The 208739-nt window shown below is 39.9% G+C and overlaps 6 protein-coding genes across 15 annotated transcripts; 4 read left to right on the top strand and 2 right to left on the bottom strand.

Moving 5' to 3' along the window:
• Positions 1 to 3675: 3675 nt before the first annotated feature.
• Positions 3676 to 7786, bottom strand: LOC114562545 (TBC1 domain family member 24-like). The gene is made up of 7 exons (XM_028588987.1): positions 7557 to 7786; positions 7290 to 7403; positions 6146 to 6562; positions 5814 to 6053; positions 5546 to 5615; positions 3935 to 4211; positions 3676 to 3839 (listed from the first exon to the last, which is right to left on the bottom strand). Exons 1-7 carry the CDS (start codon positions 7784 to 7786, stop codon positions 3676 to 3678), a joined length of 1512 nt encoding a protein of 503 aa, XP_028444788.1.
• Positions 7787 to 14835: 7049 nt separating this feature from the next.
• On the top strand, positions 14836 to 61753 carry stx8 (syntaxin 8). Its single transcript, XM_028567662.1, has 8 exons — positions 14836 to 14972; positions 15577 to 15676; positions 15783 to 15877; positions 16197 to 16307; positions 19725 to 19858; positions 21576 to 21668; positions 52042 to 52143; positions 60963 to 61753. Exons 1-8 carry the CDS (start codon positions 14956 to 14958, stop codon positions 61025 to 61027), a joined length of 717 nt encoding a protein of 238 aa, XP_028423463.1. The 5' UTR covers positions 14836 to 14955; the 3' UTR covers positions 61028 to 61753.
• Positions 61754 to 61999: 246 nt separating this feature from the next.
• Positions 62000 to 127804, bottom strand: ntn1a (netrin 1a). 2 transcript variants are annotated; one of them, XM_028606153.1, is made up of 7 exons: positions 127612 to 127804; positions 126324 to 127380; positions 93128 to 93316; positions 83679 to 83828; positions 81218 to 81271; positions 73665 to 73739; positions 62000 to 65346 (listed from the first exon to the last, which is right to left on the bottom strand). In XM_028606153.1, the coding sequence occupies exons 2-7, from the start codon at positions 127345 to 127347 to the stop codon at positions 65018 to 65020; spliced, it is 1821 nt and encodes a 606-aa protein (XP_028461954.1). In that variant the 5' UTR covers positions 127348 to 127380; positions 127612 to 127804; the 3' UTR covers positions 62000 to 65017. The 2 variants fall into 2 exon arrangements, with proteins under 2 accessions (XP_028461954.1, XP_028461962.1); XM_028606161.1 differs by lacking the exon at positions 83679 to 83828.
• Positions 127805 to 131578: 3774 nt separating this feature from the next.
• Positions 131579 to 161094, top strand: pik3r5 (phosphoinositide-3-kinase, regulatory subunit 5). 2 transcript variants are annotated; one of them, XM_028566914.1, is made up of 18 exons: positions 131579 to 131817; positions 145593 to 145708; positions 149848 to 149963; positions 150107 to 150175; positions 151285 to 151423; positions 152749 to 152818; positions 153424 to 153598; positions 154036 to 154204; positions 154332 to 154400; positions 154578 to 155473; positions 155639 to 155764; positions 156007 to 156138; positions 156351 to 156444; positions 156972 to 157048; positions 157737 to 157830; positions 158092 to 158174; positions 159304 to 159416; positions 159620 to 161094. In XM_028566914.1, the coding sequence occupies exons 2-18, from the start codon at positions 145609 to 145611 to the stop codon at positions 159768 to 159770; spliced, it is 2673 nt and encodes an 890-aa protein (XP_028422715.1). In that variant the 5' UTR covers positions 131579 to 131817; positions 145593 to 145608; the 3' UTR covers positions 159771 to 161094. The 2 variants fall into 2 exon arrangements, with proteins under 2 accessions (XP_028422715.1, XP_028422707.1); XM_028566906.1 differs by having other exon boundaries at positions 159301 to 159416.
• A 497-nt stretch (positions 161095 to 161591) lies between these two features.
• On the top strand, positions 161592 to 189167 carry pik3r6 (phosphoinositide-3-kinase regulatory subunit 6). 6 transcript variants are annotated; one of them, XM_028567745.1, is made up of 22 exons: positions 169434 to 169473; positions 170307 to 170469; positions 172626 to 172710; positions 172857 to 172961; positions 173539 to 173630; positions 173826 to 173894; positions 174672 to 174804; positions 176372 to 176441; positions 176907 to 177105; positions 179682 to 179829; positions 180936 to 181022; positions 181647 to 181890; positions 182249 to 182548; positions 183324 to 183423; positions 184095 to 184217; positions 185129 to 185236; positions 185421 to 185523; positions 185635 to 185696; positions 185924 to 186014; positions 186123 to 186184; positions 186306 to 186412; positions 187332 to 189167. In XM_028567745.1, exons 3-22 carry the CDS (start codon positions 172653 to 172655, stop codon positions 187486 to 187488), a joined length of 2418 nt encoding a protein of 805 aa, XP_028423546.1. In that variant the 5' UTR covers positions 169434 to 169473; positions 170307 to 170469; positions 172626 to 172652; the 3' UTR covers positions 187489 to 189167. The 6 variants fall into 6 exon arrangements, with proteins under 6 accessions (XP_028423562.1, XP_028423556.1, XP_028423526.1 ...); XM_028567761.1 differs by lacking the exons at positions 169434 to 169473; positions 170307 to 170469 and adding an exon at positions 161592 to 161697 and having other exon boundaries at positions 172875 to 172961; XM_028567755.1 differs by lacking the exons at positions 169434 to 169473; positions 170307 to 170469 and adding an exon at positions 161592 to 161697 and having other exon boundaries at positions 182252 to 182548.
• Positions 189168 to 189393: 226 nt separating this feature from the next.
• pik3r6a (phosphoinositide-3-kinase, regulatory subunit 6a) lies at positions 189394 to 202822 on the top strand. Of its 3 annotated transcripts, XM_028564856.1 has the most exons (7): positions 190083 to 190356; positions 190994 to 191106; positions 194456 to 194576; positions 196535 to 196608; positions 197658 to 197772; positions 199214 to 199284; positions 199765 to 202822. In XM_028564856.1, the coding sequence occupies exons 3-7, from the start codon at positions 194473 to 194475 to the stop codon at positions 199875 to 199877; spliced, it is 477 nt and encodes a 158-aa protein (XP_028420657.1). In that variant the 5' UTR covers positions 190083 to 190356; positions 190994 to 191106; positions 194456 to 194472; the 3' UTR covers positions 199878 to 202822. The 3 variants fall into 3 exon arrangements, with proteins under 3 accessions (XP_028420649.1, XP_028420657.1, XP_028420665.1); XM_028564848.1 differs by lacking the exons at positions 190083 to 190356; positions 190994 to 191106 and adding an exon at positions 189394 to 189607; XM_028564864.1 differs by lacking the exon at positions 190994 to 191106.
• The last annotated feature ends 5917 nt before the right edge of the window (positions 202823 to 208739 follow it).

Below are 208739 nucleotides of genomic sequence, written 5' to 3'. Positions count from 1 at the left end.
AAAAAAGAAACAAACAAACAACAAAAAATGTAACAGTTTCCCTGTTCAGATGATCTTTTTACAGTCACTGGATGTGCCCCTTACCACTATGGTTCCAACAACACTAGAACGCAGCAAATGTCTCACAAATCTAGGACCCTGCCCAAAATGGGTCGCTCATTTATTTTTGGTAGGTAGGATCAGGACCCCGTCATCCACCAAGCCTATATGTGGCACCTACTGTATGGCCTACTATACAAGACGAATTACAAGATTAAGTGTGTTTCAAGATAAACTGCGAAATAATAAGAACTAGGCAGACATCCAAGAAGGGTACCAACAGATTCCAACAGATTGTCTAACACAGCAAAAGGTTAGGTTGAAAATCATCACTGCAGGCCATTCACTAGCCTACCTGTGTCTGTGTCTGTGTCTGTGTCTGTGTGTGTGTGTGTGTGTGTGTGTGTGTGTGTGTGTGTGTGTGTGTGTGTGTGTGTGTGTGTGTGTGTGTGTGTGTGTGTGTGTGTGTGTGTGTGTGTGTGTGTGTGTGTGCGTGTGTTTCCTGCATACATGTTCTTTCTGTGCTATTCTTCTTTTTGTCCGGAAGGTCAGAAAGCATGTGCTCATTTGTAGTAATAAATAAATCTTTGGTCTGTGACATAGCCTATTCTACAGATACAGAATATATACATTAAAACTACAGTGAAAGGTGTCAGTTATGTAATGTTGGTGGTGATATGATGTCAATATGACTTTCAATAGATCATTTTCACTGTCTACTTTTGCTGAGAACCACTCACAATAAAGGCATTTGTCGATCCCCAGAGTGGTATGTTGCTTGTGTTCCAATGGCAAATTGAATTTCCTAACGACATGTGCTGGTAGGCCACTGCCAGTGACAAACAGTAAATTAAATTTCATATATCCTTGCCGATGTACCCACATTAATATTAGAGCTAGCCTTGGCTAACACGGCTGTTGTTAGCCGAGCTTATGCCCCATATAGCCTGTGTTTTATGCCACAAACCTTTACATATTTAAAATAGCCTATTTATGGTGAATATTAAATAATATGCCATACATACTGGTTAATGTTCCGCAACATAGAGTTTTATATATGAGATGTAGGCTAGTGTGTGATCATGTTCTACTATTAAATGTGCCAAAAATAATAAGTAGTTTTTGCTCCAAAGTTGTTGGTTTTAAATTTTAAATTAAACTTTTTTATGGATTAATCAGACTGGCTATGTTAGCTAATGTTATAGCCATATTAGCAAAGATACTCTATGTTAGATAAGGCAAACTCTAATATTACTTTCTGCCATTTCAAAGGCATCACACATAACTTACTGTGGCAATAGAACAGAGGAGAAAAACTTATTCATTCCTTTATTTGGTTAGTTGGCTCAAAATTTCCTAAATCTTAGGATAATATATTTAATAATAACTTTATTCAGGACACAAATGGAAGGTTAATTAACAATTAAAAATGACAATATTTACAAACATATAGCAATAAATATACAGTACAATTCATATAAATTAATAAAAGGTCATCAAACTTCACCTGTAGTATACAAACAGGAGCACCAATGTCTGCACAGTCTAAATGCATACCTGACAGAGCTAAAATCAATGTGGGCTAAAGCTTGTATAATTCTGTTTCCTAGACAGACATTCTACACATGTATCGATAAATAAGGTTTCTTATTAAGGCAGAACAGGTAGGCACACCAACACTAACAAACATTTGACTAGCACTACACCATCTTGGTTGTTTTAGAAGCAGTCTCATGCCATCATTATACACTACATTCAGTCACAAGTGGGCAGTATATAGTGGTGTACAGAATGCTTTGAATAAAGCTACCTTAACATTAGCAGAACACACGCCAAATTTACATACAAGCACATTAGCCTGAGCATACATCTTGTGACACTGTCTGTTGATGTCCTTATCATCTGATAAATCATTAACAATATGATGGCCAATATATTTAATCTCATCACACACTTTAAGGGCAGTACCATAAGATAAAAATAAATCAGAAAATACTAATTTCCTGTCTTCTTTACTTCTAACAATCATAATATTGCTCTCATTTGCATTATATTTGATATTGAAATCCACACCGTACTGAGAACAAACCATCAGAAGTTGTTGTAACCCAGCAAATGGGCAAATGATTACCAAATCATCTGCATGCATAAGGTGATTAAACAGCATAAGGTGATAACAAAGGCTAGCTCCATGAATCGGCATATGCCACTGTTGTGAGCGGCATAAACCGCCAGGGGATCAGTTTATGCCACTGTACTGATTTGCATAGAGAGGTGAAGTCCTTCCCCTTCTGGTGGACCACCATGGGACCTTATTTCGGAAAAAAAAAGATGTATGGTAGTAAATGGTGAGAGACAAATCATTGTTTGATCACTTTAGAATTGGGAGATGAATTACACATATGATGTTTGTCAATTTAAAAGATAATTTTGCATGTCAAAAAAGTCTGAGTTTGTAATAAAACTGTTTAAGTATAAGACTTTAATTTACGTTAAAACGTAATTAGAAAGACTACTCATCCCAAAAATAGCAAAAGTGTCCCGCTGAAGCCACCATAAACTACGATGCCTGTGTGTTTCATACCGGGATGTAACGTTGCTCACACGAGCAACAGGTCAAAACGTTCTTTTGCTTACTAGCTTAAAAATGACACTGGATGAAACACATCAGGTAAGATAATGTTACGTTGTTGAACATAGCTAAGCTAGCTATCTAGCGAGAAAGCCGAGCAGCAAGCAAGGTAACGTATTGTGCAAGACAAGATATGTAGTACACTGAGGAGTTTAACACAAAACTAAGTGGTACTACAACAAACTGTGACTTTCTTCATTTGCTAAATTATCTTTTAAACTGACAAATATCATATGTGTAATTAATGTCTCAATTCACATGGGATCAAAAAATTATTTTATTATTATTTGTCTCTCGCCGTTCACTACCATACATACATTTTTATGAAGTAAGGACTTTGCCTCTCTGCATCGCTCCAGAGATCAGCTTATGCCGCTGTACCACTAGTGGCATACCATCAATCACTTTTAGGTCTCAGAATCACTCAGATCTGTGGCGCACACACGCTGCCCAGGTAGGCGGTGTGGCCCGGCCTGTCCTGCACCAACAGCTCATCATTCAGATGCAGAGATTGACAATGTTTTTTGGGGAAAATAATTATTGAGGTCCAGACCTTGATGACCTCATAGCTGGCTTTGGCCATGGTATACCCTACGAATAGACAATAACGGCCTTTTGAACCTACTAGTAGGTGTGGCAGGCCCCTTCTGATCCATATCTATGAGGCTGATAACTACCGCACCCTTTCAATGGAGTGATAACATTTGCCCTTCCTTGATAAGATGCTTAGGGTTTGTTTTGTGTGTGGATATTTTCCCTATGTTTTTAGAGAACTTTCCTGATATAGGAACCCTTGTTTATGTAGGCTTGTAAAGTCCAGTAAGACAATATATGTGATATAAATTGCTATACAAATAAACTTGGCGTGACATGTAGACAACAATTCAAGTAAAATCTCACTCATGTGCATTTCACAAAATAAATATTTAAAATTTACATATAAATCAAGTCCAATGAAACAGCATCATAAACCTCTGCTTCAGTGTTTACCAAAAGATTCGAAGTTACAAGGCTGCAAAGGAAATAGAGTTCTGGATGCCCCACACCTCCAGGGCCTGGATCTTGAAATGTCCCTTGTAGAGTGGGATGCTCTTGAATGTGTCACAAGGCTCCGAGTATCCCCCCTCTAGGTCTTCCTGTAGGCAGAGTGCGTGACCTCCATCCCCACCTAAGAGAGGATGCATACATCAGCACTGCATACACACCGTTCACTGTTGACTTGACATTTTGCTAAAGACCTAACAATATGTTCAACTGGCATACCGATTATGAGCTGACTGTCACTGCCTGCTATGAACATGGAGGCTTTGGGTTCCTTGGGTCTCTTTGGCTCTTTGGCAGTCATGGGTTCCTCTGATGGGGCAGTGAAGGGGACCGTCAGGTAGCTGGGGTCCTGGGGGGTTCCAGCAGGACAGGTCAGAATTGTGGTGGTGGTGTGCAGGGAGCAGTCACAGCTGCTGCCTTGAACCTGCTGAAGGGATGCTCTTCTGGTCATTATGTTGACCATAGCCTGCTGGTAGCGCTCCATGCTGGGACGAAGCTGAAAGTGTAAGCACATTTCTTGTTTGACGAACGATAATAAACGTTGTCTATATGAAGTTGACACAAAATCCGACTTGAAGCATGTTACAGAAAACCTTATATGACATGTCAGAGATGAATTCTATGAGGAGAAAAGAATGTGTCTCACCATGAAAACAAAACATTCCCCAGTTCCAAAATATGTAAGTCCCACAGACTCATGCTTTCTTCTTTCTATCACATCTGTTGACAGAAAGGCACCAAAGACCTGAGAAATGAGAAATACTAATATTTCAGTAACATACAAAATGTATTCCATAAACTAATTATTTTCATTATTGGCATCAATAAATAATAAAAGAAAAAAGAAAAGCATATGCAGCAAAATTATCCAATGTATCCCAATATTCATTATGTGTTCTAATGTTACCTCTTCATCCACAGTTTTGATTATCAAGACCACTGGTTCGCGTCCCTCCACATGTGAATATAATCTATATAAGAGAAAAAAAAACTTGATGTTTTATAATATCCCATAAGCTACCGTATATGCAACCAAGCAGTGTCACTGATGACTAAACATAGCCCTTAAATTAATTTACTACAATACTTACCTGCACTGTATATTAATAGAAGAGAACATTTTGTATCTTATTAAAAGGAGCTGGAAGGGTCAAATGCAAAACATGATCACAACTTTAACTATTAAAATATCTTTCCATGTTGTTTTTTTAAAAGATAATTAAACACTCAGAAACTAGAAGTTAGAAACTAGTTAGAAACTAGTAGGTCATTTTCTACATAAACTGTCAGTGTTAAAAAATAGCACCATTTATCAGCCAAATACTGGTAAAATATGCATGTTGCTGGTCATTCACCACCACAAACAACAATAGCGAGCTATTGAGTGGTTGGGAAATTTTAACATTCACTAGCCATTTGGCTGGTGGACGAAAAAGTTCATTTTGAACCCTGTAAACAGTGTTTGCCACCACTGAAATATGAGTCACTTGACTTTCGCGTGCAAAGCAAACATGTTGATAGTGAAAACACACCCCTTTCTGTTATGTGAGTAGACCTGGGATTCTGTTTTTCACTGCTGGCACATGGTGTTCAGCAGTTATTGATCGATAATGACCTGGCTTCAACAGACAGATAGAAAGATATGAAGGCTTTTAAATACAAATATGAAAGACCCACTACTAGTCATAGAAGATAGATAGATAGTTTCTCAATGGTGTTCAAGTATTGAACAAAGGTAACTTACGAAGCAAGGCTTCTTCCGTGTTCAGCTGTATTAAACAGCCTAATGGGGCTAAAAAGGGCAAAGCGCTCAGGTATCCAGGCCCAGACGACTCTCATCTCAGTCCCTGTCACAACACTGGAGGTGAAGTTGGTAAAGTCCACCGTCTCAACCGACTGCCTTTAGGTACATAAAAATAGCTATGATAAGAATACAAATAAGATAATAACAAGACAAATGTGAGCATTGATTTCAGTCCTTTTCAAAGCATAATGAATTATAAGCATTTTATAAACAGATTATTTTTATTTTATTTCTAGGTTTCTTATAAATATGCCTCTCACTGCCTGTTCTTTATCAATGTTTGGATTAATTTACCTCTTCTGGTGTGTGCTAACACCTTTTTGCATAAGGGAGTCCTTATTGGCATTGAACAGGAGGTTGAGCTCTCGCCGCGTGGCAATAGGAATCATGAAGGCCCTCTCCAGAAGGTTCTCAGCGGTACAGTGGCGAGCTACACTCTGCACGAACCTTTTCATATCGGTTCTGAAGTCCTCCACATCTGCCACTCGAGATGACACAGATACTTTGTAGAGGCTCAGCAGAGCCAAAGCCACTCTGTACAAAAAATTATCGTGAAATCATTTCCGAAGTAATAGTTAGGTGGTTTAAGGATTTTGTTTAGATGTGAAGATGCAGCAGCAACAAACCTGTAGAGGACTTTGTAGCCCTCCAATATGTAGACATCCAGCACTCTGATAGCATATGTGAATGGAAGGTCGGCGAATATCCACATGATCCAGTCAGAGTAAAAATCAAAGAGGTTCTGGTGAGAGCTGGCGATCAGCTTACGAATGCCTCTGCAACACCTATTAGCAAGGTCCCCAAAGGTCATGCAGGAAGCACGGTAGGTGAGAAAGGTCTGGTCGATGTAACGCTTGTTGGGGTCCTTGTAGCAGATAAGTCGGCACACACTGCAGAAACACTCAGCTTCATCCTCACTGAAGTGGAGGATGAGGGAGACCAATGCAGGCAGGATGGGGCAGAAGTCCATTTCTGGGAAGCATTTGCCAAGGCAAAGGAGGATCTTTTTAACGGAGTTCAGGCCTGCTTTGTTGAGACAGTATCTGCATAAGAGAAGAACAAGTAACACAACACCTTGTAAAGCTCCACTTGGTGAGAAAAGTACACATGTGACAACGTGACAAGTCAACACTTACAGGTGCAGTAAGCGATGCCGCGCAAAGATTGTTAAAATTTGAACTCAACTGCCAAAAAAATACAATCCCCCCCTTCAGAAGCTACGCCCTCCCCCCATATTTATGGTCAGATAACTACTGCCCTCTGGTACATTCACATTCTGCCTCCCCCTGTCCATCAACTGTCGCCGCCTGTTGCTGATTGTCTGGAATAGTGTTTTGTGGCCTGTGCTCTCCTTTCTGTTTGTTTTCCATTTACACAGCCAGGGCTGTGTATTAACACCAGGTTTTTTTTTCAGCGCACACAGAAAATAGAAAGCTAGGTGACCGTGAGGAGATATTGACTGAATTTGACAAAAAGTGTATTGGCTTAACATCAGTAACTGCACCTTTAAAGCATTGCTGTGGCATTTTGTTCATCAGACTTTTAATCCTCACTAATTACTTCTGACCAATAGCTCAATATTAAATTAACCAAATAAATGCTTAAAAAAGTTCTTTTGCTAGTTTAAGGTTCATATAAGTCTATAAAATGTTTTTTTAGGTAACAACTATATATACATATATATATATATATATATATATATATATATATATATATATATATATATATATATATATATATATATATATATATATTATCCCACAGAAGTACCTGGGTATTTCTCCTGCCTCCATGTACTCTGGGACTGGATGGGTGCTGATTTTCTGTTCTCCAAAGATCTTCTTGGCTAGTTCATTATGGACATCTCTGTCTGGAGTGACAGACCTATTCAGATACAACATCAATGCATATTCAGATCATTTGCCTGAGTGGATTTCAATTACAAACTCATTTTACAAAAGTGGTATCTATTAACACAAATACATAATATGCTTGTATTAATGAACTACACATAAAATGTAATGTGACAATCGTAACCTGGAATTGATGCTGTGGATGATGTGATAGTATGCTTTGGCCCTTAGTGTATGGGGCATGGCCCAGAATCCCTCTCGGCCCATAGTTTTCAGCTGCTGGTGATCACTCTGCAGGATCTGCTGGTATCTTTTCGCAGCTTCAGGGTCAATCTTCTCCCAGTCTACAAACTGTCCATACTTCATCCCTGAGCTGGAGCAAATTTCCCAGTTGTCCGACTCAGAGATGGTCATCATGGACACTGACTTGAGATTGCCTTTACTGCCTGAGCAAAGTATGCATACATACATTTTATTTTTATTTTCCTAAACAATGTATATAGACTTTTGGAGTAGAATACATGCTATTATAAAAAACATAATTTCAATACCATTAGGCTCTCTTGTTGATGAGTGCTTGATTGGTTTAGACTTGGACGTATTAGAGGTGATTCGAACACCAGCCCCATTCCCTTCTTTCTTTTCCTTTTTGTTCCCTTGATACTGGTATAGGGAGGTCGCCCTCTGCTTCAGTGGACTGGACCTTGTAAAGTTCCCCACGTCAAAATCGAGGTCAAGCTCTGACGTCTCAATACTGTAAAAGGACCTGGGGAGCAGTTCATTTAGGAATAATTATGTAGCCTAATAATTATGCCTCTTTTTGTGTTGGGCATGGTCTGTCTTTTACCCAATTTTGCTACAACATTAAAACACAAATCCACATAATTATAATAACCATGTCTGCATGTCTGATCAGCAACATAATTTGGATTAAAAAAAACAGCACATGCAAGTTGAACGTGAAAAATACCTGGAGCGAGGTCTTGGAAAGGTTTCCTCTGTCTGTGTCTGCACGCCATAGTTCTTACTGTCCTCTGGACTGTAATAGGAGTAAGACCGTGGCCTGCTTCTGTCTCCTGCCATAGAGCCCACGTCTTGGTCTGTTGATGTGCGCATCAAGACTGAATTCATGTTTCCACAATTGGAGAACTCCAGCGTTCTTGAAAAATCTAGCATCTCAAGTCTTATTCTTCCAAGAAATGCAAGCTGAAAGTTAATGTGTCTCCTGTTACTAGCTGCACGTTCTGAGGGTCAGGGCTTTATATACGCCTGTGGGCTGTGTTCACGTGAGACAGGTATAGTGGTATTGTTTGTTTGTGGTGAGTTCTGCTGTTGAAAGTAAAACAAATGTAGGCCTACTGATTTTCCTGTTTTAAGATTAGTAAAATACAGTGTATCATTCAGAGAAGTAACTAATTAGACTGGAAAGCATCCATGATGCCAACATAATTAGAACCATAAAACAAGGACTACAAATTTCCAATTTAAATGAGGAAACAAAATTTCTTTTTAATGATTCAACCAAGTGTCCTTCAAATAGCCCTTCATTCATTCTCCACAATAGATTTTTCGTTGGTATTGCAATTAACAGACGGCTTGAGTTTTAAATAATTTTTTTAATAGGGAAACCTATGAAAACATTTATTATTCAGAATAAGGTCATCAGAAATAGAGTAATCGTGTTTCTTTATGCGTAGCATCAAAATGCCAAATCAGTCTGTTCCAAGAAGTAATTTAAAGGTTATTATTCTACACAACAGATATATGTTTTGATCCAAACACAACTACTGTTTGGGTATGACACATAAAACCTCTTCAAGTACTTAGCTCATATGTGGGCTCCACATGTAATGGAGTTAAAAAAAATAAGCGGCATGCTGTCATTACTTCATGTCAATTTCCATGAAGGCTGGGACAATATGAATTCACACTTGTACTTTGGGTTCAATGTAAGAAATGAAAGCAGTTACACCACATATTCTTAAAACTTACTTTTATAGGAAAGCGTTCAATATTTAATACGCTGTTGGGTTTTATCATCCTGCCCTGCCATTACCCATTTACTGTATGTCTTTGTACATTTACAGGCATGTATGTATGTGTGTATGTATATTTGTGTATAGATGTATGCTTGCATGTATATATGTATTTATACATATATATATATATATATATATATATATATATATATATATATATATGTATACACATATATATATGTATGTGTGTGTGTATGTTTGTATATATATAAATATATATGGTGCTTAATAATGACACCTCTGATTTTTGTATTTGACTTCATTGTTGTTGGCTGTGTTGTTCTTGGTTTTATTTGCTGTTTTTCTGGAAAGCACTTTGTAACTTTGTTAAGAAAAGTGCTATAGAAATAAAGTTTATTATTATTTTATTATTATTATATATCAGTACATGGAGACTGTTGTGACAAGGACTGGGAGACATTTACCATAACATTCTTACTTTCTGTGTGTCCTGTCACGCTGTTCTGAGGCCTTTAACAAAAATGTTTCAAAATAATAAAAAATTATAAACCAAAAATTGAATAACTGGGCCTATAAAAAGGTCATTGCCACATAACTGAACTCAATATGACAACTAAACAGCGCGTTAACTGAACAAACTGATCTGCCACAATGACACATGAGGGAACATATATATATATATATATATATATATATATATATATATATATATATATATATATATATATAGTATATATATATATATATATATATATATATATATATATATATATATATATAGTGCCTTGGCTAAACCAAATAACACACAAGGGACAATACAGATGGACACCACCTACAACTAAACACAAAGTTAAACTTAACACAATCCCTATCCCCTGGACATAGAAGCACATGGTTTTGCCGAACAAGCTGGCTCTTAGTTTAAGAGTTTTTTTCTTTGTTTCAAATTTTCAGCATATATACAGTATCAAAAGAAAATATCCAAAGTACAAACATATTGACACATCGACGAAATAGAAAGAAGAAAAGCTACAAACAAAGAAAGAGGATAAAAAGAAAAAACAGATAAGAAAAAAAAAGCAATACATAACAGCTAGCACAATTGAAAAAACATCAAATGTATTACAGACAACCATTGCTTTCATTGCTTTTCTGTTCTGCGAATCAGAAATTGTTGATAAATAGAGTTCCATTTCTTTTATAAATACAGAGAATGTTGTTTTTTTGTTTGTGGATGTGGAACTCGCCAATAAGTGAAAATAAATTAATAAGAAAGAAAACATTTTCATCTTTGTTACTGTAATCAAAGCAACCAAATATGATATTTCTATAATAAAGGGTAAAATGTGAAAAAACGTTGGCAACTTTAAAGTTATTGATATCATTCCACAATTGATGTGAAATTCACAATACCAAAACAAATGTGAGCATGTTTCAAGATGTAATTGACAAAAAGAACAGTTAACATCTATATCGCTCTTTAGTTTTTGTCTAAGTCTAATGGGATCAAATCTGTGAATTAACTTAAATGAAACTTCTTTTAGCTTATTAGTTAATAAGAATGTTTGTGGTAAGGACCAAACTGTTTTCCAATCAATATTATTAACAATTACTTTTTTTCTGAAACCCCTTATTCTGCAGTTCATACCTTTAATAAAAGAAAAACAGACTTTACCTACTGGAGTTTGAGCTGGGTCAGGGAGTGACACCAGATTTAAGAGTTCTCAGCCCTCAGCCACACCTTTTGCTGCACCAGAAAGAAACCTCCCCCAACAACCATGGTAACTCAACTTCATACACAAGACAGGAAACAAATGATTTACAAACAAATAATTGTGTGTGTAACCCTACAGTGTTAAATGTGTGCACTTCATCTGAACTAAGGGTGCACAATTAATCGCAATTTTATCGAAATGGCAATATGGACTAGTGCAATATCCAAATCACAGGCAGGGCGCAATATTTATTAAAGTATCAAAATATGTGTCAAACTATTCTGAATTACACTGTAAATCCGAACGTTCAAAGAGTTAAATAGATTAAGTAGTGTATACTCAAAGTTTTAGAAAAATTTCTACTAACTTAATTTTTTCTAGTTGGTGTAACATGTGTAACATGTCAACTTAAGTACAACTTAATATAATTGAGTAATAACATACTAATAATGATAAAGTCCTGCACTGTTAATTTTAACAAGTTGACTTTACTTAAAAAATGTATGTAAATCCGAACGTTCAAAGTACTTAAATAGATTAAGTAGTGTATACTCAAAGTTTTAGAAAAATTTCTACTAACTTAATTTTTTCTAGTTGGTGTAACATGTTCTTCCTTAACTTAAAAACATAACTTAAGTACAACTTAATAGAATTGAGTAATAACATACTAATAACAAGTTGACTTTACTTAAAAAATGTATGGAAACTCATTGCCTTGAAAAAAGTAAGTTCAATGAACTTAGTAATAATAAATTAATGCAACTTTATTGTTCTGAGTAAACAATACTTAACTTATATTTTCTAAGTGAACACAGCTTGTTTATTCTGAGTAAGTAACACTCAATAAGCTTAAACGTATTAAGTGTAGACAACTTGTTTATTTTAAGTAAATGACACTTAATTAGCTCATGGTTTTTAAGTTAATCAAGCTTGCTTTTTCTGAGTAAGTAACACTCAATAAGCTTATACTTGTTAAGTGAAGACAACTTGTTTATTTTAAGTAAATTACACTTAATTAGCTCAAAAAAACATAACTTAAAAACATAACTTAAGTACAACTTAATAGAATTGAGTAATAACATACTAATAATGATAAAGTCCTGCACTGTTAATTTTAACAAGTTGACTTTACTTAAAAAATTTATGGAAACTCATTGCCTTGAAAAAAGTAAGTTCAATGAACTTAGTAATAGTAAATTAATGCAACTTTATTGTTCTGAGTAAACAATACTTAATAAACTTATATTTTCTAAGTGAACACAGCTTGTTTATTCTGAGTAAGTAACACTCAATAAGCTTAAACTTATTAAGTGTAGACAACTTGTTTATTTTAAGTAAATGACACTTAATTAGCTCATGGTTTTTAAGTTAATCAAGCTTGCTTTTTCTGAGTAAGTAACACTCAATAAGCTTATACTTGTTAAGTGAAGACAACTTGTTTATTTTAAGTAAATTACACTTAATTAACTCATAGTTTTTAAGTTAATGCAGCTTGCTTTTTCTGAGTAAATAATTAATTAGCTCACATTTTTTAAGTGAGCACTACTTAATACTACTGACTTGTTTTCTGGTTCAGTTTACACACTGTAAATCCGAACGTTCAAAGTACTTAAATAGATTAAGTAGTGTATACTCAAAGTTTTAGAAAAATTTCTACTAACTTAATTTTTTCTAGTTGGTGTAACATGTTCTTCCTTAACTTAAAAACATAACTTAAGTACAACTTAATAAAATTGAGTAATAACATACTAATAATGATAAAGTCCTGCACTGTTAATTTTAACAAGTTGACTTTACTTAAAAACATTATGGAAACTCATTGCCTTGAAAAAGGTAAGTTCAATGAACTTAGTAATAGTAAATTAGTGCAACTTTATTGTCCTGATTAAACAATACTTAATAAACTTATATTTTCTAAGTGAACACAGCTTGTTTATTCTGAGTAAGTAACACTCAATAAGCTTAAACTTATTAAGTGAAGACAACTTGTTTATTTTAAGTAAATGACACTTAATTAGCTCATGGTTTTTAAGTTAATCAAGCTTGCTTTTTCTGAGTAAGTAACACTCAATAAGCTTATACTTGTTAAGTGAAGACAACTTGTTTATTTTAAGTAAATTACACTTAATTAGCTCATAGTTTTTAAGTTAATGCAGCTTGCTTTTTCTGAGTAAATAATTAATTAGCTCACATTTTTTAAGTGAGCACTACTTAATACTACTGACTTGTTTTCTGGTTCAGTTTACACACTGTAAATCCGAACGTTCAACGTACTTAAATAGATTAAGTAGTGTTTACTCAAAGTTTTAGAAAAATTTCTACTAACTTAATTTTTTCTAGTTGGTGTAACATGTTCTTCCTTAACTTAAAAACATAACTTAAGTACAACTTAATAGAATTGAGTAATAACATACTAATAATGATAAAGTCCTGCACTGTTAATTTTAACAAGTTGACTTTACTTAAAAAAATTATGGAAACTCATTGCCTTGAAAAAAGTAAGTTCAATGAACTTAGTAATAGTAAATTAGTGCAACTTTATTGTTCTGAGTAAACAATACTTAATAAACTTATATTTTCTAAGTGAACACAGCTTGTTTATTCTGAGTAAGTAACACTCAATAAGCTTAAACTTATTAAGTGTAGACAACTTGTTTATTTTAAGTAAATGACACTTAATTAGCTCATGGTTTTTAAGTTAATCAAGCTTGCTTTTTTTAAGTAAATACTTAATTAGCTCACATTTTTTAAGTGAGCACTACTTAATGCTAGTGACTTGTTTTCTGGTTCAGTTTACAAGTATTGTGGTGCTGCAGAGACATCCCTGCCTACAAATCGAATTCTGCAGATTAAATAAAACTTTGTTTGGTACAGATCCTCAGAAAAATTACACTATAGTCATTTTTTTATTTTTTATTTTAATATGTTTCAATGAAAATGAGAATAATGATAAAAAATTATCCTTCCCTCTAATATCGTTAATCATATCGCAATCGCAATATCAGTCAAAGTAATCGCAATTCTATATTTTCCTCATATCATGCAGTCCTAATCTGAACAATGCAAGATTAAAACAAATAAACAGTGTGATGTTAATTGTAAGGTGTGGTTGACTGCAAATTACAAAAAACAGCTGTAGTTACTTTGTATGTTTTATACTGTCTATGGTCAAGACTGTACATTTGAAACAGATGAGCTCAAAAATATGGCATAAAGTAAACTACCCAACAGTGAATTAACTACAACATTGAAATGCTGCTTACACATTGATACATCATAATACAATAAATATAGGATAACAATGATAAGGACTAGGAGGTATTCTGCAAAGTAGCCTAAGTATTTTTTACTTTTGACACCTACTGACAATACTAGTAGGCCTATTTTGACTTCAGTACGATTTTGAAAGCAGGACTTTTACTTGTGATTTAGTATTTTGGTAGTGCTAGTAGGTAGATCTGCTAGGAAAGGGATCTGAGATCAGATAGCTATGTATACTGTATTTCTATGGTGCAATAGAGTCGGGTCATTGTGTGCACGAAAATACGGGACAAATAGCTTCCCGTATTGATTTAGTAAGGGATAGTGCATTTTAGTTTTCAATAAGGAACGATCCCGTATTATACGGGATGGGTGGCAAACCTACATGTGTATCCCATTGACATATATATAAGATGTATCCCTGTTTGAAAATTAAATTTTTAGTAGGCTATTTTTTTTCTAAAAAAACTGCGGCCTTGGACTCAACTGTCCCTCGCAGCTTGTCGTTGTGACGTCACACCCAAACAAGAACTAGTTTGCTGGTGATTATTACTGCCAGGTGGTTCAAACTAAGTGGATTTTCTCTTCATAGCTTACTTTTATCATAATGTCTCAGGATCCGTGGTAAGTAATGTGTTCAAAGGCTACAGTAAATTGTCTCAACCGTATTATTAACTACAACAAATTACGTTACTAACCCTGATAAAGTAGCTAGCTAGCTAGCTACTCTTTCTGTAACGTTACCCTCTGCTAGCTAGCTAAAGATGTAGGTAGCTAAGCTATTCCTTATTAGATTAACCTAATACAATAATTTGCATTTTTATTAAGCCATGATAAGATAATCTCTTTATTCTATTTACTATTCAGACTTAAGTTTGGGACGTTAGCAGAATCGAAAGAGGAAAAATGTCACATGATGAATGTAGCTAAAGATTAGGCTAATTATCTGACGTTTTATCAAACTAAACTAAACTTTAATAAAACAAATACCTTACGGTACAACACTATACATAAGCGCTGTATTAAATACTAATGGTGCAGCTCAAACTGTTGACACCGTCAGTCAGTGTTGTTCATTTAGCTTTTACACAGACACTGGTGTATTGGCTTTATAACATTAAACTCGAACATACAAAACGACCAACGATTTATCTGTGACTACTTTTTGTCATAAGGAAGTAATTACAGGTCAAATTACATAACATCTATCCCAATCATTGATCTTTAGGTTACAGAATTACGATGCCAATTGTCGCTTGGCACAGGAAATAGCAGAAAACATTCATGAACGGAACAGGCAGCAGAGAACAGGGGGGAACCCTGCAAAGGTAAGGTGTTACATTCATAAATAAAGTGGCATTGCCTACAAATGTCTTCTGATATAGTCAGGTTCCTCTAATAGTCTGTTGTTGTGAATATCTTCTGTCTTTTCAGATCAACATGACACTACGGGCATCACTGCAGAAGCTCAAACAGAATATTGCCCAGCTTAAAGAGGGTTTGTTGCGAGCATCATCAACTCGACGCTTGTATCCTTTCTTCTGAGAATGTTGAGAAGTCATGAGACTGAGATTACATTTTGGTTGGAGGGTTTACTTTGCTTGCAGTAGCAATTGTCTTCCTTTAGAGGGCATAAGAGTGTTTTGAAAGGTTTGCCCCATGGATGTATTAGAAGACCGGTCTGCCCTAAGTACTTATAAAGAAGTCAAAAGGTTTCTGTGTTCATTGGTTAATAAACACATCCAAACTGACCCAAATAAAAGTGTCAGGAGTATCATCTCTCCACTATCACTGAAGGTGGTTAAAGTGATGTTGACCTTTTGCATAGCCTTAACATGGCGTCATCAGAATGCAGTCGGAAGCTGATAGGAGGCAGAACCTTATTGATGACCTGCTAACCAGAGAGAAGCAGCTCAATGCCACCTTCAAGGGAGACATCGCAGAGCCTGAACCTTCCAGGTATTTAAGATCCAAGCAAATGATTTGATCCTAAAGAGGAAAATGTAACCGTCATATTGAGAGCTGCTAAACTGTGTTTTTCGTTGTTAAAAACAATGACAATAAAGATCTGTTCCATCTGTTCTATTTTATTCTAAGATACACTCAGTATTTCCAGATGTTATTAAGCATCTTTTTGCTTTTATGAGTGGGGTGTCCCACTAGGACTACATTTTGACAATTACACCATTAGGTCAGAGTTTCAAAGGTTTGGGTGAATCTGAACATATTTCTGATCAATATGGTACTTCACCTAAATTCATAGTAGTAATTTACTTGTCCCCCTCCTTGTACCCCCTGTAGCTGGTAGGAATTTGATCACTTGTACACAGAAACCACCAGCAAATACGTATGAAGGGTGATTTCTCACTAGTCACTACGAGGCCATGCTGCTGTCTCAAATAGTCTACCGTCAAAAAGTCTTTAGTTGTGCTTTTCTTAGAACACTTCTGTTTTGAAAAATAATCTGGGACAGCCAGTTTGTTGCTTAAGTAGCTCAGATGAATTGGGCAATATCTGACACCCTGAGTCTCTGTCTGTCACTGTCAGAAGGGCCGAACCAAGCATCATCCCATGACGCTTCAGGGAGCCTTTCATTTTGTGATTTTCCTCCTCTGAGATTTTTTTTTTTTTTAAATATCTAGTGCTGGACGCCCAATTAAAAATAATGAATCCTCATTCTCTTGTCTATGTTCTTGACAGAGAGGTCATAGGCTCTGTTCTCTGCTTTGATGATATGTCACCGGTCACTAGCTTTCTGTGAAAGTCTTTGTACATCCGGTATGACCCATGTGCCATGACCTCTCCCTGTGCTATCACTCGGAAGGAAGTCTGTCTGTCTGCCATTTTGACAGGGTGCTTAACTTCATGGCTAATTCTTTTTCATCAAGAGATTTGCTTGCTTTGCACTGCTGATCACACATTTGGCACCTCCTGAAATGGACACACTCATTCATAAGAATGTATGTGTGTATATGTCTTGATGAACAAGGATGGAAGGGGTGAGTTTACAGTTTATAACTCTCCGCTGAGCATTTATTCTAGTAATTGTGGAGCTAATCAAAGAGCCGAATACCACAGCTTATATCCTGTTCATCATGTGATGTGTCATGGCAATGTGACAGCTTTGAAAGCCATAGGCAGCAGGCAGTCATTACTTTGTGTAATGTTTGACCTAGTCTGGCCCAGGTGATATTTGTTTGGACAGGAAGAGGAAATGGTGCCATGTTGTTAACTTCCTCCAGCTTTTCATGCCTGTTTTTTTTATAAATTAGTGTTTTTTAGATGGTACTTCCATGTTATTACATTGTAGAAGCTCATCATTTATATTACAGTTCCTGTGCAGTATGTTTACTTTGTGCGAGGAGTTTTGAGAAACCAAACTTCACTATTTCATCAGATCAGTAGAACAAGATTAGAAAACCACTTTTATTGACGCCTTGATATGAGACTGCCTTTTTTTTTTTTTTATATCTTTCACAAGTTTCGGTTTTTGGGATTCATCTACTTAGCGGTGCTTTGCTCACACTTTCATCTTTTTACAGACCACACACCCAATTACATAAAAGGCTCTGTAAAGAAATCTCCAATGACATTTGCTATTAAATTAGCTTGGCAAACTGTAATCATGTGGTCGTATGGTTTTTAGTTTGCTCAGTCAAACCGAACTTTAATAGTGATATGTGGTGGGTAATTTGGATTTGTGGGTCGGACCCCTTCCCACTGTGTGGTCTCTGAGGAGGGGGTGGATTGGCCATGCATGGATAATCTAAGCCGCTCTTTTTTTTTTTTTTTTTTGTGAGAACTTTCGGTAGAAGAAAAGGGATAGAGGTAACAGAGGGGACTTTAATCTATCCCTGAAACAATACATTCTGAGCATCTCCAATTCAGACTAAGCAAAAGCAGGACATGGCGCCTACATTTGAAGGCTCAGTTCACCCTGTCACCCCTCAGACCCATCTTTCCACCATTATTCACTAACCTTTCCTTTGTATTTGATTGCACTGGAAATAGTTAGTAATTAGTTAAATCTCCCCTGTCCAAGTCATTCAGTCAGGACCTAGGTGCTCAGGCCCCAGGCCCCCGATGGCGGCTGTCTAGTGCTTTGTGGCTGCCAAGAGATGTGCCCGACTGATTTTGGCACTCCCCACTGACACTGGTTAATTGGATCTTCACACACTGGGCACTTTCATGGAGGGCTGGCACACTGTCTCATAGTAATCAAACATGTCCGAGAAATTAGACCAAATGCCTCGTCTCACCTACTCCTCTGATGGTATGAGCCTCAGCTAGCTAGCATTGTGAATGGTCTGACAGTGCTTTATCGACTACTTCAAAAGCAGCTTGAATTCGTCATCACACGGTGAGATGCATGTGTTGGGGTGAGATAAAAGCCTAACTTTTAAATTTGAAAGATCGGTTTTAAATGTAATAGTAATAGTATTGTAATTTCCTGTCTCTGATATCCCTTTCACACCAAGGGCTCAACCAGGGTTGAACCAGGGTTGATTTTGTGTTTGAAAGGGTTAACCCGCGTTGACTGACTTGGCTTTACAACCCAGCTCGAGAATTGGGTCGGACACGGGTCGGACAAAGGTCGATATGCCTACATGTGGCTAAGGTCACTTTTTCTAGGCTTGACCAGCAGACGACTCACTCACAGCAGACATGGTGAAATGCAGCCTCACACAGAGATTCTGAACCCATCATTGCAAAATGGGGAGGGGGGGGGTCTAAAACACAGCTTTAAGCTATTAACTGAAGAATAGCTTTTAAACCACACAGTGGTGTTTAGCACAGTACAGTACAGCGCGCTCTCTCTGGTCTGTCACTTCGTCAGAGCAAAACCTCCCCAGCAGTCCACAGTCCTGTGACAGATTAACGTGCACTGTGTACACACTGCACAAGCTAACCTGGTATTTTTCAATCATTCAAAAAACTTAAAAGACAAAAAGAGTAAATACTTTGTGATCCAAGCATTTTCTTGTCATAAATGTTCAAAAGAGTAGAGTTTTGAAAAGGGAACATGCCATGTACCAGATGTGTTTGCGTTAAGTGTTGAACAGATGTGCATTGTACTCCTATCCCAAGCAGGCATATTGTGTTTACTTATATAGCTAAAAGTCACTGATGCACGATGAGTGTTTCAGACTTGTGTGCTGGAAAAGTGATTGACTGACAAAAAGGGCACTTTTGCCATCTACTTTCAGTCGTAGTGCACTGCTAGGTGATTTGTCTTTGTTACTTTAACAGCTGCGGCTCTGCTTTTGGCTAGGAATAGTAATTTCATGGTCTCTTAAAAACATTTTTATTGAACTTGAAGAGCTGCTGAGAAACATTTTGGAAGCTAATTATTGTTGTTATGATGGTGTTTCACAGGTCAACGTTGATGGGAGCAGGGGCAGGAACCAGTGGAGGTGTTGTGGCCAACCCCTGGCTGATCAACGAATCAGAGGAGACCTCAGGGCTGACCTTTGGAGAGATCAAACAGCAGCAACAACGAGTCATCGAAGGTAATTACACATGATTGAATAAATGGTAAATGGACTGCACTTGTATATCGCCTTTACTTCCTAGGGTTAACGTACAGAGAGCTTTACAATTTGCCTCTCATTTACCCATTGTCACACACACACACTCACACTCACACACACACACTCTGATGGTGTGGACACTTTGACGTGTAGATAGGAGGACCCAGGGATCGAACCCTCAACCCTGCTACAACCGCCCCGAATAAAACCATTCCAGTTCCATAGCATGCTCAAGCAAACATTGTTTTCAAGTATGCTGTTTCTTTTCGATAAAATTAGCATCAAGACAATAAATAGTTACCACAATCATCCATAGCAGCAACGATGTCCTGCATCACTAGGATAATAATTGTAACTCATTTTTGCCCTTATTTGTACCTCTCCAACAAATACAACATGGCAGTCCTGTCATAAACACATGTAACATGTCTTCAACATTTTTTAAGCCAAGGAATTGAGAGAGAGTGAGAGTGATATCAGGGACCTCCAACTACATATTGTATGAAATTAAGTTGCATATTAAACTCTGCCTACAATAATGTGTGGGCGGCCTAAAGCCTTTATACATACCATTTTAGTGCATAGAATACCAAGATATTAAAATATTTGTTGGCGTTATTTTATAAATCATGTTTTAATGGTAAAAATACATGTGGCACAGTGAATCCTTAGGATTAACTGTATCTGTGGGTGGCTACCTTAGTGACTACCTTACCTATAGGCCAGTAGACTTATCATCAATGTTTTGGTTTTTTCACAAAGAGGCTGATTTATATTTGCTAATAATATGAGAACTTTCAAAAATGAACAATCATTTTGTGGCCCCCCTGCAGTAACTCTGAGGACCCCCTGTTGAAGATCTCTGTTCTAGACACAACGTGATTTGTAATAAACTAGTATTGGCTATGCTAGTTTATGTTAACGTATAATAATTCACATCTAGAAAACATCTTGAAAGCCCATGCCTGCTTTTTTTCCTGTTTGCTGAATGGCTCTGACATGACTTGAACACATAGACATTAGTTCACCTGGATCCAAGTGACACTTCATTGCTATGTCTCCATTATGGCTGTGGTTATTGTCAATGTGGGATCCCAGATTCCTCTTAAGACAGTGAAACCAAACCACATTTCTAGTCCCCTGTGGGATTTCTGTTGGAGTTGGGTAATGGTGAGCGCCTGAACCTGCGGTCATAAAACATTCTTGTGGTAGAGAGTGTGTCAAACTTGGAAACCTACAGAGGCCAAGTCCTTTCTTTTCTCTCTTTCTATTTTTTTCCTTTCAGTTTCACTGTTTTTGCTCTCCACCTTGGCCTGCTGCAGTTATAATAACAGGAGTATGGCTGAGTGGGGTAAAGTACTGAATGACTCACATGTGGCACTGTGAGCTGAGCTGGACCCCAACAGCCTGTCATTCCTATTTCCTAAATAGTTGCCTTATTATATCACAAGTGCTGTATACTGTAATTGTTCCCTTCTTACAATTGGCATTTTTAAATGGAACGGTTTGTCTTACCCCACTGCTAAATTTGACATCACATTGATTTTATTTTTTGCAATGTGAATTTTTCTTGTGTCCTTTTCTCTGTATTGTTGTCTTGCATTGCATAATCTTCATGCTCTTACTTTTTTGTCTCTTTCTTCATCTCGTGTTCAAGTGTATACAAGTTTTAGTTTTCTTTCCTCTCTCTTCACAGCCCAGGATGCAGGCTTGGATGCACTAGCGGCTGTCATCAGCAGACAGAAGATAATGGGCAAGGAGATTGGCAATGAGCTGGATGAACAGAATGGTAAAGTTTACTTTGCATGTGTGTCCATACATATTCGTCAAAAGAAATTCCAGACACGTTACACTCCGCTGTGCGAAAGCAATCAGACATTCTTGTTCTGCAATGGAACGACTTTCCTCACGTAACTTGCTGGACAGTGATACTCCCTCACACCACCGCAACACTGACATAGTTAGTATCAAGCACACACACACCCTCACACTACCATTGTCAGAGCAGCTGACCTCACACTGAGGTCACAACCGTATCTACCAGCTTAACCTTTGGCATACATCCCACAGAGAATATTCATGCTGCTTAAATGCACTGAAAAAAAACTGTAATAGTTTTGTGTTCTGAAATCAGATCTGCTCAGAGATAATGGTGCTTTTGAGTTATTTCTGGCTAAGTTCCTCTTATCAGTCCATAAATAGCTTCCATCACAAGTAGAGCGTGCGATACAAAACGGAGTGCAATGTTTTTATGCTCAGACAGGCGGTACATGAGACATAAGACTTTGGGATGATCATCTGTCATCCGGTAAACAATTAGATCTTTTAATGCATCGCTCTCAGAAGACTATAGCAGTTAATAGACCAAAGCCTGAGAGTGTTGCCTTACAAAGAGGATGTACGAATGTATTCCTATCGTTTTTTTATTTCATCCTGGGGGCTATCTCTGATGTTTACATTGACAGTGAGCCCAGATCGTGCATTAGTCTGTCAGCTTCTTTTCCTTTTCTGACAATCGGGGAAAGGAACTTCACAGTTCCCGAACTACAGGTGATAAAGCTTAACCGAGGAATTGTTAGACTGTTCATCTACAGTTGTCTCACACACCTAAAGTACAGGCAGTTATGGTCTGTGTCTACCCCGATGACCAGCTTCCATTTGGGAAAAGAAGGCGTTGTTCTATCCTGTAATATCCTGTCTGAGCAGTTGTACCAAAACAAGTCCAGAGGTTGTATAACCAAGCGATATTGGCACGGAAACAAACAATATTCCTTTCTGCTGGGAAGGAATGGCAGATGTTTGGTTGACACCGATGGGAGAATGGAAGAGAGGAAAGCGGATTGTTTTAGCCCGCTCTCCTGTTACCGTATTGAACTAGATGGATCATTGCTCTAACGCTCCGACTGGCGTGTTTTTCTTCTCGTTCTTTCAGCTTGATGTCAGTGTTTCCAATAATATGAACCTGAATGGGTGATGGGAGAGCTGGATCTGAGAATTACACCAGTTCCACTCCAAGTAAGCGAGAAGGCAAATGGTTTTGGCCATGGAAACAATGGCTTGTCACTACTCCTGTGTTTAGACCCCACATGACCCTTAAATATAAATTTGATGGGAACTCAACTCTGTATTTCTGTAATGGCCCAAATATCTATGCCACCTGTGGGTACTGTAAACGGCTCCATGTGGTGAAATCCAAACCATACTCATTTGTAGAAGCCTGTACACATTTCCAGCAGTTTGTTTTAAGTAGGGCATATCTTGGTATTATTATGATAATTTGATATAATAATACTTGCATATATACACTGCCTACCGTTTATTTCAAAGCATACTCATAGTGTAACCGGTCCCTGTGTTCAGGCAGATGGCTCATAAAGTGTAGACATGGTATTTCCTCACGGATCTGTCCGAGCTCCTCGCGGTCTCTCCACAATTTACGGCCGAGCTTCAGGTTCATAAGGCCTGCTAACACCAGGCAATGATTCACAGGGCCTACACGGCTCTGGCCTCCCATAGCTTTTCTTTACCTCCGTGTGTTTCTTTCCTTTTGTGGGACCTTTGCTGCCCCTCCATCTCTCATCTCCCTCCCTGTTCTCCTTTGCCTCTTTTCAACAGTGCTTTATTTTCCTATTTCCTCCATCTCTTCTGTATCCTCTCATGCTGAGTTATGGGAGATGTCTTGGTTCCTTTAGTGTTTCACAGGATGGTGAATAGGGATATATCATACATGTAGATGTAGACCTAGTGACTGCTGGTGGAGTCCTCGAGTTCCATATGCCTCATTTAGGGTTCTTTGAGTAACTCACAAGTTTGAAAAAAAGGCGAGTCCACACTCAAAAATATGCTTGTATATTTATTTCAGACCTCGATAGTGACGCCCCTAAATAGAAGTAATTTACCCGGCAGTCATGTTGTTCAGAGTCTATTGCAGGCAAACCAACACTTTGCTTCCTTTCTTCTTCTTTGTTAGTGTTTAACTCTGCATGGTGTCAGTCGAACAGTATGATCATCCTCCTTGTTTGTTTTTGCTTTCAGTCTTGTGGGTGTTGTTTCAGCTCTGCATTCTGGAATCCCTACGGCAATTTACAAATCCCCAAATAAGAAAATGGCAATTAGAAACTGACATTTAAATTTTTGTATTAAGTTTTACATCCTTGTTATTAAAGCATTAACTCTGCATAGATTCTAACTACGGTTAACGTGTGGCCTGTCCGAGTACTGTTTTTCCTATATCCTAATACGAGACTTTAAGTCTCAACGAATTAATGTTATCTGCATTAAAAAAATGAAAATTACTGTTTTTCTTCTAGACTTGTACTTAAATGAGTTTTTTATTATTATTGCATGAGGCAGCTTTGCACGTGCTGCATTTCTTACGTGTATTAAATGTCAAAATCGAGGATGTAAAAAGTAAGGGGATAGTTTAATGTTTTCGGAGAGGCAAGGAAAATAGATTTAACTTATGAAGCAGGGGAATGGCAAGGCTTCTTGTTGATCTTGACAGTTGGCGTGTAACCTTGGCGTCCGACTGTCTTTCTGTCTTGTAGGGTTCCTTTTCCCCCTGTACTGTAGCAGTGTTTTCCTATAAATAGATTAAGCTCTTTGTAGTTTGGCTCTTCAAGTCTAGCTCATGACCCAAGTGCAGTGGAGGTTGCAGTCATTTCCTTTTCGGGAGACAAATCCGGCTGAGGTCAGCAATGAAGACGACCCTTTTCAGAGGTTTAGAGATGAACCCAAAGCCCTCCGCTACTCCCCTCTCAGTCTCAACTGGATCAACACAGGCTGAAATGTAGAAACAAGTAAGCAGACCCGACTACCTCAATTTCAGTCTGCTTTATGGCTTATAACATTAATCCATTGCATATTTAAGATTTTCCAATCTTACTTGCCAGTCATTATAAAAATAGAAATGCAATCCTTAGTAAATGATGTGCTGTCATCAAGTTTATTTTCATATTTTTAACATGACTTAACATGCTACTAAAGATAGCATTTCATTTCCAAATTAAATCTTGCAGAAAATAGTCCGACGCATAGCAACTGAAATGGCTGGCATCAGCAGTAGTCTCCCCTACCAACGAGAAATATCAACATTCATTTAACTTTATTAGTGTTGATATTTCTCAGATTGAGGTCTGGAACAACGGCATCAGTCCGTGTCAGTGTGACAGACAGTGGCTAGTAAAAATGCGGCTTTAAAAAAGGGCGGCAAGCGTTTGAGGTTGTCCGATTTCTCTGCTCGATTGGGTTTGACTAGTGGTGAAGTACTGCAGCTATGACATTATGCCATGTACTGTAAAAACTCCTGTCAACAGAAGGTGTGAGTGAAAACCACATGATGTAGACAGACATACCTGTAGAAACACAATAACACACATAAATAAACAACAAAGGGCAGATTGATTTTAAGGTGCATCTCTGTGCTTATGACTCTATCATGATCCAGCGATAGATAGATAGATCGATCAATCGATTGATTTTATTAATCCCAAATTGGAAAATTACTCTGTTACAAGCAGCAAGTCACCAAGGACATACACACATACTCACACACAAACCAAAAATATAAGAAATATACTAGAAATAATAAATAAGATCAAATATCTTCTGAAACAACTTCTGAAAAATATACTTAGATGAATGGACAAGAATGTACAGTACATGTATATACAAGTGTAGAAGAAAATGTACAACCTACATACATAGGTTATATCACAAAATAAAAATTATATTAAATATGAAGTGACCAGCGTGCAAGTAGCACAGTATATACAGTATAGCACAGTATATATACTTAGGCTAGACCATTCGAATAAATTAATGATGAGTTAATGCATTTTCCACCACCTCTCAACATGTCAGTTCAACGGGAGTTTCCAGCTTAACTAAATCTACTCCTCAGAGTTCACCACACATAAACCATTCAAATGAATCAAGTCCCTGCCGTTTGTTCTGTGTATGTGTCTCCACATCCAGACCTAATTTTGAATAGACCTCAGACCCCTGACAGCTCTAGCAGATGTGTTCTCACATTAACTATCACAACCATGGCCTTTCCATGTCCTGTCCCAGTTTTTTCCACTCTCTTTGATAATAATTCTTTGGGCCGCTCGGTATTGCAACTCCTATCTTTACTGAGAACACAGTAATAGCCACAAAGTGTACAGTATATCCGGGACTGGAGAAAAACAGACCCTCATTTGGATTGAGACCTTCTGGAACAAATTTAAGATGGATGCAAGAGATATTTTCTCTTAGGCACTGACTGCAACAGGTCTGACCACATGTGCTCTCTCGTTTTGTCTGACTCTTAGATAGGAAAAAGTGGATGTCTTTTTTTCGCATGACACCGTAGCTGCTTGGTCCGGGTTCAATCTTGTGTTGTTTAGTAACAAACCTTTGCTTTGAGGCAACCTTTGCCATTCACTCACTCACTTACCTTTCGCTATTATCCACAGTGATTTAGCATGGAGGGAACTTGCAGGCCTAACCTAAGTACACAAAACCCTGTAAATACCTAACCATAGATCCCACTACAGTTATATATGTGTGTGTGTGTGTATGTGTGTGTGTGTATATATATATATATATATATATATATATATATATATATATATATATATATATATATATATATATATATATATAGCCAAAAAAAAGAAACGTCCTGTCAACTGCTTTTATATTTTAAGCAAACTTGCAAATATTTTTCATGAACATTAAAAGATTTAACAACTAAGACATAAACTGAACAATTTTCACAGACATGTGACTAACATAAATGAAATAATGTGTCCCTGAACAAAAGTAGCCCTCAGTATCTGGTGTGGCCACCAGCTGCATTAAGTACTGCGGTGCATCTCCTCCTCATGTACTGCACCAGACTGGCCAGTTCTTGCGGTTGTTGTTGCCATCCTGTACCTGTCCCGCAGGTGTGATATTCGGATGTACCGATCCTGTGCAGGTGTTGTTACACGTGGTCTGCCACTGCGAGGACGATCAGCTGTGCTTCCTGTCTCCCTGTAGCGCAGTCTTAGGCGTCTCACAGTAGGGACATTGCAATGTATTGCCCTGGCCACATCTGCTGTCCTCATGCCTCTTTGCACCATGCCTAAGGCACGTTCACACAGATTAGCAGGGACCCTGGGCGTCTTTCTTTTGGTGTTTTTCAGAGTCAGTAGAAGTGTCTCTTTACCTTCCTAATTTTCTTTTAACTGTGAACTTAATTGCCTACCGCCTGCAAGCTGTTATTGTCTTTTTGACCGTTGAACAGGTGCATGTTCATTAATTATTTAGGGTTCTTTGAACAAGCATGGAAAACATTGTTTAAACTCTTTACAATGAAGATCTCTAAATTTATTTGGATTTTTACAAAAGTATCTTTACAATACAGTCTCCTGAAAAAGGGGCGTTTCTTTTTTGCAGAGTTTATGTATATGAATATATGGTGGATCTTCTTTATGGCTGATTTGCGGAATCTCTGTGAAAAAGAGCCTTCTGTCGAAAGAAATACAGCGCAAAAGCGGTTACTTTAATAAGTCAGAGTCGTTAACATTATTATGCACTTCCCATTTGGGATTTAACGTCATTCAAGGACCCCTTAAACAGAACACAAGGCTGTTGCAGTTACTCAGTTTGTGACCTTTTGGTAATGGGAGTGCTTTTAAAGCACTTTGTCACCCAGCCTGATTTATTCTGAAGGTAAAAGTTACTTTCCAAGTGTCCTCTCTGTTAGTAAGCCAGCCGCTAAAGAAACAGAATAGGCTTTGCTCCTATGATGGACTTCTTGCTAATAATTAGGTCACTGATTTGATTTTGTGTCAGCAGAGCATGTATAGGGTCCAAGTTGGACAGCACTAATGACTTCCAAATAAACAGTAGAGCGAGAGGAGAGAGGCACTTACTGCTGCAGCGCGGTGACGTCAGCAGCTGCCCCAGAGAACACAGGCCGCTGTTTGCTTCTGCTTTTTCGAAACAGCTCGGTGAGCAAATAAACCATGCTAATGATGGCACTCGGCAGAAAGTCAGTGTAGTTCGTGTTGTCGATTGATTTATTGTTTGTTTAATTCGCTCCGTTTGAAAGTGAGGCTGGTAGTACTGAGTAGTGTTTTCCAGACGGCATGGAAATGCAGAGACCCCTGATGTGATGTTCAAACTGTTGTCATCAGAGGAACGTCAAGCTTGCAATGGGCCGCGAAAGAGGGCATCATTTTGTGTGACCACCAGATTGGTTGACTGGTGTTTGACTTTGGGAATTATTGAGAACTATAAATGATGTAGGGGATAACAAACTCACTGTAATATTATTTAGTCTCCTTTTTTATAGACTTTAGGCTGCTCTCGACATGCCTCTGAGAATAACTGGTGATGTTTTTTTCCATAATCCTACAATTTAGATATGTATGTAGGGCTGCAACTAAGGATTATTTCCATATTGTTTTATTCTATCACAGGTTTTTTTAGCAATTAATTAGGTCATAATTTATTCTAAATATAACAAAAAAATCTAGCAATCAACATTTTTTTGTATATAGCCCTTTACAGCGACCAGCAGGTATCCAAAGTTCTTTATATTAAGGAGCAAGGTACATTAGTGACAAATGCTCATTGACAAGTAATCAAAGCCTAACATGGCATGTTACAGTCACTTATTTTGTCTTACTAAGACAGACAGTTCAAGTTCTTGTTTTTGTCCTACACACCTGCATTGAAGAATTGTTTGAATGTGCAAATGTTTTTCTTTAAAAGTCTAACTAAGAGTTAAAAAAAACGAAACGTATCCAAATATGGGGTATAAAAAGGAAACAAGCAAATCTTTCATATACTGCGATATAGGTACTATAAATACAGTATAAAGATATGAACATTGGCTTAATGCTGTCCCTTTCATTTTTGGTGTCTTCTTTTTCCTCTATCACGAAAAGGACAGGGTTCAAACTGCAACTCAAGTCCGTCCATCCTATTCTGTAGAGCCCCTTTGTGTAGGGCATATTTTTATTCCCCTTAATAGTCTTATCTCAAAACTCGTATTTTGCCACTTTCTGGGACCTATCCACTAATCAATATTCTAAAACCATTAGTTCCGTTTTTATTGATTTTCTGAGCAGGGCAATGAGAACAGTAGATTAAGTTTCTAATTTGTGACTCATACAGAAAGTATTTTTTAAATACTTCTGGGATGTTGCCAGATAGAACAGCTTGTGGATTTCAGGTTTCAAGTAATGTGTAAAAAAGCGTTTTAACCAGATTCTTTTATATTTTACTCAACCTTACTCCAGTTTGGTAATCTCATGGATTAAACTGCTTTATATGTATACTTGTTAAAGATTGAAGCTGTGTTTAGAGGGTTTAAGATTCCCTAAAAACATTTATGGCAGTGGATGTGTGATGGAATGAAAAAAGATGGGCAAATGAAGATGCACTGCAAGTCACCAGGCCAGGCCTGCTGTGCCATGCATCCTAACCAGGGAACAATCAATCATGAGTCCTTGTGTCCTTATTTCTCTATCTATCCATCCCGGCATCCATCTCTGTCTTAGGCCGGTTGGTGTCACACTGATAGAGTTGTGAAGAAGAGGGGACTAACAATGACATGAGGGACTTGGGTCACATCAACCACAGCCAAGTGATGAATAATCCAGTTTAGGCACAGCAAGGAAATTAACATTTTTGGACGCTGAAGAAAAACATGTTGAGACATTTCATCAATCACGCCTTCTATTGTTTCTCTCAGTGGATTGATGCCCCCTTTTATCACTCAGAAAACATGGGATTTTCGGTTTTCTTCAGTGTCTTAAAATGCAACCTGTTGTACCTTTTTTAAGTGTTTTTATGCCCCTGTTTGTCTTTTCTTCAGAGTTTCAGATGGAGGTCAGAAAAACATTCCATTGTGCAGAATTTCTTCATGTAATGGCACCAAAATCAGTGACTAGTCTGAATGTGAACGTCTTTAGGAGTAAATTGGACTGTGTTGTGAATTTAATGAAAAAAATCCATACATTAAAAGATTGTCTGGATGTTTCAGTTACACTTTACTTGAAGGTATCTACGTAAGAGTGACATGACACTGTCATGAACGTGTCATAAACATTATAAACAAGTCATGAACGTTTGACATAACGCTTCTTTTTGTCATGACAAGTTATGGTTATGGTTAGAGTTAGAGTTAAGATTAGGGTACATGTGTCATGACAGTGTCATGTGTTCATGACGGTGCTGAGTTCCCTGCTGAGTTCAGGGATACCTCACACAAGACACTATGTGATACAGTTCATTAGCTGTGTAAGGGGGCGTGGCTGAAGCATAGGGGGCGGGCCAAACCATGACCAATGAAAACGGAAGTCTCTGTTGAGTTCAATGATACCTCACACAATAGTGTACATCAAACGGGTCATTAGTTATAAAGGGGGCATGGCTAAAGCATGGGGGGCGGGTCAAACCATCACCAATTAAAAAGTTACTCTCTGCTGAGTTCAATGATACCTCACACAAGGGTCTACATCAAACAGGTCATTAGTTATAAAAGGGTGTGTGGCTAAAGCTTAGGGGGCAGGTCAAACCTAGCCTGGGTAAACCCTGACGAACTTCCGGCAAATTTGAGATTTGCTCTGCAGGTCAGTCTGGCAAAGAGCCCATTCAAACCCATTTCCAATGTCCTCAAAATTGAGGCACCAATCACAACCGCTGACGTGGGCTTAACACCAATCACAACCGTTGAGGCGGGCTTTACGCGACGAGGATAGTGCAGCGACGGCGAGCAGCTTTTTGTTTACATTCAACATGACGGCTACCGAAGCCGTGCTTCACCAAGACCAGGGACCGGCAGGTCAGTCTGACATATGCCGATTTTATACCGGTCAATGCTAGAATTAACTGACAACATAAGTTATACGAGTTACAGTTCTCAAGGACGCACGCACACACGGACAGAGACACAGTCTCTTTTTCCTTTCTCTCAACTTCTCCGCCGTGTGTGGTGTGAAGCGCGTGTCCGCGCTATTCTTGCACATGTAGGGAGCCTCGTGAATTAACCTGCAACATGTCAGCTGTTTGGAAATTCTTCAGCGTGTGTGCAGAACATAACAAGTTAGCAATATGCAACACCTGCAAAGAGAAAGTAGGGCGTGGAGGGACCACACCAAAAACCAAAATCACATTTATTTTGTTGGATGTGAAAAGCGTCACCCGTATCGCTGGTCTGATTGGTTGAAGGACTATCCAATGAGCCCAGAGGCATTTGAGTGGCGTCCGTTGGTGACGCCCCTTTGGAAATGAACTGTCAATGAACCTTTCCCAGACCCACTCTCAGTTACAGCTGAGAAGGGTCTGGTGTTAACCAGGCTAGGTCAAACCATCACCAATGAAGAATGAAATTTCTGCTGAGTTCAATGATACCTCACACAAGACTCTACCGTAAACCGTTCAAAAGCTATAAAAGGGGGCGTGGCCTGAGTACAAGGGCGTGGTTAAACTGTACAATATACCATGTAGACCACACATAAGTGTATAATGTAAATTGGATAATGTTTGTCATGAAAGGCTGATTTCCTGTTGCCAGCGAGAGGCGCTATGACCAAATGTCAATTTTGGCTTGTAGATATCCTCAGGCCTGGACCTTTGTCAATCATGAGACATTTTGGGCAGATATGACAACACACACTCAAGTTACAACAACTTCTTTGTTCATCGATAAAGGCTCAAAATGGCCGCCACGTCCACACAATGATGCGTATGCAAAGTTTGGTGAGTTTTTGAGTATGATAAGGTCCCCAAAAAGGCAATTGATTGCGCGGGAAAAGAAAGAATAATGATTCCTTCAGTTTCAATAATAATGCATTTTATTTATATAGCGCTTTTTACAACACTCAGACACTTTTTTTTTTAAATAGATGCCAACATGTAGCAGGCTTTCACACTAAGCTGTTTCCATCCTTCATGCTTTCTGCTCTGCAAACTTTGTTGCTAAATCATGGCTTTGATTTATCTCAGTCCATTCGCAACAATTGTGTGCTGGTGACAGTTGTTAGCAGGAAAGGCCTCACATTAAAAAGCTGGTGGCAGAAAGTCTCAGATTACAGGAAGAGACAACTGATGTGTTGCAGTAGTAGAGGAGAGTGATGTGGATACCGGTACGACTTTCAGGCCTGATTTGGCAACAGTCTGAGAATCGGGCAGAGTAACAGTAGACATTACATAGTTTTGTGCGCAAACAACTTCTGTATTCATACTATTGATGCAAAACTTTCTTGTGTTGAAAAGCAAAGAAAAAGTAAGGATTTCTCCAGCTGTCTATCACAAGAACAAAAAACATTTTCGGACAATGTGTGTATTTCTTCTGTTTATTTTATTTATTTAATGGAACCGTTAACAGCATCTTAACAAGCAGGTGATTTTTTTTTTTTAATCCTAGTTATTTGTCGCCCAATAGATGGCAGATTAAAGCATGGTGGGTTGAAAATATGTAGCCGGTATAGAGCACATTGGAATGCAGTCCTTGTTGTTGCGTTTGAGAATAATGCGCCAAAGTTTATAACAATTTCATGGACCACGATGACTCATTTCTGGATGTTTCTCTACACTGTTGTGTAAGGGATATTATAGCACATTAAGACCTATCCACCCCACAGCTCTGTGGATCAAATTATCCTGATTCGGCATGTTTGTGGGAGCTGATGTTTCTTTGGGATGTTTTTAGCTTAAAATGGCGAGGGAGAAACAACATTGGTGCCAACACACTCCTCTGACAAACAATTTAGAATGCAGTTTATCTTGCTGACATATTTTTTTTTTTTTTTTTTTCAGCAAATAAATTGGACAAATGATAGTTTTGAGATTGATTTTGAATAAAGTCATCAGCTTCAGCTGGAGAATGTGTGGTGTGGCAGACAAGGGCATGGCAAACAACTTTGTGGAGTAGGAGATTGTCTTACTGTCTTACTTTCTCTCTCTTTCTCACCTACACACACACACACACACACACACACCACAGTCATTCCGTATAAAACGGAGACAGGCACCTAGAGAAGCCCGATATACGGTATGATGCAGGAATGAGGTGTGGCTGGTTCTCCTCAGCTCATCTGCAGACCCGGATCACATCCAGATGTCCACCAACAGGCAGTTGTTGAGACGGGGCGAGGTTGTTTCACCTTCCACGCCCTTCTCCATCCATCCTTCACAACACGCACCGCCACCACGCTGGCAGTCGCAAGCTTTTTCACAAACTATCAATTGTGCATTATCCCTGAAAACGCACACGCTAATAAGGAAGGAGAGAAAAAAAAGAATCTAGGGAGCTATGATTTCACCGGTTCTTTCCCACCAACATCTTTAAAGCAGAGGATGACACAACACTTGGAAACAAACACTTATTGGGCTGTGTGTGTTCTTTAGGAGTTGGTCTCATTACCATGTCTTTGAGTAATCCGTCTTTTTAATACTGTCTTAGTGGACATTAGAGGGGATTTAGCTGTTATTATGGGTTTTACTGTGATGCTAATACTCTGACCATGTATTCTGCAATTTGAATAATCTATTATATTATTGTATATTAACCATCTACACATCAGACTATGTCATGATGGATGATTTCAGTCGTCACAGACAGCTTAGGTTCAATAACATTTGACCCGTTTACTTACTATTACTTAAAGATCAATGCTTCATTCTACAATTCATTCGGCTGTTGGTTTTTCATATTTTATGTTTTTTTTTCAGTTAATTAATGGAGGGTGTCTGCTCTTTTTGCTATGGTGGAAGTCTGACATGCCACCGTGGACACTTGTATTCCTTCGCTCCATGATTCTGAGTAGAGGTGCAGCCTCACTGTACTGAACCAATTGGAGGGGGATTTTTACTTTGCCAAAACCGGGTTTACTCAATTTTTTACTTGGCTACAATTAACCTCAATTCTTGCACCACACAAAGATGTTGAATATGACTTTCAACATCTTCTTACATAATTGATCTACTGTACGACACACTTAAATTGGGCAAAGTAGCAAATATTTACTATATATATATATATATATATATATATATATATATATATATATATATATATATATATATATATTGGTAATACTAAAGAAAGCATTATTGTTAATATCGCAGTAACTTAAATGCTTTCTATTGACTTTTATTAGGTTGTTTATTTACTTTTAAGCATAGATGGAAAAGAAACCAGTTTTTGAGTTATGAAACATGAAAAGAAATAACTTACAGAAGTTTATACGTGTTCCATGTTCTGGTCATGTGTTACTGTAGCTTATAGTGCTTTATTAATTTAATAATGTGAAATGAAAGAGCTGCTCTATGAATTTTAACTTATTTATCAAAGTCCCGCTTGTCCAAATCAAAGTTTTGATAAGAAAAATCCTTAAAAGCCAGTTAAGAGAACATGTCTAAATCTCACGATATTGTGTATCATCAAATAGTTTAGAAATTCTGACATATGACATAGTTTTACATATTCAAGCCTAAAGCAGCATAATGCAAGAACAGCTGGTTAACCCTGTTAGCTGTTGATGGCATTCGGTTCAGTATCACCTCTCGGTGTATCACAATCAAGCTAGTATGCACCATTGGTGTTCCATACAGATGTAGTCAGTAAAAGCATGCTTCTTGTTTGATTGCATTACTGCTGCACTGTTACTACTAGGACTACAGTATTACTACTCTCCTCATAGGAATCATTTGGAAAATCCTACAGTATTACTGTAAAAGACATAAAGGAAGAAAAATGTTACCATTGGCCATCACTGTGTGACATTATCTGTGGTAATACATCAATCACATGAAGAATATGAAGTATCAGGATGTTATGATTTGACTGCATTGTTATTTTTGATCTGTATTTTGGGAGCCTAGCACGTGTGGTATGTGTACTATTTAACAGCAAACTGATGTTCCTTTGCTGTAATTTTTCCCCGGAGAGCCTTTGCGGGCATATTGTCCAGGGAAAGCACATTAGCCGTATGTGTTGGTGGTATTGGTGGTTGGGAAGCTCTGTAATTTCAGCTGCCTGTTCCTTTGGCTCTGGGCGAAGGATTCCCTGCCATTTAATGGTACCTTAGACTGACTCAGGCTTGGCCCAGCAGGTTCCTTTTGGCTAACGCAAGTGACAGCGGGAACAAATCTCCTCCTCTGTTTATTTAATTGCTAACCGCTCCGGTTTGGAGGCTATGTTCAAAGGGCCGACTAGCAGAGAGCTGCCTCGCGTTCCCCTCAGACTTGGGTTAGCATGGGTCATCCCACATAATGAGTGGAAGGACTTACTTTACAGAGTCTGCCTCAACCCAAAGCCAGCACGTGGTTCCCATTTAAGCACAAGGGGAAGATTGCACCTTCATCTGCTGGGCATTTTTATGTGTTTGTGTGTGCATGTGCACATATATACATCTGTTATTTAGCAATCTGTGTGTGCGTGCAAACAGATGAGTGCGTATGTTTAAGAGTGTAAGTGCCTTCTCTGAGTGTGAGATCACTGTGTTTGTACTGAAAGTCTACACCACATGTCCAGCACATGTTGTCACGTTGTGACTGGCACACAGGCCATATTTATATCTGCTGGAGGAGCTCGGAGGCCAATGGCCAATCTGCGATGGGATGGAGTTCGAGGTAGACGTCAGAGCAGGACCTCACACACACACGTACGCAGACACAAACACACAGAGTGCGGTAGAGAGCAGGGTGGGCTAATCTTACAAATGCACTGTGCAAAGACAGCGAGGCAAGGAGACTGAGGGGGCGAGATGGGAGGAGGGTGAGGGAGGAAAAACAAAGGTCGAGAGACTTGGAAGGAGAGTATAAGAAAGGATGAGACCGAAAAAGTAAGTGAGATAAGATACTAAGAGAGATTGTTCTTTTAATGAAGAACTTGGCCAATTGTCTTATCATAGCCATTGAAAAGAAAGGAATGGACAAAGGAAGAAGTCAATACCATTTCAAATGTTTTAAGAGGGAGATTTTTAAAAGGGAGGGAACTATATTAAAATGTATTTATTAAGCCCTTTTCAAAACCCAGCTAACAGTGTGCTTCACACAAGGCAGCAAATTAAAATGGTCACCCTGTAAATGGGACCCTGTAGTAGATAGTGGGAGGAGAAAGATCCTAATCGACAGCTTGTGCATTCTGTGTTTACCCACATACATGCATTCTTTTTGTTTATTTGCCACAAAAGCGCTATACAGTTTTCAGGAGCTTTTGCTGTGTTGGGACCTTTTTTGTGAAAACTGTTCACTCAACTTTTATATATTTAGTATTAGTTAGTTTAGTAACTGTAACTGTAGACATACCAGATGTATTGGTATTGCATTGGAGAGGTAATTGAGGAAATTTAAGTGATAGCTGTCACCTAACCTTTAAAGTGATACTGTACATATCTGTCCCATTAGAAATTGTTTTTACAAAACATGTTACTAATATGCCACCTTTTGTAGAAGAAAACCTTTCAAGTGGGAAATGCTTTGTGCCCCTTCCATTTCATCTGTTATCTGATAACCCTGCATGTGTGCTATCAGACACAATCTACAGGCCAAACTAAGGATGATAATCCCCCCCCTCCTCTTAGACAAAAGATGAAAAACTCCCTTTAAAACCTAGGTTTGACTCAGAATTTGAATAAGAGGCCCTTGATTGGCCTCATTTTTGTGGAAAATGTTTACTTCAGTTTGATGTGTTATGGGCACTGCACATATCTGTGCCACTTGAACAAGACGGGCCCCTAAAAAAGGCCTTTGATCTGTTATCTAATCATTCTCATCTGTTTCACTCAAGGCTTAATATCACCCTCCCGATTTGTGCCATTGTTACACAATCAAGACAGGCTGTAAGTATTTTAGTGTGGGCATAGACCTGCACTGTCCAGACTAAAGAGGATAAACATACACACAAAGGAAATATAACCTGTATATTTTTAGGAATTACGTATGGACCAGTCTAGTTTTTTTAACATCATTCTTTGAGTACATTCAATCTGCGAGCTCATGTTTCATTTGCTCTGGCAGATACATCTGGCTCCCCTCACGTTCAGACAGATTTCCATTCGACCAGCCCCGGGGCGGACCAATCACAACGGTTTATCTAATATGGGGCGGGTTTAAGACTATGACCGTCCTGTAGGTCTGTCCTTCACAATGTCCCAGGCTCAGGAAACTGAGATCAAACTGTCAAACTAGGCAGTGCAGATCAAATAATAATCAAAATTCTGTTACTGTATTGTCTATTTCCCTATTGCCGCGAATGTTTCAGAGACCTATTTTAGTGTACTGTTTTAGCTGTTATTTGAGAAAGTTTGTTACCAGGCCATCTTTTTTTTTTCTTACTGAAAACCGCACAAGTACCGCCCCAACATGCATGTGTCACTCAGCACTACAGCACTTGCTTTGATTGGTTGTGATTGGTTGGTTGCATCCAGGGGCATTTTGGTCTGCACCGTTGATAACGCCTGTATAAGGGATTTAATTATCACCTAAAAGAAGTATTTTAGATGTTGTAAAACTGTACCTGCACTCTGTATCTGCACTATGTAAGCTTTCCATAACATTTCTGAATTACTGCAAAAATGAGTCCTGTGGTCAGTACACACTTCCCATTTTCAGCATTAATTAAAAAACAATTCATTTGACATACATTTAGTTCTGCAATTGATCTATTTTTACAACTAATATAGTTAATTTGTAATGATTAGAAAAATTATACTTAAAGTCGTTGCTGTAGTTAAGCATTTAACTCATTTACTTTCATGAACTTTTAAATTGAATTAAAATGGGGATAAATATGAGTTAAAATCAAGAGCCATCTGTGTCTTCTCCCTCATGCAGCCCACACATGAACCCACTAGTGGGCAGTAGAGGCAGTTGCAGCACACAAGTCATGGTCCTCAGTGAAACTCTTGGTGTTTACACCTACCAAAGGGTATGATTCACGGCTGTGTGCTTTCTCTTCCGTGGGATAGATGTTATGGTGGTGGAATGATCCAAGTTTAAGGCGGATGAGGTGGGAGTCAGAGGAAATCACACAAGATTTGTTAATTTGTTTAATTCCTCTGAGGAGGTTTCTTCTTCTCCTCCAGTAATCAGCACCTCCTCCTTTTCGCTCATCAGCCGGAGGAGCTGGGTAATTACACGACAGCTGTAGGTGCAGCTGTTTTAATGGCTGCAGCTTGTACTGCCCTGTCAGACTTCATAGCTACAGTGCGATGATGATGTACTGTGCGTGTCATTTATTCATGGGGTCTTGTGTGTCTGTGTGTGAGTAGTGCAGCTACTAGGACTACACTTAAATGTTCACATTGTGTGTGTACTCTGTGTTTAACTGTCTGTGCATCCAGCCATGTTTTTTAGTGAATGTAGCCCACAGTGGAGCATGTGGTATTGTTGTGTCATAGTTTTGCTGTTTGCTTAGTGCCCTGCATCACTCCTAGCTGTCCACAAGCTATGTGGGAGGCTGTTTCCTCTCAGGATGGGAAGTTGTTTCAGCCGCACTATTGGCCAAACATTTATTATGGCCTCTGTGAGTACAGTGCAATAACCCTAAATCCACCACATACTCACTAGCAATTATGTTGCATTATGTATGCATCTCGTATGCCACCCTGGTATGCCAACTGTTCCCACCTCTGTCTTTGTCAATTTCAGATTCACATATGTGTTACTGTCATCAGTGTATTCAAGCAAAGTATGTCTAGATCAGGTTGTATGTATAATGTAAAGCCCTTAGTAGTAGGAGCTTGGGTTTTTATTTATCCTTGATTGTCTCTGGGTTCTGTCCACACGTGGGCACATTGTGTTAAGAAGGAAAGAACCATTGTCCTGAGGCTCAGTGCAGTTTGCCCATATCCTGCACCTGTTGTATTTTACGGACTCACCACTCACCTTACACGGCAGTGGAAGGAGAGTGTCATTGGCCAGTGGATTGCCATCCTGGTTTGAAAAATCTCCTGCCACTCCCTCTGTGCATGGTGCACCTGACAGCACCCTGTTCCCCTAATCACCAAATGATGCACTTCCTCCCATTTCCCATCACTCTGTATTTCTCTCTCACACACTTGCAATATCAGAATAATTGTCACTGATAGCCTTCTTTGCCACAAATGGAAAAGGTATTTAAAAATTTGCTTTACTTAAACTTATGTCACATGCTTCTGTCAGCTGCAAATGTTGCAATCTTGTGAGGCTTCTGTAACAAGACTTTGATACCTCCATAAAACTATATTGCCATGACTAAATGACAGACACCATAACACTTGGATTTTGCTCATTTAACCTGCTTGTTTTTTATCTTTCTATAAACTGGTTATTATTGTTTCCTTGCTACAAGTGCCGCTAATAAGGACTTTGAACTTTATCCATATTGAAAGAGTTCTCAAAATGACACTCATGCACAGTGCATGATCCAAAGTAAAGTCCACCAACAGCCACAAACCCAGACTCGATCCCACCTTATCTGAGAATTTTCCAGGCAACAACAACTCTGATTAGGCCTGCACGATTCGGAGAAAAATATGAATCACAATTTTTTTTTAGCTTAGAATTGATATCACGATTCTCTGCCACGATTTTCTTCTCATAAGTGTAATGTTTATTGCACACATGAACCATGACAAAACAAAACAAATTGGCAGCACCAAACATAGATATTTTTTTTGGCACCTATAGGACATTGCGCATCACCACAAGCCTGTAAACATAGAGACTTCAATGAATAAAGAAAATAAAGTACATACTGGCCATTTAAGTACAGTAGGCTACCAAGAATAGTGACATATAACTAAATATGGCCCTGATACAGGCTCTATCTGAACTCCTTGAACATGTCTTAACATAATTTAAACATGTCAATGTCAAAAGCTTTCAATAAATTAATTGAAGGAGAAAAAAAATCAAAGTCATTTAAAAATTAAATCGCGAACAATGGTGACTCGAGATCACGATTTTATAACGATTTATCGTGCAAGCCTAACTCTGATGTTAATCGTGTTCTGCATCCCCACTGATCTTTCGCAGATATATACCATCTGGCCCTGAACTCTCTTTTCCACAATAAAACATCTCTATCATGGGTGATAAAGCTCTGTGTTTATTTCTGCTCTCTTTCTTCCACTGATCGGCACTGTGGGTTAAGACTGTGGGGATGACTCCTCTTCAGTCTGGGACACAACTGTTTGTCGGAAGAATGTCACATCCGGGAAGTGTATGTGTATGTGTGCAAGTGTGTGTGCCTTCCTCCATTTGCATGCCTGTTAGGGTGTGCCCGTCTGTATGATGCTCATAGACCAGTGTGTATACACGTGTGTTTGTGTCAGCGACTCTGCATTGGAGCATATGTGTCTCCATGCGTGTGAGTGCATTATGAGTGAAACAGGGTCTGGCATGAAGATCAAAGTCCCTCCATAACTCCTTAGTCAATCGGTCGGTCGGCCAGCCAACGTATTGCCAGTAAGCTCCACTCACCACGGGGGATGTTGAGTTATTAGACTCAGATTATTTCAATTACAACACAGTTGTTCAGTTTGTGAGAAATTCACAGCCTCTCTGTATTTGTCTTACTTTGTTTACAACTCTATCATAATCAAGAAAACTAATTTGTATTGTTACTGAATGCTTTAAAATGGTAGTAGAAGTTAAAGATCATTGCAATGTTCAAAATTGTCTGTGATATTTTGGTATATATATATATATATATATATATATATATTTGTTTTTTTCCTTCTCATTGTGCATTTTAAGTTATCTTGTAGTTAATCCATAGCTTGCAACCCCTAAATAACCCACAATTGTTATTATGTTAATGTATAATCATTAAGTTTACTGAATATTAAGTATAAAGGCCCTTTTATAGTCGTGCGTAAAATCGACTGTGTAGCCCCGCAGACCCCTCTGCGTCTACGCCGTAGCCTGATGTGCACCTCTCGAAAAATGTAACTACACGTCACAGCGACGCACGTCGCAGCGATGCACGTCGCTCGGCCGTGGCTAGGTAGCGTTGCATTTCCCCTGGCTCAGTTCCTGGTTCTCCTTCTCCATAAACAACATGAAATGAAGGAGAGGGTTAACTTTTCCTGCTACAGATTTACTACCTTAGTCAGAAAACACAGGGGAGACACTTTGTTTCTCTTACTATGCCTCTAGAGTCAGTACTCGCTCCAAAGCTAATCGCCGTCACTCTCTCACTTCTCCCTCGCTCTATCACACCACACACACACATGCCGGCTCGACGCACACACCAGCACACAAGTATAAACATCAGGCCACTTACGTAGGATACGGCGAGAGCTCTGCGTGGAGCTTACGCACAGTTGTAAAACGGCCTTAAGTCATTGTTCATTTGGATTTATAATAGCTGTGGAAATCTACTGGTTTGCTTTAGGGAATTCCTGTAAGTGAAATATGTTGTAATTACTACTAGAATTTGTATTTGCAACCGGAAAATAACTTTTTATGTAATGTGTATGGGTTTTAATGTACTGTGTTATCATCTATTGGGCAGCACTGTAACCAGATGGTACAGTAGATAAACTGGTAACTGCCAGAATCCAGTAGGTAGATCACTGTTCTCATGCCCTACAATATTATATTATAATTTTTTTTTACCATTTCCTAGCTTCTCAATATGTCACCCTCTCCTGGGTGTCCTTGCTAATGAAGTGTGATGCTAGTGATGAAGTGTAACAGCGGCTGGTTTGGAGGTGCTGTGCCAGTGACAGGGTGGTCCCAGCCTCACACTGCTGCTGCTGGCACCCTCATGCTCATCATGCACACATTGTTCGATGGCACCTGGCCATAAGAGGGGTGATGGCGGAAAGCCCGGTAATGATCAGACTTATTCTCATTGCTGCACTGTGTTCTGTGTATGTAAATACGTGTTTTCATTAATCCAAAATGACAGAGCCGATCACTTGTGTATTAATTGTATGTAATAGACTGGTAACTTGAATTCATGTTTATTGCTTTCACTGTTCAATGATGGCAGGCCTCATAGGATGGGGGATACATTCAGTCTGGAAAGGCTATAAAGTGGTATAAGTTCTCCTCCTTGCCCTTTTTTCTAGGCATTTGTTTTTATTCATTGGTAGACAACATTTTGGGTTTGATCTTAACTAACTGTGCACATTATATTGATGTTTTCCAGCCCAAGTTCATAATTGCTAAACCCTATTATGTCCAACACACGCCCAAAAGTTCTGATGACATCTTTTATTCTGCTGACGAGGTTTTGTTTTTATTCAGCAGACATCTTAAGATAGCAGCATGACTTACCTAATTTTTGTTTAGTTTATGAACACAGTACTGATCACTTACAGTCTTTGCAGACTCAAAACTCAGGTTGTTTAAAAAAGCTTGAGTGGTATTCTAGTCATGTGATGCTCCTGAAAGGGCCCGTATTTCCTCAGTTCAAGGATAGATTAAATTATTCTGTCTGATGCCAGTGATGCGTTGGAGCATCATAGGATAGGCAACTGTAGGAATAAAGGACTGTCAATATGTTGAAAGAATAAATGAAGAAATCTTAAATGACAGAATTTTCCAATGATTCCATAGTTGCTATGCAACATAGCTAGCTTGTGGAAATGCAAAGTGTTAGCATATGTACAAGCATCATGTCAGCCTATCACCATACAGTACCTTACCAACATGCTAACTTTGGTAACATGCTTACGATAGCAATAGCATGAATAACCCATTGTACTCCCCCCACATAACTTTGATGGACTGCATACCCATAATTCACATGGACCTTGTCTTTGGAGTCAAGCAAGTACAAACCCAATAGTCTGTACGTGCTTAAACTTAATTTGTGTGGAGGCTTTTCTCAATTTATGTGCTTTTCTTTGAAGTGTGTTCTTTCAAATGGAGGTTCAACTTTAAGAAATTAATTTATCAGCTGGTCATCCTTTTTGGTTTCCGTCACTTGCGATGATGGATCTTGGGGTAAACGTAACAGGGTTAGGGAGGTGAAACTGTCTGTGGACACACAGACGGTTTCAGTTTCAAATTGGCACACAAATGGTTTGAATTAAGGCTGGAAATGTGCAGGCCATGCATGTAATGGAAGTGGTGGGTCACTACTGTTCCAACTTTTTGGTATATTCAAACCCTTCTTCAGATTCAGTTTTGATTGTTCAAATCAAGTCCTCACATCAAGACTGTATGAAACCCAGTTTGTGCTGTTTTCCCAATGTGCCAGTGGCTCTCTTTTCAAGTTTATCATGTTGTATATTTGCATTCATACCATTGCATTGAGAATACTTCTGATTAATCAGAGAGTGCGCAGGCTCTGATGTAACAGTGCCAATACTGTTTGAAATTAAAATACAGAGGTGGAAGGCTGCTTCTTTCAACTGTCAGTAGGCCACAACTTCTCCTGCTGGAGAAGTAAAGTTACATGTTTTCCAAGTTTGACAAAGACAGTTCCAACACAAAGTTTTTATTGAAAGAGTAATGCAATAATAGATATCCCAAAAGTATTGACCGGGGGAGCATGTCAGTCCATTTGGAGGGACTCAGAGATTTATTAAGGCCAGGCGATAATATCCAGCAGTGAGACTAATCTGTACACATGTGGCCTGGCACTTCAGAAGGCCAGATGTTAGGAGGGCAAATTGTGTGCATGGTGATGCCCTCACAAACCCCATTAACACATGTGGTCATAAAGACAAAAACCAAGGTAGATGCTAAGAAGATATAGCCTGACAAGCCAGACCCACATCAAGATGTAGGGTCTGGGAACTCACCATTGACGGAGCTCGATCCGATGGGCAGTATAAACTGTTGTCTTTCAAAATCCCTCTGCACGTAATAGGATAGCGCTACAACCAGGCAGAGCAACAAAGAAGGTAGCGGAGCTAGTTGATAGATTAAACTTTTGCCGTATCCGGTCGGCCAAAACTCCAAACACATCTTCCTTTTTTAAGAATGATTTCTGTGCCGTTCTTTGTTCTTTTCTCATAGAAAAGCTGAACTCAAAGTCTTCCAGAAGACCGCTGTTACCAGCAGCAGCAGCCATAAACCCCGCCCACCGACTCTATACACAAAGTGATTGGCCTGACCAAAATTTGGTTTTTGCAGCTCAAAAGTCAACGGAGAGTGCCTAGACCCCCTCTGGCTGCCAAATAAATTTGCTGCCACTAGGGGGAGTCTAGATTTCTAGGCTAAAGAAGATATACTGTATGGAGTTTATTTAGCTTACAGCAATAAATTAATTTGATCAGTGCATACATAATGGTATAGGGCTGTTCTGATCTTGGGACATTACTTTACATTACTTCTTTTGGGGATTTAATACAGGCAGACAAAAAGAGGTATTTTAATAACATGTTCCTTGTAGCCTACTTTTGTTTTTCATAATATTCCTCATCTCCTCAGTACTGCTCATTTCCTATCTTGTTTGCTTAAGTGGGCAGTTCTGTGCATCATATTCCTATTGCATTTCAGAGAAATGTTACTTAATATTCATTGATTTCTAATGTATCACATTATGACTGGTTGGCCCCTGGGTGAAAAAATATAGTGGCTTTTCCTGAACTGTTGGTGTTGGACACCACAGCAGAAATTAAGTCATTAACTATCCATCTCCAGTGTGACTATTTAAACAATAATAGAAAGCCCATTATGAATAAATAAACTGACATTTGTATTGTCATGCCAGACGATTGTTAGGAAAAGAAAGTGGCTGTGTTTATGTGTCCTCGCTCCTAACATGTCAAATGGCCAAACACATTTTTAGAATGATTTCTTTTACTGAGACTCATCGTCCATAGACAGCCATTGCACATTTCTGTTTTTTGGTCTTTATTTTAGTTGGTTTTTTTTGGTTTGTTTTTTGGCAGGCATTCAAATGATTTGTTGGGGTTTGCACTCAGTTTAAAACTGGTAAAAACTCTGAGGTTTTGAGTGAAACTCCCCCTAATCCTCACTCCCCACTGTTCCTCAGGGTGAGTTTGTTTACAATAAGCAGCCGAGAGCAGAGAAAAAGAAAGAAGTTGAAAGAAACTCTTCCAAGACTGTGAAACTTCATGTAAATACCATAATTGCCCTGAGTTGTATCATCATGCTGAGTGCCCCATGTGTGCCAAGTGAAGTTCCAGTTACATCCAGAGATGTGTGTGTTTTGGTTGGCAACAAAGCACTACCCTCTATACACAGTCAGTCACACCAGGACCAATTGGTAACAGTTGTGGTCAGACCCCCTTGCTCTACAGCAAGGGATACAAGAGAAGGGTTGAGTGAAAAAACTGTCTGTCATACTTCCACCTTTCTCCATATCCTCAGGAGAAGTCATCTCCTGAACAGAATTAGCCCCACTGAGTCAGATTGTGTTTAGATCGGTTAGAGAAAACAAGCTTTTTCTCTGTGCGCTGTGCCCCCTCTGGGAACGAGTCCTACAATAACACACAGAGTTAATACAGCACATCCTGGAGCCACGCTGGGGTGTCACTGTTTATGGCAGTGCCTCCACCACATGCACACACACACACACACACACACACACACACACAAACCAAAACCACTACTTCTATAGCCTCTGTGAAGACGAGCAAGCAAATCCCGAGGCTTGGGGCGAATATAGATCTGGGATGCAGGAATTTGATCATTAAAATAGAGAGCGTCTCCCAAACTTCTCACCATGCTCCTGCATGTGAGTGTCATATTTGCTGTCTGACTTGAATTAGGCTTTATAATATCATGGGATGATTGGCTTTGAATGGGATGTTTAGGCCTCATGCTAGACTTGCATTTACACAATGTGCTATCCATTGACTATCTGTGAAGGAATGGGTAAGGATGCTTAACTGTCTGGACTGTGTAGTCACAGGCATTGCATTGCTACACTGGCTCTGGATCCTGGCAGAATAATATCCTAAAAGATAAGACCAGAGGAAATTTCACACAGGATGCTACATGTCTGAATCCTTGAATCTCAACCTATAATGCACACACGAGCACTGTATTTGTCTCTCTGATTTGTCCTTTTCCCTATCACTGCTTCTTTATGTCTCTGATGTCTCTTATGTCTCTGCAACTCTCTCTATCTCTCTCTCTATTCAATGAACAACAATTAAAACCTAATGAGCAACATATTTTCTGAAGTATTATCTGGGCATGCTTGTTAACCGCGCTTTGGCCTGACACTTGTTTTTCCGTTATCCTTGCCCCCTACATGCCTTTGTAGGTCTGGATAATGTATCACAGCTCTGCAGTTCTGTACTGACCTTGAATCTGGCTTGTTTTGTTGTTGCTTAAGTTGAATCAAAGTAAGAGTGATATTTAGCCTATAAGTAGTTTGGAGGGTGGTAACCCGAGCATTACTTCTAAGTCCACTAATTGCTCAGTGAGGTGGTTTATCATTATTTTGAGTTCTGATGAAGGAACTAGGCTGACGGGAGTTTTTTTTTTTTTTCCTGCAAGCAAGTTCAGCTGGTCAGCAACTCCAAAGCAGGCCGTAGTAAGAAAGTGAGTCACTGCTCCATGTGAAGGAAGTATCTTGGGTCTTGTTCACAAGAGGGGGCTAAGAGTGCTGACGCAGCAGGCAGATAACAAAGAACTAGTGGTGACGAAGGCCGACTGTAGCATCGCCTCACGTCGCCTGTGTATTGGTCAAAAGGTTGCACTTGAACAGACCCCAAAGGCTACAGTCGATGGTCAACTAGCATGTACGTTCTGCGCTTGCATGAGAGGAAATAACTCCATGCCAGCAGGCGGCGGTCATTTATTTGTCATTCAAAAAGGGAACAACGGATAAACAAACTGTTGCAATGATACATACAACTAAACAGCGTTTGCTCGAATTAGCCAGCAGCACCACAGATCCTACGGTGCTTTACTCCACTAGTTGGCTAGGCAGATTATCCATCTCCCAGTCTGTCACAGGTTCTTAAGGCGGGGAAAGAGGAGGATAGTTAGCTAGCTTGCTAATTCAACCCAACATGCCCTTATGCTAAACTGGTTACGGAAATTGAGCAGAACAAAGTTGTTACTCATCTGATAATAGCAGTGTGTTTTCCTACTATCTGAATGAAACATTAAGTTGTTAAATTGTTATGACTAGTTAACTAGCCTGCATGCTAGGGGGCTCAGTTCTCAGTCTAGCACCAACCACGGTGCAGAAGGAGAGAGGAGTGAGATAAGGAGTCTACGGTCTCTAGATTATTTTATCTGTTTAGACATATCTTCTGTATGTTGAAATAAATATACCTAAGTAGGTATGTATCTCATACATTAGTCCCCTTTGGACATAATAGAAAATCTGTTTTTTTTTAGAAGAAATATTCAATCATCATTTTTGGCCAGTTTTGACAGACCCATGTATTGGATTGATCAGATGAAGATGAAAAATGAGAAGGGCCTTCTGTGTATGCCCTGTTGACTTCAGTCGTTTGCTTGCTGTGTGACACCTTCAGTCCAACTATGAGGCTGATGGGTGGGTATGCTGTAAACACCCAGAAATTAAGTGGCAATGCTAAATCTGCCTGTGAACACCGTGGAATAGTGGAATAATTTAACTGTAAGAGAGTTGGCCCTTGAGTATTTTCTTCCAGTCCGTGCCTTGGCTACATAATCATTTAGCCAGACCAGCAGCAGCCAATCCTGAGGATAGTAGTGTGTTTGTACGTGATTCCAGATGACGCTCCCAACAGGGATGGAAACAGACCTGTTAACTAGTTAGCCCCCAGAGAGCAGGATGGCCACAGCGAGAGGGTGTTTATATAAAAGCTGCAAAGTATTGGAAGAGAGATGAAATGGTGTTGAGATTGCGCAGAGAGTCAGCAACATGAGGGAGTAGGTGACGTCATATGAGCGCAACATCTGTCTCCTATTGGCATGTGTGCTCCAGGGCCCTCGTGCCTCTACACAGAAGAGCCAGGTTTTACGTACATTGTTTTTTGTGTGAATAAAAGGCACTGTTGGTAGCAGAGAAACAGAATACGGCGATGGCATTCATGTTGCTTTCAGCTTAAGTATTTATAATTTACCACAGTCTCACATGCTCTGGCAGAATCTGCTACTTTTAGTATTTTATAAAAAGTGATTTTCAACAATGATAAAATGCAATGTGTGTCTTTTTTGCATAATTGTTGCATATACTCCAATATGTATCTATATAGATTCTTATATTTACATTTTTATCTGCTGGGCTATTTTACAGTGTACGCTACTGGTTACTTAAAGTGTCATTCAACATTATACACTAACTAGGGTAATAACTGAGGTAATACATCACCTTATTCAAAAGAATTGACCTTCCTTTTTTTAGACTTGAACTTGTATTCATATGGAATCTGTTTAGCAGACAAACAGTCTACTAGATATGTGGAATCTACACTCACCGAAAGGATTATTAGGAACACCTGTTAAATTTCATGTTAATGAAATTATCTAATCAACCAATCACATGGCAGCTGCTTCAATGCATTGAGGGGTGTGGTCCAGGTCTAGACAATCTCCTGAACTCCAAACTGAATGTCAGAATAGGAAAGAAAGGCAATCTACTTTGAGCTTGGGATGGTTGTTGGTGCCAGACGGGCTGGTCTGAGTATTTCACAATCTGCTCAGTTACTGAGATTTTCACTCACAACCATTTCTAGGGTTTAGAAAGAATGGTCTGAAAAAGGAAAAACATCCAGTATGCTGCAGTCCTGGGGGGCGAAAATGCCTTGTTGATGCTAGAGGTCAAAGGAGAATTGGCCGAGTGATTCAAGCTGATAGAAGATCAACTTTGACTCAAATAATCACTCTTTACAACCGAGGTACGCAGCAAAGAATTTGTGAAGCCACAACACGCACAACCTTGAGGCGGATGGGCTACACCAGCAGAAGACCCCACCGGGTACCACTCATCTCCACTAAAAATATGAAAATGAGGCTACAATTTGCACGAGCGCAAAAAATTGGACAGTTGAAGACTGTAAAAATGTTGCCTGGTCTGGTCTCGATTTCTGTTGAGACATTCAGATGGTAGAGTCAGAATTTGGTGTGGGGGATCCCTTTCGCCTTCAGAACTGCCTTTATTCTTTGTGTCATTGATTCAACAAGGTGCTGGAAGCATTCTTTAGAAATGTTGGCCCATATTGATAGGATAGGGTCAAACACTGTATTACTATGGTGTTCCTAATAATCCTTTAGGTGAGTGTATATTCTAAGCCTCATTTTATGCAACAGCACCTGTTGCTGAATTTTTCACTGATTTCAAAAGGGAGAAAGTATCTTCTAGAACCTACGCGAAAAGAGGTAGCATTTATGGACAGAAAGTCAAATTTGTTATCAGTCATTATATTGAGAGCTTTGCCTCTTTGCTGCCATATAATTGTTCTCGTTTTCACATTGACTGTTTACAAAACCACCTAATTTTTTTTCAGTGTTTTTGTTTGTTGTGAAGGGAACACAACAGAGACTATGGTAACGAGTCCCTGGGCCCAAAGAGAACTTTCTAATGGCCTCTTGTTGTACATGCAGTATATTTAATTAGGAAAGGGCATACTCAAGCTCTTCCACAGCAAAAAAAATCTGCTTATGTGGATGCTGATATATATTCAATCCCTGTCCACAGTGGAGACAGACAGAGCACTGAGGGGCTTTAATTTTATTTGAAAGTTTCTCTGTTTAGATCCTGAGCACATCATCATCTTGAAGTTATGGAGCACATAAGCAGTACTTATTTGTGTTTGTTTATGTTATTACATTACGTTTTTTTTAATGACATATGTTTAAGCATCTTGTCTGTAGCGTATAGCATTTAACTTTGACTTGTTTATTACTGATGTTTATTAAATAAAAAGAAATTATACTGCATTAAGATAAGTCAATATTATGAACTGCTGCTTTTCAGCAACATGTAGCTCCAGAGATGAATGCTGTCAGTCACCAACAATAACAAAAAAAATAAGACTATAAAAATATTTAGAATTCACATTACCATTCATTTCCAAATAATCTCATTGCCCATTGTGCTTTAGAGGACAAATAAGCATAAATGAATGTATCGTAAAGCAACTGGCAAAAAATGTCAGTATGTTTGTGCACGTGCCATGCTCTCCCACACTGTGGCTTTGGAGGTTTATCCAGTGTAATAGCATTTTAAACAAACAATCCTTGCCTGAAACAGGGCTTTCTTTGTGGTCTGGCAGATCCAAGCTAGGGCCAGCAGCTGTCATACATGGAAGCAAAAGTTGCAATAGGAAATTGAGAATTATGTTGTTAGAAACTTGAGTTGATAACAAGGTGAATTGAAGGACTATGCTCGTGAAAAGCCAGTACCTTTTAGCGCTACCATTCTGGAAAATTTAATTCAGCGTTTCATTGCCACTGTAGTTAAAGGCTACATCCTAGCACTGCTGCATCTCGGCACGGTTGACAATTTATCAATAAATTGAGATGTTATTGCAAGGCCTGGACTGAATCAAGAAACTTGGCAGCAGCAAACCAAAAACATCCTTTATGAGTAGTTGGAGTGGCACGCGGCACAAACGGTTCAGCCTCTACACCCCTTTCCCTGCCAGTAAAGGAAGAGTGTCTTCCTTTTAAATTGTTGCCTGATGCGTAGATGATGATGTGGGAGTCTCCAGGGACACTGTACATACGGCGCTCTCACGTCTCCCCTCTCCTCGTCCTTGCCCCTTCACACTCTGGCCCTCCAAACTGACATGCTTTACTTTCCTTCCTCGAATTATTGGTGCAACGTAATTATCAGCTGTCAGCCAAAACACAGTCAAGCTTGTCAAGCTGCGATGACTCCTAGTTGAGGAAACATGTTCTCTCACCAATCCAATGTAAAGGCAGCTAGAGCTTAAGACAAGTGTGCTCACAAAGACAAATGCTGCAGATGACCCAGAGCACTCACCTGTGGGAATTTGGTAACAGTTTGAGAATACAAAAAGCTTAGATCATACTGACTGTGTACTATTTTACCATATACTGCGTAGCAGCAGTGATAAAAGGTTGTTCCCTCCCTGGCAGGAACAGTCTGTTTAACTTGGAACTGAACTGTGGTTTGTGGATGAGTCTAGCTTCCCATTCTTGTAAAACCTCCTTTTATCAGAGGCTGATACAAGTCTGTGAAGAACTTCCCTTTCTTCGAATCAACCTTGGTTTCTGTTCAGCCACTTTTTTTTTGGCCTTTTTCTATTTAAAAGGCTACTGGAGAGGATCTATCATCACGGGTGGGGTAGAAGTAAAAAACAGGCCACGAATGTAGCTCTCCAAATACACAGGTTTAGGATGAAACAGCCAATTTGAGTTCTGTATTGTAATAAATCTCCTGATTTACAACGCGAGTATTGATCCATGTTGTTCTGAATTCTATTTATAGCTCATATTTATTCATAATGTTGTGTCATCGTGGCAGTTGGACTAATCAGAGAGACAGAGAAAATTTACCTCTGCAGATCTGATGAGGTTTTAGGTACATTAGTTTATATTTGTTTCCGTTCATATTTTGTTTCAGTTTTAAAAGTCAGTCATTGGTTCCATTTGTGACTGGGTTCTGACTCAAAAACACAACTCCAAGTTGATATTATCTCTAACCAATATCACATGTTAATGCCTAACCTTAACAAATCAAGAATTGTTGGTGGGCCAGACCTCTTGAGATGCCATGTCAACACAGTGGTTAGCTCTAACAAATCGCACAGGCTTCCATCTGGACAACCTTCAAGTCAGGAACTCCTACTGAAGGACCCTAGACACACACACATACACACACACACACACGCACACAACGCACACAACGCACACTCTCTTTCTTTGGACGCCCGCACATAGTCCCTGAAGCCTGGGCTTACGTCTTTAAAACTCATGAACAATAAGGGCCTGATTAAATCCAGAATGGATTCAGGAAGTAGTGAAACCATTTGAAAGCGCGAGGAGTGCTTTCACACAGCCCACTCCCTCCATCACCACCACTCATGTCTGTGCGTTGGCAGCCTCTGCCTTTTGAAGTTTTTGACTGCTCTGATGTCAATTCTTCAGAACCTGTCACTTTTTTCATTTCGGGTAATTTATTTTATTACACAAAACATATTGGGAGGTCTTCTATGTAAAAAAAAAAAAAAAAAAAAACTCTTCATGAGGTCTTAGTAATGGCAGATAGCAGCGTAGTACAAAGCAGAAATTAACTTGATTGACTTTATCTCCTTTTCCTTTTCTTCTCTTTCTTTGTCTCTCAGAAATCATCGACGACCTTGCACATCTTGTGGACAAGACAGACGACAGAATTCGTAACGAGACACGAAGGGTGAAGCTGGTGGAGACCAAGTCGGCCTCCTGCGGTGAGCCTTCCTTGTGTTCCTTTACTGTGGAGCATCTTGGTCTAGTATCAGGGACCAAAGCAGGCCTGATATCTGATCCGTGTCCTACAGGACCCATCATGTCGCAATACAAAATTATCATCTTTACTTTTTAGGAAGTGAGCAATGTTGTTGCTATTGCTGCCTGGCCTTCACCTCCAGAAAAAATGCAGCTTAATGGTGCAGAAAATATGATGCTGATGGGGACAAGCTCTGTTGGCACGGAGGATGTGGGTTGGTGAATGGTGGGTGGACTGGCTCGGTTTGTCACGCCTGTGACAGACAAGTAGTGTCCTGGGCTTTAAAAGGGGGGGCCTCTCATACTAGTCCTTCAAGGAATTCTCAAACGTGTACTGAGGGTTGCAAATCTGGCTCGAACGGCACACACGGGAGACATCAGTTGTTCGAAAGTGTAGTTTTACACTTCAAGTCTATTTTCTATTATCTTCTGTTTTACGTGCGTAACAACAGTAATTGTGTGTTGGGGTCTGAGCGCTGCCAAAATACGACGTACAACTCAATATTGTGCCTGAACGCCTCCTGTATAGACACGGCGTGAGTCGTCAGCCTCTGATGTCTCCACTCCAGATTTTGGTGAGTTGAGTTGTTCACTGAGAGCCTTTGTGAATGCACGGCCCTCCCTCGCTATTACCACAGATGTTGTTTAACTTTTTTTTTTTCATTCACAAAATACTTCTTTTGTTTTTTTTCTCAGTATTAATGCTTTTCAGAGGAAAACAGCTGCCATGAGAGGTGTGTTAGCTGGATATAGCCAGTCCATGGAAAGCATCATCCAGGCTCAGTTTGCCCAGTGAAACGCCAGACAGCATTGCCATGGCAAAGGCTACATTGTTGTACTAGGAGATCTGGCTAACAGGCAGTCACATACAGAAGCAGAGCAGGCAGCAGGAAGGTCAGCTCTCAGAATGCCTTGTTCTGTTGGTTGTATCCCCATGGTGCCCGAGCGTGAGTTTGTTTGAAGATCCCAGAGCTTATATTGTGTTAGAAACACGACTCTTTCTGTCTTTCTTTTTGTTTAACTAGTTATTTTGCCACCCCAACTCTCTCCTCCCTCTTCTCAGTTCCAGGCTGAAGAATATTCATGGGGCATGCTTGTGTATGTGTTGGCCATGTATCTATGGATTTATTGTGCATATTTTTTGTTGTGTGTGCGTGTGCGTGCGTGTGCGTGCGTGCGTGCATGTGTCAGACTTCTGTGAATGGAAAATTCCCCCATGGTCTTCTTCACTCTCACCTCAATGCTCTCTTTTTTCCATTCCTCTCAGTCATCCCCTGTTCATCTCTTTTTTTGTTTGACACTCGTCTTTGTGTCAAGCAGAGAAAGAATTGAAAATACTACATGCCACAAATTGTTTGAAGGGCTTTCCCTCTTTCTCCATGGCAGCATGTTTATAATTCCTTAGCTTTAAGGCTTTATTTATTTTTGAAACCACCTCTCATCCAAAGCAGGCATTTGGTGTTATGTCTCAGCCAAGGCCTTGTAAAGCTAGAAACGTCTGGCTTTGACAGGCGAGAGCATACTTAACATAACTATTGGTAGTTTCCTCATTGTAAAAGAGGCATCTTAGTTTTTACAGCCCAAAGTTGTTCTTAAAGATGGAAACATTTCCAGAAATTTGAAAAATGTTCTTCACTGTAGGATTATCAATATAAATCATCAGACATTTATGTGTTGACATAGTTTTGTGTACATGTTTGCACTAGCGATCTCCAAAAAAACAGTTGAAAGCTGGAGAAGAGTAAGCTATGGGAAGGGTCATCTCACCTAAAAGGAAGGACCCACATATTGCTCAACCATGGTTCTTGTGGCATACTGTGCATAAATGGTGCCTGTAGTGTTGTGAAACAGCCATTGTGTGGAAACATACTGGGTTTTTCTACAGCACGGGCTATTGGAAACATCTATCTCCTAAATGTACACAAGACTTAGACTTAATTTAACTGCATTAAAGCATTATTTTATTTCCATGAACACAATTCTAAAATGCACGAGACATAAAGGCTGTTATCGGTTGATAACTCAAACTTGCCGAGAACCTAGACACCCGTTAGATTACATGACTCATGCATTAGGCACGGTTACGGTCTTGTTCAGTAGTCTGGTGCACAGTCTACTGGTGACAGCCTACCTATCACGTAACAAACATTTAACTTAACTACTAAGATAACATGACGTGCATTTGTGTGTGATATCCATCGATAATGTAATCTATTAATTTGTATGTACACAATCATCTAAGATGCACAAGAAATAAAGGCTTCTGCTATTGGTTGATAACTCAAACTTGCCGAGAACCTAGACACCCGTTTGAATATAGACTCATGCAGTAGCCTCGGTTACGGTCCTTACTGTCTCGTTCAGTAGCCTGGTGCGCGGTCTCCTTGTGACAGCCTAGCCTAGCTACCACGTAGCAACATTCACTTCTCTAACATTTAACTTAACATAACTACCAAAATAACATGACGTGTATTTGTATGTGATGTACTGTACTTCCCCATCGATAATGTGTGAATTGCCGTGAACACAATCCTCTAAGATGCAACAGAAACAAGGCTCGGTTAATAACTCAAACTTGCCGAGAACCAAGACACCGCTTGATTACATTAGAGTCGAGTGGGCCGGCAGGTTGCACGGTTACATTAGAGTCGAGCGGCCGGCAGGTTGCACGGTTACATTAGAGTCGAGCGGGCCGGCCGGTTGCACAGTTACATTCGGTCTCGTTCGGGTCTAGGCATTAGTAGCTAATTTCCTGATTGATTCTACCACCACCACTCCAGTCCAGCGGAGGCGCTAATGAGCTAGATCACAACACACACAGTAGCAGAAGAATACCAGCTACACAACGGCCAACCATTGACATTTATATAATGCCAACTGCACGAATGAAGTAAAAGAAAAAAACAGGAGTGAGTCGGTTCATTGACGTATGGCACTCGATTCTCCCGGCTCAGTGACACGAGTCGGGTTAATTAACCGGCTCTTCGGTCAGTTCGTCAACACTACGGGGCATCGACCCACACACAGACGTGCACGAGCACCGCCGGCCTTCAGAGCAGAGAAAGGGCCGCAATTTTACTTCATGTAATATTATCATACAGAATGTTTGAAACAAACATGACTACAATGCGGTGACAACGTACATTGAGCTCAGGCTCGTACACGGGAGGGGGTAGGAGGGTATGCGCAGCAGCGCAAGGAGGCATTTCATTGGTACTTTCCAAGCGGACCACGAGGCAGTGATTGGTGGGCGTTTCTACAGGATTACAGCATCTACAGATGACAGATCTTTTTCGCTTCTTTTTCAGAGCCTCAGAGTGTAAAGACCATTTCAAACAATATATGAAAAAGTTTATATTGGAAATAGTTACCAACTCTGCCTTTAAAACGTTTGCTTGCCACTGCCGGGTCCGATTCTTGGTCTTGTTGGCTTAAATCAAATATTTATTGATTTAAATCAAATATTAATTGATTTAAATCATATTTTGACAAATTTTAGACTATATTTCATTGAACACTAAATTAAACACTTTTGTGAAGTTTATTTTTTTTAAACTGGAAAAAGGGATTTAAACATGATTATTAGTGTTGAAACTTGGACATCAATTGACAATGGTAGCAGGATTTTCAATACCCATCCTTTTTTTTCTTCTTTTTTTTTTAAACCGCTGGTTCACAGAGTCATTACCGCTTGTTTTAGATGATGTTGGTGGGAATTGAGGAGTAGAACCTTTGAGTATGGTTGGATTAGTGTGGCAGATTAGTCTACGGGACCAAAGGGTCTCTTGGAGAGTAGTGTGTTCCCCAGAGCTTAAGCCTCCCCATCAGGCAACATCAGTGGTTGAGCAACCCTTCTCAACAGAGCTAATCCTCAGTTTGTTGAGGGCCACTTCTGCAACCCTGTGAATCCCGCAGGTGGCTCGCATCTCAAGTAGTTTTGTACTGTTTGGACTAGAGGGGATGTCTAAAGAGATTGTAGTTGAGGGGCAGCATTTGACAGTGTTGGAAGAGGAGCATGTTGGGCGAGTAACTACACGGAGTCTATAGTTGTGAGTCAGGAGTTGTAGAGGAAACTTTAATTTTGCTCAATAGGGAAGTAGAGTTTAAAACTTTTGTCGACTTTAAATCAGTTCGAACTTTCTTTCCAGCTCTTGTTCCTCCTGTTCAGCCCTGACATGGTATACTGTTGGAAACCAATTGAATATGTTTCACATGTTTGATGAAAGGATTGCTTAAAGTTATACATCCTGCTAATGATGTTTCCACATCTGAGATTCTTCTCAGTGAGTGGCAATTTAAATTAAACTTGCCTCGAGAAACCCTTGTCACGTCTAGTTTTTGAAAGGGTTTGCCGTGACGCATTAGGTTTCATCTACCAGCGGACTATCTGACCTTTTAATCTCATGTATATTAGCTCAACATTTTACAATTTATTGGCAGACCAGTGCAGTAATTTGAATGGCTGCAGGAGAATATTTAAAAAATATGATCAAAGAATATTTTTTAGCCTCGCTATGGGCTCTATGTCTATTGCAAGGTCAGTTTGCCTGTCTGTCCTCCACTTGGTCCAGACTGAAGTATCTTTCAACAACTATTGAATGGATTCCCATGAAATTTGATTCATATATTCATGGTGCCCAGAGGATGAATCTTAATTACTTTGGTGATCTCCTGTCTTTTTCTCTCACACCACCATCTGGTCAAAGTTGCCCTGTGAAATATCCTAAAGTTTACAAGATGGATTTGCACAAAATGGTGGTTTAGGAATTCATTAGCCTGGTTGACACCAGACTCTTCTCAGCTGTAACTGAGAGTGGGTCTGGGAAAGGTTCATTGACAGTTCATTTCCAAAGGGGCGTCACCAACGGACGCCGTTGAAATGCCTCTGGGCTCATTGGATAGTCCAACCAATCAGACAAACAATCCGGGTGACGCTGCGCTTCGGTAGCCGTCATGTTGAATGTAAACAAAAGCTGCTCGCCGTCGCTGCACTATCGTCGTCACGTAAAGCCAAATCTCAAATTTGCCGGAAGTTCGTCAGGGTTTACCCAGGCTAGGAATTTATAGTTCCCAAAGGTTGAATCCTACTGATTCTGGTGACCCCCTGGCTCTGTCTCTAGCGGCACCATGAGGTTGAATAATTATTGGTTTTAAATTTAGAACAGACATTCATGTCCCCCATAGTATAAAGTGTAATCACCTGGTGATTCCCCTGACTTTTCATCTAGCGCCATCATCGGGTCAAAATTTCAAAGTACCTTCAAAACAAAAAAAATTCCATCAGCCTCAGCTGTACTTTAGTTTACTATTGATTAGCAAATGTTAGCATTCTAACATGATAAACTAAGATGGTGACCACGATAAACATCTTATCGGCTTAACATCAGTGTTGGCATTTTCATTGTGATGGTGTTAGCATGCTGTTGTTAGCATGAAGCACAAAGCACCGCTGTGCTTAAGTGCAGCGTTACAGAGCAGGTAGCTTGGCTTTAGCCTCTAAGTCTTGTTGGGTTTGTACTAATGCTCACACTATGTCTGCTGTTGTATTAGAAATAATAAAGAAATGCATATGTTTAACATGTGTATGTAATACTTAATTTTTGTGTCTGTGATAAAAATGATGATTAGTTAATGATGTTAACATAAAAGTTGTCCTTTATTCTTTAAAGGTCATCTGTGCCTTTTGTGGTGAGAAAAGATCTTTGAACCATAAGCAAAGGGCACGGAGGGAGTAGTGAGGGAGGTTCGGGGATTGTCTCGGTCTGTCCAAGGCTCTCACCAATTATTCCTTTTTTCTCTGTGATTTGTCTTACTGATGCGTCTGAAAATTGCTCAGATGGGATGAACCCAGACTCTGGCCTCCAAAGCTCCTGGGTGGTCAGTCTATCAGCAGACACCAACTATCTCCCTCAGCATCAGTGTCACACCAGAGCCCTAATCTATTTGGCAAGCAACCGCCATTGTTGTCATTAGTCTCTGGAGGGCCTCTTGGGGGTCAGGAGTAGCTTGTGTAGTTACTGAGACAGACAGGGCTGGCCCTAGAGGAACGTGAGGGTCAGTGTGGGTGTCTAATGTGGCTTCATGACTGACTGTTATATGACATTAGAGGGTGTGAGAGCCTTGCTCCACACTAACATATGCGTATGTTATACAGCCCAGCCTTTATTGCCATTGTTGCTATGGTGTTATCACATGGAGTTGCTGACAGATGTTGGACCAGGCTGAATGAAATTCTGATGTTTGAATCTAATATGGACTGGGTGTTGCGGCGGTATCGTTTACACCCAAACAATGATAATTGCTGGGAATTTGTGCGTGTGTGTATTTGCTTTAAGCATGAGGCTTTTAAAGAGCCATCACAAAATCTATTTGAACGTGTGTTTCTACTTTGACATTTATATTATGCTCACATGTGTAAGTTATCAGGAGGCGAGGTCCTGTGTAGACCAGTGATAACTTGCAACGTGCATGTCCCATGGATCTATACATGAACACCTTACCCTCAAACAGAATAGAAACACACTGGACTCAACAAATTAACTATATGCAGATAAAGAGACTATTAGCCATAAATACCTAAAAGAAACAAAAGAATGACACAATGAGTCAAAGACATCTGGACCCCTTACAGGCATACCCCGAATCCTGGCAAAGAAACCAGCATCAGCCTTACATTTCATCAGACCACCACACCACCACTACCACCGCAAGCAATTAGTTCAGCATGGCTTATATCTTGCCCTGTCTCTTTCCCTGTGGGAAAGACAACTAATTAGGCCGTGCAGGGGAACGCAGGAGGAGAGAGCCAAAGAATGAGAGAAATGTTAACCCAATGTGAAAGGCTGGGGAAAATACCAGCCGCATGCAAAATAACAATGGACAGCTTGAGTCAGTGAGGGGACTGTCAGACCAGCCAGAGATGCAGTTGTTTGAAATCTTCACTCCTGTGCCACTCTAGAAGGAGCGAGATGGGGGAAATAGTGGCTGACCGCACCCTTGGAAAATGTTCTCCATATCTTATGTGTGTGTGGTATAGGTCACAGAATATATTTATCTATGCTATACTGAGTGATAGACCACCACATCCTAAAGGCATTCAAGTGTTTATGATGCGCATGATAAAAGCCACCCACCACCACTTCTCTCTTACAGTATATCCCCTAAAATACTTTCTGAACTGTGTGTATATATGTGTGTATGTATGTATGTATGTATGTATGTATGTATGTGTATATGTATATATATATATATATATATATATATATATATATATATATATATAAAAATAAATCAATCCTGCCCTGAATGTCAGTTTTCAATATATTTGACCAACCACTCTTTAAATTCCTAATACTGTTATCATCATGATAGATGTACCAAAGATTTTCTCAGGTTGAGTTTCCATAGCCACTATTGTTTTGCATTGAGTTATAGTCCAACCAATACTGGATATTTTAGGCCAATACAGATGTTATTTAGGAGTTGAAAAACATCTGGTTTCAATATATCAGCTGATATTAATTTCCTTAAAGAAAAACATTTTTGAAAAGGATCCCTTAAATTTGGTGATTGTTCCAAGATATAGACTGAGCCAACACTTTACAAACTCATAAAAACTTGATAGTGCTCTCTTTTGGAAACACTATTTTGAATCTTTGGCATTTTTGTTCCACAATTACTTGTTACTTATTGGCTACTGAGATACTGAAATAGCTGCGATAAACTTATATTGGCCAAAATACCGTCCGTACGATTTATCGGTAAGACTCTAGCTTGACTTCACCAAGTTGGTAACATTCATTCACATTTGATTGTGAAGTTCCCAGAAGACTTTTATCTTTTTACGAAGAATGAAAATTCCACCTGTAGTGGATTTTACAACAGAAAGGGTATATTTTTTTTTTCCTTGGGTGGCGACTATAATAAAAAGTGTAATATTTTCAGGTCCTGCGGGTAAAGCACTTTGATGAAGTGTGAGTGAGCTTTTGCACATTTTTTTCTGCTTCCATGGTATCCGTGAAAAACAATGATTATCCTCTCAAGGCAGAATCAGAAACATATGCCTATCACAGTAAGCAATCTGTGGCAATAAAGCTTTTGTGGCCGTTGAACGCATGTAAATTGCATTAAGTCATCAAGAGAAAAATGGTGATGTGCTGTGAGGGCATAAGCACTTGGGACTTGCGTTAGATCAAGGATTTTGAAAATTAGTGGTGAGGTATGCAGGCTTCTTACCTCTTCCAAGTGTATTCCCTTGTGTCTGCTGCATCCCCCTCCTCCTCTGTGAGTCTGCCTAAAATCAGGTTTGGAGTTCCTCAACTGCTTGACATTTCAATGTTCAACATTAAAGTTAGAGGCAATTTGTTGAACCCCAAAGGTTTTATCACAAAGCTGTACAGCAAAGTAAATATAAGTCAAAACACTTTTTTTTATTATTAAATAGTGACCTCATTTAGTCAAACTGTCTAACCACTTAGTACCTGTAGTCTTCCTCAGGTGACAAATGTATGTATTTATTTATTGTCAACAGCTAGGCAATGTAGTTTTTAGCAAATGTCACTGAGAAGTAAGTAGTGTATTTGTTTGGGACTATTTTGCGCTGCAGATTAATAAGCATTCTGTGGTCTAGTGAGTATTTACAGAGACAACAATGGAGGACTGTGGCACGAATGAGTAAGCTGTATCAGGCTATGGATAGACATACTTTGTTAGCTGGATCAATTCACAACTGATTTTGCCTTTGCCATCTGATTACCTTTTTCTCTCACTTTTCCTCTTTCAGGGATGCTGGTGGTGATCGTACTGCTTCTTATAGCCATCATAGTCGTCGCCGTGTGGCCTGTGTAGCAGACGAGGACAGCAGTGATCATGGACCTGTGCTCAACGACTACTACAATGATACTTTGGGGCAGAAGACCAGCTTGAAACCTTTGCATCTGCAGTACACACATGTACAGTCATTTAAACACTTTCTCACACAGATTTTATTTAGTTATTCTTCATCTTCATATTGCGACAAAGGTCACTGGTGGCTGTGTGCAAATGTGAAATAAAGACTTAAGTCCTATAGCAGCACACTTACATTTTTCTATACAGTAAATCGTTGTTTTTTTTTTAATATAAAATATGTTGCTACAATGTAAATTGTCCTCTGTACCAGTTGTTCAAGTGGATATTAAAATGACAATGTATGAAATAGTTAAATTATTTGTAGGTTTGTAAGCCTTTAAAAAAAAAATTGTAGCTTGGACTGTGGCAAATGTTGACCCAACAGTAGGACCTCCCGCAGGTAGCAGGAGCTTTCCTTTCATAAGTCTGGATGTGGTCTGGGCTGAGGCTCACACTGGGCACTGTAATTCCGCAAGCTTTGCAATATTCACACTCCCTTATATTTACCCATGCATTACTGTAGCAGCTGTAATGTTATCATTTGTCTTGGGATTTTATAATGTTTATAGAATAGCTCTCAGCCAAAACAAACAGCTCGGCTGTGTAACTAACATGGCTGCTTTCCTTCCTTGTAAATCAATTCCGCTTGTAATTTCTAATAAATGACGTTTTCAGTTAATAGTCCCTGGACTCCTGTCTGTCTGTGTTTACGCTCAGGGTTTACTCTGGAGGATTGCAGTTTTGTAACATATTTAGCTGGAAACACTAGTATCACCATTTTTCCGTAGCAAAATCTGCATAATATTGTTTTCTCTACCATACATGTTATGAAGTGGCAACCAGTAAATGGAGGAAGGCGGACTATATTCTTTCGTGTTAACTTAACAAATAACTAATTAAAATGTAATGATTCAAATCAACAGAGGCAAATGGTTTTCAATGTAACAAGTTTATTTCAACTGAAAATCTGAATTTAGTTCTACCAGGTTGGTGTGTTCAGTAGTTATTATGTCTTTCTTTAATGGCAATGATCTAAACAACCACAAACAAGTTAAAAAAAAAAAGTTGAAAAAGACAATAAAATCCACAATGTCTTGTGTCATTAAATATATTCATATATAATAACCATAATATATTAGTACGCATTGTAAAACAACATTGCAAAAAAAGTCTTGGCAATGGTGACAACTAAACAACATTTACAATTCATAGTATGAACACAAAGCAATGCTTTGACGTGTGTGTGTGTGTGTGTGTGTGTGTGTGTGGCATTTCATCAGGAAGCTTGTCAAACCATCGCTCAGGAGACGGATGTAAAATTTACAGCATGGGACTACTGAGACTAGAGAGGTGTGATTACAGATTACATTGTGCCAAACAGAAGAAAAAGACCATTGACACGTAATGATATGTTGTAGGATTAACAATGATAGCAGGGACGTGTAATTATACTGTGTGTGAGTATGTCGTCATCAGTAGAGCATCATGATGGACTGACATCACGATCATTGGATTGATTGTACATTAAAAAAGAAAAGAAAAACAACTCAAATGTAAATACCGAGAAGTACTTCAGCAAACAACGTCATCTGTTCCTTTTATCTTACAGTCAAACCCAGGGGATTTAGATTTCTCGTGGTTTAAAAAAGCCTGTCTTATTGGTCATCATCTAGAAGCCATTTCAGTCCAATCAGAAAATTCCTAAACAAATGAGTAATTTTCTGAGAGAGAGTGGAATCAGAAATGACCATTTTTAAACAGAGGACGTAGAGAGTTCATTAAATTAAAACCACGTGTCTTGAAAAGAGTCGTGCTGTGGGGCAGATTAAAAGGTGCTAAATGTGATTTTTGTGAAACAACAAATACCGGCAACTTCAAACATGTTGCTCACAGTGTTTTGGGATGGACTAAAAAGGAACTCCAGTTTATGATACATCAGACACACTGCAGGCTTTTACAAACCAGAGCTGTGTTTTTACCACGTATTCCTTAGAGAAATCCAAACCGAACTGCATACAAATAAATGAGCAATGTGGTTTGAATCAAGCAGCGTCAAGTGATTGCAATTCACCCCTTTTCTCCCTGTGCAAGTGTTGAAGTGAAGAGAATTAATGTGACAGTTCAATGGGACACTGTGGCTTCTGACTGGTTGCACAGTGAATGTACAGTCATGCATTGTGTTTGCAAAAGAGTGTGTGTGTGTGTGTGGACTGTAAAGGTATTTATCTCAAATCTCATAGTACTGTAGGAATTATTCTAGATGAAAACAAGCCAGTGTGAGGTGGATTTCAAAAATACTTTTAAGTAATGGTTGAGCACTTTTTTCAAGGTGCAGTTTGCGCAGAAGTTGTATTTTTTTCTGCGCTAGGATTCCTTTCTGCGCTACATGAGGTAAGGACATTGTTTTCTTTTCAGATTCTTTTTCAGATTTAGTGGTCGGTAGCTATCCACATTGCAGTATCTTCCTTTGTCTTATTCATACATACAGTATTTGAAAGATAAATTCTGGCACATTGTCGAAAGTATTTTTCATCAGCTGATGCAAAGGAATACATTTAAAATCATGCAAACATCTGCATTGTTGCACTGGTTACATACTATATGCAGGTCTTTGTCAGTATCCTCTTAAGAACATGCAGTACTTGCAGCTGCACAGCAATGATGCTGCATCCACTTTGTAAAATGAATGGAACCGTATATTGGGTAACTTTCACAGCTCTAATCATTTTGTGGTAAAAGTAAATATTGTCACTAAAATGTTGATGGTAATAAATTAAAACAAACTAAAACATTTGACGTTTTATTTTGTAGCCACTCCAGAACCCATATTCATTATTGTTTTTTTTATTAGCTTTACTGCCATCAGATTGTAAAAAATAATTACCACCAAAGAACAATTCCTGATTTTGTGAATATTTTAATAATGTTTTTATAACAATGTGTCTGGCCGCTGGTCCTTTGTTAAACTCCTGGTGGAGTTGTGAAATAAATAAAATCTCAATTATTTGTAAGTACTAAAAGTGAAATCAGTAATTTTAAATGCACGCCGTGCAAAAAGGTGTAATTTTATTAGTAGGCCTACCATGAGCAGCATGAGTTAGTGAATTGAACATTACAGTCTCAAATAAGATGCGTTTACATGCAGGCTTGTACAAATTTTTGAACCACCAAAATGTAACTAATGGAATTTAAGGAGGCAAATAGGGGAGTAACAATCAAGATTTATCAGGTCAACAATTCCTTTATCAATACTGTAAAAAAGTAGCACTACAGATTTCTTATTTCTTGTTTCTTGAGTTGCAGAAATACCTGAATTTGTACAACAGGGGAAAGAAATGGCAACTCATTAACAGCTAAATGTATTATGCATTTTTGTGGCTTGCAAACAATATTATTTATGGCACAATTCTTAACGGAGGAAATATTATTGCCTAAATCAGATCAGTGAAGACTTTTGATGAAACAAGCTTGCTTCTTACCTACGAATACAACAAGAAAACCATGCAGAGGCAAACTTGCAGTGGTAATTAAGTGGCTTTTTCTGTCATTTTTGCACCAGCAGAAAATATCCATACAATTTAACCATAAAATATAATGATTTCATACTAAGATAAAGAAAACAAACACAAATAACTTGATATGCTGGTAATAGGTGCAAATTCGGCAAATCCACAAGAGAGACAAATCTCAAAGTAAAATCAAACATAAAACCAAATCTGCAAGGTGAGCTTCAACAAAAGTTCACTACAAAAACAAATCATCCTAAATAATTCTCTTCATGCTTCTACACAAAAAAAGCAGCGACATAAACAGTCTCTTGTCTGTCCGTGGTCCTCTGTCTGCCTCTCTTTCACCTTTTTTTTTTTTTTTTTTGTTTCTTAAAATCACCCGCTCAGCTTTTCTCTTGAATTCCTCCCCCTCTCCGGCATCCTCTCCATCTTTTTCCGCCTATGGCTTCTTGCACTTGCCTTTCTTCTCGCGCTGCTGGAACTTTCTGAGCCTGCGTGCCCACGTGTCCCTCCACTGGATAACCAGGCTGCCTTTGTCTGCTACCACTCCGCTCTGGCCGGGGGAGTCCTCGTCATTCCCCAGCAGAAGGTACTTTTTCCCAGGCTTGATCTTGGGACACTTGCAGGCCACGTCTTTGGTGCGGACCCAGAGGAACTGGTCCCCACGGCGGATGCGGCTCTCGCCCTGCTTGTAGACAGAGATGATGTTGACGGTGAACTTCCACCACTCGCCGGCTTTGTCTGCCTTCAGGATGTGCACCTGGACAGCTGCAGTGTGAAGTCGGGGGGACAAAAGAGATACCGGGTTATCGCTTTGGCCTAATGTGAGATTTCTTATATTCAGTTGTAAAGGTTACTGCCTCCACTAACAGTCTGCAGATGCTGGTGGCTTTGTGAGGCTAGGATTTGGAAAATAGGTCCTTTTAGCTAAATACTAACATCAGCATGCTAACATGCTTACAATAACAATGTTAACATGCTAATGTTTAGAAGATATAATGTTTACCATGTTCACCATCTTAGTTTTAGTAATTAGCATAAATATTAACAGTTGTGGCCAATGTCATTAGTTCCGTATTTGGTCATATATCGAGGTATTTGAAAAAAATCTATTTCTTTACCTCATTGTGGCACTAGACTAAAGGTCAGAGAATCACCATAGTTATTACAATTCATCCTGAGGGGGACATTAATATGTGAACAATGTTTTTTTTTTTTGGGGGGGTATTTTAGGCCTTTTTATTTTTTGACAGGACAGCTTAAACATGAAAGGGGAGAGAGAGAGGGGGAATGCCGCAAAGGGCCGCATCTGTGGACATGTTGTTAGGTGGTTTGTATGCACAAAAACCAAGGGGGTAAGCTTCGCTTCAGAACTCGAGCCATCATGGCGCCATTTTGTTGCTAACTGGCCATCACCTCCTGTTAGCATTCCGCTGACCGCCATTTTTTTTTTACGTCACTTGACTGCGAATAACTTTACATCTGAAGCGTTTAAAGACTCTATTTGTCCGTTGTTTAGTTCCAAAGAAACACGACAATGTATAAAAGGCTCCATTACCTTGTACCTCACGTTATGGCTCCGTAGCAGACGTTTTTGTAAAAATAAGCTAACAATTGTGTCATAACCAAGTGACTTACTGTCGCATAGTAGAGGAATTACCGTATAGTACAGGAGAAGCTCGCAGGCAGTTTCGACTTACATGAGATGTTTAGGTTTAATTACTAATGTTAACTAGCATGTTAGTGATCAATAATTAGCCTGTGCCCATGTTATCTCCTTACATACACCTACAGTCTCCGTATCTGTAAGATTGGGAATGATTGAGATTTCTCTTGTCACAGCTACCAGAAGACTTACAACTTTCAGACACGTTGCTCACGTCACATTCTCTCAGTTGGAGGCTGCGCAGTAAAGCTGGCCATCACCGGAAAAGTGCTTCTTATAGCCTTCACTGGTCTCCGTCCAGAGCAACGGGGTCTATTGGTCCATTATATACTGTCTATGACAAAAACAGCGTAATGCGTTGTTTTAAACTGGCATTGCTAACAATGGCTAACCTGGCAAGAGCTAATGAAAACAATATAAATCTGACTTGTAACTGGAACGCATTCAATTCACCGTTCGCTAAAGCCACGCCCCCTAGTTACTGTTACTATGCCCGTCAAACAATTGAGAACCAGACACATAGCCATGGCTGGGTTGAGCTCCATACCTGTTGGTATAAGTGATTGGTTTTGGAGTAATGCAGCAGACATATCCTCCAGGACACGACAGAAAGGGCTGCAATATGCAGTGGAGGGATATGTTCAATGACCTCAACCTCTTGCTAAATTATCTGTGTCGATAGCAACATGTGCTTGACAGGCTAACAGCCGGTCTCACGGCAGTTTGTGTAAATGTCCACATTATTCTTAATCTATTGATACGTGTTCACGGAGACTTTATTCTCGTTTTTTACGTGTAAATTTAACGTTATTTTCTCGGGGAAAGGACGCTGGGAGGCGGCCGAAAAGGTCGCTCCATAAGCCGGGAGGCGCCCGCGAGGGACCCGCTGGATGAGGTGGCCGGGAGGCGGCCGAAAAGGACACTCCATAAGCCGGGAGGCGCCCGCGAGGGACCCGCTCGACGATTTTTGAAAATAATCTAATTGCGATTTTTTCCCCAAATATTGCAATTCGATATTCGATTATTTTTTTAAGCTCTTTGTCTTCTGTATTATTCAACAAAGACAAACAATAAATCATTGTATAGTATGAACAACACACAATTACACACTAGACAGTTAAATAAGTAAAAACACACACACATATATATACAAATACATATATACATACATACACACACACACACACACACACATATACATACACACACATTTTTTTTACAGTGCACAGAGAGGAGCTGCCTCCAGCCCCTCCCCCTCGTGAAGTTGCGTGCCGACACCGTCAACACTGCACTAGCTCAGAGAGGCTATCGTTACGTTAGCTGCTGGTGGTCTTGCCGTGGGATTAACTGTACTAATAAAACCGTTGAAACACCGCGGCCACGCTGCTGTGAAAGCTCCCCGAACCGTCATTTATCAGTCTGATTGTTACCCCTCTCAGTGGAAGCTCCTCCACCCATATCTTTATAACGGAGCTAACCGCTAACCGGAGCTAACCGCTAATCAGAGCTAGCTCGTTGCCAACCGAGCCTTCAGTTCTGCGTGCCTGTATTCATTAACTGCATGTATGGACTTGAGCCCGAGCAAAACCCTTCATTTTATTAAAATGGCTGTAAGTTTTAAACTTCAACTCAGAATTGTTTGAATGACAGAGGTCAGCTCAAGGTACAGTGTAGTGTTAGCGTGCTAAGTTGATGCATTCTCTGCGTAGTGCAGACTGATTTGCTCTCCCGAGTCATCAAATCGAGACCAAATCGCAGCCTTTGCGATTAAGAAATCGCGTTTTAACATATCGCGATATTATCGCAAACGCAATTAATCGTTCAGCCCTACGCTGGATGAGGCGGCCGAAAAGGTCGCTCCATAAGCCGGGAAGCGCCCGCAAGGCGGCCCGCTGGGGACGCACCACAATAACGGGATGGCGGAGGTTTGGTTTAGGAATAAACTTACGGGGAAAGGGCGCCTTAAACGCCGGAAGACGTGCCGCGGATTTTTGGCTTTTTATATTACTCCCTACCATTTTTCGTGCTGTGGCCACAAAATACGCTTCACATTTACACAAACTGCCATGAGTTAGCTCGCTAGCTTTACTTACCTTGGAGCAGACATATGTAGCTAGCTATGATTATTAATCTTCGAGGCATTTAGCTATGAGTGAGGTCTCCCACATTGCTTAATCCATTGTCGGCATCTTTCCGCTTGGGTCTTGGGCTTTGGAAAGGTGAAAAAAAACATCCCCTCCCTCTAAACTTTTGGGGTACCTGGTGTCAGACTTGCAGGTGCCATAGGCGCATCGTTTCACCATCTTGCTGAAATCGCAATGTTTTGACGGGGGTCCTCCTTAGTTACAGTTGCTGAGCTAGGATTGGACGAGGACCGTTCGAGGGCGGGGTTTTGCGAACGGTCAATTCGGGTATGACGTCATTCCCAGCTTCGGCTTCCGAGTTCCGAGTTAAATGGAATGCACTGTGAGTGCTGACCCACGCTGGGGCAAAGAGGGATCATGTCATAGTATGCAGAGCTCTGACCTCTGACCTCAAGAGCTCTGATCAAAATCTGACCCTTTATTTACTGAACTCTATTGTGTTTTGTTCACATAAGCCTGCTTGTGTCCTCTTCTTTACAACAGCCAGGCTCTAAGTGTTAAGTAATGAGAGCACAGAAACACCTTGGTATACCTTTGTGAACGGGCACCCACGATCCCAATAAACTACGCTTGTGATATGAATACGGTTTCTATCCCCAGTGGAAAAGGCTGGTCTATGGTCCAGCTATGATATACAGCCCCACGTGCATTATGTCCATTACTACTGACAGAGCAGTGTGATTTGTAATGTGATTAGGAGGCAGGGTAGGGCTATTAGAGACGCAAGCTGGAAAGACACTTAGTGATATCACATGATGAACCGGTATGGCCCTCAGATATGGGGAGGGAAAGAGAGGGCTGCCTCTCATAGATCATAACCCAGCATGTATCAATATGTATTATATTGACCAGATCTCTATTAAGTCCCATTATACTTCTCCTGTACTTATGGGAAAGCTTGTGAAATGAACCACCGTGTTACAGGGTCACTGGTTGCTCCTTCAGTGTCGAGCTAATGGAGCTGAACATCATGGCAGTATTAGGAGATATATCCTGTACATGTTGGATCACCGCCGAGGGGTCACAATTTATGAATGGCAAAGAGCTAAAACTGGCTCAAACTTCCTAACTTTGTAAACTGAGAAAACATCTGTTTCTAGATTACACTTCTACTGTAGTTTCCAATACTCTTGGTGTTTTTAGTGCATCCAGAGTCAATTCAAAATCTGCTGACGCTTCCTGCAGAGGACTTGAGATGTGAATGTGAGATTCACTTCTTTTAAAAGCAGTATTATAAGAGTATTATATTTTAGTCGTTAAAAGTTTGTGTGCACTATGCTTTCTGTATATTTTGTAAAGCCCATTGGGTTTTTCTGTGTAGGGAAAGTGCTATATGTATATGAAGTCTGCCTCGCCTAAGTTTTACAAAAAGTTTCTTTGAATGACAGCCTCAATATTCTTCAACATAGAAATAAGGGAGTCTCCTGGATTACAAACCGACCCTAAAGGTTAATGTTATAGCCACCTGTTTTAATTATTTCAACTTTGTTCCTGGGAAATCATGTTGTGTTTAGAGGATGGCTACCCGACCCGAGCCCGACGGGACCTCACGGTACCCGACGGGCCGGGCTGGGTTCGAACAGATATTTAGAAATGATGTTCAGGTTCGTGTCGGGCTCGACCTCATCAGCGCGATGAGGCATTGAACATTTTAAATTTAAACATGTTATTATGTAGGTAGACAATGGGCCTGTTTTACTTGATGCAAAGGTTCGTTTTTGTGATTAAAATAAATTTTAAATATTACCCTAACATCCGCTTTCCTGTGTGCGGAAATTTGTTTATGTAGCTGTGATAACTAAACACTGCGCTCATCTGTTGACATTTCCGAATGCCTTTCCTACAGTTGCTTAATTAAAGCTTTCCACACAAACAAACGTACATGTGTCATTAGTATGAGAAAGAAAACAAGATTTTAACTGTGTCGGGCTCGGGTCGGGCTCGGACATAAATATCTTAATGCCTGTCGGGCTCGAGTCGGGTTCAGTTACTGCTCTGTCAGACGCGGGCCGGGCTCGGACAGAAAAATGCGGCCAGATCCACACTCTAGTTGTGTTCGTCAGTTTTTCAAGGCGGACAGCTCAAAATACTACACTACCCATGACATGAGCAATTTCAGCTGCAGATAGTTTTGTCAGTTTTCTCAACAGCGTAATATTTAGTGTCCGGCGCCCACCACCAGCAGTGCACATAACATCCTTTTAGCTCTGTGATTGGATGTATTTTTTTTTTAACCAAAATGCACCTTGGGAAGCTTGTACCTTTGATTTCCAAGAACCAAGTTCATAGAAACATTTCTAACCCAGTGGTTCATCCTTTGTACTGATGATTCAACTGGGAACATTTTACGTCTATCCAAGCTGTAGAAGAGCCCCATCTGTAAGTCGCATCGTCAATGTAGAATATGAATGGGACTTTTACTTCTGGAACCAGGGGCCACCGAAATACCTCCTCCCACTTTGCAACTCTCTTGAGCTGTCAATTGGTATGTACTCCTATCTTGTCTACTAGGGCTGGGCGATAAAACGATAACGATATGTCTCGCAATAGACACGTAATCAATATCAATAGAAAATGCATTCTATAAAACGTTCAATAACTTTTTTCTTTTTATATTTAACACTTTGCACTATTTTGTTACACTTTATTAAGCATTTCTTACTTATTCTTTAATTTTGCACCTTAATGTTAAGAGATAATTGTTAAGTGTTCATTGTGATTTTAGACTTATGTTTACATTTTAATTATTTGAGTGTTTTCCATGGTTGTGTTGACATTTCTGCTTTTATAACTGAGGGGATTATAATCAGAGGAAAGATAAGTTTAAAATAAAAATGTTAAAATTTTATATATTTTTTTCCTGGTCCTTTTTTTAAATAGGTCATAAAAAAATATCATTAATTATCGATATCGACCGATATGAAACACTTATATCGTGATACAGTTTTCAGCCATATCGCCCAGCCCTATTGTCTACACATTTTATTGTCCTACATCTGCGAGTATTTGTACGTCATTTTCACCCCAATTGTGCTGTATGTCCCCCTGAGGCCCCGTCTCAACAGGGACTCCGTGGCTCATCTGGTGGGACCTGGTGACGTCGGCACCACCTTGCAACACCAGGTGCTCTTCTCTCTGTTTGTGTTTAGTCAACAATCACTGTACTGAGATGCCTGGAGTAGTTCTATACAGGCTTTTTCTGACATCAGACATGTTCACCCCCTCCCTACACCCTGCTCCCTCCTGTGATTCTTTATTTGCGTCTGTATGTCGACCACAGAAGCTTGTAGCATCGTTTCCCTACGCAGCATGGAGCCCCGCTCCCCTGCTGATCTTTTTAAAACAGTCCAAACTCTCAATTTATCCTGTAGATTTACATTGTGTTTGACTTTTCATCCGCTTTGCTGAGCTTGTGTGTGGTAAATACTGTACAGGGATCTTGTTCTGGTCTGTTATGAATCTTGAATAATGCTGTTGCAAGCTAAGCATTGATATGACAAGAAGCGTAATGGTTCTCGTTTACATCGGCAGCACAAAGCCCCCCTGGTGAAGGCAAGGCGAGGAGAAAGTGGATTACACAGAGGATGATGTAGCATTTTAAACTAATAGGGGACAGGTGGATTTAATAAAAAAGTATCTCTAAAAACCTACAAAGGTTCGAAGGGATGAACATACTGTAGTAATCAGCCAGGACTAATTAATTATCTGTTGTTCTTTTATATATGAATACATTAAATCTCTGTATGTTTATAATTACCGTCCATGTCTGTCCATCACACAATGAGAAGAACCCTTCCCTACTGTCTTATAATATACAGAAATTCTTCTGAAAGTTTGTTTCTTTGTCTCAAGAGCCTTTCCTCTTTTCTGCCGTTATGCTCTGCTTCGATCTCTGCCACCCCACATAAAAATATCCTGCATCTACCCTTAGAAACATTGGTGCAAAAGAGGAACTTCCATTTGTATTCGCATGGTATTATCTCAACCATCAGTACCAGCAGATCCCCTACACACACACACACACACACACACACACACACACACACACACACAACACATGCCAAATCAGTTGGGAGGCTCTGCTGGCTTCACTCTTGGGAGATGTACATATGTGAGGAAACTCTGTAACTGTTGAGTGATAGTTTCTCCAGCAGGACATCCTGATGTCTCTTTTTACCTCTATACCTCTACACCGCTCCACCCTCGAATGCTGTTACCATTCAGGTGTTAGGTAAATATTCTGTATGTTATCTATTTTTGTAGATATAAACTAAACATTGAACCTGATATTGGAAGGTTAACAACATTGCTTTTTGGCCAAACCAAAGAAAAGCAAACAGTCATGTAGCTGACACATTCATGCATGAATGGATACATATTTCAGAGGCGAGGGTACTTCTCACGACATCAGCGGCAAGGCAGGCATTGGTGGAAGAGGAGGTGTCTATAAGCTGACCCCCTAACTCCTCCAAATCCCCACAGAACAAAGCCCAGGACTGTCTGTCAAGCTGCTGAGGTATGCTGCAGGATGCCGCTGCTTGGTTCAGCAGCCTGACTTCAATCAGGGGAGGGGACAGAGGGAGGGGAAGAGGGGAGAGGTCATACGTCTTATCCACACCTTGAATGGCGTGGCGGACGGACGGTCACAGGAATGCAGCGAGAATTGCATCGGTTGTTGGTTGTGGGGGAAGTGGGCTGCCTTAATGAGGATCTCTAAGAGAGCACCCACTGTCCGTCACACTGTCTTTGCTTTATCCGCCCGGGTTTTAAATGCCTGCTCGGAGACAACACACACACACACAAACACACACACACACACACACACACACACACACATCTCTACCTAATTTTTTATCCTGCCCTTTCTCTCCTTCTGTTTGTCTGCTTCTCTCTTCCTCCTTGAAGTTCTGCTGTCTTTATTTGATCATTTGTCTCTGTCCTCAGAAAACTGGAGTAAGCCATCAGTGAAATGCCTTCCCTGTAAACTATAGCTCCCCAGCAACGTGCTGGGCTGGGATGCATGGGATGGGAAGTATACTGAGCCCCGTAGTAAACATATGCATATCCCAAACCAAAACATTTAGCGCTTTAAGTTGCACAGTGATTCTACTGCTCCTAAAGAAGTCCAACACACACTATTTGTTCCTGCAGAATAAGAAACTTGTTTTTTACCCAGAGCCAAGTCAGTGAATTAGACCACATGTTTTTAAGCTTTCCCGTAGAAATAAATGTTAATCCAAGTCATTAAATGGGCTGTGTGTTGTCCGTTGACTCACCGTAATCTTTCTTGCAGTACTTCTTCATGTTGATCTTCAGTTTGCCTTTAGATGCTTTGCAATAAGAGTCACAGTCTGCAAGAATAAGAAGCGAGAGAATACAGTTAGGAGATTAGAGGGAGAAAACTAATTTGTGGATTTGTTACAAATTCATTGTTAAAATAATTGGCTAAAAACATTCTCACATTAAGCAATAATATACAGAACATGAAAAACAAAAAAAGCCAAGTGGACCTACAAGGCTGTTTAAATTGCAAAAACTGTAAAATTGTTAGGACTAAAGAATTTGTCTGTTAAATTTTGGACAAAAAAAATCACACACACTTACACATTAAATTGAATACTCAATTGCTCAAGTAATTAAAAATAATATTTATAAGTTCAATTCATGTTGATGCTTTTTTATATATTTAAATATGTATAATGTTTTACATGTGTAAAGATGGTGGTAAATTGTAAACACACTATGAGCTTGGAATTTGATTAGCGCTCCTGTTAAATCCTTGATGAACTTTATAATCTCCAAGACTGAAATGTAAGAAATATTTTCTATTTTCTACATTTACTTGTATAGCACAAATTTTCTAATTTTGAAACTTTTAGACAGCTGCTTTAGCACCACCTTTAGTTAAATTTCTGTCCTATCCTGAGTTTTTGCGTCTGGCAGTTTTAGTAAAGAAAGAAAGAAGAAAAACAATACCAGCAGAAACGGACATCTGCCTTTTGGATCCTGTCATTTACAAATTTAAAGAAAGGTTCCCTATAGAGAACAATTATAATGACAACATCTCTGGCAAGCTAGTTCTTTTGGCTGACTGGTTGAAGCACATCTGTCTGGCTTGATTGTGTAGTCTAATGGGACTGCTGGGGTGCTGCTGGCATCATTAAGGGTGCATGTTTTGGTTGTGGTGGAGGCACTTTACTCTAACCACATCTACATCTTCCATGTGTGATGGTGAGGACCTCTGAATGGAGCTGATGGTACCAGCAGTGGTTTAGAAGAAACACAAATCACTGCTGCCATCGACCCACTCACTCCCTGTCAGACTGTGGGAATGAGCCAGGCCTGTGCAGACAACCCTCCACCCATTTCAACCCCCGCCTCCCTCCAAAATCTCACCTCGCCTGTCACCTCAGCCCCCGACCTCCAGAAAAAAATAACCCTGGGATCACTTCAATGTCAAGCTTTTGCATTTATTGCACTGAGGATGGGGGGGAGAGGCTATTTGAGGGAGTAGAAGGTGGGGGGTGTGAAGGGGGTCAATGCCACACAAAGGGAGGTCAGGAAGGGAAAATTAGCCATCCATGAAGCGGTGGGCAGAGGAGCCTTTTTTTGGGGAGGGGGGCATCCACTCTGGAGCCGTGAACAAATAAATACCTCACGCAGGCAGAGGGTCACCCAAATCGCCTCATGGCTCACACACACACACACACACACACACACACACACACACACACACACACACACACACACACACACACACACACACATACTCATGTAGTATGTACGTACACACTCTCTAAGGCAGCTGAGTAAGTGAGTACGTAAAGTTGATTTGAGCTTGATCTATCATCTGGACAACAACCTTAAAACAGAACATTTGCTAGATACTGTTTTTCTGTGCACAAAATCATGTAGAGCCTTGATTAAAGTTTGTATATTCTATGTGTGGCGGAGGTAAGGGAACTCTTTACTGTACTATATCTCCATTGGTTTTTCCATTTTAGTTATTGGAAGTAAGCTGTTATTTATGTCAAGGGCTAGGCCACACATGCATTGCAGATTATAACTAACCCTGCTTCTTGTCCAAATAGAACCATGAGGATATGCCTTGCCATCAGTTTTTATTTTTTATGATAGATTACTAGGAGCTTACGAAGGCAACAGTATATCCCTTCCTCCACTTTGCTGTCCCCAGCAATCCAGAGAGTATATAGCTTCAGTGATTGCCCCATGCTATGCTGTCACGCTGCCAGCCACATACAGTGCTGGCAAGAATAATGTGATGTGAGGCCATACCATTAAAAAAAATAAAAATGTTTTCCCTTCTTTTCTGCTCATTGAGCACTCTCCCAACTGACATAAATTGGATCCAGAGTACCTATTTAGTTTACACTTCAGTGTTACAAGTTGTGATGAGTATAGTAAAAGAAATTAGCGAGGAAGAGATGGATGGACATCAAGTCGTAGTGGAGGAGAGTGATGGGGTTGTGGAAGAAGGATTGGAGCTTTCAGGCAGCCTGGATATGAACAAACTTCATTGTTGTGAGCAGATCTGTGCTCCATGCCTTTGCTCTCCTTTATACTCTGTTTGAATGAGGTTGCCTGGGGAACACCACGACAAGAAAAAATGCAGGGGAAGGAGGCGGGAGAATGGATACTGGTAGAGAGCGAAGGGGTGGAAAGGTTGACAAAAAAAGAGAAGAAGACAGGAGTGAAGTTTATCAGGGGGGTGGTAAGAAGAAGAGGAGGAGGACTGGGATTTTAAGTAAAACCCCCAAATCAGCAAAAAAAAAAAAACCTGGTTGCCTCATAAGCTGAAGCTGGTGGTAGTAAGTAGAGAGAGTAACAAAAATAGGCAAAGTAAATGAAACGGAGGAGTCTATATGAGCTGCACCTGATTACCATGTAAATGATGGAAGGGGGAGCTGTGGAAAGGAAGCTTTGTTTTCTCATAACCCCCCTTGATGCCATCATGATACTTCCCTTTGATAGCCTTTCGTTCCCCATTAGTGTACCCCTGAGACACAGCTCCGGGCCCCACTGAGAGCACCCCGAGATCCCCATTTAGGGCCAGGCAGTCCCCTACCGTGAGGACAAATGTTCCCTTTGTGCGTGCGTTACAAGCGGGGAAGTGGGAGCAGTCCTGTAGCACTGAGCTAAAATGTGCTTTGGGTGTTCTGAGTAGATGTAGTTACTACAGCGCTTTGTTTCCTGCCTTTCAGAGCACTGAGAAGTGCGTAACTGAGAGGTGGACCTTTGCCCCTTCTATCAAAGTGCTGTACAACCCTTTAAGCTAATCGTTTTCATTTGGGATGCTTCTTACTAAAGGTGCTTCAAGACAGAATACAGTACTGTACAGTTCTATGTGTTTGAGCCAAAGCTTTAAAGTGCCCCTAGACAAAGGCAAAACTAGGCCTGGGTTAGGTAGTATACTAGTACATAGTGAAACATGCCCTAAATATAAAAATGGTGGTAGACAATTCTGCTTAAAATGACTTTGCTGCTTAAAATTACTTTAAAATCAAACTCCCCAACATCTCCCCAGAATCTTGAAGATGATGGCATACTGATCCAACGCATCAAACCAGAAGAACTAGTAAAGAGTTTATCATAAGATTTAAACAAAAGCAATGGACAGGAAGTGGAAAAATAAGACACATTTCTGCGAGGCAAATCAAGCAAACAATATTTTACATGATTGAGGACGACTGAAACTACACAACAAGACAGAAGAGGTGTCTGACCGCAGATATACAGAATGGCACAGTGTGAAAAAAAATGCACACAGGAATCTTAGTCAACTTTTCAATACAAGTATTACACACTTTAATTATAGTTGAGTTGCCAACTAAGAAAAGGTGTTGAAGATCCATGTTTTAAAATAACCACCGGCCATTCTGTAGTATGTTCTGATATATCTGAACACTAATAGAGAATGCATTTTGTTGTTATCACACAGATAACATTGGATCTACATCAACATCTAACCCTCAAAGCCAGTTGTGACCAGCCAATCTATATCAATTAGATCTAGACACACTCTGGATATATCTAGATCCTCAGTGTGAACGTGGCCACAGAGACAGAGAGCATCAGAGGCATCAGAGCAGCGAGACAAGGAGGTGTAAATGACGGCCCAGGAGGAGGGCTTTCTCCCTCAACCAGACTGATTGAGAAACAAATTGCAGCAAATAAAGCATGTAATTAGATTATGGAGCCCAGTGTGCTGCCCTGCTCTGTTCATTTCTGCTCACAGGAGCCGTGAGTTTGGATCCTGTCCAGCAAAGACGGAGACAAAAAAGGAGGAAAGAAAGAGAAGGAGTCCCCCACTTCTTTTCTCATTGTATCGTCGGAGAGTAAAAGATGGTTTGTTTTCAGGCAGACAACAGCCAGCGAAGAGGCTGTAAGAGGTCTTGACCTGATTTGAGATTTTTGCGTGGCGTGCAATCAGATCTGATGTGTTGATTCGTCCTCTGTTACTGTAACTGAGGCGGTTCAGATGAGTCAGCTGTGTATATAGACACGGAGAGAGGAAATAACCCTGCCAATGTCATTAAAAAAAAAAACTTTTTGGGCACCAAAAACTAAATTGTGTTCAACTGTTTGATATTGATAATGACCATTTGATACTGTACTGTTCTATTTTGGGCCCTGCTTATTGCAAAAATGTATTTCACCATTATTTCTTCTACAATTAAGTGCCGTAATAAGATCCCCACGTTGACATGACTGTGAAGCGCGGTGGAGTCAACAAGTACTGAACAGGGTGTGTGAAGCAAGACTCATGTCCAAAAAATTCAAGGAGGGGTCCGCCACAGATTCTGATCAGTTCCAGCCTCGGACAAGATGCACACACACATGAGACTGAACCTTGTTACCCTCATCATCGTCACTCCAATTCTCCTCCTCCTCATCATCATTAGTTACTTTCACATCTTGTATCCTGACAGGCTCGAGGCGGCCATCACAGGTCATCAGCGGTTAATCTCCTCCACATTTCGTTGCTGCATAGACGTCTCTGTCATGACCCGTGGGAGTGGCGACTCACACCATCCGTGACCTACCAGCACAATGTGTGTTTTGTCTGGGCCACACCATCGGAGGTATTCTCCATGCATTCCAGCCCTACGTGTGGTCGAGAGAGGGAGAGCCCTACTGCAGGAGACAAATTAATATCCACTCCATTTTCCCTCATTCTCTCCATTCAACCCCCACCAAAAATATAACCCCCCATTCGTTCAACTGAGGCGCAACAAGGCACCTGCCTCACAGCTGTCAGCCCAACACCCCCTGTTATCACGCATACATACTCATACACGCATGCACGCACACACACACGCGCGTGTGGACACTTTTTCCACATTTACTGTACATGTAGCCTATATTATTTCAAAATGAACTTTTTACATGTCTCAATTGATCCTACAAGTCTCCATATTTTTTTTTCAGCATCTTCTTCCCCTTCTTCCCCTCCATACTGTTTCCTCCTCCTCCATCTGCTCATTCTCCTTTCTCTTTGCCTTTGTGTTTTTCATTTTTCTTCTTTTTGGATTTCCTTGTTTTTGTCTTCATCGTTTACTTTTTTTACTTCCCCAGCCTTTTTTCTTCTCCGTTCTTTCGAGTAAATGTATTCTAAACCACCCATAACTACTTTACTACTACTACTATAATTATTATTAATTATAATTTATATAAATATAATATATAATGTAGTCGTTAAAAAAATAATAGTATAATATTAATATTTTATCTATCTTTTATTACTCTATTAGTAGGGTGGGAATTATAGTTTGATAAAATCACCACATCTGTTTGCAATCCCATATTAGGTGATATCATACCTGTTTGAATATCAGGCTGAGCATGAGGTGCGTTTGCTCTGCAACCTTCTGACGAGGTTCAGAGGGCCTCAAGCACGGGTGGTCCAGCGGGACCCTCGGTCAATGCACAATGTCCATCAAGGTGCTCCACCTTGCAATCTGATTGATTTCCACCTCTCTGGGCTGCCCATTATACATATGAGAGGGAATTCCCAGAACTCTCTTTCGTGATTAAATTTTACGGTCCTAGTCATTACACTCTATTTCCTCCAGGTTGTGTTTACATTAGTTCAGTGACACGGCTTAATTAACTTGGTTACAAGAAGATTTTTAGACTTAAACCAGGGTGTATCCAAAGGCAAATATTTCACATGATAAATTGGAGGGAGAGGTAAGGGTATGGTTTTCATACACAAAAAACACAAATATCCAAAATGCCTTTTTTACTTGTGAATGTTGATGTACATTAACCCGAAAAGTAAACATGCTGATCAGCTTTGCATTTATTTAAGTTGATGAAGTAATAAAGGTCCATCTCTCACTTATCCAGTAATCCTTCAATAAGGTGAGGAAAACTTCCTACACCCCAAAAGCGGGCAGTTTCCTGACAAGGGGGCCCAGAGAAACTCCAGATATTCTAGCTCGGCACCACCCACAGTGTTATGTGAAGACAAAGCGTGAAACAGAGGGAGACGAAGGAGGTGGAGGAGAGCAAAAAGAGACTGAAAGAGAAAAGAAAAGAGGCAGAGGAGGGTTGGGGACCGGCAGTATCCTGACCGCGCTGTCAATCGAAGCTGTCCAGGGAACGTTAGTGCCCAATAACAGCTGCAAGAGCCTCTTATTCACGTACAGTACATAATATACGTATACCTTGGGCCTCCAGCAACTTCATGGGTGAGACAGAGCAAACATGCTGTGAGCCAGATGACTCAACTTTTTCCACCATGAGGCCATATAACAAAATGCGGAACTTATTCCAACAGGGTTTGTACATGTATGTCTGTTTATGTTTATGAAGCACAAGATGCAAGTTTTGGTGCTTCACTTATGTATGAATTCTGCCGCATTACATATTACTCTACATAGTCTATTACTGTTCCAAGTTTACTCATATCATAATTTTCAATAAAAGGATTGCATATAATTCAACTGAAAAGAGCTACAGCAACCACTAACATATAACCAGATTCCAACCAATGCAACCAATAAATGAACTCACAGTCCAAAATCTCTAAGTGTTCATACTGCATTAATCACTTCAAACTAATCAGAAGTGAGCCGGCATTAGACATAAAATCTCATGCACTGATTTTTTTTTTTTAAGACACTTATGTTTTACCACAATAATATTTACATTTACCATTACTGAACCCATTCTGAAAATGTATTGTTATATAGTTTTTCGGTCATATCCAGCTTTAGTATTTGTTGTACCGCAACTAATCCTGATGTAATTTCCAGTCCTTAAAGATAGGACAGTAAACCCACGATGGCATCATTTCAAACACAAATTATCTGGTAAACAAATGAAAAAGGTGTTATTGAATCCTACACTGAATTACAAAATCCAGTGCACCTAAATCACTCACTCACTTCACTGCATTGGACGGAGAGGGAGCAAATCAAACAAACTGTCAGGCCCTCATGCTGTACACTAGACCAACACCCCACTGTGCCGCAGTTAGACTGATTAATTGTGAAAGTGTGAGAGATTAAAGGAGGCACATCCCAGGGTTGCTGCTAATGGATTTAATATTCATGAAGCCTTAATAAGGAGGGGGAAGGCAAGAGGGATCCAATTTATCCGGCAGTCTGTTTTTTTACATTAGTGGAAAAATATTGTGGTGATGCGTGGGACTGTTGAAAAATCCCATAACCATTTATACATACTTCCACAATATTTTCTACATCTTCCCCTCCAGGCCAGATGTGCTTATATGGATGTGTAGCAGCATATAGATGACTATAAAAAAAGATAAAGTCAATGTTTGACTCTCTGCTGTACTCACCTGATGGTTCCTCTGTACTGCTGGATGGGGTTGTAGGAGGTGCAATTGGAATCTCTACTCCCAGAGAAAACATGACATAGATGCAAAGAAAGATCAGTTTCATTATTATTATATATGCATCCATACATACATACATGTATTTTTGCCTTTGTGTGCATGCATGTTGGTACAGTGTGTAAATGTGCACATTTACACACTGCAAGTAAGGGTTAAGGCAAAACAATGTAAAGCAATATACCAGTATTAGGAACATGAGTTGCTCAAAGCTCTTGTTATGGTTGATAGTAGATTGCAAATTTGCTAAATTACTGACAGTGGGTGTTTGTGTATTTTCTTTATTCACACAAAGTTATATCTGACGGATAGATTAGATCAAAAAGGGCTTCTGTATACTCTCTGATAAGGGCATAATATGCTAAAAAAAACACTAAATGCAATGCAATAATTTGTACAATCTGGGGGTCAAAGTGTGAGTTGTGTACATAAATTAAGCTTTTGTGAAGTTCAGTCAGAAAGTGGTTTTCCGCTAATACTCTTTTATTGAATATTTATTATATCTTGTCCTTTCCAATCTTCCTCAATACATGTTTTCCCTGAGGGGGTGTCAAAGCTCCTGGTTCTTAAATTTCATACAGAACCATATCTGACTAATACATTTTCTTCCTGCGTTTCTAAAAACCAATCAGATGTTGGATGTTCAAAATATTATTTACAAAATTGACAATAGTACTGACCATGTACTGCAACATCCCTGGCTTTACTGCATCTCTCTGCCCCATAATTTATTTTTGTTTCATGTCTCTGCTCTTATCTGCCTAATAAAGACTTACATTGTCCAAAAAATCATTTTAAAAATGTTTCCAACATCTACCTGCTTTCTCTGTTTCATCCTCCTCCCCTGTACTCTGCTACTGTGGAAAAACTACAACAGAGCTGTATGATTGTCCAAAGACTTGATTCTCTCAGCCTCCCTCATACTCCTGTATTCACAAGTGGGTAGGAAGTTGACACTCAGAGAAACCATGCATGAAGAACGGTCCTCTTATCTCCAAAGGAGCAGGACGGCAACAGAAGATATAAAACACACATAATGCCTTTTTGTTATTGTGGGCAGCAGGGACAGAAGGGGCTCATCAAAAAGTCTGTACAGAGGAAAAAACCGCAAATGTGTATCAAAGACACATGCAAAGGAAGAGGTGCATAACAGTGGTGGTTTCAGCTGTGCAAAGGTAAGGACTTTGTGTGTATGAGGGAAGAAAGAAAGAATCAAGTCTTTTGATCGAGTAAAATCTGATTTCCTCAACTGGGATTGAGCAAACTTGCTTTCTACTTTCTGAAAGTACACAACATTTATGTCACCATATATCACAATCTGTGGAATGATGTGCACGCCTGGTTGTTGCCGTGTGGACATAATGAGGCCTTCTCCCATGAAGAATTGGTCTATATAATCACAAGAAAAAACAATTGCGGCCAAAACAATGGCGCCTGAAGGCCATAGGTCCCTTCGCTGATTTTGTTGTTGATCAGCAATCTTCCATCAGTATTCAGCCGCCCCGCGTGCCAGTTTAAATAATGAGCCTGTTTCTCATAATTGACTCCTGTAGATTTATGGCTCACAGCGCTGGAAGGTGTTCACAAAGTAAAAGCTATAACATGACTCTGTATTAAAATGAAACTTGGTAAGCGCTATCGCTGTAACAGTGGGCTGTTAAAGATTAAACTGATTACATACTGTAGAGAGGGACTTTATTTCCATCTCTCAGTGATCACTGCATGTTTGACAAATCAGCTCTTACTTGACATTTTCCAGGAATATGATATCTAATAGGTTGATTTCATTTATTTCTTTATTGGACCTCAGCCATGTAAATCCATGTAGAGATGTATTCCTCATAAGCATTTAATACAATGGCAAGAGCACCAATTAATTAATTTCAGAATGAGACAAAGGAGCCAATAAATTGTCATTTTCTATGGGGCTATTATTCAGTGCAGCTTTAAATCTTCAAATGCAGGCCTTCCCCAAGGCGATGCTAGATTATTTCTTAATTTTGACTTTAATACAAGGCTATATTTTAGCTAATAAATGGCCATTGGATGCTGAGAACAAGATTGATTTTGTAATTCAACCCAAATCTTCTCAAGCTATCTGAGACACTTTGGGGTTAACAACTCTGCATCTTTACTCAGATTTATAGAGAGACCAACAAGCCGAGACCATAACCTTGAGGTTCAATGTAATGGTGTGTTTATTTAAGCTAGCAGATTTACTGGTCAGAAACCCTACAGTCAGACACTGTAAAGTCTGCTTTTACAGTGTGTGTTTTTGGGTGTAGCATACTGTATTATGTGTTGACTGTGTGTGATTTTGAATATGCACGTGTGTGTCATCAGTCTAGTGTGTCCCTCCCTTAGTCCTACAGTGAGGCAGATATGGTAAAGACTGGGTTCCACGTACTTATGCAGGGGGCAATGGGCGAGCGGCTCTGCTGGTAGCCTTTAGCACAGCGGTTGCACGTGATACCAGTCACGCCGTCTTTACAGGGACATTGTCCTGTGGTTTGGTTACAGGTTTTGCCAGCAGCACCCACGGGATGGCAATCACATGCTGTGAGGAAACAGAGGAAGAAAGAGAGGCACAGTGAGTGGTCACACACAAACACACACACACACACATGTGAGGAGATACAAACACATACTACCTATAGAGAGAGTGCAGGTGGGTACACAGCAGTGGAGTCAACAATAATAGAGTGGTGAGAGACAGGTGGAGGCGTGCACAGAGAGACAGAATTTACCACAGCACTCATTTTGAAGCGAGTGTGGCATTATAACTAAAAGAGCAACACATCCGCCACAGACATTTTTTTTGACATGTTGTTGTTGTTTGCCAATGATCGAATTAGCATGTAACTGTCACGTCTACCTTAATCAAAAGCTGCCAAGCTACAGTATCAGCATTAGGGCTGCACAATTAATCTAATTTTAATCACAATCACGATTTTGGCTTCCCACAATCAAATTTGCGTGATCGAGCGATATTTAAAATGCGTCATAGAACGCTCATTATCAAAGTTTTTGCAAAGCCACACTAGCGCTCCATAAACCACTCTCTGATCACGTGCCTCTGTGAGCCAATCAGAGTTGTTCCCTGCACCGCGCAGCTTAGTTTCTAGATGTGGACCGTCACAGAGGACAGAGGAGTAACGGGAGGAAAATTCCACAACAGGTAGCAGTCGGTCATCATAAGCCAGTCACAATGTTTACCAGTTTACCAGTAAACGCAACATTATGTCCCGTATGTTTTGTTTTTCAGACAACAGCAGTGACTATAGTGCCAGTTTTTGTCTGTTAGCTCATAGCTTTAGCAGCAGACTGTTGGACGTCCCGTTGTTGGAAATACATTCACACTACACCGTTTAGCTGTCAGCTTTTTAGCTGTGTTTAATCGAGTTACTACTGTGGCTAACAGTAGGCTAACGTTACCTGCTGTGTAACGTGTTATTAGTGTTTACTGTAGCTAACGGTGGGCTAACGCTACCTGCTGTGTAACGTGTTATTAGTGTTTACTGTAGCTAACGGTAGGTTAATGTTACCTGCTGTGTAACGTGTTATTAGTGTTTACTGTAGCTAACAGTAGGTTAACGTTACCTGCTGTGTAACGTGTTATTAGTGTTTACTGTAGCTAACGGTGGGCTAACGCTACCTGCTGTGTAACGTGTTATTAGTGTTTACTAGCGTGACATGCAGCAATGTTTATGTTGCCACTAACGTGGGTTTCGGAGCATCAGAGCGCAACGCAGACGTGTAAGTGGCAGTGTAATGAGCCAATGAAATCCACGTTGCTATTTTGTCAGGTAGATACCATACGGCAAACCTGCATGTATGGAAAGCGGTCGCACAACAGCTGAAATGGCATACTCCTTCACAGTATCCTTCAATAAAGGAGGAATGTAGCACAATATGGATGTAAAAGCAGTTATAATTGGCCTATGTGACAATAAAATTTGTTTTGGTTAAAGTAACAAATAATCGTGATAATTAATCGTGATCTCAATATTGATCAAAATAATCGTGATTATCATTTTGGCCATAATCGTGCAGCCCTAATCAGCATGATCTCCAATCACAAATGTGTGAGTTTGGCTGTTAGGCCTTGTTGTGTGTGCCAGTGTGTGAGCGCTCTGTGGGACTGCAGCTGTATGTGTGAGGTAAAGAGAAAGGGTTGTGCATGCTTACCAAATGATAAACTAATGGAGGATAATCCTAATTGTCTGTTTCTGATTAATGCCAGACTTTGAACCCGAGCCCAAAACGTCTGTCACACTTCCTCCCAAACTGGGGGGTCTATCGAACACACATGCTTCAGGAATGTAATCATCTTCCAATTGCGTTCCCCGATCCAAGCCCTTAATTCATTTCACAGCCAAACCCCATGTCAAGTTTGAAATCGGTGTTGAATAATAGTTGTCTGAGAGTTGTTTCTTTTCATCTATTTTTGGATATGAATAGTAGTGGCTCTTGTGAGGAGAAGTGGTTGAATTAATAGTCCGTACAGTAAACCCTAACAGTCTAATCCAGACCAGAACAGTCTTGATAATCAATCAACATTCCCACTTCTTTAATCGAAAAACCTACAAAGCCTAAAACTCTGTTTGTCACCAAACTCTCACCACTATATTCCTCACCCCATGAGTGTTGTATTTTCAGTTTATTTCCTGTGGAAAACCAGTGATGCTGACTCTCAGCTTCAGGGTTGGGCTCTGCTCTTTCGCTGCCCCTCCCTGAAGATTTTTTTCCTGTGTTGTGTCACTTGTCACTCTGAAAAGCCATCAAAGGCAAAGCTGAATTATGTACTTTGAGGTTTGTGGGGGTATTTAGTGGTTTGGTCGGTTTTGTTTTTAACTGCATAGACTGTCCAGCCCACGGTACAAAAAATACAGCTTCTAAAACAATTAAACATTTTAGCCCGTTGCATTAAAATGAATGTGTAAAATGTATAAATGTCAAAACAAGTTTAAATTAACAGTGACACTATGCATACAATCAAACGCAGGTTTCTACTGTGTAATTAATTCAATACATTAAATAATGTAATCTGACCATAGGAATAGGATTGTTTCTGTTTGAAATTTATGCTTAAAAAAGCTAAGGTTTCAGTTATAATGTAATGTGTTCTTCATCTTTACTTTGACCTAGAGCGTTGATATGGTTGTTATTCATCCAGGCTGTATGAGAGAGATATGCTCTCTGGGAGATCCAAATTACAGCAGGCCTCAGGGAAAAAGACTGCTGTAAAGTGGTAATGTAATACCGAATCTATGCTCTTTATGATTGACCTCGGACTTTTGGAAACAACATAGTTGTTGTTTTGTGAGATATTTTGACAAGTTATACAAGACAACTCTATAGGTGAAGTCCATACATTTGGGATTTCAGCAGGCAACCTCCTCTCTCCTCTATTATCACTTTAATCTCTATTGCTTGTTTCCTGTGATTCAGCTTCTGTTGCTGCTCTTATCTCTCCTCAGTGTGTGTGTGTGTGTGTGTGTGTGTGTGTGTGTGTGTGTGTGTGTGAGAGAGAGAGTACTTGTGTGCTGTTCACCCTTCTTATCAGACTTCAGAGAAGCCTCCTTAAAAGTGTGTGTATTAGTACCTTTATCAGACCAATCTGTCACCGCTTTCATTGCTAAGTTGTGTCTAGCTCAGTGGGAGGAGGAAGAAAATACACAAGCGTGCGCACACACACACACACACACACACACACACACACACACACACACACACACACACACTCACACACACAGCCTCAGGATGCCTAACAAGCGTGGAGACCGGTGCAGCACGTCTTCAGGCCTGTAAATTTAGGAGTATGTCAGAGGAGTTTGAGGCAAAGAAGGGCAAAGTGCGTTTCTGGTTGGAGCTTCAGAGAGCTCAGGTTATATTTTTAAGAGCATCTTCCTGGTAACCACAGCTCAGAGCCTCAAGCCTGCCAGTAAATCAAGTTGCACAGCACATGGTCTGCATGTGGGAAACACTCTGCCTCCCTCTCCTCCTCTTCCACATTTGGTCCTTGACGGCTGACTGACTGCTTGAGCTGCTGTCCGATTGGATGACAAATTGTCTGACTCTCTGGCTGGATGACCCACCTGTTGGCCAAAGGACTGGCTTACTCAGGAGGTGTGAGTAAGAGTTTCTCGTTTAAGTGTTTGTCCACTTAACGGTTAAGTGGCTGTGTGCACTGCTTCATGGCTACTACAGATGGCTCAGGGAGATATGGGGACAAGAGAGTAGGAGGCCCTTTGTGTCTCAACACTTCCAGTGAGGAGAATTGACAGAAGTTTATGATAAGAAGCGTAAGTGTATGTATATAAGGGAATCTGTGGTCTTTCCCTAACAATGTAGAACTAAATCTAAGGGATTAGCCCTGTATAGCTGTCATGTTTCTAGATGAAGACAGAATTCCTAACGCTAAAAGAAGCTCTTGGCGCTGGGAGTTGCATATGAAAGAATGAAAAATGTGCTTGGTTAATGGGGAGAGTTGAAGGCTTTTTCAAAGGCAGGCAGTCAGGTCTGAGATTGCACAATGTGAGAATTTGAACTCTGCCAATCATTTACCATAAAGCTGGTGTTTGAAGTCTGAACTCCCCCCATTTGGTTTGTGTGTTCTGTGCCAATAAGAATAATTTGTCGGCCCTGGAGTGAAGCCAAGCTACCCGAGTCTGTGTTCTATTATAATTAGGTTTCTGCTCCTCCACAAGTATCTTTGGAGAGCAGAAATAGTAAGCATTATCGGGTTGTTGCACTATACATAAACAGCTCTCTAAATGACGTGTTTATCTAATAGAGGGTGCGTCTTGCTTGTTGTGTTGTTTAGTGTTTAATTGATCATAATAATAGGCTGCAATGGCCCTGAACAGTAATGCTTAAGGCCGCAGAGCGAGCCCAAAAATGTTGGACGCGAACTAATTTTTTTTGTGAACCATGTTTGATGCACAACACTGCACATGTGCATTGTTCTAATTGAAAACACGCAGATAACACACACACCCGATGGAAATCCAGAGCTAAAATTGAAGTCATGAAAAACAATATTTTTCAAATCACAAGCAGAAAAACATTTTATATGTGGTCAATAAAAAAACCTACTGTGTCAATGGAAGACATATGCTGAAGAGAGGGGAGTAGGTTTTTTAACATGTTATTCTGATTGAAACAGACCATCCCTCTATCAAAGCCTAATTTCCCTCTGTATGCAAAATATGTTCCCCATCATGCTGCTGACCAATGCAATTATATGATGGTTGATGTTTGGATTCGAATGTGAAGGCCTGAATTCAATCCAACGGTCACAGAACCAACGCCAACTCAAGCTTGATTTTAATAAGTTTAGATGGTCATCTGATGGGCACTAATCAAGAGCAGGGCTCATTATTTGGCAAAGATCTCCCGTGTAGTTATCATTGTCGCTCAATATGTTGTAGGCTCTGCATCAAGACGGGTTCTTTAGGAAGTCACTAATGTTGACCTTTTAAAATAAAGTTAAGACTTTAAAAATCAATGCCAGGGTGCCAAACAGGGATATCAGACAGCTGATTAAACATCCACATAAAGCTATCACTGAGTGACTTATAACCCTAACCCTTTGTTATCTCAGTTATATGTCAGAAGTGTTGAAAGAACACCCACAGTGCTGCATCTCTTGGTTTTCTCAAATCTCACCATCACCTTTTTAAGTTCATGCTTTTCATCGTCAAATACACCTCAGTGTGTTTTATTCACAGGCTTCAAACAGTTAAAGATACAAACAAGAGCTGCTTGAAATGTATGCCATGTTTACACTCTTACTCAATGAGGGGTGAAGTTATACATTTCGGCGTGTAAATGTAGCCACAGGGCACGGCTTGCTCTGTGGTGAATAAGCCGCTGCTCTCTTTTACTTGTAATAGCCTCCTATGGAAATGAGCTGCTTTCAGGGAGGATTGTATTACGCATATAAAAGCAAACTCTTGTGCTCCTCGACCTGCCCCGCGCTCCTTACAGTGCCCATTCTCTTCCAAGAGCCACACAGCAAAAAGACTCTCTCTACTTGAGTTCAATAAATATCCAAACCTCTTAATTGCTGTCACTTGGGTGAAGCGTTCACGCTGCTTGAGGAGCCGACAGAAATTAGTTCTGCGGTTTGAGTTTCATTGAATTATCTTGAGTTATGATGTGGTAAACCTGAGAGAATTTGGCAGGGCAAGACTTTTGACAGCACACATAGGTGTTTGACGTAGGGACAAAGTTGTGTGGTAACTTTAAGTTTATTAACAGAGAGAGAGAGAGAGAGAGAGAGAGAGAGAGAGAGAGCATGTATTGCAATGACAATTAAAGTCTTTATCTGTAACGTTCCAAATATAGCTTGCAAAAATGTTTTAATTGGCAAAAGAAACAGTTCATGCTTCGTATCATTTGTCAGTTTGGGGTAATTACCACAGATCCTTTATTGTAAGTCTGATTTGATGTAACTGAATACCTCAGAAAAACTTGGACAGTGTTTGCTTATAATTACACAGAGCTGGGGGAGGTGAGACGTACATAAACTCTGGCAAATGTCATGGATTAAATTGAACAAAACTGTTTTGGTAAATTGACAATTTTATAAATAATGATGAAATGTGTTTATATTTTAGTTCGGTGAGAGGCAGTAGAAACTGTGAAGGAGTCAAAAGTGAGATTTAATATTTACTAGTGTGGAGACTCTGATGTAATGAGTATATGACATGACTCCTGCTATAAGAAAATGGGAGTATCATTATCTTATAACAATAATACTATTATAGATTATATTTAATTGTTGTGAAATACCACTAAGGGTGCATGGAGCCATAACAAAGCACAATGATGCTGTTTTTTTGGGCTATAAGTTAAATTATGCATATATGATGTATCATGAGTCATGAGAATGACATTAATGACGGTCAGAACAATAATTTCAGCTGTAACTAATAACTTCTTTTTTTTAATAATGATCCACATCCATTACTTTTTCAATTAATTAATTAATTAATATTTTGCTCTTTAAAATGTCAGAAAATAGTGAAAAGTGGCCATTGCAATGTTCTCAGAGCCCAAGGGAGAGTCTTCAGATTGCATGTTTTGTCCAAAAAGCAAAGATATATTCAAACAATAACAGCAAATGTTGACAATCGAGAAGCCAAGCACAGAGAGATTTTAGATCGTTGAGAAACACAAGAAAACTTGTGATTCTGAAAAGAAAGATACAGATATTTCTGACATGAAATACACACTGCGGTGTAATTATTGTAAAAGAAAGTTGCATGTAGACATCACATTAGCAGCAGGTTTCCCTCAGCGAGAGCACTAGACAGTCATAAAATATGAGAACACCAGCCTGCACAGAGACAGCATCCATTCATAGAGGACAGATGAAGGAGGCAGAGAGGCTCCAAATCAGTAGCGCTAGTTATCATAAACGTTTTACACAGACATAAAATACAGATCCAGCCCCAACATATTCAGATGCACATGAACTGTACATGAACAGTTTACTCCAGATGCCAGAGGTCCATACCAGGTGCATTTTTCACAGCTTTTGACTTGCTGTTTTAACTTTCACTTCATGACTAATGTAACCAAAGTTTCCGAACATCAAAGTAGTCATCGTTGTCGTATGAGAACAGATTTCCACATCAGTGGAAACAGATTTCTCATGCAGGCAGGCTGTTTTCCAGTTATGGTAAAAACATTTTATCATTGCTTTTGCTCTGCTTTAATTTGGCTCTACATTTGTTCTCTTCTGGTGACCCACATTTTGACTGCTTGCTTCCAAGGTCTCTCACGTCAGTGGCTAGCATACTGAGAAAGTCACCAGTGTAAGCAATAAAAAAAGTAATGAAAAGCGGCCTGTAATCATCGGAAATATGCTTGCTTAATCATTTGCTGCTGATTGAAAATGCAAATCTCTCCATCATCTAAAATGTGTAAGGCATTAGAAAAAATTGTGGCATAATGATAAATAATACAGTCAATTACTAATTCAAAAAGGATTAAGGTATGTACCAGATGTGAATATAATAGGATAAAAACATTTGCTGTATTTTGGCACAGACCTTCCTCATTAGTAATAGCTATTGTGCTTTTATGCTCTACATTGTTATTTTGTCTACTGTATATTGTAAACTGTATATTTTGTCTGCAAATACAAGTAAACATGTTTAACAATTCTGTGGTGAAATGCACAGCAGGAACTTGAGGCATCTAACCCCATGAAAGTGAGTTATGGGACGCTGAAAGAATCAAGTCTCCGACACATGAGAAGGGATGTAAAAACAACAAAAAAAAGAGGTTAAATCTCCACAATAAGCCAGCCTGGTAGACACAGCGGAGGATAGGGGTTAATGATACACGACGTCCCATCGTGATGAATGTATGTTTGCATTCCTGCTCGACAGGAGAATGGGCCCAAAGCCACGGAAGGTGTTAGTGTCAGTTTAGAAATATTGCTCATGAGCGGCTGGAGGGGAGAATAGAATGGATGCATTTGTCAGAGAGCTTTGTTATGAATTTGTGTTCATGCAGAGAATGAAATGTGCTTGATATGGTCACATGGATGTCAGGAATTTAATGAGACCGAATGCATGTGTGATGTTCTTTTGCAATTGTTTGATTAATGATTTTGTTACAGCAACATGAAGGGTGTCAACTGTGGGAAATGCACTTTCTGCAAAGGGAAAAGGTGAAAATTACAGAACGACGGTATCAAATGTATTAGTCGAGACTTAATAAAATGCATCTTTAGATATCATGGTCTTGTCTGAACATTAGATTCTTTTGCAGATGTTTTACTCTTCAGACCTGTCTTCTGTCATACTGACTGATTGGTCAGTTTATTTATTTACTACATGCTGAATGATGTGAGAAAACTCAGGCTTAAACTGTCAGCAAGTAGCTAATATTTCCTCTTTGGAAGTGAGCGCTCTGAACCCCTCAAACAGGTATGCGTGTATTTCTGTGTGTGTGTGTGTGTGTGTGTGTGTGTGTGCGTGCATGCGTGCGTGCAAGCTGTATCTATACGGAGCGATTCTGAGGTGTCTCTGGGCTTGTTTGCACAGGGATTCAGCTCCTGTTATCTTTCCCTGCAGCTATAGAAGAGGTGAGAAAATATATACCCTCTCTCTTTTCAATCACCCCCCCTTCCTCCTCTTTCTCCTCCTCCTCTCTTTCTTTGACCCTTATTAGCTGCGGTGAGGGCTAATGGCAGGCGATACATCTAGCACACACCTGCGTGGGGGTGTGTTCCTCTTGTCCTCCTCTCTTCCTTTTTTCCTTACCTTCCCTCCCATCTTTCACTCTCTTGCCACCCCTTAACCTGAGATTTGCCCCCCCCTTCTTCTCTCTCCGTCCTGCAGCCCTTCCACCGATCTTCCTGGGTTCTCATTTGTCTTTGACCTGCACTGGGGATCACTTCACACCTCAGCTCTGTTTGTTTTGCTTGTCCTGTCACCCCCCCCCCCCGAACGAAGCCAAATAACTCAACTGTCGATGAGGGAACACCCAGACCCGACCCGCCCCATGCCAACATGACCTCCACACCCCCCAACAGACCCCCAACTCATCTCCGCTGACAGAGCAAGATGAGAGTGAGACAGGCTCAGGAATGAAAAGACTGCTGGCTCCCCGCCCCCCCCCCCCCCACACACACTTCCTGTGATTCATCTAAAACGGTTTCCTATCAGACCGAAAAAATCTCAGTCAGTAGTAGCTGGTGTTGAGTATGTAATAGTGTGTGTAATGAAATTTCGAAGAGCAATATTTCAAAACTAAGATAAAGATAAATAAGATATTTGGTTGTTGTTCAACATGTTTAAATCTTTCCCTTGCCAGAAAAGAACAGCACTGTACCTTTGCAGGCTTTCCTGTGGGAGATAGGTTTGGACAGGTCTCTGTAGTAGCCCTCCTTGCAGTAGTGGCAGTGGCGTCCAGCCGTGTTGTGGCGACAGTTGAGGCAGACTCCTCCGCTCTTCCTCCCCGACAGCTTGTACAGCTCCATGTTGAAACGACACCTTCGGGCGTGAAGGTTGCAGTTACAGGCTGAGAAGGAAATAAAAAAAGGATGTAAAAAGGTTACATTTAGTATGGAACAAATAGCTCACAAGTATTTATTCCAGTTATCGACAACAAACTAATTATATAGTTGGTAAATGATGACCACGTTTTATTGAATCTGCATTCAAGTTTGAAATTTAACCTGTTGAGGTTAACCAGTAAGGTGACAGGTTTGTGCAAATGATTAACAAAAAAACAAACGTGGTGAGTAGAGCAGATGGCCCTCATGTAACCCTTTTGGAGAGTTTAAAATCCTCTAGGTATCTCTTTAGAGCACCTGAACCCTATTTCCTATTGTCCTTTTTCTAATAGTAAATTCTGTTCCTTATTTTTACTGAATTGACATAAATAAAAAAATGCCTTCATGTCAGTAAGCACCCTACAGGTTTGTGATGTCCTGACATGTTAAAATAATGACCTCAGCAGTGGAAATACATCCATTATTCACTATCATACTTTCACCTTTTAAGTGTATTTGTAGTCAATTAAAGTCATGATGGTTTAAATCTCACTTGTGCGAGTTAACTAAAAATTTAGCATTATAGCATCTAGCAGAACTACTGCTATGGTTACCTCATGTTTTATTGACCGTACCCTGTGCGCTACTTTATAACCATAGTTAAACTATTGATACTAATATTTAATTTTAATCCTTTATAGGGCACTCATTGAAATCTTTGGAAATTCTAAATTGTAACCTCAGAAAGGTAATGGGGGATGGTACAGGACATTTAAAAAAAAAAAAAAAGTTACCAATATTTTTCATGTTTGCATTGCAAATCAAGGTCAATGAAGTTACCATATATGAGCACTTGTCCGTCTAGGGTGAACAAAAATTACCCAGAGTGAATTTTAAAAATTATGTGAAAAACACACACAACCTGCAAGGAACATTTATTTAGAGACATCTCTGTCTTGAGGTAGGCTACTGATACTGGAAAAACTCTTAACATCATAACTAAACATGGTAAGTTGATTTAACTCACAAATTATTTGGTTGAATAGTCATGTTAAAAATTTGAGATTGTTGTTATTTGCATAGCATTTCTAAAAATCAGAGTTGGCCTGATATTGACTTAAAAGCATATACCTTTTGCAGCTGTTTGCTTGGCTCTTTTATGGGGAGAGGGATACCGTTGTTGTTCCTGTAAACCCTGCCAGAGATGATGATAGCTCAGAGGAAGAAGACAACGATGTGGCAGATCCTGACTTCCTTCCACGCACCTACAACCTGGACATTGATGGCCCTTCTGCCAAAAGGAAGTGCATGGGGCCTGCAGTGGAGGTGCTTGTAGATGAGGACCTGGGCAATCAAATGATGACAATCAAGAGCTGGTACCAACAGCAAAGAGGCTCACCAACAAAAGGGAGCCAGAACACCAGGAACCCTCTAGAAGAAGGTTGACCTGGACAACCCACCCCTGACTTCATCCAAAGTCCATTTGATTATTTCAGCAGGTACTTCAGTCGTGAAGTAATCTCGCACCTAACATATCAAACCAACATATGTAACCAGATGAACATCAACATTTTGCCACCACTGATGATAAAATTATGAACTTTGTGGCTCATAATTTCTAACTCAGTGGTGGCAAAGGGGGTGTTGATGTTCATCTGGGTTGCATATAAGTTGGTTTGATATGTTATGTGCGAGATTACTTATTACGACTGAAGTACCTGCTGAAATAATCAAATGGACTTTGCATGAAGTCATGGGGGAATGTGATGGTATTCAGGCAGGGGTGGGTTGTCCAGATCAACCTTCTTCTAGAGGGTTCTTGGGGTTCTGGCTTCCTTTTGTTAGTGGGCCTTTTTGCTGTTGGTGCCGGCTCTTGATTGTCATCATTTTCAACCAGGTCCTCATCTACAAGCACCTCCACTGCAGGCCCCATGCACTTCCTTTTGGCAGAAGGGCCATCAATGTCCAGGTTGTAGGTGCGTGGAAGGAAGTCGGGATCTGCCACATCGTTGTCTTCTTCCTCTGAGCTATCATCATCGCTGGCAGGGTTTACAGGAACAACAACGGTATCCCTCTCCCCATAAAAGAACGGAGCAGACAGCTGCAAAAGGAATATGCTTTTAAGTCAATATTAAGCCAAAGGAAAACAGTAACAGTGTAATTTAGATGTACTGGAAAAAAAGAGTATTGACATAGAAAATATAAAAACAGAAAAATCAATTATAATTACTGGTAGCCCACTTATATTTACTCATAGTTGTGTTTTATCACAAACCAATATTGAGTAATTAAAATGAATTCACACTACTAGGCCTCACACTAAAAATAAGCACCTATGTATGCCATTTAACTATAATAAAAAACATACATTCATAGACATATGTCTAAAAATGGACACTTGTGCTACTCATGCTAGTCTTAGGTGAACGGGGCATATGATCAAATATGGTGCATTTAGATTTCAGCCCAACATTAAGTTAATTTTTAGAAATGCTTTGCAAATAACAACAATCTCAATCTTTAACACAACTATTCAACCAAATAATTTGTGAGTTACATCAACTTACCATGTTTAGTTATGATGTTATTACCATAGCTGTGGGAGAAGCCAAGTTCAAAAAAGTGATATTTATGATTTCTGCAAGATGGCTGTGTTTGAGGTGCTCCAGGCCACTGCTGATTGTTCAGATGCCATGATGTCAATATCTGTCAGATAGCTTGATCTCCCCTGATTGGCAGAGAGAAAACCACATGACTCCACAACTCCAAATGGAGGCAGGGGGAGGGCATTTTGAGTGTGTGCGGAAGTGACTAAATCTGACGGCCATTCAGAAATGACTATTTTCTGTGGCCGTTACATATTACTGTAATTTCCAGGATCTTTTGTTTGTGTTAAGAAAACTAAAAACTGACTTGATGCAATGCCATTAGAGATAGTCAGGGAAGGTGAGAGAGTTCTCTGATAATGAGGTCAAACACTGCATCCTTTATCTACCTCCTTTTTCTGTCTCTTACACACTCTACTCTTCACTTTCTTTATCTTTCTCTAGCTTGTTTCCTCAAGGTCCTCGCCTGCTCTCCAGAGTCCAAACTGTACTAAACAGAAAGTGAAGGCATGGTATTAACATTTCTTCCTTCCCTGCCAAAATCCCTGTGAGCATGTGCAAGAGACCCCTCGCTGCTGCTTGTTTACTGATGAGTACAGTTGCCAGCGCTAAGTTTAATAAGCCGGCTGATGTTTATTCATGACTCTCTGGCAGCGGAACGAGGAAGACATGCCTAACTTCATTAAGGTTTGCCGTCCGAGCCACCGATCCTTCACCACCACCAGAGAGGCATTCATGCATTATTAACAACAACACTTCTGATACAGTTTGTGGCTCTACTGTGTGTGGTTACATACTGTACTGTATGTGTGTGTACGTATGGAAATGGGGGTTATCTGGGTCCAACTGGGGTCCCCTGGTTGGTTCATCTGTCTGTGTTGTTCTGCACCACCTCCCCACACAGGTCTTTTCATCATCTGCCCATCATTACGGAGGAGCTCTCACTTCCCTCAGCATCCATCAACCTGGCTTCTCACTTGTGCGTGTTTGTTTGTTCAATGTGTGTTTTTTTCTGGATGTATGTGTCTGTTTGGGGCCCCCGAGGCTCCTTCTCTCCACTCCAAGGACATAATTACAATCCATTTTCTAAAATACACATACAGTACAGACACACACACACACACACACACACACACACACACACACAGGCACACACACACACACACACACACACACACACACACACACACACACACACACACACACACACACACACACACACACACACACACATTAGCAGTTCTGTGCCTTGTCAGTGGTGACTTGGCTTTCTAACTTTCCTGCAGGACAGCAGGGTTTAATTAGTGATATGTCTTGTTCTCCCTCCCTGCTTCAGACTGGTGGTCTTAAAAGCCTCAGTATGCAAAAAACAAGACTTTTAATTCCACAAGATGATGCTATTTTATTTTCTGTGAAAATAAACAGTGCTTTACCTTGAGTACTGTTGGATTACATAAAATGATCACCTTTACTCCTGTGTCTCACCCGACTGGATTTCCTTAAAGTGACACAGATCTGATGTTTGCATTGTTGTCTTTAGCTAGATTTACACCTGTGCATGACTCATATTGTTCAGACAGCAGAGCTTTCCTCCCTGACTCCCCTGGAAAAACCCTGGAACCCACAGATAGCAACAACAGTGTGCGCACAAAACTGTTGAGATATAAAAGAGGTTGAGGGATACAAGTGCATAACATTTCCTTTCATTCATAGATATTTTAGCCACAGAGATCAATTGATAACACAGTGGGTTTAATTCATACTCTGTTCAGACGGCTCTGATATGATCTGTGTCTCTGAGCTGGCTGTCAATCCAGCCTGTAAATGCCAAGGGCCAGGTTCAGTCTCTCTGTAATTCTGGGCCACACTTGGTGAAAGCTATCTCTGCGCCCGCCTGCAGGTATCAGGGACCACTGTAGAGTTCAGTTGGTGGAGGATCAGTGTATGGTCTTAGACCTGCAGACACATCTCTGTTACACTACAAAGGTGGTTTCACATCCTTCCTAAATGAATACAGGGGGGAATTCTAGCCTACCGGACTACACTGCCCTGGTGAGAATAATGCTGTTGTCCTGGGAGGCATGTTGGATATGGAAAAAAGAGACGACATACAAGCTGGATGTGAAGGTGTGGGGCAGAAGGCCCCATTGTGTTTGACGGTATCATGCTTTATAAGGTATTATGTCAGATAATGGGGACGAGTGAGAAGCACTTTATCTAAACTCTTTATCTAAACTCACTGACACTGGGCGTGATGTAAGCTTGTTCACACAATACCTCTTACACATTGAAAAGAAACGTGGAAACAAGGTTATTGTTGGCGCTATTCCAAGTGTTTCATGAGCACAGACAAAAATGACATCATCACAGCCCAAATTAGCACATTTAATTAAAAACAATTGAAGATTTGTAAGCCAGTATGCGATTTGTCTGCCGTGGGCTTATCAGGTTTCCTGCGGCGTTATAAACAAGTCATTCAGACTTCTCAGTGTTATCTATTCATGTAGAGTTTTCCATTCATAACTCCCTATCAGGCAAAAAAATCAGCTGTGTTTAAAGATAACCATATGCGGTCAGTCACGATAAAATACTCCAGTGACACAGGAGACTCTGCTCTCAACCTTTTCCTTCAACAAGAATGATTTGCTATTGCTTTTTATTCATTTTAATGTAATTTAATAACGTATTTGCATCAGATTCAGCACCCGCTGATATGTTGGATAATATGTGCGCCATTCAGTGATTCTCATAAAGCAAACAACCATTAATAAATGGTTATAGTTTTCGAGTGGTATTCATTTTTGTTCTATTACCTCATGTTAATGTACCATGTTGATCACGCTAAGACCACTTATTCTCATGTGTGTTATGATATAAATCATTGAATTTTCACAGTTCGTAAACACAAGACCTGGTTGGGTTTGCCATAAACAACAAATACATCCCACCCATTTAATTATGAATGTCAGTTTATTTCTAATTTTCAGTTTGTTGTGGAAACACCTTTGTTAAGCCAAGAGAACAAAATCATGGTTGATAAATTCCCTTCTGGCAGCTCCTCTCCGTCACCATAAAAAGCTTGATACGGTGGTAGAGATTTTATTAAAATTCTCAGCATCATGCATTTATACTGAAGCAGCAGCTGCAGCCTTTTGTTTTCTTAGAGGTAAAGACAATTTAAACCGGACCACACCGACGTAAAACATGTCTGTCACAAGCAAACGGTGAGGTCATTTAATGGTACCCTCTAAAGGTTAAAAAGTGATATAAAAATAGAGTGGAGTATTTAGTTAAAACTAGTCCATCACTTCTAAAATTACACAAAAATGAGGTTTTTGTTTTCATTTTTTCAAAAGACCCATTCAGAATGAACACCTCAGTAAACTGCTCTCTGTTGTTAAAATACCAGCTATCCCTTTCCAGGAGGACCGCTATGAAAACACAAACACATGCACGCACGCAAGCACGCACCCACGCACCCACGCACGCACGCAATCACACACACACACACACATACACATTCCTCACGCCTGCTTTTTGCAACCAGCAGGATTCAGGGTTTCTGCCCTTCAGAGGAAACACAAAAGCTGAGCTGTAGTTTATTTCAGCCAAGCAATCAGCTCACACACCTTCAGAGCAAACAAAAGCTACTGCTACCATTCACACACAAAACACACAGACACATGCTGAGTGCACCAGGTGCACTTTAAAGACAAGTTTGCTCCGAGCTTCCTGTGATTCAACATTTCATCTGTGTGTTAATATCAAAACAATATATGGGTTTTGCATAAGAATCAACTATAAGACATATTAAATATATCACAATTTGAGTAGCTTTGTAAATTATAATTAATGTTAACACAGTCTACATTTTCCTTATAGGACACCTTCAAATGTTTGGTCTGTTTTCAATCAAGTTAACTGCTTCAGGCTGGATTAGCGAGTCAGTGGGCGGCTGTAACCGCCCCCCAGGTGAGCAGTAAAAAAAAAGTGTGAACTGATACCTTTAAAACAAGAGTAATTGAATTAGCTGGATGAAGCTAAGCTTACCTAAAGCTTTTCAACACCTCCTGTTATGTGCCCCACCGCTACCTACAATGACAAAAAGCTGCATTCTCGAGTCTCGCAGCTGTTTTGACCTCCAACTGCAGAATTTTGACAGCAAGCGGATTTGTTTATTGGGTGTTGCTGTTTGCCGCACATCCTTTACAGTAGGAAACACAGGGCCTCAGAGCAGTGTCTGAGTGTGTTTTGGAAAAGTTGGCTAATTTGTTTCTTTGAGTGGTTCCCAGCTTTTATCAACTGACCTCAGTCTCGTAGCAGCACAGAGGCGGCCTTCCCTTGGCTAATTAGAGAGAAAATTCAAGCAACAGAGCTTGGAGTTGAGGTTAAGCTCATCGTACTTACGATAAGCCTGGTAATTGAGTAATGTTGGTCACAGCCTCGATTTGTTCTAAAGACACACTCGAGCAACTGATCTCTGCCACTTTCGATCCAAATCCACATGCTGGATTTGTTTTAGCTGCTGGCTGCCCACTACCTCGAATATAAAGGCACAAATGAAGAAAAAAGAGAAACTTGAAAAGGGACGGCTAATTGTATGTGTTGTAGCATATCAGACCACATTAGATATCTAACTATCCACACTGAGACACTACTGTCATCAACATTCCCATCAAAAATAAATGTCCGGTCTTTTTACGAGGTCTGGGGAGGTCACAGGCGCTGACAAAGATTTTGCTGCCATTTTTCCACAGCTCTCAGGAAATGTCAGCCTCCCCGCTGCCATCACCTACACCGCCAAAACCAAAACCCAGTACCCCAAACCACCGCCTGCGAGCAGGGGACCAGCAGGGGCTCTGCTGCTCTGCTTTTAAACAAACACCAAGGGGAGTCCACACATGAGCAGTTTACGTTTAAGCCTATGGGCGCCCCCAAAAGTAATCACATTAACTTCTAAAACCCCTTTAAAAGAAAATGAAAAACTATTGGGTGTCCTCTGAGAGAGAGAAAGGAGTTTATATTCACTATGACTTATTTTTGCAAATATTTTTATAAACTGTGCCCCAAAATATCTCGAACAGCTTGATACCGCCCTATACTGTGTATGGTGTATTAACTTAAATCATGGCAGTCTGTTAAGCATCCTCTTCTATGCCCCTCACACACACACACACACACACACACACACACACACACACACACACACACACACACACACACACACACACACACACACACAACGTAGCAAGTAGCAATACACACTTTAAAAATACTACTAAGTAAAGGTACATAAGTATTATCAGCAAAATGCATCATATTTTATAATCTCATCATATGTTTTGTATGTAAAATCTGAAATTGAGTGAATGTTTGAAGAAGCCAATTCTGGTTTTATAAAATAAATCTTTTTTTTTTTTAATTGAAGTATGAATAACGGTAAATGACCGTAAACAGACAGCAGCCGGAGAAAAGTTACAGTAAGTAGAGGGACAACATTTAAACAATTGGCTCAAACAACACTGATATTATCCTTTAATGTCTGGAATTTCTTCTCGAGCGCAGACATCACAAGCAATCATTTTGTGGCCAGATTACTTCTGTGTTGATATTTTGTCAGGGAGAAGCAATTTAAAAACATGACAGGTGACAGGTGACTCCAGTGCCTCTTGTTAGACTGATGTCGGACCACACCAATGAAGAAGCTGTGATTCAACGACTATGGAATTTCACAATGAAGAAATGATCGCCCATCGCTGATAATGACTGTTTCTCCCAAAACAACTGAAGAATTTAATTATTTTTTTTTAAAAGGCCTCCATAATAACTGTTGAACCAAAACACAGAGTGATGTGAAATTACAGAAATATTTATGTTCACTCGGTAACCACTGTATATTTTGCTCTCTGTTACATATCAACCAATAAATCTGTGTCATAGCAACTGTTTATTTAGCCTCTTATAATTTAGAACAATACAGCTTTTTATCTTGTGTTTGTTGATCCAGACGCTGGCATGATAAAGGCGGAAATTTCCAAATTAAATGAGAGCTAATTGAGGGCATTTGAGGGATTGAGATGATAGATGGAGCGCTCATCTCATTGTTTTGTGTTTGGTGTTCTCTTTAGATGCAATTATGGCTTTATATAAATGTCATTACCATTACCAGCTCAATTAATCCTTTTGAACAAGCAAATTATTTGTCTGTCAATAGTTGTTGCCACAATATGTTTAATTGCTGTACGAATTACTGTAAATTATATTCATACAGACAAAGGAAATCTGTGCTATTTTTTTCCTTCTATATGCAACCAGCTCCTCTTTCTAAAATGCTTCTAAGTGGCATGTTTTCACCACATATTACTTATTTTAAATCTGAAGAAAAACAAGACACAATCTCAAAAATAAAACTTGCAACATGGGGTCAAAAAAGCTTAAAATTCAAAACGACCTCTATCTCACCTAGTAGAGTCCTTTGCGGCCAGGGTTCCTGTAGCCCTTTGCTGCATGTCATTCCCTCTCTCTCTTCCCATTTCCTGTCTATTCACTGTCACTATCTAATAAAGTGAAAAAGCACCCAAAAAATAATCTTTAAAAAAACTTCTAATTCAACTTCAACAAACAAATCTTAAATGGCTTTTGAAATAAGATATAAGGAAAACTAAACTTCTCTGGAAGGGATTCATTTTAAAAAGGTCAAAAAAACTTTCACAAAGTAACCCTTTCAGATTTCATGTCATTTCTTCAGCAACAATTAGCCAACAGTTAAATTTTGCTGAAACACTGCTGCAAATTGCACAGAGCAAAGGGTGAGAGTTCCATAAAATACAGAGAGCAAACCAAGAACGTGTGAGTGGGAGAGAGAGATCATGCTGGTGGGTGGAGGATGTATGAAGTGTGTGAGGAGTTTAAGGTCAACACTGGCCAGTGTGTATTGGGGAGCACCCTGGGAATGCCATGAAACTATGTGGGGTGATGAAGCGAGGGTGCGGGTGAGTGGGAAGAGGGAAGGGAAAGGAGGATGAGGTGCCCGCTGCAGAGATTATATCAGGCTAATTTAATTCCTTTATTGCAGCCAATTAGCCACAGCACTTTAGCCCCCTGTGAGCCCTCTAGCCCTCTTCACTCGGTCTCTAATGACCCCATCTAAACTCTGGGTTTTGGCTGCTCCCAAAGAAGGCCATGTTTCAGAGCCGCTGTATTTTTAATTAGCAGTTTGCCTTACAGACACTGTACCAAGGACGAGAGAGAGAGCGTGAGGAAAGTAAAGAGACAGATAAGGAATAAAACATAGAGGTGGGGGGGGGGGGGGGGCTGGAAAAATAAAGATGAGGTGGACAGAGGAATGGAAAGAGATCAGCCTGCTGCCTGTTAAATCCCAGGCCGGACTCGAGGGGACTTTGCTAATTGAGATCAAGTCACACAGAATATTCATCATTCCTGCAGGGCTATCAAAGGCACATTAAATATTCGGTGAGTGCTGATTTCCAGTGGACAGATACCATTTGCCATCAAGCAGCCTTAATGCACTTGTCTGACATTTTTTCATAGCAGTCAAGCTGTTTATCTATTTCTCCTTTTTTTATTTTATAATTTAACACTCTGATGTTTTCTCATATTTGGTCAAATTATGCAATTCCCAGTGCAGGCAGAGTCTACGATGTTCTGTCAGTGGGTGATAAAATATAGTCTGATTATCCGACCGGTGCAATTAAAGAGCTGTGAGAACCGCCTTGCTTCGTTGCAAGCAGGGATCCCTTATGAAGCTATTAGCAGTGGAGCGAAGGTTAATGTTAAGCAATGGATTTACAGTAGACTGCAAAGTAAACACTTGCACAGAAGAGTATATCTCCATATCTATACAGCTTCTAATACAACACAAGTATACAGTATTTAAAGTATGAGAGCAATCATACAGATATAATGTACTGAATGGACATCTTTTTTATGAAGTACAGGAAAACAATATTTTCAGCAATTAGACTGAATATTATACTACTACTATACCATCATTAATCAAATTTGTGGGATTGCATACATTTTTTTATTTATTGCTATGATTATGTCCACTTATTTGTCTGTACTCATAATTGCAATTTCTATGATCTCTGCTTTTATTATCTGGGTGGTAGTTGGCAAAGGAACTCAAATTAAAAAAGACTCTCATAACAGGTGTCTTCACAAAATCTCACTTTTTACAGTTACTGGACTGATTTTCTTTTGCTGCAACTGCAGGAGGACATACTGTATGTTTAGAAAGTTTGTAAAGATATCATTTTATGGCCTTGGATACACATACAGCAGGCATTTCCCACAAAATGAATAGATTTTTAAACATTGGTCTTATATTTCGCTGTGAATGGGGGAAATGGAGCATTTGAAAAAAGTGTGTTAAAAGTAGCATAAAGCTAGGTGAAGTTGTTTATCTATTCCCAGTAGAAAACAAAATGCCTGATAAGAGTATTTCCCTACTGTCCTACGAGACTGCAAATTTTCGCAAACAAATTGAAAAGTGATTATAAAGCCTTTGACACATTACCACCATGTCAGATGTACATTACATTCACATGCGCACGGCTTTACAATCTGCAGCAGCCTCCAGCAGCAGGCCAGCCTGCTCCATGCTGTGCTAAATGGCCCATATATTCACCCTCTGTCTTCACGTGGGGGCTAATAGGCCTTTCCTTTTTCAAGAGTCTAACTAGCCACACAGAGGCACAACAACAAAGAAAGGCCTAATGGCCTCCAATTTCCCGCATTAGTGCCCATTTAATGGCTGACCTGCCCTCTCGTTAGGCAGCGCAGCATAGGAGCACTTCTCAGCTGTGCGCGCACACACACACACACACACACACACACACACACAGAGTCCTTCAACCTTCCACAACCGCACTGCCTCGGGCCCCAGCAACACTTCCACCCCACGCTGAGACCGCATAATAGGCCAGTTTGTAAAAGGGCTGGCCTGTGTAGTCAGTAGTGCATCCATTTGCTGAGTAATCAAGGCTCTTTTGTCTGAGTAGTGTGTGTGTGAGAAGGTGTGAGTGCGTGTGTGTGTCAAAGCGTGTTTGCACCTGCGTGAGAGACGGAGGGAGGGAGATTCTCCCTGCCCATCGGTCTTTATTTGTGTGCCCATCGCTCTCAGAGTGTGTGTTTCCATGTGAGTGTTTGCGTGAGTAATTCCAAGATAAAGTGTTGCTGCCTGGAAAAGATCTCCTCCAATTTATGTCTATGGGAAAATACCAGCTGACATACAGTGCAGGAATAAAGGGAGCCTGACTAGAGCCACGGAAGGGCTGACGAGAGTGCGTTGTGTGTATGTCAGCTATGCCATAAAAATGCCATGGGTGGAGGATGACATTGGCAGGTCCTATTCAGGCCTATAGCAGTGAAAGACCCTTTAGGCTTGTCAGGTCCCCATTCCTCCCCGCTGAACAATACCCACTAAGAGCAGCTGTCTTAATAGCGTGAGGGACTGACAGCTTTAGGAGCAATCCGATGCTCGGAGCAGCATCTACACAAACTTTAGCTCAAACAACGCTCCGCTGTGTGACAACATAATACAATCTAACAGGATAGTCTACTGTTTGCCAGATAGTGAATGCATCTTGTACATTTCTATTACACATACGTCTTTAAGGAACGTGAGCTGACAGTGTTGGCAGAGCTGTATCACATCGATGTTCAGGAACCTCGTGTGTGAACGGATGCAGTGGCACGACGGCAAAAGATTCTTCCTGAGCGTGATGATGATTGGAACTAAACTGGATTTACAGTTTCCTTAGCAGGAAGACCAAAAATCTCTGCTGTCGTTTTGTTCGTTTTTTATTGAAGGGCTATGAGTGGGAATAGTGTGTAAATGTATTGTGTTTGACTGATGGAGCAATGTTTCCTTTTCAAAGTAAAGGCGGATTACTGAAACAAGTGGCTGACGTTTCAGCGTCTGATCTGATAATCACAGTGTGAACGTTTTGAGACTCCTCAAAGCATTAGCTGTGAATCAATTGTGCAATGGTTTGCAACCGCAGCGCAGCTCCCCACCATCAACGTGGCTGTCAAAGCCAAGTATAATAAGGTTTCTCCCCAGGCTTTGCTTTCTATTGTTTTACATCCAGCCATTACCTAACCCTGTCTCCTCTGCCTAGAGCCTCACACATCCACATCCACCGCTCAGGCTTTCACGGAGAGGACGCACATCGGAACCACGCAAAACAGATCTCCAAATCTTCCCTAAACAAGGGTTCTCACTGATCATGTCAAACATCACCTCCAGTCTATTTACTCCGGGAGTTTGGTTTCTATGGGACTAGCAGACCCATAGTGTTTGGGGTTCACATAACTCCTGGCAGGTCGTCGTGTGCGTTGCTGGCCCCGAGGCTGACAGGGATGGGCCGGTGCTGTCAGTGCTAGACAATGAGACAGAGTTTACACTGGGCTAACTCACGCTCCTCCATAACTCTGATTCATACTAATCCCACAACCTCTGCAATTAAGGCAATCACTCTGCTCCGACAATGGTAACTAAAGATTTTAAACCCCGTCGTATTATAGCAGAATGGAGTCGACCAACCCTGATTGGCGGCCTAAGATGAGAAAATAAACAGTGTTTGAAGATTAGATGATTAGAAGATTAGATGAGTTAATTTGGCCCTTCAGGCAAGAAAAAGGCGGAGAGCGATTTTATGTCCTTCGTGAAGACACTAAATATCTTAATCAACCATCATAATGGCACATCTTTTTCTTTCTTTCTTGATATTTTTTTTTCCAAACATCTTCGACCAACAGAATGTGAAGAAGAGCCCTTTGGGAGAAGGCGCTCCCTACCTTGCTTTGGAAAGTTTTCCCATATTGAACTGACTCAGCCTTGAGGATAAGCAGATGAGTCTTGGATTAGGGATGAGATCGGAATGCTCTCTTGGATTTCTTTCTACTGGGTAGAAATATTTACGGTTTCCACTCCCTGAATGTCTAAAATATGAAATTATTGATACATGTATTTTTGGGGAAATTTCTCCCTTTGAACTTCACCTTTTGTTGAGAATGAAAGTTCATTCTTGACCTTGGAAACAGCAGCTGAAAAAAAATATCACTATAAGGTCCACAAGATCTTCCTCTGCAGATGGAGCTGCCTAGATGTTCAAATTTCCATTTTTAGCTGAGCACGAAGGACTTCTCATCCTAGGTTTTAAGTCAACATGGATTCATTCGAGCTAACACTGACAGGAAAAATCTTTAAAAAAACTGAAAATGCTGGTGATAAAGATCACGTGAAAAGTGTGATATGTCTGAGAGGACCTTCACTTTTTGTGTCAAACATTTCTCTCCAAGTTCATTAACCTCCATAATTAAATCCTTCACAATTCTAAACATGTTGGAGTAAATCATTATTTGTAGTCTGATCTCGTCATTAGTCCAAACAGTTCTCCACAGTGGAACAATACTTTGGGATGCTCATGATCAGAGAAAAAAAGAAAACTGAGTCCACAGAAACACTGCGGCTTCACCCCTCTGGGCGGTAAATGCTTAATTTATGCTCCGCTCTAACTATTTTATTGCAGGCTCATTAGCAACCACGGCACCGTGGCCATGCTAAGCAGGTGGGAAACCTTTGACCTTTACACACACACCCTACATTCCTTTGTCAAGTCCCCATTACTAAGTTACCACTCCTCCGAAATGGGCCATAACCCTTTTCCTCCTCCTGCTCCCTGCTGCAGCATTAGTGAGTGGTACTCTGGACTGTTGAGACAAATTTCTCTATAAAATGTATAAGCCATGAAAACAGCTTCAGATGGGCAGTCAAACAAAGAGGAAAGGATAGTTGAATTATCTGAAACTCAAGTCAATCTAGTGACAAAGGGGAATTGAGGGGTGTTGAGATGGAACGGGAAAAAAATAAATCTCAACTTGACAGTTTTTTATTTTTTTTAAAAGACATTGCTCTCCCTCCTCTTCATCCCTCTGTTTATTTCCCTCCTGGTGAAAGTCACAAAACTGAAGTTCCACTATAGCTGCATGATCTTTTGTAGCTCTTTTACAACCTGCCAATTACTCTTAACACTGTCGGGGGGCAGGTTTGGCTCGAGACCAAGTTGCAATGAAAATCGTCTTAAAAGCCCTCTCTGATTACTGAGAGCACCAGAGCTCATTGTGAAAACGGCTCAGTATGCACACAGTATGTGTTGATTTTACACTTTACTTGTGCATCCCTTGGCAGGATTTCTCCAAACTGTCTAGGGGTTTGAATCCACACACAGCCTGAGAAAATCACAGGCATTTAACGCAATAGAAGGCAAACTTTACTGTGCAGGATAGGTAGACAGTAAACAGGTTTAAGAAAAAAAACTTTCCTGGATGAATAAAGGTTAGAAAAATGACAAACACACCACATTGTGTACTATAGGCGCAGTGCATGATTATCCAGCTATATGAGCGAGAATGTAAACAGACAGGGAGGCTGGGTTGTCAAAGTGTGCAATCAGAGAGACATTTAAACTGTCTCAGCCAACATACATCAGAACCTGGGGTCACTTGGTACATATCGCGCTTCTTTGCTGCATCTGGCCTTAAAAGCAGACTTTATGCAGACAGCAGCATGCGGTGGAATGATGAGGGAAGCGTACTTTAAGAGGTCTGTTAGTGTGTGTGTGTGTGTGTGTGTGTGTGTGTGTGTGTGTGTGTGTGTGTGTGTGTGTGTGTGCGCGGGGGTGTGTGTGTGTGTGTACTGTACATTTTTGACTTCATGCCACCAAGTCAAGCACAGTCTCCTATCTCCAGAGGAGGGAGTGAGCGGGAAGCCGCTGGAAGCCATAAATCTGAAACCCCACAGCACATTTTCTTCACTTCTGTGACACATTTATTGTAATTTTTTCGTTTTCCCCTTTTCCTTATATTGTCCTCAGCTCTCATCCATATTTTTAAACTGTATACTCTTAAACTTTAAACTAAATTGATCCTGCACTCTTTTTAAAAACAAACCTCAGTGTGTGAGCAGAGTGTGTGCGGGCAGGGGGGAAATGATTTGCCAGCGTAGCTGCATGTGTTTTCTCTATGCATGTTTTATGCTTTAAAGTCCGCTCAGTCTAGAGATGCTTTGGTCACAAATGCTTTGGTGTTAGGGTTGCAGCAGGCACTGCATCTCTCACAGCTGAGAGGTTTTTCTTGGGAGAGGCAGAGTGGAGCTGCATGTCGAGAGATGAGCTCACTGAGAAACAGATTTCTGCCAGGCTGTGGTATAAAAGCTGATGTCAAGGCACTACAGGATACAGAACCAATGAACAAGATGACCTGCTCACAGTATTGGGTCGGGAGAAGCATGAGTAACAAGTAAGTCTGTGACGGACATGGAACGCCAGTGAGTGACAAGACAAACTCCGCAGTTACCTCCATGCTGCAGGATATGATTAATGATGAGTCATTAGCACTGATCAGCAATTTTGTGACATGACAATAATCCCCTATGATCTCTCAGACTCGCTAGTACAGTTCACTTTAATCATGAGCTTAATATAAATATGACTGAAACTGTGGGGAAAGTGAGTGCCTACACAGTTACAGTAAGTGCTGGTGAGCAAAGAGGCCAAATATTGTAGCACATTTCAAAGAAGAGAGGATCAAACGGATCAAACGGAAAAATGTGGTGAGAGTGTGAACATACATATGCATCACTCTTATGACACATGTTGTCTTTGGGCTCTAAAAATATGTATTTCCCGTGTTTCAGCCTCAGCTATCATAACTCATAATCCAGAACCACTGGAATATGGAGCTATACATGTAAATCAAAAACATTTAGTGTTGTTTTTCAGAACAGCTCACAGTCACTTAGATCCTTCTACTCAGTGAGTTCATCTTTAAGACCAGTAAGACCTAACACTGTTCAGGCTCAACCACCTTAAATATCACTTTTCACAGATACAACCACAGTGATGGCATGCTAAGAGTTGATCTGTCGATGTGTAGTTCAGTTGCAACAGGACAGGTAGTAGGCCTAGGAGTAGGTAGAGAAAAAGCAAGCTATTATAGGTGGTCTCTGTTAGTGCACAGCGTTGGAAGGTTTGCTTTCTCACTGTAACCATAAATAATAAACAGGTTACAAAATTACTGAATTGTTTCAAATCAATTTGCTGACTTTCATTCAGTGAATTCTTGTTCTTTTAAATTAGAAGAGCTGGCATGTTCAGCCAAATCAAACAATTAAGAACAAATCGATTGCAAAAAAATCATAAACATTTTTACTTTATATCAAACCTCCATTTATTTGAAAACCAATAATTAAAGCCGATTTAGGACAACAGCATGACACAACAGTACAGTGCATGCAATAAATACATAAAGTCTGTATTTAATATTTTGTCTTATAAATTTAAAAAAAACATTAAAAAACAAAACAAAGAAACACTATAATCAACATACGGTACATTACATGCATGCGTTTCAGTTGTTATGAATTAATATTTTAGTCATTATTTGACATATGCAGAGAATCCCTTGTAGTAGGCACTCCTATAATATAATAACATACATGCAGCAGCTCAGCACTGTTGGTACTCTCTGAGCCCAGTACTTGAATTTTGTTGTATTTTTTTTTTTAAACAACAATAAAGCCTCTATCTATCTATATTGTCAAGTTTCTGGTTATTTTGTCATTATTTCCTTGACTTTATTTACCATAATGTATTCACTTCAGCTCAACACATTTCATTGAGTAAGCAGCTTCCTTAAAAAATAAGATTCTGCCAATAGGTTTTGGTGGGAGCGTGCGGCCATCCTGCAGCAGCAACAGCAGACGGGGTTCTGCATATTATGGCGCTATGGCAGCTGGTTTGGTCCATGCAGATTGTTTCTGACACTGATGGAGCGGAGATTTTTTTACTTTGCTGGCTCTAGAACAACATTTACTGCACTCCTCTTCTGTGGCATAGTGCCTACTGCTCATTACAAATTAGGCCCTCATGCACACAAGCAGCATGCACACTGGTACACATACACACTGCATAAATACACACATTTTCATACATCCACTGCTCTAATTGCAATGTTGGAACAGTATCTCTTAATGGTTGTTTTTTTATTTTTTTTTTATTTTTTTATTCAAGGGGAAACTCTTTTCTAGCAAAAGAAATCACAGCATTTCATATCTTCCGTAACCAAATGTGACACTTCTGACTTAGGCAGGAAGGATACAGTTGGGGAAGTGGAGAAGGAGGAAAAGAGACCCCTCTGATCCAGAAACCCAAACCTCATTGTAATTTAGTCATCGGTAGAAGGCAATTAGCGAGGAAAGGACTGGTCTTTGCCAGAGCAAGCAAACGGCTGACACACGCTGAGGGTAAACCCTGTGTTTTGCAATGAAAGCACAATTTTGCTGTGCTAATAATGTGACAACAGGCAATGATTGTTATTTAGATAATAGCAAATGCAAGTTTAAACTTTAAAAAGAAAGTGCAAAGAAAGTTTTATTTTGGTGGAAACTAAGGAAAGCAAACAGGAGGTTAACAGCATTTTCTGAATAGAAAGACTGTGGCACTCATCCAACAGGGAGGGAAATGAATGGAGGATTTATCATAGAAGATTAAAGGCATGAAGTGGAACGCCTATCTTTTTGTCTCATGTCTCGTTTCAAATGAGGATTTATTTGGACAAGTTCAAACGTTTAATACTCCTGGGTAATAAACAACACCTTTTGGTCCAGCTGATCATTGTGATTCACTTTATGGATAATTGATTGAAGACACAATCTAGTAGGAAAGTGCTGTGGGGCAAAGATGATTAAAAGTGAAGAGATCTTTTTTATTTGTTTGTTTATTAGATATACTGTATTGCAGATAACTTAGACATCATTTGACAATAAGGTTAGGCAACCCAATCGCTATAAAAGAATGTTGAATTGAAGATTCTGTGAAACCGTTTTTATGTTTATTATAAAATCTGCAAATGGCAACTACGATAAGCGTTGAGGCAAAATTGAGGTTATGGCAAATAATAAGGTAAGTTTAGTGTTGGTTAGCTAAAACGCTTGTTTAAAGTTAGAGAAAGATCATGGTTACGTTAATTGGAGGTGTGAACCAGTGATAGGACACGCAACACCACCTCCCTGACCTCCACACCTGTTTCCAGCTCACAATATAAACGGCACACTACTTCCTGCATCAAGGTATTGCACAGTAAGGTGCCGAATCGCAGGGATACTGGGGTTGAGAATTTTAATTTTTAATTTTTTAATTTTTAATTTTAAAAAGCTAAACAGATTACCAGTTTAAGGCTACTGAGGAAAAAGAGGCTACACCTATTTCCTCTGTCAACTAACAGATTAAGCTTACAGGTTTCCATCCAAATAGTAAGAGTATTGTGAGCTCTCTGGCTGATGGACACTGTGCTTCCCAGTGAAATGTAAGTGGTTGTGTAATTTATGTCAAGAATAATATTCCCCCCAATGTGTTATTGATTCTGTAGATATTTCTTAATATTTGCTCTGGAAGGAGGTTCAGCTGCAGGATGCTGCTGTTCAGTGGACCAGGAAAATTGACTATAATTATCATAGGCCACTTAAACTTAATCTAATGAAAATTACTTTAGAAAATAGTTTGACCTCTTAGAGCAGGTTTTGTTTTTTTGTCTTAGCATATTGCTGCTGATTTAAAGGTGAAAACCCAACACAACATTTAATATGGATCATGTTGTCAAGATTTATCAAATTTTAATGGTTTGCATATTTCTGAAAACACTTGCTTCAAATATGTATTTTCCCATCTGTGCAAATACCCCGTCAACACATTCACAACTTGCCCATTGTACTGTAATCTACACTGCTGTGTCTAAAATATGAAATCCACTGCGTTTGCAAGACAGGTGTCATTTCCGATGAGGTCACTGGCCGAGGCAGCAAGCCAAACACTAACCGCTGTTATTCTTTTCCTTAAATCCCGCTCTTCTGTTTCTTTTTTCTCTCTATCTTGGTTTGTGATCGCCTCATTCTTTATTTTTTCACTGACCTTGTTTGTTATTGGTGCTCCGAGTTCATTTCATTTCCCGCCCACTGCCGTGGAAACCCCTCGCAGAAACCCAATACTGTCTTTCTTTCTAAAAGTGGAAACTGTGCTGCTTAATGTTCCTGGATAATGAAATGTTGGCTGTCACAGGAGGCAGGACGAAGGCTACATGCTCTAAAGACAAGCTGTTGAAGTGATCTTTATTTTCTTTTAGGTCTCTGTCTAACAAATCAGTTATCAACTATTCTGATAGGACTGTTTGTAGTTCCAAAATAGCAAATATGTGAAATGAAATGTATAACAATGTCCTTTAAAGAATCGTTGATTAAGAAAGTAATTCATGATGTTGGTTTCCAGACTTAAAACACTGAAGAAGTTGATGTATAAAATGTCCCACATGGCAATTATTTGCCCTGAAATGAAATCTCTAAAAACATAACTGCAAAAAGATGCATACTAATTACAGTCAATCAAACTTATTAGGACTTTGTGTATTTCATTTTAGTGTTTGCTGCCAAAATGCTGCCTCGTTTTGATTTGTCTTATTAGCCTTGTTGCTGGCACTTCTAGAAAAAGAAAAGGGGACCGGAAACAACCCTTTGAAGACAAGTGAAATATTTGTTAGTATATGTATGTTTTTGCAGGGCATTGAAATAGAATGAGCCAGCCCTGTCTGTCAGAATTTAGATTTTTAACCGGATAATCTACAACAGCAAATACTTTGTAATTTGGTTTATGTTTATATTAAGGCACCCACAGCAAGACCCCACGGCACTTGGTTAACATTAGGAAAAGATTGTGCTCCTGGTTAAACAAGTGATTTGAAGTACAGGACAGGACGTGTTTACTTTATTAATGTTTAACTGAAACCACAATCTTTACTTAACCTAAACCAGAGTGCTTTTGATACCTAAACTGAGCAGCAAGCAAGACTCAGGATCAATAAAAAAGAATTGCACTTTGTACGACCACCATCCAACGACTTGCGTGCGGTGCACGTCCATACAGTAAGTGCAGCTCTTCCTATACAAGAAAGCCAGGGAACCTAATAATTATATTTCTGCTCAAAAAAATAATTAGAACAAATTATCAAATGCAATTTTTAGGAGACAGGGTTGCAGGAATACGAAGTTAGCTTAGCATAAAAAACATTTGTTTTACTGACAGGAGCAAGGTCTGCATCAGCTACTGTTTATACTCCCACAGCACCCTGACAGACCAGGGGGGAAAGAGGAGGAGAGCATTGGGAGCAAGCCACCCCCCCGCAGCTACCTATCTACAGTATCTATACCTCTTTCTTCACCGTACTCTTTCTGTCTTCCTCTGAGACCCAGAAGAATCACCTCCCATTGGTTATTCCTCATGCTCCACCTCAACTTTCATCTCCAGCCAACGACCTGTCCTGGTTGCACGGGAGAAAATACGAGAAGAAAAACGCAACCAAAACAAGAGCGGGGAGCTCGAAGGGGGGACAAAAAGAAGGTGAAATGCATTCTCCAGGTTCGTTTTTATCATCAGATACACATCTGGATATCTACAGAGACCTGGTACATAATCATTTCAATATATGCAAGTGTCTCTGGAGGTTAGAGAACAGGAGATAGACAGAGGGAACGAGGCAGAGGCCAAGATTGTCTTCCCGTGTCATTCAGGTTCAGGACTTAGCTTCAAAGAAAACACAAAGGGGCCCCTTTTGGAAATGAATTTTCTCCACGAACTATCATCTCATAACACAAATATTACCATTAATGACTCAATTTCCTGATAATTTCCTTATCGACCCCCCTAATTGGGCCCATTTGTTTGCTTTGTCATCCTCCAGTGATATGGGCCTTTTGTTATTAGAAGCAGAGAGGGGACTCATGTGGGAACCTGATGACTTATTCTGCTGGAGGAGGGGGACCCCCACAGCTGCTGAGGAGCCCCTGCAACACACATTACAACTATAGAGGCAGCCCCCATCCTGCAACACCAAGACCCAGCAGCAGCAGCAGTGGAAGCTTTTTAAATAGCACTTACTGGTAGCACGCTGACTCAAGAAACTCTCTCTGTCTTTAGATCTCTCCCCTTCTCTTTCTCTCTTGCTTACCCTCCCTCACTTTGTCTCTCTCTGTTACCCAATTGTCTCTCTTTCTGTTTCCTCTCTCTCGCTACAATGGGCCTTCTACAGAGGAGCTGAATCAGCTGAGGCCAGTGCTTTCCAAGCTTCCCTCTGCTCTCTGCTGGACACTGAGCCTAATTAATTGGCTGTATTGTCCCAGAGGGAGCAGAGCCAGCAAGGGGAAAGGGGTAAATAGGGAAAACGTGTTGGGCAAAGAAGGAGAGGGCATGGCTTTACTCTATCAGATGCTCTCCATTTCTTTTCTGAAAGACAGAGAGTGCGAACATGTGTGCTCTTGTGTCTGAGGTGATTGTGAGAGAGAGAGAGAGAGAGAGAGAGAGAGAGAGAGAGAGAGAGAGAGAGAGAGAGAGAGAGAGAGAGAGAGTGTGGATTCACAGCCCCTCACCCCACTACAAGTCTTATCTGTGAGAGCTAATGAGTGATGGATTAACCTGGGATCACCCCTAGCAAATTGAGATGACCCCACAAACTTACCCTAAGTACCCTCCCAGAAGTCTGCATTCCACTTCACACGACCAAACAAATACACACACATACATCAGCCTTTGGTGTTATTTTCTCTCAGAAAGTTTCATCGTCCTTAAAGGTAGGTCTATGTGTTTTGACATACAGGTTGCTTGTAGAGTTAGACATCCAATCAATAGGCATAAAAGCATAAAAAGACAATGTAAATGCTTTTCACTGTTTCCAATGATCCTGATTTTTTCATGTGACTCCAGAAAAACATCACATTTTCAGTGGATGTGGAGCACCTGTTTAAAAGCATAATTTGGGACAAATCTATCCAAGACCCGACTGCAGAAATTATCCTATACTCCGAAGTCTAATTTCCAACAATTATACACATCAGTCTAAAAGGAAGCGTTGCCTGCAAAGTGTCCTTTCCTCAAGTTTATTGTAAATCTGTCTACTTTGTACTGACCTCTGCTGACTGAGATCTCTTTGTGCAACCGTGTCAACCTGCTGTCTGCAAATGCAGATTCATCTACCCAACAGGCTGCCATCCCTAAAAAACAAAGATAAAAAGCTGACGCATGACTCTTAGCTGCCTTGTCTTTATAACCAGCATCATTGTTGGTTATACAGACAATCAGAGGCCCACACACATACACTCAGACAGGCACACACAAACAAAACTGTGACTTCAAGGCATCCATGACGACCAGGTGCTACAAACCTCCAGTGGCTTGCTGGCTGCCACACACACACACACACATACACACAGCCTGCGCCATGACTTATATGGGAAAGACAAAGAAGTTGGTGATAAATCACCGTCTATTCACACACACACACACACACACACACACACACACACACACACACACACACACACACACACACACATTCAGTTAACTAAAATCTATTAGAATTACAGGATAACTGCATTAAACCCCTTTCAACAATTCTACATCTACAGTTTAAATATTTACAACATAATTAACCACCGAAGACACTTTATTCCTCAGAGGCAACTGATTCACACAGATGACGACAGCAGTGTGCTACAGAAACAGTGGGGGGCGCTCTGATCTACATAACAGGCTGCTGTGTCGGGGTGTAACGTTGTCCAGCCATTAATCATCTATAGCTGTGATGGTTGAGGACCCTTGCTTTGGCCTGATGTGCTCACGCTCGTGCTAGGTGGTCCTGTCGACGAGCAGCGCGACAGCTGCCAGAGAAGTTTTTGCCAGGACTTTCACCTTGAATCAAACGCTGAGCTGCTGCAAATACAAAAGCCTCCTTCTCTCTTATTTCTTTCTCTCTCTTTCAAACATAAGCGGGTATCTGTTTTCTATTGTTGTTGTTGTTGATGTTGTTATAGCCCTATAACAACATCAGCTACAGGGAGATTTTGGGGGAATTGTAACAAGCTTTGCCAAGGTAATAAGTGTAATAGGCTTGGATAATTGTGGCATAATGTAACAGCACATGCTACACCAGCTGCAGCGCTTGTTCTGATATTTTACTTTTACCTGAAAGTACAAGAAGGAATACAATGATTTTACAACTAATCTCATTAATATTGTAATCACTGCAAGGAACAGCCCAGGGCTCAGTGCAGGAGAGGGATGTTTTTTTCTTCTCTTTAAATTACTTTCTCTCTGTCTTGTTTCCTTTCCTGTCGTTGCCTCCAGCACGCATTACATATTTGCTTTGGCTGCAAACACTCGCCCTCCTCTTGGTAACTGTTCAGTAACCTGCTGCCACACAGAGGTGCTGAGGTCATCAGCCCTGATCCTCTACAGCACCGCTGGCCCCGGCCTCGGGATCAGGTCTCACATACGTATATACACACACTCACTCACTTTTTAACTCTAAAAAGCTGCCAATGCCTACGCATTCATCCTCTCAGACAAATGCACAGGACCAGGCACTCACTCTCTCTCTCTCTCTCTCTCTCTCTCTCTCTCTCTCTCTCTCTCTCTCTCACACACACACACACACACACACACACACACACACACACACACAGACACTCACTCGCAATGTTTTCTTACCCTGTTTACTGGTCCCTTTATGGCTCCCTGTTAACAAGTGAGACTACTCTGGTCTTTCTATTGTGGCGGCAATGAATCAGGATATTGCTACCAGTGTGTTTCAGACCTGATGACTGCATGAATGAGTGACGCTGGCTTGTGCAGAAACTAGCGAGTTTATAAGGGAACTCTGTCGATTTTACATATCAAAGTCTGTTTACAGGTCTTGGAGAGTTCTACTACATATATAAATATATATATATATATATAAAAACAAGTTGTATAAAAGCCTTTTTTGGCTCCAATGGGAGCTGCGTGAAGTGATAAATGGCCTCAGGTGATGTCACGTGAGTCGGTATCAGTTGAAAATGAAAATGATCTGGTGGTGTGGAGTTGACAAGACCTCTGCTGCTCCTCATCTCTACCTGAGGCTAGCGGCTCGAGGCTACATTAGCTACTAGCATAACTAGCATTCACTGTTCATTCACAGTAAAAATGGGACCAACTGTGTCCTGCCTAGTTGGCCTCTGTCACCTCTGTATGACAGCGTTTACTCTGTGGTGCAAAATATGGCTGCTTGATATATATTAGAGACAGGCGGGCTGTGATTCATGGAGCTGATGAGTGAGGCGCTGTCTTGTGTCTAATATGTGAACACATGCTGATATTGTTTGGCGTGGGTTTTAATTACCCTTAATCATCTGGTACCCGCTCAACACAAACGTTTCCATTACACACAAACACCTCTGTCTCTGTCTCTCTGTCTCTCTCTCTCTCTCTCTCTCTCACACACACACACACACACACACACACACACACACACACACACACACATTCCGTGATTCATGCCAAACCCAAAGCACACAGAGATCCTCCCCTCGGCTAAGACAAGCTTTCACTATGGCATCAAGTCGGCAATTAATTCATTAACAGACATGTCTCCCCAGGCACTGAATAGCTGCTCACATCCTGGACAGAATTACTGTTCACACACACACACACACACACACACACACACACACACACACACACAGTTATCAACAGAGACTAAGAAGAGCATCTTGTCTCTGTCTGTTGCTGGGGGAATTAAATACGAGGAGCGACCAGTTGAGTAGCGTGTGTGTAAACAAGTGTGTGAGTGTGTGTAAGTGTGTGAACATCTTGGAGTTGCCTGTATCCCTCATGTCCTTCGAACACCTTTTGTGCAACAGCTAGCAGCACTTTTGCAGATGTTTGGGAGTCATCCTAATCATGTTTGAACACTGTTTTGGTGAATTTGTAATGCATTTAACTTTTTGCACCTAAGGCGACCAGCTATAATCGAGCTCTCGGTGTGATCCAATAATAATAATGAAGCAGCTGTCATCATTGCAAAAAAAGCCTACTTCAAGTCTGTGGTTTGAAAAAGATTAATCAGATTGTTAAAAAAAAACTTAGTGTGCAGTATGCCCAGATTTCTTTCTTGAGATTGTACCTGACAGAGTAAAAACATGGTACGGAAGTGTGTGTGTGTGTGTGTGTGTGTGTGTGTGTGTGTGTGTGTGTGTGTGTGTGTGTGTGAGCTACTTCTGCAGAGTGCAGCTAATATTAGAGAAGTGCTGCATTGAAGGATAAAAAGATGAGGAAAAGATCAGTTTGGATCTCATCGGCCAGATCAATTATCACCAGCTGCTGTTGGAAGAGCGCACCACAGAATGGATGGAAAATGCAAGACACACACACACACACACACACACACACACACACACACACACACACACACACACACACACACACAGAGCATGTTTTCACCCTCAGGTATGCAGCAGCAATATGTCTGATTATAAATGGGAGTATGATGAAGATAACGACAATCTGAGTTCCTGGCCTGGCTGGATGTTGTGATAAACCAGCCACAGTCTTCGGTAAGTTCAAGCACCAGCAAGGGTGACAAGAGGAAGTGAGTGCAGGCCAGAAGCCAACAGAGTAACACAATATGGCTTTCCTTCAGAGGCAATATGGCTTCTGACCAAACCATTTCTCAAAAACAAGGTCGAGGTTCCATTTCTGGTACAGAGACCTGCGCACACACACTCACACTGGCTAAAAATGTGGACTCACACTGAGCGGGATCTGTGTTGCATTATGTGTTGTAGCCAAAGCAATGAAACAAAACCACGGCCGCAGAAATGTTCACTTTACCCAAAGGACCCTGAATTCAACAACAGACACACAATTTCAGAACAGATTGTGTCTTTTCTGACAAGTGAACACATTATATCACCCCAAGCAGTGCGACCTGAGCTTTGTCAAAGGGAGTAAAATTGGGACTAATACCAGACAATATGCAAATAGCTCCAGTAAAACACAGGTACAGATGCGTTTGGGATTTAGTTTTTAGTTTTATGAATGGAGGCAGCCTTCCTTGTGTTTCTCTCTCAGAACAAACACTTTCTAATTACCATTTTGTGTGCTGTCGTATCTGTATAAACTCATTTTTAAGGGCCTGTCAGAATTAATCATCTGTACAAAATGGAATTCCATCAAAATTGGATTGTTTCTCACAGGCCTCATGACAAGCAACAACTAGCTCCAAAATTCCAGCTCCAAATGGCTGCTGCCAAACGCTGACATTAATATCTTCAAGATCTTCTACTGCTTCAACATACTCAACAGTAAATGCATTATTTGTCATCTATTGCCTCTATTTGAGCCTAAATTATATGATTCTGAATTATCTCACAACTGGGATTGTATGGTCTATGGTTACAGAAGTACTCAAAGTAGCATTTTCTTTAAGTTGATTGATTGTAATGGCTTTAATCATCATTATTGTTAAAGTGCTCATATTATGCTCATTTTCAGGTTCATAGTTGTATTTAGAGGTTGTACCAGAATAGCTTTATGTAGTTTAATTTTCAAAAAACACTAAATTTTTGTTGTACTACACATCGCTGCAGCTCCTCTTTTCACCCTGTATGTTGAGCTCTCTGTTTTAGCTACTGAATGAGGCATCTCACTTCTGTTCCAACTTTGTTGGGAGTCTAACATGCGCAGTAACTAGGTAAGGACTACGACCCAGTCAGAAGCAGAGTATGAAGGCGTGCCACGCTAGCAGCTAGGCCAGCATTACAACGTGTGTTACAAAGTGACGCATGTTTGTCACGGAAGTAAAGGCTGGACTACAATAGAGCTGTTTGGAGCAGTTTGTGAACAGTGTTTTCTGTTAGAGATGGTAAATCCCTTTGGGGGGGACTTTGAGCTATTTCACTTTGTAAACCTATAACATGCACAAAATGATATATAACACAATTAAGGAAAGGGCAAAAGCCACAAAGCGTAATATGAGCACTTTAAATACAAATACTTGAATATCTTTCTGGAGCCAGACGTCAGAATTCTCACACTGAAACACCGACATGGATGTACTCTGTCTTCCTTTAAACCAGGCCTGGTTTTGGTCCAAAAAGGATTTGGTTCAAGCGCCATGAACATGAAGATGTCACCATCTAATCCGTTAAATCTATTTTCAGTTCACATGGTAAAAAAAACGCAAACATTGTTACATTTCAAATAAACCACCTGACCTCACTCAACAACAAAAAGACAACACATCACATCATATTCTTGAAGGTTTATCAATACATCTAACCAACTATGTATTTTGTTTCATTATCAGTGTTGTTACGATTCATACATTCAGGCTCCAGCACTGTGACAGCCCTCAACAGCTGTCTTCTGAACTTCCAGTTCATTCAATTTCAAATGCAACCACCTTTTACTGTAAATACCTGGCATAGAATCTCAGCAAAATTAGCAATGAGCAGCCTCTCACGTTAAACCTCATAAACACACACAGACACATTTGCACAAAAACATAAACAAGTATATATCCTCAACAGGACCATTGGCAGCAAATGGATATCCCAACACAATAGATACAGAGCTATAGAGTCCCCTGTGATCCCAAAACATGCTGCAGTATGTTTGTCATTATTACTGCCTTTCTTACTGCATGTGTGTGTGTGTGTATCTTAGTGTAACTTTGTGTATCTTTTCTGGCTGTCTTTTTTGTTTTTGGATATACCGATCGTCATCCTTGCTTATAGTACGTGCTTGCTCAGTGGCCCTTGTTTCTGTCTGTCTGAAAGATATAACAGGTCTCAAAATCTAAAACAGAAGGGTGAGCCGGTCGTCTGGACCATGAGCGACTTATTTTTGCAACGGTTTACAAAGCGAGCCATAAACACTGATAAGAGCTCAGGCAAAAGAGATTCTTCAAGTGAGAGAGCGGCCATTCCCCCCTGTTTGAACTAGCGGCTTAAGACCTGAAGAAAACAGTGTGTGTGTGTGTGTGTGTGTGTGTGTGTGTGTGTGTGTGTGTGTGTGTGTGTGTGTGTGTGCGTGCGTGCGTGTGTGCCTACAGGTTTGTGCATGTTGGTAAGAAGAGGTGAGTGCTGACTGAAAAAGTGAAGGTGAGGAATAGTAAGACAGTGCAAAGTGCAAAGCTACCCTGTCAGTTTATTCCCAGCTTTGTTTGCTGTGAGCGGGACTAACAACACATCCCGCCGGCACCTTTGAAGATGAAGGATGCCGGTTTATAAAGGTGCACGGTGAGCTGCTCAAACATTAACCTGACCGTTGGTCATGTCTGAAAGGTACCACACGAACATGACAGCAAGGTGACATCTGAGGAAAGGCCTACATTGTCGGCATTAAATTCTTGTCTAAATAGGGCATTTCCATTTTTGCATTTTCTATGCTGCAAACTTCTTGTATAAGAGATGAAAGTTGGTGCACAACGGAAAGCAAGAAACTTTCTGAAATTTATTGTTGCTGATACCGTCGTTATCAAACTCCGCTGTAGCTGTTCTGGAATTATCTTAGACCTCATTAGGGTACGGGCAATCGTCCAAGAAAATAAAAAAAATATGCCACCAAACATCAGTATGTGCACAGCTGTTTTGAAGTGTTTACTTATGTTTGCTTAAAGATTTTGTTTGAATTAATATTCACATCTAGCCGAGCAGGATGTTTTTTTTTTTTTTTACCTCTGATGGTTTGAAGTTGGAAGCACACTCACATATCACAGGGCATAAAAACAACTTTAATAGTTTTATCTAAACAAGTGGTTGTTGCTTTAAAACTCAATTATTTTAATGGATATCAAATCAACCATGACAACTTTTCTGTACCGCATGCTTGCTCCTGTCAGTCAGATGCCTCTGAACAGCACCTGGGAACATTTGAGTGTGATTTCTGCAGTTTATATTTTGACATACAGTGATGCAGAACGAGCAGCGGCTCTGTTCAAATCCTCCAGCTGATACTCGGCTTTAGGGGTGGGAGACTCCTCGTGTGCAAAAAGGAGTAGCAGTGAGGCTAGGGGGTAAAGGACCTGAGATAATCACTTCCAAGTCACTTATATGTTACAGTATCAATGCACCAAGGGAACTGTGAATTTCGTGGAAGAAAGGAAGAAAAGGTTTCTTCCTGTCCCAGCAGCCTTTACATTCCCATTGGCCCAATAAGATGTGTCTGGAAAAAAACACAATTGTCAAAATACTCTGCAGGCCCACAGGCCATGGAAATGTCACTCTACCGCCCCTTTATTTCCTCATTCCTCTCCCTCACACATTTTCCTCATCATACTCCCCCTCTCTCGCTTATGTCTGTCTCTTTCATTTCCACTATTGTCGTCCTGCTCCATCTCCAGCCCCTCCTTCTGTCCCTGCTTCTCTCTGTGCTGCAGTCCTCTCGTTCTGCATGCCTTTAAGCTGTCTTTCTAATCTGTCTGAATTATTCAAGACACTTTCTTTTTACCCCAAATGTCAAGTAAACTGCACAAACCTGAAAACGGGGTAATTTAGGGATGAAAATTACATTTACGGTTAATTTGCATTGAAAGAATCTATTCTCTGACTGCAGCTGTTTCTCATCATAGCTAAAACAATGTCACCTTTCCTTACTTTGTGAGTTGCGTGGTTTTTTTTCTATGAGGCTCATCAGTGCATTCTGATAGGCCATGGTGTATCCATCATTTTCTCACAGTAAAATTACAAACTATTTTTTTAAATTTTTTTTTACCACTGCTACATACCCAGATTAACATCTCTAAACGGAGACTGAAGCATGTCTCTGTTGTGCCTGTGGTGCTGCTTATTGAACCCAATGCATTAGAAGTGTTTCCTTAGCTGTGGAGAGCCAATAACTGAAGTGGATCAAGGTGCACACTCAGGAGCGTCCTTTAAGATCCAGAGGAAAGTAATCAGCAAAGTGCACTTTGAGAAAAACACAGACCTGTGTGTGTTTGTTTTTTTTATGGAAAGAAAATATCAGTGAATATCAGTTCCAACACCACACAATGCCAGACATTTGACTACACACAGAAACACACTGCTGAGAGTCCAGAGACACTCACGGTGCTGTCATTTAGGAGAGTGCAACGACAAACTCTCGGAAGTCTGTGTGATCGCTAAAGTTGTCCCACTAAACACACACATCCATCTAACACACCTCCTTCCATTGTTCACTGCCCTGGCAGAGTTGTGATTTCTTCTTCTCTTAAGACACACACACACACATATTGCCATAGCCTACACAAAGTCAAAAACTAAACATCTTGCTGACGTCATGCTGGATGCCGTAAGTTGCAGGCTTTTATGGTTTCAGTATGAAACATATTATACGCATGTTGGTGAAGAATAAAGGATATTGACTAAAGGAAACAATTCATTTGTATGAGTTTAATTGTTGTGCCTAATATCACTGAAGATCAATATTTAAAAGCTATACATTCCAAATCTCCCTCTACCATTACATTTCATGTATTTAAATGTAACATGGCTGGGCACTGAGATATTTGAGTGTTATCTGAATGCTGGGATGTTTACCACATCAGTCTTTATAATTGTGTGGTTGTAATGTTGGCCAAATAACAATTTAAAATTGTTTGTGCGGCTGGACTCAGTAAGCTTGATAAGATTCTTAAAGTGAAGAGAAAATCAATCGGTAGGCAATACCGATTGAAAGAGCAACATACACACCTAAAGCATTGATTTCATTGCTTTCTTTAACACATTATGAGCATCTCCACAGTCACAATATGTACAGAATTTAGATATTACCACTGTTGATTTAGCAACACCGTCACATCTGACTGTGAGAATGTGTCATAGCTTTAGAAACGCCAGCAAAAAAAAATCTTTTAAACAGATGCTATTAGTTAAAGTGACTGACATATGGCGTGACCGTCAAACAATATAGAGGCTTTTTTCCCTGCAGACCTGCAGCAGAATGGGAAATGTAAAGGGAATCACACTGAGGTTTTAGTTTGTCTCTATCGTCAACATCTTTCTGCCTCTCCTTCTGTTTCTCGAGCTGTTCCTCGTCATCCTCCTCACTGTTCACCTCATCACCAATGACTGCAAGTCTTTGTTACTCTGCACGATTCAAACATTTTTCTGTCCAAAAGAATTACATTAAATTGAAGCTATGTGAAAACAAAAAAGGCCATATTGCCACAATACTATTCAAAGCATTTACAGCAACGTAATTCAGCGATATCATTAATCTGTACAAACAATCTTCCTATCATATGTTCTTTTCTTACTTTCTCTGCATCTCAAGTACAGAATTTAAATTGACAGAAACTTGGCCAGAATTCTCTTTCTGCAATCCACAGGTTCACGTGTCTGTGCCAGGTTGTAATAAAACTACTGAAACCGTGACTTTGATCACTCAGAAGCTGCTGAAACATGTTGGCTCTCAGACACAAAGAGCAGTATATATATATATATATATATATATATATATATATATATATATATATATATATATATATAATTCAAAATTGCTTCTTTTTTTGTTGTTGTTCCAATTGCTTACTTTTGCAGATAGAAAATACTGTTAGAGGTTATATTTACATTTTCTCAGGTTGTTTTTCAGTGAATAACGTTAATGATAATTATGAAAATATCCAGTTTACACTTGTTATTTTTATTATAGCCTATTTAAAACACATTTAATGCAATAAAACTAGAGCCAATTTGCCGTTTTCAAATTTACAATCAGGAAAACGATTTGATTATAATATCTTAGAGTGAAATAATAAACAAATAATTTGTACATTTATAATAATAAATATAGATTTTTATTCACAACCACAACACCTGAAATTTTGATACATCCTTTCAGATCGATTTTGATGTGGAAAATAATTATGTGATAACAACAACAACAACAAAAATCTGTGTTCAATTAGCACTGCAGTGTTTGTTGCAGGATTCTTCAGATAAATGATCGCTTTACTGCAGCGGTAAAGTCGAGCTATGAGAAATGTTCCTATGGACGATTAGGCTCGGTGGTCCCGTTTGAGGTGGTTTCAAAGCCTCCATTATGGCCTGCAGTAAGCTAGATGGATTTTCAAATTGCATTTTCATCTTGCATGCGACTTTGCTGTGGTTTTGTTTGAAGGGAATGTCAAGTTTGGGGTTATTGAACGGAAGCTGTAAAATTAGTCGTATACTAGTCATAAAATATAACAAAATTATTAGTATCGTTAATATTATTATTATTGTGTATTTTACATTTAAAATACCATCAAACGCATAATTTTGCATGAACAAATTGAACTGATTTTACATTACACATATCCTTCTAATAATGCCTGATCTCTCCTTTTCTGTTCTTTTTTTCTTTAAATATTTCCACAGCCGACAGTTATCTAATATTAAAATCACACAAGTCAGTCCAGCCACCGCAAATACAATGTACAGTAGCCTATCCTATGTGGAGCAGCTGTGCTCAGCATCAGAGACAGCCGCTCCGGGATGGAGGACGGTGGATGGACTTACCGACGCACTCGTTGGCCTCCCTGGCTGTGGCTCTCTGCCAGGGTCTGTCGTAGTGGAAAGGTTTGCACCTGTCGCACTCGGGCCCCGCGGTGTTGTGCTTGCACTCACACACCAGACTCCCATCCCGGTCTTTTACGCACCGAGATGCGTGCCCGTTGCATTTGCATCTCCCTCCGACCTGCAGGTCCGACACGGCGTAGAAGTACGAGTCCCGGGCCAGCTCCGAGTCGTCCTCATTTTCGTCGCCGAAAGTGTGCAACCGGCTGAAGATGACTTTAATGTCAGTGGCTGTTACCCAGTCCTGCAGCACCGGGGAGTTGTCAAAGTCGTGCGCCGACGGTCTGCCGTCCAGCGTGCTGAAGGCGATGAGCCCGCCGGTCAGAGGGTACATGTCGGTGTGGGAGTCCGTGCACACGGCCTCCTGCTCGTTCTGCTTCGTGATAACGGCCCTGTTTGGCTTATTGTACATCTTCCTGCACTGGGTCGAGTAAAATTGAAAGGGTACCCACGTTTTACCGTAGTCCATGGACTTGTAAATAACCATGGATTCAGGTCGAGGCGAGGAAAACTGCAGGCTCACATAAGTGACCTCAAACTTCTTGCCGAGGGACAGAGTCAGGGTGACATTCTGCGGGTACTGGATGAAGTTCTCGGACTGCCAGCGGGTGAGGTTGTGCGGGTTGTTCAGGTCCGTCAGGTACGCGGGTGGGTGGTACTTCTTGGGGTCCGAGGCATCGCAGGTGTGACAGTTCCTGGTCCTCTCATCTCCTTTCTCCGCCGATGTCACCACGCAGTAGCGGCTGGGCGTCTTGCCACAGGTGCTGGACACCTTTACTTCCTTGCCGAAGGCGGAGTTGACGAAGTCCGGGATGCAGCGCCTTGGGTTCCCGTGCTCGTCGTAGCAGGGGTCCGGGGGAGAAGTCTGCGCCGCGAACAGACTCATCCCGTAGCCGCCGAGGGCGCTCCGGCACGACAGGGACGCGGCGAGCAGCACAGTAAGCACAATATCCACAGACCTTATCATGGTAGGTCCCTCGGTCCCCAAGTGTCTCTGCAGCTGGAGGAGAAAGGGAAAGCAGCGAGCGTGTGTGAAGAGAGAGAGAGAGAGAGAGAGAGAGAGAGAGAGAGAGAGAGAGAGAGAGAAGTTTGATGATGCCACAGCAGTCTCCAAACATCTTCCAAACAAACATTGGGTCACGAAATAGTTTCTTACAGCGATATAAAAGTAGCATTCAGACACACCACATGCATGCCAGGTTTTGTGATATTTTAATAAAGGCCACTTTACCTGAGAATAATTTAAAAAAGATGTCAAAATACCGGCGATGTTAGGCTACTTCAATCGCAGCTCCTCCTGTTTTGTTGTTTGTTTCTTCAAATCTCCTGCGTAAAAAATAGAGGAGCGGCTGGATTTAAGAGTCGCTAGTGTCCTTATAGCAAGTCGCACTCCTCCTGCCGGTCTTTTCACAATCTCTCCCTCCCTCTCCCTCTCCCCCCACCCCCGTCTCTCGCACACACACACACTCTCTCTCCCTCTTTCTTGGATCGGATCTTGCTTGGCACAGCTTTAGGTCAGCTCATCAGGGGTGACACCAGGCGGAACAACGACATCCACCGGTGGCGCGTCGGAAGATTTGACGTGCGCAGAAACGCAAATTACCGCAGAAAGAGAGGTAAAATAACTGGAAGGAACACAGCATTGATTCAGTGTTTGCCACACCTTCATCAGAACGCCATCTGATAGGATCGTGTAGTTAAATCATCGGGATGTGCAGTCAAACACATTAAGCAAAACTAGTATTAGACCTATTAGGGCCTACCGCAAATGTAAGTCGTCTACATTAGGCCTATCATTATTATTGCAGTTTTCACCGTTTAGGCCTAAGAAAAGTAGTAACCTGGTGATAAATACTAAAATTCTGAAGAATGGCATTGCTGTAAGGCTATACTGTACCACTGTAGACTGGACATCTAATTAAGGTTGTCCACATTATGGCGTTACAGTATTAGAAAATAAAATAAAAAAGTGACTTATGTAAACCAGAAGTCTCTTTTTTAACCCATAAACACAACACGCCATAGGATCATGACATATCCCCCTAAATTAAAGAAGGTCCATCGAATAAAGTGATTTCTTCAACAACAACAAAATCAGAAGTGTTCATTATGTGGAAGTTTGCTTGATTTAAGTTAAAGTTCCCTTTGCATCATGTGATGCAGTTTTCAGGTACTTTTTAGATGACTGGGTAGCAGTTCGTCTCCAGCATGAGGTTTCTCTCACTGAAAACCAAACCCCACACTAGTGCTGATCAGCTGGGCGTCAGGACCCGGACACAGCCTCCAGGGGGAGTCCATGCCATATGAAATGGTTAATAAAGCTTCTACTTATGCAAACAACGTAAATGAAACAAAAAATAAAACTGAATTGTTTTGCAGGATACATTCCTCCTGTATTGTGCCCCTGTGGTGCGTTTATCGGTGTTTTTTGCCCCCAAAGGCAGCGCTGCCTGGAAGGCACTAGGATTAGGCACTGGTTAAGGTTAGGGTTATGGTTAAGGTTAGGGTTAGGTGCCTTGGAGGCAGCGGTCGCAGCGCTGCCTGGAAAGAGCCGTTGGGGGAAAAAAAACACCATCGAGCCTCTAGTGCAGTCCAACCTGGTGCTTCAGCTTCACGAGACCTGTTGAATGTTGGCAATAGATGTAACAGCGCCATCTTGCGCCCATAGAAAGAAACATCAGCCCAGTCTGACACTGCGAGCGAGCGGTGTCTTCTTCTTGTCCGAGGCGGTGGAGGCATAAGACACCGTTTGTTTAACGAGCATGCAGATGATTGGCTGCTGCAGGTCTGAATGGTAGACCTAGGCCTACCACAAGAGTAGGCTGCTGCAAACTGCTGGGTTCCATTCGGAGATAGTTTTAGATTTTTAATGAAACAATCCGAGGGATCTAAAGTGGGAAAACAGTGCATCTTAAACCACACAAATGCAAACATTAAAGAATACATGAGATATGGTATATATATATATATATATATATATATATATATATATATATATATATATATATATATATATATATATATCAATATATAGATCAATAGTCAGTCAGGGGGGCTGGGGGGGGTCATTTTATCACAATACAGCATTGAAAATCTGCTTAGACATATAGGAAATATTGGATAGGATAGAACAACACAATGTAATTCTGCTAAATAAAACACATAACATTAAACATTAATTTCACTTGTTTTCATTTTGAAAATATTGTATATCCAAATACATTACACGTTTTCTCATCTTTGCTCAGTCTGCCTTTTAAAATAAAAACAATTCTAGTGCTGGTTCCAGATCGGCTGACACACTGCCTTCTTCACCAGCAGGAAAGAAGAATTAGATGTTTGACAGCTGTTGACCTCTTGCTGTCTGTACATGGTTGAATTTGGGCAAGCAGGGAAAGTTTTACACACCTAGCAACAGTTGATACAAAACACAATATGCATTCAATTGAATTTTGTCAAATGAAATGACTTCCCTTATCTGGAAATCATCTAGCATTGATGCAGCCGACGCTCACGGAATGCCTTCATAAGGAAATTGAGTAAGACAGAAGTGAAATTGAAAAAACAAACAAATATCAGCTGGTTGTGAAGCTTTTCGAACACACACATTTTGACAAGATCATAATGAAAATCCTGCATAATGAATCCTGCATGGGGAAGCTGTTGCAGACATCATGTAGAGACCTTTAGAAAACATAGCTTTGAACAGCAAAGCAGCATTTTTGCCAATGGTCAAGCAGAAATGAACTGGAGTGAAAAAAAAGATCAAGTGTGATCCTGTTCTTCTTCTTTCAGTCTCTCAGAGACTGCTTCTTGATTTTCAACCACGCTGCAGTTCTAAACAATTTGATTAGATAAGTCTCTTTTTTCAGAATCCTGTTCTTGTCTTCCCTATTCCCTAATGTCATCCTTCTGTACTTTTGTTATTTGGGGTTTCCTTTCTTTCATTCAGCCATTTCCATGTCAACTTCGCAACAATCGTTTTTTTTTTAGGGAAGACCTCAGTATCTGGGATAACTTGGTGGCTGCTGGTTTGGAAGGTATTGAAAGTTCAGCACAACATTTGACGCCTTGTGGCACAGTGATCATCAGCAACAACAAGCCACCACTGAGGGGAGAGTAGTAGGTGAGTGACATCAGTTTTCCGATTAGGTTTTGGTTATTAATCTTGTACGCCCTGATCATAACTGCAACCTGATCAATTAAATATACAAATCTTTTTTTTGACCTCACTCCTTCCATCATCAGACTTAGTATTTATATTACCTATACTTTTCCTAAAAAAATAAAAATGGTATGCTGTAAAAACAAATGTAACAACAAAAACAGTTTTAAAGTAAAAACTAAAGGGTTATTCATTCACATTATGGTGTATTGTAAAAAAAAATATAATAATCAGAAATTATGCAGAGCTACACAAGCTAAAATAATGCTAATGTGTTTACTGTCACTGTTTAGTATGGCTTGTCACCACATATCCCTCACTTCACGAGAAGGGGAATTCACAGTTGCACTAATACATGAAATGTAAATGACAGGCAAAGCAGGAGGGGGAAGTAAGGCCAGTGCTTCCCTGACTGAGAGAGAGAGAGAGAGAGAGAGAGAGAGAGAGAGAGAGAGAGAGAGAGAGGAATATGGACTTCACAAATTTTGAGGAAATAAACACAAAGGACGACTTTATTAGTATGCAGGAATTATACATAATTTGGCACATACACGCACACACACACACACACACACACACACACACACACACACACACACACACACACACACACACAGAAATTACTAGAATACAATTATTGCTCTTGTTTGTTCATTTGCATCATTGATTTTGATGTTGATGGATCAAAATGTGCTGAAAATCAAAAGGTCTTTTTGTGTTTATTATGATAGGACAGCACAATATTTCCAATACTTGCCTAGTTTAAAAAAATAATGAACAAAGCCACAACACCCAAACAAAGACACTTAACTCAAGTGTGAAAATAACATAACATGTCAAACAGATGACTTCCTTTTAGGGGCCAACATCCCTTCAAAATCCACATGAAACCTCTCCCACACGCATGTAGAAAGACACACAATTACACTTCCTACCTACACACACACACACACACACACACACACACCAGCAGCCTCCCATATTGTGCTCACATGCACCTCTCTCATACACTTCCTGTTTGTGAGGCGCAGTATGTGTATGAAGTGCAGAAGTCTTTGAACGCAGCAGAGAGCAAAAACCAGATGAACCAGCCTACCAGTGACTTATTTCACTCGTCTCGCTGCACTGCTCTGCCGTGCCCAGGATTTGGGTTTGTCTGTTAAACCGTGATGTGTGTGGTGAATGAATGGCAGTGGCACTGAGCTGGAGACACTTTGCCTTGGACTCTTTAGACACATACAGAAGCTATGGCTGTTGGACAGTAAACTGCAGGTAAGACAACAGAGGCAGTAGATTTTAGTTAAAAATGCACAGCCGTCACTGACACTGTCAGCCTAATAAACTGATTAGTTTGTCTTCTTTGACTCCATGACACTAGGCTATTGATTTGGAAGTGTTAAAACTGTTAAGTGTTAACATGTTTAAATCTAGATATACATGTACACCAAGTATCTGTGAATATGATATGTGACAATTTTCAATTATTACACATTTTAGCTTCATCCATCCATCCAATATGATGGTATATTGACATATTAGTGACTCTTGTCTTTAAAGGTTGTTTTGTCAGAGTAAACTTTCTATGTCAACTTGTTAAGACTCATGCAAATGTGTTTCATAATATCAGCGTTCATTTCTCTGCAATGTGAAAGCCTTAGGTTTCTTGTTTTCGGTCAGAGGAGCTGATGGGCAGTGTCAGCCTCACAGTGATGGGAAAGCAGGGCTGTCATGTTGACAGTGTGAGCACAGTCCCCCACTGTGATACCATTTTAGGGACTTCTGCTTTTTCAGAAGCTCTGTATGATTCATGCATTTAGTAAACGCACGTGGAAGACTTGATTCAACATTTATTTGGATGGATATGGATATGGATATGGAAAAATGTCAACCAGGGGTGCAAGCCTAATCCTGTTAACTGTCCCTGAAGCATAAATTCAGATTGACACAACAGAGTCTGTCGGGGGTCTTTGAGGGCTCCACCCAATAGAAACTCTACTAAGCCAACCCCTTGAACTCAATACCCTTTTTACTGCATGAACCAACCACCTGCCACCCACGTGAATTAAAGGTGCAGTAATCTTACACTGCAATGTCTTTGTAATGAAGCTGACTTTAATTCAGGTCGTCATAACTAGTGAAGTAGATCGGGCAAACTACAATCCATATGAAATAATCATCATTATTAATAATCATAATATCAACAATCAAATAATATTTTTTTTTTTTAATGAATCCAGTTCAAGTCTTAAAGCAACACTATGTAACCAGTAACAAATGAACTGGACAATGTAACGTAATGTAATGGACAATTCCGCTTCCAACCTGTAGGGGGACCAAAGCGGGAAAAGTTACTTAGTATTGCTTTAAGTTAAACAAGTAGCTACCGTATTTTATAAGTCGCACTTTTTTTCCTACTTTGGCTGGTCCTGCGACTTATAGTCAGGTGTGACTTATATATCAAAATATATATAATTTAACATGTTTTTAAATGTTAATTCATACTGAAAACATTACCGTCTACAGCCGCGAGAGGGCGCTCTAGGCTTGTGACAACTAGAACGCTCCTCCTAAAGACAACTGAGAAAGAAAAGAGATAAAAAACTGCAGGTAGTAAAATATGCAGCCGAAAACGGTAATCGAGCAGCAGAAAGAGAGTTTGAAATGAGGGAGAAACTTATGAGGGAGACTGGCGAAAAGGTGACTCTTACTGCAATGAAGAAAACAAAGAAAGTTAATCGTTTAATCGTGGGCTGAAAGCAACACGGCCAGAGCTGGAGGAACGAGTCGGGAGGGGCTCGTTCACGGTGCAGTTACGTCTCCACGCCTTTTAATACATCCACGCTCCACACCCTGGTAGCTAGTTGTTCTGTGTGCTATTGTATAGTTCAATAACTGTTAATGTGTTACGTTAACATACCGGACACCTACCGTATTCAGCGTATTGTTCTGTGTGCTATTGTGTAGTTGAATAACTCTTGTATTTATATTCTAAATAAATGCTACTTATAGTCCGGTGCGACTTATATATGTTTTTTTTCCTCTTCATGACGCATTTTTTGACTGATGCGACTTATACTCCGGAGCGACTTATAGTCCGAAAAATACGGTACTTCACTGATTTAACACTTTGCTCTTACGATGGACAGTGTAAAAAAAAGGATGAAAATCAATGCAGAATGCTTCTTCCTTGTCAAAACCTGGCGCCTACATTACCCACAATGCAACTGTACCACCCATGTTTGGTCACACATTCAGGTGTGTTATGCTAGTGGTTTCACTTTCCAACTTGCGAATCTTCAGCCCCAACTGACACTGACTCAAGTGACATCACTCAAGGCAATATATCAGAACTTTTGAAACATGTATTTCTCAACTTGAACATACAAAGTTAAACGAGCATAAGATGAAATACATAAACAAAAAATTTACAATACTTTTTTTAGCTAACCCTAATATTTTACAAATTTAATAACAAAAATCTATATTTTCAAAATAGACATTTTTACTTTGCTCAACAGTACGACTGAAATAAATATAACAATACATGGGAAAAATACAAATTCCCATTAAATAATACATTTTGTATTCCCATTATAATCAATGACATGTAATGTGGGTGTAATCATGGCATCATGACTTTGCGTAAACATACACGCCACTTTCTGAAAGCCAAATGGCGTGTTATCTGTACGCATTTTGAGCTATCCACGTGTATGTCTACGCTGTATACAGCGGATGTAAACATACATACCACGTGGTGTCGCCACAAAAAAAAGGTTGGGTTTAGGAAAAGAACATTGGGAAAGGCTTTAGTAACACAAAAAAAGACAAAAACATGACGGTGACCAACGTCACATGCTTAGGAAAACAATAAACGGTTGGGTTTAGGAAAGAAACATTGGGGAAGGCTTAAAAAAAAAAAAAAAAAAAAAAACGGTTGAGAAACACCACACTCGGGACACAATCCCAGCTCTCCTGGGTGAAAGTCCTGTGTTTGATCCATCCGCCAATCACTCACTACGGTGAAAATTCACACATAATGTAGGTCAATGGCAGCCGAACGGCGTTGATAAACACGCTAAAAATTGATTAAGCGTCTTGATAACACGCCAAAATGGCATACGAATTGGCGTGTCATACATACGCCACTTTATGAGATCAGTCTGGTGTAATATAATAACCAGTGATTAAGTTACAAAATATAATCTGTACAACCTCTTCTTAAAGTCTGCATGCTCGAAACAGATACTCACATAACCATACATGACGCACACGCTACTGCCTAAACCGACTGATTGGTCTCATCTTTTGTGGAGGTTACGAGGGGCACGCTTAATACATCCATGGGGTAGCGTAATTCAGAGGGCAGATTCAACACAGAAGCATAAATCAGGCATTGGTGAGAGTGAGAATGGCAGGTATGTTGAGTGAGTGAAGAGTGTGTGAGTGGTGAAGCAAGCGAGGAGAGTGACCAGTGAGGGGTGTTGGACTTATCGTAGCGGCTGTGTGAGGGAAAGGCGAGATGAAAAAGAGATAGCAAAGACGATGTAAAGAGAGTTAACAGTAAACAATGAAAACACCAAGCTTCTTAAGACAAGGTGGCTTCATCTTGTTAATACGGTTGGTAAAGTAAAGGGTGTTACAACGTGGAGACTGCTGTGTGCACTAGAGTGTCACGCATGCAGCACCTTTGTGTTTACTTAAATCACACAATTTTTTGCGGTTATGTAATCATCAATTTCATCGTGATTGCGATTTCAGTTTAAATTGAAATTAGATTGGATCGATGAAGGTCCCCTTTAATTCTAAAGCCTGTGAAGCCCAAGTCAAGTCTCAAGTCTTTACAAGCAAATTGCAAGTTAATTGCAGGGCTTTTAGGCCAGAATGCTGACCATCAAACTGCTGTTAAATCAACATTTGAACATTTTATTTTCAATGCTGTGTTACGAAAAAGTGTTTATTTTTCTTAATCTGAGACCTATGCAGTGGTGACAAAATGACAATAAATTTGTTTTGATTTATCTCAATAGCCATGAGGCTAATACTGCCTCAATTTCAATGGAGAACTTTTCTCTCTCTGTGGTGGTCTACCATTACCATTATTTCTCCACCACAACAGAAACGTAAGCCTCAAAAATAATGAACTCCTTGTTGTTTGCCTCCTGCCTGTCAGGTGATGACAGACTTTCCCTGTGCAATCAAAAGAAGCGATCATCTTTACTTCTTAGAAATTGTTCACTTACACAATTGGTTCAAAAACAATCATCTCTTCCTGTTGAGAAATAACAACTGCCATAGTGGTCATGTGTCAGGCTTGAAATAATAAAAAAGAACACAGATTAATGATGGATGGTTGATTGGAGAAGGCAGACATTGACAAGCTTTGTCAAAGAGTACCTGATGTTCAGTATTTACATTAACTCATGGGGATCCTAGATACAGTACCACAGATATCAGCTATGAAGTGTGAAGTGTGTCACCACATGTTTTTTTTCTATTTATTTCACATCTAGCAGAGGTTAACTACACTTACCCAGTGCAACACTGTGTGTTATTCACAACATTGCTTCCTGTTTGTCTCTTTTACGACTGTGGTATCAGTAAAATCTTCATTTTCACCTTTACGACACACACTTTGAGGTTGTGTGTGCGTGTGTGTGTGTGTGTGTGTGTGTGTGTGAGAACATATGCATCTCTGCACATGCACAACACACCTGTTGTTGCAAAAATCTTTCAGGGATGTAAGCCTTAATACACGCAAAGTCTGTTTACCCATATCACATTTAAACAAATGTAACAGGATATAATTTTCTACTGGAAATCATGGATATCTGCATCCTTATCATTTGTTTAATGATACATTGTTGTTTAGTGTGAAATAGAGAAGACAAGGACTCACTCAGTCCTGTTTATGTTACAGAGTCACCATTGGCTCCCTGTCGCTTGGAGTGCAGTGTCATAACCGGGTATTATAGCACCTGATATTTGCATTAATGGTTTCATCATATGTTTATCAGGATTTATTGCAGAAGTGAAGACCAAAGGTAACTAGTGGCTTTCTGTGCTGTAAGTGACAGAACAACCTCTATGTTTTGGTGCAGTACTGAGATGTACAAGAGCAGATTGTTGCACCTCAGGGTATTTATTAATTAAAGCCAGAGGTGTCAAGTAACGAAGTACAAATACTTTGTTACTTCACTTAAGTAGAAATTTGGGGTATTTATACTTTACTGGAGTAATTATTTTACAGCAGACCTTTTGCTTCTACTCCTTACATTTTCTCACAATTATCTTTACTTTCTGCTCCTTACATTTTTAAAATAGCCTTGTTACTCCTATTTCAGTTTGGCTTGTTTTCATTCCGGCTTGTCATCGTTAAAAAAAAAAAAACTATCCAGATAAATCATAAAAATCATAAATTTGATTGTCGTTGGATGAGAAGTATAAACATAAACCATTCCGACACCCTATTGGTTTGTATGTGATCCATCGCACCTGCACATGACACAAATCACGTCACACACCAGTAAGGAAATGGCAGATGTATGTAGCCTAGTACAAAGATGTCCGTGGCAGAGACTCAAGAGAACTCAAGTGAAATGTCCCAACCAAGCAACAGCGAGCAGGTTGGTAGCCCGGAAGACTAGCCAACCCTTCTACATCCCTGGCCGTACCTGGAAGAATTTTTCAAAATGGTTGGATGCAAAAACTATTCCTTTCAAATGTGCTGCAAGCTCTGCGCACCCAAGTACCAGGAGCTAATTGTTTCCAAAACTCGACGTCTAATATGAAAAAGCATATTGATTTTTTTCCCCCTTACATTACTTTTACTTTTATACTTTAAGTAGTTTTGAAACCAGTACTTTTACACTTTTACTTGAGTAAAAAGCTTGAGTTGATACTTCAACTTCTACAGAAGTCTTTTTAAACCCTAGTATCTATACTTCTACCTGAGTAATGAATGTGAATACTTTTGACACCTGTGATTAAAGGCAATAATTCCTACTTGAGTCAATTGTATGCAATTGCTCATACTATAGGTCTACTTGAGTACATTTAATGTGATAAAGGATTAGAAGTACCGCAAGATATTTCAGCAAAATGCAGTTATGCTGGACCCCTTATGAGGAAAGAATAATTTACAAATAACAGAAAAAGTTCTAAACCTACCTGGTTTAAAAAAAGGGTTAAAAATCAAGCTTCAAAATGTATCTTTGACCTTGGTAACAGGAGTTGACAAAACAAGCTCACCTCATGGCCAACATGAACAAGAAGTAAGTAGAACATTTCAACAATTGCAGTTCCATGACAACTGGGCAAACTCCAGCTTGGTGTATGAGACTTGGTGAGTTGTCACCGGTAGCGGTTGTTTGAACTAAAGGGAAGCACTTTGTTACAGGAGAGCTTTGGAGTTGGACCGCTGTTTCCTAAAGCCATAAGAGGCCATTTCACATCCAGTAGGTCAGTGCAGAGAAAGGAGGATAACAGCTCTGTGGGCCAGCAGAGGAAGACTGGATGTGAATATCAGACTCTATCAATCAGGAGGGGGGGTTAGTTAAAATGACAGGAACGCATACTGTACACACACACACACACACACACACACACACACACACACACACACACACACACACACACACACACACACATACAAGCTCTCCTCTCTGGTCTGTGGGAGTATGTCTGAGAGTCTGATCACACCACAACAATAGGGAGGCACCTGCTTCCTCAGCTTAGCAGGGAAGTTATCTTCCTGTTAGGAAGCAGTTGGTAATGGGATCAGTAGGAGAAATGGGAAGCAGCCTGCCACGAGATGGAGGGAGAGGGAAAAAGAGGACAGTACGAGAAAGAGAAAGAGAGACACAGGTGGAGATGCAGGGCTGGCACTGCTCGTTTATCTGGGAAATGTTGATACTTGTAACGCAAGACAAGAGAGGGCGGCTGATAAATAGGAGAAAACATAAAGAGACAGGAAGAAAGGGGTGGTGCTCTATCTCAGAAGGAATAGATTAATCCAGTGTAAACCTAGTTGTTCTTCCACAGCACAGCGCTGCTTGTTATTGTCTGACTGTTGCAAGTTGCAACCCATTAAAAAGTGGAAGTGACCTTATTGACACTTAGGGATGTGCTGCTTACATCCTCTTATGAAACACCACAGGCTCATGCATTTAGCAACATGACTAGCAACTCTACGTAAACAACTATGATGACACTCTGGAGTTGGGATTGAAATTCTCTGTTAAAGTCCCAATCAATGTGTATTGTAGCATCGCTCACAGTAACATAATGACATGTTCTTTGGTGTGATGTTTTCTCACAGGAAATTGACTATAACGTCTTGTGTAGTTTTGCCTGTATTTTGATGCTTGTTATAGTATGTTTGCGTTAAGAAAGGACCTGTCAGCCACTCTGGCCTTAATGAATGTAATTGTCCTATAAAAATGATCAATAGCCGACTTTACTCTAAATGATTGTTAATTCCCTAAAGACTCAGTGTATAAAATCTCATTTGTGTCTAACTTTTCTTTGAGAATATAATACCCCTGTACCATTCTGTGCAATAAGGCTACTACTGTAAAATTAATACTAAAACAGTAACTTGATGCCTAGTATTACTAGTGATAAACCTCCTAACAACACTTTCACTGTATCATGTCACCTCGTATAAGGTATTCACCTCTTTTATTACCTTTACACGTCTCCATTGAACCCCATCCTGGATGCAGGAGTCATCATGGCTCTGACTTATTAGTTCCTTCCACTCCAACTGGGCTCTCATCCAGCTCTGTCAACCCTGACAATGACCGGAGCCCTTAGCACAAGCGTCCAACACGCTCAGCTCTATACCCCTGCTCAGTGCCACTTGGGACACCTCTAGACACAATACCTCCCTAGGGAGGATGGGCCGCTGAGAAAAAGGGCTGCATGGATGTGTTTACCTCTGGAGCTGTTAGTATTGTTGTTGAATGGTAACTGTAGGAAAAGCAGTGAAATGGTGGGGGATAATTGAGCTTCATTCCTCTGCCCTTCTGAACTTGGGTTTGCATGAGCTTCCTGCCCTACCCCTCCACCTGTGGTATTGATGAGGTCGGGTGAGTCGGATGTTTGTACAGCGTATGTGTGTGTTGCCATTGTATAAGTGTGTATAAGCGTGACTGTTGAATATTTGGACAATGTTTTGTGTGACATGTAACTTTTCAATAGCTGTGTTTGTTTGTTGTTTCTGTTCACTTTTTATGTTGACTTGTGAGTTTGCATGCCTTTAAAGGAATAGTTTGACATTCTGGGAAGTACACTTTCTTGATGAGCGTTAGATGGGAAGATCAATACCACTCGGTATCAGCAGCTAGGTTAGCTAGCTTAGCATAAAGCCTGGAAAGGATGAGAACCAGGCTAGCTGTTTCTTCCTGTTTCAACTCTTTATGCTAAATTAAGTTAAAGGACAGATATGAGAGAGGTGTCAATCCTCTTATCTGACCTGTGGAAAGAGGCGAATAAGCGTATTTTTCCAAAATGTTTTGCATTTAATTGTAGTGTGTGTGTCTATGTGTGTGTATATGCAGAGGTGTCAAAAGTATTCACATTCATTACTCAAGTAGAAGTATAGATACTAGGGTTTGAAAAGACTTCTGTAGAAGATGAAGTATCAACTCAAGCTTGTTACTCAAGTAAAAGTGTAAAAGTACTGGTTTCAAAACTACTTAAAGTATAAAAGTAAAAGTAATGCAAGGGGAAAAAATGCCATTAAGGACAAAAGCTTAGCCCCCACAGGGGCCTAATAGTGCTCTACCCCACCTCCACAAAAAAGGAAGCACCTTGTTCAATTTTATTTGTCTGTTCTGTATGTTAAAAAATATAAAACAATAAAAAGTTGATCTTAAAAAAAAAGGAGCACAAGGCGACATTAAAGAACGGCTTGTGTATTGCTAAGGCCACAGGGTCAAAATTAAATGATTTATTAAAAATGTAATAACAATAACTTATAACAATAACTTATTTCAGGCTGAGTCTGTGTTTTTCAGACAACGGCAGCTAAAGCCGGTTGTTACAATCCTCTCCATTGAAATACAGACACACTTTTACACCGTTTAGCTGTCAGCATTTTAACCGTGTTTAATCCAGCTGCTAGCTAAAGGTAGGCTAACGTTACCTGCTGCCAAGTGTAGTGTTAACTAACGTCCCGTGCGGCGATGTTTCAGTTCCCTCTAACGTCCGTTTTCAGAGCATCAGAGAGAAGCGCAAGCATTTAAGTGGCACCTAAATAAGGCACCGAAATCTGCGTTGCTATTCGGTCCGGTAGATAACGGTCGTTAAGGCACCGGTGCCGTATTAGCACCGGGTCTGTGCAGGTGTGATGGATTGTGTACATGTGGCGTGATTTATCTGGATAGGTTTTTTTGTGTGTGTGTGTGTTTTTGAACGATGACAAGCCGAAATGAAAACAAGCTGAAATAGGAGTAATGAGGCTATTTTCAAAATGTAATGAGTAGAAAGTACAGATAATTGCGTGAAAATGTAAGGAGTAGAAGTAAAAAGTCTGCTGTAAAATAATGACTCAAAATTTCTACTTAAGTAAGGTAACAAAGTATTTGTACTTTGTTACTTGACACCTCTGTGTATGTGTCAGGTAGTTAGGTGAGTGGGAGTGTAAGAGCAAATGAGTCAATCAATAACACGATGCGTTTGACAGCTTTCATTTATTTCTAGCTTTCATGTGAAATGGGGAATTTGTCACACTCTGGGGAAAGTTTGAGAAGATGTAATCAGGCAAAAACAGTTTTTGATGTCATTGCTCATTTCTGTCTGTGCGCTGACTTTACTCTGTAAGGAATCAGATAACACACAGAATGCTTATTTTTCATCACTGAAACAAGCTCATGAATTATGTGTTCACATTACGCTCTGATTAATATCATCAAAATGATTTAGTTTTTGAGAAATTATTATTATATAGTCTGTAAAGAAACTATTTATATATCAAAAACACAAAAGTGCTAAGCTGCTCAAATTCAAAAACAGCAAATCTTTAAAAAGCTTCTTTAGGGAAGTACAGTTGTTCTGCTTCTTAAATTTGGAGGTTTCACAGTACACACATATATACTGTTCTTCCATGCTAAAACTCTAATATGAGGTAAGCTTTAAAAATATATCAAGCACAACCGTAATGCATTACCAACAACCATGTGGTCTTCTGACCACATTTCAATGAACATTCATTAAATGTTACAGTATCTGTAATTCCAGTATTTTTCTAAAACACAAAAAAATCTAACACACATTGATAATTATTTTCTAGCTCAAAACTAAATTTCACAGATACACACGTGCATCGTCTGATTATTATGTGCATTCATGGCCAAAATGTATGGTGTATTTAAAAAAAATAAAATATCCCATTTATTCAGATGTTTCTTAACTGACAGATATAAAAGACAAGTTTGTTGATATCATCTTTCAACCAATGGAAAGAAATAGATTTAACCAAATCGCCTCATCTGCCTACACCTAAGCATTGACACTATTTGTGTCAGAAACAAACACATTCATTGCCAACTTCTACAAACCTTAAAGAGATTGACAAGACAGGGTTTCCCTTTCCCAGCAACATACTGTACATGCAAATTGAGTTGACCACCACAGTAATTAATTTGTGTTTCATCGTATCTGGTGCACCTGTCCTCCCATGAAACAACATTGTACATTTTTCAGGGGAATTCTAAAACCTTGCAATGTTGTAGTTACCAGTGAAGAAGTGGTCACTTGTTTTACTGAAAGATTTTCCTTGGTTGGGTACCAGTCAGGGTTGACTTTTGGTTTTGGTTGGTTGGGGTTGCAGCTTTCAAAGTGTGTCATTAAGCACCTGCCACCATGAATGTTGTTTATCTACCCCAGTGTTTCTCAACAGGGGCGGTACCGCCCCCCAGGGGGCCTTCAGAAGATGATGGGGGGCGTTGGAGCAATATTTTGGAAAGGGGGGCGTTGAGGTGCCCTTGGGGGGCGTTTGTTTGAAAGCTAGTTCAAAACAAAGATTCACAATAACAATACATGTTTACACTTAAACTACTAAAAAATCGGAAGTCTGTATCATTAAAAGCTGCCAGTTTACAGCACTGCGACTGGACGAGACCGGTATCATAACTCTTCTTCTCTCCTGTGCTTCTGTCAGCTTTGTTTGGCGCAGCTCCATGCTACCTTCATTGAAACGGGACGTCAGAGCTCATCTTAAATGAGCTCTGTACCACGTGAAGCTGCGTTCAGATTTAAAAAAAATAAAATAAAAGCGACGTCCTGTTCTATTCTTTATCCCCCCTGCCCCTCCCCACCTAATGTAGCAACACTTTATATTTCACAGTAACAGTTTTTCGTCAGATCGTTTGTAGAACACAACGTTTCCTACTGGACCTGAAGGCAGCTTAATTTCACGAGAGAGAAAGAAAAGCGACGTGCGAGATATATCGACTGTGCTTTGTTGTTTGGCAAACATTTAGCTGTTCCCCAAACTCCCGGCCAGTTCAGGGCTTGTGTTTGGTGTTTTAAAACTTTCTTATGGAAGCGATAGAGGCAGTGATTTCACCGTTTACTGTACGGGACTCTCACACCTCCACAAAACACTGCGCGATGTGGGGTTGCGTTTCTCCAAACGTTTTTTTCTGCTATTTACTCGTAAGACCTAGACCTTATACTCTTCTAACCTAGACTATTCTAACCTAGACTATTCTCACCTATACTCTTCTAACCTAGACTATTCAAAGCATCAAAAAAGGGCTCTCACTCTCACTAACTTTCAAAGGTTGTAAACTTATTTCCATTCGGCCGTAGGTGTCGTTCTTCAAGTCGTTTGTCATCACCAAAATACTGTTCTGTGTGTGTGTGTGTGTGTGTGTGTGTGTGTGTGTGTTATTCTTCTGCTTTTACCCATTGATAAGTGCCAGCTTGTTTTCCGTTGGAACATTTAGATTTGAATGAAAAATAGATTTGAATGTTAAATTGCTAAGCTGTTTCTGATTTGCTACTGTTAGTGTTTGTAATAATATAAATAATAATAATAATATATTTTATTTAAAGCGCCTTTCATGACACCCTAGGTCACTTCACAAACAAAAAAGGACATTCAAATTATAGTCATCTTCTAAAGGTGCTGAGGTTCACACCAGGGACATGCAGCAGGTCTTTTGATAATACCTAATTATAGTTTGAATGTTACATATCTAGTCGTTCTGATTGGCTGCTGGTTTTTAATTTGAATGTCAAATGGTTGCATTTTTTTTAAAAACCTGTAAATATATACAATTTCTATTTACATTCAATTATTTGATTTTTTAATTATTTTTGATAACAATAGTAACAACAATAATAGGCCTAGGCCTATATCAGGGCGTAATCATTAATATTCGGGGCAATTAGCCTACATAATATTTGATGGGGGGCGTAAGGGACCTGGATAATGGATAGGGGGGCGCTGGTACAAAAAAGGTTGAGAACCACTGATCTACCCTAAAAGAAAATCGGTCACTCAACTTCTTTTAAGTAACTAAGGGGACGTCCCTCGTATATTGTTATGCATATTGCTTCTGATGAGATGTGTTCATTACAGAACTGAAACAAGTTGCCACCCCTGGGTTGTCCTCAGGTGTTGTACAAGAAACAGCCAAATGCACTGATAAACTGAACGTTATAAAAGCGATGTTCAGCACACTGTCATGAGTCAGTGGTAAGATAAGACATGATGTACTTACAATGCTGTGGTCATACTGGAATTTTACGTTTTCCTGTTTTCACGACATCTCTTTGATCAGCAGCATTGTTTCACAAATCTTTGTAGCATGGGACTGATTTTAAATCTGAAATCACTGGGGGCTTTTTCTCTTTTACCCTTTTATAAAAGTCATAAGGTGAATATTGTGGGCTTGTTTTGGTTTGCTGAAATGTTGCTGATAGTAATAGTTGTCCATTATGTTTTTTACACTAATTACTCAACATCTGTGCGGCAAGAGTTTCAATAAGACTCCTGTTTGTAAAACTGTGTCTCGACCTATCTGCACAGCGCTGTGGTCTGGCTCTACAACACATACATTCCAGGAGAGGAGAAAAAAACGCTTTGGGTTCTTTGCATTTCTTTAAACCAGTCACAACTGTCTTGGGTGGCACTAAGCTACGGACACAGCGAGGGTGGTTCTGCAAAATAGTCTCGGGAAGGAACTTGTTTTGGTGGAACATTTGCACCCCGCAAAAGTAAACGCCACACAGAATATTAAGTGACGTTAAATGTTCACACAATACAGTACCGTGAGCTATTTAAATAAGATGGATACATGGTTCCCAGTGTATTGCCGTGTGTATTTTGTCCATAGCAAATCCACACCACAATTGATCCCACAACGTCCCAGTCGTCCCCATATTTTCTTCAAAACTTGCCATTTTCAAGGTGTAGCTTGCTAGGTCAAAGTTGTTGTTGTTTCGCAAAGGGAACGGAGTTTGAGAATGGCAACACAGAGAGCAGAAGATGAGGAACATCTGGTAGCGCTGGATGTTAGGGCAATTATCCTGGAAATGTACTGTCGTTGATCCAGACTAGGAAAGACATAACTGACATGGAGCTAGAGCTAAATGTTGTTTGTTGTTGTATGATTTAAAATTTTTAAATCTACCTCAGAACATGATAGGTAATGTTGTTCTTCTCAAAATCTTTCAAGACTTTTCATAAAACGGATTTGAGGCAGAATCATATGTGTCACATTTTAGGAACTATGACAACAAAAGGAGCAATACAAGCGTGTCTGTTTTTCCTTCCCCTTAGAAATGTCTCTTTATGGTTTGTGTATCTTCTACAAATTTTCATGCTTATCGCGTGATCTGCCTTCATGCAAAACAGATGTGATAACACATACTGCTCATGAAAAGAGAGAGGCATGTTTGTGTGCATGTGTGTATGTAAACATCATGCACGCATACAATCCAATTTGAAGATAATATTCCAAAGAATACATGAATGGTAATGTATCACATTTTGATTCTTAATATCAGCTCTGTCTCCCATCCCTCTACAGAACCTGAGCGGTGAAGATGCAGCACACCTCATGCACAGAGGACAGGATCCAGCATGCTCTGGAGAGGTGTCTGGATGGACTGAGACAAAGTCCCACAGCAGCACACCACTGGAACGGTAAGACTATGATGATGATCACAGCTGACATTTGGTTAAAGATTTGGCATGGAGCAGTGAAGCTTGGAACAACAACTAATTACGTTTCTGCGCTGCTTCCGTGAAGATGATTACATTTCTGTGGGAATTATTATGTAACTTTTTCAGTTAAAACCTCACATCTTAGAAATGAGAACTTACTGTAATACAGAAGCAGGCTGGTTTTTATAATATTTCTGACTTTGTCTCATGTGGTGATATGATATGATAAATGGGGGGGAGTTGCAAAGAAACATTCATAGCCACAAGTATAGGTCAACTTGCTTTATGTCAGCACATCTGATATATAATCAATAAAAAAACAATCAGCTAATGACCACATCAAACCTCCACACAACCTAAGAAACTTTTTTCTGATCTTTGAATTAAAGTGAGTGATGTTTTTGATATTGTGCCGCCTTGCGAATCATGCATGAATTCGCAATCAATAATAGCCTAATGTTATGCATGATGTATAATGATAAAGAACCAGAAAAGTAGAAATGCATGGCAAAAGCATATTGTCAATATTTTAGAGACCCCCCAAAATCACACAAATCCTGTTTTCAAGGGAGCTCATGCATTGTTAAGAGGGGCCAAGCTCCCCCTGGCTCCCCTGTAGTTTGCACCCTGGTTGGTGGTTCAATCCTGGCTCCTACTGTGCAAATGACCCTTAGTCAAATGAGGGTAAAATCATATATATTTTTTTATTCATTTCTTTTGGCTTACGTGCTAATCTAGAGTCACAATAATTGAGCGGTTTGCTTAAGCTCTTGTAGCTTATGCGTGGGGTCACACCTGTAACCATCTGTTTCTAGGAATGTACAAGCAAACACATTTTCTCAGAAGTATCAACGCCAGTACACACATTTCAGTGTGATACAGCATGTGCTGTTTACAATGCTGACTTGATCAGCACTGTGCTGACTTGATCAGCACTGTAAGGCATGTTGTTTGTTCTCACTTTGTCAACATAAGGGCTGCTGACAGAAACTGGGTATATGGGTGTCTGAGCTTGTTGTTGGTGACACTGTTGCTGTCAGATCATCAGGGAAGGTGTTACTGGGTGCTGGAGGAAGTTGTGTGAATAGACAGCTGGGAGGAAGTGGTGGCACAGACCGCAGTGTGTGAGTAAGGCATCATGGGGCAGGAGAATCTGTGGCACAGCGTGTAAAAACATGGTAGAAGATTAAATCAACCAGTGCCAAATATAGTCACTTACACAAACAAGTTTTATATCCTCAGGCTGTGAAGATGTGATTTTGACATTTAAAAAGTTTGTTTCTTATGTTTCATTTCCTCACTTTATTTCATGACTCCATCTTCTGTTTAGAAGATTTCCAGGGATCACAGTATACAGTATTGCCCAGTAGATGTACAGTATGTTGTCTATGAGTGTGATTACATTCATATGAACTATACTGAGATATTTAAATTCTCAACAGGATCATTTAAAATTTGCAGCTTCATTTCCAGTGCTGGCATCTTCACAAAATAAACCTGTGTAGCTCTCCAGTTAATAATCATGATGCAAATACACCTCTGACCTCCAGAGATGTAACTCCTGGGTGCAGAGACCTGTAGAGAAATACAGCAACTGACCAGTTTCTTGGAAAACATTTCTGTGTAACCTGAACAACTCCTGATGTGTTGCTTCCTCTGAACCTGAGCTTCATAGAGATGCAGTCGGAGTCGTTGAGAGAGAGGGATCAAATGGAAAGTAAGGTACTTGTGAGGAGTCAGCATTTACTTTCAGTTGTTTTTGTGAGTGTGGTAGACCTTAGATTGGTGTAGATACTGTATGCACAGCTCTCTCCTGTTGTTTTATCTCGTTACCATTTCACACTGTAATAGAAAACTTGCAATCACAGCTCAACACTTCTCAATCCCAAAAATATGTCTAAATTAAAGTATCCAGGGGTAGCCTAGAAATCTAGATGCACCTCTAGGCACTCTCCGTTGGCTTGCGAGCTGGAAAAACCAAACTCTAGTCAGGCTAATCACATTGTGAGGAAGATGTGTTCGGAGTTTTGCCGACCGGATACAGCAAAAGTTTAATCTATCGACTAGCTTCGCTACCTTCTTCGTTGCTCTGCCTGGTTGTAGCGCTATCCTATTGCGTGCAGAGGGAATTTGAAAGACGACCGTTTATCCCTCCCCTCGGATTGAGCCCTGTCAATGGTGAGTTCCCAGAGTGAGTCTTGCTATCCCCTATTTTTGAGATTAGATTACACTTTAATTCCTCTTCATTTTTTTTTTTTTTTTTTAGTACCAAAACACGTCTTTTGGGAAGATAACTCTGTTTTCTTGCAACAGGAAATATGTCCTGCAAAAACATCCTAACTGAAACACTGAACAAAAGGTGATAAAACACACCCCTGAAGTGCACCAGCACTGACAGTTATGGACTTTAAAGTTTTGCTGTGAGTAGTTGCAAACCAACCTTTGGTTCATGGCCGGCCCAGACCCAAACGCAAGATTCATACCCAATTCCTAAACAAGGTGTTGTATGACGAAATTAGATGCACTTCCATTCTTATAGGCTATGATTTGTTGGATTTCACATCTGGAATGAATGGCCTCATATCAGCTGAAGTTTAATGTTGCAATAAATAATAGGCATTTGTGTAATAATGTGCAGAAAACAGCTGTTTCTGTACTCGTAGGCGGAATGGATGTGCAGTCAAATTAGGGATAATAAAGACATTGTTTACATAAGACTGAACTTACAATATATTTATAGAAGAGCGGACGTAGAGTCTATGTTGATGGTCTACAGTATGTCATCTATTCAAACCACAGTATACCTGGCATCAGCAGAGTTTAGCTTAGAGAGCTTTGCATCGCAGGTAGCATTCTAAGTGGTAAATCCTTTTTATTATTATTATTTTTTGGGCATTTTAGGCCTTTATTTGTATAGGACAGCTGAAGACATCAAAGGGGGGAAAGGGGGGAAATGACATGCAGCAAAGGGCCGCAGGGCCGAGTCGAACCTGCGGCTGCTGCGTCAAGGAATAAACCTCTATATATGGGCGCCCGCTCTACCAAGTGAGCTACTGAGGCACTCTAAGTAGTAAATCTTGAACAAAACTGGGCGAAGCTTGCACACCATTGCACATTGTATGCTACAACTAAGTGGCCATCGCTGTATGTGCAAAAGCAAACCCACTGGCTGACTTTGATTCAGGAATTTCACCTTGGGCTGGTTTCTCCTGTATACCTTATACCAGTATATCTTCGGAAACCAAAACTAACCTGGTCTGAGCTCTTAAAATGTCTTACAAATGTTGCTTCTACAGTGCCTCTCCCACATGGAGCAATTACAGAAGGACTAAAAATTGTAGGACATGATTACTAGTGCCCTTGGTTAATTCAAGGCAGGGCAAGGTTTTACGGTGCTTTCTTGACCTAGCATTTTTTTAAAAGAAGATTTTAATTAATTAATTAATAATTCTTTTACCTACCTGCCCAGGTACTACAGGCGGAAAATAGCAATTGTGCTACAACCTGGTGCAATGCATCTCTCCTTATTTTTACACAAGGTTAATGTTTAATTGTGCACTGTCTCTGTATAAATAAAATTACATCACAATTACATTTATAACTTGTTAAATACAAACTAAATTAACATGGTCTGAGCTTCTGTCTCATAAGAATGCATTTTTGCTTGCATGTGAAAAAACACAAACACAGTAGGGTTTACTTGTATAATGCACAACTACCAATACACTGCTGCGCTGACCATTCTTGTATAATTTTGCTGCTGACATGCTATACATCAGCCACATTTAGCAGTGATAGCAAATTATATATTTTTACACTGCTGGCCATATACAGATATAGCTGCAGACTCACTCTGCACTAGTCAGCAACTGAGTGCAAGAAAAACTGACCCAGCATCACTAGTTGGTGTCTGTTGGCTCTGTTTTACAAACAGGTTTTATTGTTCTGCCTGTGTCATTGTTTATTGAATATCCTGACTTATGGACTCTGTCTCCCACAATTGCGTTGGTGAGGTAAAACATGTAACCTCTGTATCTCTTTCTATGTTTAACATGTATCTGTCTGTGCATGTTGAATTTGTGCACTAACATGAATCCGCATGTGCTGATGTCTTTCAGTGCTGATGTGCTCGGCAGGTCAGTCAATGAACCGCTGGAGCCTGGAGGAGCTGGTGAAAAGGGACCCTGAGAACTTCCTCATCCTCTTACAACAGATCATCAAGAAGACCAAAGAGGTGAGAGGTCAAAGGTCAAAGAGAACATATTGCCCACTGTACATGTTGTTTAGTAATGTGTCACTGTTGACAGAACTATTATTACTGAATGTATACCCGAATCACTGCTCTCTTTCTGTCTGTCTCAATGTGTGTGAGTTCAGGTTCAGGATCAGTGTCAGTATGAGCTGGTGGCTCCCCTCGCTATCATGTTCTCCTCCACATTGCTTCAGGTACTAATCCTCATCCAGGTGTTATCAAAACCTTTAACTTTCCTTCACCTCTTAGTGTGCGTTTCACATGTTTAAGAGCACTCTCAGAAGGTTAGTTAGTTCCTCAATTCAAACCACTATGATGTTGTTGGAGGTGATACTGTGACCAAAGCTTGACAAGAACTGTTTGTTTCATAAACATTGCTTCTATTTTGCAGTCAGGGTGATTTAACAAGTGGCTCAGTAATCACGTCATTGGAAATCTGATCCACTGATGTATTACTGGTTAGACAGAAGCCAGTAGAAGCCAGAAGCTGTCACAGCCAACACGGTTTGATTGCTTCAATAGGTTGACATAATTCTATACATGTACTTTTACTCCAGTTACATTACATTACAACATACTTCTTCTGATTGTCTTGATAGTGAGGTTTTTTTTCAGTAGGAAGCGAGAACCCCAGAGTTCAGTTAGAGCTGTGTAGCAACTGATATTGTTACAGCTTTGAGGTTTTGTAATGACGTGACAAATGTCCCTTTGGTTGTTTGTCATAAAGCTTGCAATAAAATAAAAGACTGGCTAATGAAATAGCATCACATTATTACACTAAACTTGGTTAACTGCCTTATAATATGTGTGATATATTTTTAGTTGATGATGTAATAATAAAATTGAGAAGTCATGTGATAATGAATAAGAACAAGAAACACATCATATAGGCCAATATTGTTGTTACATTGCCATTTAAATCTCTTATAAAGTCATAAAGGCCAGTTATTGTACTAAATGGGTGTAATACATCACATTATCAGGTTGTATTACATGTTAGATCCATTTATACAGAATATTTGGCATGTTATTACATTATCGGTTGCTGTGAGGCAAACCTCCTTTCTTCAATAGACCGAAGTGTTCCACACAAATGCAGCAATGACGAGCTCATTAAGTTATTCTCAGAGTTGCTACTTTTCTCTGTCATTTTAAATTGAATAATGTTTGAGAAAATAATTGGATGTATATAAGAAATAACCCATTTATGCAAAACAATGACCCATGAAGCCTCAAACAGGTCTTGTTGCTCCTTAACAGAACCCCACTAAAATACACAAAATGATTTGTGCTTTGGTTGCAGACACCATACTGTCCTCCAGACCCAGAGCTGCTGGAGGAAGCTATCAAGGTGTTTCGCTGCTTCCTCACCTGGCCTGAGCCTTACTGCAGTGTGTGTAGAAGCCTTCTCTCAACTCTACAGCTGGAGATCAAAGCCCCAGGTAAATATAGATGGGTTAGTTTTGGGCCACTATGCATGTGTGTGTTTCTATTTGTCTACTAGTCTGCAGTGAGTGTCTGAAACATGTACTGTACTTACTGTTGTCTTTCAACCCTGGTAATCGCCCTCCCCCTAGTGACAATTGAAAGAAATGCATTAAGGATGACAATAAATCAAAAGGATGCTGCTTACCATAAACAACAGTATCAAGAGCAGCAATGCAGGAAGATGATAAGGCTTCAGGTTGAACTGGGCACTTCTTTATAAATCGTTTGAAAGCGGATGAAGCTAGTGCATTTACAATAAAAAAAGCAGAAGCCAGATGTGAACACCTACACTGAAATTCACAAGGAAGTGCTAGAAACACAGCAACAGGCTGAATGAAAACATTTGAATGAACTCAGTGTTAAATTGTGTTTTTTTTTTTTTTCACTGTAATCCCTCAGATATAAAGACACAGTTTAAAGTCCTTTGTTGCTTTTGGTTTAATATTAATGCTAATTCTATTATATACTTAATTTTGTAATTATATAACTTTGCTTTAAATTTGAATATAAAGTGTTCATGAATATATGATGAATCCATTGTTTTTAAACATTTTCAGTGACTTTCTTACCACTTCTTGACATACATTTGTAAGTTATAGTTTGATAATATTGTACTAGTAGGCCAACTACAACCCTAAAGAATTTTTTTCTTAAATAAAAAATACTAGATTGTGTGTAAGATTGTACTTTGATAAAAGTATAGGTCGGTTAAAATATGATACACCTTTAGGCTACAATATAAATTGCATTAAATATCAACACACTATAGGCTATAGCCGATACTAGTGGAACAACATCGGCAACAAAGAGCCCCGTTGTCCAAACCAACAGTAAATTCAATTTCTAAAGATGACACTTTGCAGCCTGTACATAAAACTGATTATCAGTTAGAAATATACAACCACCTTCATCAGTGAAGATTATTAAAAATAACCAGAAAAGAGGGAAAAACTCAGACAATTAAACATAAACGACATAAATTAAAAAATCTATGGACACCGATTGCAACAAGCAATAATAAGACAGACAAATTAAATAAACCGACATTTCAGAATCAACAGCAGAATAACACATCACCAAAGCAAACAACACAAAAATGTAGCCAATAAACAATAGGCCTATTAACTCCACAGCGGCTGCATCCACAAGCACACATATTAAAGCGAAAAGAGAGGCAGCACAGTTTATACACACCGAATAGCATGCACACGCACACTGTTAGAACAGACCAGATAGATTAGAAAATGAATAAAATGATTGTTATTATTTTTCCTCACAGGGATTTCCTTTCAGAGACTGGTAAGAGAAGAACAGTTCCTTAACACCCCCGGCCAGTGCTCCAAGACCATGTAAGTTCACTCAATAAAAACAAATTGTCTCTACAGACTGTAATAGAACTATACTATACACTGACACTGACACTGTTATGTTTACACAATTTAAGATTTATAGTAGAATGAAAAGCTCTTTTGTTTCTCATAGCTCATCTGTGACTTATGTATGTATGTATGTATAATTGTATGTATAATTAGTGCACACATACAACTTGTTTGTACAGCTTTGTCTTTGTTAGCGGTGTGTTCATGACAATTTATCTTCAGTCCAGTTCAGGCTGTGCTTTCTCTTTGCACCTTCTGCTTTCTTGTTAAAATTAGTTGTTTATTTTCATACATACTTCACAGCAACGTTATCTGATCTGACACCATACTTTTAAAATAAAGAAACAGCACTCAATGTCCATAAGTTTACTATATTAAAGCACTTAGGTGGTTAGCACTTACATGGTTTCATGACCTGGAAAGTCCCTTTTCATCCCCTTATCCACCCACCAACCTACCTACTGGACCGCACCACCACGCAGCACCACCATAGCATCCTGTTTGCATCTTCTGCCATGTGAGTTCGCGTACATGTTCGCACATTAACAGTGACACCATCTGTGTGCTGCTTGCAGGACCGTGCTGCTGATGAACCCTTGTGAGGTGCCCGCTGAGTTTCTCTTAGTGGCTGAGCAGCTCAGTCGCATTCAGCACTCGCAGGAAGAGACCTACATCACCCTGATAAAACACGCCTTCCAGTCCACACTAGGCACCAAGTACCCTCTACATAGCATCCATAGAGCCCTGCAGGTATGTGCTCAGGGCTCTGTACTATGGACGACAATCCATCAATAGTTCTCAAACAAAATTAAATAATATTTTGAGTATACATTTTGTGATTAAAATGTCTTTTGTTGTAGGGGGTTATAGGAGTTACTTTATTGAATCAATTGATATTTATATAAAGATGAATGGCCTATCAGTTAAAACATTATCATTTAAACCCTGTTTATGTGCATTTCAATACCAGTTATTTGAGGTATTTTAAGAAAATAGCAATTGCATTATACTAACATGTAAGCAAACCAAGGAAATGTGTAGCACTACATCTACTGTGTGTAACATACATACTTTTGAAGAAGCCAATACAAACCATTAGAGAGTGTGTGAATTTTTAAAGAATTAGACAGGATAACAATTCAGGAATGTGTCCCTTTACTATACCATATCACAAATGCTCTTTGCAGGTAAAAACTGTGAATGAATTGGGGGAGATCTTCTCAGCGGTAAGTGATGTTTTAGAGACGGCCGCTGCCATGAGTGACCCTCTGAAGGGCCGCAGTCATGTAATCCAGGGACTTGAGCAACTCAGGGAGAGCATGAGAATCCCAGCATCCAATGGAAGGAAGTCTGATGGTAAGAGGGCAGGTTTCATGAACTGGGGGATATATACACAGTGTATCACATCATAATCTTTCAGTTTCCAGTGGATATTGCTCTGATAGTTTTTTTTTTTTTCTTTTTTTTCTGACGTCCCTTTCAGGAATGCTACAAACTCTTCCTTTGCCTACAGCCAAGTGTTACATGTTTCACTGGGAAAAAGATAACTTTGGTAAAGTATTCTGCATGATACTTTATTGATTCATACACAGAAATTATCTTTCTGTTTTAAGCTGATGGAGATTCAGTTTTCCCTACTTCTTTCAGCACCAGGAAATCCATTCCTAATGTTTTATTTATTTTTTGATTGCTGAATGTGATTGATATTTGTTTATTTTGATCCCTGTAGATGTTCTGAACACTCTTTTGGAACATGAGCCTGCTGACCAGGTCATTAATGGGCAGGCTGAGGAGGAACTGGAGGTAGACATTGATGATGATGAGGAGGAGATTGATGCAGAAGAAGAGGAGGACGAAGATGACAAAGAAGAGGAGGAACATGGATTGCCTTCAATGTCTATCATACCTAATGGCTGCAGCAACAACCATCGTGCCTCCACCTTCTCCACCATCTCCTCCCTGTCCACCGCCTCCAAAGACTCCATGTTCTCCACCTTGTCCGTCACTTCAGAGTCCTACGCTCCGTCCCTCTTCTCTGTCACTTCTGGTGGTGATAGTGACTACTTTGAAGATTCGGATGACTACATCTGTTCTTCTCCTATTGCTGAAAAATGTTCGCCAAAGTCTATGAACAAAGCTTCGGCTCGGCTCAGCCAGCACTTGTACAGGCTCTTCATTAAACCCAAGACCCCTCGGTCGCTATACCGGGCCAAAAGCTTAGGAAACACAGAATCAAAAGACCTTTTCATGGTGCGAGAGAAGCGCTCCAACTCTTTACCACAGCAAGTCAAGTTACGCTATCCTGAGCCCTTCCTCCAGACACAAAGTCAAACTCTCAGACACGTCTGCTTCCGAAGGAGGCCCATTCTCAGCAGTGATGAGGACAGTATGAACACTACGCTGAGAGTGGTGGTGTTTGGTGCTGATCAGGTAGCAGGGAAGGTGGCCCGAGCCTACAATAGCCTGAGGAGGAAGGAGAGTGCATGTCCACGTCTCAGCAGGGCCTTCAAGCTTCAGTTCTTCTTTGTGCCTGTAAAGAGGGACTCAGCAGCAGGGCCCGGGAGTCTGAGGTCTCCTAATCCTGTGGTTCAATCTGGAACTCCAAAAGGAGCGGCCCTGTCTAATGTGAGTAGAAGAGTACTCGAACCAAATGTCATTAATTGAAGACAAGGTTTTGTTTATAACATCATATATGTACTAAGCTGTCAAAGAGATGAGTTGTACGGTACAGAGTAAAGAAAGACAGATATGCGAATTCCACTGTTGTTATTGTTGCTTTTGCTGAAGCAGGATCTTCACCAAATGGGCACAGGGGACAGCACTAACGACATTGCCCATCTCCTTGGTATGTTGGACCCTTGGTATGAAAGAAACACTCTTAGCCTGCTTAACTTGCCTGCCAACGTCGTCTGTCAGGTACAACTGGAATTTAACTTTCACATTGCCTAACTAAAACTAACCCTCACATTAATCCAACTAAAAATATTTTTTGTGTAGTCTATTACTCAACCCAAATGTATACCAGAGAACTGTTATCATGCAGATAGATAAAGCCTAGAGCATAAACACCTTTCAAAAATGTCAAATGTTTTGTTTAGCCTATACGATCCTGCTGTATAATTGTATTAAGTATTAAATAGTTTTGTATCGCTCTGCAGCAAACCTCAAAGACGGAGTCAGAGTCATATGATAGTTCATATGAGCACCGTCTGCCCATCCTGGCCGACTTGGTCCTGTACTACTGTCGCTATGCTGCACGACCAGCTCTGATCCAACTCTATCAGGCTGAGGTCAGACACACTTTGACACACAAAAAATAAAACACACAAAGCAAACAATACACAATATACCTTTTTCTAAAACACATACTGTAAGCCCTGTTGTCCAGACCTTGGCATCCTTGTGTACAGAAATAGCACCCTGACGCCCTCTGGGTCTTTGCATTAACAAATGTGACACTGTTCCAAACTCAGTGATTGATTAAGGATCTTTGGTTTTGCAGTTGACGTTAGCTTGTGGAGAGAGGAGGACTGAGGTGTTCGTCCACTCCCTAGAGTTGGGTCACACCGCAGGAACACGAGCCATAAAGGCCATGGGTGAGTGTGACACACAACACACACACATACTGTATATCTTAGCAACCGTGCTGCATTAAGTAAAATCCTCCACATTTTCCATGCAATGAAATGCATCAACAGTTTTTATGAAACTGGACTACATTTACGATAGCGGAACATCTGTTATTTCTATACCAGGATTCAGTCTACTTCCACTTTTTTTATTTTACTTGTCGCCACCACTTGCACTTCTGATTTTTTATTTCCCTTTGAGAATTCAGGGAACGCTCTTTATGCCTCATGTCTGGTAGTTACTGTGAAATTACTTTATTCCATAACTCACAATATTCTTCACACAAAATTATCTAGTTTTTGTCATTGCAAACCTAATATCTTCTACATTAAATGTAAAAAGTGTTCATGTTGCTTCACAAAATCGGAATGTTTGTAGTCATATTTAACGGCATTGTAGAATTAATTTTGCACTATTTTAAATGGTATAACTGAGACACTGGTCTAATAGATCACTGATGTGTGAGTGTGTGTCTTTTTCTCTCTTCATATAGGTGCTGCCAGTAAGCGGTTTGGTATTGACGGTGACCGAGAAGCAGTGCCTCTAATGTTGGAGGTAGTGTACAACAAGGTAAGATGGTGATAGTTTTATCTCCTATCAAAATTCATGTAATGAAGCTGCATTTTACAAGAAAAGTAGAAAAACATCCCATTACTCTTTTGGAGACAGTGCAGGTTCGCCTTGTTTAGCCTTCTTTAACTGGTTTCAGTTATGATCACTTCTCCAACCACAGGAAATGACACATCAAAATTTAGTGACAAAATAGAAAGTATGCTAAACAGCCATGAGCACTGTCCTGACCAAGCCTCTGTGGGGACTTGTGGTATGAAGCATTAGAGAAAGGTAAACGTGATGTCCCACATTACTGATGTTATCCATTATCAGTTCCTTATCTTTCATTAGATACATTTCCTCAGTTTAAAATATTGTTCAAAATTCCTGTTGTAGTCAGGCAGTAGTTATTATCTTTAAAGTGTTTTTCAAGAGTGTTTTTTTCCAAAATAGCAATCCTCTTATCCTCCTGTATACGTCCTGTGCATGTGTGTGTATTTTCAGGCCTGTGTGTAATGTGTGTAATAACTGTACCAAGCAGAGTGAAAAATGTGAATTTCCCCATTGTGGTATTAATGAAAGCATGTCTTCTTCTTCTTCTTCTTGTTCTTCTTCTTCTTCTTCTTCTTCTTCTTCTTCATCTTCTTCTTCTTCTTCTTCTTCTTCTTCTTCTTCTTCTTCTTCTTCTTCTTCTCCTCCCATTCAGGTGGTGATTAGTGGGAGAAGTCAGTGGAAAAGAGAAACCAAAGTCTGTACGTCAGTAAACTTAACCAAAGCATGCAAGAATCCTGAGGAACTAGGTACACTACTACATGTTAGCTACATGTAGATTTGACATAACATAATAATTATGCTACTGTTTAGGTTGAAAGGGAACCTTTATATATCAACAAAGATTGTTTTCATTAATCTCATAGGCACTGTATCTTCTGTTGCTCCTGCTAATGTTAACTGTAAATTCCTTGATATTTTCCTTTTGATAGCTTTGTTAAGTAACAATGAAGCAATTACTGCCAAATGTTTAAGTGTACTCATAATGTAACTTAAACAATCCCTGTCAGACTCAAAGATGGAGTGCCTGCAGCTCACAATGACTGAGGTCCTGAAGAGACAGAACTGTAAAAGCAAGAAGGGCTACAACCAGGTGAGCTAGATGATAGATCAGTCTGTCATTGGTTTGTGGTCAGAAAAGCGCAGCAGCAGCAGCACGCTTTCACAAACAACTCTGCACCACATTCTCTATTTCAAAATAGAGTCACACTCAGTACATTCTTGATAGCATCTCAAACTCATCGCACCTTTGCTGAGAACAAAGTTTTTCAATCTGACAGCTTGATGGAACAAAAAGCTAACAACACAGGCAAGACTTGCGTCTGTTTTGCTTTTGTGTGTGTTTTGTCAGTAATATTATTTGCTCAACATTGTAGCTTAATCTCTTAACCCTTGTGTTGTCTTCCATTCGACCATGCATCGTCCTCCCGGGTCAAAACTTAAAATCACTTTTTGTCGCTTTTGGCACTTTTTTCAATATTTTTGGCACTATTTTGATGTTTAACGCTTCTTTTCGCTACCATGTATAAACACCACTAACACAAACTCATTACTAGATTTACACTTATTTTTGGAATACATGGTCCTCATTAACCTCATTTATAGGAAATTATACCTAATCCTTGTTAAAGAAAAGCAGAAATTATGATTTTTTTAGACTAATATTAAAGGAAGGATAATCACAGAATGGCATTGGTCAACGTTCAGTCGAGATACTGTTTCAAAAAATTTAAATGCTAAAAATTTTACAAAACACACTAAATTCAATGAAAGTAGAGATTTTTGTTGTACTTGAGAACCGCATTATATGGAATTATTCATGTTATTTTTGAGTAATCAAAATTAGGTAGTTAAAAAAAAAAATATTTCTGATATAGACCTTTAAACAATGGGTAAAATTTGACCCGAAGACAACACAAGGTTTAACCTCGTTTAGATGTGGAGCTTTGATTTGCAATAGTCGTAAAACAGAATGAAATGTTGACCTATTTAATTGATTGATTTTTAACTCAAGGCTCTCTTTACAACACAGGGACAGTAACAAGTGCTTCAAAAACAAAAGCAACACAACTGAGACAAGCTGCAATAGCAATAAATAGCAATATATGCATGCAAATATATCGACACAGTTTAAAAGGATCTAGCATTTTTTTTGTATTCTTCTCCAAAATGTTTTTCATTTGGTACAATGCATTTAGTTTTGGTCTTTCTTTTTGTAGCAGCTGAGCATGACAGAGGTGAAGGTGGACAAGGTGCAAGTCAGCGGTGCTGGTAACACAACCTTTGCTGTATGTCTGGACCAGGATGAGAAAAAAATATTGCAGAGTGTCACCAGGTGGGACACACACACACACACACACACACACTCTCTCTCTCTCTCTCTCTCTCTCTCTCTCTCTCTCTCTCTCTCTCTCTCTCTCTCTCTCAGGGAACATATGAATAGAAACAATTACACACATATTTACACCATCCACTCACAACCCGACTAACAAGTGTTGTTATTTCTCTAACCCACGTGTCTCCCTCTCTCCCATATAGATGTGACATATCAGTGTGTTATAAACCTGACAGCTCCACTGACTGGAGGCTAAGAAAATCCCTGACCTCAGCCCAAATCCAGCCTCTTAACCCCACCTTCTGCTCCCTCCTCTGCCTGCCCATTGTCACTTTCAGTGGGGCTCTTCCCTGAGACTGCTGACCAGTTTGGATGGTTTTAAAAGAACATATTCTGTGCACGTATTAATGATCTGAATAACAGACACTAATTGTAGAAGGAAAGTGCACAGTGGCATACAATTTTGATGGTGGCCTCAATCGGCAGTGGGATGCATCTGTTGGAAACAGGAGGACTTGCACAGAAGGGTTAATCAGGAAACAGCAGACCGTCTGTGATCGTACAAATACATACCAAAGAACCTGAGAAACAAAGGACTAGAGATATAATAGTTCTAACGATGTGGAGTCCAGCTTTCTCTGTAAAAAAAGATTCACTGTTTTTAAGGAAACTGTTCAAGTTTCATTCCACAGGTTTCAGTTCCTCTTTCAGGCTGACAGAGAAGTAACCTTACCCACAGTAACATTAGAATGTAATCTGGTCAAACAGGGTAAATACAGAGAGTACAGGCTCTCAGGTGAGATAGCACCCAAACATGGCAACACCAATATGTTGAAAAAAGCCTGTGTCCTACCAAGAGATGGAATGTTAAAATGGAGACATCATCTTGGAGTCAAAGTTTTGAGAACTTTTGTCTTGATCAACCAACATGGACATGGAGGACCAGGGGGATATTTTACACCTGATTCCAGACTGTAATATGTAATGCCTCCATTGGGGATGCTTCTGGGACTATATCTGAGAATGGACACTATGGACTTACATAATATGTAAATATTATTATTGTAAAATATTGCATTGCATGCTATGACTATAATGTTACACCATCATGCTTTATGTCTGTGACATCCTTATGTCTCCCATGGAGTTACAATGAAGTCACTGTTTTAACTGCAGTAATAAATATGACCAGCAGAGGACTCTGTTGACATTCCAACCATATACTGGCTATGATTCCAACTGACTTCAGTTGAAGTACAGTACTTTGTAATATATGTAATGGAATTTATATATAGACCATATTTTAGCTCTTGCAAAGTGCTAACTTTTATTTCATCAAGGGCACAGATGTAAAATATAAATTTGATATGTGGTGCTAAGAAAACCTTTATAAAAAGTAACTGATTCATTGTACTTTGCATATATATATATATATATATATATATATATATACTGAAATGTCATGTATATAATTGTTTTGTTGCTGTATAGGGATAATACCCTGATCATCTGATCGACTGAAATAGTACTGCACATACATATCTTACATGGAATTGAAGCACTTGAACATTAGATTAATAAATTAGGTACTTCTATGTTCAGATATACAGTATGCCTACATGCCTTTTCTGATGGAAATATTGCAAATACCTATTTAAAATTGTATGTGTACCATAAATGCAATAAAAACATCTAAAATTAAATCTTCATTAAAATGTATGTAACTGTAAATTAATTTTCATCTTGATATTTGCCTTCATTTGAAGATGTGTTTCCTCTATATATTACCAACTTATTATTGTGTATCTATGCAGTACGTATGAATACAGTGGTGGAATGCAACTGAATACACTCGCTCAGGACCAGATACACTACTTCTACCATTTTACTTTTCACTCCACTACATTTATCTGACAACTAACATTTCAGGTAAAGATTTTATATACAAGATATGTGATCAACTCATAGAATATGATGCATTGCTACTTTAAAACCACTATCTATCTATCTATCTATCTATCTATCTATCTATCTATCTATCTATCTATCTATCTATCTATCTATCTATCTATCTATCTATCTGGATACGTGCTCTGATTGGTTACTAATTCAAGCCCTTAGTGGCACGCCATTGGTCGGTTGTGGCCATTGGCGTGGTCTGAAGACAACCCTCACTCAGCACTCAGAGTGACACTAACTGACTGGAGCTGAATAAAAAAGTGTAATCGAGAGAGAGGTGATACAGTGGACAAATGGAGCTGTTAGTACAACTTAACTGCAGGTACGTTTTCCCAAAGACTGAACTTTTTGATTTTTTACCAATGGCAAACGTCTCTATAGTTTACTGTTTACTGTACGTACTCGCGAAAAGGTTACAGTAATGTCGACGACTGTAAATTGTTGCTACAGTTTATATTGCAGATGGTGAAGATTGTTAGCCTACTGCGTGTATGTAAGAGTAACACAAAGCTGTCAGTAGATATTTCGTCCAAAGTCATCTTATACCCGCAGTTTTTTTCTGTAATGAGTTTACCTTTTAATGTTTGAGTGATGTTTTGTTGTTGTTGCGGTTCTTCATGAACGTATCGTTTTATTGCTGTTTACGTTTCGCACTGATGAGCGGTATGAGTTAATCATAACGTTTTACAGTATACCACTTATAGTAACATGCAGGTATATGTGGCAGTGTGTTTACTGTGCAGCATCTGATTAACATACGTAGCCTACTCTTTGTGCTGCTCTACCAGTGCTGTAGCCTATGTGTCAACCGCTCCTTTGAAGATCCTTGTCTTTTTTTATACTTTTTTGACTGTGCTCTTTTATATTTAAGTTAGGCTATAAAAACTCCCACACGTCATGGCCTATGACACATGAAGACACAAGATTATTTTTTCCTCCTGAGATAATAACAAGGGTTTGGTTACAGTGCCCGGGTCTGATTGAAGCCTTGGCTCTCTGTTGTGTCTGTTTGGGAGTCTAAGAGCACAGCTGTATTTCCTCCAGCTTTGTTGTTTTAGATCCCAGCTTCCTGGTACCATTTATTAATTAAGGGGATGCAGGGTGGCTCCAGTCTGTGTGTGTGTGTGTGTGTGTGTGTGTGTGTGTGTGTGTGTGTGTGTGTGTGTGTGTGTGTCTTGCATTTTCCATCCATTCTGTGGTACTCTCTTCCAGCAGCAGCTGGTGATAATTGATCTGGCCGATGAGATCCAAACTTTTCCTCCTCTTTTTATCCTTCAATGCAGCACTTCTCTGTTATGGGCAATAACCCATAGTATAGGAACATTGCTATGTTTGGCAATAGAACATATATATACAGTACAGGCCAAAAATTTGGACACACCTTCTCATTCAATGTGTTTCTTTATTTTCATGACTATTTACATTGTAGATTCTTACTGAAGGCATCAAAACTATGAATGAACACATATGCAATTATGTACTTAACAATAAAGTGGGAAATAACTGAAAACATGTCTTATATTTTAGATTCTTCAAAGTAGCCACCCTTTGCTTTTTTTGATAACTCTGCAAACCCTTGGTGTTCTCTCAATGAGCTTCATGAGGTAGTCACCTGAAATGGTTTTCACTTCACAGGTGTGCTTTGTCAGGGTTAATTAGTGGAATTGTTTCCCTTATTAACAAAAAAGCAAAGGGTGGCTACTTTAAAGAATCTAAAATATAAGACATGTTTTCAGTTATTTCACACTTTTTTGTTAAGTACATAATTCCATATGTGTTCATTCAGAGTTTTGATGCCTTCAGTGAGAATCTACAATGTAAATAGTCATGAAAATAAAAGGAAACGTATTGAATGAGAAAGTGTGTTCAAACTTTTGGCCTGTACTGTATATATATATATATATATATATATATATATATATATATATATAGGTTATGTAAACATCTAGTGTTGACAACATAAAGCTGTTGAAGCCATCCACTCTAACACAACACCCAGTTAAAGCATATCAAAGCTCTCTAATCTAGATCAAAATCCATCTGCTGATGTCAAGGCTTTCCAGTTAGACATGACAAAACAGTGACATAGTGGTTTAAAATATTTAGGCGATTAAGTGAATGCTGGTAATCCAGTCTTGGCTTTGGTTATTAAAATAACATTACATAACCCCATAAAGCAATAAGTAACAACCCATTATCGAAATGATACTACATAATTATACTATACGTTGAGGAAATTTAGTAACAGGCCACATGGTGTTAATCTGATATCTGTTGTAATAGTAACTGTATCATTAGACAGTGTGATCACTGTGCCGAAATATGTTATTATGACCACAGTGTTGATGGAGAGTTATACGCACATCACGTAGCTGAAAGGCTAGAAGAAGCATCAATAAAGAAAAGGCAACTCCTGCACACTTACTCCAAGCCAGTATACGTTTAATGACAACGTTTCAATCCAAAATGGATCTTCATCAGGTCAAAATGTTTGAGAAAGCCACACCAACATTCATAAATCATGCTGACCAATAGGCTGGCATGCTATTTTATGGCAGGTGTTGTTCATCCAGAAAGGGTGATAAAACATCCAGAAACAATTGACAGTTAACAAATCAATGAAGTCCATAGAACAGGTATGTAAAAACAGTAGGAAAGGAAACAGTAATACATCAGCTTTACTTCAAAGTATCAAAAATATCTTATTATGTCTTAATATATTATTATTTTTTTAAAATATAAAACAAAGTTTGTCTATTATCACCACAGTGTAACATCATAAACATCTACAGTATAGTGAGATAATGCTGCAGAACAACATGTTTTGGATAGCTGTTCCGGTGAGGTGACTAGAACAGGTGGATCATAAAACACAGGATTACAATTAAAACTTTGTAATTGTAAAAACAAATGACCAACTACTAATACCGGTCGTTCCAGTAAGCTGTCATTACCGTAATCATAGGCTTAACACAACACTCTTTATAATGATAATGAACAAACTAAAAAGATCCTCTTAGTTCACCTTCTTATAGTAACAATAGGGAACATCATTTACCAGTTAAACATCTGCAACCGCTTTTATCCAGTTAGTTCAGTGGAGAGCAGTAATTTTCAAAATATGTATCTTTCTGTGACATGACATTAAAAGGGGACCACCAAGAAGTGCAAATGTAAACTATATGTAGGTTAGAGAGAAGTTACGATTTTGTCAGTTCCATCAGTTACCTTTAGGTTGGCATCTAGCAGCCATTACTTATATTAAGGCACTTCTACAACACAGCCACTTTGTAGAAAGTAAAACAATTATTGTGTAAGATTCAAGTCCTACCAGCTTTTTAATATTTCACCTTTAAGTGTCAGGTCATTAAGTGTCCCCTAATGTGTTTAAATGCATGCACACAGAACACCCTGACAACTTGAATCACCCTTCCAAGGTTTGTCAAAAACTGACCCAAATTAAGTCTAACCCTGGTTTGTCACACTTGATTTAACCTTTTGAACTAGCCATTCTTTACTATATATTAGATTAAGTCAACCTGTGTCACTTTTAAACATTGCCTGGAAGACAGTGCCATCGTCTCCTTCATGTTTTGTTCAAATTAGATCCATGGACTGATGGATGGACAGGGTGCGACTCATTGTGCCACTCCACCCTGATGAGGGTCAACATCATGAGACATGAGACCATTCTATACAAAGACCTCTCAGTCTATAAAATAGTTGCCCAAAGCCGTCTTATCACTAAAATAATCAAAGTTAGTAGATCAAGAAGGGATGCTGGTAAAGTCAGCCCACATGAGGCCATCTGACACACAGTACATCACAAGAATGTGTTTGGCCTTTGGTTGGAATGCTGAAGTTGGAAAAGCAGTTTGGCAAAAATGAGCCGGTGCTTAAATTAGCTGGTAGTTGCTATTTAAAAAATGGTTTCCCTTACCAAACTGGCCACAAACTCAGCTAAGAGTTTGCAATCAATTTGTTTTTAATTGTGATTTCTGCTCAAACTGATCTGAATTGTGAACGCAAAGAACTGACAGTAAGGACTTGTTGAGTAGTTCCTCCTGCTGCAGGGGAAACAACTCAATAAACCCTTGTAGTCCCTTTTTTTCCTTTGGAGTTTAACAGGGACAGTAGTTTAGGGCAGTTAGATCATACGTATGGTGCTGAAACGTCAGATCCTCAGTCAGATGTCCTGATTAATTCAAGCTATCACTCTTAGTCACTTGATGCCCTATAAACAAAAATCTGCAACTATTCTAATAATTAGTTGGTCATATTTAAAGCAAAACTGGCAAACATTCTCAAGTTCTAGCTTCTTAATTGTGAGGATTTGCTGCCTTTGTTTATCTTATTTGATAGTAAATATAATATATTTAGGTTTTGCACTGTTAAAGGAACAAAAAATCAATTTTAAGGTGTCACCTTTGGCTTTAAGAAAGTGTGAATAGCATGTTTTACTATTTTTGGACATTTTATAGACTAAATGATTAGTTTATTGATTGAAAAAATATTCTGCAGATAAATCAGTAATTAAAACAGTTGTTAGTTGCAGCCTGGGGGCTTTGTTTTAAAGCCTTTGTTTTAAAGCCTCAGGACTATGGGCAGATGTTGCCTTGGAGTGCTGGGCCCTCATCAACCCACGCAACTATTCCCAGAAAAGACATTTTAAATGACAACCTTTTCCAAAGTTATTACAAAACACCCTTAATTACACATACTGCAGCTCCCAAAATGCAGACAGCCACAGACTCTCTTAAATTTGAGTACCCACCCTTTTGTTTGTCTTGTGAGAAAAACAAATGGCAACACTTCTTGATACAGTCATGTGACTGTGGACTCCTTGGAAAGCAGACTCCATCGTGGCGAACACTATTTCATGCCAAGTGTGTGTGTGTGTTTGTTCTATTTGTGTTGCTGATCATGTCTATGTGACGCACCTAGTACATCCTGTGCTTGTAGTTGGATCACTTCTGTAAAAGTTTACCGCTATGTTACTGCTTTACCTCATTATGCCCACAGTGGCCAAATAAGGTCTGCTACGTGGGGAGACTGATGATTCACCGGAACCCACAAATTTGTCTTTTTCACTTTTTCCTCGGCATGTCTGGAAACAATGTTTGTTTTTCCATTCTAGTCAGTTGCAGAATATCCAGAATATTTGGTTAGAGAATGTCTCAAATGGTGGAGACGTACTGTGCCCTGTGCTTTGCTGTGCGCGTACCGAAGCAAAGAGTTACAGTTTGTATAAGACTTAAGATGTGGCTTAAATATCAGGAAAATCTGGGATGCATTGCATGTAATTGAACAGGTACACAAATGGCATGGATGCTTCGAAAGCAGAGGCTTGAAGTTATCTGTTTAAAGGACAATGTTCCAAACAACAAGTCAACTGTACCATAGCAATTTGCTGAAAAGCACTAAAAAGAATCTGCAGATTTAAGCCTAAAACAAGCAAATACAATATCTGAAAGTTTTCTCCACAAACTGGCAAGAAGTTATAAATCAAAGTCACAACAGTGGTAGACGACTAAATAGCTGGTGTAGCTTCTGTTACACAAAAATGAGAGTTGAATGAAAACATACAGTAAATCATTCATACTCAGTGTTCCCCACAGCTCTCCCTGGTTACCGACAGGCCTTCTGTCTTAGGCCGCAGCTGTATCTTTGGTAAAAATGCCATCTTTGTTTGGAGTTTTTTTTAATCTGCGATAAGAACGGATTGAGAAGTATTTCATGCATAAAGAATGAATCTAATCACTATTCCAAAACACCTATGGATATCTCTGCGTTAGGTGGTCATATGCACAGGATATACTGTAAGTGAAAGAATTCTATATAGTGTGTGTGTGTTTGCATTTGCATTTGTGTTTCAACATAGTATTTGTTTAAAACTCCTTAACTGACGCATGTTGCCTAATCCAACCTAAATGCCACATCCTCAACTGACCCCTTTTGGACCTATTGACCCAGTTCTCAAAATCATAGACCTCACAGAAGGCATAATACCACACACACACACACACACACACACACACACACACACACCTTCTCGGGAAACCCCTTTGTATCTCCACCTCCTCCTGTCTGTCTTCCTCTTGCCTGATGGATTTAACACCTAATCCTGCAGCAAAAATCTTCACCCTGTCCATTCACGCCTGTGATTTAATGTTGTATTTACACTAACTCCTCCTTACAGCAAATTTCATTGATTTATTTTTATGACATATTCACGTGTTTGGTGCCAATTGTGGTATTGCGTACAATGTTTGCAGGCCCTGAGGAGAAATGTATCCCTGATAACTCAGGCCAGGCACAGACACACACACACACACACACACACACATTCACTGATCCAAGAGGACTTCCTCATATTGTCCAGCACGTTGATGCAGGAAATCGCTTTCATTGATATCCCCCGTTGCTCACACAGAATTAAACGTTGTCTGTTTTAGTGGTTTCTTTGCAACTTTTGAATATGAGTGAGTGTTTCTGCATGTGTGTTCCTCACAGCACTGAGTTGTCTTAGCGTGGTTTTAATTAAGGACTGACTTTCTGTTAGTTATACAGCATGATCACTGTTTGACTGATTTATAGCTCAAATATAAACTATTGGCTCTTCCTGAGATGCCATTCAGCTACTTTTTTTCCTCGACATTTGCACAGTAATGAAATTGAGGAATTTTATGAACTTGCTTTTACCATAAGCCTTTACCTTAAACACATTGTACACACAGTTCCCTTCAGAAAGACACACTGCGTCATTCACCCTGTACTTTTGTTTCAGGTATTAGGCTACTTGCTAGCTATAGGGGACACACTCTGCTGGTTATTTCTGCGCTCTTCTACTTTGTCCAGGTCTTCATGTGAGAGGCGATAAGGCCCGTCTATGTCAATGCACACCATGCTATCCTACATGAAGGTTGGGGATTTCCAATCGACCAAACACACACACGTACAACCCCACCCCCACTGCACCACCACCTCTCTCTTGCTATATGAACGCACTTCCACACGTCGCTGTCACGGCCTTCCTGTTTTCTGAGATTTCTGCAGTATTTGGCTGCATTGTTTGAAACTTCAGCTGACCACTGCCAAAGGCCTGCCCACATGCAGAAGATATAGATAGATGTGTATCATTGCCGAAACTCAGATCAGAAACTGAATCACATTAACCGTAAATAGTCAACAGTCAAAATTTGTTTCCCTGGCATGTGGCCTTGGCATCTGTAATAGCATTTTAGCTTGTGGTATATTAATTAGCACTTTCTCAGCCATTTGGAATTTTTTACTGGCACTAATGGCAAAAGAAACATTGTGTACAAATCAAGGAAGGGATGTTAGGAGCATTGTAGTCTGTACCCGACCACTCATGTTGGTTTGTTAAAATAATGGAAGAGGATGTTGCTGTAAGGTGCACAGTGGTAGATCCAAAAAGTTAAGAAAGGTCATAGGATTGACTGTGATTGGTGACGTTATATGCATATATATGCTCATTGTATATGATCTGTCTTTGCTTCTGTGTGCATCTGCAACCTTAATGTAGTTTTAATTAGGGCTGGGCGATAAAACGATAACGATATGTATCGCGATAGACACATAATCAATATCAATAGAAAATGCGGTCGATAAAACGTTCGATAACTTGTTTTTCTTCATCAGAACAAACCAGAGGTTGTGAATCAAGTTTGGTTGCATGAACAAAGGCCCTCACTCTCTGGCAACCTAGCAACGTGGGGAGTGACACTCTAACAGCCAATCATGTAACAGTATCATTTTTGGTTGCGCCACATCGCTGTCTCGTGTTCTTCAATAACAGAACCGGCGTGGAGTGGAAAGTGAGTGCCGGAGCGAGCGAGGAAATTGTTGATAAAACAGGAAAAGTCAGTATGGCAGTTTTGGGGATTTTATAAGTCTGACCGTAGTCAGACCAATGTCGTCAGACCGTCGTCCCCACCAACACTGGTAATAGGCCTACCATAAACTTGTTTTACCACTTTAGCCGCGCTCACACTTTCGAGCACAGCCGTATCCGCCATCAACGTCCAACAACATCTGCAGCTGCAACACGGCACAAGCAGCAGACCACCATGGAGAGGTACTCTGCATCAGCGCCTTACTAAACGCTACAAAGAAATAACGAAGGCAGACATGCTGAGCACTGTCCAGAAGCCAGGTTACCAACCTAGCACTAAACCTGCAGAAAATAGTTCCCCTAACACTTTGAACTATTTTATGACACTTTATTAAGCATTTCTTACTTATTCGTTAATTTTGCACCTTAATGTTAAGAGATAATTGTTAAGTGTTCATTGTGATTTTAGACCTGTTTACATTTTAATTATGTTTTCCATGGTTGTGTTGACATTTCTGCTTTTATAATTGAGGGGATTATAATCAGAGCAGGGTTAAGTTTTAAATAAAAATGTTTAAATTTAATATATTTTTCTCCTGGTCCTTATTTTAAATAGGTCATAAAAAATATCAATAATTATCGATATCGACCGATATGAAAAACTTATATCGTGATACAGTTTTCAACCATATCGCCCAGCCCTAGTTTTAATAGTTGAAACTCAACTTTCCTCTCTCTCTCTCCTTGGTGTTGTTTGTTAGAACAATTGTGTATATTAGATTATATAAAATTCTTTAAATACACAGAAAAGCATGTGGCCCTTGAACAGAAGTCAAACAAAATGAAGTTTTATATTTGAATATTCCATTTACAGTGATATTAGCTTGAAATACAATCAAAAAGCTATGATGGTGCTTTTTTCTGCAGGGTGTGGTTTTTCTAAGCTAATTATTTGGAAAGGTTGTGAATGATGTGGTGCATCTATTTTAAAGCTTTTTAAAACTGGTTACCTCTTTTTCAACATCTTTCTCGCTCTCTGACTCTCTCTCTCTGTCTCTCCGTCTATCTAAATATAGAGTGTCGTCTGCCCACTCATTCTGACAGAGAGGAAATGCTGTGTATGTGTTAGGACCAACACTGCAATAATAGTTTCCGTTACAAAGGTAAAACAGAGTGTACGTCTGCACATCGCTGTGGACGAGAGTCTACGCTTGCACATGGATGCATTTTGCATGCATAGTAAGTTCTGTATATCAATACAATCCATTATGTCTTTGTGTCTTTTGTGTTAGGCATTAAGGAAGGAGACAGAAACAATCTTTTGAGACATCATGTGCATCATATACCCCAGATAGAAGGCAGAATATGTAAACAGGGAAAAGGGGGGGAGACAGAGTGACAGAGACAAGAGAGTGAATACACTAGAGGCAAACGGAAACTTGTGGTCAAACAGGCAGAACAGGCAGCATTCAGCTGCTGAGGCAGTTCTGTTAACTCTCTGAAATTGAAAGCATTGCTTTATAGAGGGATCAAGGTTAATCCATCACACAAAATCCTTTCATTGTGCACATGCAGCCTGTTGAATGACCTCCAGCACAGTGTGTGTGTGTGTGTGTGTGTGTGTGTGTGTGTGTGTGTGTGTGTGTGTGTGTGTGTGTGTGTGTGTGTGTGTGCATGTTTGGCATGTGTGTGTGTGTGGAATGAATGTTGAATGTTGACATGAAAGAGAGCAACATGTTGTGAGCCAGAAGTCCAGAAATAGAAAAAATAGAAAAATAATAAAGGTTATGACACACTCCAACACCTGCTCAACACTCTCTCCCCTCTTTCTTTTCCCCACCTCCCACTTCAACTCTGCTGACACACACACACACACACACACACACACACACACACACACACACACACACACACACACACACACACACACACACACACTGCTTATCCCCTGTCACTACCTCATACCCTCTCACCAGAGGAAATATATTCAGCAATGAGTCACTGTACTCACTTGCCTGTGATTCTCTCTCTCTCTCTCTCTCTCTCTCTCTCTCTCTCTCTCTGTGTCACGCACTTGTTAGTTTCAGTACGCAGTGTTGTGTGTATATGTAAAAGACCTGCAGGACTGTTTGGTCCATGCCTGTAGGACAAGGTAAGTTTATGTACTACCATCTATACTTTACTGTTTGTCGGTTATGCCTGACAGGTTAGCAGGAGGAAATGGAGGAGGATGGTTTTGGTAGTTTTGCTGCCTCGTGTGATGCTACAGATATACATGTTTAACATTTGGATTGAATTAATTGATGGCTGAAAAGTTAATTAACAACTTCCATGAAGCAAAAGCATTTGGTTTCTGCCTGTTTTGGACATGTTTTGTTTCTGTGACCGAGTGATGGTACGATACATTTCTGGTGTTTGTTTTACACTAAAATTATGATCATCCTCATGAGCTCTTTATTTGTGCCAAAGTGGTTGTATATGGGTGATCTTTGGTCAGTATGTTGAGAGCAAAGTAGCTGAAGGAGTTCCTCTAAGAAATTGTCCAGAAAGGACCAAAGCATGAATGTCTTATCCACTACTCTGCAGTTACAAGAAACAGTCCGTGTATGTATAAATGCTGCAGGAAATGCAGTTTCCTGTTGCATTGGCGCTTACTGTTTGTTGTGGCTTCAATGTTTTTTTTTATGTTGGATATCTTAATTTCATAATAAAGGATCTAAAACTAAACAAGTGGGTGATGCTTTTCAGATTTAGCCAAATTTCACTATATTTGTAGTGATGCGGAGGTTTGAGAGGTGACTCATAAACCTGTGTGGGACCTGAAATAAGGAAAGTGGCTTGAGAGTTGAAGTGGGTTGAAGTTATTTAAAGGAATACTCTTTAGCACTGTTGGGGAGGGTTAGTGTGGGACCACTGCACCTTCTGACACCTGTTAACCATTGGTGTGTGTGTGTGTGTGTGTGTGTGTGTGTGTGTGTGTGTGTGTGTGTGTGTGTGTGTGTGTGTGTGTGTGTGTGTGTGTGTGTGTGTGTGTGTGTGTGTGTGTGTGTGTGTGTGTGTGTAGGCGTTTGTGTGGGTAAACTTTAAATACAAAAAATTGGATTTACCCCTTCAGCAATAACACTGGCATACAGTAAATGTTAACTGGGGCTAATATATTTCACACAAAAATACAATAAGAGGAACGTATCAAGACAGCCCGCCTGTGACCAGAGAGGTTTTTAATTAGCTTCTTTCAATCTATCAGTGTAATTTTACACTCTGCTGAAAACAGTCAACGCTTACCCACATTTACTGTCAGCCATCAGGCAGGCTGTCCACCCACTTAGTGTTTGACCTTGGACATGACAGAACATGACTGGCACTTCCTGTCCATGTCCTCTTTCTGATTACAGTTGATAGACCCATAATGCATGTGAGACATGACCAACGAGGCCCACTGGGATAACTCAACCAGAATGCACAGCATGGAGCCAACAGGTACACAACACACACTGTGCGCAACGATGCAGATATGTGCAGAAAAATTAAAGGCTGGTCTGTGTTTCTTTCAAAAGTTACTGATAAAAGCAAAAAACCTTTTCATATTCAGACTTAAACACACAACCTCTCGACTTTATTATCAGCCAGCTGTTCCCCCACAGTTCCAGAGCCAGAACTCTACCGCAGCATCCAGGCTGTGTTGCCCAGGGAAACAGACAACCAGCAGTCGCCTGACTGTTTCAACAAAGGTAATAAAGTGAAATAAAGTAAAACTATTACGATGTGAAGATTTTTGTGTTAGCACTGATGTGTTTTTTTATCTATCTCTGAGGTTGGCTCTGCTCACACGTAATGTATGAAATCTTACAAACCGCATCATCCGACTATATCACTGGGTCTTAATTTGATCATTTACGGTAAAGAGTTTTCAAAAAGTGGCAACAGCAAAAAGACCAACTTCATCATGTAAATAAATTCACAATGGTTCAATATATATTGACATGAGAATTAGACATCACTAAACTGACTCGATTCTTTGCTGAAGACTTTATGTGTTCCAGCATTTTTCTGTATCCAAAAGCATAGCAATTCCACCCCAGTAAACCACCCTGAATACATATTTACTGAAGCTAGCCTGTGAGTCTTAATCACACTGTGGAATATTTCGCCGTGTCAGCAGTATGAGGGCTGTTCACTTGCTAGTCATCAGACATATTTTGAATTAGCACTGTAATGGAGAAAAGTGTGACACATTTAGCAAATTTGTGTTACTCATGGGCAAATCTTGCATCTGTTAATGGCTTGTGTGTTTATCTGTGTGTGCAGGCATGCTGAGATGGACACTTCATAAGAAGGTCCAAAACAATCCTGCCAACAGCTTAGCTCTGGTGTGGTTGCTGATAAAAGAGCTGGAAAAGGTACTTGATTTCAGCAGTGGCACTGTTGAAACTTTGACATGGTCTACACACTAAATCTTCACTTTTATCACTATTTTTCTGTCAATCAACCAATTGATTAATCAACTAATTGTTTCAGCTCTAGTAACAATATACAGTCAGTCTGTCAGTCGAGGAGCTGGAGTGGAGGCCTAACAGTGTGTGTTGTCTTTGCAGGCTGAGAGATGGGACTCTCGCAAATGCATCATACCTCTGCTCCACACACTAATGTATGCCATTATTCAGGTACAGTTCATACTTTTTGACACTATTTATTGAAAAGCATACAGTTAGGAATTTCCGCTTAATCAGTTTCAAAAGCCATACTGAGTAGATCATTTCTGTAATGCTACTGTACATTACATTACATGTCATTTAGCTGACGCTTTTATCCAAAGCAACTTACAATTGCTATATATGTCAGAGGTCGCACACCTTTGGAGCAACTAGAGGTTAAGTGTCTTCCTCAGGGTCACTTTGGTTAATGTATCGCAGCATGCCTTTGATCTCCCACACCAAAGGCATGCATCATATCCACTGCGCCATCACCACCACTGTATCCAGTCTTAATCCTTTTTAGGGATGTAACCATAGACTGTATGAAACAGGGTAACAGATATGACTAAATATATCTGGTTGGCATGGTTCACAGCAGAGGCATGGCCTCACTGCCTTTTAAGAGAATTCTCCAAATCCACAGATGGACAAGTTTGTTCCTAGACAGTGTTGCATTGGTATGCTAGAAAATCACTTGTATGTATTTTTTTAGGTATGCAATGTAGGGAGTTTCTGCAAAAAGTACCTAACGGGAAGGAGAAATGTGTTTTTATTTCAGGAACAAATGCCAACAAGGAAGTGGACAACTAAAAAGATGGCATGTAGGCCTGTGATTTTGTTTTTTGTTATAAAATAGTTTTTTCTTACTGGTATTACATGTCGTGTATGTGTGTGTGTGTGTGTGTGTGTGTGTGTGTGTGTGTGTGTGTGTGTGTGTGTGTGTGTGTGTTATTGTTCATAATCCAGACAGCCTACATTCCAGATGAGCTGTACAAGCGTGTTTATGACTTTTGTAAGAAACTCCTGACCTACCCTCATCCCTACTGCACTGTAGGCCTCAGCTACACAAGACAGATAAAAACTGAACGCTCCATTCCAGGTATTATCACTGCGTCTCCTTCTTGACATTTTTCTTACAAAAAGGAAAGGTAACACTTTACTTTAAGTTTTCTACATAAGTGTGACATGACACTGTCATGAATACATGACACTCACATGACACTGTCATGACACAGTCATGACACATGAACCCTAACCCTAACCATAACGTGTCATGAGAAAACCGAATGACACTTACTAAAAAAGAGTTATGTCAAACACGTTTATGACTTGTTTATAATGTTTTATGACACATTCATGACAGTGTCATGCCACTCTTATGTAGAAAACTTAAAGTAAAGTGTAACCAAATGAAATAGGAGTGTTGTTCTTCATCAATGATGCCATTGGTTTATTCATTTATTCTTATGCATTTTGCCATGATGCTGTCATTTCCCACAAAGACCAATCACTCAGTCAGTCAGTTCATCAAAACATGAATTATATATTACTCATACTGGTGAGGTAGCAATTATACCCTTTGTGTCTTAAACCAGTTCCAAAAAAGGGCAAAAAAGGCAGACCATGCATGCTTTGTAAAGATGTACAATTACCTAGCATAAAAGAGAAAAACTACATTAAACTAGAGATGCACCGATAGACCGGCCGGTGACCGGAATTGGCCGGTTTTCACGTGCTCGGCCATGACCGGCAGGTCAGTCTGACATATGCCGATTTCATGCCGGTCAATGCTACAATTAACTGACAACATAAGTTATACGAGTTACAGTTCTCAAGGACGCACGCACACACACACGGACGCGACAGCACAGTCTCTTTTTCCTTTATCTCAACTTTTCCGCCGTGTGTCGCACATACCCGCTCATGGTGTGAAGCGCGTGTCCGCGCTATTCTCGCACATGTAGGGAACATCGTGAATTAACCTGCAACATATCCGCTGTTTGGAAATTCTTCAGCGTGTGTGCAGTAGATAACAAGTTTGCAATATGCAACACCTGCAAGGAAAAAGTAGGGCATGGAAAGAAGACACCAAAAACCAAAATCACATTTCTTTAGTTGGATATTGGATGTGAAAAGAAGGAAATGGTTCTAACATTGCACTTTAGATTTGTGTGAATTTCCCACACCAGGGGTAATTTATTTAGTTCTATTTTATAGTGATCCATTATCTGTTAAAAAAATGTTCTATGTTCTGTGCAAAATGTTCTATTAAAGAAAAGATAGAAAATAAATATTTGTGTGTGCTGTAAAGTGGTTAGAAATAATGAAATCGGAGTCGGCTAAAATCGTTATTGGCTGGCCTAACTCAAAGAAAATCGGCCTAGAAAGTTGTAATCGGTGCATCTCTACATTAAACCAAACTGAAAACAATAAAGAAGACCTAAGACAACAAATGTAGCCAAACCTAAAAGACAGCGGATGCCAGAGATGCATCGAATAAATGTATTGACAGACAACAGTTTATACTGCAGAGTAGACAGTCAGACCAGATGAGCAGATTTCTCTCTTTTCATCAGTTCATTGAACTGTCCATTCATCAAGCATGCGTCAATTAATCTGTATGATAACCACATTCTGTAATTAAATGCCTGTTTGATCCTCCACAGGTCTGATGTACCAGAGAATGGTCACAGCAGAGCAGCGACTAAAAAATGAGCACTATCCCTTTCAGGAAAGGTGAGTCATAAATAACAAGACTAGGTCAAAACCTAGTATATGGCTGGACCGTGTGTGCTCAATATGCCTAGCTGTGGCCAAATTGTCACAGAGATAGTCAGCGGTGGTGTTTATTATGTGAAAATAGCTTTTAAATGTTCATCTGTAGTAGTGCTGACCACGTACAGTACGCAAATGTGAACATCTGGATGAACACATCGTAAAAGACTGCCTGAAACCCAATGAATAAGGAAAATCCTTTTATTTAGGGATGGGTACCGAAACCCGGTATTAAACGGGCCCCAGGGCAACTGTAGTATTTCTCATCATGCTGCAGGGACAGGATTTCAAGGTCCTAGGGCTAGTCCTTGTGGTCCAGCCAAATATGTATCACACGTTTCAGTGTACAATAAAAGTCTTGGGGAATTGAAGCTTTACGAAGGTTTTTTTTTTATTTCCTCAAGTCTGTCATGTAAATCCCTGCAGGGTCTTTGTTCTGGCTGACCCAGAAGTCTTCTCTGGTTCTTTGGGGCAAGTCCTGTTGGGTGATATTGAGACGTCCGCATCAGTTTCAGATGGATCTCTGAGTCCTCTAGATTACATGTGCAGGGTGGTCCAACACTCCATACAGGCTGCTTTAGGAGCAGAGCAGTGCAACGGGCCGAAACTGGCCCAAGCTCTAAAGGTCAGTGGAACCACACAATACTATTTGGTTGAGCTCACTTATTGCCTTCTCTTTTGAGTTCTCTAGTTGTCTGTTATGGTGATTGCAGTGTATTGCCCTCCACAATGTTGTTGTCTCTGCTATTATGCTTTGTTTATTTCCTTTTTGAGTCTTATTCTGTTCAGTACACCGCAAGTTTGCTTGGCATATTTTGCTCTCTGATAAACCTTTCCTAATACTCACAAAGATTTGTAAAGTCAATGTGAATGTTTTCTGCATGTTTGCCATTTTTTCTTATCTAGTTAGAGCTTGGCTCAGAATTCCCCATGTTTATTTGTTTACTTATTAACTTAATCATATTCATTGAATGTGACTTGACTTTACACTTGAATTTTAAACCTATACTAATCTCACAAAGTTTGCTCACAATTGTTGCTTCAGTAAATGTGCCCTACCAAGGCTCAGTTCAGTGTGGACAGATGTTTGTGTAAGTAGGCTAACTGACACATGCTTTCCTTCCCAGATACCTTAACATTAACACTTAAGGCCCTATCTTGCACTCAGCGCAAATTACTTTGTACACCGACGCATGTATCATTCCTATTTTGCACCCGGCGCACAGCAGACTTTTCCCTCCACAGACGCACGTCGGTAAATTAGGGAATGTATTTGCGCTCCCGGAGGCAGTTCAGCGAAAAGAGGAGGTGTGTTCAGGAGCAAACGTTCCCTGGTGCTATTTTGCAGTTTCAGAAAACAATTCCGCCACAGACCAGGAAAAACCTGGTCTAAAGTCAGTAGCGCGTTATTCTGATGCTATTTTAGGGGCGCATGCTTGGCCATAATGTAGCGTGTGCACAAAGCGCATACACTTCTCTCATCTACATGGACGCAGCAGTTCCCATTTTTGCAAACCATACATAATTACAAGGATAGAATAGATAGAATATTACTGAAAATGCGCTTCAGGTGTTTGGATAGCTCAGGAGGCACTTTACAGTACAGTCCTCAAAAAGTCGCAGCATTCTTTGTGGCTTGTTGTGTTTTACACATTTCCATGAATCATCAATGTGTTGATGACATAAATGAGGAAATATTAGAGAACTTAAGGAGACGTGATGTTGAACTACGGTGGGATTGGACACTTGAGGGTCCGGGAGTGGCAATGCGCGATGCGCTCCTGATGGAGCGGGTGGACTGAGATGGAGTGGGGGGAGAAGGAAGGGGAACAACAGGAGCAGGTGGTGCGTTTGGAGGCCCACGCTCCATGGCTGCAGCCATCCTCTCCAGACTTCAGGAGATGCGCCCGAGAGGCCGCAGCAACATCGCCACCCGGACAAGACGGGCATTTATTACTTTGCCGCATCCCGGACAGCTTCCGCTGGCGTGCACCAGGCAAATCTGCCGTCATAATAGCAATCCGCAATGCAACAAGAGCACCTGCTCTTAAAGGGAATGTGAGATGACGCTCTGATTGGTTATTTTACGCCCAAACCACACCTAGCTACTTCAGACCAACCCATTTTAGATTTGCGTCGGGCGCAAGACTCATTTATCCAGCCGGTATAATAGCAACAGCGCCCGAGATCCGCCCACAAAGCTACTTGCATTTCGCGTTTCATACTTGCGTTTCAGATCGTTAAAATAGGGCCCTTAGTCTATTTCACCTGATTGGACAAACTTTTTAGACTTTACTTTTTTTCGGGCATGGCTGTTGCTCTGTAGGAAGCTAATCATACCACTGAATTCGCTTCAAGCTGCAAGCAAGGAAAACAGCTGAATATATCAAAAACGTAAAGGCTATCAGATCTGATAACGATCTGTGCAACATACTTGAAAGCTATAGTGCCAAGTGCATGTTGAAATATGGCTGGAAATTGAGTTTCATGAAACATATAGAATGTATAACAACGCAGCTCCATAGTAAGAAAGCAATGTTATTCTAATTAAAATTTGTTTTTTTTGTGAGCTGGATTGTAAATTATTAACATTATGTTGCAGGTTTTAGTCAGAAAACCATGTGCTTGGTTACTTAACATTCTACAGATGCTTAGAAAACATCATTCCACATTGCTTCTCTTCTGGTCTGATATAGTTCGTCCAGTCGATTTGTCATCCGGGGTGGGGGGGGGGGGGGGGGGGGGTGAATTACCTCCATGTACAGTGGAATCACGTGCATAACGCCCATCGTCAATTCACAAATAGCATGTTGGAAGAGTTTTAGAGATTTCAAGTACCTACCAGAATGACTCTCAAGCTTCAAATATGCGTTAGTAGAATATGATATTGTCATGCTATGTTTTTGGTGATGCAAGTAAATTTTTCAGTTTATGGTCCCAGATGAAAAATAGTCCCTACCTCATATGTACGTGTTATGTGAAACAACCTGAATGAAGGTCTGTTGTCTTTAAGCCGCAAGGTGGAAGTGTCTTCTGGCACCGATCCTAAATTAACACCTTTAGCAGGACAAACAACAGGGCAGACACACACGTGCGCTACTGACCCCTCACCTCTTTGCTATTAATACAGAGTCTGTATGTGTTTATCTTCCTGTGTGTGCATTTGTGTTCACCCACATGTATTTGTGTGTTCTGGGACAGGACATGGGTCAAGACGTTGAGTCGCACTTTCAGGAAGTGTTGGCGTCTCTTGAGCAGAGGGCGGAAGAGAGCGGCAGAGGGGAGGAGGGAGCGCTGAGGAGCCGTCTTCAGCAGCTGTACAACAAGATTGTCACCGACACAGACTCAGGTAGGAGCTCCCTGAAAAGGAAATACTGCAAAGCCATGTGAGGCAGAGTTTCTCTGAGGCACAGCTGCTCTGTCTGAGGTAGAAATCAACTTATTGACATAGAGAACCCCAAAAACCAGAGGCACATCTGACGAAATGTAACCATCAACCAACATTATCTGCATTAAGTGGACCAAATATTTGCTATTTTGCTGCATTAACTTACATCCACTTCAGGGATGATAAATATGACATGGATGTCTGCATATATTGCACATTAGTCCTATCTTCTGAGTATTTTATCTGATTTCTTGTTTGGCATTTAGGATTACTATTGTCCCGGTTTGCAGTTTGAAAAAAAGAAGCATTTCTGTTAAAACTCTAAACTGGGACCTGTTTTACGAAAGTGATTTTAAGTACCACTTACACACATCACACAGTGACGGGGGCTGCGCCACATTTCACAAATGATTGTTGCTTGAAAATGCACTACGTTTGTGAGCCCTACAAGGTTGTTAGAATGGTTGTTTTAATTAGTTCAGCATATTAACATTAATGGGGAGAGGCAGTTATCTCTACATTCTCTTGTTTTATTCTGTTCTTGTTTTTATCTTGTTTTGTTTGATTTATTTCTATCTTGTTGTATAACTGCTTGTGTCTGTCACTTGACATCACTGTAAATGAGGGCAACCTCAGTGAACTTTTGGAGTTTAAATAAAGGTTGAATGAATATTCAATGAATACTAACAGAGCTACTTCACTGTAAGCCAGCACAGTGGTGTACAGTGTTCTGTTCAAATAGTGTCTGTGATGGACATGTTTTCAACTATCTAGTGGTTTCCTCCATGGCCATGGCCAAGTCTGTCGAGTCAGTATTTTTATAATTTTCCGGATATCTATTTCCATGACATACACTTTTATCATGTCAGCGACTATCCGATGAACCTGCTCTCCCCTCATCCCTGCTGGGAGATGGAGGGATAGACAACAGTGTTCACACAGAGAGGAAGTTGTGGGGGTGGGGAGGTGTTTGTTTTGAGTAACATTGTGACAGTTTTGGTCTCTTCCTATCTCTCTTCCTCCATGTGTGTGTGTGTGTGTGTGTGTGTGTGTGTGTGTGTTTGCAGAGCCATTGTCCAGTGGAGGACTGTGTGACTGCCCTCTTCCTAACCCAGAGATGAGCTTCTACCTGTGGACGGAGGATCTGGATATCTGTGAGTGACTCTGGAAACTGTGGGGGGGTCTAGAGGAAGTTGTTACTACCAGTCAGCTGAACTGAATTAGGCTGCAGCTGGAATTATTTAACACAAAACTAACTGAATGAAGTGAACCTGAAATAAAGGGAAAACTGTGCAATCACAGACTAAAAGTGTTTTCCTGAAAACTGCCTTTTTGCACGGCAACAGTTATAAATTGAAGGTTTATTCACCAACAGCAGCCTCATTAGACAATCAGCATGAAGTCAATTCAATGTAACTCCACAGCGTCACAGAGCTTTTGAATGTCATTGTGAGACATGTCGGAAATGACTAAAGTAGAAGTATGTAGGCAGTTTGAAAGTGAATCATCATTAAAAAGCTAATTATACCACTTAGCACTCTGACACAGTGTGAGAATAGTTGTAGATGTTTCTTCTCGGTTTATCAGAGCTGAAGCCACTTAACGTGTTCAGTGTGCAGCATGTGCGTGTGTTCTCAGTCCAGATGAGATATGACAGCTGTCAATGAATAAACACAGGGAGAGCAGTTTTTGAGAACAGAGTGTTGTTCTGTGCTGTGGTTTGTGCTGTTTTGGTCACATGGGTGTTGTGTAAATGATTAATGTTGAAATGTTGATAGGGCGAGAGCTGGCCAAGTGGTTTCGATCCAGCTCCTTGTCGGATCAGTTTTCCCTCATCCAGGAGCAGGAGGACTTTGAGCTGGGTGAGTCTCCCAGCGACCTGATGCCATCTGATATGACGCGCTTCTCCGTCATGTCCAACGACAGCGGCATCGAAAGAGACCTGCCCCCCGGTGTTGATCCCTCCCCATCGTCATCTCTGGACACCGCCAGCATGAGTGCATCATGGGAACAATGCAAAACGTAAATCGAGTCCCTTTTAGTTGACATGTTGATGCCCACAGCTAGTTTTACTTAATGTGCAGTCTCTGTAGTAAAACATACACATAACTGCCTTAAGCATACCTTAAGTTTTTAGATTTTTAGAGCCATTGTTTTCCATGTGAATGATCTTGAAGCCACTTAAAATTAAGTTGAAATAATGTAGTCGATCCTCACCAAGAACATTTATTTTGGTTCAAGGAAAACTCTTACAAAAAGATTTAAGAGAACACTGATGTTTATCATGGGATCTATTGCATCACTTGTTTTTGTTTCCAAGCCTTACAGCGTTTTAAAATGATTAGGACCTGGAGTATGACAGTACATCTTCTCCTTCTAGAAGTAAGCAAGAGTCGATGAGGCTGTCACGGCGTGGAGGCATCAAGATGAAACCGTCTGTGAAGGACAGTATGGTGCTGATGCAGGAGACCCTGGAGGATCACGCAAGCCTCGGAGCCGGAGTAGGAGGAGGAAGTGGAGGTAGGGTAGGAAGAAGAGGGGCAACTCTGCAGAGGCGGGCAGGAAGCAGTGCGATGCAGAACCCCTTCCTCAAGCAGCAGAGACAGTTTACTGCCAGGATAGTCGCCATGGGAGACGACAGGGTACTGGGCCGCCTGGCCAAGGCATACTATTTCTTCAGGTGAGGGTCTCATCATATCACATGATGATGAAGCTGATAGAATATATTGCTTTCAGTTATATATCCATGTATTCCACTGTACTGTTGTAGTTTTGTAAAATGTTCTTGAGTCTCTTCTTGAGTTCTGAGTCCTGCAGTTATCATTTATGGTGGTCTTTCTCATGAACACAATATAATAAACAGTACAATAATGGAAACTTTATTTTCACAACATACACTGGGTTTCCCTTCTTAAATAGATGATATGAGATGTTGGAGCAACTTGCTTTTGTTTATGCATAATAACGAGGCAAAATAATTCTCCTTGAAACTACTGTAAACAATACAGAGTTGAAAAGATGACCCTTCTTTTACACAAGAAAAGTATAAACTGTACTAGTATATCAAATATTTGTTTGTTATGTTAAATATGTTGTTCATTATTGTTGTATATATTATACATTTATTTATTATTTTGATAGGACACCTGTGTATGTAACAAAGATGCCTCAACTGTATCGTGGAAATTATTTTTGTCACAGTAATAGGAAGCTAGATGTGGCATGTTAACATCTAATCTTAAATTACACTAGTTTGTTTTTACACATTGTCATTTAAGCATTAACAAAACAATGTATTCTGAACTGGAGGATTATAAAAATATTTTCATGTCAGGTTTGGGAAGCTAAACAGTACTTCTTCTATTGCAAATGTCATATGTTGAAATCCAAAACCTTTTTACTGCTCGGTCAGACATTCTTTGTGCTTCTCACGAATCTCTGGATTGTCTTTGCAGGAAAAGGGAAGCACGGAGGCTTTTTCTTACAATGAAAGTAAACCTCCAGTTTTACTACATCCCTGTTTGCAGGGCCACAACTCCCATCTCCTCTATCAAGGTAAGGGCACTTCCTCTTGTCAACATGCCATTGGCCTGTTGTGTGAAAGTCAACACACCTCTAGATATAACAAGACAAATTACTTCTGTCTCTCGTAACACAAGATCAGTTTGTCAAAATGCCCGTTATATCGTTGTCACTGTGTGTTTATTTTAAGTAATAATGTAGTGACGCTGCAGGGAAATGCTCAGTCTTTTACACACACACACACACACACACACACATATATATATATATATATATATATATATATATATATATATATATATATATATATATATATATATGTATATGTGCTTGGCTATTTTGCTTTGCATTTTATTGTTCTTGGTATGATATTATACAATAGCCATATTCTGTGTAATTTGTAATTATTGCTCACTTTTTCTTAAGTTTTTAGTCTTTTTGTCTAATGTCATTGAGAATACTCTAAAATAAATGTCAGTTCAAGGGTCTTTTCTCCACCAAGTACTTCCTTTTTAATACCTTGAGCTGTTTGTCGCTGCTCTTTAGAGGTGAAGAATTTGTATTTGCAATATTGACTCAACAACTAAAAGAAATAAAAACATGCAATAGCTAAAAAAAAAAGAAGAAAACCTTTCATCTCTGCTGTAGTTTTGTCAAATTTGATGAGTTTTTGGTTCCACTTTCATGTTCCTTTTTTTTTCTAGGAAAACCTTCATCAGTCCATGGGGAATCCCTGCACTCTTGGTTCCTACTTGAGCATGGTGGACCCGTGGTACAACTGTAACATCAAGAGTTTAGGCTGCATGATCCCCAGACTGGCTAAGATGGTACAATACACTTGACAACAAATCTAAAGGAAAATGCCTATGGCTATGTTAGATAAATGTTAGAGTTTGTGTTTGAAAGACTAGTGAGAGAGAACAGAGGGACACTAGATTATCTTTAGTTTAAATACTTTTCTTTTCAATAAAAATGTCATCACATTACTGCATCCAATTTAGTCAACATGGCAACTGTTTACCGCAAAAGTTTAAACAGAGGAAGTTGCATTACATCTTTTACTTTGAGAAAAATAAATATGTTGCTTTTATTGAAACCACAGCAGTTACATAGAGCTGAAATAGAATTCAAATGAAATTGGAAACAAAATGTGCAAAGGAACATCTACAAAATATATGAAGTTGAATGTAGTGATATGTAAATGGTATAGCAGTACAAGAGATACATTGCATGAGGTGCCTTTTCTTTATGAGTATTAGAAAAAAGCTTGTTTTGTTCAAGTGTAGAGTGCTCTCTGGCTAAATCCTTCATGTCCTTCATATATTATGTCTCATATCATATCAAATACCTCAAATCAAATAGTTGTTCTCTAATTCCTGCATCCTCCTCCCTTTTCCAGAACTTTTTAAATTTCTGGAAAAAATGGAAAAATTTGTTTTTTAATGGTTGAGGTTTAAATTAGGTCTTTATTCATATGTGCCATTTGAATAAATCATAAAGTAAATATAAATAAATACAAGTTCAAATTTAAACTTAAAACCATAGACTTAACGCCAGTTTCTGTTACTCATGTGACTGGGAAAATTACCAAGCAGCTCTGTATTACTTGACAAGCAGATGACATTTTAGTGACTCACTAAATTCACTTGATGTGACCCAAATGTGACTGAAATAAGTTTATGGTTGCAACATTGTGCAGGTGGGAAGGATAATTTTACATGACTTTGGTTTTCTCTAGCACCAGACGAACCCAGGGAGGCCAAAAGAGCCTTTCGTGTCTGATGTCATTTCCTACTACGTTCGTACCGGCCAGCAGCCTGTCTACTTCACCATATACTTTGTTAAGGTAGTATGATACATTTCATGTGTAATGTTTTTTGTTTCTGAGGGTTAAAAGCACAGTGTACTCTCCAATCTGAAGCATCTACTGAGCTAAACCACTTTATACCAAAAGGTTTTAACACAAAAATATTCACATTCACATTTTTCAAATGTCTTTTGGTTTTTAAAAGTTGTTTGTTTTCCCTTAGATCACATTCACCAACACGGCAAAGGATCCTGTGGAAGATGTGTTTCTTACTCATCTAGAAATGGAGTTTCCTGAGTTCCGACAGATCTCAGCGTCAATTAGAGGTGAATTAGATTGTACTTTATTTTCCTAATCGTTTCAATAAAACATGCACACACCTGTCTGCCTGTATCTGTTCACAAACAAGTTTACCAACATGCCTGTCTCTTAAACAGAAAAGCAGAAGAAGAGCTTAGGGGATCTATGCGGGGCTGTTATCTCGATGAATTACAGAAAGGTAAGTTGTTTTTTAGATCCATTATTTCCTTATTAAATTACTGCCATCATTATCAATTACCGGAAGAATCTATCAGATCGATCCACTTCAGATCGTATCGTTTGTGTGAGGAATGCCTTTGTGTTATTGCAAAACCCTTGACACTTGCATGCTTTGTTTGTGTGTGTGTGTGTGTGTGTGTGTGTGTGTGTGTGTGTGTGTGTGTGTATTTCCACGTGTCATGTCAGGTGACATTAAGTGGCCGAGACGTTGACAAAGGAATCTCAGTCAGGACAACAGGCGCTCAGATCAATGCTATTCCTTCCAATAAAGCAGAAGGTGCACTATTATCTCTGACACACTCAATATTTCACACTATTTTAAAATATATTTTATGATTTTGTCTTATTCTTGTGCTCACTTTTTTTCTCTGCCTTCTTCTCATAGATCTGAACTGTTTGACAATGACATTGAATGAATCTCCAACAAAAACTAAAAACAACATTGTGGTGAGTCTAGGCAATTCAAGGCTAGGCTCAAATATCTCTAGTGGATGATCCTCACGGAGACTGTTTATGTTAAAACTCGTAGAATGTAGATGATTTATACAACAATTAATCATTTTATCAGGAGTCAAAGTTTCGGTCCAGCAACATTAAGATTCGCACTTTGGAGAGTCGATCTTTCACTGTTACACTGGACAGAGATTTTCGCAGGACCTACAAAGACGTGCAGAGGTAAGAGAGTCTAGCCTTCATTTTTACAACTCTGAGAAAACCAACCCTTTATATGAGCATCATAAACAGCACTTACAACAACACCCCTCGGGAAGGCATCTCCACACAACGCCACAAATCAAGTATTCACCAAATCAAAACCATTCTCTAGCGTTCTACACACAAGACTGTTTGACGAGCCCCCAAATATGTTACGGCCACAGCAAACAAACGCAACTTAAATGTGACCATCAACATATTGAAGAACACCAAACCCAAGGATTAGTTAGAGTAAATAAAATTGTATTCACAACTTGACTTTCAGTGATTTAACCAAAGCTAATTACACAGAATATGGCTATTGAAGAAGCCTGGGCCAACAAATCAAGGGCTGTCTGACCCAAAACTTTGCCTCCCTAAAACTAGACTACCAGACCTCCATCGTCAAAGCAATAAACTAAAAAGAAAGAAGACACGGTGATCAAAGCTGCTTCAGTCTCAGAGGCGATCCCTGTCTCCCCGCCTCCTTGCATACAGGGGCGGGGCCATACTGACAATCAGGAATCAGGAGCACCTGAGATGGGCAGAGAGGGAGAAGAGCGCAGGGGGGGAGCGCATAACCGTTTCAGTTTCATTTGAAAAATAATCATTAATAGCCATCATTGCTATGAAAGCTCTTGCAGATCAAAGAGATCTCCAATCAATTAAAGTCTCTTTAGGGTAGCAGCAATGGTGGGTTTTAAAGTGGAACCCTATGGTTTGAAATTGCTCTGTTGGGGTTTAGTTTGTGCCACAACTTAAATTTGCATCACTTTCTTAATTAGATTTTGGATTTTCTCAACTAGTAGCTAATAAGACCTATGAGTCTTTGTGAGTCTGGACTCAGTTTCTGTGCAACCCCCAAACTGATGGCTCTATTTTGAACATGTTTGTGTTGTAGCATCGAGATCTCCCCGTGTCTTGATCCCGGATACTGCGTCCAGAAAACCATGAGGTCCAAATACAAGGTGGGAGCGGACAAAGACGCTGGACTGAGCAAATACATGAGCAAAAGACTTCTTCTACCAATCAACACATTTGCTGGCATCATCACCTGACGTGGTGGATTAACCCCACAGAGAAACCGTGAGAATTAAGACCAGCCACGCTATGTTTTGATGGTGGAATGGTTGTTCCTTCTGCCTTCAGAAGTCCAATCTGACATATCAAAGGACAAAAGGAATCACCTTTGAGCCATACTGAGCTGCTCTCAAACCATTTTTTTTCAGGACTGACTGGCATGTATGGAAAAAGACTTTACATCAAAAGCAACACATACCGTATTCGTCGCACTTCTTGCGGCTAAATAACCAGTTGACTTCTTTTACAGTAACAGGAACAAAATGGTATTACACATTAGGGTGTGACCGAACTCCTTACAGTGTTTCTGTACCACTGTACATATATTTAGAAGGTCAGTAAATGTATGCAGATTAGATTGCCAAAGAACAATACTGCCTTTGGCACTAGAGAGAGCAACAGTGGAAAATTAGTAAGCAAAGGTATGTACCTGTAGACATTAAAGATTTCAGGGCTACTGATATTTGGATATTTGATATTTCACTAATAATTTGACGTCATAAAAAAACTCCAAACTCTGAAAATCTGTTTCTCCAAGTCACCACTTGGTGAGGCAGATTTGAAGGGTTGACAGTTACTCTACTTCATAGACACACTACCTTTTATTACCTTATTGTCACACACACATACAGTGCACACAAAAGAATACAGACTCGCCTGGCCTGTCAGCATCTATAACGTACAGATTGTTAAAAGACTGGTATGAGGATGGCTGGCGATTACTTTACCTGTTGCCTTTGTCTTAGCTGAATCATTCAAATAAGTTGGTATTCCCGTACCTGTTGCATAATGTAATTTGTCAAGAAGGTGCAAGTGATTGACATTAGCCATGTGTCAGGAACTACTACACAACAGAAGCAGCGTTTCTCTTTTACTGTCTCAGACAGACGAGGGGATCATGCACACACTGAGCTGCATGAAGTAACCTGACTTCAAGCCACTGTCTACGACCAAGACATGCAAGATTCTGGGTACACTCAAATGTATAACTTGTACACATGCCTGCAAATGTTTTAAATGTATCAGCCACAAGGTGTGAAAATCACCTCTGACCCCCCGCCCCCATCCACTCACTGTGGTGCGTTGGATGATAAATATGGTAAATTGCATCTTTTTGCACTAAAACGGCAAGGCTTTTTTGTTAAGTCCCTGTGGGAGTGGAGCAACAGTGTGTAAAGCATATAATTATGACTACATGTGTTATTACCTAACGTTTAACACAACTATTGGTTCAATTGTCATTTATTAAAATGTTGCTTTAGCCACATAACTATTAGATAACACACACCCAAGAATGGCTCCGGAGCCTTTTTTTTTGTATCCCCACAGGTATGATCTCAGGCAATAAAGGTCAACAGCCTCAGGAACTTGAAGTGTGTGTGTGTGTGTGTGTGTGTGTGTGTGTGTGTGTGTGTGAGTGTGTGTGCGCGCGCGCGTGTGTGCGTGCGTGTGTCTGCTGGCCTAGCGGTAAAATCATGAGAAATTCATGGTACAGTTTGCACATTATTTGTCATCTAATGTCATATATGAAGACGATGCCATTAAAATCAAAATGTAAGTGTGTAAATAAATTATTTTGTTTTGTAAAACGGTCCTTTTGTTTTATGATAAAGGTGGTTAATCTCAATGCTTTGAATAAACAACGACTTACTTAAGAGGAAGTGGTTTTGAATAGTTTTACTTCGACGCACGGTGGAGTGAACTCTCCCTCACTGTAGGTGCATCCAGTGGCCACCAGATGGTGCTATATAATTACTATATAACTGGTTAACCAGCACTGGTTAACACAGGGAGACTCCTGTGCCCTGCACGCACACCGGCACCAACCACATCTGGTGGGGACCGCTGGAGCATCTCGTTCTCTCCGCCTCCACAGGTTGGTGTGTGACTGGCGATGACTCAATGAAATACAGTGCAAACTGAGACTGCGAGACCCTCCCCTGTAGTTTCCACTTGCTGTTTCCCAGCCACTGCAACTGGAAGCCTAGAGAGAACAGAGGAGAGCAGCTGCTGGACCGATGGAGAAGAAGAAGGGATCTTCTCGTCAGTACGGTTCACTGGAGCTCACTGAATGGAGCAAAGACACCAACAAACCAGGTTACCTAACGGACAAACAATGCAATGGTCTATATGTCGATCTATTGACTGGGTAAAAAGTGACCTTTCTGTATACTGTAGCACTCTGTTACCTTAATGTGTCACTGCACCACAATAGGAACATTAATATAAACATTGGGTGCAGTGACACTAGGAGAATTTAGAGTGATATTGTATGAGATTCATTTTATATCCTCCTAGTGTGTTGCTGTACCTAATGTTCTTACCATAACATAGTTACTTTGGTACTGTGAATTTATATTGACCTCAATCTTCTACTATTTTTAGAATATAATCTATGGCACCACCACAATCTTTTATATATATATATATATATATATATATATATATATATATATATATATATATATATATATATATATATACGTGTGTGTGTGTGTGTGTGTGTGTGTGTGTGTGTAGTTATAGCTATACTAGTTGTTTTTTAGTCTTTTACTTTTATATCTGGGTTATTTTTGTAGTTGATAGAACCAATCAATGTATTATTCTAGTTGCAGTAAAGGCAGCAGCTCTGCAAATGTCAATCCACAGGTGTTTGTTCTTCTAGTGTGTGTGTGTGTGTGTGTGTGTGTGTGTGTGTGTGTGTGTGTGTGTGTGTGTGTCCTTATTTGTGTAAAAGAAAATTGAGGCCCATTGCTCAGGGACGTGCACCATCAAATGATGAAAAATGATGAATACTGACCCACATTGGAGACATTGGCTGCATCTCAGCGTTCAATAGGTCAGAGGTCAGTGAAACTCTTTATCACATAGTGCTCCTCACAGTAATAATGTTCTTCAAAAGTCTGCAACAAATATGTGATTGCATTGTTGATTAGGCCTAATTCTCAGATAATCACTTAAAAAATAGATACAAATAGTTTCCTTAAGCCAAAGGAGATATCTTCAGATGTCCTTTTTTTGTCCGACCAATAGTCCAAAACCCAAAGAAACCCAATTTGCAATGATTTAAACCAGAGAAAGCAGCAAATCATCACATTGGACAAGTTGTTACCAGAGAACATTTTCATTTCAGTTCTACAGTATTCCTCCACGTTGTTGATGGTCATTGATTTATAATTGTGTGAATGATGCTTATAATATCATCATGTTGTCAAGGTTGGTCGTACTGGCACGCCATTTCTGAAGTGTATTGCTGAAGTAGTTGATCAGGTGGGAAGTTTGCAAAGCTGTGCAGAATCTCTGTTAAGCCCTCTATCTGTTTTGCTTCATCCCTATTCCTTTTATTTCATCTCACTCCTCCCTTCCTCCTTCCTGTTTTCCTCATCTCTCATCCGCTCCCTCCTCCTCCTCTTTCCTCCACTTCTGTCTCTTGGTGTCTAATCTGGCTGATCTGTCTTTCAATATGGTGTTCTACCTCATTAGGTATAAAGCACATTGTGGCAGTGTAAAAGAGAGGAATGGAGTCGGAGCAAAGACTGTAAACTGAAATTCACATCTTCAGGGGTTTGGATGAAGAGAGGCTCAGGGTTCGGGAGGTATGGAAAAGCAACAGGATATGGGAACTGTGAGAGAGAGTGAGAAAGGGAAGAAAGTGTGAAGGAGGGAACATTTCAGAGAGGTCTAGTGATGAGTCATAACTGCTCACTGGCAGAATAATCTGTCCCATAGAGAGCCTCTGCAGCAGAACATGTTGTCTGTAATGATGTAAGAATATACTAAACAACGCTTATAACATTGTGTGTTTTCAGCTCACAGTTCAGTGTTTCAGTCAGCTACATGGGAATTCCCCAGTCACAGTCATTGAAGCTTGAAGCTGTCTTTTTGGCAGGAAAATAAGTGGTGAATGAACAGTAATGCATGATGTCATGTAGCATATCATGTTTGTATTTTTAAGCACATCATTCCATCTGTTTTATGAATTAGGTGATACTGCTCATAAATTATCATTCAGCATCTATAATGTAATGAGTATGCAGTGTGAACACAGTGTGATAAGATTACATAGGATGTGTGAGTGGCTCTTTCTGTCTTTCTTTCACTCTCACTTTCTTACTCATAGGTACACACACACACAAACACACACAAAAAAAAGTTTCATGTGGTTGCTTATCTGAGCTGTGATTATTTATTTTTTACTGTAGGCTAAGGTGAAGGTGTGAATAGTGTGAAACCTACGACCAACAATGTTGATAAAATGATTAGTTTGACATGTTGGGAAATACACTTATTGTTTTATTGCACATAGTAAAATGAGAGGCTTGACACCTCTCTCAGGTATGTACAATAACTACAGAGCTATATGAGCATGGAGGCAATTCTCCTAGTTTACATAAAGAAGCATTAGCATTGGCACAAACGTGAGCTTCAGAGATGGTAGCTAGCTGTTTCCCCCTGCTTCTGGTCTTTATGCTAAGGTAAGGCCAATGGCTTTGGCTCAAGGGTACAGACATGATATCTAATGTTAACTCTCGGCAATAAAGTATTGTGAAACTAGTCCTTAAAAAACTAGAAAGAAGTCACAAAATGCTTATTTATGACACAAAAAAGCAAACGTTCCTCTCTCGTCCGCTACCTTCTGCACATCCCTTCTCCTCTTTCCTCCACTTCTGTCTCCTGGTGTCAAATCACAAAATACTTATTTAAGACACAAAAAAAGCAAACTTAATTGTTTATATTTTGTTTCTCTAATAGAAAGTGAATACAATTTCATTTTTTTATGTTTTAGCGAGAAATACTTTGACTTAGAAATTAGGTGTATTTGGTATATGCAGTGCATTTTAATCATCTTGAATTAACACTTTTGACACATATAGGAAGGCGTAGATAGTTTAATTTACGTCTTTTTTATAGTTTCCATCCCATTAACAGTCCAATACTCGCTGCAACACTTCACTCTTTCTCCTCTGAGCTGTCAAGGTTGTGTTGACGCTACATTGACGTCAGCCAGATTTGTCATAGTAACAGAGTATAGAGTGTTTGTGTGAAGATGTGTGTCTGTGCTTCAACAACCCTTTTTGCCTGTCACACAAAACAGGCTGCAGTTGCAGGCCCCCAAACAACGCTTTGTTACCAGCAGGGATATGAATCCATGTGAACCGGCAATTATAAGCAAGCATAAGATAGTGCTTCCCACAGAGCTTTTACTACTACCCTGAAGTCATACAATTCCAGTTTGAATTATTATGAACCCCTTCTGTTCTGCCTTATTTCATGCTAGTGCAGAGGACGTGTCTTCACAGTACTTTGAACCCAGTCAGTGCTACCTTCCCCAGGGCTAAATGTGACTAGAATAGAGATATTACATACCAGAGCTCTACTAAGTAATGGTGTGTGTGTATAAAGAGAATGTAAGGGCGCCAGGAGGAGTCAGGGACTGTCTATTAGTGGTGGTATTGGTATTTCCCTTATTATGTCCGTCTCGGCCCTTATGTTGTGCAGCTCTCTGCAGGGAAGTGACAGTTATCCAGGAACATACAGTGCTAAATGGAACAATTCGAGAGCAGGCAGTGGTGATTTTCTTCAATTTTAAAGTTGTGACTGTCACTATATCTACCTTCAAGAATGTCAACCATACTTGGATCTCAGGGTAAATTAAATCTAGTATATGAATTTTGATTTGCATAAACAATTGCTTTTTTAGGAGATGGTTGCAGTTAAATGTTTGCTGGCCTGCTGTCTTTGATTCTATTCTGCGCACAGTGTCTTTGGTAGCCACTGTGAAATGCTTTGATGTCCTTTCATACCACACACAGAGATTCTTTAAAATGTATTACAGAGCTGTTTGGATCAAACCCACACATTGTTGTAATTAGTGGCTTAGATATGTTCAGAAAACACTACAACTTTATATTATTTGTTTTATTTTAGATTGAGGATTTAATTTTCATTTTAAAATGTCTGTTTTATTTGAAAGAATACAGTTAAAGAACAAATACAGGTAATGGTGTCTGGAGTGACATGCATAATGAGACAGATTTAAAAACTGATTTGATTTTACTGTTCACCTGTACTGTTCACCTGGTGTGACACAATATAGACTTTTTTATCTCTCTCTCTCCCTCTCTGTGGTTTAGATTCACATACAGTATGGCTCTTTTCCTTAATTTTGTAATTGTTCACACTGGAAGAGCTGGAACCAAAAAACAATTTTGCTTGATAAATGAATGAAACAAATGCATAAATTATCAAAGTTGTCGCCAATTAACAGGGGATTCCGTTTTGACGAAATATTGACACCGAATGACAGATCTCTCTACAGTTGTAGACAAAAGCAGGGTAGACAGGACTGCAGTGTGTATCTGACAGCCAGCCATATTGGAGGGAGGCTTATTTACTGGCTGACCTACCACCCTGGGTTTACGCAATTATGCAATGTGTGCGTGTGCATGTTTGTGTGTGTGTGTGTGTGTGTGTGTGTGTGTGTGTGTGTGTGCATGCATGCATGCATGTGTTTGTGAAAGAGACAGAGAGAGGGAGAGACATGAGTCTTGCCAACCACTGACACATGGTAATGTGGCTGTGACGCTCTGCTCCTGATCAAGCTGTGATTTCAAAGTGCCTCTGCTGCAGCTGTTTATACAATTAACAATGCATATTCATATGCAGTTATTGTTCCACAGTGTCACTTCGGATATTGGAAATTGGATCATAAAGAGCTCCTAATTGTGTATCTGTCCGCCTTTCTCTGTATAGTATTTTTCAGTTGAAGAAGTGCACTGTAAACTCAAATCTATATACACTTCAGTGTTTTTGTGTCGCACATTGTCTAACACATACTCTTTTGCAATGTTCAGCAAGACTAAAAGCTGTCCTTCTCTCTCTTCCCTTCTCTCTCTCTCTCTCTCTCTCTCTCTCACTCTCTGTCTCTCTCTCTCATCCCTTCAGAGGACGATGTGGTGTCCATGGCGGACTCCACCATCACCGTGGACGACATTGAGGGGGAGCTTTTTAAGATTGAGAGGATCAGGGACGTCCTGGTCAGGAGGGAGTCAGAGCTTAGATACATGTAAGTGGCTCCACAGCACCAACACCCTGCTTTTTTTGGTGTCATGGCTGCCATCTGCAGCCAGTGTGATTACTGGAGACAAAACAGCTTCAATAATAGCAACCCTGATTCAAAATTTACAGTAGAACGGTGAAAGCATAATGCTTAATGCTGGTCTGATTTCACAGCACCCCTTCACAGACCTGATTTGATTTTATATGTTAATCATGATCCTTCCCTAACTTTAACCAACTGCCTTACCATACCTTAACCATCATTTATTTAAGACAATCTTTCCCTAACCTTAGTTACCATGCATTGAAAGAAAGAATTATAAAAAAATGTTGGCACTTGATGTTACAAATCGTTTTCACTGAACATAATCCGTGGCTTTGCAGAATTGTTCAATATCAATGTTGTTGCCTGGCGATGAGTTTGTTTAAGAAACCTTAGGCTTAGCTCGACATTATCAGACCTGACACATCAGTTTAAGCTGTACTCCAGTTCAGCTATGCTTTGAGCTTAATGTACCTTTAGCATTTTAACATGCTGATGTTAACATGGTTACATGCTAACATTAGTATGTCGCACAAGTGGACATTTTGATATATTTGTGGTGCTGGATTAAAGGTAATTGGAACATCAAAGTAATTAAGATTCATCATCTGGGGATCATGAATGTCTGTGCAAAGTGTCATGCAAAAATTTAGAAAATCTTTTACTCTGGACCAGAGTGTTAGACCAACACTTTGACATCTGCAACATGCATGTGGGACAACATATGTAGCTACTGTGAGACACCTGAATAAATGAATGATTCAGTCACAAAAGTGCACTGATACCTTGTCAAGCTACACATCAAGTACTAGTAGCTAGTGCCTTACTGGCGTATTGCACCCAAAAGCAGTTCAAATCATTTAAGCTATGTTTCTATTTATTTAGGAGCACACCTTGGTATCAGAAACATATCTCATAGCAGCATTGTCGTCTATTCTCTCTCCTCATTTCTCTCCATCACAACAGAGTTGGCCCCCATTATAATTTAAATGGCGTTACCTTTGCTTCAGCAGGCTAGTGCACTGATATTTATTCATCTACACCATCTGAATGATAGGCAGTAACACTGCTCAGACAGCGGGGGAAATGGGTGGAGGGCTGTGTGTGGGGTAGCAAGCAAGAGTCAGGCGGATGAAACAGGAGAATGGGGGACTGGAGGAGGAGGGGGAAGTGAAGAGGACAGAGATGGAAGTCACGATTTTTCCCCAGCGATCCACAATCTAACTAACTAACTAACTAACTAACTAACTAACCACAAGGTGTGTTTTCTTCTGGTAAGTTACGTAAAGCATATCATTTGTATTCCAGACATCTTGGCCATTTCTCCACCTGCATGTCCGTAGAGAGTATCTTACATGACAGGTAGATGAGGCACGGTGGCAAGGCTCTCACTCTGCTGACGTTGATGAATGTGTGTAATGAGTGTGTGTCTGACCCTGCAAGTGCCTGTGTGTGTATGTGTGTGTGTGTGTGTGTGTGTGTGTGTGTGTGTGTGTGTGTGTGTGTGTGTGTGTGTGTGTGTGTGTGTGTGTGTGTTTCTAAAAAAGACTGCTGCTGTGATGCTGGGTCACGTGAGGGCCTCTAACTCCGTCAGGTCTTTCACCCTACCTCAGTGTTCGTAATGATCCACTGAGTTGGAGGGCCATTGAAAGAGAAAGAGCGTGATACAGAAGGAGGCTGAGTGAAAGCTATCTGGCTCAGAGACGCCACAGGGATTTCGCCTCAGAAAAGATTGTGCCCTCTCCTGTGTGAAATATAAGATCAATATGAAACTTTCTCTGTTTGAATTTCATTTCCCCATTCAATACAGTCACGTCTCCACTCCTCTCTACCCTTTAAAGTAGAAACTGAGCTGATATGCAGCATGTGCAGTACTTACATGCGTTATTGTGTGTTTCTTTTGTTCCATCATGCTTGTGCAGGATGGATGACATTCAGCTGTGCAAGGAGATCACTCGTCTGAAGAAAGAGCTGCAGAAATTAGTGTCCATACCAGGTAGGAGTCCTTTGGATACTGATAGTTGTTGATGGAGGATAAAACAGGCAAATAAAGTTAAGGGAAAGAAAGTTTGGGAAATAAGTTTATTCTTACCAAGAATTAGTTAAAGGTGCTCTAAGTGATGTGATGCGTTTTTTAGGCTACAACATTTTTCGTTACATACAGCAAACATCTCCTCACTATCCGCTAGCTGCCTGTCCCCTGAACACACTGTAAAAAAACGCAGTCTCTGAAGACAGCCCAGGCTCCACAAACGGCAACAAAAACAAACTGTGCCAACCTGCACCACGAACCATAACAAACAGTGTTCCAGCCAATAACCGACAAGAAGGAGTTGGTTGAGCCATCACTGCAGCAGCGTTAGCACGTAGGCTACTTCCACAATGCGTATTCATGACTCAACCAACACCTTCTTGTCGGTTATTGGCTGGATATATATGAAGCTAGAGCTAGCCGGCAGTTACACTTAGCTTAGCATAAAGACTGGAAATGTGGAAACAACTAGCCTGGATATTTTAAAAGTTTAAAAATATATATAGATAGATCTGCCTACCAGCACCTCTAAAGTTAACTAGTTAACTTTAGAGGTGCTGGTAACATGTTAAATCTTGTTTTACTTAACTTTTACACAAATAGAAATGTAAAATCAGACAGGTCAGACATGTACAGAATAAACATACAAGACACAGCATGTTAATTTGCCCGTTTTAGTGGTGATGGTACTGTATACCTATTTTTGAACTTTGGACAGAGGTAGGCTAGGTGTTTTGCCCCTGCTTCCAGTCTTCATGCTAAGCTAAGCTTATCGACTCCTGTGCACACAACATCTTTTGCATACAGTATCTGTCCGTCCAAAGAGAGGGATCAGTTGCAGGAAGAAAACTAATAAGCATATTTCCCAAAATGTCTAACTGTTCCTTTAAATAAATTGATTCCTTATTAAATTCTTCATTCATGTATTTGTTTGTTTAATGCCCTATTATATTTGTAGTAAAGTAAGTAATCTGTGACAAACACTATAGATACTCAGATATCTTGTGGTGCAGATAATGACAAGTCAAACGAGGACCGGCAGAAGGAAGAAGAACTACTGCAGCAGATCCACAAGCTGGTCGAGACCAGAGATTTCCTGGTGGACGATGTGGAGTTTGAACGACTCAGGTGTGCCTCTGCCTTTTTGGTTCTGTTACAGCTTGGGAGTCCTTTGGTCTTCTGTCATCATAGGCTGTGAATGAAATATCCTACTGGACACAAAGCCATCAGATAGAGATGCAGAGCACATATAGTACTTATGTAGAAAAGGCTTTAGGGAATTTGTTGCCCAACTAGAAAAGTTTTGGCATGTATTTTTCATGCACAGGAGCACTGGTCTTTGATAACTTTGATTAACATTCTTATGATGACTCAGTGCTCAGATTGGAACATTGCTCGTAGTCACCAGTGCTGCTAAAGTTGTATCTCAGTTCAGTAACATCCGTATGCACGCTATTAGAAAGCTGCCTCCATTGCGCTCCATTACAACACTGGAACATTTTCTACGGCACAGCACTATGAGAGAGTGTACCGCAAAGTGCACAGCAGAGAGCCATTTCAATTAAACATGTAGCAAGTGTGTCAGTAAGTACCGCAAGAGGAGCTGCCATTAGTTTAAGAAGTTTGCTTATATTTTATCTTTTTTAGGTGCACCAAGCCTCTTAAGTCTGCTGCTGGTGCAGGAGATGAAGAGAAGCCGTCTAAATAATGTCCAAACCTTCCTGATCTATTCTGACACTCCTTCACCACACACATTATACAAAACCCTACAGGGCATTTTTGAAAATATTAGAGGAAACCTTCAAAGGAAGGCAGGTTGTCTTGAACATTCAATTTTCTTCATGCAGACATGTCAACAATATATAAAAAGTAGCATTTAAATGTGAGCAACTGCTCTCTCACTGTGTTTTATTATGTTTTGTCCTGCACACGTAAATAAGCTTACAGTGGGTCCATTCCGCAGCAGCAGTGTTATACCACTTGTAGACAACCACTGTGTTTGAAGATTTAATCCTTTCTTCAGTCCAATTTTCTGACAGTATAAAGCATCATTAGTTTGTGTTTAGCAATAATGTGTTGGCAGCCAACAACATGCTGTGAAAATGCTGAGGGACTGCTGGGAAGGTGAGAGGGAGGAAGCAGAAGAACAACAGTGAGGTCATAGATCGCAGAGGAGAGGATGTGACGCTGCCCAAGGCCATGTTGTTCATGCTGATAAATACAGAGATCACTTTATTGTTATTTCTTTCTTTTTTTTAACTTGTTTTTTTACACTGTCTTTCACAAGAAATTTCTGTCGGCAGTTTTTTTATGTTGTGTTTTTTATTTTCAAAGCAGGATACATTTGGTGCAGATAGCAGAACATATCAGATCTCAATAAATGTCTGTTACATACGAAGGGTTTGTTATTATTGATTGATTTTAATAGATAATGTTTTATTGGTTCCCATCCAAATTTGTGTTGGGTTGTTTTGATAAGAGATCTTAATCTCAATTTTATTTTCATCAAGTGCTTTATGTATTGATGTGATCCTGTGTATTTTATATCAATTGTTTTCAATTTCTTCAGGGAGAAAGAAGAGGATAAAGAAATGGCAGATTTTCTGCAGTCCAAATTCCCAAGAAATATGAAGAAGAAAGGTATTTAGCCATAAAGAAAGCTGCAAATAGGGCGGCCTCTACCTCACCCAGTAAGAGCGTTTGCCCCATGTTGGCTGAGTCCTGCAGCAGCGCAGGGTTTGAGTCCGACCTGCTGCCCTTTGATGCGTGTCATCCCCCATCTCTCTCCCCCTTTCATATCTATCCACTTTCAAAATAAAGGGAAAAGCCTTATAGCACATTTTTAAAAACTGAGCCGGATATGAGCATTGGCAAATATTTTCCTTGTTCCAAATGTTTTGCTTGTTCAAGGTGTTTTCCACCTGAGGGCGTTGAAGGATGAAGCTTGGCACATCCACTTACAATGCTTTAGATCTATCTGAATAAATATGTCTGTTTGTGCTCCTCTTAGTCAAATCATTAAGCAGCTGATATTTAAGTAGAATGAAGTTATGCACATTATACAATACACCACAACAATATGTCATCTTTTCCTCACAGTATGATTTCTCTGGGCTTCAGGTGTACCAACCAGACGGGCTCCATCCAGGGCTCAGCAGACATCTTCTCCCTTCGCCAAGACAGGCCTCACTCTGCTAAAGGAGTGCTGTGGCTTCACATGCTCCATCATGTAGACTGGAGTCAAAATGCAGGGCCCCACTGCAGGGTTGACACAGGGGCCACAAATCAAAATTGGCCACTCCACAAGAGTCAATATTTCCAGTTTCAGCTTTTCAGTCCGAGAAAGACTTTGAAGCATGGATTGAGCAGTACAGATGCAAGTTGAGAATTCCCCACAGGGAGTGCAAAGTATGTTGCAAAGATCATGTGGTGTGTTTCCCATGCCAAGACCCAAGTTTGTCTTGTGTTGGATCTGTTTGTCTCTTTCATTGGACTTTATATCTTGTTTTGTTTTAATGCTGTCTCTGCTCTCCACGTCTCTCAACCCACTCCCGTTTTCATTTTTACTCTTGTTAATCATAACTGCTCAGCAAGCTTCTTGTGATTATCAGCTACCAAAAGGAACAACCAGACACATAGTTTTTATTTCTCTTTTTCAGGCCGAGAGGACAGGGTTTAAAGCACAGAAACAGCATAGCACAAGTCAGGCATGTATTGTGAACACACTAATTGGATTACTACACGTTTTTTTAAAGACTTTGCTGAGCTATAACCGTCATCTCCTCATTAAAAAACAAGTAGCTGTTTTGCAGGAGTCAGCAGGTCAGTCTAGACACACTGCTGGCACTTAATAATCACCAGTAAGGAGATAACAAGAATGAAATTGACATTAATCAGGAGCTCTGTTAGGATGAAGTTGCTTGTGATTTGACTCCAGATCCAAATGGGTACGACCTTTGAAAAGCAGAGGTTTGTGAAGAAAGAACGGATGTCTCATTACGCTGCATTTATATTGACTAATGTCTACTTTTTTATATGTTGCAAAGAAATATAGAAGAGCATCCCACAGTATACCTTTTTAAGCTTTTTTGCTAATCCTCACTATAGTGTTTTTTTTTTTTTTTTTTTTTTACAAGAAAAGACCTGGCTTCATTATTTTATTACATATTTCTCATGAGTGTTTAACACATACAGTACAGCACTAACATGTTGACAGCGGAAGTGTTATGTGAGGATACTTTCAGTATTAATACATAGGTGTCCATATTGTACTGTATGCAAACTGAGGTATATATATAGATAGACTGCTCACACTTAAATTAGTCATTCTTAGTCCAGTGCGCTCACTTTAGTATCATCCATTATGCATGTTTCCACAAACGATATGGATCAACACTCAGCTGACACTGCAGACCACTACACCTTATATAAATATAACCACGTCAGTGATAAAGACAGTCCTCATACGCATCAAGGCACACTTGACAGTGTTTTGAGTGGGTACTTTATGTTTCATATTAATCTACTGGCTAGGGGCAAAAAATCCTTTAGCCCACTTCCACTAAATATTATGTATGTTTTGCCACCCCATATTTTATCAGTTATTCTGTCCTAAATATTTACCTAGAGAAGGTGAATGTAAGGCTCGTGTTGCCAAGAAGAATAGTCGCCATAGCAACCTTGTATACCCAATATCTTTACAATGAGACAATGAGGAAGGTTGGATGGATCGTAGAAATGAGACCTCAGGTGTCATATCATGGTTGCCTAATGAAATGTAAACAGGAGACAGAATAATATTGCTGTGGTTATTTTGGTGATTTTCATGTTTTTGATTCACTCTGGTGATAACACAGCCTACTTAGGATTGAAAAGAATATACCCTAATTTATCCTCTGAATTCCTTTTTGCATTCTTTTAGATAAAGTAACAATCGCATGGAGATTAAGTGAACACAAGGCTGCTTTGCTTGGCTGGAAAGTAGACATATTGGAGATAACTGTTTTTAGATGCTAATTGAAGGTCTCTTAAATCATTGTAATCATTATAGATTATACATTTCTCAGTGAACCTCCTAGTTTGTGTCTCACCCCGATTGACACAGCATTCTTTTTTATGGTTTATTCCCAACTAGTCTTTGGGATGGATACAGATGTCTGTTATGTTCAATCGCTGGATCTTTTGATATTCAGTCTCAACACTGTCATAGAACCTCTGGGTCACGTATCACCGAGCATGGCTGGTGTTGTCATGGAGGTTCACAGGGGAATTAGATGTGTGCCAATGCTGTTGAAATAACAGCCATGGTAGAAACACAAAAAGTACCAGGATTTCTCCTTGTTATATGGGTGTGTTTGTCTAAATCATATCTGACAAGAGGTTGATACCCTGATGGGGAAATTTGCCTTACAATGTACACCATTTTGCCAATACAGAACTAGTGTATTTAAAAAAGGCATTAATGGTTATATAACAGGGGCTAACTTACAACTATACTTTGGATATACATATCTTGGAAAAACAATATCTATCATCTGAAGCAAAGAAAAATCAGTTTATACAAAAATTAACAATGCTTTTTCAAGTATGTTCCCACGGTTGAACTGCACAGTAAATAAATGTATCCCTTTGCCCTAAGAAAGACTTTCATCTAATCAGTAATTATTTTATATGTTGAGACATGAGTGCGTGACATGTTTCTGTTCTTCACTGTTCACATTTAGATATCAAACCAGCTGTTCACACCAGCTAGAGGGTGTGTTACAGCCCCTAACTGTGCTCTGCACGAGACAAGCGAGGATCGACGAATTCATTGAGGAAAATTCTTAGAGACGTGGAACAGACCATGTAGCCTCTTATGAGAGACGCAGTGTCGCAGGAGAGGGAGTCAGAGAGAGAAAGTGATATCAGGAGAGAGGTTGAAGTGGTCGAAAGCAGGGGAGATGAAGAAAAAGAGAGAGAGAGAGTGGGAGGGTATAAAGTTAGATGGGTCTAATCTTCAGTGTGAGTCATCCTTAGTGAAAACAATGTGAGTTCCCACAAGGGCAGCTCTCATTGAACGCTACGTGAAAAGGTCACGACTGTCATTCAAACACCATAATCCTGAACCCCTTCTTCACAGCTCAGTGTGTATAAGAGTGTTTTTACATGTGTGAGAAATAAATACATGAGAAAGAAACCTGATACGTGTGCTTGTTTGTGTGCCTGTAGGAACAGGAGGGTGATAAAAACAAGAGGTACAGTAGCTGTCACTGCTTTGTTACTATGGTTACTGTGACTTGATGGCACACTCTCACTTCTTGTTACATTTGGTCATGCCAAACTCCGCAGGATACTGATGCAAGGCTGCATGTGTTGTGAAACTGATAGGGGAAGACTATAAGGACCTGTTTAGTGTTCAGGGTACAAGGTTCTGAAATGTTCTCAGTTAAAGCTGCAAATGTAATAAATGAAATTGTATCTCAAGATTCAGTGTCATTATTACAATCTTATATAATTGAAATATCTCAACAACTGCTGGACAGATTGCCATACCATTTCACAGACATTTATGGTGCCCAGAAGATGAATCCTAATGACTTTGGTGATCTTGACCTTCCTCCACCATCAGGTTGACATTTGTGGTTTTGAGTGAAATGTCTCAACAATACTGAAAGATTGATATAACATTTTAGTTAAGACATTCATCTTTCCCTCAGGATGAATTGCAATAACTTTGATGATCTCTTAACTAACAACTATCTCTAGGATCTAGCGCCATCATCAGGTCATTCTTGTGGTTCATGATACCAGATACCAGCAAAACTAATGACATTCCTGTCAGCCTCAGCTGTGATTTGTGTTTGGTGCCGACTAGAAAATGTTAGCATGCTAACATGCTTAACTAAGATGGTTAACATGGTAAACATTATACACTACTGCATCAGCATGTTAACATTGTCATTGTAAGCCTGCTAGCATTAGCATTTAACTCAAAGCACTGCTGTGACTAAATACAACATAACAAATCTCTGCATTCACAGCTGATCGCCATAGCGACACCGTGTGAAACTGCTGTGACGTTATCTTCAACGCGATACTCGCTGAATCCTTTCATCAGCAACCAAACCGAGGAATGTCTGCACTCATCAATTGCACGCCGTAGTGTTTGGTGTAGTTTTGCAGGCTGCCATTTTTTTAAATTTAAGATTGTGGTTGCTAGTGGTAGGAGCTTGGCTACTTTAAATAGCAGGTTTGTGCCTCTCTGACAAATCCGTGGTCTGCAGTGTTTTAACTCCACATTTTAGTATTGGCTCAGCTCGTTTGGAACCTCCATCAAGATGGTACCAGGGTACCAGTTACTATCCACAACTTTTTCTAATGGAAAACCTAAAAAGGACGTGTCGACTTTAGTAACGCTGTGCCGTACCATGCAGTGGTAATGCAGCATTTGTCTTGTTTCACTTTTATAATGCAGCAGTTGAATTAAAATGGTTGGCAGTCCTCATCTCTTAAAGAAAAAAGTTTGACAATTTGGGAAATATTCACCTTCTTGCTGAGAGTTACATGAGATCACTCGCATAGCTGTCAGTTAAATATGAAGCTAAAGCATAAATAGTGAAAGCAGAGGAAACAGCCTGCTCTCTCCATAGCTCAAAAATACGCCCATACTAACACGTCTCTAAATCTTACTATTTAACACGTCAAGTTGCTGCTGGTTGCCTGGCAACCTTATGGTGATTATAAGACTTTAGAAAGTCGACATGCACTGTTCATTGAGGTATTAAGAGAGCTGGACATAGCTTGCCACTCAGTCTTTCTGCTAAATTGTCCCAGTGGCCACTCGGGGTATTGCAATGAAAGAAATCCCATGCGGCCCAAAAAGCATTTTACCCAAAGAAATCTGTAAAACTGTTGACAGGACATCTGAAAGTGCAAACATGTAAATTACCTTTTGTGTTAGAAATGTTTAATTCATGGAGATTTTATGTTTGTGAAACTTTCCTAGAGTTTAGAGAAGCAATTTTAAAGTGCCCGACGTCCAAATGTAAAGTCGTTGGGCCCAGCTGGAACTTTAAGTCCAGTATCCGGCTCTTAGATGCATGGCCCTGATGCTGTTTCCCAAGAAATATTTACAGCTAAGCCTATAACTTAAACCTATAACCTATAACGTCATTTTTGCAGTAGGCTACATTTCTCTTTGTGTAAAAGATTAAACAAATAAGATACAACATAATTTTCGACAATGGAAAGAGCCAGGCTACTGTTTACACCTGCTTCCTGTCTTTATGACAGCAGGAAAGCAAATAAGCGTATTTCCCAAAATCGCTTTTCAAATCTATCGCTTTAAATACATCCTTTAAACCTAGATTCTTTCTTATTTTTTCTAAAATCATTTTTTCTTGACTTGAAGCTTAGTTGTGAATGGGTGTCTCCTTTTATCTGTAATGCTAACACTCTTCAGTCACTTCAAGGCTGTTTTAATGGTTAGAAAAGCTTATTTTCTAACTGAATTGTCCTTCAAGAAGACACTTGCTGAATCCAAATGTGTAAACTAATACAGTAGTTTTATGTAATGTGACATTGACTGGTATACTCAGTATGTCTTTATGACTTTTATGCAAAAGAGTAAGACTGAACTAAAAGGGAAAATGGGAAATGCCTTGTGAAGATTATATTCTACTTCACTCTCACTAGTAGAGCTAGGGATGTTTTTTTTTGTTGCAGATAATGTCATCATTTCATCTCTTAGATCTGCCTTTGTTATTTCCCGATGACATTTAGCACATTCATAGTCGAAGTGCAATAAACAAAGGGGAAAAATTATACAACGCTCATCTAAAATATATTGTTATCGACAGAAACATCCAAATGAGTTGGAAAAGTTGGATTCCTGACGGCCTAATGGCTCCCAAACCTCACTGGAATATCATAAAAAGCCGTCCATTACATACAAATTAACCAACCCTACAAACGTATAAATTTTGTATTGTTTAAATATGTCTTTATTTTGTTATTTGATGCATTTTATTTAATAGAGTTTGCTCCCTCTTATGTTTTTCTGCTTCTTAAAATCAAATGTGGGGTGCCTGGTTAGCGCACCTGGTAGAGCGTGCACCCAAATATAGAGGTTCACTTCTCAACGCAACGGCTGCAGTTTCGATTCCGACCTGCTACCCTTTGCTGCATGTTATTTCCCCTCTCTCTCGCCTTTCACGTCTAAGATGTCCTATGAAAATAAAGGCCTAAAATGCCCCAAAACAATTATACAACAACAAAAAACCAAATGTGGTGGCTGTGCACATATTTTGGGAGAAAACTATACTTTCCTTTACAGTGCATATGTTTAATCTTTTTTTTTATCTGTTTATAAGATACATTGAAATTTGAATGTGTATTATGTAAATATTATTAGATATTATAATATTATTATATTATTTATAATTATAATATTGCAAAGTAGTACAGTTGATTCAATTAACCTTCAATGATTCAACTGTATGAACATTTTGGAGGCTGCAGTTTGTGGTGCTGCTGAATTGTATTACGTTATTATTGATTGCACCCATTTATTTATTATCGAATATCAGGAACACCTCTCTGTACAATGCAATACAATTCAACAGCACCAAAAAAATTACCATAAAGTTGAATCGACAGTATAAAAAAAACATTGAACATTAAAAGCTTCATGAGCATTTACTGCAGCACTGTTCAGATCAGATTGGATTCATTTCAGCTCTGTAATAAACTGGCAACTGAGTGTATTAAAAGTTCAGGATTTTCCAAGCAAAATAATCATGCTGCAAAATGTGAGAGCAGATGCCAAGAAATGTGTCCAAAGGCAGAAACATGGTTTTTTTTTGCTGCACAAGAGTGGAGAGGAGGCAATTTGGAGGGGTGTCAGACTGTTGCTAACAGGAACAAATCTAATGGAGGTCGATCTGCTCTGAAGCACTTACTGTAAAGGTTCTTTGATCCTAGTGGGACCAGGACTGTGTGTCCTGGTTCATTAACAAGCCGCTGACATCTAAGCACTGACGATGCCGGCCGTGGTGACGTGCAGGCAGCTGGAGCCTGCCTGCTTTCTATTTTTTCATGTGTATAACCAGAGTAATTATTTGCACTGTATACTCACAGTGTATATCTTTTAACTGATCTTTATCATAGTGACATTCATTTTACCTCTGAAATCCCTGATGTTGAAACGGCATTAGATACTTTTTTTTAAAGAACTTCCTTGCAGTCGTGGATTAACATGCACCTTTCAAAAAGCTCAGAATAAGAGACAGGTCAAATCCTTGGTTTTCCCCTGAACTTTTAATTCTCTTTAAGGAAAGAAACAGAGCATGGTCTCTTGCTAGACGCCCCATCCCATTGGCTTGCCTTTAGGCAACTGAGAAATAAATGCACAGCCTCTGTCAGGAAAGCCAAATCAACTTATTATTTGGAATTAATTCAACGTTCTTACTCAAATCCAGCAACAATTCTTGGGAGGCAGTAAATTCTGTGAAAAATAAAAATACTAATTCTTTACCTACACATCTCAAATGTAATAATAATAAATGTATATTATCCTGCATATAATCCGAGCAGAAAGAGATATGCCTAGCCTTTAATTCACATTTTGCGGCTGCTGGTCATTTTATTTAATGTTGTGTATACAGGAACCAAATCTCTTAATAGTGCTTGTAGCTGTAAACCACACTCCCCAGTTCACATTACAACCTAATACTCCAACCAAACTAGTTCTACGCTTCAAGTCCCCCGGGTTTATTCTGAACTTGGAAAATCTGGCCATTAGTTTTTGTGCAAACACATTATTTGCAACTCACTCTTAAGGTCGACACTGTCGCTACGCCTGGACAATTCAAAAAAATGATCTCAAACCACTTCACCTCAGTGTGGTAGGCTATTTGTATTCTTCTCTGTATCTCAACATCATTGCAAATAAGGGAAACTTCAATGATGAGGCTGGAATAAAAGGTTTGAATGTATGAATACCAGTTGATGATGATTATAATGACATTCAATTAAAGTAATTTGATACACATTCCACATTTTGTCTTATCACCCTGTTACAAACAACATACTGTTTCTCCTTCGTCTCTGGTGTCTGTCTTCAGTCCAGGGGTTTATAAATAACAGCAACTCAACATTGCAGTCACCGGTAATGAGAGCGGCAGTACTAGCGCCTTTACTTGGAAGGTTGCCATGTTCAATTAACTCTCTCCTAGAGTCATCAATGCAGGAAACAAAGCTGATTTCCTCTCTTAAAAAAAAAACAACAACTCTGACTCATGCCCCAATCTTCCCTTCACGCTTTCTCTCACTTTCATTCCTCTCTCCATCCAAATGTGTCCTCAAAACACTCCCCAGGCATTTCTTACCAAATAATCAAATGATTACAATGTAGCAGGTCCTGGGTCTGATTCTTTGCTTATCTCCCTCTCAATTTGTCAACAGCAATGTCATGCAAATGTGTGTTTGCTCAGAAAAATGCCAAAGTAGCAATGACAGATTGTGAGTGTGTGAGCAGGAAATATGACCAGAAGACTCTTATCCTTAGAAACATCGTCCTTTTCACATTTCTGTCTTGGTTAATTATTTTTCACCTTATGCTTCCTTTATTTCCTTTATTATATGTGTTTGTATATTGGTGATTTCTCAACAGACAAAGGAATAATGTGACTCCTAGTTTTGCCCCTTTCACTCATGATAAAAGAACTGAAGGTCATTTTGTTATGGCATTCATCCCAGGTCATGTATCTTTGGCTACATGCCTAAAGAGAGACAGTCAATACCGAGATAGAAAAAAAAGAATCAGAGTCAAGACCACTCTTACCTGTGAGAGACAGTATATATTCTAATTTATGATGATAATTTTGCTTTATTATATGTAATAATTAAAAATAACTTCTGAAGAATTCATAGTACACAGACGCACACAGTGCTACAGATGCTGACGTGTCTGTGGCGTGCCAAAATGAAAATGATTGATACCTGATGATTGAGGTAGCCTACTGTATATGATGCAGCCAGGTGTATACCAGGCAACCAATCTCAATGCCTGTTTTAGATGGATTTTGAATTAAACTAATACCTGTTTTCTGAAC

Source organism: Perca flavescens, chromosome 2 (assembly GCF_004354835.1).
Source record: "Perca flavescens isolate YP-PL-M2 chromosome 2, PFLA_1.0, whole genome shotgun sequence".
In the NCBI taxonomy this organism is placed as follows: Eukaryota; Metazoa; Chordata; class Actinopteri; order Perciformes; family Percidae; genus Perca; species Perca flavescens.
This window is presented reverse-complemented; position numbering and strand designations above follow the sequence as displayed.

Excerpts from the sequence above, each read along its gene's own strand:
- LOC114562545 (XM_028588987.1), bottom strand. The coding sequence starts at position 7,786 with ATGACCATCTCTGAGTCGGACAACTGGGAAATTTGCTCCAGCTCAGGG. Across the intron at positions 6,563-7,289 it reads GAGGCAGGAGAAATACCCAG|ATACTGTCTCAACAAAGCAG; the intron begins GTACTTCTGTGG and ends TCTCTTATGCAG. Across the intron at positions 3,840-3,934 it reads TGACAGTCAGCTCATAATCG|GTGGGGATGGAGGTCACGCA; the intron begins GTATGCCAGTTG and ends ATCCTCTCTTAG.
- stx8 (XM_028567662.1), top strand. Across the intron at positions 21,669-52,041 it reads TGAGCTGGATGAACAGAATG|AAATCATCGACGACCTTGCA; the intron begins GTAAAGTTTACT and ends TTTGTCTCTCAG. Across the intron at positions 52,144-60,962 it reads GACCAAGTCGGCCTCCTGCG|GGATGCTGGTGGTGATCGTA; the intron begins GTGAGCCTTCCT and ends TTCCTCTTTCAG.
- ntn1a (XM_028606153.1), bottom strand. The coding sequence starts at position 127,347 with ATGATAAGGTCTGTGGATATTGTGCTTACTGTGCTGCTCGCCGCGTCC. Across the intron at positions 81,272-83,678 it reads GCCCATTGCCCCCTGCATAA|AGATTCCAATTGCACCTCCT; the intron begins GTACGTGGAACC and ends CTCTGGGAGTAG. Across the intron at positions 73,740-81,217 it reads CAGTACAGAGGAACCATCAG|ACTGTGACTCTTATTGCAAA; the intron begins GTGAGTACAGCA and ends TTATTCTTGCAG.
- pik3r5 (XM_028566906.1), top strand. The coding sequence starts at position 145,609 with ATGCAGCACACCTCATGCACAGAGGACAGGATCCAGCATGCTCTGGAG. Across the intron at positions 152,819-153,423 it reads GGCCAGTGCTCCAAGACCAT|GACCGTGCTGCTGATGAACC; the intron begins GTAAGTTCACTC and ends TGCTGCTTGCAG. Across the intron at positions 156,139-156,350 it reads TCCAACTCTATCAGGCTGAG|TTGACGTTAGCTTGTGGAGA; the intron begins GTCAGACACACT and ends TTGGTTTTGCAG.
- pik3r6 (XM_028567725.1), top strand. The coding sequence starts at position 172,653 with ATGACCAACGAGGCCCACTGGGATAACTCAACCAGAATGCACAGCATG. Across the intron at positions 173,631-173,825 it reads TGATAAAAGAGCTGGAAAAG|GCTGAGAGATGGGACTCTCG; the intron begins GTACTTGATTTC and ends TTGTCTTTGCAG. Across the intron at positions 186,413-187,331 it reads ACCTACAAAGACGTGCAGAG|CATCGAGATCTCCCCGTGTC; the intron begins GTAAGAGAGTCT and ends TTTGTGTTGTAG.
- pik3r6a (XM_028564848.1), top strand. The coding sequence starts at position 189,529 with ATGGAGAAGAAGAAGGGATCTTCTCGTCAGTACGGTTCACTGGAGCTC. Across the intron at positions 189,608-194,455 it reads CAAAGACACCAACAAACCAG|AGGACGATGTGGTGTCCATG; the intron begins GTTACCTAACGG and ends TCATCCCTTCAG. Across the intron at positions 196,609-197,657 it reads GAAATTAGTGTCCATACCAG|ATAATGACAAGTCAAACGAG; the intron begins GTAGGAGTCCTT and ends CTTGTGGTGCAG.